Source organism: Phyllostomus hastatus, unplaced genomic scaffold, assembly GCF_019186645.2.
Source record: "Phyllostomus hastatus isolate PE091 unplaced genomic scaffold, TTU_PhHast_1.1 phas_contig_34, whole genome shotgun sequence".
NCBI lineage: Eukaryota > Metazoa > Chordata > Mammalia > Chiroptera > Phyllostomidae > Phyllostomus > Phyllostomus hastatus.
In genome coordinates this window covers 56,987,880-57,231,405 of record NW_025333857.1, presented here as the reverse complement: position 1 = coordinate 57,231,405, position 243,526 = coordinate 56,987,880, and the positions used below count along the sequence as shown (strand labels likewise).

General features: G+C 44.5%; 5 protein-coding genes across 5 annotated transcripts; 3 read left to right on the top strand and 2 right to left on the bottom strand.

Moving 5' to 3' along the window:
- Positions 1-1,244: 1,244 nt before the first annotated feature.
- CTNNAL1 (catenin alpha like 1) lies at positions 1,245-53,338 on the top strand. Its single transcript, XM_045840871.1, has 19 exons — positions 1,245-1,478; positions 13,383-13,572; positions 17,057-17,244; positions 18,920-19,039; positions 21,220-21,309; positions 22,372-22,542; positions 25,805-26,005; positions 28,361-28,447; positions 32,171-32,329; positions 34,122-34,214; positions 37,801-37,951; positions 43,537-43,574; positions 46,080-46,130; positions 46,230-46,384; positions 47,493-47,541; positions 50,316-50,372; positions 50,516-50,629; positions 51,303-51,386; positions 52,368-53,338. The coding sequence occupies exons 1-19, from the start codon at positions 1,338-1,340 to the stop codon at positions 52,431-52,433; spliced, it is 2,205 nt and encodes a 734-aa protein (XP_045696827.1). The 5' UTR covers positions 1,245-1,337; the 3' UTR covers positions 52,434-53,338.
- Positions 53,339-58,612: 5,274 nt separating this feature from the next.
- On the bottom strand, positions 58,613-63,970 carry ABITRAM (actin binding transcription modulator). Its single transcript, XM_045840581.1, has 6 exons — positions 63,815-63,970; positions 62,684-62,735; positions 61,984-62,113; positions 59,998-60,074; positions 59,854-59,923; positions 58,613-59,761 (listed from the first exon to the last, which is right to left on the bottom strand). The coding sequence occupies exons 1-6, from the start codon at positions 63,951-63,953 to the stop codon at positions 59,624-59,626; spliced, it is 606 nt and encodes a 201-aa protein (XP_045696537.1). The 5' UTR covers positions 63,954-63,970; the 3' UTR covers positions 58,613-59,623.
- Positions 63,971-64,132: 162 nt separating this feature from the next.
- On the top strand, positions 64,133-123,796 carry ELP1 (elongator acetyltransferase complex subunit 1). Its single transcript, XM_045840820.1, has 37 exons — positions 64,133-64,418; positions 67,900-68,061; positions 70,066-70,218; positions 71,563-71,644; positions 72,844-72,924; positions 75,752-75,837; positions 77,632-77,728; positions 78,053-78,143; positions 79,228-79,351; positions 80,492-80,585; positions 83,331-83,561; positions 84,688-84,858; positions 88,149-88,248; positions 89,830-90,015; positions 92,253-92,359; positions 92,658-92,761; positions 96,819-96,872; positions 96,963-97,068; positions 97,984-98,099; positions 98,455-98,528; positions 99,232-99,310; positions 99,405-99,484; positions 100,609-100,746; positions 100,858-100,943; positions 101,238-101,386; positions 102,116-102,239; positions 103,374-103,471; positions 104,891-105,092; positions 106,526-106,587; positions 112,781-112,843; positions 113,167-113,227; positions 114,862-114,978; positions 115,474-115,585; positions 116,638-116,765; positions 117,267-117,421; positions 119,476-119,551; positions 123,143-123,796. The coding sequence occupies exons 2-37, from the start codon at positions 67,912-67,914 to the stop codon at positions 123,208-123,210; spliced, it is 4,005 nt and encodes a 1,334-aa protein (XP_045696776.1). The 5' UTR covers positions 64,133-64,418; positions 67,900-67,911; the 3' UTR covers positions 123,211-123,796.
- Positions 123,797-127,596: 3,800 nt separating this feature from the next.
- Positions 127,597-128,916, bottom strand: ACTL7A (actin like 7A). The gene has a single exon (XM_045840883.1). It carries the CDS (start codon positions 128,914-128,916, stop codon positions 127,597-127,599), a length of 1,320 nt encoding a protein of 439 aa, XP_045696839.1.
- Positions 128,917-135,241: 6,325 nt separating this feature from the next.
- Positions 135,242-136,495, top strand: ACTL7B (actin like 7B). The gene has a single exon (XM_045840884.1). The coding sequence runs from the start codon at positions 135,242-135,244 to the stop codon at positions 136,493-136,495; it is 1,254 nt and encodes a 417-aa protein (XP_045696840.1).
- Positions 136,496-243,526: the final 107,031 nt, after the last annotated feature.

The following is a 243,526-nucleotide window of genomic DNA, read 5'->3' as shown; positions in this document are numbered from 1 at the left end:
GTAAAGGAACAGCACATTCTGAATGAACAAAACAAACGTGAGTTGTGGCTGCTGTGTTCAACACCAGAGATATCAGTGCAGCACCAGCAGGTGATGCTGAAACCCACAGTGGAAGTACTGTGAAACGCCTTTCAGTGATGCTTGGGAAAGAGCTTGCTGACAACTCCAGTTGGTGGTGGTCAGCTTATCGACTGGACATCATGGGTGGACAAATGATTCCAGGCGAGACATAAGGATGGAAGCCAGCCACACAGTCTTTTCTATTCTGATGGTCTTTCGTTAGCAGATAAGCTAGTTCACAAAGTATTTCTTCATGCTTCTCAGTCTATTGCTTATGCCCAGACCCCTTCAGAGGGAGTGTGCTTCTGACAATCTCCTTTTGGCTTTGCTCCTGGAATCCTTAGGGTAAGAGGGTTCCCCTCTCCCATTGCAATCACATAGGGACTCTGCTTCTTAGCCTTACCCTTCAGTGAGTTTAATCTGAAATAAACACTAATGATCTTTTCAGTCAATGAACAGCTGTGAAGAAAGGTTCTGTGCTAGATACTAGGGGAAAAGTAATTTTGAAAATACTGAACAGTAGGCGAAGCTTTTCCATTTGCTCTATTTTACTTCCTTCTCAAGAGTAATTCGGAACAGTAGTTCAAAAGATACCCAAACCACTGCCTTCTCACCAAGCACCTAGATACTACCTAATTGCATAATCAAATAATCTTCAATTCAGCGCAAAGGATTTGTGAGAAAGTCCAAAAAGGAGCTGCGTGGAGGGGGAATGGACCTCGGAAGCACTATAACTGGCGGAATCCCCGTCGCACAGTAAAAGTCCCTCCTTATAGCCTTGACTCTAGTTCTGCTCCGTTAGTTTCAATCCCAGCGCATCTTCTGGAAATTGTCACTGAATGGGAGTTACGCTGAGTCATCTATCCGGGGGACAGGAAGCTTTGCTGGCGGCGGTTGCCCTTGTCGTGGTAAGAGGACACGTGGCCGTGGGAGGCCCTCGGGTGTGTCGTTTATTCCAGTGGGGCGAAACCTGCGAGGAACCCACCGAAGAGTGGTCTTGGAAGCGAGTCGGGGCGGGGCAGGAGGCGGGGCAGCGTGGGGGCGGGGCCGGGGTGGGGGCGGGGCTGTGGAGCGGACCCGGGACGAAAGCTCCCGGGAGCGAGGCAGGGGCGGGGCTCGGCGGCGGCGGCGGCGGAGCAGTCTGGGGGCCGGGCCGTCCCAGAGGCGGGCCCGCGGGGGGGCGGGGCCTCGGGCGGCGCGGGTGCAGTGCCGCAGCCGCGGGCGGGCGGTGGGCCCGCAGTGGCGCGGCGTCCCGGCTGTGCGACGGGCGGAGAGCCATGGCCGCCTCTCCGGGCCCCGCGGGCGTCGGCGGCGCCGGGGCAGTGCAAGGCTCAGGCCCGTCCGGCTTCACCTTCGACTCAGGACTTGAGATCAAAACTCGCTCGGTGGAGCAGACGCTGCTCCCGCTGGTTTCCCAGGTAAAGTGGCTCCCGGCGCGGCCCCTCGTCCCTGGCCGCGGCCGGTGATGGCGGCGGTGCTGGCGCTGCGGGGCCGGGCCGGAGGCAGCCGGTGCTTCACGTTCAGCACCCTCGCTACAAAGTGGGTGTCGGACCGCCTGTCTGGGCTCGGGGGCGCGCCTCGGCGGGGGCGGCGGGAGTCGGGACCCTCGGAAACCCCGAGGCGAGGCCGAGTGCGCCGAGCCGCAGGGGAGGCTGCGGGGCGCAGATTGCCGTGCGGACCCGAGTGCCCCGCCGGCAGGTGCGCGGCCCGGCCTGTCCCGCAGGACACGCTTCGGGGCTGCGGTGCAGGAGCTCCTGGCCCAGCGAGGCCCCCTGGGAGTGCGGCGGCCGAACCCCACTCCCGGGAGGCAGAGAGGACCCCGCGGGGGCCCTGCTGGCACATAGGGACCCTGGTCGCCACTCTCGAACGCCCCCGCCGGCTCACGTTTGCATCCCCAGTCCGAACCCGGACTGGTGGCCACTCTGGCTGGGGCATTCCTGCCCGCCCCCGAGTCCGGCGTGCTCTCCCCGAGGCCTTTGTCCCTTTCCCCTGCGTGCGCGCGTCTGGGTGTGTGTGTCGGCTCGCCCGGCTCCGGTTCAGCCCCGGGCCACCCTGCCCCTTCCCCCGACCTGCCCGCTCCCTCCCGTCCGCTTCTGTCCAGCCCGAGAGTGAGTCGGGACACACACCTCGTTGGCGAATCGCATTGGGGATGTGTGCTTTATTGCATTCGTCGGTCCTAACAGAAGTCTGGAATCAGCTCGCTGACGCGCGGAGTTTTAGAGTTTTTGTTACCGCGAGCCCGGTTAACGCAGCCCGAGGGCTCGAATTCCTCACCTCGCTGCGCGGTCCTGTGCCAAGTGCGGCGGAGAGGGAAGAATTCTGTGCCTTGGGAGCGCGTTGGCGTCGTGTGACTCACAACTAGATTGCAACGTCTTGGTGACTCACACTAGTATTGACAAAATTTTGAAGGTAAAAAAAATCTTAAAGATTATCTAACTCTAAAGAAGAAAAATCTTTCTTAAAGCATCCTCGACACCTGGTCGCCGATCCCTTGCTTACACGTATTCAGTGATGGGGAGCCCGGAGCTGGTCCATACATTTTTAATACTTGAAAACGCCTGTCACATATGTCCCTGGATTCCTGTCAGGCTGATTAAATGAACAGCTCCATTATCTTCACCTGTGTTCATTTTAGCCTGGGTAACAGAAGAGGGAATGAATACACCTGACAAGCCCCGTCCCCCACCCCTCCCATGTCTGAGAGGAGCACTGGCCCGTGGGAAGGATTGCTAGGATCAGTTGGGGGGGGGGTGTCTGCACGCACTGCCTCCCACCCCAGAAGAAGACCGCCACCACTAATACAGCCACCGCCCAAAATGGGAAATGCTGGAGTAGTTTTAAGAGGCACAGAGGTAAGAGAGTGGTGGAGTTCAAGTTGACAGTATTTTATTCACTCATTTAACAGTGACAGTGCTATACGACAGGCAGGCCATGTTCTAAGTGCCTTATAAATATTAACTCATTTAATTCTCATACCAATGCTGTGAGGTAGATAGATGTTGGTTTTCATTATATGGACGAGGAAGCCAAGAACTAGTGAGGTTAAGTAACTTGTAGTGGGACTGAACTACGAATGTCAGACTGGGATTTGAACCCAGGCAGCCCGGCTCTGGAGTATGTGCTCTAAGCTACCCCATATGCTGTGTCCTTTCTAGAAATTAGAAGCAGTGATGAGGTCAGCTAGTAGCGGGTACAGAGAAGAGAGTTAGGGAAAAACAAGGGAAAAACAAGCTGGAAGGTGGTTGTAATCTGCAGAAATGGTAACTTTTCCCAGTATCACTGCTAACAATGTATCACTCCTACAACTCTGCATTGTGTAACTCTGGGGTAAAGAGGGTGGCAAGAGTAGGAGAGTGGAGGAGGAATGCATGAATCGCTGCTGAGAGTTAACTAGAGGTCAATGCCAAAAGGGGAAATGCCACTTTTTATTCTTCCCTATTAAAGACTCATTCAGGCTCACAGCGGAGGTTCTGCATTCCACACATTATATATCCACATCAATATCTTTAGCACAGTACCATAACTGATGATCCTAATGACAGGCTGTACTTAGCAAGAGTTAAATTATGCATAAAAAATTTTAAAAGGTCTATAAAGCTTGGCCAGAATACTGTTAACAAAGCAGAAAAGTATGGTGTACAATTAAGAATGATTAAGTTTCAGTGAATGTTAGCAGATTAAAGTTGCAGCTCTCTAGAAAACCCATGTCCAGGAGTGTCCCTTTCTAAGGATGCTGCATTATTTTCCAACTCATACTTCATAATCTTACCCACAAGAACATTTTAAACATTTTAAGAAAGCATTTGTTGTGTGCTTACTAGTTGCTGCTCTTTGAAGGTCTTGTATTCTAGTTGGGAGACAGAGCAGGTACAGGATAGCACATGCCAAGTGTCAAATGAGCGTTTTTAGTAGTAAATGCTCCAAGAGCTCAGAGAAGTCACGATGAGTCAGGAATAGTGCCGCAGAGGAGACAGAGTCTTGAGGTGAACAAGAGAACTAGCATTCTACAGTTTGGCGAGTTTCTATCTGATACCATCTCACTTCCCTGACCCTCCATGTAAAAAGTTCTGGGTTTACCGGCCTTTACTCTAGAAATGCAACGTAGAGTCAATATTAGACACCTGTGTGCAATTGTCTGCATTCGCATATTAGAAAAGATATATTTTCTTTTCAATAGATGCAGAAAAAGGATTCAATTAAATTCAACTCCTGATCATGACAAAAAGCACTTAGCAAACGAGTAGCGGAAGAAAACTTCCTTAACCTAAAAAAGTGTATCTGTAGAAAACCTACAGTTAACATCATAACAGCAAATCAAAAAGAAACAAACATTAAAACGAACAATTTCTTTAAAACCAGAAACAACAGAAGCATGCCTGCTGTCACAGCTCTGATCGACGCTGTCCGCAAACTCCTAACCAGTGCAACCAGGCAAGGAGAAGTGACAGGTGTAAACATAGAATGAAAACTCCCATTGTGCCCTGGCTGATGTAGCTCAGTGGATTGAGTGCGGGCTGCGAACCAAAGCATCGCAGGTTCGATTCCCAGTCAGGGCACATGCCTGGGTTGCAGGCCATGGCCCCCAGCAACCGAACATTGATGTTTCTCTCTCTCTTTCTCCCTCCCTTCCCTCTCTAAAAATAAATAAATAAAGTCTTTAAAATTAAAAAAATAAATAAAAAAGAAAAGAAAAAAAGAAAACTCTCATTGTGATGTAATTATCTCCATGGAAAACTCAAGAGTTCATAAATAACTTATAAAAATTAGAAGGTTTAGCCCATTCACTGAATACAGGATACTAAAGTCAACTCCATTTCTTTACATTAGTAAAGCAGAAAAATAAATTCTAAAAATATATCAGAATAAAAAGGAGGTTCCTAGGAGTATATGTGCAGCAAAAGAGATGTCAAACTTCATGGAGAAAATTTTAAAATGTTATGGAAAGCCAAAGCAGGTCTAAATAAATGGGAGAAGAGCACTGTTCAGATGAATTGATATTGTAGGCACATCAGTTTTCCTTATTAGTTATATATCTAATACAATTCCACTGGAAATTTCAACAAGATTTTTACTTTTATTTTTTAAAATTTTTATTTATTTATTTTTTAGAGAGGGGAAGGGAAGGAGAAAGAGAGGGAGAGAGACATCAATGTGTGATTGCCACAACATGACAATGTGTGGTTGTCATGTGCCCTGACTGGGAATTGAACCTTCAGCCTTTTGGTTTGCAGGTCCACACTCAATCCATTGAGCTACACTAGCCAGGGCTTTCAACAAGATTTTTAAAGGTAGAATTTGATGAAGGGAACTCTAAAGTTTATATGAAAGAGTAAAGAGCCAAGAATACCCAGAAAAGAAGCAAGGTGGATGCATTTACTCTACCAGATTTCAAAACTTAGGAAGCTGTAGTAAATTAAAGCAATGTGGGTATAAGACTAGGATGGGCAAATAACACTAGTGAAACATCATAGAGAACCTAGAAACAGATCCACACACATATGGAAACTCAATAAATCACAGAGTTGGCACTGCTGGTCAGTGGGAAAAGGAAGACTTTTTTTTTTTTTTTTAACAGAATTGGGCTTGGGACAATTGGTTATCTAAATAAAAACACATGAGAGTGGATCCATACCCTTAAGAGAAACTGCTGCTTCTGTGTGTTAGAGACATGCATTAATTTTGATCATTTTTGTTTTTTTATTTCTGATGGCCCTAAACTGGAAACAATCCAAATGTCTTTTAACAGTAGGATGTTTAAATAAATTGTGGTATGTTTATACAGTGAGATACTATATGATGGTGAAATGAATGAACCACAGGTATAATTATCAATACGGATGAATCTCAAAAACATAGTGTTGAATGAAAAAAATTAAAGGCTCAACATGAAGCAAAATAAAACCATGTATCACTTAGGGATATAACTAATGTGCAGTAGTTGTAAGGGACGGATGAGCACAAAATCGGGACGGTGGTTTTTTTCTGGGGAGAGGGATGGTGGTGATATAGAGAGGGAGGGGCCCACCGCACTCACGGGCTGTCGCGGGCCCTGGCAGTGTTCTCTGACGCTTGGCAGTGGTTGCGTGCATGCATCTCCCTTTCATTTCTTTAAGCTGTATGTGTGTATGTTATATATACTCATTTGTTACATATTTTCTAACTTAGACTTTTTTTTTAAAGCTCTGGGCTAGGTCCCAAACATATTTTCTGTAGTACAACTCCCCACCTTTAATAATCACTTTATTCTTCCTGTCAAAACTCCCACTCCCAGTCTTAAAATGTTTTCATGCGAGGAAGGGAGGAGGGGGGGATCTGTCACACAGCTCCACCCTAGTGTGGAATGTTATTCTACCACCCACGAGTCTTTTCCTGTCTGTGAGAGATTTAGCTCATTCACCGATGGACAGACCCTTTACATTCCTGAGTAGCTCACCCATCTTCCCATTTCCCTCTGCAGTGCCCTGCAAGCTTCTCAGGACCCTTGTCTCACTACGCTGGAGATAAATAGGGTACACGTGGGGCCCTCTTTGCCAATTTGTGTATGTGAATATATACGTGTTTTTAATGGCAAAGATAAAACACACAACCCCGGCTGGGTGGCTCAGTTGGTTGGAGTGTTGTCCTGTACACCAGAAAGGTTGCAGGTTTGATTCCTGCTCAGGGTGCATACCTAGGTTGCGGGTTTGGTACCCAGTTGGGGTGTGTAGGGAAGGCAATTAATCTATGTTTCTCTCTCACATTGATGCTTCTCTCTCTCTCTACCCCTTTTCCTCCCCCTCCCCCCCCCCCACCGCCTCTGTAAAATCAATAAACATATCTTAGGGTGAGGGTTAAAATAAAAAATGAAAAACAGATAAAACACAAAATTCAAACACTAAAATGGTGTATGAAGTCAGTGAAAGTGCCCTTCTTTTTGCCTCTTAAAGCATCTCCCATGGTTTGGTGTGGTTTCTTTCACATTGGTTTCTATAGCTGATTAGCTGATTTTTATGTCTAATAATTTGAAGCATTTACTGAAGAATGTTGACAAAAAGAACGTCCAGCCTTAAGAAAAAGTCTTATAGGAGTTTATTTGAGCCAAATTGATGACAGTTGCCAGGAAGCAAAATCTGAATGGATTGAGGAAATGCTCTGGAGAATGGCAGTTTTGCAGCTTATTTTGAAGTAAATCTATCACAGACAGGAAAAGACATTAAAATCAGAAGAGGAGATCTAAGAGGGGTAGGGATTACATGAAATCCATGGGTGGTAGATTAGGGAGGTGGGAGAAAGCAAAGCTGGGGATCTCTGAGATTGGATAAAAAGCAAAACAGAGACACATACTTTTCCATTGGTGAGTACAGGACGCTCAACATTCACAGCACAGAGAGAAGGCACGTGGGGAACAAGATGCCAGTGTGGTCTGTGCCCCGGTCCTGCAGTTGTGCCTTCGAGGGTTCTGGAAGAGATTACTCTGACATTCCAAAGGTGTGTTATCCTAGATGCAGAAAGACAATAGACAATTTCAGAGGTGAAGATGGACCTTTGTGAAGGATGCTTACCAGCCTAGAACATGACTACCCACCATGACCCCCTCTTAGTTAGGAATTTTATGTTCAACCCACCCTGTGTGGTTACTTTCAGTCTCTGGGTTTGTGAGGACCACGGTGCGGGCATCCCCTGAGCTTGTCAAGCTTACTATGTGGCCCCTTCTTCGTCCACCTGAGTTAAAGCCAGAGACAAATGTCTCTGTTCTGGGCTGGCTTCCTTACTCTTCAGGTCCCAGGGAAGTCAGGCTTTGTTCTTTCATCTGGGCTACGGCCAGTTTCGCTTCACTTTGTTTGTTTTTTCTTCCTGGTCTTCACGTTCTCACATCCCCACAAAATAAGTAAGTAAACTAAGAAAATCCATTTCAACCAAGAGATTGCTGTCCATTATTCTAGAAAATAAGAATAACATTACAGCTATGAGGAAAGAACAGAGATTCTGGAAGTTTAAACAATATGTTATCTAACAATTTGTGGTGCTGACTATACACCAGACACTCTTCTAAGTGCTTTACTTACCTTTTCTACTTTATTCCCCACAATGACCTGATGGGATGGGTACACCTGTCGTTCCCATTTTTACAGGTGAGAACACTGAGTCACAGAAAGGTGAGACGACTTGCCACATGGCGGGGCCCGAATCCAGCCCAGGCAAAGTGACACCAGAGGTCACGCTCCTAAGTGCAAGGGTATACTTTGTTAGAGATTAGTACTTCTTGACACCCTTTGTTAGAAGGTATCAAGTAAGCCCCAGTTCTTACTCTCCTACTCCACAGCAGAGTTCTTCAGTGTATCAGATTCTCTTTCTTCCCCGTGGGATGCCTTCTCTGCCCTCATTTTCACTTCCTTCAGGCAGCCTCCAGACCAGTGTCAGGGCAGCTCCAGGTCGTGACTCTTGATATAATATGCCTCCCACTTGGCAGCATAATAGCTCAAATATGATCGGGCACATCATGTAATTTACAGGGCACTTTCACCAGCTGTCTTTCCCTTGATCCTTAACACAGTCCTTGGGAGGAAAGGGAAAGTATAGTGCTTACTGGCTCTGTGATCTGTCTTCAAGTTTTAGGTTCTTTATCTGTAAAATGAGGGTGATAATAGGATCTCCCTCATGGAGACAGAACCGTTAAAGGGCTTAATACATGTAAAACAAGTAAAATAGTGCCTGCTACTGTTGGGCTGAATGTTAAATGCTGCCTGTTCTTATTGTTTGCATGATGAGGAAACTGAAGTTTGATCTGAATTTTGTCAAATGGTGTGTTTAAGTATGTACATGTATAAAACAAGACTGAAAGCATTAGGCCCAAATGCCCATGGGGTAGTAGAATATTGGGTGATTGTTTTCTTTAGACTTTCCTAATTTTTCCATGTTTTTTTAGCAAGTATAATTTTTGAAACTCCCTCTTTAAAAGTTTGAGCATAATTTGAGGAAACAAATAGAACTTTTAGTATGGAATTTTGTAAATTTGACTTGGCTCCTCTGTCAATTTTAAAGGCATACCTGGGTTTGGACTGAATGCTTTCTGGACTGCTTGGAGTACAAGAAGACAGCCACACCTGATTATATGCATTGAGGAGGGTGCCTGTAGTGACAGCGAAATGAGCGTTTCAGAACTGAACAATAGGTAGTATTTTAGCACAATTGCAGGATCCTTTCTTCATGATTGCATTTTTAAAGTTTTATGTAGGTAAAGGATTTAACAAGCAGCTTACACTCCTTTTTACTACGGAGTCTCTTCCAAGGTGCTCCTCTCTTCTCCAGGTGGTGTGAAGAGTTCCCTGGGCCGGCAGGTGTGGAGAGGAACCAAGCCGGTGCTGTAGGATTCCTGTTTGTTTCCCTGCTTCCCAGCAGCACGTCCCACATCATCCTCAGAATTCAGCCGCAGCAACTCCGCTTTGACATGATGACCTAATGGCTTTAGAGAACACTTTATTTTAAAGAAAATGGTCTGCGACCCTTCAAAAAAAATCAGAAAGGTTGCACACCCCGCCCCCCCAAAGGAAAGAGGACCGGGTGGGCTTTGGTGTCAGACAAACCTGGGTTCACATTCTAAACCAGGCCACTTCTTAGCTGTGTGAGCCAATACTTAATTTCACTCAGCCTGGGTTTTCTTATTTTTAATAATACCTAAGGATTAAATAAAGGACCTAATTATAATATACCTTGAGTGCTCACCATAAACCGGGTACTTTGTTAAACATAATATCTGTGGATCATTTTGTTTAATCCTCTTATCAGCATCGGAAGGCAGACAAGGCAGCATGCTAAGTGGTTCAGGGGCTAGGCTCCGGAGCTCAGTTCCTGGAGTCAGACTATCTCCTTGATGTCCAATTTCTTTACTCTCCATGGTGTCCGCGTTCCTCGTTTGTAAAATATCTGCTTCACTGGGATTTTGTGAAGTGTTATAAGGTGGTATTTCTTTTTTCTTTCTTTGTGTGTGTGTGTGTGTGTGTTTTGTTGTTATAGCATAGTATTTAAAAGTATGGCCCTTGCTCTCATTACCCTGATATAAAATCTAGATGAAGACACTGCAAAGAAAGAAAACTATAGGCCAATATTCCTGATGGATATAGGTAAGAAATTATCAACAAAATACTAGCAAACCAAATTCAATAAGACATTAAAAGGAGTATAAAGCCCTGGTTGGTGTGGCTCAGTGAACCGAGCGCTGGCCTGCGAACCAAAGGGTCACTCGTTCCATTCCCAGCCAGGGCACATGCCAGCCAGGTCCCCAGTAGGGGGCACGTAAGAGGCAACCACACATTGATGTGACATGGGTTTTTCTTATAAGAGAAATAAGTTCTGGGGATCTAATGTAGAGCATGGTGATTGTAGCTAACAATGCTGAATTACCGTACATACTTGAAAGTCAGGAAGAGTAGATTACATGTTCTCACCACACACACACACACACACACACACACACACACACACACATTATATGAGGTGATGGAGGTGTTAATTAACCCTATGTTGGTAATCATTTGCAACATATGCATGTATCAGACTTACACAATGTTATATGTTAATTATATCTCATTAAAGCTGGGAAAAAAGTATGGCCTCAGGGTCAAATTTTCTGAATTTTAGCTTTACTGCTTAATAGCTGTGTGACCTTAAAAATGTATCTTTAATGGGAGTTTCCTTACCTGTAAAAAGAGGATAAAGTAATGCCTGGGTCCTAAGATTATTGTGAAGATTAAATTAGATTACTTATATAAAACACTTTTTTGTGTGCCTGCCACATAGAAATGTTAATGTGTTGTCAATGAACCCTCTTTCTCATGCCACAAATTTGGTGGTCTTCTTTGACAACACCAATCTAATCCATTAAGCAAGTTATATACAGGGTCCAGCACAAATAACACCTCTTTTTATTACAAAATCTTTTATTACAAAATCATAAGCATGTAATTCTATAACATGGCCATATCATGCTCAAGCATACCATATGACATTTCAGGTGAAATGTTCAAATTAAAACTATAAATTATTACCCTGCCAACCACACTCAGGCACGTGTCACTTCTACTGGATGCTGTGTATTCAAGACATCCCCCAGTTAGCCCATTTTCTTCCACCTTGACTATCGCCGCCTGGGTTCAAGCAAGCCAGTGCCGCCTTTTACCTGGGCTACTGCCACAGCTTTCTAACTGGTCTCCCTGCTCCTGCTTTTGCCACCTGAGCAATTACTTCTCCCCCAGGAGACAGTTTTCTTTTTAAACACGTACATTTGGGATCCCATTAGTTATTTATTGCTGCTAAATAAATTACCCCCAAATTAATGGTTTAAAACAGCCACCATTTATTATCCTGGTTTCTGTGTGTGTCAGGAATTTGGGAGTGGCTCGCAGGGGTGGTTCCTGACCACTGGTGTGTGGTGTTCGGAGGCCTCAGTTCCCAGTCACGGCAGCCCCCGCACCAGGCTGGCCAGTTGTCTTCATGACACGGCCACTCGCTTCCCCTAGAAGTGAGTAACCTCAGAGAGGGAGTAAGATGGGAACAGAAGTGTCACTGTGACCTGCCCTCAAAAGTCACATGCTGTCACTTCTGCTTTCTCCTGTTCTAAGTTCAGCCCATACTTCAGGGGAGAGGAATGAGGCTCCACCTCTTGAAAGGTGAAGTAGCAAAGAATCTGTGGAGACACATCAAAACCCCTAGAGAGCCTTTCCCTTTCCTGCTTAAACGCCCTCCAGTGACTTTCCATCACTCTCACAATAAACACAACTCAACTCCAACTCGCAGCCTTAACAGCTGGTCCCTGCCCACCTGTTCGTATCGGTTGTATCCTTGCTCTCTGGCCCATCATTCTTTAACCACTTCAGGCCTTACCTCATTCCTGAGGGTATCCCCCCTTTTTCAAACAATTATTTCTCCCTAAAATGCTTTATTCCCCGGATGTTTGCCAGCCTGGCTGCTTGGTATCATGTAGGTTTCAACTTAAATACCCTTTTCTTATGAAGGAAGATCAGCTAATCTCAGGTAGCTACACATACTTCCTATTACATTATCCTATTTTAATACTTTTGCATAGCATGCATATTAAAAATGCTTTATGTTCCTATTTATGTGATTCTTGTATTTCCCCACACTAGAATGTGAGCTCCATGAAAGCATGGGCCTTCCTTGTTAATTGCTGTGTTTCATCATTACCTAGAATTTTATTTGGCATAAGATAGTTGTGCAACAAATACATTTTGTATGACTGAATTACTATTATTGCCATTCTATTGGACTGTTAGCCAGATGGAGGCAGGATTTATAATGTTTACTGATGCATCCTCAGGACCTGGCATCTTGGAAATAACCAAAATTTGAAAAACAATATTATAGATGAGGAAATTTAGAGAAGTAAACTAAATTTCCATAGGTCATTTAGCTAGTAATGACAGAGCCCAAGTACACAGCCAGGCCTTCCTGATTCTAAACTATTAGTGCCATGGCATAGAAAGTGCTTGGCACATAATTATCTCTCAGAGAGGGATTCCTCCCCTCTTCTCTTAACTGTCTATCTGACCTTTGTTAATACATTTATATAAAATACATTCATTTCAAAGTCATGCTCAGTGGATGTGTACTATTTGGGACCTATATTTTTTTATGTAACATTCTTTAGATTTATTTGTCGGTAGAGTCCATGTGCTAATTTTATAAGACATCTTGAAGATTTATCTGTGTTTCAACCAGCTCGTCACCTTTTGTATTTTATTTCAGGGGCTGGTAGCAGGTGTTCAGACTCTTGGTATTGCATTTACTTTAGTCCACAGCAAAACTCAGAGGAGCATGAAACAGATTATAATGGTTATTCTCGGTACCTACTTCATTCAGTAAACATGTAAGGCACACGCACCATCTTGTACAAGCTGCGAACTAGGCAGTGGAGTGGGATGCAAGATGAAAATGCTGTCTCCGTCCTCCTAGCAGCCCAAGTTCTAGCAGAGGAAATAGACCTGAAGTGCTTTGATTCTCTATGGATTCTTTGGTTGTAATGATCTAGCCTCACCTATTTTTCTCCCATCTTAAAGATTTGGTGAAATATCCGGAAGGTTTTTGGAACTGTATGCCCCAGATATCTGCTCTTTCCTAAACCTGCGGTTGTTATGAATGGGAACATTGTCCTGAGGAGGGATGCAGGATGCTTTCCTGGTTGCCTCTGGGTTGGAGCATTAAACTGTCCATTTAGTCTATTAGCCTTGTCCGGCACACCGGGCTTCATTTACTTGGCCTTTGTGATTTAGCTTTAAAAAGTTATTGAGATAAAATTTAAACAAGTTGCTTTCCTATTTTATTTTTAGATTACCACACTCATCAATCATAAAGATAATACCAAAAAGTCTGATAAAACTCTGCAAGCAATTCAGCGTGTAGGACAAGCCGTCAACTTGGCAGTTGGAAGATTTGTGAAAGTAGGGGAGGCGATAGCCAACGAAAACAGGGATTTGAAAGAAGAAATAAATATTGCCTGCATTGAAGCGAAACAAGCAGGTATGTGGATATCGATATCGAAGCCTGTTCATAGCAATTTTACTGCTTTGGATATGGTGACAAATTATTGTCTTATGTTGAGTAAAGGTGTGTACTGTGATTTATTACAGATGCCTGGGACATTAAGGTCCTGCATAGCTTCTAAGACTATTGACCTTCTTTAGGCTCAAGTCCTAAATCTGAAAATTGAACTGTTTCCCTGGGCAAGGTAGTCGGCTACCACCATCAGCCATTGAAATGTGTGCGAGAGAGAGGAGTGTGAGGCATGGACTCCACCCTTGAGGAGCACATCAGCCTACTGGTCACCGTGCAGGAAATGGAAATAAGAATTAGCTCGTCCCTGTCGCTTGTAGCAGGCAAACCGTAGCAACCTCAGAGTGCACGATGTCACACATGTTCTCTGTGGCTGGTAGCTGAGAAGCCTAAGAGAACCTGGGGTGTTTAGTAGACTCAACTTTGTTGAAGTGTCATTTATCCACTTATTCTTTTCATGAACATTAACTAAATGCTGGCTACATGCCAGGCATTTTTCTAGGCCGTAGGGATATAGGTGTGTCCAAGTTAGTCAAAAGCTTGCTCTCATGGAGCTTGGATTCTAGTAAGGGAGACACACTTCTGTCCAGTGAGTGAGGCCATAAACAAATGAATAAATAGATACATAATGTCAGGTAGTAATAGTTATCGTGGAGAAAATGACAAAGCAGAGTAACGGTTAGGAACCAATGGAAATATATTTTAAAGAGGATAGATGACATCGAAACTGTGGGCTAGATCATTGCTTGTTGATAATTCATTAGGGGTAGGAGCTGTCCTCTGCGCTGTGGACCACGGGTGGCAAACACAAGGCCCATGGGCCTAATCTGGCCCTCCACCTTGTTTCTACCCAGCGGCAGTGCCGAGCTCTCGCTTAACTGTGAAGGAGTAGTTACACTTATACAGCCCTAAAATTACATTCGGCCCGTTGAAGGCAACTGCGAGGCTGGTGTGGCCCCTGGGGAAAATGAGTCTGACACCCCTGCCTCATTTATGAGCAGAACCCCTAGCTTCTACCTATTAGATCCCAGTAGGTCCCCTCTTCCCCCATCATGACAACCCACAGTGTCTCCAGACATCACCAAATGTCCTTTGCAGGGTCCAAATGGCCCCCAGTTGAGAACTACTGAGATAGGGGGTCAGGAAGCCCCTCTAAGGCAGTAAAATTGGAGCACAGACTGCCGTGAAACAGGCCCCCAGCTACGTGGATGTCTGGGGGAAGGGCCTCCCTGGCCAAGAGAAGAGCGAAACCGGGTGTGGCCTTCCAGGCAAAGACAGGAACTTTGGATAGTGTTCTAAGTGTAACGGGGGGCTAGTGGGAGGTGTGGTGTAGGGTGGGGACATACTCTCATTTATGTTTTAGAGGGGTGGCTGGTGGCTCCAGTGTGGAGAACAGGTGTGAGGAGGTCTGAGGGTGAAATCAGACCAGTGAAGAGGCTGTTGCGGTGGCTCAGGTGATGGATCACGGTGACTCAGACCGGCTGATAGCATTTGAGGTGGTGAAAAGAGGTTGCATCTGGTTATATTGCCGAGGTGACGCCATTAGTTTAGTTGTGGGATGTGATGGAAAGAGGAGTCAAAGTGTGGAGTGTGAACAGCTGGGCAAATGGTGCTATTTACTGCCACAGGCAACCCTGAGGGAGGAGCAGGTGTTTTGGGGGAGTCGTGGGGGCAAGGGCGTGGGTGAGATAAGGCCAGGTCAGTATGGAGAGGCCAGCTGGATCATGCGTGGTTCTGTATGTTACATGAATGACTTCAGGTATTATTCTGTAGGTGACAGTTGGAGGACTTTTGAGCCAGGTGGAAGACATAGAGCTTTGTGTTAGAAATCTTTCCAGTGGCATGCATGGAGAAAATGAGCAAATGAGAGCTGATTGAGAGACAGTTGAGACTGAAGGCTGGGTCATTAATATGGAAGCTTTTACAAGCAAAGCAGTGTCTTAGTGATACACACAGAGCAGGAAGAGTCCACAAAACACTCACTAAGTGGTTAAACAGCTAGAACTTGGTTATTGATTAAAGGAAAGGCAGGATTCTGGTTTGACTCTTGGATTTCTAGCCATTCACAGGGTAGAGAATAGATTTTATGTGGAGGGCAGGGGACGACCCTTATTTTCTTTATAATTTATATTTTGCCACACATTTAAAAGGATTTGAAATCGCTTACAAAAAAGATATCCATTCAGTAAACCTATTAAAAACAGGAGATGACAATAAACTAGAAACTTCAGCCAACTCTGTTATTCTAATTAAGCATGAAATTTATGTTTGAACTTCCTGGAAGGCAAGACAGAAACCCGGGGAAGAAAGGGTTCTGTAATTCTCACTGTTGAAAGGACACAAACCAACTTGTCAAGAGGACAGCAACTTTTTTTTTTCCTGCCACTAAATTATTGTGTGAGCACTTATACAAAAGTCATTGCATAATTCAATGGACAATTCAACAGAAAATGTAGAGGTGATCTTCATATTACTATTTCTGTTATAGCAACCCTTAATTAAAACAAGAGCGGAGTCATCTCATGAAGGGCAGCCTGAGTCCTACTCACCTTATGGGCTTTGTCGTGTCACTGAGCTCAGCGCAGGGGGAGGAAGGAGACGTGGTGCCCCGACCCAAGCAGGCTGTGCTCGGGGCTCCGGAAGCACTATAAGCCAGGGCAGCTCCACATACGAGTCTTAGGCAGCCGCCTGATGTCACGGGCTCCACGTCTTGTCTCTTCTCGTTTGAGGTGTCCTTTCCCATCTTGAGAGCTGCCTCTTACAGACACTCAGGGAAGAGAACGAAAATGGTGCCTCCTGTCTTTTCTTAAGATGTACACGTTTAAGACTTAAATCACTCCCGAAATGCTTCTAGCCCACTCAGCCCATGGTTATCATGGCCTCCCCTGGACCTTTAGTGTTCATCTGAGGAAAATGGTGCAAAATAGCGATAAAGAACTGGGTCTTTGGAGTCAGGCTGCCTGGATTTTAGTCCCAACTCGGCCACTTGCTAGCCGTGTGGTGCTGGGCAGGCCAGGACACGTTTTAAACCTCACTTTTCTTGTCTATATAATAGGGATAATGTTAGTGCTTATAGAGTTGTTTTGATATAATGTATGTATGCATTTGGCCCATAGAAAGTGCTCAATAAATATTAGCCGTCATTGTAATCATTATTTTTTACTTTTCTTTCCCAGTGTTAAACTCTTGCTGTGTGTTTTCACTTTTTACGTGGCCGCTAGTCAAGTTTCATATTTTATATGGGAGCTCAATAAATATTTGTGTTTGGCTGAGTTTGGGTTTTGCGTTAAGGTCCAACACTAGCTAGTTACACATAAATTAAACATGACAATCATGAAGCCAAGTTTCTGCCCATCGTGCACATGACCTTTGAGATTAGAGAGAAGCCTGGGTTTTAATTTCAGTGTGCCTTTCTCCCAGCCTGACATTTGCCCCTTGACTTGCTTTTTAGGAGAAACCATTGCAGCACTTACAGATGTAAGCAACTTGAATCACCCGGAGTCTGGTGGCCAGATCACAATTTTTACAGACAAAACAGGAGTTATAAAGGCTGCAAGGTTACTTCTTTCTTCAGTGACGAAAGTGTTGTTGCTGGCAGACCGAGTGGTCATTAAGCAGATAATAACATCGAGAAATAAGGTACTTCCCTTTCCGGTGTTTTTATACCGGGTCTTTCAAAGTTGCTCAAAAAGTTTTTTTTTAAGGTTAATTGCAGGTAATTTGGCAATGCTTGTCTATTTTAATTGTTTAATTAACAATTTAATTCTGTAATAATTGTTTAATTATAGTTCTAATTGTCTGTAGCTTGAGAGTGCTGTTTCTTCTATACCTGTTAATTCCTAAATGATGTGTGCTGGGCCTAAACTTTTTCTTAGAAAACTATTATCTACTCATAGAGACTTATTAGTGAAAGCCTTTTATGAACACAAATTTGGAAGGAAAAGCCGAACACCATGACAATGCATGTAGTAGAAACCTAAGTGATAAAAGTACTGAATTCCTTAGTACCTTTTTTTCCAAGTCAGGGAGTAACAAATGATAAGCTTAAGAAAACATTGTCTCCTGAAACCACATTTATCCACACACTACAGAATTTGCCTATGCAAAGTCCCTAAATATTACTGAATAATTACAAAACTTAGGGAATGGATTTAAATTCTTCCAGTGTCTCAGATAATACGGTCCCTTGATCATCGGGGAAGCCAGGGTGTGCACAATTACTTCTTTCCCTGGATAACTCCCTAGGCAAGGAGGAGAGCAAATGGCCAGGGAAGGGACAGTCCCTGTAGGGTTTGGGGGCAGAGCTTCCTGATGAGTGTGGAGTGAATCAGAAATGTAAGTTTAAAGAGTAAAAGAAATTGGAGAGGTGAATGGATCCGGCAGTTCTGGAGGAATAAAAATAGTGCCGCTCTCTTTGAAAGACAGAGGTTCTTCTGCTCAGCGTTGGTGGGGCAAATTGCCTTATCTGAGCTAGTGGCCTGCACTTCCTGAGCTGCCCGGGCAGATTAACATGCCAGACATCCATCATATCCTCATTAGAAATAAGTAAACACAGGATATCTGTGTTTTCTTTACCTATCTGCATCTGACTAAAACTAATCCAGTAGTGTTATTTTAGAGAAAAGCATTTGAAACGATGTTTCACTTCTGTTTACTTTATTTCTAATTCGAAGAGTACACATGACATTTTCTGTTGCCTCTACTGCAGGTTCTGCCCTCTATTCACCCCTGGCTGCCCAAGGCTTCTTGGCAATTAATTTATTTCACACAGGCAGTTCCTGACTGACCCACACTGTTTTTCTTTCTTGAAGTCCCCGGACCTCCCTTTCCACTCTGCAGATGGCTTCCTTCCACTGTCCCGAGAAGAGCGGGGTTTCCCAGTTCTGGTTAACTGACCTGAAGGCTTCTGTGGACCGTCTCTTATCCCCGCCCCCTCCCCTGTCCTCTGAAGATGGTGTTACCTCAGTCCTACCTATCCTCACCTTCTCCAGAATTTGCTACCCAAATGATTCCTTCTCTCATAGATTTCCTTGTATATAGCCTCCTGTATATTAGTCCTTTCTTTTACTTTTTCCTGTTAATTTTCAAGTAAGCCCAAGTCTCCCCATCCTAAAAACAGATCATCCCCTAGAATTCTAACCTTTGAATCCGCTTCTGCCTCTCTGAGCCCCGCTGGCCGGCTCCTTCTTGGACTCCTCCTCCTCCTCTCTCCTCTCGAAGAGAAACTTGCTCTTTTTTCCTCTCCCTCCTCTGCCTTGACATCTCTGTCCCTCTCACATCTACACCCAATAACAACATATTCTCTGTTTTGCAGGTTCTTGCAACTATGGAGAGACTGGAGAAAGTGAATAGCTTTCAAGAGTTTGTCCAGATATTCAGTCAGTTTGGCAACGAAATGGTGGAGTTTGCACATCTAACTGGAGATAGGCAAAATGTACGTGCTTGCCCCATTTTAAAGTTTTCAGACACATGCCTACTTCTCTCGTGCGCATCTAAGTTGTTTGTTCCCGTTTCACACGCTGGGAAAGGTCATGCTTGCCTTCAAGGCCCAACTCGAGTACTTTGTATTTGGTGAAACTTTCCATTAGACTTTTGACCAGGGCTCAGACAAATAAATAAGTCATAGATATTCTTAACAGTGCTTTGTTACATAGCTGTTGTTGTTTGCCCTGTGATTTTTATGTGTTATTCTGTTACCATAGCTTTCTGTAATTATTCTACGTTAGAGGCATAGTAATAACCCAAGCCATTATTTATTTGCATTGGCTGTGTGTTAGGCACTCAATATCCGTGACCTCATTGAATTCTCAAAACATCCCTGTAAAGCGGATGCTGTCACTGCTGTTTCACACGTGAGGAACTGCGCCCGGACCTCAACTTTCTCAAGGTCACGCTTTTATCAGATCGAACTCAGTCATGCCTGATTCTAAAGCCTAGAGTTGTCAAACTCTAGGACCATCTGGGGTTCACGGAAGGCCTGTGTTTTGTCCCCTGGGCCAGCCCTCTAAGAGACTAAGATGCCACTTTCTCCATCACTGGCCAACACCATTCAGTATATGCCATCGTGTGTGGCGTACAAGCATCACACATGGCATATACACTTGGCACAATGCCTGCTAGACCCAGAGGTTGTTTTGTGAACAGTCCTGTTCAGTAGGTCAGAGACAATGTGGAAATTAGAAGTGGCTTCAACTTCTGGTTTTGACAGATACTCATGATGGATAATATCCCTATGTAGGACACAGTCCTTGGGGATGCCACCTTACTGAATTAACTTTTGGTTCGTGGGCAGTTCCTTTTCCATTAAAGAGAGCTATACTGGGATGCAAGTGAATGAGAGGGGTATTCTAGGGATAACTTCGAATCTACTATAAACATTTACTAAAACAAATAAAAGGTAAATTATTCTCAAACTTTCGGTCTCTGTTATTTGTAAGAAAGGGCTTCTCAGCCAACTCCCCAGTGAAAAAAGACGGACTGATGTGTCCGTGTCCGCAAGCACGATTTCACCGGAGCACAGCCACGCTAATCCATTTACGGGTCATCTGGGACAGCTCTCACTCCGCACTCATGGGCTTAAGTAGCTGTGACAGAGACCACATCGTTCAGAAAGCCTAACAGTTTTGTTACCTGGCCTCTTATTGAACGTGCATGCTGACCTCTGACTTAGGTGGCCATAGCCAAATTGTTATGAGGAGCGTTTGGTTCTAGGTTGGATGGGCAGTGCTCAGCACTTCTGTGATGGCACACATGCCATCCGGGGCTCTGTGAGGACAGACTGAAAGAAAAAAAGTCAAAATGCAGTTCTTGCTTCAGACTTCATAATAGTTGCGGGAGATTATACACCCACGAGATACATCTCGAGAACCTTTCGGAGCGGTGTGTTGGTTAAGTATAGGATGAACAAACCTCTTACTGAGAGGAGGAAGTACATGCATGGAGTTAACCAGACATGGTCTCTGGAAGAGCTGACTTCTAAGTATCTACTGTGAAGGAAATAAGGAGCCCACAGATGCTCAATAAATGAGTCACTTCTGTTTAAGAAAAGCATGGGGTGAGCATTTCTGGCTAGGAGTGAGGTGTGTCCATGGGGCACGAGATGTCAGGTGTGGCGGGGACCAGAGCGGGAGCCCGTGGCAGCCTCCCCCTCCGGCTCAGTCCCTGGCTCTGCCGCCCCGCGGAAGGGCAGGCATTTTGTTCCACTCTGTCTGGTTCATGTATTTAGACTGAAGAGGTGACATTTTATAATACTTGATTCTGTTCCTTTTCACTGTCATTTTTTTTTAAACCACGTTACTTAGTTGTTGAGTATTATCATTGTTGAATAAATGACTTTTCAAGACATTGGCCCTGGCTGGTGTGGCTCAGCGGATTCAGCGCTGCTGGCTTGTGAACCAAAGGGTTGCCAGTTCGGTTCCCAGTCAGGGCACATGCCTGGGTTGTGGACCAGGTCCCTGGTGGGGGCACACAAGAGGCAACCACACATTGATGTTTCTCTCCCTCTCCTTCTTCCTCCCCCCTCCCTAAAAATAAGTAAATAAAATCTTTAAAAATTAAAAAGAAATGATTGTTCACGTGATCCTAGACTGCTCAGTGATTCTAGTTCCTTTTTAGGATCTGAAAGATGAAAAGAAAAAGGCAAAAATGGCAGCAGCCCGGGCAGTGCTTGAAAAGTGTACAATGATGCTTCTCACAGCTTCAAAGGTAAGAACACTGTTTGTTTTACTGTGTTGTAAATTAATAGAGAACCCGATTAAGTGCATGTAATTTACATATTTTACATTTTTTTTAAAGATCAGAATGATAAGTTGGAATATAGGCTCTCATAGTTTGAATCTCAGTTATTTTTTAGCAAGAATGCTAACTTTCTTCCCTGGTTCCAAACAGCAATTAAACTATGAGTCAGCTTTGCTTGAGCAGCTAGCTAAGCAGAAGATGGTGTGTTAGTGCTGGGAATAGAGGCCTGTCCCACACGGTCGCTGCCTGCAGGTTGTGCCAGCCTCCTTGGGGAGCCAGCACACGTATCTCTAGCAGAAGTTAGGCAAGTTAGAATCTGCTAAGTAACAGTGGAGTATTAAGTCAGCCCTTAGTTTGTTTACTCTGTAAATTCATATCTCTGATCCCTTATCCTACTTTAAACACAGTTGTCAATCAAGAGTTTGTAATTCCAAACAGCAGCTGGCCAGCAAAATTGATACAATTCAAGAATGAGCTAGTAAACATCTCGCTGTAGCATCTTGTTAGAATTGCCTTTTCTGCCCAGAATACTTACGCTGCTGGGGTCAGCCAAGCCACAGAAACGCATCTCCCTGGAGCCCTCGTGGAAGCTCCTGTCGGTTTCTAGGCGCTTGAGTAGCTTTTCATTTACATCACTTCTTAAAAGTCGGAGATGCAGCCGCAGTCATATATCATCTGTTCCTTTTTCCTCATTCTTCCATTGTTCTCCCACATGTAAGGCAACATTTAAAAATGTTTTTAATCATGATGAAAATAAGACATAGGGTTTTTTTTTTTCAAAAACTATAAGTAAACTGATGATTGAAGTGTAAAGATACAGTTTTGCACTCTGCCTTTTTCACTTAACCTTGCTATCGCTTTTTACTCATCCTGCGTCCACTTTTAGTGAGGAGAAGCAGCTGGGTGAGCCAGGGACGCGGGCGATGTTGGTAAAGAACCATTTTTATTAGCATGACCTGTTCTCTGCAAGATTTTGTGTGTTAGGATCTGGGTCAGATCTGAAAGTAAAAAGCTTCGATTGTTTTGAAGACGTGTCTCAGGCATCCCAACTGTGAGTCGGCCCACAAAAACAAAGAAGGAGTGTTTGACCGAATGAAAGTGGCGTTGGATAAGGTCATCGAAATCGTGACCGACTGCAAACCCAAGGGAGAGACTGACGTTGCGTCTATCAGTGTTTTTACTGGAATTAAAGAGTTCAAGGTAAGGATGAAGAGAACAGATTTTGATTTTTTTCCCTTTCCATTTTAAAGGAGTATTGCTATAGGTGATATCTTTATTTTTGTGTAATATTTTAGAATAGATGCTTCACAAAGGCAATTACTTATCTTTTAAAAAAATGCCATGAGGTAGAAACTTAATCATCAGTAACATTTGGCTTACTGTGCTATGTACAAAGAACTCTGGCCTTGGGGTATAGTAGCGAACCTGGCCCTGGTTAGCTGTATGGGTCAGCTATGACCTCCTGCCATCCGTTGAGAAGTGTGTTCCTAGCTCAGTCTTTGGAGCAGTGCTATACCATCCATGGATGAGGACAGACAGCAAATCATTTCTGCTGGAATTCCTGCTCTTCCCTGTGCTATAGGGTTTGTATTTTGAGACGGTTGTAGTAGTAATAGTATTTATTATCATTGAAGTTTTAAAAGGAACAATAATACATACTAACGTTTATTGAGCACTTACTCTGTGCTACGCTTGTTTTGAGTTCTGTGAATGGATGTGTATGTCTAATTGTCACAAGAACTATTAATATTATCCCCTACTAGACTGTTGAGGAGACAGAGAAACAGAGGTTAAGTATACTTGCCAGCTAGGAAGTGCCAGAGTTGGGATTTGCAATTAGGAAGTCTGGCTCTAGAATCCCCATCACGTTAGGGCCGAACTTCTCATTAGAGGTCAGAGTGATGGTGCAGCTGCTCTCTGGGCAAGAGCAGCGTGTGAGTCAGGAGGGCCCTCGGCATCATCTAGCACAACCCGGTAGTCAACAGGTGGGAAAACTAGGGCCCAGAGAAGTTACCTAAGATGCCCAAGGGTTACCACCTCTCTAACAGGCAGGGCTGTGACAAGGATAGCATTGTTTTCATCTTACTGCACTTTGACTTTTCGGGTCAGTTGCTCTATAATTTAGTTGTAATTCCGGTTTGGTCCTGGGAGGAGCTGAGTGTGACCTTCACCTACTCTGCTGCTACCTTGGATCCTCCACTTTGATTTTTAATTGTGTGAAGTAGGAGCAGGGGTGAAAGAGCCCCTTGTTCTTTTTAGGGACTTTGATTTTGATAAATAGTATTTAATCTCTAACTTCCTTTTTAAGTAGATATTATTATACCCACTTTTTCATTAAGATTTTTTTATTGTTATTCTATTACAATTCCAATCAATATTGCCCCCTTTGCCCTCCTCCGCCCATCCCCCCCGCCCCTGCCACCACAGTCAATTCCCGAGCTGCTCTCCATGTCTGTGGGTCATTCTTACATGCTCTTTAACTAGACCCTTCCCCTTCTTTCCACTACTATCCCCCTCTCCCTCCCCTCTGGCCACTGCCAGTCTGTCCATGTTTTTGAGGTGAAAAGCTAGTAAGTGAGGGAGACCTTCTTTAAAAGCAGGACTCTCCCCAGTGTCCATGACTTTCCAGCTTATACCTCTGGGTTTGCTCACAGGCTGTGTGGTACGCACAAGAAGCATTGTTATTAATAGTGCTGACATAAATCCCTCCCTGAGGGGAAAGAAGCTGCAAGAAGGGAGTGTTCTCTTAGAGTTTTTGTGGCTGAAAGAGATCTTAGAGATTATTTTTCTAATCCTCTCTCTTTATAAAGGTTGAGAGGGGAGATGTCTTGTCAAAGGTCCGAGGATAGTTAGGGAAACAAGTGGGGTTAGAGCCAGGCCTTTTGCCCCTTGACACTGCATTTCTGGCCAGGTTGACTGGGGACAGTGCCCTACCTGTGGCCACTGGCGATGCCCTCCCACCGACCCTGTCACCGGCAGACATTCTGAAGGGCAGAGCTATCGGGAATAGACTCAGTCTCACCACCACTGAGATTCTCTTTTTTGCATCTTGCCCTCTTTTTTGGATGGAGAGTATAATCTGTGGAGGGAATGCTTTTACCGTATTAGGCGGTTCTGTGAATATGTGGACGAATCTTCTGAAACCCTAAAAATGAATGGCCTTCAAAAAATACCTCTACCAAGTTACTGTTTAAAAACACATCTCTGTTCTCTCTAAGGGGAAACTAAAAAAACCTTAACAAAAACGATGGGGTCAACATGGCTGATGCTTCTGTTGTAATAATTCTTGTCAAATTCTCAAATTCTCAGATCTTCACCGTCAATTCCATACCTCACTTTTTGCCCATGCTCTTTCCCAGCTCAAAGCAATATCCTGCCTACACATGATGGAGTGATTCTGGAGACAACTTGGGCCAGGAGGAGAAGGGGCAGCCAGCCAGCCCCCTAGGGCCTCTTGATTTTGAGAAATCTTAATACTCTCACGGGTCACGTAAGGGGTAACTTGGGACAGTCTGTGTGGAAGGACTCAGACACTGTCAGGCGTTCCCTCGGCACCTTCACTGCGAGCAGGCGTCATCGTCTCCTCCCGTCGCCTCCTGGCCCAGGTCGTTTCTGTGATGTAGTTCATGGGCTAGGGGTCACCTAAGGTTGAAGTGGCATGGCATGTCTCAGAAAACTGAGAGGGGAAGTTCGCATCAGTGAACATGTGTCTGTCACATATTGAAGGAACTCTGAGCACCCGGTGGCTGAGGTGAAAGTTGGGGGTGGGGGTGGGTAAGACAGACTGTTAGAGGGGTGCATAACGGCAGGACCCTGGAGGATGTTGTGTTACGCAGGAGAGGTTTGGGCTTGATTTCATAGGTGGTGAGGAGCCAATCAGAGGGAGGTGGCATTGCCACCAGCTTTACCTTTTAAGAAAGACTATACAGGCCCCCTGGTAGAGGATATTTTGGTCAGGGAGGTGCTGTTGGGCACGTCAGACAAAATATAGGGAGGCCAGTAAGGTGACTGGTAGAGTTTTGCTGCATTAAGAAAAAAATCGATATCTTTCTCGGTCCTTCCCATACCTTCCACCTTCCACACCCTTCCCCTGGGCTCAGTACACATTCATATCTGGGTGTAACATTTTCTAGGGCTTTGCCTCAGCATTTTCTCAGATGCAGATCCTTTACCTGGAGGCTGGTTCATTTTCTCTACTGGTTGCTACATGATAATACTCTTCCTGACTTAGTCACTGATCTTGCAGGAATGTTGGATTAATAGCAGATGGAATGAGGCTCTACATGGCCATTGGTGGCTGTTAAGCAACATGTTCTGCTGGGTTAGTGAAGAATCCAGTCATCACTGGAGGCCACCCACAGGGAAGGAAAGTCCTAGTGTCTTCCCGGGCACTGCTGGAAAGCACAGTCCACTCTAGTTAGGTGGGAACATTCACGTGGATGTGTGTCCTTTTTGTTCGCAGATGAATATTGAAACTCTTCGGGAGAATCTTTATTTCCAGTCCAAAGAGAGTCTCTCGGCGACGTTGGAAGCCACGTTGGAGCGGACAGAGGACTTCACCGACTCTGCCTACACCAGCCACGAGCACAGGGAGCGCATCCTGGAGCTGTCGGCTCAGGCGAGGAGGGAGCTCCAGCAGTTGGTTTCCGTGTGGATCCAGGCTGTAAGAACCTATTTTCATCAAAGTAAATTTTACATAATAGCTCTTCCCTGCAGTTTTGAGAGCTGTGGAAGCAAACGCAATCACCAGGGATATGAATGTGGTCCCGAGAAGACCAGGGTGTCTCATTCCTTGTCTCCCTCCTGCTTGGCCCACGTAGCCTTGCTGTCCAGCACTCACAGGATTTAGCAATTCAAGGCCTGTTTCTTGTCCTGGCCACTGTGGATTCTGTGCCCCTGTCACCATCACTAGTTCACCCTGTTGTCCCTGCTCTCCCACCAAACTCACCGCCGAAACATTCCTCCCCAAAACGCTTCTTCAGAGTGAAGAGCAGAGGAGGAGAGCCCTGCCTAGGGGTTCTTGGGGCCTGAGTCCTACCGCAGGAGCCGTTCGCGTGTGCATAGCTCTTGACTCTGAGGGCAGCTTGGCTTCCAGACACAGCAGTTTAGGACAGTTACTCAGGTCTAGACGCAGTGAAGACAAGGGCGGATCCAGCTGGCAGGGGAAGGATTTCTCACTCTTGTGCAGATTGTGGTCTGAGATTGGTGGGCAGCCTTGGCTTAAAGGGCCTTAAGTAGGCTGCTCATATGCTCAACGCATGGGCAGTTACCTGGGCGAGCGTGGTGAAGGCTGGTAGAAGTGGGGCAGCACAGGAAGCACGCACCCAGTTTCCTGCAGAGGGTGGGTTCCAACCTGAGAGACACAGGCCTGGGATGTCTCTGGCACCCTTATTTATTTCCTAGACCTCGGCTGTGTCAAAGCTGTATTTAACATGGTTTTCAACATACAGCATGGAGAGAACAAATCTGGAATCTTAAACAGAAGCTTTGGCAGTGAAGATGAAGAGGAAGAGTGAATGTGGCTGAGAGTGTACTGAACAAAACAGTGTTTATGTCCTTGTTAATAAATTGATTTATGGCCCTGGCTGGTGTGGCTCAGTGGATTGAGTGCCGGCCTGTGAACCAAAGTGTCGCTGGTTTGATTCCCAGTCAGGGCAGATGCCTGGGTTGTGGGCCCTGTGGGGGCATGCGGAAGGCAACCACACATTGATGTTTCTCTCCCTTTCTTTCTCTTTCCCTTCCCCTCCTCTAGAAATAAAGAAATAAAATATTTTTTAAAAAATCCTTCTAAAAGTTAATTTATGAACGAAGAGTAGATATGAATCACAGATTTCTCTTGTATTTGCTCGGCATCACAGCATTGCAGATGTTTACAGTGATGGGGAAGCCTAACCCAGAGCAGAGTGGTGTTAGGAATAAAAGCAATATTTTACGTTTAGTTTGAATCATCTATGTGATACCTAATCTGAAGTATAGATTGCTTCGGTGTTGAATTTCAAGGCCAACATTCCGTGAAAAGAGTTCCTTGCAAGGAAATGCTGTTGGTGTTGGGAGTCTGATTCTATCAGTACTTCAATGTGCAATGAGCGCCTTTCCTATATTTCATAAGCACTCATCTCCGATTCTGCATACCAGGCGTATTGTTCATTCGTTTATTTGCTTCAGCAGTTGTTAACTGAGTGCCTTTTATATGCCAGGTACTGGAACTCTAAAGATGAAGGAGATAAAATCTTTGCCTGCAAGAATTTTGCAATGTATAAAAATGTGGGAAGGGATGAGGCAAGTATTAAAAGCTTTGGAAGTGTCCAAAAAGAAGACATAGTTTGTGTATTGAGAGAATTTGAAGGAGGATGGATTTTTATTTAGGGAGAGGAATCAAGATGGTTTCCTGAAGATACTGACATTTAACTTTGATCTATTCCCTCAAAGAACTGAATATGTCCTGGCTTCCATTTGCTGTGCCAGGCATTGTGGGTTCAGTGGTGAGCCAAGTGAATGTGATCCCTAACTTCGTGGACTCACCACTGCCTAGTGGGAAGGTAGACATTAAATAAACAAAAATCAAAGAGGAAATATGTGCTGGCATACTGGGATGAGTACCTAGAGAAAAGGTTAGTGTGGGTACAAAGAGCATGTAATTTAGATGGTTGATCTGAGAAAGACTTTCTGAGGGAAAGACATGTATGTAAGCACTTGAAGAGGAAGAGTGTGTTCGTTTTTAACTAGGTAAATAGTGAGGAAATGAGGATTCCAGGCATAAGGTAAAATAGTTTAGTTTTAGACATGAGAAATTTATTAAAGTTAGCTTTTTAGAAATTAACCTGTTTATAGTTAGAATGGGAAAATTAAATACTTAAAATTCTATCTTCTAACCACAAACAGGTGAATTTTTAAAATCTACTTTTTGATAGTGCACAGAATATTAGAAGTTTAGTATAATTCATAGCTCAAGTAAAATTGGAGTTACGAGATGAAAGAGATGAGATAACCCTATATATACACTTTTTAAATTTTTTAGCAAAGCAAGAAAACAAAAAGTGTTGCCGAAGAACTGGAGCTCAGTGTCCTGAAAATCAGTCACAGCCTCAATGAACTTAAGAAAGAAGTAAGTGTCGCTGGAAATCTAGCTTCTTTCAATTCCTGTGAATTTTCGTCTTGTGTATGGTATGTACGCAGTGCGTAAGTATCAGTAGGTCCCTGTGTGCAGAAAACGATATCTCAAGTTTTCCTTTGAAGCCACCGTTTTATTAGGGCCATCAACCTCAGAGCTTGTACATGAATGTTCATAGCAGCTCTGTTTATAATAGCCCCAAACTGGAAACTGCCTAAGTTTTCATCAGTGGGCATTGATAAACGAACTTTGGTGTGACTAAACCAAATATTATTCAGCAATAAAAGGAACAATATGGACATACAGGCAACAATGTGGATGTCACACCCTGACTGGGTAGTTCAGTTGATTAGAGTGTCATCCCCATGTGCCAAGGTTGTGGATTTGATCCCTAGTTGGGGTGCATGCAGGAAGCAACCAATGATTGCATAAATGGGTGTAATAGTAGGTTGATCTCTCTCTCTCTCTCTCTCTCTCTCTCTCTCTCTCTCTCTCTCTCTCTTTCCCCCTCCCTCCCTCTCTTCCTCTCCTCTTTCCCCCCCCACACACACATACTTTCTCTCTCCAAAATCAATTTAAAAAAATATATGGATGTCACAATGTTATACTGAACATAAGCTGCAAACAAAAGTGTGTGTGTGACTGTTTCTACCTCTGTCTCTGTCACTGTTTCTGTCTCTGTGTGTATGTGTGTGTGTATGTGATATATACATATATACATGTATACAGCATCTGGCACAAATAACACCCATTTTATATTAGAAAAGCATAAGCATGTAACTCTGTAACATAACAATATCACACTCAAGCACACCATATGACATTTTAGGTGAAATGTTCAAATTAAAACTATAAATTACTACAACCTTATTATCACCCTGCCAACCACACTCAGGCAAGCCTTACTTCTGCTGGACCTTGTAGATAGCTGTATATCTAGATAGATAGATAGATAGATAGATAGATATAGGTATAGATATATAGCTTTTGGGAAGAAGCTCTAGAAAAGTCAAAACTAAAGGTGACATAAATCAGATTGGTGTCTACCTGGGGTCAGTTGTTGGGGGGCATTTACTACAAAGGAGAACTTTTTGGGGTAATAGAAATGTAAACACTAATTATGGTGGTAGGTATATGTTTGTCAAAGCTCTTCAAACTACTCTTGGCACATTTAATTGGGTATCAATCACACCTTAGTAGTGTAATTTTTAAAAACTGTCCTTTTGGTTCCCTAAATAAAAACTTGGTCCTCCCATGACTTGCTTGGCCTCTCTCAGGTCTTTGAAAGTCACCTTCAGGCAGGCGTCTGCACACTACAGCCAGGCTGCCTGTTTGTCTAAATAAAGTTTTGGCGGACACAGTCCCGCTCATTCGCTTTGTCTACCGTTTGTTTTTTTTCTCCACACCAACAGAAGAGTTGGGTAGTTGCAACAGAAGTTGTGTGGCCTGAAAAGCCTAAACTCTTTACTCTTTGGTCTTTACAGAAAAAGTTTGCCCATCTCTGCTTTATGTCATAAAACATAGTCTCAGTTCAATATATGAGAATGTTGACTCCAATGTATTAATCATTATTTCAGCTGTGGGACTCGTCTCCGGCTCCCCATTCTCCCGACCCCAGTGAGGGTTTTGGGGGAAGTGTGGTGTCTTGTCCCTGGTTCACGCCCTTCATCCCGGCCTGATCTGGTGCCTGTGGCTGATCTCGGCCAGGTGTGGCTCAGGGAGGGGAGACAGGGAGCCCTTGGTGACTGGTGCCCTCTAAGATGCTTTGGACTGTGCAGATGTTTAAAGCTGACTCTGTCTTATGGACACTCAAGTGTGTTCTTCAGAGGCATTCCTGTGGTCCCCCTCCGCTCCCCTTACTATGGGTCGCATTGCCCCGTCTCCTTGGGTGTGCCGGGAGGTGGGACTTGCAGTCGGCACCATCAGCTCTCCAAACAGTTCCTCCCCATGAAAACCTCTTCTCTCCCTCATCTCTCATTTCTTGGTTCTTTCATAGTTTTGAAGTAGATCAAAGGGTCAAGAGGATGAAATTGGGTTTTGGATGTTTATAAGTTATATACATGGTGATCTCTTTTACCTCTTACTTGGTACCAACCTCTATTGAAACCTTCATTTTAACATCCTATCAAACACAGAAGGGTATGGTTTTCTATGGTTAAAAAAAAACCCTACCCATTTTTCCCCAGTCTATTTAATTTTTATGAAACTGTTGTTAGAAATGACTCTCAGAGAGCACACAGCCCTTTGGTATTAGGCTGAGTGGCTTTCCACAAGTTTCATTTTTCTTACCTCTGAGATGGGTGTAACATTATCAGCCTAGAATCTTTGTTAGAATTAAGGGAGACAATGTCTGTAAAGCTGTTGGCAGTATGTTGCATGGGGCAGGCAGGACCTTTGTGCTATTCACCCCCCTCCCATTAGGGCTTCTTAGAACCATCTGTAAAATTTACGTGACCTTGGACAAGTTACTTGACCTGTTTCATGGTCTGTAAAATAAAGGGCTGGCATTAAGTATTCCCTAAGGCCCTGATGCATAAACAAAGTCTGAAAATTTTTATGCAGCGTTTTGTTTCCAAAAGAAAGTACGTTTTAATGTCTTTGTTTCGGACTGTAATTATTCTCACTTGATTGCATAGAGGTGGACTACCCTATTGTTAATTTTGCAGAAAGTCCTATAATTTGAGTTGACATTGGATTGCTTCCAGGAAAAAAAAGAGTCACTTCATTCGAATAGGCTTAATTCAAGGTCAGATTTTTCTGGGGACAGTGTTATTAAAAATGATCTCTTTCTGGAGAAGCCAAAAATAACCGGTCACATTGTTATTATTTTTTTAAAGACCAGGATAAGGAGAAGAGTTTGAATAGTACCCAAAGATATCCAGTGTGAGTGAGCTGTGCTTAAAATCCACTCCCAAGTCAAACATAACCTCGGGGGCTTTGTTACCTTTTTATGTATTGTTCTTCCTGTGACCCAAAAGTTAAAGCAAAGTTCTGGAAAACAGCTCTAGAGAGACTGGAACCCCGCTGAGGGAAGGGGGCGTGTCCTGCTTGTCAGGTGTGTCCAGGCTCTAGTCCAGTGCCTGCCTTGGTGTAGGCACTTGGTAAAATTCCGCCGACTAGCTACACTGATTGAATCCCACACTGATATGTTTTTTAAAAGTCTAGCCTTTACAGAAAAAGTTTGCCAATCTCTGTTTTATGTCATAAAACACAGTCTTAGTTCAATATATGAGAATGTTGACTCCAATATAAAGAAACGTACTTATGAACACAAACTACTATTTGATGTCTTTCTTAGTACTTTGAATACCATACTGTTAACACTGTGCTATTCCTCACTAACTTTAAGGGTGGCAGAAGCATTTTTTAGGGTAAGAGAGAGCCCGTGGGAAAGAGCCGATTGATAGTAGAATGAATAAGGGACGGGGCTGCTCTGCCCGGGTGACCAGGTCATTTTCTTTAGACAGCATTACTGCCAGCACAGGGACTCAGAGATGTTGGCATCACCCCTGCCCTGGGGACACCTTGCAAGCTCCCCAGGTCTTCACAACTGCTTCCATCACCCTGAGAATCTTTCCCTTTTCCCCTTAAAGGTTCAAGGGGGACTGTGTTGAGGTTGCTACTCTTTGATTCTTAAAGTGATTCTGTGGGGTGTGGTCATGAAATCTCATGGTTTGCTGTCTTCCTTTCATCACCCTCCACCCCCCACATCTGCAGCTTCACTGTGTGGCAACTCAGCGGGCGGCCGATCTGCTAAAATACCACGCCGACCACGTGGTTCTGAAAGCATTAAAACTTACTGGAGTAGAAGGAAATTTGGAAGGTTTGGCTGAATATGCCTGTAAATTCTCAGAACAGAAAGAACAGCTTGTTGAGGTGAGTCATTGGTTTACTTGTTACAGAAATTGTGGATCGCTGATAGCGGTGCCATCATCAGGGAGTACTAATGCAAACACAGTGTTTGGTTAACTTACACGGACACTTTCTCACTTCTGGGTTTTTAAAGGTATTACGTTTATCTGTTCTTACAACAGCCTGGCTTCTAAAACAAAACAGCCAAAATTGCTAGAACCCACAAATGCGTTTCTTAATCTTTTCCGCATTCTCTCAGAGATTAGACTGCGAGTGGTGCAGTGGAGATTCACTGTTCGCGTACCTATTGGAATCTCCTCTCTGTGTGAGTCTGTTGGGTCTCAGCGGGAAAGAGATGATGGCACACTCAAATTAGGGTAATTTAAAGAGGGTTTAATAAAGGAGCTATTTACAATTGCAAACACGGGGTGCAGAGGAAACCATAGGAGTGCAGTAACTGGGGTTAGTGATAGCTGGTACCCACCCTAAGCCCAATGGACAGGAGAGTGAGTGATCACTGGACACTGGAAGGGCATAGAGTCTTCCAGAGAGACACCCTGAGAGGCGGTTTTAGGACTAGACAAAGAGATAGTCCAAGGTGACCCTGTAGGGGTAGAACCTGGGAATAAAGGCCATACTCATCTCATCCCTGCTAGTCTATTGCTGGGGCTTCCCATTGGCCAAACAGAGCTGCAGACCACATAGGCCAGACTCCCAAGCAGGTCTGAGGAAGAGGGAGAATGGATATGGAGGACCAGAGAGAAGACAGCCAGTGAAATACGCCTTCTCTGAGCCCATCCTGTTCTTCCCAAATCTCTGTCGTGTGTTACTGGTGCTTTGCCTGCCACTTTTGTTATAATTTAAGTTATTTATGGATATTTAGCCTTCTGCCTATTGAGAATGTCAGATATCTGATATGCTAGTAAAAAATATATATACTTAAGCCATATACACCTTGTATATAAAAAGTATGTCTTAGCCAGTATGTATATAAGTACATGAATATGAAACATCTAGCTGTTTTCAGGTGATCTGATGTAATACCCTGCTTGCCAAATCCCCAAACCTGATGGTTGAAGGAACTAGCTTCCTCTCTATTTGATTATATGTGAAAACTGCTAAGGGGCATTCTTAAAATGACCGTAATTCCATCTCCTTTTAAAAATAGCTTCAATGCCATTTTGTTTGTAAATCAAATATTATGATTGTAAGCAAACTTGCTAATTATAGGAATTCTGCAGCAAATCTTTTTAAAGATGAGAAAATAATTTTTTCCAGTTTTCTGTTTTAAGCCTCTAGGTTTTCAATGATTTTTGCTGATAATGACCCTCTGCGCATTACATTGGTCTCACCTAGGTCAGTGTTAACTCCAGTGAAAGGTGTGTTAAGTATTTGACCATGAAGGAAAGTGGTTTTTGTTGACAGAAAGAATGTGTAGCTTTTACTAATTGACCTAGTTTAGCCAAGAGACCTTGGGCAAGTCGCTTCTCTGAGCAAAGTATCTTCATACATAGAGTGTGTGGGCTCTGGTTCCCACACTCCCCCTGGAGACTCCCCCACTCCGAGACTCCTCCTGGTTCTAACATTCTCTGACCACCTTGCCGTGGTCAGACAGGAAGTAAAGACACTATGCTGTACCCTCATTTGTTCCCAGAGATTCTGTTGGTAACCAATACAGCATTATAATTTCTCCTTAATGCAGAATCCTGTTTTTATAGGTTTTAACGGGTTATTGTCCGTATGAATTATAAAATGAGACTGTGTCTTGTGAAGAATGAGATTGTGGAGGTTGAACTGTAGAAATGTTTTCTTGTAGACCTGCAGGTTGTTGCGACACGTTTCTGGGACAGAACCTCTGGAAATAACCTGTGTACATGCAGAGGAGACATTTCAGGTGACTGGCCACCAGGTATGACCAACAGCAGATTGTTCCTTCTGTATTAAGTCGTGTCTGAGTGTCATAACAAATTGTGTGGAAGGAAGATATAAGTGGTTCTGCATAACTAGAGGCCAAATCTGCCGAGAGAAACAGAGATCATGGAATTTTCCTTGGTAGTGTGCCGTAACATAGCTGGCATTCCATTGGGTTATCTGGTCATCTGCCAAATGGGAGATTGGCCCATTAAATTAATGCCCTAGTTTATGTCTATTTTAATGAAGCTATTTACAATGTGGGTTGTTGTAACATGTTTGAAAAGTAAGCTGTCATTATGTAACAGACCATAAAAATACTCACATGTTTGACTCAGTAATTCCTAAGGACATAAGGAGATTAAAAATAATGACAGAAAAACAAAACGATGTTTGTTACAACTTTACTTATAATAAGATTCAATTGGAAGCCAAATAGCTATCTTAAGTTAGGTATATAATCTGGCTTAAAATAATAATGATAGCTGGAATTAACAATATTGAACAGTATTTTGTTAAAATGTTAGGTGATAAAAACAATATAATTTTGTACATATACTATACTTGTACATATATATACTTTATATATTATATAAAATGTACATATATAAGAAAATGACTCTGGGAGTATGCAGAAATAAAAGTTCTTGTGTGTATTTGAGAGAATTGTGAATTATTTTTTTCTAAATTTTCTATAGTAATTTTCAAAGCCTTTTAAAAAGTGACATCCCATTTAATACTGTCCTTGTCAAATCAATCTAAGGGAAAAAATGAGGAACAGAATTTCCTTTCCAACCCCTAAAATACAATTCACCAGGTGTTCTTGTTTCATTCATTATGGTCAGCCAAAAGAATTTACTTTTCTTTACTTATTGATTTTAGAGAGGCGGGGGGCATTGATTTGTTGTCCCATTTATTTATGCATTCATTGGTTAATTCTTGTATGTGCCCTGATGGGGGGTTGAACACGCCACTTTGGCCTATTAGGATGATGTGCTAATCAACTGAGTTACCTGGCCAGGGCCCCAGAGGACTAATTTAAATGCAGTATTGGAAGGTAAATGTCAAGCCCCTGGATTTCCAGTTGAGAGCAGTGAACGAGGCTTAGAGACAATGGTGATGTGCAGTGACGGAGGCTTAGCGTGGAGGCAGGACCCGCATCCTCACATGTGGATTGTTGACTGTGCAGAGGTCAGCACCCCTAAACCCTGCATTGTTCAAGGGTCCACCGTATGTGAGTGACTCTCCCCAGGGATCATCTGCTGAACATTTTATAGTCAGAGGATCTCTGTTCATCGGGAGAAGCCAAGGCTTCCGTATTTGCCAGTCTAGTTGGGAGTTGCCCTACGAGGCCTTGGCTAGAAGGTATTTCGGTAGAACTAAAGGGTTTTACCCTCCTCCCATATGCAGTCTGCTCTTTGGTTGCAGTTCTCTGTTTACTGTTTTCGCTGTAACAGTGATATTAGGAAAAGCCAGCTTTTCTTCCCCAGGATGGTGATAGAGCCTGTTGTCAAACTTCTGTAACTTGGAAGCTTTTTCTGTTCCCATTGTCTCAGCTTTTACCTGGTCTTTGGCATCTGTCTCACAAGGGGATCATTTAAGGAAAGAAAGCGTGCCTCTGGGATAATTTATATTTGTTTCCGCATACCTCTGCTTTAGCAATGTCATTTTTGTATCTCCTTTAAAACGTTAGATCGTGTCCAGGGCATGCACAGCTGAGCAGCTGGCACACTGCAGTGGCCCCCGGTGGAGAGGGCGGCAGTGCTGAAATCCAGCTCATAGCCTGCTGGCAGGCCACGTGTCCGCCTTCCCTGAGGATGGGAACCATGCTCTACTCATAAGGCTGCCACCAGCTCCGTGGGGCCCCGCGCCTGTGGGGCTGTGCCCACCCTGGAGGAGCGCCTAGTTCAGTTTCTCTCGAAGGCAGTGTAACCGTGGTCACGTCAGCCTCTGAGCGCTCTCCAGTGACTTCCTCTTCCCCTTAGGGTCCACGCCAGCCCTACTGTGTGTTTCTCTGTCACATGGCCACTGGTGACCTTCCTTTTTTTATGTCAGTCCAGTCACACTGGCCCACTGGCTGTTCCTTGCACACACCAGAAGTGCTCCCGTCTCATCCCTGAATCCCTGCGGCTCCCTTGCCTTTTCCATTTCTTTGCTTATATGCCATCTTTTCACTGACCACCTACCTAACACCCTCCATCCATCTTACTCTTTATTTTCATACATACCATTGTCTTCTAAAATATCTCACAATTTAGTTACATACAGGTCTGGTACAAATAACACTCCTTTTATATTACAAAATCTTTTATTCCAAAATCATAAGCATGTAATTTTGTAACATAACAGTATCACACTCAAGCACACCATAAGACATTTTAGGTGAAATGTTCAAATTAAAGCTGTAGGTTGTGATGTCCATTTTATTGCTCTACCAACCACTCACGCAGGCCTGATTTCTGCCAGATGCTGTATTTTCAGTTGTCTCCCACACCATAACGTGAGCCTGTGAAGACAGGGACATCGGTCTGGGTCACTCACAGCTGCTTCCTCAGCACCGGGAGCGGGGGTGCAGTGGCTGGCACATAGTAGGTGAATGAATAGCCGTATCAGTAAGTCTTCACTTAACATTGTGGATAGGTTCTGTGCCTGCAAGTGAAACAAAATTACATGTAACAACCAATTTTACCATGGGCTAACTGAAAGAAGCACAAGTTAAGTTCCCATGGCATCTCATCAGCTCTAACAAAACAGCATTGAATGAAACAACCTAATTCAAGGACCTGCTCTACTAGTTACTTGGTATCTCTGAGCTTCAGTTTCTCCAGCTATAAGATGGGAATAATGCTTATTTGGGAATAGTAGTATTTTGTTTGTTTTGAGAATTAATATTAATGCATATCAAGCACCTAACACAGTATCTCCAGAAGGTATCTACAATGTACTCATAGGTGTGTGCATGTGTTACACTAGCACCATAACCACTACTACTATCTACCTACCTACTACCACTACCACCAATATCACTAGTACCAGCACCACTACTATCTAGCTACACCTACTACTGCCACTACTGCTGATAGGAATACTGGTATGCCACCACTACTGCTACCAACGCCACCGATGCCACTGCTGCTGTTCCTACTGTTACTACCATGGCCACCATGACTACCACTGCCATGACTACCACCCCTAGCGCCCACCTACTGCCAGTACTACTGCCATTTCTACTGCTACTGCTCTCCTACTACAGTATGCAGTACACTCGGTTTGAGCATAACTTTGACTTGTGTACTATGGAAATAAGTTTTTTGGGATAGAGCTTTCTTGAATAAAGATAACTGCTCCCTGAATAAAGGTTTGCATAGGATAATACACACTGTCTGTCTGTAGGTAAGATTATAGGAACAGTAAGTTTTTTTCTACCGTGTATCTCCACATTGCCCAACAGGAGACTTGTATGTGGAGACTACTTCATGGTTTATTGAATTGATTTGGACAGTAGAGACTTAAGTGTGGTCTCTGGTGTGATTCTGAGAGCTCCGATTTTGAAATTCACACCTGTTTATATTGTGTTTCTTTAGATCATTTCCGCTGCTGAAACGTTAACATTGCATCCATCCAGTAAAATTGCTAAAGAAAACCTGGATGTGTTTTGTGAAGCCTGGGAGTCCCAAATCAGTGACATGTCCACCCTGCTGAGAGAAATCAACGACGTGTTTGAAGGAAGACGAGGTGAGAAAATGTCCACATGCTGAAATATACTATTATTTTAATGTAACTATTAGGTTTTTAATTTCAAACTTTAGGTGCAAAACAAATTATTTTGTCATAACCCAGCTGAGTTATTTTTATAGTAAAATATCTCCTCCCAAAATTATGAGAATAATATTTGTCCTTTATTTAGTATCTAAACAGTAAAGTTCATTGTACAACAGCATAGTAGATTTCTTTGAATTAATATTAGCATTCTGGTTTTCCTATTGAAATTAAATAAGCTTACATTTCTTCTAAATTGTTTTTTTAGTACAAATTTCTTCTGCAACACAATACTTATCTGGTTTAATTCTATTAATTTTATAATGAAATGAATGTAGTTATTTGATTTTTGAATTGCTCTCCTTCCACTTGGATGGAACCTTTTTCCTTGATGACTACATTGTCTTGGAATATTTTCTATGGTGGGTAAGTTCCTTATTTCTACAACATGTAGAATAGCACCATATGATTTATAGGAAGGCATCATTTTAACTTTTTATTTTAGTATCAACTGAGAATTTTATTTCCCATTGTACTATGTGTCCTGTTTATATTTGTTTTTATATTTTTTCCCTTCAAATGGCTTCTGTTAATGTCAAGCATGCTTAGTTTTTAAAATAAAATGACATTTAGAGTCACAATAACATCAAATTACATTTTTTTCCTGAATATGAACATTTAAACATTTCCTATTTTTAAAAATATTCATTTAGAACAGTTACTGATGTGCTTTAAAATCAAGGAATGGTAGACTTTGTAGATATAACATAACTTGTAAAGTATCATCAATTTTACCATGCTTCTGCATTTAAAGATTTCCGTGATAGCTAATCTGAATGGTGTATCATTTTGGTGCTTTGATAAAGCATTTATAGTTATATGGGATTTATGTGAAGGAAGTTTCATATATTAAAAACTAAAGCGATATAACTGACCCACATTTATAGAAGAATGATCCCTTAGCCGCAGGCCTTGTTTAGGAAGAGCAGTGTCCCCCCACCCCCTGTGTTTCCCAGCACTAGTGTCCACGCAGCTAGACCAGAGGTGAAACAGGAAAAATCATACAACTTATTTTTGGATTACATGGTCACTGTGGTTTCTTTTCCTTTCAAGCTGGATATCATATAAATGACCTCTTCTTTAAGTTTGCATAACCTGTCCTAAGGATTGCCTTAACTTCCTTAGGGATGAACAGAAATTCTTCTTTAGGAGGGAAAAACTTGGCCACATTCATCAGTGGGACGCCCACTGTTTAACCGGCAAAGGCATGAGCAGACACCATTTTGTGGGGTTAATTGAGGTAGAGTTGGCTGATTTCTTGTACTGCCTTTTTTTATCCTTGCTATTTATCATGAAGCTATCAAGAATAGCTTTTTCCATGAAGTCCAACTCTGAGTTAGCCATTATTTATTTATTTTTTTAAAGATTGTATTTATTTACTTTTTAGAGATGGGGGAAGGGAGGGAGAAAGAGAGAGAGAGAAAGATTAATGCGCAAGAGATACATCAACTGGTTGTCTCTTACTTACCCCGGACTGGGGAACCTGGCCCACAACCCAGTCATGTGCCCTACACTGGAAATTGAACCTGTGACCTATTGGTTCGCAGGCTGGCACTCAGTCCACTGAGCTGCACCAGCCAGGGCTGAGTTAGCCATTAGTGAGTCCAGTGTCAGGTCACAGTGTCACTCTTCCTGTTCTGTATGGTTATGGCCAACCCGCCTATGACCTTGCCCTCCGCCCTCCGCTTGCCATAAAAAGAACAAAAGTCCTGACTCTCTGCTACTGTTTTAACTCATGTTATAACTGTTATTGAAAAGCCTTTGCGGTATCCCAGCCACCTGAGTTCTGCTCTGCATATCTTGGCTCTTGTAACTGGGGAAATTCTCAGACAGGTTTTTAAGTATCATTTAACCAAACAATTAAGTGGCAAACAGCATGCTAAACAACGAGAAAGAGCCATTAGGGTTCTCATACTTGAAGCCAGTCTGAGAGTGGGGTCATTCATTGTCTTCTTCACTGGAGACACTCAAATTTTGCAATAGTGCTTCCTGGGATTGTTTTAAGAGCTCAAAAATCAGTGTTTGTCTTCCAGCCTTTTTGTCTTTTTGCCCAAACCTCCAAGGAGGCCACAGTCTTTGTATTAGAAGGGACGAAGTAAAAAAGACTTCATTTTCCCTTAGTGATGAGTAGGTATCAGCACTTAGAGCTTGAGATTATCTTGGACAAATGACTGTGAGAAGGATGCCTCCTCCCATAGTCTGCAGACTCTCTCCCTCCATTAAGGAAACCGAATTTCCTCCGTTCTGTTGGCCCCATCTGTGAGTTCACATGGCTAAGCTCAGGTTTTAAGGATGTGTGTGGTAGTCCTGTTTCACTTGGCAGGTTGGATGCACGGGGAGTACGGGAAGAGGCACGTGCTTGTGCATAAATACAAGCTTATTTGGGGGACACGTACATCTGGAACAAGGGAGTAATCCATACAAGAGATGATGGGGCGATGATAGGAGAAAAGGAAATGAGAGGACTGGTGGGAGAAGAATTTTACAAATAATACTGGTAGGATTTGGTGATTAACTGAAGGTAGAAGTAAGAGTTTGAGCTTGACAGCTGGGTTTGGATTAGACTGTTTCAACAGACTCCTTCCACACCACTCCTGAGGTCTGTCAATAATCCGCCTGTCCTTCAGTGGGTAGGGATTCATTTCACGTGGGTCTGGGAACATGGATTATTTTCTGATTGATCATGTCATGTAGAGCCCCTCCAGAACCCTGAAAAGCTAATTGAACTTCTAATAGGGAGTAATGTAGCACATAATTTCACTGAAACAATGAGGCTTATGTGTCCTCGAGGAAGTTGCTTTATTTGTTGAGATGCGAAAAGCTCTAGTATTGAAAACGAGAGCAGTACTTCTTAATAAGGTTTTCATAAAAAATAATTTTGGTACTTTCACAGGATGAGAGGGGCTTTGGAACTTAATTGTGAACTTAATTTATCTCGAGATAGAAACTCAGAAGTGAAGATGGCCCAATTGGGGTTTTGATTTAAGGAGTATTAAACAAGGTATTTAGTGCTTTGAAAATAATTCTGTAAATCTAATATCTGTACCAAGTATATTTTCCTCCAATATTTGTTTTTCCAATTACTTCTAATGTTTATAACATGTTTTCATCAGAGACAGAAATTGTTTATACTACCTCTTTAATTTGGTGTAATAGCTAAATATAATTGAGCCAATATATATTCTTTCTCGGCTTTGAATCAGTGGCAATAATTAGCTTGTATGGAAAAAACAACTATAACATTATAAAATGATTCAGACTCATCTTTTTGGTATTTTATCAGCTTGGTTATATTAGAATTGGGGAAAAGAGGGACAACTTTGCCTACAGAGCATTTGGAGAAAACTATCTGAAGAATGACCAGGTTTGCAATAATCTTCAAATTTGTGAAGCACCCTGAATCTAACTCAGGGGTGTCAAACACATTTTCATTGGGGGCCACATCAGCCTCATGGTTGCCTTCAAAGGGCCAAATGTAGAGCTCCTTGCCCCTAGTACAGGGGTAGTTACATTTATACAGTCCTAAAACTACATTCTGCCCTTTGAAGGCAACCGCAAGGCTGATGTGGCCCCCAGTGACAATGAGTCTGTTGCCCCTGGTCTGACTGAGAGCTGGCAGTAGGGAGCACAGCTAGCAGCTGTGAGGGCGGCAGGGACCGGGGCTGCCAGTGACCGAGCACTGGTGACGGTGGCAGGCCGGAGTGCACAAAGGCTCTCTCCCTACTGCGTTCATCCCTACCTTCTGGTTTCTTCAACTCTGTTGTGCCTTGGAGAAATAAGAAATACTGAAATAGCTGGGTTTTTTTTTTTTTCCTTTTGGAGAGGAAATGTGAACATTTCAGGGTCATGGGCACTATGGGAGGTCAACACAGGATTGCTCACCTAAACTGATCATATTTAAGTAATGATTATGCCCTCTTCTCTAGCCTATTAAGACCACTTTTTAAGGGTGATTATGGACAGGATTCACACTTTGAGTTAAGATAGATGTGAATTTTGAGGTTCTGAGTGATTTGAAGACAGTTTTCTGTTTATCTTCTCACAGCTAATTCAGGTGCTTTTTACATTGGGGCTAGGAGACAAGGCATGGGAATGGGGTTCGGAGACAAGGCATGGAAATTACTTCCTCTTTAAAGCTGTGTTTTTCTCTTACCAGCCTGATACCAGAAAACCAATAGTAAAATTCCCTTACAATTCTGACATTACAACAAATGATTTGAATCATAGAGCTATTATTCCCCAGGACCATTCAGGTGACCCTTAATGGCAGTTCATCTTCTAGATCAGCTCTATTCAATGGAAACAACAGTGTAAGCCACATATAATTTAAAATTTCTAGGAGGCACAAGAAAAATGTTAAAAAGAAACAGGTGACAATCATTTTAATAATATTTTCATTTATCCTGACATATCCAGAATATTTACTTTATAATCAATACTTTAAAATTACTGAGATCTTTTATATTTGTCCTTTATATGAAGTCTTTAAAATCTAGTATGTATGTCACACTTACAGACACACATCTCGATTCTGATTGGCTGTTTCAGTCAATCAATAGTCACGTGTGGCTAGTGGATTTCACATTCCACAGCACAGTTCTAGATGAAATTTTGAATATGTTATGAACAGGTTTGTCTTGTTCATGTAATAGTCATTCTATAAGGAAGGGCATGCTTTAGTGTTTTTACATATTATTGGTTTTGATTAGGTAGAGCTCTATGAAATTGCTGTTTTTATATTTCAAAGTAGGTGAGTATCAGTACTTATATATCGTTCCACCTAACATATTATAGCTGAACACACTTTCCTTGAAATCAATAGGCAATTGCTCTTCAAATCTTTTCTTGAATTTTTACCCCAGATATAACAAACTAGCTTCAAAAAAAATCTATCATTCATTGTAACCTGACCTTATACATGACCTGGAAGCCGGCAAAATGAAAGGGCAGGGATGCAGTGGGCGTTCCACATCTCCTTCCCTTAGCAGCTGTGCTTCCTGCCACGTGTTCATTCCCAGCCGAGAGCCTGTTATTTGCTCTCTTTCATCTTCCTATCTGCACACTCGAGCTGTCCTCTTCCCTGACTGGGAGAACGTGCGGGTAGCTGTAAATGATCTGGTCTGGTACTTGCAGAAGAGGAAGCAAGCACCAAATAACTGGTACTGATAGGAGAAGAGTCAGGTTTCTTTAGAGGCAGGCTGCTGTGAAAGCACCTGCTGTGAATGGCAGTGGTTGTACATGTAAGTACATGTCAGTGAGCTATTCTGCCTTCCTGCCACTTCGTCGGAGGTGGTAGCGATTGGCCAGTGTAGGAACCTTAGAGATACAATTGCTGACAGTCTTGTGTTCACCTATCAAGTTGCAGTTTTATGTCTGAGTCATATGTAATTAATAAAGAATTATAAAAACGAATACACTGACATTCCTGTTTATTTAAGGATATTGTAAAATTAAATGCAAATCATGGAAAATTTGTTTTAAGTTGTATATATTATTTGCAGGAGAGAAGTATGGCTACCTTTCCCTTCCGAAGCTAACGGTAAGTGGAGCGGTTGTGTGCGTTTCAGAATGTTTCCATTCAGAATTCAATTATGCTCCGGCTGCCTGTTGCTGCCCACCCCCAATATCTGACGTTAAAGCAAATAGGGTGTTAAATGTTGATTGTGCATAGTTATTCTTTTTTACTGTATTTTTTCATTATCATGTAGCCCCCTTGTACCCCTCTCCCCACCCCACCCCCTGAATCACACTCTGTTGTCCATGTGCAGAGTCCATTTTCCTTTTTGTTTGATTCCTCCACCCCTCACCTCTCCCCATAGCTGTTATTCTTTCGTCCATTGTTCTTTTATTTATTTTTAATTTACTTTTGTTGTTGACACTGTTACAGATGTCCCCATTTCCCCCTGCCTCTGCTCGGCTCCACCCAGCCCCTGCCCTCTGGCCATCACCACACTGTTGTCTGTTTCTATGGGTGAAGCATGTATGTTCTTTGGCTACTCCCTTCCCCCTCTTCCATCCGGTCCCCTCTCCCCTCTGACAGCTGTCATAGCAGCCATTCTGAGTGACAATCTGGTTGTAGCTCATACTGTGATTATTTGTGGTGGGTTTGGAGGGTTGAGGGAATAGGTAACAGATTGTATGATTAATAAGAAGCCATAATCTGAAGTCAGAGGTCCTTTTGTTTATATCTTGGATCTAGTTCACAAGGTCATGTCAGAATCATTTTCTGTAAGATAGGGACTTTCTGAATGTTTTCTGCCTTGATGAAAATATGCCACACTATTTATACTGAGAGACTTGAAACTCAGTGTGTGGAACTCAGTGAAACTTGTGTGTATGGCTTTATATAACTGGATTGATGTATCTGGCTGCATTCTACAGGAGTGTCCACTAGATGGCAAGCTTGGTTACATTATTAAGTTGCTTTCTGTATCTTTTCGGCAATTCTTTTCCTGTCTTCATAAAACACTTTAATAATAATTTGTTAAAGTAAAACTAAAAATAATGAGTGTATAACTCAATTTAAAAGAATAACATGGAACATAAAATTCTAAATAAATGAAAGCCTAAAAACCTGTAGGGTATTCTTAGCTTTCTTCAATGCTTTATTAATTGCTTTGTGGCCAAGACTGAGGAATAAGATAAAGGTGATGTGACTTTACATGGAGGGGCCAAAGAGCTCAGTGACGGTCTCCATTCATGTTCTGTGGAACACAAGAGGCAGCGTGTGTGTGTGTGTGTGTGTGTGTGTGACCGTCTAGTTTCCCTTGCCCGTCTTTTGTCCTGTAATTTCTCCCATTTCTTCTATAGTAAATGGCATTAGAAACTTCCAAAAGGACTCTGTCAAATGAGCAAATATAAACTATGGGGTAGGAAAAAGGGGAAATTGAGGATGTTCAGTTCTATAGTAAAACTGGTAACACAATAGCTGGTTAGAAGTAACAAGTCCTGGTAAGAATGAGGGCAATGAAAAACGAAAAACGGAGAGGTACATGTATACTTCAGAGGTAGGGGTGGAGATCTGTTTCTTGAGCTAAGTGGGCCCTCGAGTGTTTTGTTTTATTGTAATTTATACTTTGTATACGTGTGTGACTGTGTATGACTATCTACTCTCTGTGTGTATTGTTTTAGTAAACGTTTCCTTTTTTAAAAAAGAAAGTCCCCTGCACCTTCTGGCCCTTCATCTCCACCAGCCACAGCTGCTCTGGAACTCCAGCCCGGGCTGTGGGAGTTCCCAGCCGATCCCACAGTGAGAAGAATGCGCAAGCTGCTGCCATTTCAGAGAACCCTGAATCTCTATTTCTCAAGGGACCATTGCTATTGGAGTACTTTCTGTCCTCCTTGTAAATAGGCATCAGTGGCCAGCCTGCTAACCTGACTAGGGCACAGTGTTTTCTCCCTTCCTAGGGGAAATATACTCTGAGTTCTCAACAGCTTACATAGAAACTAATGTGCTGTTTCAGAGCTAGGGGCCTATCGAACATGTTGGTTCAAATATTGAACTTGAAATTCTAACTACTCGTATAATCTCCGACACAGCCTGGGCAGAGGATTGGGAATCAGGATGTCAGTGAAACAAAGGTGCTGAAATTTAGCTCTCAAAGGGCAACTTGGATAAAGGAATTTAATTCTGGTCATAATGTTAGGAACACATGGACCTCTACAGATAGCAGCTAGTTTTATTATTATCATTTCATAGAATAAAAGTAGCACTCCACAGAGGGGCCAGGGAGGTTTGGGTGTATAATACCTGGACTCTGGAAAAACGCCTACATCTTTAAGTCCTCCTGGGACTCTGCCCTGCTTGCCCTCACCCCAGATTTCTAACTAACTCGCTGTTGCAGGCCGAACTCACGTGCTACTGGAGTGCTTGCCATTGGTTCTTGTTTGAACTTAAACAACTTGATATACTTTAAGTAGGTACTGAAAATGTTTAGGTTAAAATTTTATTACAGCTGTTTTGTTATGCTCTCTGTTACTACTGTATTTCCTCACGATGAACTGTACTTCTTTTTAAGTTATCTTCCTTTTTTTACTGTCACAGAAGAATAACGCAAACCTGAAATCATTAAAGGCAGACAAGTTGGACTCTGAGGTAAGCCTTTTTTCTTTGTATTCATCTTCTAATCTCCTTTTTTTAATATTGGTAATGACAAAGTTGTTGTGATTAAAACATTTTCTGCATTATTTGTAGGAGAAGGCCAAGATCGCAAAGCTTGGCCTGAAGCTGGGTTTGCTCACCTCCGACGCCAACTGTGAGATCGAGAAGTGGGAGAATCAGGAGAACGACATTGTCCGGCACGGACGGAACATGGCCAGCGTGGCCTATTCTCTGTATTTATTTACTAGGTAAATGTAATCGTGGTTCGATCTTTTAAAATCAAGGTAATATCTAATGGAGAGAAAAGGTGCCATGTTAAATCACTGATAGGTTAAAGTCTGGTAAAAAGCCTGTGTATGTAGTTATGTCAGTTATGTGAAAGCAACAAGAAGATATGTAATTGAGATTTAGATTTAGAAAAGATCCTCTTCTAGGTTTGTATCTATTCTTTTCACACTTTTGAAATAATTTTGCATTCTGCTTTTTTTTCCATCCTATATTTCCCTGTCTCTCCCAGCTGGCAGGAGTAAGTTTAGGAAACATGCCTTTTAAACCTTTGTGCATGGGGTTGATCAGACACAGATCAAAGAATAAGCCATTGGGCCTGACACCTCAACAGAGAGCCAGATCTCCTGAATCACTCTTGATTATGTAGCCCAGATCTTCCCTAACTGTACAGTGATCTGATCTGCCTACGTCTCACAGCTGTTAAGAGGCAGAACTGGTTGCCACTGGATTTCAGTTCTCCTGATCCCTGCTTTGTCCTGATTCATGCATTCTGTTGCTCTTTCTGATAATTCACTCTTCACTTGTAGAAGTTTTAATTCTTCTTGGTGGTTTTCAATTGGGTATTCCCCAATCTTCTGATGAGAGGGGAACTCAAATATTATTAGGATTATTTTATAGACTCAGAATTGCAACTTCAAGGACATTCTGCAACAAAGACAACTGAATTCCTGACTTGCTGGAGTTGAGATCGGAGTCAGAAATGGGAATGTCCTGACTTTCAGTCTGATCCTCTTTTCATTATGTAACAAAGGCCTTTGGTTAAGATGTATTATCAGATCTTAAATATTTAATTTATAGAGCAAAATGAAAAAGGTTGAAAAAGAAAAAGATAAATATAACTTGTCAGTTTTAAATTTCTTTACATTGTAAAATCAAGATGTAAAGTGCCTAGGAAATAATAAATATTAAAGTTGCTTTAAGAATAAAATCACAATATTATTAATCTATTCAATATTCTTAAAAATTTGTGATCCCTTAATATACAGAATGCTCCAAAACTTTAATATTACAAAACCAATTCCCAGGCAATAACTTAGTCTTACTTCCTTAATAATGCATTTGTTCCAGGGGAGAAGGGCCACTGAAAACTTCCCAGGATTTAATTCATCAACTAGAGGTATGTTTTATTTCCATGTTATACTACTACTTCAATTCCAGGCTAAAAGTGGGTAATAACTAATTTCTAAATGATTTACTGTGTCAGGTGTGTGTGCTTACCTGTGCACACACATGTGTACTACAGAAAGTGGTAGAAAAGTAGAGGAATTGCAGTAGCATCTTGTGGAGCTTTTTTGGTTATCCTACTGAAAAAAAAAATACTTTAAGTATCACAGGAATAAAGTAGAATGGGCTTTGAGAGTCAACAAATGAGATAATAAGTGTTAGGTTTTCCAAGTACCCAATGTCTTGTCTGCGGATGCTGGAAAAGCTTTTTGGCCTCTTCATTATTGAATTGGGTGAATGGTAGAGATCAAATGAGATAGCACATCAGAGAGCATCTGTCAGGCTGGACACCATTAGAGGGTACTCAGTACATGTTAGCTTCCTTATTTCTTCCACATTCCTGATGATTCGGGCACTCAGGGAGAGACAGATTTACCATCACCCACCCATGTTCCCCCGTGTGTCTAATGAAACTCCACATATGCCCATTCTAATTCTCCTCTCTCAATGAGAGGCTTTAGGTTGACAAGCAGATTGCAGGATTCCTTCTTATTTTTCCTGACTCTCATGTTAGCCTACTTGCCTCTCCAGAACCAAGAGCTTTCTTGCATCTGAAACTTACAATTTTTGTCACTTCATCACCTTTTCTTTGGCATTCTGTGCTTCTACCTGAGCCTCTTTAGGAAAGGGATTTCAGCTGGAGAGGATGTTTGTCAGCAAAGTCAGAAGAATTATAGATAAAATTTCTTTTGGGTTTTTCTCTTAAAACAGTTGGAAGACATTCTGGATTCATTCCATTCAATTTGACTCATATAAATCCCAACTCACACCACACTGTAGGGGGTATTCTCTGCAGAAGGTCCACCACTCACCTTCTTTCTGTGTGAACTTGTTCATTCAACTGACATCTGGTGAATTGTCTACAGACTCTGATGAACATAAGCTGTTCATCAAATATTTATTGTACCGTGTGTCAGACCCTGGGCATAAGGACTCTGGGGACAAAAGTGAACAAAACAAAGCCCCTGCCCCATAGAACTTACATCCTAATGGGAGGAACAGACAATAAAAAGTACTTAATGCCCATATGCAAGTACTTAGAGATAAAATCACGTAGGGTAAGAAGAGAGATGTGATAGAGGGGCAGTCAGAAAAGATGTCTCTAAGGAGGTAACATTTGCATAGAGATATTAATTGAGAGAGTGAGCTGGACGGATATCTTGAGGTCAACTATTTCGGACACACAGAACAAGTATAAAGGCCCTGAGATGTGAGCTAGCTCTGGGTATATGAGGAGTAATCAGAAGGCAAGTGTAGATGTAATGCAGTGAGCCAGAAGGAAAATGGTAACATAACACATCTCTGTAGCCATGGAAAACACTCCCCCCACCCCCAAATATGATAGAAAACCCATTGAGGGTTTTGAGGAGCAGTAATGTGATCTTATGTTTTAAAAGTTTTTTGCCCTGATTGGTATGGCCCAGTGGATTGAGCACTGGCCTGCGAACTGAAAGGTCTCTGATTTGATTCTCAGTGAGGGCACAGGCCTGGGTTGCTGGCCAGATCCCCAGTTGGGTGCAACTGGCAACTGATCAATATATCTTTCACACATCGATGTTTCTCTACCTCTCTTTCTCCCTCCCTTTCCCCCCTCTCTAAAAAAAAGTAAATAAATAAAATCTTTTTAAAAAATTCTCTAAAAAACAGATTAAAAAAATAAAAGGTTTTTGACTTGACCAAAAGGGTAAATGGTAGTTCCATTTCCTGAGATAGGGGACACTGAGGGACAATACCAGATATAGAGGGTGGAAATCAAACACTGATTTGCTGAAGGAGAATATATGAATATGGGTAAGTGAGTCACTCCGTTTGGTAGGAAGCTAGGTGTAAAACTCATTGGTTTTCCTTTTAAAGGACAGGGAAGGATGCAAAGAATGATTTGACCTTGAAATCAGTTTATCCAATGACAGCAAAGTGTTAAGGCTGTTTGACAGATGTTTAAAGTTAACCCTAAAATTATCACCTCCTTCTTTCTATTCTTCATCTAACTTATTACCAAAACTTGTTATTGTTCTTCACAAATCATTCTCAGATTTGCCCTGTTCACTTCATTCTCACTGCCGCTACCTAAAGCTAGGTCCTCATCCTTTTACAAACCCTGGTCTCTTTCACTGGTCCTGAATACTCTTTTCAGTCTAATTCATTTGTCACTGTTGTTTCCCATCATCCTGTTCTCCCTACTAAATTGCCAAATGCAAGGGGAATTGTCAGAAACCAATCTGAATTGTTCCACTCAAGTGGCTGCTTAGGGAATGTGTGTGGGTGATAAATTTTATCTTGCTCAGCTGGGAGCAGGAAAGTTTGGACTCTCTTGAGCTCACAGTCTAAGATTCATCATCCTTTTGTAATTGGAGCTACTACGAGATGAGCTTCAGATTCCTCCGAAACCCAGACATAATTTGTAAGGCTAAATATCATAGGTCTGTGGGATCCTCGAGTAATTGGCGGTGTCCAGGTGTAGAGGAGCCTCTTCAGGGACTGGTTCTGCAGCAGGTCCTGGACACCTCCTTCTGAATACAGTTAAAATCTCGTGTTTTCCTGGGTACAACAGAAAATGAAGGTGTTTCCATGGCAGACCTTTTTATCTTCTGGTTTCTATGAGTATGTTTCCTACCAACTATCCAGAAGACATACATCTAAAGTAGTGATGCTTTTTCCTTTCACCAGGTTTTCGCTGAAGAGGGCTTGAAGGTTGCTTCGAGTGTTCAAGCTTTCTCAAAACAGGTAACGCTGGTCTGCCTGCCTGGTGTTGGAGGAGGTGTCACGAATGTCCACTTTGGGTGTATATCATTAAGATAAAAAGGTGTTTAATGTTGAAAAGATAGAGTTTTGTTGGAGTTGTTATAACTTCCAAAATTACATTTCAGCTGAAAGATGATGACAAGCTTATACTTCTCCTGGAAATAAACAAGCTCATTCCTCTATGCCACCAGCTCCAGACAATAACTAAGACACCTTTGCAGAATCAAGTGTTTCTAAAGGTAAAAGTCAGGGCAGGTTAATTCGGGTAGGCACTTGAGAGACTTTGACAATTCTTTATCAGGTTAGCTTCCATCCCCTTTTTCTTCAAATAAAAGATTAATAACCACAGAAGAGCAATTTATTTCAGTTTTTCGTGCCATCACTGCAGTTATAAATGTCACTTACTGTCTACAGTCATAAATGACCCCAGGGAGCAGTAGGTTCACCAAACAAATGGGCTTTTTGACATGATTGATTCCATAGCATTAAGCAGCTTCCCTTAAATTCCAATGTCATCACATGTCTAACTATGACACAGATGACTTTAAATGTGGGCTCCACCCACAGGGAACTGGGGTGCAGAGAATGGCAATGCTGGGGCGACACTACCACTATTTGGAGTGCTCTGAGAAGCCCCAAAACAGCCTGAGGTAGAACAGAGTGATTTTCTGTCTGTTCTTGTTGGGGACTCATGAAGTAGGCCTGAGACCGGGGCAGCAGTGCCTCCCTGCATCTGTGTTCCGGGGCCTCGAGGCAACCAGTCAGCCCGTGTGGACTAATCCATATGCCTCTGAGATCCTTTAGAGTTAAATAATGAAGAAATTGTATCATTCTAAGATTAAATACTGACTAAGCACCTTTCGAAGTACCCCTCTGTAAAGGCATATGATTCCTTTGCTTTCGTCACTGCAGGCTGATAAATGCATTACAAAGACGAGATCCATGATGGCTATTCTGGTCCAGCTTCTGTCACTTTGCTTTAAACTGCTGAAGAAGGTGAGTGTGGGGGAGCTTTGTCCAGCAAAGCCCCCCAAGGCCATCGCGGATGAGAATAAGTCTACCAAGACGTGATAAGCTTGGGGTGGAAAGGTGGCCGATCTCTTCAAAGGAGAAGGGCTGGGAGCCTGTTCATCAATGGGCTTTTATTGGGTTCAATTTGCACAGGAATACAGGTAAAGCTCATCTGTCACTGTCAGGCAGTAAGGATCAAACAATAGATAACATTCAAAGAACTATGAGGGCTTATTCTGAGTCAGGGTCAGTTAGCTAAAGAGCAATATAACTTTGGGAAACAAACTCTTTTCATGCTTGGACCCTTATCAGAATATTGAGGACATTCTGAGCAAAGCAGTTTTCACAGGGTTTTATGCATTCTTTCTCAGGCCTGTTTGCCTCGGGGAAGTGCCTGTTCCTACCCAAGGCTGCACAGCTCTCCCACATTGTTTCAGGCTTAAGTCAGGCAGGGGAAGTAAGGCAGCCAAGAGATTAGGAGACTTCTTGCGGACAGAATGAGGACTCAGGCTATGTCAAAGCCAAGGGGTGAGGGTCCATCACCCTCTTTTTCTCTAGCCCCCCAAGCCCTTCCCTGAAGGCCCCTTCGTGACCCTGCCTGTCTTAGGTCGTCCCTCCCTTGAGGAATCTTACCTGTCATTGGCTAACCAGTCATCTGCCCAGGGCCAAGCAGGGTGAAGTAAAAGGGGACAGAGCTGTTGACCCTGCCAGGAAGATAAGCTTTGTCTCCTTAGTGACTTATAGTCCCAAGGTCTCTTACTCAGCCTTAGCCATGGGGGGGGGGGGAGAGGTTACAGCTTCTGAAACCAGGCAGGGCGGTTCCCAACAGATGAGATAGTTTTTCTATCTTACACTCACATTTTAGAATCTAGTTTAAAAGACAATGCAAAAGAAAATATAGTAATTATTTAATTTTGCTGTTTTGATTTTGAGAGTAAGGTCGAAATTTTCTTAACTCTTTTCCAGCTTCAGATGGAAAACAACAGATGGGTCTCAGTTACAAGCAAGGACTCCATGGATGGCAAAACTTGAGAACTTTTTGAGGTTAGATCTCAAGAACACCATATGGCAAAGCTGACATTTTTAAAAGCAAACAATTTATATTTTCGGAAATTCAATAATTTTATAAAGATGATGACACTGAATTCCTGCTTTATTTTCTGATCATGAAATTGATTGTGGCTTTTTGACAACTAATAAATGCTATGGTAGTTGCTAGAATTCTAATTGCAGTGTGATTTTAAAACAACACATCACCACCAATATTGTTCTTTAAGAGTCAAGCCAAATATCCCAACTGTCTGAATGACAATTTAATCCAAAGAAGCTATTTTGAATGTGTGCTCCCTTCCCTTCGGAATATTTTACCTTCCCATTTTCTGTTTTTTTATTTAAGCTTATCTTCCAGAACACTAATTGTCATTAGAAAATACAGTGGTCTGGTTGAAAGCAGTTTTCCTTAAACCTGTAGACCCTTCTTCAATCCATCTGTCCACTGGGTGTGACCAGGCCTCCTGGCTACCCACCCGCCGTCACAGATCATCTGTGCCAGCAGCACACGTTTGTTCTCCAACACGCACCTCACACAGCACAGGCTCTCTGTTGTGAGGCACATCCCTCCCCCTCCCCAACAGCAGGGTCATGGAGCTCACTCCACAGAATCCTGGAGGAACTCGCTAGGAGGTGGCTTTTAGTTCTCATTCTAGCAGAAGTGGCCTGTCTGCCCTGAGTATTAGCTGGAACGCTAAACCTAATTTACTGGCTTAAGAAAAAAAGTTTTGAACTGTCCTCAGTAGGGGCTGATGGAATGGAAGATGAAGACAGAGAAGGATGGAACTAAGAAGCAGTTTAAAATAAATTTTGAATAATCATACATTTTATATATGTGCCTTTGGAATGTCCATTGTAAAACAAATAAACATCTTTAGTCTTTTTAATTTCAGGGTTTGAAGCTTTTGTTGTTTGTATTTGTGGGGCGGGGTTTTGATGGAGGGCTCTGGTTTATAGGTCCTGCCCTTGTGATAGAGTGTGGTTAACTGTTTTGCATTCATTAGTGCTTGCATCCCATTGCCTTGAAATCTACCAGGACAAGTCAGTTGCCAAATGACTGTACTTGTATGACTGTACTTGGACTTGCCAAATGTCTGAGTCAGCCATCACAATATTCACAAGATCCCAAAGAACCACATTTTATTATAAATAAATAAATAAATATTTATTTCCCTCTCTAAAATAAATAAATAAATCTTAAAAAAGATTTTATTAAGTAAAATCTTTTAATAAATCTTATTAAATAAAATCTTTTTAAATAAATAAATAAAATCTTTTTTAAAAAAGATTTTATTTATTTATTTATTTTTAGAGAGGGAAGGGAGGGAGATAGAGAAGCATCAATGTGCGGTTGCTGGGGGCCGTGGCCTGCAACCCAGGCATGTACCCTGACTGGGAATCGAACCTGCGACACTTTGGTTCGCAGCCCGCGTTCACTCCACTGAGCTACGCCAGCCAGGGCAATAAATAAAATCTTTAAAAAAATAGTCTTCATGGTAAAAATGTTTAAAAAATATATTAGCATTTAAAAAAAGTGTTGTTTTGGGGACTTTCGGCCAACATGGAGGCATAGGTAGACACACTGTGCCTCCTTGCACAACCAAAAGAAGGACAGCAATTTAAAAACAAAAAACAACCAGTACCGACAGAAAATTGAACTGTATGGAAATCCAACAACCAAGGAGTTAAAGGAAGACACATTCATTCAGACAGGTAGGAGGGGTGGAGTCGGGCAGCTGGGGCAGAGTGGGCTCTCATCAAAGCGACAGCTGGCAAATCCCAGGTGTGCAAGGTGGCGGGTGGTGGACCCAGCGAGGTGGTGGATTGTGGGGCACAGCGCGCAAGGTGGCTGGCAGACCAGGTGATCCCACGTTAGCGCGCAGATAAAACAGGTGAAACTTGCTAGCAAGACAGACTGCGCAACCCAAGGTCCTAGCGCTGGGAAATAAAGCCTCAAATCACTGATTGAAAACACCTGTGGGGGTTGCAGTGCTGGGAGAAATTCCCAGCTTCACAGGAGAGCTTGTTGGAGAGACCCACAGGGTCCTAGAACTTATACAAACTAACCCACCAGGAATCAGCACCAGAAGGGCCCAACTTGCTTCTGGGAAGTGGGGAAAGTGACTGAAATCAGGCAGAGAGTGGAGCAAGCACCATTGTTCCCTCTTAGACCTCTGCCCCACATAAAGCATCACAACCCAGCGACTGGGTTGCCCCACCCTGGTGGACATCTAAGGCTCTGCCCCTCACTATGTAGTAGGTGCATCAAGACAAAAAAAAAAATGGCCCAAATGAAAGAACAGATCAAAGCTCCAGAAAAAATACAACTAAGTGACAAAGAGGTAGCCCACCTATCAGATACACAGTTCAAAATACTGGTAATCAGGATGCTCACAGAATTGGCTGAATTTGGTCACAAATTAGATGAAAAAATGAAGGCTATGCTAAGTGAAATAAAGGAAAATGTACAGGGAACCAATAGTGATGGGAAGGAAACTGGGACTCAAAGCAATGGATTGGACCGAAAGGAAGAAAGAAACATCCAATCAGAAAAGAATGAAGAAACAAGAATTAAAAAAAAAAAAAAAGGAGAGGCTTAGGAACCTCCAGGACATCTTTAAATGTTCCAACATCCAAATCATAGGGGTGCCAGAAGGAAGAGGAAGAGCAACAAGTAGAAAACTTACTTGAACAAATAATAAAGAACTTCCCCAATCTGGCAAATGAAATAGACTTCTAGGAAGTCCAGGAAGCTCAGAGTCCCAAAGAAATTGGACCCAAGGAGGAACACAGCAAGGCACATCATAATTACATTACTCAAGATTAAAGATAAAAAGAATCTTAAAAGCGGCAAGAGTTAAGGAGGCAGTTACCTACAAAGGAGTTCCCATCAGACTGTCAGCTGATTTCTCAAAAGAGGCCTTACAGGCAAGAAGGGGCTGGAAAGAAGTATTCCAAGTCATGAAAGGCAAGGACCTGCATCTGAGATTGCTCTATCCAGCAAAGCTATCATTTAGAATAGAAGGGCAGATAAAGTGCTTCTGAGATAAAGTGAAGTTAAAGGAGTTCATCATCACCCAGCCCATATTATATGAAATGTTAAAGGGACTTATCTAAGAGAAAGACGATAGAAAAGATGAACAGTAAAATGACAGCAAACTCACAATAATTAACAACCACACCTAAAACAAAGGAAAAACAAACTAAGCAAACATCTAGAACAGGAACAGAACCACAGAAATGGAGATCACATGGAGGGTTAACAACAGGGGAGTGGGAGGAGGAGAGAGGGGGAAAAGGTATGGAGAATAAGTGGCATAGATAGGAGGTAGAAAAGAGACAGGGGGAGGGTAAGAATAGTATGGGAAAGGTAGAAGCCAAAGAACTTGTAAGTATGACACATGGACATGAACTAAATGGGGGGAATGTGGGTGGGAGGGGGTATGCAGGGTAGAGGGGAGTGAAGTGGGGAAAATGGGACAACTGTAATAGCATAATCAATAAAACATTTTTAAAAAATATTTTATTTATTTATTTTTAGAGAGGGAAGGGAGGGAGAAAGAGAGAGAGAAACATCAATGTGCAGTTGCTGGGGGTCATGGTCTGCAACCCAGGCATGTATCCTGACTAGGAATCGAACCTGTGACACTCAATAAAACATTTTAAAAATTTGTTTTGCATAGCAAGTTTTGCAAATAACCTCAGACATGGTCATTTGACATATATAAATTTTAACTGGTTTCTTGGATATGTTAAATAGCTATGGCCATGCTTTGAGCCAGGGGGATGGGAGTGACTTTCACCCTGGATGTAACTGGTAGGCAACTCCCCCTGGTTACAGCGCCTGTGTAAGAGCTTGGAGATGATTGGCTCCATGTCATGGGACCACGCCCACCTGGACTTACTATGGCAGCCAAGAAAGGCTGGAACAAAAATAGGGGAATGCTGGCAGGTGTAACTGATTGTGGGAGGAGTCGGAAATGGGGCTGCAGAGGAAGATTGGTGCTGGGATTAAAACCCAAGCGGGGCAGCCATGCTGGGTGGTTGCGACCATGCGGCTTTGAGGTGATCGCTCTTGCCAAGTGGCTTAGGAAGCAGGAGAGACCTTCCTGGGAAGAAGAGGAGGAAAAGGACTCTTGCTGGTGGGCCATGATCACGTGCCACGTGGGTTTGAATTAACTGGAGATCTCGGTCACGACCACAGCTGACAGTGCCGGGAACTGAGGGGCTGCCTGAGCCACGGACTTCTTTTCCTGAATTACGGTACCCCAGACTGGGCAGAGGGGGAAGGATGGACTGTGTGCATTTGTGGGTATTCTAAGGAACTTTGAGATCTCAATGAAGACATTAAGTTATTACTCTTAAGTTTGTGTAACTTTTGAATAAATTCACTTTCTTTACACCAATCTCCGCCATTGAGAGATGTCTTTCCCTGGCAGGGGGCAAGGCAAACCTAGTATGGGGAGGGACCCCGGATCACAACGGGGGCACCCATTCAGGAAGAGTATATCGCTCACCACGCTCCCCTCAAGTGTGTTCCTCCTTGGGCCAACTTCTTTGGGACTCTGAGCTTTCTGGACTTCCTGAAAGTGTATTTTCTTTGCCAGATTGGGGAAGTTCTCCATTATATTTTCAAATAAGTTGTCAATTTCTTGGTCTTCCTCTTCTCCTTCTGCCACCCTTTGATTCGGATGTTGTCATGTTTAAAAGTGTCCTGGAGGTTCCTAAGCCTCTCATTTTTTTTTGAATTTTTGTTTCTTCATTCTGTTCTGGTTGAATATTTCTTTATTCTTTCTGCTCTAAACCCTTGATTTGAGTCCTGGTTTCCTTCCTGTCACTGTTGATTCCCTGTAGATTTTTCTTTATTTCACATAATGCAACCTTCATTTCTGCCTGAGTCTTTCTTATACTGTTGAAGTACCCAGTGAGTTGAGTTCCTGGAGCAACCTGATTACTGGTGTTTTGAACTGTGCATCTGATAGGTTGGCTGTCTCATCACTTAGTTGTATTTTTTTCTGGAGCTTTCAACTGTTCTTTCATTAGGGCCTTTTTGGTCTCGGCGCTCCTGTTACATAGTAAGGGCTGGAGACTCAGGTGTTCACACAGGCGGACAACCCACATCCCAGGGTTGTGACGTTGTATGTGGGGGAGGGGTCCAAGAGAGAACAATGGTGCTTGCTCTGGTCTCTGCCAGTTTTCAGTCACTTCCCCCACTTTCCACAAGCAAGCTGGGCCCTTCTGGTGCTGATTCCTGATGGATGGGTTTGTGTGCATTTTAGGACCCTGTGGGTCTCTCTAATAACTCTCCTGTGAGGCTGTTTCTCTTGCTGCGGCCTCAACCCCCTCAGGAGTTTTCAGTCAGAGGCTTTAAAGCTTTATTTCTCACACTGGAACCTGGGATGGTGCAGTACATCCTGCTCACCAGTTGTTCCTCCCGGTTTATCTGTGTGCAAATGTGGGACTGCCCAGTCCGCAATCTGCGGCCTCGCCCTGTCCACCAGCCGCTGCCTTGCCCGCCATAGTCCACCACGAGTACTCTCCACCTGCCTGCCAGTGTCCACCCCTACCTGTCTGGATGAATGTTTGTTCAACTCCCTGGTTGTCAGACTTCCATAGAGTTTGATTTTGTCAGTTCTGGTTGTTTCTTGTTTTTAAATTTGTTTTTGTCCTTTTGGCTGTGTGAGGAGGGCACAACGTTGTCTACCTACGCCTCCATCTTCGTTGGAAGTCCCCCAAATATTCTTTTAAATTACAGTGGGAATAATGGTGAATGATGTGAAGTAATATTATACATAGAACAGCTATAATTTGTTTACTATCTTTAGTAGCTTTGTGTTGTCTTCAGGAATCACTGGGCCACTCCAGCTGGGATCCACTGGCCTGTGTGTGTGTTTTCAGTTCACACACTGTCTGTGGATGTTTGCAGAGCTACTACCTGCGTTGCGTCTGGTGGGTGTCCTGGGGGACGGTCATGCTGGTGCTTGAGTTACAAGTTATTCTTGGGAGTCAAAAATAATGTTTAAGTTTTATTTGGAAAATGCTTTTACATATCTGAAATGAGAATATTCTCTTATTTAAGTGCCAGTGGGTGTGGGGAAGGGATACCATGACTTCTACCGCAGTGGGGCATAGGGAACCAAAGGAATTTGCATGTCACGTGATTTCTTCTGTATTAAACGATTGTTTTATTTAAAAACAGGTATTTAAATGTACACGTTGCAGCCCTTAAAGAAAAATAACAATTTTTAAAGTCTCTTATTTAAAATTCAGAGAACATAAGCATGCAATCTTAAATCATAAATTCAGTTTTTTTAGTTCAAATGATATGAAAGCTTTTGTTCTGTTCAAAGGCTTGTGTCTTTGAAATACAGTACCTTGTCCTTTGCTCATTACATTACAATGTATGTACTACATTATGATACCCCACAAGTTAGGAAAGCCCTTTGTATTTTAAGTCAAGCCCTTTGTATATTTCAAAGCCCTTTCGTGCTGGCCCTCATGTAAGAATGACAGAATTCCAGTTCTACTTTGTTTCAGAGGAAGGCCATCCAGCGGCATGAAGGTTAGACAAGGTTCACTGTACATGCTGCCTCTCCCCTATGACCTGGAGAGGAATTAAGGCAGAGGGGTGGGACTAGACTTTTTGGTAGGGTCATACGGAAGCACAAGGGGTAAGAAAGGCCAGCTCTTGTTTCTCTTACCTTCAAACTGATGGAAGTTTGAGCAAAACCAGTGAACCCTGATGTAACATTCAAACAAGTATGGTACTTGTAATTAATAAAATATATTCTTAATCTTAATCTGAAGTAGGTCATACAAGAAGTATGTCAAAATGTATTTACTAATGAGTTATAGGATGATGGGTAAGTTATTTTTACTTGTTACTTAAAACTTTTGTCTTTTCTAAATTTCCTCTAACTGTTTTGCTTGTTTTTAATTAAAAAAAAAAACCAACAGACACCTTTTGCTTTCCAGTTTTTAGAAATATAGAAAAGAAGAAATAGCAGTGTGCGTGAGTCCACGGCAGGGGGCAGACCTGGGAGGCTGAAGACAAAAATGGGAAGCAGGCTTCCGAGCAGAAGGCTGGCTGTCAGGTACGCTTCTCGCCGAATGCCGGGGCTGCTTCCGCGCACCGATCCAACGCCACACTGCTTTTCATTCCACCTCAGTCCTCACGATGTAGCAGTTACGGCGTCAATGCGTTTCACCACAACTTCCTCATACTGTTTTTGTGTCAGTAACCCTTCTGTTATGCTTTTACTTTCTTCAAATTTGGGCAACACAACTGCGATGTAACCTTCAGTGGACGGCTAGAAAAGAAACAGAACATGTAGCCTGTCCAATGACAGAAATCAGATGAAAAGTGTGTGGATGCGATCATGTGCCCTCCAGCCCCCTTTACCTTCTCCTGAAGAATAGAAGGCTTATGGAGAATATTTTCATTTACTTCCATCAACCGTCCTCGAACACAGCTGTTGAAAAAAAAAACAACTGTAAAATAATTTTACCTCCCCGCGCCCTAAATTATGGTTAAAACGTAACTCACCTAGATATAGTATATTCTTCTCCATCTGAGCAGTAAATCTTACACAGGGGTGCAAGCTCTGTTAGAAACTGTGCCCCCTGGTAATAAAAGGGAACAGGTAAGTAACCGATGTACACTCCCACTTCCCTTTGAGAGGCAATGCTCAGTGTTTTCACGGGGTATATTTCCAGAATCAGTGTTCCAAAAACCATTCATGTATTCAAATGTTTGTGTGAGTGCCTGCTATGGGCCAGGTTCTATGGGAAAAGGCAAACGAAGACACATACTATAATAGCTAGTTTAAAGATTAATAATATATTTTATTAATTTTAAATGAGAAAGCTGCATATAGCCAAGTAGAAAGATTTCAACAGTGTAGGAAACTTCATCAATAAGCAATAGAAAATTCAACATGACACAGTGTGACAGCAATATTGTACCCAGTTAGTTCCATTAAGATCTCTACCTTCTCTAAGACATTTTGAAAAAGCGTTTTTTCTCATTAAAAAGTAATGAACTTGGAGGAAAATATGGAAAACAAAAGTTTTCAGAAGCAGGTAAGAACTGTCTACCCATTATCCTATAACCCAGAAGTATGTACCACATTTTGACATATATGTTAGAATGCTATGGCAGGGTTACTGTTTCGTGTACTTTACTCTAAGGATATCTGGGGAAGTTTCTGACAAAAAGCTACAAGGATGCTCTTGGGGAAACTCATGCCGGTACATTGCCTGTGTTGCTTTTTTTTTCCCCCCTCCTGGACTTTTTCCTGTAGTGAACACAGGCACGAGTCACGATGCTGTTCCCTATGATCTCAATTACTCAAAAATGTTACTAGACAACATTCACATATACCACCTTGGCTTTCCTCCTCTGCATGTGGGCACTTCATTTCAAAATACTAGTCAGTGCAACTCCCCACCTTTGGGAGAAGGGGTTGGGTATTCAAACCCAGAGGGTTTGTCTACCACTGCCACCGTGTCAAAGAGCGGAAGTGTTCTGACTCCCTTTTATCACCTCCCTTGTTAGAATAAATGATGGGGACTGCTGAGATCTGGTCCAAACCTATCTGTAGTGGGTCCTATTTGCAGGTCCCTCTCTGTTCTTTAGTAGTAACAATAGTGTTACTGCAATATTTTGGACAAAGATTTATCACAGGACTTTCTCAAGCACTAATGGTTTTACTTGTGATCTGTAGACTTTCTCTTTTAAGAATGGTCCATGCTTTTCTAAGTCCATGTGTTTCCTGAGTGAGGAAAAATCAAGAAGCACAGGTCACGTTATTAGGGGACTGCAGGCCTACAAAGGGAAGTATAAACAGTGAGGGTTATTAGCAGAAATTGTTAGTATGAACTCAGTAAATGAAGGACCTAAATCATCCTCCATGACAGATCCACCGAAAGTGATACTTTAATAAACTGTCCATCCTGCTTAGAGTTGTAGAGAGTAGAGATGACATTTTGTACAGCTGAGCATGATGTGCAGGGAGAGGGTGAGGCCGTCTGAGTGCATGAAACTGGCAATGATTAAGGACTGGAAATGCCACGGAGCAAATACTGTATATTTTCCCAGATTGATTTTTTTACTATCTCAGGAATTTTGGTTTTTGTTTTTAATTTACATGTGGAAACATATGGTGAAGAAGAGTTGGTCACCTAAATTTTACAGAACTCTTAATACCAGCTTGCTAAAACTAGAAGGGACAAAACATCTCATTTTATTGGCATTAGAGTTGTCCATTCAAAGACCCACCTTCCCCATCCTCCATCCTGGGAGGATGTCAAGCGGTGTTGGTACAGAACTTGAAATGACAGACAGATCCCACACCTCCTGAAATACCTCATTTTTGGGTCTGAGAATTTCTTTAGGGTTGAAGTATTCTTAAGATCAGCATCTCAAACTGCCAGGGAAGATTGCTGAGCATTTATCACTGGATTCTGAGACTGAGTGGACCTATCATTACTATGACATAGAGGATTTAAGTAGAGAATTACAGGAACATACCCGTTTAAATTTCCCAGACACCTTGTTCTGAAGCCTGCTACAGTTGGTACTGATTTGATAGGAAATGCTTTTAATTGTTTTTCCACTTTGAAGAACTGGATGAGCTTCTGCCAATGTGATGACACATATTCTACGAGGAGCAAACATCGATCCTGTGTTATTGCTTGGTACAATTCTTCCTCTCCCAACACAGTATTCTACTGACAAAAGAATATCTGAGCTGACATTTGTTGAGTCAAACTATCTTTTCTACCCATTCTCCTCTGGTGACTGTAGACGGGAATGCAGTTAAAAAAGAGGAGAGAGTGGGATTTTATATCCTTCCCAGAGAAGGGAAGAGTACAGAGTCTTAGGTAGTAGTGAGGTGGGAGAGAAGTAAGGTATGCCTGTATGTACAGGATAACACCTAGGCCTCCACCTCTCTATGGGCTCTGGCGGTTCAGTGGTTAAGCACAGGCTGGTTACTTAAGGCAGTACACTGAGGGTGTGGTGGTCCACTTGGAAGTTTGGGTGATTGAATTTGTTTAGCTTAAGTAGGCACTAAAAGGCTCACTCTTGTCAACCAAAATCCTATAATAAATAATACTATTTCAGCACAGTGGAAGATAATCATTCATTGAACATTTACTCAACCCAAGCCCCTACCAGGCCGCAATACCAGAGAATTTTTTTGATAACTTCAAATTCCCAATTTCCTTACCGGTTAGAGTGCTGTAATATACAGTGGTCCTCACAGGGCTTTCCTTTGACATCTAGAAGAATGAGTGGATCAGTTGGTTGTGGAGTCAATATTTACTACCACTGTACAGTACGTTTTTTGGTTTATAGAGATAGTTAATTATAAAGACCGATCACTTGTATCTCTTCATTAGTCAAAAATGATATATCTAAAAGGCTTGCTATCAGGTATTTGAGACGTGGCCCAGATGGAATCATTCATCCTTAAAATGATTATTAATTTTGCTCTATCTTGCCTTATCCTCACTTTAGAATGAGTACACATTTCTATTACAAAAATGCAATTAGCTATGCATTATTTATATAATACAGTAGTGTATGTTTTGCCAGTCAATTTTAAAGTGACTAGTTCCTGGTTTGCCTAGGACTGTCCTGATGTTAGCACTGAATGTCTCGGAATCTGTAAAGCCACCCAGTCATTGGTAAATGGGGACAGTTAGTCACCCTAAATTTGGCTAAATATTTTTTTAAATGAGTGCACCTGTCATCCTTGAATGAAAGACAACAAGTATGGGGTTAGAGGAAGATCCTCAACCACACTTCCACAGGGAACACAAATAACACAACAGAATATCTATTAAGTGGCAGATGTTTATAATACCAGTAGCTTCTTTTTCAGTAAAACTGTTAGATTCTGCTTTAGTCTAAATGCCTCTATTCTAACCCACCATCTTCTCTCCATCCCTAGGACTTCTACCTTGGTTCCGGCCTGATCATCTAAATCACTTTAGGTATTGTCACTCCCTAGAGGATCGTGCCCCTCAGATCCCTTCAAGCCCTCCAGGAGATTGCAATCCAGCCCCTGCTTACTGCGGGGCCTCTCTCAATCTAGACTACCATCTTCCCAAAAGCAACCCACCCTGGAATTCGCACAGCACTCGCCAGCCCCCGAATGCACCCTGCTACATTTCACTCCAACAGGTCTTTGCAAATGCCCACTCCCTCCTGATTGCCAGCAACAGAGAGGTCTAATTTCTTCCAATGTTGGGGATGGAGCGCAGAGGAGAGCACGCGTAAATTCTGATGTGTGGTCTAGTCCTTATGCCATCAGGCCAATGCGGCTGACGAATGACCGACATCATTCCCCACTTACCCGCTTTGTACCAGCGAGTGAAGTAACGATCCACTAGTGACGGCACCGTGGGCTCCACCGCCACCGGCTCGGTAGCCATGGCGACCTCCAGCGCCTCTACCTCTTCCCCCTCCCTGGGACACAGAAGCGCTTCCTCCATTCTGGCCCAGAAAGAGGCTGTCCTTCCGGAGCGCGGGCTGCAACACCAACCCTGCAGGCCCCGCCCACTGGTGCCAATCACTGGGCTTTAGGGTTGACGTCAAAGTGGGGATAAAATACTATAGGCTGAGTAGGAGGACCCAGCTTCTCCCATCCCCGGCTCGGGCCACTTAGGAGAAAGTCAGCCACACCCCCTCAGCCTCTGGAGGTCTCTCCCGCGCTACTAGGCGTGTGTCTCGCGTGTGTCTGTTTCGCTTGGGGGTCTTCGTCCCACCCGCTGTCCCTCTGCTCCGCTTCAGCCACTATCTTCGGGGATCGGGCGGCGCGGAGGCCCAGTACGCGCCGCAAGAGCTCGGGAGCCGTGGTCGGAGACAGGCGTGTGCCCGGACGGACTCCAGGAGGCTGAACGTGGCCTGGGAGGCGAGGGTGGACTCACCACTGTTTGGGGGCCAGCGCGCTGCATCAGGTGGGTGTTCTAGAGACTATTCCAGGCAGTGGGCACGAACCCGGCCCTGTGCGCCCGGGGCTGTCCTGGTGCTGGGAACCCCCTGAGCGCGCATCCTCTGCCTTCTGCAGGCCAGGGATGGAATGCAGCATTACCACCTCTGCCCTCGAGCATTAAGTTCTTTTTGTGCAGGCTTGCCACCTCCTCTCTTGCGGCCATGGGTGGGGGAGGAGGGGTCTGCTCCCTAGCCGCGTACTTAACCCAGCCGGCGGGTTGCTTGCAGGAGTGGTGGACAATACCGCTGAAAGCTAATCGATTAATACACGATAGAGGGCGGCGGTTATTGGAGGTTCGAATACTGTGCTGCGGGTCCTTTCTTGTGTCTTTCGACTCTTTCGTGGAAATGTTGCCCCCTGTGCTTCTCCATCTAATGTGGTATATTATATGGCCTTCTCTACCATTAAATGGTGGCCTCCGTGGAGGCAGTGACTGTCTTCGGATTTGAGCACTTAACAAAGTGCTCATTCCGTGTTTGATGTAGGCCCATAGACTGGATCGTAGGATTGCGTAGGTACTTACTGTATAAAGGATTCAAGCTATATAGTGACAGCCACGGACATAACCAGTGAACAGTTCAGTATGAAAAGTGTGAGCAAAAAGTAGGCAGTTTTCAGGTTCGGGAACAGAGAGTAGAAATGCAACATCCTCAAATAGGGGAAGCATTTGGTGGGAAAGTAGCAAGTACTTACTTCTTTTTCCAGGCTGTATTTGATGTGTTTGTGAGACATCCTTGTTAATAACATCAGGAGATTGAAAATGTGGGGTTCGTGTCCAGTTTAGGGAGGGTCAGGGCTAGACAGACTTCTGGGGCATGTTAGTGATCTATCTGGTACTTGAAGTCAGAGGTATGATAATTAGCTCAGAGACAGATGGGTGAAGGAGCAACGAAGAAAATGGAGGAGTCAGAAATTTTGGAGAAGGTGAGGATTGATCTCTGATGGAGAGAGATCTTCGCCACATGTGTAGACAGGGCTGGAAGTTGGAGACTGCAGATGTAAAAGAAAGGATACTGATAAGTTGAGGTCCTGGGGAAGTTTGGAGGATACTTCCCCCCTTCCTATCCTTGCAAAGGCTTGGGAACACTTGAGAAGATAGGGGAGTAAGGATGATGGGCGTGAAGATGTAGAGAAGTCCTTTTTGAGACTCAGAGAGTTAGGGAGGGAAGCAGGGGAGATGAATGATGAGCTTACCTTGGCTGGTGGTTCTGGAAGCTCAGTGATTTGAGAAGCCAGGTTGTTTGTGGTATTTGTTGGTCAGGGTCATTTGGGAAAGTAGAAACCACATGTTATTCGAACAGAATTCAATAAGAAGAATGAGTTAAATAGCTATTGGAGGAATGAAAAGCAAAAGGGAACAAAAAATGTAACAAAAGGTAAAAGGATAGGAGTAGCAATAACACAGCTAGGACTGGTGATCTAAACAAAGGAAGCCCTTGGGATTATCATGGCCTAAACTTGGGGAGAGGCATTGCAAAGCTGAGCTCAGACTTCTGGTGTTGACACTTCTGGAATTTAGGAGAGGAGCCCACATGTGGCTGGATTTCAGATGTCTGGAGGGGCCTGCCTGGGTATTGTTGGTACCTCTGGGGATGGGGGTGAGGAGGCTCGTCTTGAGAGTTCTAGAGACTGGGACCTAGGTCCCTACCAGGGTGAGGGCCCATTGCTGCTGTGGGGGGCAGTGATGGGAACAGTAAGATAACAGGGAAAAATGAGTCATCAGCCCCTGCTGCCTTTACCCTCCAGATTCTTATCCTGGAGGATAAGAATGTCCACAGGCTTTTGGAATGGAATCCAAGGTCACAGGGAGGGGTATGAAGGTATATTTTGGTGATCTGATCATGGCAGGAGTAACAGCATGATTATTATTAGGTAAACCAGAATGAGAGACAGCCAGGAAACCGCACATTTGGTCGCCCTCTCACCTGTCCTCCTCTTGCCACTTAGCCCCTCCTTACTCTTCTCTCCAATCTACCTGTATTTCAGATCCGCCCATCCTATACCAGTGGTCGTCTTTATGTTTAAAGATAAAAGATGTAATTTGTATATGTTTTGAAAAGCCTAAACTTTCTGCATAGAATTAGATTTAAATTTGAAACGTTCATGGTATAGTCAGGTTCAAGTAATTTTTAGAAGTTCTTTTTTTTTTTTTTAAGATTTTATTTATTCTTAAAGAGAAGGGGAAAGAGAGAGAGAAAAACATCAATGTGTGGTTGCCTCTCACTTGGCCCCTACTGGGGACCTGGCCTGCCACCCAGGCATGTGTCCTGACTGGGAATTGAACTGGCAGCCCTTTGGTTTGCAGGCTGGCGCACAATCCACTGAGCCACACTGGCCAGGGCTCTACAAGTTCTTGAATGTAAATATCCCTAAAGCTTACAAAACCATTGTCGGCCTTGATTTTTTTTCTGTGCTTCCACCATATATGGTTTTGCCTTCCTCTTAACCCACATATATGTGGTATCATTCATGTTACCCTTCACATTATCTGCTGTGTAGGAGGAGGATTAATACATCTTTTCCAATGTCATATATATGAAACGCCAAGATAGGAGAATTCACCTGATGGTTGGCATTAAGTCCGGTGTGGTCTGTGTAATTGCTACCCCTAACATAACTTAGGGACTTCCAATTATAAACCTTAAAGGGAGCTGAATATAAATATCCAGTACGTTATCATTTGTTTTTCTCCTACGTAAATAATGCTCTGCATTAATCAGCAAGTCCGATTTTGTCAGACCAAAGTAGGTTTCCTATTTGTCATTCGTTTCTCGCCTTTCTATTGCACTGGCGAAAAGCAGGCCAGGAAAGCTGAGTTACGTGGAGTAGTTATATCAAGTCACAAGCTTCCCAAATGTTGGTCATCTTTTTGAAGTAAACTGTTGTAGCTTCACAGTGTCTTGTTTTCCCCCTTAGAGCCATATAAGCTTAGATTTATTTCTATTTTTGATTTAAATTTTAATTTTTAATGGAAGTATATCCCAGTTTATAAATAAGTGTACCTAGTGATAATAATTTTATTCCAGATTATCTTTTAAAAAATGTGTATACATATATATGGATTTTACATAATTTTATAAATCTGCAAGGTTATAAAGTTATCCTCATAGTCAAAAATAAAATGTTTTCCCATTTATTTTGTTCTTTTTTTTTTTAAGATTTTATTTATTTATTTTTAGAGAGGGAAGGGAGGGAGAAAGAGAGAGAGGGAGAGAGAAACATCAATGTGTGGTTGCTGGGGGTCATAGCCTGCAACCCAGGCATGTACCCTGACTGGGAATTGAACCTGCGACACTTTGGTTTGCAGCCTGTGCTCAATCCACTGAGCTATACCAGCCAGGGCTCTATTTTGTTCTTTCTAACTTTCCTGAGGAACAACTGATGTTAATTTTTTTTTCTCTTAGAAATGAGTGCTTCATCAAGGGATATTTGTACTTTTCTTTCAGGAATTCCCCACCATGAGAAATCTGAAGTTACTTCGGACCCTGGAGTTCAGGAATATTCAAGCTCCGGGGGAACCCCGGTACTTCTCCCTCCGAACCGAGCAGGGCACGGTGCTCATCGCCTCCAAGTGCAGACTGCTGGAAGTGGACCCCGCCACCAGAGAAGTGAGTTTCGGTGGCGAACGCCAGCACCTGGCACGACCGCTGCCTTGTCTCTTTCTAAACCTGTTTCCCCGGGTAGTCTTTAAAATTGTGCCGAATTTTTATCCTCCTACCTCAGCACTCCCTTTGCTTTCTACTGGTATCATATTAGACATAACCTAAATAGTAACTTACCTTTCACTTAACTACTGTTTTAAATCTGAGTTGACAAAACTGACCATGTATTTTGTGTGGGTGCCCTGCTTTTTACTCTTTCTACCTCGTACTGTTTGTAACAGAGGTTCTCAACTGGGGCTGCAATGAAAACTGCCTTTTGAAAACTGTGTTTCAGCCTCCGTCCCATACCAGCTAAGTCAGGATCTTCACTCCTGAATCCTGAATACACACACACACACACGCACACACACACAGACACACACAGACACACACGCACATATATAATCTTTCTCAAGTGGTCTGTCCAGAAAATATCCAGCCATGTACTGTGAAAAATAGACATTTATTGAAGATACAAGATACAAGAAGCATTGTACATAAGACAATGACACTGCCATCCCCTTCAAAGTAGGCACCTCACACCGTTGCCTAATCACCATCAGCTGCCCTGTCATAATTTCTTGAATCTCACTGATGGTCTGAGATCTTTTCCCTTTCAAAGGTGATCTTAGTTTTGGGAAAAGCCGGAAGTTGCAGGGCTCCTAATCTGGGCTGTAGTGGAACTGAGTCACCTGGGTGATTTGACGTTTCACCAAAAAACTCTGCACGAGACGTGCTGCATAAACAGGTGTGTTGTGATGAAGCTGCCAATCACCAGTTGCCCATAGCTGGGCCTTCTGAATCGTCCAAATAGTTTCTGTGGAGGAATGTTCAAGCTTAATGCAACATTTGATGGCAGATTCATGGCTCTACTCAGTCATTTTGGATGTGACACCCACACAGTACACATGCTCACTCAGTGGAATCTACCACCCCCACTGACTAGTACAGTGAAGTCGTCATTGTTCACACATGTGCATTTCAGTCCACTCTCCTTGGCCACCAGGTTACATCAGTGTTGTGCAAACCATTCTTGTCATATTAACCATGGTTGGACTTTTTCCGGACAGACTACACACACACTATATTTTGCCATGTATAATACACACTTTTTGCCCAAAGTTTTGAGGGAAAAATAAGGATGTGCATTATATATGGGTAGTACTAATTCTGTATCTATATAAACGTTTTTCTTTTATTTATGCTTATGCGTTAAAAGTGTAACTGTAGAAAGCAATAACAGTATCTGTATGTTCAAAAATAAATGCTAAAATTCCTTTGTAATACAAAAAACAAGTATCTAAATATAAATACATAAATAAATTAATTAATTAAATAATTGAAATTAAAAAATTAAAATGAAAGCTTTTTTCCGCAGAAAATTTGGGCCAAAAACATGGGTGCTCATTATACATGGCAAAATATGGTGCATACACACAGGGTGGGGCAAAAGTAGGTTTACAGTGGTTTGTATGGAAAATAATATAATGATTAGGAAATAATAATACATGAATAGACTGTTTCCCATACTCACAGCTGTAAACCTACTTTTGTCCTGCCCCGTGTATATTTAAAAGCTCTTTTGGTTGATTCTAATATCGTCCCCTAATTATATTTTGCTACTAATGTATTTTAGATGATTACATTCTTAATCCTTTTCCTCCATACATAGAAATCTTAGGAAATCATAGTTATTATTTTCGTGTTTTATTGGAAACTTTTAAAGAGACCAGGCTTCTTGCTTTTATTTTGCATTTGCTTGCAAAAAGTTCACATTAATTTTTTGTTAAAGACGGTAGGGTTGTAAGAGTTTTCAAATGGGAGTTTGGATTTTAATCTAGAAAAAAATCGTTTTTGAAAGCTTTTATATTATAAAGGAAGCACTGAAAAGTATTTTACTTGTGGAAGTGTTATGAATTGCTCTTGGAAGTAGATTGGCTTAGTTTGCTTATGTATCTGTTCTGGTGAAAGGTGAGAAATGAAGTCCCTTTAGTGCCAGAAGGCCTTCTGTCGGAGGATTGGAGCGACTACGTGGTTGGTATTCAGGACTTGCTGGATCAGGAGTCTGTGTGTGTGGCCACGGCCTCTGGCCATGTCACACTTTGCAATCTCAACACACACGAGGTAAGTACAAGAGTCCACTGAGGAGGAAACCTCACGTGTCCTCAAACAAGATCTTGTTTTGCATAGAAGCTTAAAAATTCACGAGCTGTAATACTCAAGCATTTTGCAAATTAGAGTCTTTGCATTACATATGTATTTACAAAAAATGGTTGGCATGGCTTTAGCTGTACTTCAGGGTTCTTGTAAAACTCAATTTTGTCCACCGCATTTGTGAATTAGAACAATTACATGAAAAAAAAAAATCCTGGCCATTCTTGAGTGGTATAGCTTACCTCTTACCAAAATCCGATCCTGAGTTATAACCTATATTTCTCAATTAGAAAGTCTGTGGAATGTTTATATGGCTTACTTTTTCTGTTACGATTGTGGATTAAGTCTCTCATTGATGGCTAACTTCAGAGTCCCTGAACGACAGGTACTGTAGTAACACACTGTCACAATGCATATTTTAGGGTTACCAGAGGAGACAGATTTCAGCCATTGGCCTCTTTCTCTACTTGAGCATGAGGCTGACTTTCTGAATTTCTGTTCTTACCTTCTGAATAGCAAGAGTTTCACACTGTTGTTTCTTTTTAAACTTCTTTAATTACTCCCTTTGTTGTGATCTCTTTAACATTGCTCATGCAGTAGGAGTTATAATATTACTAGTAATATAATAATAGTAACTGACATTCAGTGTTTACAACATGATAGGCGCTTCTTTGAGTGCTTTTCATGTAAAATTTTACTTACTCTTCACTGCAATCTTACGCACTAGATTGTGTTCCCATTCTTTAGCACTAGAGGCTGTCGCGTCACAGAGAGCTGAGGTAACTAGGCTGAAGAGCTACAGTTAATTATCAGAGGGGGTGTGAACCCTGGCAGTCTAAATCTGACACCTTCGCTTTCACCCGTTGCACTTGGTGCAATACTAAATCTTACTTTCATTTGATGGTAAGGCATACCAAAGCCATCAAGTACAATTCAAATAGTATTTCTCATATTTAAAAAGCATGTTTTTACTTTCAGAACATTTTATAGCATTTTTTTCCTGATGACCGAGCTCCTTCAATCCATCCATCTGCTCGGAGGGTGCACATCCTCTCCATGTGTGGCCTCTCAGTGCCTTCTCAGGGGAACAAGGCAGAATCAGTGCTCCTCGCCGTGCCTTATAAGGAACACCTTTCACTGTTTGTTCCCCACGTTCTTTTTAGCCTTTCCCCTTCCCTGTCATCATTCCTGTGTTTATTGAATAAGTTTACATTCATGTGTTTCGTTTTTAACTGTTTTGACCAAGGGTGCAGTGAATATTCACTGAGACAGTAGAGTTTTGAAATCTCCCTTGTCTTTTTCCGCCTGTCTCAGCTGGAATGTGTTGGGAGTGTAGCCAGTGGCATCTCCGTCATGAGCTGGAGTCCTGACCAAGAGCTGCTGCTTCTTGCTACAGGTGAGCCCGCCAGGAGTCCCCACTGACGTTTACAAAACATGGCTCCTGGTATCTCACAGGGCTACATTTTGGGCTGCGTAGGTTTCAGAAATTTTCTGTGAACAGTTATACCAGCATTATAATTTAGAGAAGAGGACTATATCGACTTCCATGTTAGCCTTACATACATAAATAGCTGAGAACAAGCACCATTTCAAGAGCTTTTTTAAAAAAAAAGTTAAAACATTTTGAATTGTGGTGTGTGGGGAGGCTCCACTCACAAGGCTTCCCCCCACCCCCACCCCCCAGCCACCACAGATGAGAATAAGTCTACCAATACATGATCTGCTTGGGGAGGAAAGGTGGCCCATCTCTTCAAAGGAGAAGGGCCAGGAACCTGTTCCTCAATGGGCTTTTATTGGGTTCAGTTTGCACAGGAATACAGGTAAAGCTCATCTGTCACTGTCAGGCAATAAGAATCAAACAATAGATAATATTCAAAGAACTATGAGGGCTTATTCTGAGTCAGGGTCAGTTAACTAAAGGGCAGTAAAACTTTGGGAAACAAACTCATTTCATGCTTCAACCCTTATCAGAAAATGGAAGGCACTCTGAGCAAAGCAGGTTTCACAGAATTTTATGCATTCTTTCTTAGGCCTGTTTGCCCCAGGGAACTGCTGTATCTGCCCAAGGCTGCACAGCTCTCTAGCATTGTTTCAGGCCTAAGTAAGGCAGCCAAGAGATTAGGAGACTTCTTATACACAGATTGAGGACTCAGGCAATGTCAAAGCCAAGGAGTGAGGGTCCATCATCCCCTCTTGCTATAGCCCCCCAAGTTCTTCCCTGAGGGCCCCTTCGCAACCATGCCTGTCTTAGATCATCCCTCCTTTGATGAATATTACCTGTCATTGGCTAACCAGTCATCTGCCCAGGGCCAAGCAGGGTGAAGTAAAAGGGGACAGAGCTGTTGTCCCCACCAGGGAGATAAGCTTTGTCTCTTCAGTGACTTATAGTCCCAAGGTCTCTTACTCAGCCTTAGCCATGGGGGGTTACAGCTTCTGAAACCAGGCAGGGCAGTTCCTGACATTAAATAAATTCTGTCTGCCTTGTTCTGACTATAAATTCCACACCAGCTCTGTAGCTTCCAGTGCCTCTGATACTTATGGAATGGCAAATTTGTTACATGAAAATGAAATCATTCTTGTTTGTGTTTCTCCAAGGTCAACAGACCCTGATTATGATGACAAAAGACTTTGAACCAATCATGGAACAGCAAATCCACCAGGGTGATTTTGGTGAAAGTGAGTGTAACTTTGAATCATTTTGTGACCTGAAGTTCCTCTCAGGTTTGATTGCTTTCTTACACTCTCACTCATGTCCTAAACCCAAGGAACTGTGGAGCTTGAACTCCCATTTATTAACTGTCTGATCGCCCACTTCCTTTAGCGCACCGCAGATCTTGAAAGGCATACCTCTGGCGCCTCTCAGGTCTGAGAGTTGGCTTTGTCAGTAACCTGGGGAACAGAAATCTGCGTAGGATCACCTAGGTAGTTGTTGCCCCAAACCTGGGAAAAGCATAGGCTGGAGGTTCGATGAAAGGGATTGTACACTAGCTAGAGTGAGGAGAAGCATTTCTGGGATAAACTTTGGGGAGAACACAAGAAAGGTCAGAGAGAAGGCTGATTTTTAACTTTTGCTGAGATCTAACTTCATGCTTCTTGTTCCACCAACTCTGAGAAGTCATTTGGGAAAACTGCTGCTCATTTATTCATTCAAAAGTAATGTATTCAGTAATAATTTTTGAGGAGGCGTGAACTCGGCGCTGTTTGGTGCTCTGGATAGTTTGGCTTTTCTCTTAAGGAGTCCCACCAGTTCAGTGCTTGATGTGCAGGCATTTGGGTGGCATAAGGGGAGGGAGTCACGGAGAGGAAAGTCTTCTCAGACAGGCAACCCGTGCGCAGTGGTAGCTGAACTGGTGTTGGGTGGAGGAGCACTGAGGGTAGGGGAGTGGTCCAGGCAAGCGAATGAAGCCATTCAAGGCAGGCTGTCTCACAGAAGCCTTGGCACAGCATGGCTTATCCACACAACTGTGAACACATACGCATCGATGGTGCACAGGACATGAGTGAGAAATGAGATAAAGAGAATGGGTTTTAATTGAGTTTGGTAGGGAATTTGGACATTGAGTTATAGATGATCAGCCTTTAAAGATTATGAGGATGCAGGACTGACGGAGTGATGGGTGCAGAGGGAAGAGACAGGGTGACCTGGTCCTAGGTTGCTGTAGGAATGCAGGTGAGAGATGAGGAAGGTGGGTGTGAGCCAAAAGAGAGAATACATTTAGGAAAGATTTGGTCCTCAGTAAGGATGGGAGTATATGTTTTGGAATTTACTGAGAAACTTTTTTAGAATATATGTGCATGGTTCCTCTCCTGCTGTAATTAATTTGAGAAATAATAGTTTAGAAAGTGAAATCAGTCAGCTTGGGTATGTCAGGTGAAGAAGAAAGTTTAATGGGGCTGCAGTCAGAAGCTCAGGAGGTGGGAGTAAAGATGCCGGGATGTGAGAGGGAAGGTGGAGGATTCTGTTTTGGGCTCCTTTCAGGGCCATGTGGGGTCACCACGCGAAGCAGGCAGGTGTCAGGGGCTGCGCCATTGGCATGCAGGAATCTTTACAATCTTGGGAGTAGGCGAACTTGCTCAGGGAGCCGCTGGTGCTGGAAGAGTGTAGACCCAGGGGGTACTCTGGGACATCCGGCTTTGAGGACAGTCACAGAGACAGCACACCTCTGCACAGGAAAGTGCCCTGGGCCCAGCTAATCCCACCGACATTTTTATAACATGCTTAGTAGAGTAAATCAAGGGAGCAAGGGAGTCTAGGTTAGGATCTTACATCTTAGTAATGTCTTTGTTGGTGCAAAACAATCACTCATGGAGTGGTGAGCAGATATTTTTCCTCTAACCAGAAAATAACTTGCTCAGAGATTGACAAACTTGCTCTGTTAAGGGTTTTGCAGGCCATATGGTCTCTGTTGCAACCACACAGCTCTGCTGTTTCAGTGTGAAAGCAGTTGCGGAAGACACACGAAGGAACAGACGAGGCTGTGTTTCAGTAACAGCTGATCTGTCAGAGCAGATGCAGGCCGTAGGTTGCTGATTCCGGTGGTAGCCCCATGGCTTATGGTCTCATCCCACTGGAAAAGTTCCCTTGCCTCACTCCTTGGTCCTTTACCTCGCTGTGGAAACTTTGAGGTAGAAGCCCAGGTGTGTGCACGGGATAGCGCTGCTCTTTGTACCCAGAAGCAAGGTAAGCTGTGAAGTACTACAGTACTTGGATGTGTCAATGCAGAGTAGATAGAAGTGGTCATGCTGACCCATAATTTATACAGATTATAAACAGCCCACTTCATCAGCATCGGAATCAATGGTGGGAGGGAAGTACTGGGCCCTGGGTCTGGCCAGTGCTTTGAGGGGCACCTCTGTAGTACTTGTTTGCAAGTGGGTGCCGGATCCTACCTCCAGGAACAGGGCGCTGCTTTGTTCCAGCAGCTCTGACGTCACGTTTTACGTAAGGGAAGCATTATGATTTAGGAAGAACCTCAGCCTGGAAGGCAGATGCCCTGTGTCCTAATTTTGGCCTCTGCCACTTGGGCATCTCAGTGTCTGTCTGTGTGAGGGGTTGCATTCCAACTTCTCCTGTCCCTTCCTGCACTAACTGGGAGGTTGGGAACATTCAGTGAATTGGATGCTTGTAATTATAATTTTACTCCCAACTCTTGTCTTGTTTTTTGTCTTGATATCAGTGGATATATTGTATAAATGCTCCATGTTTCATTCCTCTTACTTGTTAAGTGGGGTGGATTGCTGAATGTCATCAAGGGGATTAAGAATATGTGTGATGGTGGTAAAGCTCTGTCCAAAATTAGAGCACTTCAACGTCTTCAAAATACTGCGGCACGTAGTGTGGAACATAGGTTTTGTTGACTGCTAGTCCATTTATTGAGGGGTCCCAGGACCCAAGTAGTAACCAGTTCCTAACTTTTTGAAGACTGTAGCAGTGAAACCGCTTTTATTTCATTTCATTTAGCTTACTGGTTGTCTCGCTTGTTCTCAATCACTTGTTCTCTAGGCAAGTTTGTCACTGTTGGATGGGGCCAGAAGGAGACCCAGTTCCACGGATCAGAGGGCAGGCAAGCGGCCTTTCTGATGCAAATGGTAAAGTTGGTCTGCTGGACACAGAAACTTGATTGGAAGGAGTAAGATTTCTGCCATCCCCCAGGAGCCCAGGTGTCCTGTTAGAGGCTAATAATGAACAGATGTCTTGTGCTTTAGTGAAACTGAAAGCTGTTTAGAAAACCACAGGGAATGGGTCACCCTAGAAAGAGTTTTTCTTTTTTAATGCCAAGCTGTTTTGTCATTTTTTTCCAGTGTACAGAATAGGTATAAGCAATATTCCGTTTTTTAAAAAAGGAATCAGAAATAACACCCTCAGTGCATCCCTCCCTGGTACGCGTGTGGAGCTGCAGTCCTGCGTTCACTGTTGGTCAGCCGCATGCGTGTTTTGTGCTTTCCCTGCATATGTAGATGTCACGTATTTGTTTTTCCTCCTGGGTGAAACGTGTTGGTTTCCTTCTTTCTGGAGACATTTGGCAGGTAGAGTGACAGGATTTGTTGATAACAGATGAGGTGTGGGGTGTGAGAGAGTGGAATTGAGGATGATTTGGGGCCTGGGCAGAGGGAAGCATCGTGGGTGTTATCTGAAGAAATCTCCATGAGCTGCCTGCCCTTCTAGGGTAAGGGAGTCAGTAACACACTGTCCACCAGTTACGTTCTCCGTCCCTCATTGTTTCTAGCTGCGTTTCATGTGACTCGCGCTTCATCAGGCAGCTTGTGTTCCGTGCCACGGGGCAGTTCCCTCTTGAACAGACCTCGTTGGGCTGCCAGTGTGTTCCCGTGGCACGCACGCGGCCGGTGCTGTTCGGACTCGGCCTGTCCCTGGAGCGTGATGCTGGGTGCTCAGGTGGATTTGTCCCCAACCCCGCAGGGCTGGCTTCTGTCTTCAAGGCCTTCAGGACTGAGATGCAAGTGACACTGGGAGCCGGCCTTCCCCTTGGACTGTGAGCACAGAGCTCTCGCGTTTTTTCGTCATTGTGGCTCCCTGTAGGGCCTCCAGCTCAGCTCTGCTGTGTGCAGTTGTGCAGCTTACGTAACAGATAGAGCTCTGCTCTCTTAGGTTTAGACAAACAACATTTATGTCCTTGTGTTGGTTACCTGGTGGATTTCTCAGGTCACATTATTTTTTCATGGAAAATATTTTCCACTTATTTTCCTTTGTCTGTTTTTTTTTCCTGTTTGTCGAATTTATTGGGGTGACACTGGTTAACAAAACTATACAGGTTTCAGGTGTACAGTTCTATAATCATCTGTACACTGTGTTGTGTGTTCACCACCCCAAGTCAAGTCTCTGTCCCTCACCATTCATCCCCCCATACCCTCCTGCTCCTCCCTCCACCCATCTCCCTTGTTTCCACTATTTAGATCTGTAGCTCTTTTCTTCTATTGATTGGAGACTGCTTTTTATAATGCCCAAAAGGGGATTAAAAAAAGATTTTATTTATTTATTTTTAGAGAGAGGAAAGAGGAGGGAGAAAGAGAGGGAGAGAAATATCAGTGTGTGGTTGCTTCTTGCACGCGCCCTACTGGGGTCCTGACCCGCAACCCAGGCATGTGCCCTGCCTGGGAATTGAACCAGTGACCCTTTGGTTCGCAGGCCAATGCTCAAACCACTGAGCCACACCAGCCAGGGCAGTATTTTTTTTTAAGTTCTTTTTTCTTGTTGATGATTTATGGATGTAAGTGTCCTTTTATTCGAAGAACTCTTGAGGTTTCTATGAAGCTGGTGTTCTAGGTAGCTTAAACCTTGTGTACAAGATTTAATGGCTTGCATCTTGTTTGATTCTGGGCCATTTAAGCCCACCAGTGACATTTTGGCTTTCGTTATCTCTTTAGCTCGAGCCTGCTTTGCCCTGGGATGACCATAGACCACGAGTCACCTGGCGTGGTGATGGACAATTTTTTGCTGTGAGCGTTGTTTGTCCAGAGACAGGTATGGAAATAACTTGCAGTTAAGCAAAAAAATGTTTTATCTTACTAAGTTTGGGAAAGTTTTTTCTTTTTCATTGAGGATTTTTCTGCTGCTTTAGATGTTAACGAATTCAGAGCTAAGATTTCAAAGTGTTCTTTGAGGACATTTGGTCTAACTTCCTACCTACCTGTTAGATGCAAATATTTAACAAGATTAATCTAATTGGCTTTGTAAAACAGTTTTTATTAATAAGGGAGGTGTTTGAAAAGTTCTGATTGGCAGCATTTGTCATAATGCTTTAAGTTTGTTTTTTATCTTTTTTTTCCCCCTGCCTCTACTGCACAGGGTCTCGGAAGGTCCGAGTGTGGAACCGAGAGTTTGCTCTGCAGTCAACCAGTGAGCCCGTGGCGGGACTGGGCCCGGCTCTGGCTTGGAAGTGAGTGGGAGGAGAAATCTTAGAGCTCCTTCCTCGGAATTTCCTGGAACTGGGGTAGGGGTGGGGGTACCTATTGGATCTAGGTGTTGGTGTAACACAAAAAGATAATTGCTTTTTTTCATTTGGCTATAAGCCTGTATATGTTTTTCTTTTTTAGTTCCCTGAAACTTGACTTCAGTTTAAAGAGTAAATTATGGGCTTCTTCAGTTATCTTCATCATTCCAAGGCCCACACATTTTGCACATTGTAGGCAGGGTCTCCACGAAGCCATTGTGTGCAACAGAGAAAGATGCTTTGCAGGGAAGTCGCAGTCTGCACAGCTCTGTGGGCAGTGGAGCTGTGGAGGGGGCTAGGGAGAGAGAGGGCTTCCTTCCCCTGCGCAGACTCCCACACCGAGGGCATCTGCTTGCGGAGGAAGTTCAGGCTGGACTCAGGCCTGATCTCCCCTTGGCCCAGCCCCCTCGTGCCAGCCATGACCTGCCTGGGATGTACGGCTGCCCTGGGGAGAGGAAAGATAGGCAGAGGAAATCTCTCTGCCCTGTCTCAGCAGCACCCGTTCCCTGTGAAGCCACTAGGGCTCTAGGATTTAGACATCTTGTTTCCCACTGGTATTTGGCAGCTGGATGAGAGAGCACAGAGAAAAATGTATTTGTATTAAAACCTAGTGACAAATTTAAATGAGGTGATTGAGAAGTCTATAAAAATACCTACCTGAACGTGGAATATTGGCTGCAGTTACCTACTTGAAGGAAAAATAGGCTACGGTTTTATAAGACGTTACGATGGAGTGGTTTAAATAGTGTGTTGGTTTTTAAACACGTCACCCGGGTGCCACCTAAATCTGAGGCTTTGTGGGGAGGCGGAGGCTTTTGCAGGTCAGGCAAAGGGACTCTTTCCTCTGGGCGAGTCTAGTCCCATGCTAGGGTGCCGGCTCACTGGGAGACACATGGGATTTAAAGCTTCTTTGGGGTTTTTTTTCTTTTTTCTTTGTCTTTGGTGAGAAAACTGTTTCTCCTCATTGTACCTTGTTTTAAGCCAGCTGGACGCCCTTGGGGGCCTTCTAACACCGCAAGTTTGCTTTCAGGCCCTCGGGCAGTTTGATCGCATCCTCGCAGGACAAACCCAACCAGCAGGACATCGTGTTTTTTGAGAAAAACGGACTTCTCCATGGACAGTTCCCTCTTCCTTTCATCAAAGATGAGGTTAAGGTAGGTGTCTGAATTGTTTCGCCGTCAAATTCAGAGGTCTTCACACAGCTGTAGAGAAGGCGTGTATTTGATGTGGGTGTGTAAATAGAAGCTCCAGTGTAGATAATAATAAAAATAGTGGCTGCTTATAACTGAGTTTTTTCCCTTAAAAAAAAAAGCAATTTTTTCCTTAGAGATTGTTAAAGAACAAATGGCATTTCTTTCCCACCCTAAATAAAACATAGACAGGAAATAGAAATGTTAGTAATTATTGTTTGTTTTGACAAAAGTATAATTCCAGTAATAAATATGTTTCTCTTTCATAACACTTCAACCTTAAGCAGCTTTTGTACTATTAGGATCTTTGTTGGAGCAGATGCACATCAAACAGTAATCTTTATGCAAAAAGTTGACAGGGGAGGTTCACGAACTCCCTGGTACCTGTTATTTGTAAGATACCAACATTATGCAAAATTATTTTTATCCCTCCACCACTCTCTGGCCTACACACACAAACACACGTACACACATTTTTATTTTCTAGGTTTCTTTTAAATTCTAGAAAATGTATTTTTAACATGCATTTCAACAGTTAACATTTTTTTTAAAAGATTTTATTTGTTTATTTTCAGAGAGGGAAGGGAGGGAGAAAGAGAGAGAGAGAGAGAGAAACATCAATGTGCGGTTGCTGGGGGCCATGGTCTGCAACCCAGGCATGTGCCCTGACTAGGAATCGAACCTGCGATGCTTTGGTTCGCAGCCCAAACTCAATCCACTGAGCTACGCTAGCCAGGGCTAACAGTTAACATTTTTATTTAAATACTCACAATTACATTATTATCACATTTTGCAAAATTAGTAATCGTTCCTTAGTATTACCTAATACCCAGTCCATATTCAAATGTCCTTGATTGTCCAAAATGTCACCTTGCATTTGGTGGTTAAGTCTTTTTTAACCTTTAAGCATGTTGCATTTTTAAAGGCCTCTAAAATCACACATCACACAGACTTGTTTAAGGACTCTGTAGGTTAATAATTTACAGCTGGGGTCAGCTCCAGCTGTGGGATGGCTTGGTCGTGAGAACAGGGAATTCAGCTGACAGAAAGACTTCAGAGTAAACACGTAGGTAAAGGACAGTGACAGGTCTTTTTTCCTGTTAGGTAAACGACCTGCTCTGGAACGCAGATTCCACTGTGCTTGCCGTTTGGTTGGAAGACCTTCAGAGGGAAGAGAATTCCGCTCCAAAATCCTATGGTAAGATGATGCATCATCTCAGCCTTTTGTCCCATAAGATGCAGTTCAGAGTAGAAGATGTGGCATTGCCCTTACCCCTTGTACTCGGTCCTGTGGTGGAATCTGAGATGGGTGGTGCTTAGGTTTTGGCTATTGATGATTTCAGTCGTGTATCAGTCAGGGGTCTGTAGAGAGACAGAGTCAGGGCAGGCCTGAGCAGGCTGGAAATTCAGGTAGGAGTTGACGTTTCAGTCTTGCCTGAAATTTATAGGACAGGCCTGCGTCTGCAGACAGGCAGGGGTCTCCGTTCCACTTTGGTGTAGAATTCCTTTTCCTCCAGAAAGCCTTTGCTGTTAAGGCTTTTAACCCATTGGAGGAGACCCACCCACGTTATGGAGGATGGTCCGCTTTATTTAAAGTCAGCTGATTGTATATGTTAATCGCATCTACAGAAGACCTTCCCAGCCACATCTAGACTACTGTTCAACCAAACTACCTGGCACCGTAGCCTGGAAAATTGACCATTACAGGTCATCAGTACTTCTTAGGTGGTATTACTACAGAAAATCAGAACATTGGCCAAAAGAATACTACACTGTGGAAGTGAAAAATTGGATTAGATGTAAGAATCTTCTCTGTACCTTTTAAATTGTGTATATAGGTATTTTTTAGTGTATACTTAGTAGGTGAAACCATTAGAAAATAAAGATGAGAAGGAAAAAGTTAATCCATAATTCTGTCACTCTAATAATGACTATTAAAATTTTCTCGCCTTCGAGATTTTATATGTTTATCTAATCATAGCCACAATCTCATTTTTGTTAACATATGTAGGCATGATATGTGCAGTTTTGTAACTACATTTCCACTGTTACATACATATTTCCATTTCAGATATCCATCTGCATTATTTTAAGTTGCTGTGTGATATTCATTTGTGCCAGTTTCCTAAATCCCATTCCGTTAGACATTTTAAAGTTTTGTAATTTCTCATTATCAGCAATAATGTGCTGAACATTTTTATTCATAAATCTTTTCACTTGCTTGATTATTTCTAAGTGGCTTTCAAACTTTATCAGTAGAACTTTTTATTTGACTCAAATGTTACTTAGGAAGCTCATTCATTCATTCATTCATTCGACCCAGTGGTTTACAGCCCTGGCTACACCTTTAGGACAAAAAAGCAAAACCCTTTCCGGGCTCATCTCAGCGGATTCATGGTGTTGGAATGCAGAGTGTTCATCAGTATTTTTTTTTCTCTCTGAAAGGCTCCCAGATGATTTTTAACGTGCAGCCGGGGTTGAGAACCACAGGGCGTCAAGGGCAGGCACTGGGATATGCTCAGGACATGTGTTGCGTGAGCATGTAGTCTAAACTCACCAACTCACTGCCAGGGAGAAATACCGCGATAGGTGGGTGAGAGAACTGGGTTAGATTTGCTGTGATCAGTGAATTGAGAATTAGTGAGCAAGGAGATGTTTAAAGAAAATAAATTTCTTTTTTTTAATATTTCTTTTTTTTTAAAGATTTTACTTATTTATTTTTAGAAGAGGGAAGGGAAGGAGAAAGAGAGAGAGAAAAAAACATCAGTGTGCGGTTGCTGGGGGCATGGCCTGCAACCTAGGCATGTGCCCTGACTGGGAATCAAACCTGCAATGCTTTGGTTCGCAGCCTGCGAGCAATCCACTGACCTATGCCAGCCAGGGCTTGAAAATAAAATTCTTTTTTTTTTTTTTAAGATTTATTTATTTATTTATTTATTTTTTAGGGAGGGAAGGCGGTGGGGGGAGAGAGACAGAGAGAGAGAGAGAGAAACATCAATGTGCGGTTGCTGGGGGTTATGGCCTGCAACCCAGGAATGTACCCTGGCTGGGAATCGAACCTGGGATACTTTGGTTCCCAGCCTGTGCTCAATCCACTGAGCTACGCCAGCCAGGGCTGAAAATAAATTTCTTAATATCATCAAGATATTCATTTACGTGTTTCATCTGTTTAATAGAGGTTGGTTTTGATGTGATTAGGTCTTTTTTTCTTTTACTTTATTGAGATATAGTTAATACATAACATTGTGTAAGTTTAAGATGTACAGTGTACGATTCGATACATATATATATATATAGTGAAATGTTTACCACAATCAGGTTCTGTTCACATAATTATCATTTTTATTGTTGTTATGGCAAGAACATTTAAGATAACTCTCCTGAAAACTTCCAAGTGCCCAATGCTGTATTGTGAGCTGCAGGCACCAGGCTGTATATCAGATCCCTGACTCTTACTGTCTTACAACTGAAAGTTGATGCCCTTTGAGCAACACCTCCCTATGTCCCCTGCCCGTCAGGATTAGGTCTTATTTTTTTAATAAACATTGAGAAAGATCATTGCTTGCTAATGTCCTTGGACACCTCAATCCTAACTAATACCAGAGAACCTTGCACATAACTGCGTGCAAAGCACCTGGGAGAAAACAATAAACATCTTAGCTTAACTCAGCATAGCAGTGCTAGTCCAGAACTTTTGGATTGAGTGTTTTAATACTGTTAATCTGTCAGCTTTCTTTCTTTCTAAAACAACTCTGAAAAAAAAAACAAAAACAGCGCACTACAACACTGTCTTGGTTTTAGCAGCCTTCCACCCTCATTAGTGGAGAGGCTGAGCTGGAAGAGTCATTTGAAGAAGGAAAGGTTGTCCCAGTGCCCCTCCAGCGGGTGGGAGGGAGTCTGTCCCTGCGGCCTCTGAGGGCCTTCCTTTGGTTTTCCCTTGCAGTTCAGCTCTGGACGGTGGGGAACTACCACTGGTATCTCAAGCAGTGCCTGCCCTTCAGCGCCTGCGGGAAGAGCAAGATTGTGTCTCTGATGTGGGACCCGGTGACCCCGTACCGGCTGCACGTTCTCTGCCAGGGCTGGCACTACCTCTGCTATGACTGGCACTGGACAACTGACCGGAGCCTGGGAGATAGTTCCAGTGACATGGCAAACGTGGCTGTCATCGATGGACGTAAGCAGCTGGGGAGGGCGTCGATGGACCTGGAAGGGGTCCCTTTGCCTGGTGCCTGCTGACGTGGTGGTCTCACTAAAACAATGGGGACTGCTTAGTGGGCTGGTTGCTTTGGCTGTTTGGTTGATTTTTACTTACTTATTGTTTTATTTGGACGGGAGAGCCCATAGGTGGGACATGTGCCCACCTGGGGACCATGGTCCCTCCTCTGCACACTTGCCTGCCAACCCAGTTCCTTGTGGTGCTGCATCCACAGTCTTCACATATTTCCCGGTCCAGCCTTTGAAGACATTGAAAATTTTGACCCTGGGTAGGGGGGGACTCAGTCATGTTGTGGTTGTGGGTGTGTCAGCCTTGTCGTTTGCCCTGACTTAGGTTTGCACTGACCCTGACCCTTGCATCATCTCCCCACCCCCGCCCCATGTTGCTTTGTTTTCTGATAAAATACTTGTCGATAACATACCTCTCCAGTGTGTTCAGTTGGAGTCACAGACATCTGTCTGCCGTGAGGATTGGCTTAGAATGAGGTGGAGGGTGTTGTTGTTTTTGTTTTGGTGAGGGGGAGGAATTTGGGGAGAGCAGTAGCCTCCTGAACAGGCAGTTTTCGTTTTGCTGATAACAAAAGGAAAAACTTGCTTCTAAGATTGTAATGTGAGTTGGTGTACTAATTCATGTTCTGTGTGTTCATAATACTGATTTAATATTAATGCATTCTGTGTAGAGGACTTAATCATGTATGCCCTATTTCCAAATCCATGCAGAGGGCAGTGCTTTAAGGAATGGAAACGTAGTGATCCCTTGCTTTAGTCTGGCTGGGTGGCAGGCCGAAGCTAGAGGAACTCTGACTTCGTCCTAGCCCCTGGCTCCTGAAACCTCCAAGACCAGAGATGGACTTCCAGGCCTGGAGGTGGCAGTAGCCAATGCAGACAGAGTCTGTGATACCTCCTTTTCCCTCTTATATGATATGTAAGCTTATTCATGATAAAAAACACCAAAAATTATTGAAAGAATTGCTGTTTATGTCCTACCACCATTAGCTGGTGGTACTGCGCTGTTCTGATGCCTCGTTTTACAAATTGAACATCCGTGGGTGTTAACCCTCCTTCTGTCCCTCTCTCACCTGCAGACAGGGTATTGGTGACCGTCTTCCGGAAGAGTGTAGTTCCGCCTCCCATGTACACCTACCGCCTGCTGCTCCCACAGCCTGTGAATCAGGTCACGTTCTCTGCACACCCTCAGAAGAGTAACAACCTCGCTGTCCTCGATGCCAGCAACCAGATTTCCGTTTATAAGTGTGGTATGTTCACAGCTGTTCTCAAGATGCTCTGCATCTGGCTCCTCCTCTAAAGAGCAAGTTATAGTTTGGTGTTGCCCTCGCTCTGGTATTTCTAAAAATTTTGAAGTTATAATTAATATTTATATCATCTGACGTTTATTGGGTTGGCCAAAAAGTCCATTATGTTTTTTCCAAATGATGGTCCTAGTAGTGCTTAGTTGTTTTTAACTTCATTTGAGATCATTTTGGTAGATTGTATTGTGACAGCTTTCATATCAGCATGCATTTAAAAAAATCAGAATTGGTGAATTTTTGTGCAGCCATTTTAATATTGAAGATGGAAGAAAATATGCAACATTTTGGGCGTATTATGCTTTATTATTTTAAGAAAGGTAAAAATGCAACTGAAATGTGAAAAACAATGTGTGCAGTGTATGGAGAAGGTGCTGTAACTGATGGAACGTGTCAGAAGGTTTGCAAAGTTTCTTGGTACTATTAACATTTGGGCAAATAATGCTCTGCTGTGGGGCTGTCCTATGCATGGGAAGATGGTTAACAGCACCCCTGGCCTCTACCCACTGGAAGCCAATAGTGGGAGATAGCCGACATACTCAAAACATCCAAATCAATGAAGTTATGGGTGAAAATGAAAAATGTGTCTTGCTTTACAGAAAAAATACAATGGGCTTTTTGGCTACTACAATAAATAGGCATGTGGGATTTTTTTCAATGGGGTTTTAGTTTCCCTCTGGATTATAAAAAGTATTCCTTTTGCTTTGTTGAACTTGAAGACTCAGTTATTAAAAGAATAATGTTCAACCCTGGAAATAAGACAGCATCTTACTACATCTTGAACACATCTTACAGCTTCGATTGCCTTTGCCTGTGTTTTCAGTCGATCTCACAGCCCCCCTGGGAGCTGGGTCACAGGTGGAGTTCTTTGTCAGAGACGCACGGCGGGCAGGCTTGCAGCTGCTGGAGCAAGAGCGGGCAGGGATTCCAGCTCAGGGTTCCAGCTTCTCGTTCCCTTGCCTCCCGCAGCCCCACTCTCGGTGTCTAGTTGCTCTTCTGATGGACTGGGAGGCCTGACACCCGTGTTTAGTTGTGAGTTCTGTGGTCACGGCACGAATCATGCTGGCCAGTGGCACTGGTGTCCTTGTTTTCAAGTAACTGCTGAATTCTCAGAAATAAACTTGGTAGCTGCTGGGTGAGAATAGTCAAGACTAACTGTTTATATCGGAATTTCCTGTTTGCTTATCAGCTTTTCTGTTAATCAATAGCCTACTGTTTATACTAGTACAACAGTGGGTCCTCGTTTCAGTCAGAGTCATGTTGTTACAATGTTGATGAGATGCCGTAGGGACTTAACCCTTCTTTATGTCACTTAGGCTCGGATGAAATGGACTTTGTTGTGTGTAGTTACACTTAAAGTCACAGAATGTGTTGATGGCATTTAGTGAGGACTGATGTACTTGGATATGACTCCAGCTTCTCTGGTTTTAGTTTCACTCTATAAAATACTATAAAAATCCTCCTTAAACTTTTTATTATTTAATATCTTTAAGAAATAATAGTAACGTGTTCACTGTTAAGACAAATCAGAAAAAGCAAAAATTAACTGCTTTTCAAAGTGGATTTTCTATCATCCAGTAATATCAAAAGGAAGTGTGGTTTTCTTTGTACTTGACTACTGTTGGGTATCTGGTTGCTGGTTTTATGAGATTAAACAGAGTCAGATGTAGAGGAGCTTTTGTGGTGCCTACTATGTGATACCAACTTGAGTTTGCATATTGTTTTACAACGTACAGAGTGTTTTGTCTTACATTCACTTAAAAAATAACTTTATTCATACCGCTCACCCATTTAAGGTGTACAATTCTATGGGTTTTAGTATGTTTACAGAGTTTTGCAGCCATCCCCACAGTCCATCTGGGACATCTTTATTTCTGCAGAACGAAACCCCGTGGCACCCTGCGTTTGCTGTGCTGACACTCACACCCCCGGGACCAGTGGGGCGGCGGGGTGAGAGCTCTGCCTTTGGGAGGTTTGTCAGGTGTTGGGACGTGAGTAGGCCAGGGGTGTGGGCACCTCGAGGCAGGTAGCAGAGCGTCCAGGCAGGAGAGGGTGAGAGCTTGAGCCAGGGGAGCGTCTGCAGAAATGCGAAGAAGAGAAAGATCCTACGAATCCAGGAGCTGAAAGCCTCTGAGAAGTTAAGGAGCACGTTGTCGAGTGTTGGCGTGTACAGGAGTCTGGAAAAAGGCCGCAGGAGTTTTCATCTGAGTGTAGGACTTAGAGATTAGTCTTCAAACATGGAGCTGTTTCCGATGAGGGTGCTGGTGTGGATGGCTGATGTGGAGCTGGAGTTGTTGAATGCCAGCGTTGGGTACTGCTCAGTGAGCAGGATGTCGGGAGAGCATGAGGATCAGGGCTGGCAAGGGAAGGTGGCTTTTGCATCTGGTGTGACCAGGAAGCCTCCGTGAGGGTGACATGTAAGCAGAGACCTGGCGGAATCGGAGAGGGAGCCATGCCAACACCCAGGGTGAGAATGTGCGGGCAGAGGACAGAGCAACCGCTGAGGCGCTGGTCATCTGTAGGACAGAGCCAGGAGTTCAGGGTGGCAGCAGCAGAGCAGGTGAGGGGAGAGTGGTGGGTGGGGTCACAGAGGGGACAGGAAACAGCTCTTGTCACCCTTGATGGATCTGGGAAGATGTTAGTGTTCATTCTGGTGAGACAGGGAGCCGCCGGAGGGAGCAGGAGAGTGTGGTGTTCTGACTCAGTTTTTAAAGGATTGTATTGGCTGCTGTGCAGTGAATAGCCTCCATCAGGAATGGAAGGAGAGTGGCTTTTTTTTTTTTTTAATATTTAATTTATTTATTTTTAGGGAGGGAAGGGAGAGAGAAAGAGAGAGAGAGAGATCAATGTGCGGTTGCTGGGGGTTATGGCCTGCAACCCAGGAATGTACCCTGGCTGGGAATCGAACCTGGGACACTGAGAATGGCTTTTGATCAAGGGTGTGAGGTTGCAGAGAGGCAGTGGTGGGACAGTGGGAGGAAACAGCACCGGGCTGAGAGGGCAGCCCCACCCCCGGTATTGCTGGGGCAGGTGAGGAGGATGTGGTATGAACAGAAAAGCAGATTTTGGTTCTTCTTCTGCCTGAAAGGCAGGCAGAGATTTTAAAAAGAGAGTGAGATGTGATTATTTTCTAGATTGTTTTTTTGGTAAAGTAGTTTGACACCTAGAACCCCGTGGCCTTAGTATCAAGAGAAACAGTTATAGTTTACCATGATCGTATTTGCAATTTTGTTTTCTAGGTGATAGTCCGAGTGCGGATCCCACGGTGAAACTGGGAGCTGTGGGTGAAAGTGGATTTACGGTTTCCCTTGGGACACCTCACCTGGAAAAGAGATACGAGTAGGTGGTTCTTAACTAGAGCTACAGGTGGTTGGTTCTTAGGAGTAAATTTACCCTCTGTTACCCTGCACTGTAGCAAGTAGATACAACACCGTGTGCTGGTTTTTCAGCCTCGTGGGGGAAGCCACTCACTTGTATTCCGAATGTCACATATGCTGATGGGTGGCAGGAGAGTGCACGTAATAAACCAGCCTAAAACCCACTCCTCTCAGCAGCCCTTGGTTCTCCAGGGAGCGATGGAGACGGAGATGACAGGGCAGAGCTGCATTCGCGCTCCTCGGCGAGGAGTCCGGGTTGCTGACGTGCGGCCGGCCCCACGCAGCCTGTGCCTTGGCCTCATCCCACGCTCCGCCGAGGTTGCAAATCAGAACACATTTCCCTCTGGAAGTAATGTTGTAAATGGATATAAGCAAATACCTCAGGAACACTATAGGCATTGTAAAATGACCCAGAAGCCAAATTATTAATTATAATGCCATGTCTGTAAAAATCCAGGATTTCAGTGTATTTTATTTGATGAGCCCATGTTCTTAATAACCTCACTATTCTGTGTCCTGGGAGCTTTTATTCCTAAGCTAATAGGAATAATAAATTGGCTAGCACAAACAACTGATTGTTTCTTAAATACATGCAGTATATTTAATAAATGTACAACCTGTATGTATCTTACCTGTGTTTGATTTGGAGTCTGCCTATATAATGCTTAATAGTTTTCAAAGAACATTGCCATGGATGATTTTATTCCACAGACTTGAAACCATGAGAGGACAGAAAGTGTGAGGCAATTTAGAATATAGGGTCATGTTTTAGAAATCGAGAGGAGAGCTTCCAGTCATTCAGAGACAGTTCCATGAAGGACGCGAAGACTTCTCGTAACCCTAGAGGAAGGGCTGGGTGAGCGCTGGCAGAGGAGGACTGGGAACATGGGGTGTGGCAGGCAGCAGAACGCTGGTGAGAACCAGGTGGGGGTGCCCCTGCGTGGGGCCGAACGCAGCGCAGAGCCTGAGTCCTGGAGAGCTGGGTGAGCAGCTCCTTGGGTGTGCGCTGCGGGCCTGCTGCTCCAGCTCAAAGGCAGGAAGTGGCCGTTAGGAGTTCCTGCCTGGGGTGGCAGTACGTACTGTCCTCTGGTGTATGAATGCTGTCGAAGGGAGAGGTTAGAGACAGGGAAACTCGCTCGCAAGCTAATGTGAGAAGCTTAGGAAAGGACCAGTTCTATTGAGACCCAAGGATCGGCTGCAGTTTGGTTTGTGGGGACAGTGGGAAACCTCTGGGGTTTATTAGCGCAGAGTCGACCTGGGGTAGGGGACTTTCTTGTGTGGTCAGTCTCCTGCAGTGTTCTCTCCAAATCTGTGAAGATCTCGCAATATAAGAGACAAGAGTAAATGAATAGAAAACATATCTTAGAGCCAGGCAAATGTTATCTGTGGATATTTTAGTATTCGAAATCACTTCAGGTCTTGTCCCTCCAAATAATTAGGTGTTGACTGTATACGGGGTGGTTTATTCTTCCTTCATTCAGGAAATTCTCGGGGGTATTAAAAGCTGTATTAACATTTTGCATATTCTCAATATTTAAAACAGAATTCAGTTTGAGAATAGTGAAGATCAAGAAGAAGTAAATCCACTGAAGCTCAGCTTTCTCACTTGGATCCAGGAAGACATCTTCCTGGCCGTGAGCCACAGCCAGGCCAGCCCGCGGTCTGTCATTCACCACCTGACCGCGGCCTCTCCCGAGACGGACGGCGAGCTCGGGCAGCTCACTGTCAGGTACCACAGCGCTCTCCTGGATTTCGTGTCTCGCTGGCTGGGGTTAGGCTTTGTCCGTGTGTGCATAGGGCTTCTTTTGGTTTCAGTGAGCCAAGTTGAGGGGCAGTAGCTTCCTTGTTAGACACAATTAGCACGTGGTTAAGGCTGGTTTTGAGTCATGTGCAAATATAGGCTAAAAATGTATCGAGTGGTGAAAAATAGGACAAATACCAATAGATGAGACAACAAAACATTTTAAGATATGTTAAAATAATTTTTTAAAAGATTTTATTGATTTATTTGTAGAGAGAGGGGAAGGGAGGGGCAGAGAGAGAGAGGGAGACTGATGTGAGAGAGAAACCTCAACTGGGTGCCTCTCGGTGCCCTGCGGGAATCAAACCGGTGGCGACCTTTCACTTGGCAGGACAGAGCCAGCCAGCTGAGCCACACTGGTCAGGGCAAGATGTGTTAAAAGTTTTAATTGAACATATACTTACATCCCAGCCGGGTGATTGCTAGCCCATGGGAATCAGCCGCTGATCACCCTTGGAAGTTATGAAAATCAGTTGTAGATCTGTTTCTGTGTGCTGTATTTTGATGTCTGGCCTCCTCCTCTTTACATGCTGTTTGGCGCTTGGGTCCACTTACTGCTGGGAAGTGTCCTCAGTTTTCTTTGCTAAAATTTCACTGCTGCCTCACCCCGAGTTTCATTTCGATTCCTGACTGCACCTTTGTCCCAGGTTTTAGTTAGTGAGAGCTGCTGTCCGCAGTGCAAGGCCCCGTTGTGCAGTAGAGCGTGTCCACACAACCCTGGGAAATCCTCAGGTTTCCGGCGTCACAACTTGGCACGTTGGGCATGCACTGATGTGAATCTCCAGCTTCATTTGTTATTAAAGATCTGGTTCGATGTAACCTCTGAAAAGCTTGTTGAAAAATTAGGACCGTTTCCTTATTGTATACATAAAACATATCCTGATGAGGTCATTAACTCTGAATCTTTGACTCATAATGCTTTATATTTTTAAAAAGCTTTTTGTGACTGTCTGGATGCAGGAAATGATGTAGCTGCATGTAGCACTTAAAGGTAACCAGGGATTTACTTTTGGAAAGCAGAACATTTTCCATTAGAAATGTGTAAATTATGCCAGTTTCTACTTTTCAAAATTTAAAATTCTTTGTAGAAGAAAGAGCTAGATGCAGTCATCTCATTTACTGTAAAAAGGGAATGTGAAGCCTCTTAAAATGTGTTTCTGTTGCTTTGATTTTTGTTTCTCAAAAAAGACTTTTGTTCATGTAAAGGATCAATATCTTTGAGGACTATAGTCTCACAATTAGCTCTTAGGTCTTAATGGCTTACATTTACTACAGCGTGTGTTTTGTGAAAGGTGCTCTTCTTAGTGCTCTACCTAGATTAACTCACTTCTCTCTCACAATACCTCTTCGGAGTCTGTGCTGTTAGCGTTTACAGCTGAGGCAGCCAAGGCACAGAGCACACAAGTAAGTTGCCTGAGGTCACAGGTGAAGGCGGGATCCATTCCCAGCAAGTCTAGTTCCAGAGTCTGTTCTCTTAACTTACAGATAATTTACCCTCACAAAATCTGGGACTTTTGGGGTATTTTATAGATTGGTTAAACACTCTGAATAAATGTTAGCATTGGCACCATTTGTTTTTATCACCACCTCTTCCACCGCCTTTAAAACATGACTGCTGGCTTTTCACTGACTCAGGTAGAAGCACAGCGGCAGTAGCACATTGCTCTCTTCCCATGAACGCAGACGTACAGACTTCCCTGAGTGCATGCGGTAGCGATAGAGAGTGCTCTGCTTTCCTACAGACCGCTTTTTTCATGCAGTTTATGTTTTAAGAAGACAAGTACTATTGGTACCAGGCATATCTAATGAAGGTGATGAATTATAAGTTGCAGTAAGTTAGAACAACTTGCTGCCAGAATAGGAGGGACGTCTTCACAGTGAGACGCCTGGCTTATTTGTAGTGTGGAAGATAGTGTGATATGGCAGTAGTTGCTTTACCTGGGCTTGCGATTGCAGCGGTTTATCATTGCGCGTGTGTGCACAGTGTTGTGGGTGTGTATATGCATTATGTGTATATTGTATTGAAATAAGCAGAGCAGCACCGAAAGGAAAGTGCTCATTTCTTTTCCTGATTTGCAAAATGTGAAGTGTTTAGTGAAATGTCACTACTTTTGAGAAAGATGGTCTGTCCACATCCTCTTCCTCCTTTTTTTTTACTTTGCCAGTTCGTCTGTGACAGTGGATGGGGTGATAATCAGCCTGTGTTGCAATTACAAGACCAAGTCAGTGGCGTTACAGCTGGCTGGTGGCCAGATACTTAAGTACCTCTGGGGTGAGTATCAACGTTAGGAAAACACGTTCATGATTTATATGCCTGTTTAATTCTTGAAAATGTGACATGTATCGTTTCTGTGCCACACTGATTGTTAGAGCTTTTAACTGCTCTGGAAAACCCTGAGCTGTAGCTCGGAATTGGCATGTGTTTTCCACCTCTCCTTTCTCTTGTAATGAACTGCAATACCCTAGTGAGTTTCCAGGATATATTTGGAAAGTGATCCAAACTGCATGTTAAGTGTTTTAGCAAGTTGAACGTGACACTTTTTGACAAACCTCATCTGCCAATCCTGCAGAGTCCCCCTCTGTGGCTGTTGAACCCTGGAAGAACCCAGGTGGCGTTCCTGTTCGCTTTCCTTATCCGTGCACGCAGACTGAATTGGCCGTGGTTGGAGGGGAGGTAAGTGAACTCAGGGCAGACAAACTTAGCAGCTAAGACGGTGACCCAGGATCTGATTGCATTAGGTGAGAAGAGTCTGGGCTTTGGAGGTGCACCTGGGTCTTGCTAAATCTTAAGGTAACAATGAGAAGTTACCCATCTTCCTGAGCTTCAGCTTCTTCATCTGTGAAATGGGATTAAGAGATGGACTGGCATGCAGTTGTTAGTTGATTCCTAGTTAGTGATTCCTTTCCTTGGAGGTATAAATTTACAAATTGAAGAATGCGGTAATGTTCTTAACAGCATCCCAGGTGGGTCTAATGTGTAGCCACAGTAGAGAACTACTGAATTTTGTCAGACCTTTTATTCAGAAATGACTTGTGGACTTTTGGTCAAGATGGCGGCATAAGTAAACATCTCACCTCCTTGCACAACCACATCAAAGTTACAACTAAAATATACAACAACCATCCCTCAGAACCATCAGAAATCGAGTTGACTGGAAGTCTGACAACTACAAAATTAAAGAAACCACAGCCACCCAGACTGGTGGGAGGGGCAGAGACACAGAAGACACCACATGTGGGTGCTGGTCCCGTACCCACATGTGGTGGATAAAAATTTGGGAGCATAGCTTGAGAGTGAGGAGTCCCAGCCCCACAGCAGGCCCCTCAGCCCGGGGTTCCAGTGCCAGGGACATAAGTCCCCATAACTACTGGCTGCAAAAACCAGTGGGGATTGAATTGGTGGAAGAAACCTCTAGAGTCCCAAGCAGTTCCTCTTAAAGAACCCACACACAGACTTACTCCGTCTGAGCTGCAGCACCAGGGTACCAGATTGGAAGGCACCAGTGGTGTTCAGGGAGGATTTGAAGTGTCTGGTGTCAAGACGAGAATTGGGGGACAACTTTCTCCCAAACAGAAAAGTGGGCAGAGGCCAATGTCTCTTTTCTCACCCCTCACACCACAGAGCCGGCAGGCTGGTGCCATATCTGAGACTCTGTCAACCTGGCTAACACTGTTTGCCCCACTTTGGAGATCCCCAGAGACTCCGTCTCATCCAACTTATGGGCCCAGCCAAGCTGCTTTTCCATATGAATGGCTGGTCTTGGGTTCACAACTCCTAAATCCTCTCGAACAAGCAACAGCCAGCCTTAGTGAGCCCCCAACCCCTGTACCTCTTACTCAGTGGCCCCAGGCCAGGCACTAGCACCAGCCAGCCAAGACTTACAGCTTGGCTTCACCAGGGAATCTCCACGCCCAGCACAAGTAGCAGCCATCTCAGATTGTTCTGTAGCTTAGGCAGGGTGGCCACAGGCAAAACAGGTGGAGGCTGACATTGGCCTGTACCACCCAGGAAACCCCAGGGCCTCCATACCCAGTGGACAGCCACAGACCATATCAGAGCACCACCACCCTGCTGCCACATAGCTGATCCCCCATGGAGGGTGGAGATTGGTGGACAGGTGGTTACAGCCAGTCCTTGTAGCTGACTGGCCTGGGCTGCCTTATTTGCCTTTGAGAAAAATGTTTAGGAAGGATTGACGTGAGAATTATGGTTAACCTTTTATGCATTCACTGTTTAGTGAGCACCTACTCTGTGTCTGTCCCCATGATAGCCATGTTCAGAACAAGGAAAGCAATGGATCTGCTGTGTTCTATGCAGATCAGACCACTGAGGAACAGTGGATTCCACTGGGGGTAGAGGGTCACATCATTGACAAACTCAAACATATCCAGGGAGAACCCAGGATGGTAAATGTCTGGGCCACACCCTTATCTCACATTTTTCAAAACTTAAGGCCTAAAGGTAAGGCCTTCAGGGTGTGGGAGGTGTCTTGTTTTGATCTAACTAGAATCCTTTGCCTCCTTATTCTGGTAACCAGTTACCCTGCTTTGTAGAGAAGCTACTCCTTCCCCATTCCTTGTGATTCTGGAGGGGCTCTCAGTTGTGGAACTGTGACCACCAGCCACAGGGACAGACTGTGACCTACAGTAGCAGACCAATCAAAGCCCTTCCCTGGGGCTTTTGTCTTTTTCCCTTTGGCTCATGAGTTAAAGGATGTGTTTGCAGAGATGGTGGCACTCATATCCCCAGCCATTTGGAAGAACTTGAAATAATTAGCCAAACACACAAATAGAAGACAAGCTGAGAAGGGCCGAGATGGAGTGTAACTGGAGCAGAGACAGTCACGCATCACTAAACGACAGGGACACATCCTGAGAATGTCATCGTTGGGCAGTTTCATTGTGCAAACACCACAGAGTGCACTTGCACTTAGGTCAAGCATGAGAGAAAACGAGGCGATCCAGAGACAAGGCAAACACATATGAGGCTGCTGCTGGCACCACACGGCACACTGATTTACAGCAAACTTTTATAAGTAGCAAGAGTACACTCTAAAATAGCAATAAAAAGTATAGTAAATATATAAACCAGTAACTGAGCCGTTTATTACCATTATCAACTACTGTGTGCTTTACATAATTATATGTGCTGTATTTTTATACCACTGGTGGGGCGGTTGGTTTATCAATGTCAGCATCACCACGGAACCCATAATGTGTTGTACTATGATGCTAAGAGAGCTACGGTGTTAGTAGCAATAGAAAATTTCAGTCCTGGTGGTCAGTGGTCACAGCCAAACCTTGCAGCTGACTGGCCTGGATAAAATCTGCCAACAGCAACCAAGAGGAGGGTGTACTGAACCCACACGAAGGGCACATCTTGAGTACCCAGCTTGGGTGATGGGGGAGGCTGTGCCACTGGACCCTACAGGACACCTACTACATTAGGCCACACTACCAATACATGGCGTCAAAGCAGCTCTACCTAATACATAGAAACAAACACAGGGAGGCTGCCAAAAGGAGGAGACAAAGAAACATGGCCCAAATGAAAGAACAGATCAAAACTCCAAAAAAAGTACTAAACAAAATGGAGATAAGCAATCTATCAGATGCAGAGTTCGAAATACTGATAAAGATGGTCAGGGAATTTAGTAAGGACCTCAACAGTATAAAAAAGATCCAGTCAGAAATGAAGGATTCACTGATTGGAATAAAAAACAGTGTACAGGGAAACAGCAGTAGAGTGGATGAAGCCAAGAATCAAATCAGTGTTTTGGAACATAAGCAAAAAACATCCAGTTAGAACAAGAAGTAAAAAGAATCCAAAAACTGAGGATGGTATAAGCAGCCTCTGGGACAACTTCAGGAGGTCCAACATTCGCATCATAGAAAAGAAGTTAGTTACCTGCAGGGGAGTTTCCATAAGACTGTCAGCTGATTTCTCAAAATGAACCTTGCAGGCTAGAAGGGATTGGCAAGAAATAATCATGAAAAGCAGGGACCTACAGCCAAGATTGCACTACCCAGCAAAGCTATCATTTAGAATTGAATGGCAGGTAAATAGCTTCCCAGACAAGAAAAAAGTAAAGGAGTTTATCATCACCAAACCATTAATATATGAAATATTAAAGGGACTTGTTTAAGACAAAGAAGATCAAAACTATGAATAATAAAATGGCAAAAAATACATACCAACAATCGAATCTAAAAAACAAACTAGACAAGAAGAGACAGAAGCATGGATGTGGAGTGTTTTGATGGTTGTCAGATGGGACAGGGGTGTGGAGGAATGGATGAGAAGTAAGGGGACTAAGAAGTACAAATAGGGAGTTACAGAATAGCCATGGGGATGTACAGTATGGGAAATGGAGTAGCCGAAGAACTTACATGTATGACCCTTGGACTTGAACAGTGGTGAGGGGATTACCTGTGGGAGTGGGGTGTGCTAGGTGGAGAGGGGCAAAGGGAGAAAAATCAGGTCAACTATAAGAGCATAATCAATAAAATATAATTAAAACACAAATAAAAAATGACAGGACTTGCTGCCAAATTGTATGGCATCATACTCCATTCAGAACGGGACCAACCACATCTTTTGTATCTATATTCTTTCTTGAATACAGAGACTTAGCTTTGAAGTCACAGGTCAGTAGGAGTGTGTAATAGAAAAGTTAGGTTTAACTAGCTTGGTTTGAATTGTTCGTAATTTCAGCTTTATTTCTTTGCAGGAATGTGTCCTTGGTCTGACTGACAGGTGTCGCTTTTTCATCAATGACAATGAGGTATAAAGGCTTGGTTTGGTCCCCGGTCCTTTTCCGTTTGCTCCAAGTAATAACGCCCAGCTTCCCCTTGCTTCCCTTGCTTTGTTGTAGGTTGCTTCGAATATCACGTCGTTTGCAGTATATGATGAGTTTTTATTGTTGACAACTCATTCTCATACCTGCCAGTGTTTTTGTCTGAGAGATGCCTCATTTAAAAGTAAGTTTTCAGTGTATAAAATAGAATACAGTCCCTCTTCTTGTATCTTTTTTCTCCGGAGTCTTGATGACTTTCAAGTCCTTCACCTCCTCGGGCTTTGGATCCCCGTGACCTCGACTGGGGAAGCCGGTGGAGTGCAGTTCCCTTGTCTTTAATCTCAACATGGCACCTCAAGTCGAATCATTCCGCGCCAGTTAGCAAGACTTCCAGATCAGGCAGTCCTTCCTTTAGCAGGATATTCTAAAGTTAAACCAGAAGTTTTCAGGAGATTTTACTGTATAACTAATATAATACTTTACTTTGAATTACCAGTAAATACCAAACTGACAGTGTGCCCTAACTTCTTTATGATCTTCCTTGGTAACCTCACTGTGGCCACCCTCCAATGTACCATCTGAAGGGCGCCCTCTGGTGGTTTGCAGGAAATAGGCTCCATTTTTTTTCCCTTTCATTCCATGCTGACACCGTGTGTGTGTGTGTGTGTGTGTGTGTGTGTGTGTGTGTGTGTGTGTGTGTGTGTGTGTGTGTGTGTGTGTGTGTGTGTCTAACTTGGAAATGGAGTGTGTGTGTGTGTGTGTGTCTGTCTGTCTGTCTAACTTGGAAATGGAATCACTCACTGGTATAATTACAGTGCTGAGAAACAGGGAAGCTACCCAACCTCCCCTGTGTTTTCCAGACCAGTCGATAAGTTGTGGATGTGAATATGCATGAAGGCTCTGTGAGGGGGGGCACGTTCAAGGGGTGAGGCTGTTTATCAGGAAGGCGAATGGTCTTGCAGTTAAGTGGGGGAGAGCCAAGGAGCCTGATTGTTAGCCGCTCTCTTCCATTTCGGATAACGTGCAGTTTCACCTGCAGTTAGTGAGGGGTGGCTTGTCGTGACAGTGATTCTGAAGGCTTAGCCAACGGTGTCTTCAGCATTACAGGCAAGTCTGAGCAGCAGTGACGTGCCCAACGGGGAGAATCTGCGGAAGGTGGAGAGGGGCTCGCGCATTGTCACTGTCGTGCCCCAGGACACGAAGCTGGTGTTGCAGGTAAGTGGGTTTTTTAGGCTGTGTTTCTGATCATCATTCAGTCAGTGCCAGACAGTTCCTGCAGGTTGTATTGTAGGCTCTCTTATCACTTGCAGTAATGTATTCTAAGCCTTTCCTTGCTGGGTTCTCTGTCAGCTTTATGCAGAGGGGTGTTCACACAGGCTCTGCCTAGTCAGGCTGATAGGGAGGCTTTTCTAGAAAGGGAGCCAAATACTGAGCACAAGTGGACTCTGCTGAAAGTGTGAAGTACGGCATTGTGGTGGTTCACTGTGGAGTTGGGTAAAGTTGTGTACCCTGGGTGGTTAAGTGTTTCTGTTTCATTAAGAAATCGTTACTTTGATGTATTTATTTTAAGATGCCAAGGGGAAACTTGGAAGTTGTTCATCACCAAGCCCTGGTTTTAGCTCAGATTCGGAAGTGGTTGGACAAGTAAGTACCATGTATATGACTAGTTAGCTTATTCTGACTTAGTGTATATGAGGACGAACAGTATTCTTTTAAAGTGTTTAAAACGTAAAAGTCTGAAAAGCATTCATTACAGATGTCGACCAGGGTATCAGAACACTTTTTATTCACACTTCCATGTTAATTCCATGTGGTGTGGTAGAGATTTCTAGTGGAAAGAATTGCGAAGCCCTGACTGACATTAGTCAGGGCTTCTTAGCCTCAGGGGTCCAGGCGGGCTTTACGTGGCCTGTGAGCCCAGGGAAGTGGGGCATCAGTCCATGTCTGTGTGTTTATCTAGGCAGAAGGCCCACGGCTTCCAGAGTTACCGGGGACCAGTGACCCCCAGGTGCCTGGGCCACTGTTAGGAAAGCAGCCTTCCCTTGCCTGAATCTGTATGGGGGAAGCTGGATTGTTTTGTTAAAAAAGGAAGTGGCCCTAAGTTTCATGATGGTTTTTCTTTCGTGTGTATGTGGAGATGTTGTCCTCAGCCTGCCATCGTACCTTTTAGGAGGGCAAATGAACTTGGTACCCTATTTTATTCCGCCGTTTCAGAGCGGAAATCCATTAGCAGTTGTTGGGCACTTGGGCTATGATCTAATTAGAACTCGCTTATCACAATGACGATGTGCTGGGTCCAGGGAGCTTAGCTTTTATGAAATGCCTTTTCTGTTGGTTCTCTTCACAGGCTGATGTTTAAAGAAGCATTTGAATGCATGAGAAAACTGAGAATCAATCTCAATCTGATTCATGATCACAACCCGAAGGTAATTTGCTGTATCTGACTTTGGCCTTAGCTTACTTTGCACTTGAACTGATGCTATCTGAACTAAAATGTTTTGTCCTTTTTTTTTTGGTTAGGTGTTTCTTGAAAATGTGGAGGACTTCATAAAACAGATAGATTCTGTAAATCATATTAATTTGTTTTTCACAGAATTAAAGTAAGTATTTTGAATAATTTGTGAGTAACCATAATTTTCTCTTCTAGTTAAGGAAATCAGATAGCTGGAGGAGAAAAATTAGTGTGTAGTATTTTTTTAATCACTGTAACTCTTAAATGCCATACATACTGGATTTTTGCTGTCTCTTTTTAAAAAAACAGTCAACTTAAAACTAAAACTTTAAAGTAAATAGGTCAGAATATTGTTTAACTTCATTTTTAGGTGGACATATAAAACTTTTTTTTTCTTATGAAAATAAAGTGGAGTCTTCTTATGTCTGTATTGACTTTTTCTCCAATTTTTTAATGAGAAATTTTAAACTTGTAGAGAGTTGGGAGAGTTGTCACACGAGAATCCTATACGTCCACCCAGATTCTAGAATTCATGTTCTCCTATACTTTATCACTATTTACCATCATCTGTCCATTATCATCCATTTTTAGAAAAATTTCAAGGGAATTGTAGGCATTAGTCCACCTTATCTCTCAGTATTCCACTTGGCTTAGGGTTGTCTAGAGTGTGTCGTTTGGGTGTGGATCCCCTCCTGCAGGTCACATTTACAGTGAGATGCACAGGTCGGCAAGTGTGCCGTCCAGTGAGTGTTGACAGATGTCACTTCATGTAGCCTGAGCCCCATCCAAGAGAACACTTCCTTCGTCTCAGGAAGTTCCCCCAGTCCCTTCTCAGTCAGTCCCTGGCCCCTTAGGCAACCGCTGTTTTGAGTTTTGACCATGGGTGAGTTTTACGTGTTCAAGAACTTTATATGAATGGATTCATGGTGCATTTAATTTTCTGTGTAAATTTCTTTCACTTAGTGGATATTTTGCACATACCACGAGTTCGTCTTGTCTATCACTCAGTAGTACGCCCTGGTGTAAATACACTGCAGTTGTTGGTGGGCACCTGGACTGCCCCTCGTTTGGGGCTGCCTGGATAAAACGTCGGAATGTTAGTGCACAGGTCTTCATTTCTCAATGAGCTTCTCCATTTTTGCTTTATATGAGTAATATTACAGTTAAACTGTTTTCCAGGAGCTATTTTTATTTATTACCTCCTCAGGACACCTGGGTTTATGGTAGTAGTTTGAGAGCAGATAGTGACCTTTAACACACACGTGCTCTTAGGGAAGAAGACGTCACGGAGACCATGTACCCTCCGCCAGTTCCCGGCCCCGAGCGGCCGCCCAGGGGAACCGACGGGGGGAAGGTGGACCTCGTCTGCGATGCGATGCGAGCAGCCATGGAGAGCATAAGTCCTCACAAGTACGTGCGCTGCCGGTGGTGGCATCTTTTGACTAACAGAGGCGAGCAGTCGTCCTTCCTCTGCTCGTTCCTCCTCCTCATTGTGGTGGTGGTCTTCGCTTATGACCTCAGGTACCTCCTGTCCATACTCACCTCTCATGTGAAGAAGTCCACCCCGGAACTGGAAGTCGTGCTGCAGAAGATCCACGAGCTTCAAGGTAGAGACGCGGTCCCAGACAGCGTGTTTAACGGGGCCTCGATGGCCACCAGTTTTCCGGTCTTTGGGTGGCCATGTGGCCAGGACCAGGGCCGCAGCACCAATTTCACCTGTGGCCTTTGGGTTGCTGTTTTAAGACCTGTGTCTTTTTTAGTGCTGCCCTACAGAGCATGTGCAAAAGAGTCAAAAGTGTGTATGTGCTGGAAAATGTGTTCATGTGTCTTGCTGGTTATGTTGTTAGGCGTGTGGGTTTTCCCCCCACATGGTTCTGTTCTGTTTTCTGACACGCGGACAGGAAGTGCCGCCCCTGATCCTGATGCTGTGAGTGCTGAAGAGGCCCTGAAGTACTTGCTGCTGCTGGTAGACGTCAACGAGCTATACGATCATTCTCTTGGGACCTACGACTTTGATTTGGTCCTCATGGTAGCTGAGAAGTCCCAGAAGGTATGTGGAGTGGCCGCTGTGCCGTCTTTTTGGTCCTGGCTTAGGTAATCGTGGTAGCATCCGTGCCTGCTCCTGACGGTGCAGCATCCTGCTCCGTGCTGGTCTGTGAGGACAGGCCTGGGAGCAGATCTGTGAGCCTCTGGGGCCCACGCTTCCAGCGCCATTCTCTGCCACAGTTGTGTGCGTATCAAAGTGTTCGGATTGCTGGGTTGAGCGAGTGAAATAAAATTACTTGGTTATTTTTAAGATGGCAGACACACATGTGAACAAATTCTCTTACAAAGAACATAACAAATGGCTCTGGCTGGTGTGGCTCAGTGGATTGGGTGCCAGCCTGGGAACCAAGGGATTGCTGGGTTGATTCCCGGTCAGGGCACATTTCTGGGTTGCGGGGTGGGTCCCTGGTTGGGGCATGTGAGAAGCAGCCATGCATTGATGTTTCTCACCCTCTCTTTCTTCCCCCCTTGCCCTCTCTAAAAATAAATAATTTTTTTTTTTTTAGTGGAACAACAAATCAGTGTTTCTTTTTCTCTTTCCCCCTTCCCCTCTTTCTCTAAAATCAGTAAGTAAAAAATAATAGTATATTAATATGGCACATATTCTTAAAATAATGTACCATAAGTACCATAAAATAAGTTTTGGACTTACTGCGATAATTATTTATTTATATGTTTATAAGTATATCACAAGCAATAAAGTTCTACTTACGGTTTTTGGTTTTTTTTTTAGGATCCCAAAGAATATCTTCCATTTCTTAATACACTCAAGAAAATGGAAACTAATTATCAGCGGTTCACCATAGACAAACACTTGAAACGGTATGAAAAAGCCATTGGCCACCTCAGCAAATGTGGTGAGTATGAGGAGTATGTTTATTTCTGCTTTAAATGTTCTTTGGAACAAGGCGGGCTATAAATTAAAATGCTAGTTTATTTATTTCTGAAGATTTTATTTATTTATTTTTAGAGAAAGGGGAAGGGAGGGAGAAAGAGAAGGAGAAAAATATCAACATGTGGTTGTCTCTCATGTGCCCCCTACTGGGGACCTGACCCGCAACCCAGGCATGTGGCCTGACAGGGAGTCAAACCAGCAACCCTTTGGCTGTCAGGCCGGCACTCAATCCACTGAGCCACACCAGCCAGGGCTAAAATATTACTAGTTTAGACATAGACTGATTACAGTTTCCACTCCTGAAAACTTTACCAGTTACATACATGTACCTCGTTGTAGGCATTACGAGAAGCTGAGGGTGAAGCGAATGTCTTTTAAAGAGCCGAGGAGCTCTGCAGCCAAGATGATAGAGCAGATCTTCTTTGGGTTAAGAATGATCACCTCCTAAATCCACTTCAGTGTCTCAGAATTGAAACTGGTTGATAACTCAGTCTTCCCAGGGTGTTGGCAAACACCCGAGGGAAACCTGGCGTGTCCGGGGCGAGATGCAAGTGCCCACCCGCGGTGCCTCGGAAGCCACAGTTGCAGGCGTCGGTGACGGAGGGGAGCCAGCACAGTGCACAGCACAGTCCCTGACCCGTGCTGGGGCATCTGGCTTCCAATAGTGTGATTCTTTTCTGAGGGCTGGGACGGGACAAGGGTCAGTCGCCTGGGGAGCTCGTTAAGCGTTCCGTTTCTGGCTTCCTTGGAAAATCTGATTCAGTTGGGTTGGGTCAGACTTGGGCATGTGTAGATTTAATAAGCTCCCCAGGTGACTCTTATTAAGCAGGCTGAGCAAACTGTGCTGGATGGTCATTTATTCAGGGTAGTGAAAGAAAACTTTTTTAAGTAGAACTCTAATCCCAATCTAATACCTCAGAATCTGCAGTGGTGTTCATTAAAATTCAAATTCCTGGATTCTGTTCTCTCGATCCTCTGATTACTTAGGTCTTATAGAGGCCCCTTGTTGATTTTGTTTGGGGACCATTGGTAAAATTGAAATCCTTTCTGCTTCCAGAGTCTTAAGCTTATGTGTGTATGAATCTTATTTCTGCAGGACCCGAGTACTTCCCAGAATGCTTAAACTTAATCAAAGACAAAAACTTGTATAACGAAGCTCTGAAGCTGTATCCACCGAGCTCGCAGCAGTACAAGGTGTGTGGTGGACAGAACGAGGCTCTCCTGGTTCTGCTCTGTGCCTCAGTTGGAAAGGGTGGGGGTCTTGAGTCTGTAACTCTGCCCTTGGTGTCTGGGTTCATCTTCAGATGAATTAGCCTCACCTTGAACTTCTCATCTGACCTGTGCCTCTTCTGAACCACTTTCCCAGGCTGGAAAGCTAGGCATGGTCCCAGGTTCCTCGTGGGGAATACCCCTGGCTGCTTCCACACGGGGCTCCCTGCCTCCACCCGCTCCTGCAGCGCAGCCTCACTGCTGCGCAGCTGGTCGTCCTGGAAAGTGCAGCTCTTCCTCGTGTATTTCAGGGCACAGGGACAACATTTGGATTGTCTGTTGAAACAAACATCTGTGTAGCTTTTCTTATACATCAGGTATTTTGCTTGTAAGCTACACGTGCTCTGTAATTCTCACAAAAACGTGGTAGGTGGTGTGCACAACTTACAGATGGGGACACAACTTGCCTACAGAGCTGGGCTGTGAAGGGGCTAACCCGGGACCTGGAGCCCGTGCTGTTAACCGGCTCACCGAGCCTCCCTCAGCACCACCTCCAGTCGCCTGCAGACCGCACACGTCTTTCTGTGACTGGGCCCCTGACTGCTTCTCCAGCCTCAGCTGCCTCTGCCAGCCCCCTGCCTTCCCCTTCCTTCAGCCCCACTTGTCCGGCAACACGCTCAGGTCTCCTGCCAAAAGCTGGTCCTGGATGAGTTCTGAACACTGACCTCTCAGACTACCTTGTTCTTAACTTGGTGGCACTTATCAAATTGCAGGTTTGCTGATCTGTCCTCCCACCAGGCAGTGGAGTTCCTAAGGGCAAAGACTCAGTGTTACATTCCTTCTGCGTCCCTGCCTAGCACTGAGCCTGGGAAACAGAGTTTGGCCAATGGCTGCCTCTTTGCTCTCATTTTCGTCACCTGTTCCTCTCCCCTGTGCCCTCACTGCTTCACTCGCCCCGGTCTCCTTGCGTATTCCTTCCTGGGTGTTCCGTACACGTTGCTGGAGTTTGGCCATGGAGCCTTCTGTGCTGCCGGCCCGGAACACTCTCCCTGCCTCTGCCCGTGGCTTCCTCTCCTTGCAGCTCGCTGCCTTTACTGCTGTCAGCCTTTCCTCTGTTGCCACAGGAGCAGGTGCTTGGTGGTGGTTCTCGTTATTGTTTGGTTTATTTTTTGATTGCAGTATCATTCTCACTGCCCTGAATAGTACCCAGTAATTACTTGTTGAGTGAATTAACGGCACATCCTCAGTCAGGTGTTGGATGGCAGAATGACTGAATTCACCGAGCGGCCGTAGGGTTCTCCTAAGTGATTCCAGAGTTTCAAGTACAGTGACTAACGCAGGCAACAGTGGAGACTGAAAAAGTGGTTGTCACCTTTCCTCACCGCCCTCCATCTCTCGTCACAGGATGTCAGCATTGCCTACGGGGAACACCTGCTGCAGGAGCACCACCATGAGGCAGCGGGGCTGCTGTTTGCCCGCTGCGGCGCCCACGAGAAAGCCCTTGATGCCTTTCTGGCTGCTGGCAGCTGGCAGCAGGCGCTCTGTGTGGCAGCCCAGCTCTCCCTGAGCCAAGACCAGCTGGCCGGCCTCGGCAGAGTTCTGGCAGGTAGGCATTGTTGCGGGTTCTCCGAAATGAGACCTTCTCCAAAGGTTTTTTTCTTTCCTTTCTTTCCATTTCCTTCCATTTCCTTCCATTTCCTTCCTTTCCCTTCCTTTCCTTCCTTTCCTTCCTTTCCTTCCTTTCCTTCTTCTTCTTTCCTTCCTTCCCTCCCTCCCTTCTTGTCTCCCTCCCTCCCTCCCTTCCTCCCTTCCTTCTTTTCAAAGACATTTAGGGCAGCATACCTTAAGGCAAGCTCGTACTCAGTACAAGTTAACATGGCGTGGCTGCACCAGAGTCTGACCTTGTAGAGCAGAGGACAGGCTCGGGTCTACCTATGAGAAGACAGGAGTACGGGGTCTGGTCCTCTCAACTGTGCTTGGAGTCAGTGATTACAGGTTTAAGAATTTTTTATTTTAGGCCTTTTAGTTATTCATTTTGACTTCATTGTTACTTCTGCTTTAGAAACTGATGGGTATTGGTAGTTTAGACCTTCCAGCTCTGTGATCTATGATCTTTTTTCATATTCTTTATGACTCTTGGCTTGCTATGTGCCTCGTGGTGGGGCATGCCTCGTTGTCCCAGGTGTTTATAAAAAGTGGTGGGGAAGGCAGTGGTCAGACGTTTTGAGAAATACTATGTGGTGGAGTCCTTTCATGTGTGTGTTCACTTCATTTACATAAGGCAGCTCTTTAAATAGTGGAGCTGACTCTCCCTGTTTCTGTCAGTGATCATATGGCCCGGAGTTAGCATGAGGTGGGAGGCAGGGATCTGCCAGCCCCCGGTCCTGTGTGCCTTCCTCCCTAGTGTGACTGCCTCAGCCTTGCTCCGTGAGTGCAGTTCTGCGGTCGGAAAACCCTGCATGTCCCCAAGCAGAACAGCTGTGCGCACCTAGTGCTCAAGCAACCAAACAGCAGCCTCTTCCTATTGGGGGGAGAAATGGACAGTGAGAGATGCCAGGTCAGTTTCTCATGCGCGTGCCTTTGTGAGCATTCGTCATGGCTAATTTGGACTGTATGTGGTTTTCACATCGCATGTGAGATTTAGATTGTAACCGCCATTCACGGTAGGACTCTGTGGTGTTCCTGCCTCTTCCCCTCAGAGGAGTTCACAGATACGCAGTTTGATACCTAATAAAGACATATTAATGGTCGTCATCAGAAGACTCTGTTTAACTTTATTTTTCCCAGTGCTTCCCAAACTTACTTGAGTGGTTTTTTGGTACGGCCTTTTATTATCCTATGGAACAGTCTTAGCACTTTTGAAAATGTTGTTTTAAAGCAGTTTGACTTGGAAGTATACACCATAGAGCTCAATCTCCAATTTGTGTTGAGACCATTTCTATTTAAATAACACTACCAAAGACCGGTTCACCTGGAGTCGGCAATACCGTTGTTCTTGGCGGGCCAGCCGTGGTCAAACGCTTATCGGTGTCTTTGCAGGGAAGCTGGTCGAGCAGAGGAAGCACAGCGAGGCAGCCACGGTACTGGAACAGTACGCCCAGGTAAGCGCACTGCCTCCCCACGAAAATTCCCCCAGCTAACAGGCGAGGACTTTCTAGTTGTACCTTACGGACCATGAAAATTAAAATAACTGTGAGTAATTAGGAAGTTCAGAGATCGTTTGCCTGACAGGTTTTCATTCTTGCCGACTTGACTTGGAAATCTGAATTCAGGATATCTCCGTGTAGGTTCGGTGAGGCAGGGCACCAAAGAGCTCTGCTACAATATGTAAGGGTGGTCAGACCACCCGTACAGAGTACCAGATTAAATCTCAGGGAAGTTGCACCTTCTATGTTACCTTGCCAAAGTAGAAAGAAATGAGAAAGGACCATTCTAAAACAAGGTGATTGAACTTTAAGTACTTTTTTGGCTTTTACACTCATTTTCTCTGTTGGAAATATTTCTTTCCCTCGGGTAGTTTGATGGGTACTGATTTTTTCCAGCAGATTGTAAAAAATAAGTACTTACACCAGCTTTTGCTAGAACTGCAGGATTTATTGTGACGATAATAAAACTCTGGACTGACACTGGCCACAGACCAGCAAGACACACAGGCACAGCTGACCCTAGAGATGGTTGCCTTCTGAAGTTGTTGGCCTTTGATGAGATGGTGTTTTTATAGTTGTTAGCAGTGGGCACATTTTTAATAACATAATCGTGCTTTTAAAATATTTCAGTGTCTTTTATGTCATAAGGGTGAGTGAAAGAAGATAACATTAATTTCATATCATTAGACCCCGGAAAGAAAATATGTTGGGTGATTGGCTGAAAACAATAATGAGTACAATATGCATAGTGCCGCAGGACACGAGGGGGGCCGAGAACGAGGTGGACGGAGTCCTCAGGAGCTGAGCAGGGCTGTGCCGGACAGAGTGCTGGGGACGGCACTCACTCACAGGGTCCCCAGGGGTCAGGGGCAACTCGTCAGCAGGTACAACAGCAAATGAAGAGGCTGGGATAGAGGGAGGTACCTACCACCTCAGAGGGTTAGCCGAATGGCTGAGATGGTGCTCTTTTTTCCTTTGTAAAGGGAGGTTAATTCACATATGTATAAACTCATATATTTACTTATAATTTCCATATACTCAATTGGGATATCATTTGCATACAGTAAAGTTTGCCAGTTTTAAATGAAAATTGGTAAACGGTTGAGTCTAGAAGAATGTTTTCAGTTGCATAGCCGCCATTACAATCCCGATACTAAACTTTTCTCACACCCCAAGAAGTTCCTTATTTCCCCTTTTGCAGTCAGTCTTTTCTCCCCACTCCCGGGCCCCATTAACTGCTGCTGTGCTTTCTGTCGTTACACTTTCGCTTTTTCTAGGATTTCATAGAAATGGATCCATCTGGTATGTGGTCTTTCTACTACGGCTTTCTTCACTCACATAATGCTTTTGGTTTCTAACATTTCTTTTGATTCATTCTTAACATTTCCATCTCTCAGCTTACTTTGCCCCTGTGTTCTTGCATTTGGTCTACTTACTCCATTAGAGCCACTAGCATATTAATCTTCCTAATTTTAAATTCCCAGCCTCAATTCCAACATCCCTGCCATATCTGAGGCTGGTGATGAGGCTAGCTCTGGCTCATCAAACTGTCCTTTGTATTTTCTGTGTGCCTTGTTCTCTGTTGCAAACCTGATGTGATGCCCTGGGAAAAAGGAAATTCAGTAAATAGGCTGTTAGTGATGTGACAGGTGTGGGGGCAGGAGAAGCTTTCTAGAGTCCTGTGATGAGGTCACGGTCTTTGAGTGAGTCTGCGCCCCCTGCACGGTGACCTTCCTGGTGCTTCTTGGGTCTTTCACCCCGTAGGTAGCCCAGGAGGGCTGGAGGGAGCTACTGCAGGTGGGTATTGCCCTTCCCCCACATAGGTGAGACCCTGAAAAACCCACTTTGGTTAGGCTCTGGCAAAATAGTTTCTTATGAGGGCAGGCCTTGTGAAGAACAGCTTGCTTTGGGTATATTTTTAAATGGCTTACTTTCCCCCTCCACCTGCTAAAGATGTGAATTTCCCTCTGAGTCACTGTGAGAGCCTGTAGGGCTCCTAGGGGTGAAGACTCACAGACGTGTTGGAGCCTTTCTGAGTCTGGACCCCACAGAGTTTTTAACTCTTAGCCTTATATCTGTGGTGGGCCTGGCCCACGGTGCGCCTGCAGCCATCAGTCTGTCACAGTGTAGGTTTCTCCTGCCCCGGTGCTCATTCTGGTAGAGATTTCTGTCCGTGGCTTTCTGCTCTGGTAAGTTGTAGCTCTCTGTCTCCGCCTCTCTGTCCCTCCGTTCATGGGGGGCAGCGGTTTGCCCTGTGACCTGAATTCCCTGATGGATCTGAGAAGAGTTGATGATGATTTCAGTTTGTTCAGCTTTCTACTTGTTAGCATACAGTAATGACTTCCAGGTTTCTTGCATGCTGAACCAGAAACTGGAAGTCATATAATGCTTTTGAGATTCACCCATGTTGTAGTGTGTATCAGTTTATTCTTTTTTATTTTGTTGAATAGAACTCCATTGCGTGAGTGTATCACAACAAAAAAAAGAAAAGTAAGCATTGGCAATGATGTGGAGAAATAGGAACCCTGGTACATTGCTGGTGGGTATGTAAAACAGTGCAGCCACTAAGGAAAATAGATCGTTGGTCCCTCAAAAAGTTAAAGAATCACCGTAGGACCCAGCGGTCTCACTCCTCAGTCTATATAAAGAGAAAAGGAAACATGTTGCAAAGAAACTTGTATAAAGTTTATAGCAGCACTATTTATAATAGCCAAAAGGTGGAAACAGCCCAAGTATTGATCCATGACAAATGAATGGATAAATAGATTGTAAGACACACACATACACACAAAGGGATATTATTTAGTCATAAAAGAACAAAAAGCTGATACATGCTACAACTTGGAAAAGCTTTGAAAACATATGCTAAGTGAAATAAGCCAGATATAAAAGGACAAATGTTGTATAGTTCGACTTATATGCGGTACCTAGAGCAGTCAGATTCTTAGAGACAGGAAGTAGAATGGTGGTCGCCAGAGGATGGGGATGTGGGAGAGTGGGGAGTTCCTGTGTGCTGGGCTTAGAGTTGCAGTTCTGCAAGGTAAAAGTGTTTCGGAGAGGGATGGTGATGATGGCTTCACTACAGGGTCAACTTGCTTAATGCCACTAAACTGTATACAAAAAATAGTAAAATGGCAAGTTTTATGTTTATATATATATATAAAACATTTTACTAAAGTATGATTTCTTGATTTTACTAAAATCAAGAACATAAGACAAAAAGAGAACAAAGAACTGCTACATGCTACAACATGGATGAATCTTGAAAACGTGCTAAGTGCAAGAAGCCAGACATGGAAGGTCGCCTGTCGTATGGTTCCTTTTGTATGTCTATACTGCACAGATCCAGGGAGACAAAGCGGAGTAGAGGTTACCAAGAAATGAGGAAGCGGAAAATGGGAAGGGATTATTTAATGGGTGTGGGCTGTGTTTATGGGGTGCTACAAACATTTTTGTGGTGATACACTATTATGAATACAATAAATATTAAGTTGAACACTTTAAAATGATTAATTGTATGTTACGTGAACTGAACCTCACTATAACATACGCATACAAGCACACACATGTGGGTCAAACAAAAGACATCCTACTGTGTCCCTTTGTGGACCTTTGGTATCTGCCTGTTACTGTGGCGTGTACCGGATAATCCATCGGGGTCTGGGAAGAAAATTTTTATTTTATCTTTCTAATTAAAAATAACTTGTTTAGAATAATATATGTGTATTATAGATTGTTTAAAATGCAAATATACACAAGAAAATAAAAATACCTTATTCCTACCACTCAGATTGCTGTTAGTAGTACCTTCCATTTTTTCCTAGAGAGTACACACACACATTCTTTCTCTCTCCCTCTCTTTCTGTGTATATGCACACGTATCAGGTCTGTCCAGAAGCAATCCAGCCGTGTACTATGAAAAATAGACACATTTATTGCAGAAGATAAAAGATACAAGAAACATTGTACATAGGACAATGCTACCTCAGTCCCCTTCAAAGTAGGCACCTTGGGACCTCACACAGTTCTCCCAGCATCTCTTCCACTGTTCAAAACACTCTGCAAAATCCTCTGTTGGAATTGCCGTCAGCTGCCCTGGCATTTTCCTGAACCTCATTGACAGTCTGAAATCTCTTCCCTTTCAAAGGTGATTTTACTTTTGGGAAAAGCCAGAAGTCACAGGCCATCAGATATGGGCTATAGGGGGGCTGAGTCACCTGGGTGATTTGATGTTTCACCAGAAAAACTCTGTATGATACATGAGTGGGCATGTTGTCACCATGAAGCTGCCAATCACCAGTTGCCCATAGCTGCTGCCATTTTCCTCATCTGGCATCTTTCAGCTCATGAAGAACTGATTGAGGTAGTACTCCTTATTAGTCACTTGGCCTGGAGAGGTGTACTCATGATGGACAACACCTTCCCAATCAAGAAACACAGTTAACATGGGCTTGATCTTGCTGCGACTTTGCCATGCCTTCTTCTGGCAGAGGGAGAACCAGGCGACTTCCACTGGGACAACTCGGCCTTTGTTTCCGTGTCATAGCTATAGACCTACGATTCACCTCCACTTATGACCTTCTTGAGGAAATCTGGCTCATTGGTAACAGTTTGAATCAGATCATTAACAATCATTGCGTGATGTTCCTTCTGCCCTGGTAACAGAAGCTGCAGAATGAATTTTGCCATGACATGTTTCTTGCCAAATTCCTGGGTCAAAAACTCAGACGCAGTAGTTTTTGGAATCCCCAGATCAGTTTCTAGTTCTCCCACTATCAGTTGCCCATCTTTGTTGATTGCAACCTGTACACGTTCAATATTCTCAGGTGTTCTGCTTGTTGCTGGCCTTCCAGAGTGTGGATCACTTTCAACAGATTCTTGACCATCTTTGAAGCATTTGTCCACACTTTTATTTGCACTCATTGCACTCTTTTATTTGTACTCATTGCATTGTCCCCAAAGGCCTTCCAAATCATCTGAATAGTTTTCACGGAGGAATGTTCAAGCTTAATGCAACATTTGATGCAGATTCATTGCTTTGCTTGCTCAGTCATTTTGAATGCGATAGCCACACAGTACACATGCTCACTCACTGGTGCCTACCACCCCCACTGACTAGTACAGTGAAGTCATCATTGTTCATGTGCGAGCATTCCAGTCTACTCTCCTTGGCTGCCAGGTTACATCAGTGTCACACACACCAGTCTCCAATGGCTGGACTTTTTGGGACAGACTGTGTGTGGGTGTGTAAATGTATAACACACACACACATGCGTCTTTTTAGCCAAAATGGAATTACACTGTTTGTAAATTTGCTCAATTGTTTGGTTATGGTCTTCATCTTTCCATGTTAACACATTTTCATTTATCTAATAATTAAAATTCAAGTTCCTCAGTGCTTCCAAAATTGTTTACAGTAGATAGATTCAAATTAGGTTTCAATCTATGGCCATGTATTACATCTTATACCTTATGTCTTTTAAAGTTTTTTTAATTTAATATGTATCCCTTCCCTCCTTGTTTATGACAGTAATTACTTGAGGAAACCCAGTCAGTTGTCTTATGTATTTCATCTTTTTAAAATGTGTTTTGTTTTGTAGGCTTTATAAACATACTAAGTAATAATGTTTTGGTATGCAGGATCAAAATTTTTACTGATAAGAGTACAAGCATCAGAAACGTTTGAAGCCCATAGGGAGTCTATTACACTCACTTTTTCAGTTTTCTGTAAGTTTGAAGTTTTTTGAAATAAAACATTAAAAGGTAGAAAAAGGAAACATTAAAGGAGCAGGAAAAGAGTTTAGAAGCTTACTATTCCAGTGACCGTTTCCTCAGAGTGTGGATTTGTCAGTGCGGGAGCCCACTGAAGCCTGGCGGTGAGGCTGGGAAATGGGCAGTTTTCACAGACCCCTGTGGTAGTTTGGATGCTCAGGGATGTGGGGAGGTGATACACACTTACGATGTGTGTTTTTGTTATTGCCAGAATGCACACCTTTCTTTGCCTCTTGGATCAGTATTTATCGAGCATGTACCCTAGACCAGCACAGTGCTCAAGCTGGGACCATAAGGGAGAGCTGCAAAGGCCTGTAGAGGTGTCTGCCCCGCCTGCTCCACTAACCTGTTGTTTGCTTTGATGTTCCTTTGTCAGGATTATGAAGAAGCCGTGCTCTTGCTGTTAGAGGGAGCTGCCTGGGAAGAAGCGCTGAGACTGGTGAGAGAACTTTGAAAGCCCTCCCAGCGTCAGGTGCTGGCAGGGCAGGAGTGCAGGGGGGACAGGGTCAGAGGAGTCCCTTGTCCTTGGAGCGGGTGAAGTGAAGGAGGAGTTCAGGTTTGCAGTCTGAGGATAAGCAGTGCTTTGGAAACCATTTTAAAAATTCCTGATGTTGGGAATTAGTTGGTCCTCTAAATGTGACGTATTACTGTTTTCTGCTGGAATGACCTCTGAAAAATATCCTGGTCCCTCTGAAAGCGATGCACTTCTTTCCAAGTATCTTGAATATTTCCTTCCTAAAATTCCTGTCTTCTTCCTTTCAGGTATACAAATACAACAGACTGGATATTATAGAAACCAACATAAAGCCTTCCATTTTAGAAGGTGAGGGTTACATTTTTTAATTTTTTATCCTCACCCAAGGTTATTTTTTCATTGCTTTGAGATAGAGGGAAAGCAGGGGGTGGGGGGGGGGGGAGAGAAAGAGAAACATCATTGTGAGAAATATTGATTGGCTGCCTTCTCACATGCGCTCCATCCAGGGTACACGCCCCAGCTGGCGACTGAATACATAACCTGGGTCTGTGTTCTGACTGGCAGTTGAACTCACGACCTTTCGGTCTATGGGACAATGCTCCATCCAGCTGAGCCACACCAGCCAGGGCGGTGAGGGTTACTTTTAAATAAAATTCCTCATTTGGAAGTGTAAGGATGTGGAGGGGAGAGAAATGAGAGTGCGCTCCCTGTGTTCTTACTTCCTTTACTCATGTGTTATGTGTAGTCAGTCAGAATTCTCCACTGGTGTAATACTTGTTTCTGACCAGGGTTTTTAATGTGCTAACCAGTTAAGTGATAGCACAGAAAATACCTGAAGGTTAAAAAGCTGTGATAAGATAGGGTTAAGAATCTTTGTATTTGGGAATAGTTGGTAAACTTTAAAGGAATAGATATATTTTATCTATGAACAGTTTCCTACATTTAATAATTACATTGTGGTTATATTATATAATATTAGATAATACCCTTATTCTTAAGAGAGAGATACTGAAGTATTAAGGAGAGATCGTATCCCTCCTTAAAAGTTTCCACAAAAATAAGAGAAGAAACAGGAAGCCAAAAATACAGCAAAATGTTAAGAATTGGTAGTCTAGGTTCTCTGTGGGATTTATGTATGTATGTTGAACGACTACAACTTCTATGTAAGTTTGATGTTTTTTCAAAATAAAAAATGAAAAGAAGAACCTTTGCAAATTTAGTTGGTGGTTCCTAGAGAAGAGGTGAGTGTTCTTAGTTCCGGAATGCTCTGGTGGCCCCTGTGACCCCTTACAAGCAAGGCTGAAAAGAAGGGCATCAGTTTGACTTCTGGAAACTTGGGGGAGTTGGGGGGTGATTTTCAGCACAGTCTACCGTGTAAGTGATGTCTGGCCCTCCTGACAGTAACATGTATTCACATCCGTGCCCTGCCTGCTGCGTCCTCCCCCATCCTACTTAAAACTGGGGGGAGGGTTCTTTCTATATCCAAAATGTTAGGTACCCCTGCCTGGGTACCGCAAGCATCCTTCCTGGCCCTACAGCAGTCCCATAGCCAGCTCTTCCTTAAATTGTCTCCACTGTTGAGAACCTAGAAAAATGCTAACAGGTCATGTGCATAGACAAGCCTAACCCCTGTGTTTAAGAAGCACTTCAGTGACTTTCTCCTCTTTTTGTTAACAGCTTCCTGTGCACTCCTTTTATGTGCCAGTCCTGTTTTGGTTAGGTATCAAGTCTTTCTTAGGTGATTTTGTACATATTATGGTAGGGAGTCTTCCAGGATGACGTTGATGAGCTCTAAGATCTGAAATCTTAGTATCTAGTTCATTCTCCTAAAACAACATAGGTTAATATTCATGAAGAAAAAAATATTGCGTGGAAAACCTAGTAACCTATTTCTTTCTGTTCAATTCCAACTCCCTCGCTCCTGCCACTCTACTTTTCTCTCTGTGTATAACCATCACACTGAAATTAGTTTCCATCCCCAGCCCAGAAAAATTACATGGCACTTCTGGACTCGCAGACGACCACTTTCAGTCGTCATAAAAACCGTTTGTTGGTGGTTCGAGAACTCAAGGAGCAAGCGCAGCAGCGCGTGCATCTGGGTGAGTGTTACGGGGAGCTAGGGTGGACGACAGCATCGCACTTTGTCTTAGCTGCGTATTGTGCCTCCGGCAGCATGAGTCCTGGGTCGTGGGGAAGTCCAAGGCCTCTGTGAAAGCCCTTGGGGGCTGTGTATGTCTGTCTGTCCGTGTGTGTCGAGAGGGCTCGGAAGCAGGACCAAGCACAGGTGGGAAGAACTCTGCCAGACCTCACCCTACCAGAATGGTTGACTACTGTGTTTTACGAAGTCTCCTCATTTCTAAAAGTTATTTTGCTTTAATAAAAAGAAAGAGAAGACTAAACGGGTTTGGTACTGGTGAACTGGTATATGGTAATAATAATTATTTAATGTTATCTCATTTCATTGTGAGATCGACTTTGTAATAAATTTCCTGTGCCCTTAGATATGCCCTGGTTAACTCTAACCCACTTGCCCGACCGAAGGTTAACCACATTAGCAGGGGGTTTTCATTCCGCACCTGGTTCTTCTTTTCTAGATGATGAGGTGGCCCATGCCCGAGAGTCTGACCTCTTCTCTGAAACTAGCAGTGTCATGAGTGGCAGCAACATGAGTGGCAAATACTCCCACAGTAACTCCAGGATATCAGCGTACGTATCATGTTTATCCCGCATCCCGACCGCCCTGGGAAAGTGGAGAAAGTACGAATGACTGGGTCGGTTTTCCACTGGGACGTTGCAGCAGGAGCCGGAGGCCAGGACTCGCCCAGACATGTAATAGATTAGACTCAGTGTCCGGATGTTTTCTGCTGAAGCTTCATGGCCTCTGGGCTTCCCCAGTGCCCACGAGGACCTTCCACCCGGTGCTCAGTTCATAAAACATCTGATTTCACTCATTTAACACACAGTAAGTGACTGTTATGGGTGGGCATGCAAAAAAATGAAAAGATTTCAGTCTTCTTCAGTCCAGAGTCAGGGTTGGAAGAGGTCACAAATGTAAGTCACTTTTACTCAGAGTAGCAATTTGTAGAAGTGTTTATCGAACACCCATATGCTAGTTGTAGTGGAGGTTATGAAACACTTTTAAGGAGGTATGAGTTATATAAGAGCTATGGCCTTACTTGGGAGACCTAACTGTATAAGATTATATATTTGAACTGAATTGATCTTGAGGATGTGGGAGGCGATCAGATAGTGCAAGAAAGGCAACTAGAACTGGGCTTTTAAGAGCTGGGGTGAGAGAGTCCCAGACAAAACAAATGGCATATTAAAGATCTCTGAGGCAGGAAAGAATATGGGATTCACGTATACTTTATTATATTCAAATTCCAGTCTAGATATCTGTGTTTTCTTATTTAAGCTTTATTTTGTTGCCTTTAAATTTGTTTTTCATTATAAAATTTAAGTTCGATGTTGTTTTATTCATTATTTCAGCTTTTATTGTCAGGTGTAACCTTATTTTACTCTGTATTTTAATTAGAGGTCAAGGCCAGACATAACGTTTTAGGGTTTTCCTTACTCCTGCCTATAAGAGTGGCCTCTCCCCATTTTATTTTTTCTCTCCCTTTAACACCTCATCGCCATTTCTCCCAAGCTCAGAGTCATCACCTGGTTTCTCGGAAAGTTGGTGGCTGACAGGCACATTCATTTTCATATGTCCAGCACAGGGAGAGCCCTTGTAAGACATCTCTAATTCTCAACAGGCGGTCGTCTAAGAATCGCCGCAAAGCAGAGCGGAAGAAGCACAGCCTCAAAGAAGGGAGCCCCACGGAGGAGCTGGCGCTTTTGGAGGCTTTGGCTGAAGTGGTGCAAGGTGCTGAAAAGCTGAAAGGTATTTGCCCGATACTGACAATTCCTGCCCACACACAGATGGTGGATGGATTGCACAGACAGACAGACAGACAGACAGACAGAATTCAGTACCCAGTGAATACACAATTTTCCCAACTTGAGGAAAGATGAAAACTGTCAGTAGGAAGTGACATTTTAGGGCACAGTCCTGACAGAGCCCTCCTCAGCTGATAGCCTATAAGCCTCCTTCCACTGGCATCCTCTACCTGCAGTACCAGTGAGGGAGAGCTTAGCGCTGATGGCAAGGTCAAGGTCAAGGACTGTGGAGATACCACCTCCTGCCTGGGGCCTCAGTGGCTGTGTCTTTCCCTGTGTAGTGGATATGTTGAATGACTCTGGCACAGGGAAGAAACAAGAAAATGTGGGAGGTGGCAACTGTCATGTGATGCTGCGTGTTTTCCTGTAAGAAAGGAACTGTGCTATGATTCTAGCTTGGAGCTGGGGGCACACCTTAACACCCCCTCCCGTTTCTGTTCCCTAGATGAAATACGCTGTATTTTAAAGGTGCTCTTTCTCTTTGAGTTTGATGAGCAAGGCAGGGAGTTACAGAAGGCCTTTGAAGATACTCTGCAGCTAATGGAAAGGTCCCTGCCAGAAATTTGGACTCTCAGCCACCAGCAGAATTCAGCTACACCTGTAAGTTTTCCTCAGTGACAAAATGTGCTTTTTTTTTTTCATCATTTCACAGATCGTTAACACTCACACAGTCTCTTGAAAGTCAAAGCAAAAGACTTTCCTGTTTTTAAAACATAATATGCCATAGTTAAATTATCTGAGGTTTATGTTTAAGCTGTCATTAAGATTTATAGTTGATTAATTATACAGTGACTCATACACCTTGGCCTAGATTGCGTTTGCTTTGATTTCTCCTCTCGTCATGGAACAGCTGTCGTGGAGAACATGGGAAGGTCACGTAGTTGTCCCTGGCCTTCCGTGGGATTGGGTGGGAAGAGGGAGGTGTTCAGACTTATGGGTGGCATCAGAGTTTTTTTTAAGGAGCCCCAGACCATTGCCTTTCCTTTTGTTTTATGCAAAATTTGACTTGTTACTTCTGTGTTGTCATGATGGTCCTTGCTATAAATTATGTTTCAGGTTGTCTGTGTCCCATCAAAAATTACAGTGTATTAACATCTACTTACTGTTTATACCTCTGCTCAGTCTCTCACAACTCGGGTCTATTAAGACTTCTGACTTAGATTCAGAAAGGCAGTGTGTCCGTCAGGGCCTGGTAAGGAAAATGAAACCCTCGACTGCTTCTTTATCAGAGTGAGTGTAGTACATGGAACTGCTCAGACCAGACTCGGAGCACTGAAAGGAGAAAGGGGACCCCTCAGAGGAGGAACACTGAGATGGGAACTGTGGGAAGCTGCTAAAAGAACAAAAGGAAGAGTTTGGGATTATCAGAATGTAGAAGTTTGCACGTGGGGCCCTACCATGCCGGTTCTTGATGCTCAGAGAGGAGGGTGCCAGCCAGCCGGGGCTGGTATCGCTCAGGCAACACGGTGAGGCTGGGCCGCGGTGTAGAGAAGTCAAGAGACACCGGATGGACAGCTGCCGGTAGCATAAAGAGCTGTTGGTACTATTGAACGAAAGGAAGCAAATGAAGGAGGAGATCCTTCTGTCCCCAACCCTGCACTCTCCCTCTGGTTACAAGTGGGGATAGCGCTTCCCCTGTACATCTCATGAAATGTTTTAAACGTTAGATAAAAGGGTAGATGAAAAGGCATCTTACACACGATAAAAATCAACTAAGAATCGTTATTCTCACAAATACTTGAATTTACTGTAATAGGTATTTCCTAGAAGAAATGTGATCACCTTTAAAACTCCAGTGATTTCAAAGCTAACGATTTATAATGCTTCCCCATGCCCTCCCCACCCTCTCCTATTCAGATCATACTACCTTTAGGAGTCTTGTAGGGAGAATGACCAGCAGTACTGGGGTTTTGTTTTGGTGGTTAAAGTGTGGTGATGGCCTACGAGCAGGCCACCATGAGTCACGTGCGAGTGCTGGGAGCACCGGCACCGCTGCTCGGGTGCCGCCAGGGGACCGCCTGCGCTTCCCTCTGCAGACCTGAGTGCAGGCCGAGGGCCTGGCGTGTGCTCACCCAGGCCTGTGTGGGCGTGGAACTCCTGTGCGGTGCCTTGTTTACCTTGAACACACATGCAGAATTTCCACTCCATTCCATGATGCTCGCCTTCCTATCGTCGATAAAAATTCCCACAAATCTTTGAATACAGTTTGATACTCTGTGTATTCTATAGCCTCTTGTACTATTTTCTCTCCCCTCAGAGGGAGAAAAAGGCTTGCTCATTTGTAAGGGATCAGACATATAACATTGTAGATCTTCTTCCAGAAAGCAACCAGATTTCATACATACATATATACGGGAACCCCGCATACAGGAGAGTCTGAGACCTCACGTACAGGAGCGACTCCCAGATTTTCTTTCTTTTTTTTTTTAATCCTCATCATCACCTTGTTCTTCTGATAGAAAGGAGACTTACAGGTCTGAGTTGAGACTGGAGAAACGGGCAAATTGAAGTCACATAGGAAGAGAGAACTACTGTGTGTGATGCCTGAGCAGTGAACAGGACGAGCTGCTGATTGGCTGTGGAGATCTGGACGCAGGCGTAGTGGTCATCAGAAGTCCCGACGGTCTTTGCTGATACATCTCCTTTCTCCTTAGGTTCTGGGCCCCACGTCTACTGCAAACAGCATCATGGCCTCTTACCAACAACAGAAGACGTCAGCTCCTGTTCTCGGTTAGTCTTCTTTCCCCTCTAAATTATTACAGTTCTGAGCAGAAGGAATATCTTCTGCACGTGTTGAGAAGTCCAGCAGTATGAGGTGGCACTGGGTATTGACTGCAGCCTCCCCTCAGTTCTACAACTGCGTCTTCAGTAAAATCAGTTTAGTGCCTCTGATGCTGGGAACCTGGAAGGGGTGGAATCCAACGTGACAGTAAGTGTATAATTTTTTTCTCAGTTGCCCTGACATATGCTCATCATTCCAATGGCATATTCTTGTCCATATGGGCACATCACAGTTGAAGTTTGAGTCTAAACTTCACATAGATTTTCCACATTTTACATATGGCGAATTTATGCATGTATTTTAAATACTCTCCTGAATCGTGATTTTTGGCTGTTGGCAGTTGCGTGTTTGTGTCTTAGGGATGTTTTCACGATCCTGAACAGCTGAACCTTTGTAATCATCTTCAGGATTGACAGTGTAATTTGAAAGCAAATCCGAAGGACATTGTTTGTTGAGCAGAAATGATTCTCAGTTAGGTCACACACCCGTCAAAGCTGGAAGTCCAAAAGGCTTTCTTTTGAAGGCTGACTAGAAACTTTTGACAAATCAGTTCGGTACCTGAGTGTTTGCCCTTCAGGTGGGTTAACCAAGCATGCCAGTCTCGTAGCTTTGAAAAGTTAGCAGTATGTTTAAAGTGGTGGTTTTTACTGCTGTTATTCGCATTTTCTAGCACGTGACAGGCAGCAGCCTGACATTTCCTTGTTTAAATGCTGTACTGTAATAGCATTTTGAGGACATTTGGAGCGGACTTGGAGGGGTCAGATTAAGTTTAACAACTTGTGTTGCTGCCAGGAATAAACACCAAGCTGCCGTCCATCCCAGCTGAGCCCACGTGTCCGGACAGTACCTGCTGCTTCCCTAGCTCCCCTTCTTCCTGGAAGCAGCAGCATCTTCTTGGAAAGCCGCTGTTGGTGTCAGTCCCAGAGCGCACTTATTTCCGAGATGCTACAAATTCGTCTTAGACCTGAGGCAGTTTAGTCATTGTTTAACTTGTGCTCTGTCTAAGCCAGTAATTTCTGCCCCATCTTCCTCCTTGCTGGCCTGATGCTGACCTTTGGGTCAAGTCCAGGCACACCTTTCCCTGGAGTGTTCTAGATGGTTTTGTTTGTCAAAGAGCACTTCCATTTTCTGGCTGAGCCTGAACGAGTATAATATTTTGGGGCTCCTCATGATCTGAATATGTATTATCAAGGCGCTTGTGCTTACAAGATTATGAAGGAAAAGAGAATGCCAAAGGAGGCGGATGAACTACTCACAAAAGGAGTCCCACTCAAGTACCCGCCAGTGAGCCCTGTCCAGCTGACGACAGTGGTGAAGCTCCCTCACACATCCCCACGCGTGGGACCGTGGCTCGAGGGGGCGTTCTCTCCAATTGTTTCATGTGTACAGCGCCGTGGAATGGCGTGCAGATCGACTTACAGGTCTTGCAAAAATGCAGGATTTTATAAAATGGGTTGTAGTGTTATCAGAGAACTGCTTAACTCATAGCTGAGCTGGACTTGTTACAACTGCTAACAGAATAAGCTCTTCCGATGAGAATGCTTTGACGATCAGAGGATTGAGAAAAGCCCCTGGAAAGTCGGTGAACCCTTTCGTGTGTTTCAGTGGCAGTACCCTGTTCTGCGCCGGGAAACCCAGACACGGGAGTGTGGGAGGTGCCCGTCCCGCTGCCACCCAGCCCGTCAGAGAACCAACTTCCTGGCCAGAAGCTGGTGCTCGCTGTTTACTCTTAGTTACGTCTAGGGATCAGATGTCGTCATAGTTGTGCCTGATTTTTTTTTAATTCTTTTTTTAAAATATTTTATTTATTTATTTTTTAGAGAGGGAAGGGAGGGAGAGAGAGAGAGAGAGACAGAGAGAGAGAGAGACAGAGAGAGACAGAGAGAGACATCAATGTGCGGTTGCTGGGGATTATGGCCTGCAACCCAGGCATGTACCCTGGCTGGGAATCGAACCTGCGACACTTTGGTTCCCAGCCCGCACTCAATCCACTGAGCTACGCCAGCCAGGGCTTGTGCCTGATTTTTTTAATAAGATAGAATATATTTTCATAACTTGGTTTTTAAAACAACAGATAAAGTCTCAAAGTTTAATCACCTCTTAACATAAAATTGTGGGCCTTGTTGACAGTGAATTTATTTAAGTTGTCTTTTCCAGTATAAGAATTCTTAAATAAGCAGAATCTCCTGTGGTCTTCTTATCGGTATATTTTTTTGTGTGAGCCACTAGGGAGCAGTGATTGCGTGTGAAATTATGAAACTGATATGATTAGTAGAAAAATCTGGAATATGTTAAAGGAAATTAAAATTTGATGATTTCTAATCATGTGTAAATGTATGTGTATTTGTGTATAATGTGAAAACCATGTTTTTAAAAACTTTCTCGAGCATTTTTCTCACATTGTTAAATATTCTTGAAAATAAGTTGTAATGGATGTGTGGCTCCCACATATAGGTGTACTGTTGGAAGTTTATCAGGCACCCTGCTAAGACAGAACGTCTTTATGTATACATATTTTCTTATATCTCTGCTTCCTATATATGATTCTTGCCCTGGCTGGTGTGGCTCAATGGATTGAGTGCTGGCCTGTGGACTGAAAGGTCGCTGGTTCGATTCCTGATCAGGGCATATGCCTGGGTTGCAGTCCAGGTCCCCCACTGGGGATATGCAGGGGCAACCAATCAGTGTTTTTCTCCCTCTCTTTCTCCCTCTTTTCTCCTCTTTCTAGAAATAAAAAAATAAAAAATAAACCTGTCTATGATTCTTGTTTAGGTAAGAGGCTCCACAAATCTAACTAAAATAGGGACATTTATATTGATCATTGCATTTGTAGAATTTTTAAAAAATATTTTATTTCTTTATATTTTATTTCTTTATTTCTTTATTTAGAGAGAAGAGAAGGGAAGGGAAAAGGGAGGGAGAGAAACATCAATGTATAGTTGCCTCTTGTGCACCCCCTATTGTAGACCTGGCCTGCAGCCCAGGCAAGTGCCCTGACTGGGAATCGAACCAGCGACCCTTTGGTTTGAAGGCTAGCACTCAATCCACTGAGCCACACCAGTCAGGGTTTGTAGAATTTTTTTTTATCAGAAAGGATTTTTTTTCCCTGTAGCTTTACTTACTGAATACATGCCACCAAGTTTCTTTTACAATTGAGGTAAATTTTACATACAGTCAAATGTATAGATTTTAGTATACAGAGTTTGATGGGATTAATGTAATATGGCCATTAATGTAATGAAACTACCACTGCCACCACCCATCTGAAACATAGAGCATTCTTTGACTTTGACTCACTGGGCAGGCATTTTTCTCCAGCTCTCCCGTGTGCCTAAAGTTGTAATGGAATTCCTCTCCCGGGGCAGACCTCCAGACTGTGTTTGCTTGGAGCAGAGGTTGTAAGGCCGTAGAAACAACCCTCATTCTGAGTGTCATGTAGGTGCAGAGCTCGGTGACCTAGCTTTAGGTGAGAGTTACTGCCTCAGCTTCTGCCAACAAGAACCAGTGTGTTCTCTCACAGTCTCCTTCCTTTTTACTAGATGCTGAGCTTTTCATACCCCCGAAGATCAACAAAAGGACCCAGTGGAAACTGAGCCTTTTAGAGTGACGGATCCTGTTCAGGAGGGCCCTGCCAGAGAAGACCATTTTCTTTCCACTCCTCACTCCTCGAGGCCTGGCTGCCGAGAACCAGGAAGAGTAAGACGATGCTCTACCTGCTGTAGCATTGCCGAGAGCTGCTCTGTCCAGCAGACCACTGGAGACGCCAAGCAATCCTATTCTGTTTTCTTTTGTTTTGCATAGAGTTTTAATTAGCGAAACTGTAATCTTTAACCAGTATAGCATCATTGTGTAAGAATTACTGTTCTTTTATGTAGTACTGTTGAAGAGCACATTTCTCGTATTTATGGTGATCAGGAGATGGAGTTGCATTCCCAGTTACATGTCTGATTCATATTGGGACCTTAGACAAGTCACACAATGAACCTGTGCCTCAGTTAACTGGGAATAATGACTCATGGCTTCTACCTCAAACATGTGAAGAAAAGTAAAATCATGTTTTTTAATTGCTTTGTGTTCCTGGAGGGGAGAGCATTCTATATAAACAACATGGGTGTTAGTACTACTAATGTTTGGCACATCTAATCACTTGACTTTTTCACCTTGAACTAAAGCAGAATAAAAAGCTAAAACTATCCTTTGACATTTCAAGGTTTCCATGCTAACAGCTGCTATTTTGTAACGTCTTACCTGGACATGTGCTTCCAGTTATAACTGGGCTGAGCCTCCTGTCACTGCAGGGTCCACAGGGACTGTTTTCACTGCCTACGAGTTTTCTGCTGGAGTCAGCAGAACAGATGAGAACTCCTGAGACAGTACCGTGCGCGTTTGTCACGGCGAGCTGTGGCGCGCACAGTTGTAAGTCATTCCTTTTACTCCAGACACTGCTTCTGTTAATGTCATGTTGTTGTCAGCGTCTAGAGACCATTTCATTTATTTTTCAATATGGTATTTAACTGGCCTCTGTCTTTTAGTTATTTTCTTTGAAAGAGATGTGAGTGTGTTCTCTTTTTGGTCAGTCGAGAAAAAGCTTGTGTCGTTTTGACAATAGTTTTGTGGCTGATTCTTAGGTAAGGTTAAAAATTTCTTCCATGTCTTTAATACCAGAATCAGACCTTCATTACTATGTATCAACTAACAGGAAATACTGCTTTTGATTCTCAGCGTATTGGAGTATCCAGAAATGTAATGAAGACTTTTCTTAATGTAGCAAAATGTTAGCTATAGAATCTAGGTGTGTTCACTGAATAATTCGACTTTTCTGTGTGTCTGAAAATTTTCACAAAATATTAGAAAAAAAGGAGATATAAAGATATATTCTGCTTTGGAGAAACTGACTTTTTGACTGGCCCCCATATGGATTTGCTGTAGTTAAGTGCCCAGCGCTGAAAGGCCGCAGTGCTTGGTGAGGCCCCTTCGGCCCGGGAAGATGAGCGTGGTGACTGGTCTCTGTTCCCGTGAGCTGCAGTGAAGGGTCCCCCGCTGAGGGATGGGAAACACAAGGAAATGTGTCTGGTGATCATAATGGGACTTCACGGATGATCAGTGTTCATAAAATAACATGCTGAAGCAACAAGAAGGAATTTGTGTGAACTCTTTCGGTTCAAATTACTGTCAGTTACTGTCTCTCTGATGGAAGCAAGATGGGATTTTTTTCATTTGGAGAAACAGCAGGTGGGAGCAGACCTTCCAAACTGAAGGCAAAGTCAAGGAAGAATTCCTAGTCAAAAATGCAGTGTGTGGGAAAAAGAGAAATCCGGGGAGTGATGAATGCTTCATTTGGGGGAAAGATCCTGTCAGGTTCTAGAAAAGAGTATATAACTCCTCCCCCAAATTTGGAGTCTGCCCCAAAGCAAGTTCATGCTGCAGTGAGCTAAAAGCCTTCATTATTGTGTTGGTTCCATTGAGTCAGCATTGCTCAGCCGCTCCAGACACGAAGAGGTGACTTCCAGAGGACTGTCTCCCAGAATCAAAGTGCATTTTAAATTTACACTCCTTGTAAAAAAGAAAACCAAAAAAAAAAAAAAAAAAGGCAGGAGCTAATGTTTTCATCACGTCTTTGTGAGTCTAGTTTGGTGTCATTTCTTAGCACCACCACATACACTGTTTGTAAACATTTTCCCCATACGTACATATATACACACGTGCACACATTTGAGGGATTTTTAATGGCCATAATTGAAGAAGGTGTTTTTAAAATAAATAAAACTGCTGATTTTTCCATACGTTTGGGAAGCAGACTTAGCTCCCCTCTCGCACCGCCCCTGGGCTATGCTGGCCCATGAACCTCAGTGCTTCACTAGAAGCACCTCCTGGACAAGGCCCTGGGAGTCTCTGGTCGTGCCTACTTGTCAGTCATATTCGTTAGCAACTGGGGTGAGCACGAACATCTTAGAAGCTAAGTGACCACGAATATCCAAGGTTCCGAGGACCAGCCGGAGCTAGCACTGTGCTGTTTGGCAACACTGACGACCCGCTCTGGATTCCCGTGTTCTCTCTGCTCCCCCGGTGCTTGCGTGTGCCCCATGGTAGGCCGCTTCACTGTTACTCGTTTGGCTCAAGTCCCAGGAGCTTGACAACCAAGTTCCAGAATAACAAGATGTCCTCCTGGCTTGCAGGAAAGAACAAAGCCATGAGTCCATCCATTTTAGTGTCCTTGGACACAGTCATTTAATCTCACTGACTCTTGCTTTGCTACAGCTTGTGTGCCCACTGGGTTTCTCAGCCTTGGCACTTGTGACACTTCGGGTCATGTCATTCCTTGTTGCAGGGGGCTGTCTTGCCCATTGTAGGGTGGCCACATCCCTGGCCTCTGCTCTCTTGATGCCAGTATCACATACTGCCCACTCCTGTTATAACAACCCAAAATATCCTCAGACGTTGCCAGCGAGCCACTGGGCTAAGACTTCCAAATACTAAAGAGCATTCACTTATTTGGGAAGAGGATTCTTTCTTTCTACAAGGGCGTAAGGATCAAGTGAGGGAATTCATAAAAATGTTTTTAAAAAAAGACTATGCAGTTGTTTAGCCTTATATTGGTATCTTTCATTTTAAAGATTTATTTTAGAGAGAGAGGAAGGTCAGGAGAGGGAGAGAAACATTGATTAGTTGCCTCTCACACCCCCCCCCCCCCCCCCGATGGGGGACGAGGCCCGCACCCCAGGCATGTGCCCCAACCAGGAATTGAATTGGCAGCCTTTCACTTTGGGGGACAGTGCCCAACCAACTGAGCCGCGCTGGTCAGAGCTGATACTTTTCATCTGAAAAGACAGAATGATGTTTGGGCCTAGGATGGCCTGGATATTCCCATCCTCCGGAGCCACCTCCCATGCCTCTCTGTCATCAAGACCCTCACTTTTTGGGAGAGGAGTTCTTGACTTGGGTTATAGACCCTTAACGGATCTGAAGATAGTATTTCTGCATGATTGTTTTCCTCTAATCCCAGGTTTTATCACCCTGCCAAAGAGGTTCAAAGGTTAAGAATCAACCAAACTTCAACCCACCCATCAGTGAATGTTGACAGAGGGTTGACCTTGAGTGGTTTGGGCAGAAACAGATGAACATACACACCTCCTTCTCATGTCAGTGCCCCCAGCTCCTAGCTGATCTGAGTTGCCCAGCTGCAGGAACTCCAGGGGTGTCTGTGGCTACCTCTGCTCCAGCCTGCTGCTGGTGCTCGCCAGCTGTGCTCACGCACCAGGCCTGGACCCCGAGTCTACCGTGCGTGTCTTTCAGGCTGTCTAGGCAGACCTGGGGGCTATGAGCGCGGTTCTGTAGGGCCTTTCCCCCTGGCATGGTAGAGATGCCGCAGCTCTCCTGCGAGTGCTTGGACGTGTGCCTTTGGTGGGGTGGGGGGCCGGGTGCAGGAGATTCCAGACCATAGTAAGACTTGGGCTCCTGTGTAAGAGATGGAAGTCTACAAGGTAATCCTAACAACATTGGTGGTCCCCTCCTGGAGGCCAGACGCTGGTATTCAGGTGCTTTGTGAGAGATGGGACCACAGCAGTGTACTTCCTATTGGTGTTTATCAGGAGGGATCTTCTACATCACAGCAGCGTGTGATCGGTCGGCACGCCCCCTTCCAAGCAGATTTTAACAATACAGTAGTTCCTACAGTGGGAAGTGCACAAAATAAGGGCCACCCTAATTTTAGAGCTAGTTTCTCCCAAGAACATTCAAGCAGGTAACATGTGAAGCACGTCTTTTCTACCATCCCGTCCCCTACCTCTGCTTTTATGTTGGCAAATGCGTATTTTAAGGCAGAGCTGCACGTATGTTCTCATTAAGTCAGGAAGCAAAGAAAAACACTGCGGAGGGGAACAGACTGTTTAATCCTGCCCGAGCGAGCGTGCTGGCTCAGCTCCCTGCATGCGAGGAGGTGCTCGCCCGGCAGAGCGGGCACAGGGCAGCCGCAGCGACCACGCTGCATGAGAGTTCAGAAGCACCTTCTGTAGAGGAAGCAAGGCCCGTGCTCCTCGTACTCAAAGCGGTGGACCCACAGTGCCTGGAAGCCCTGGAGCGATGCCAGGATGGAGCCACCCGTCCACACCGCAGTGTCTCTTTCAGGCAACACGTTGACCTGGGGGTTGTCATGGGGACACAAGCTGCTCAGCTCCTTCTGCAGACGGTTAGGGAGACCTCTGAGCATAGTGCTGCCCCCGCAGAGCAGGATGTTCCCCATGAGGTCCCGTTTGAGGGCGATGTCGCACTTGTTGAGGCAGGACACCGTCTGGGTGTGGAGGCCCAGCTGCATGGACTTGATCAGAGACGGCTTGAAGAACATCTCCGAGCAGAGGAACCTCTCCTGGCCCAGGCTGATCTGCTGCCCGTCTGGCAGAGTGTACTGGGTCGTGTGCGCAGTAGCTGGGACTTTCTTCTCTTCGATGGGGTCCAGGGCCACGAAGCAGCGTGTCTTCTTGATGTCCTCCACGATGCCCATCTGGTCCTCGGTGAAGTGTTTTCCTGAATTGTTCATCAGGCCCAGTAAGTAGGCTGTCAGGTCAGAGCCCGCATAGTCCAGCCGTCCCGTGATGCTGGGCAAAGGATAGCCTTCAAAGATGGGGACCACATAGGACACGCCGTGGCCGACCTCCACAATCAGGCCGGAGGTCTTGCCGTAGGAGTACATGGACAGGCGGGACTGGTAGGCGATGTGCATCGCGGGCATTCTGAAGGTCTCAAACAGCATTTCGGCGTACTTCTCTCTGTTGCTGTGCGGGCTCAGGGGTGGGTCCGAAACCAAGACCGCATGCTCCTCGGGGGCGATCTTCATCTCTTGCTGGAAGAGATATTCCCAGATCGCCTGCACAGAATCCCAGTCCACGATGATGCCGTGCCGCAGAGGGTTGATTAGCTTGAGATGAACCTCTGGATTGAGGAGCTCCCGCCCCACGAATGTCTGTTTGCGGCTGTCCCCCGTGCTGGCGGTCTCCGTGCAGGACTTGCCCACAGTCGATGAGATCTTGTGGCTGGGCTTTGGCAGCCCAGCGAAGCCACATTTACAGTAGCCAGTGCCAAGGTCCACGACCACAGCCTTGGTCACCTTTACCTTGGGCTTCTCGTTGACCTCTGCTGCTTTAGTAGGTTCTGGCTCCGAACAGGTGTGGTGGACCCACACAGCCCGCTTGGCGGGGCCATCCTTCAGGAAGTCCGTCTGCAGGACCTGGGTGTTCGTGGGGGCCTGTTCACCCTTCCTCTTGTTAGGCCCGTCGCCCATGACTACTGCCGGGGGGGCCCACGTGCTATCAAGAGCCATCTTGCTCTCAGGGAGTTCCTTGATCCCACTGGCTTCAGAGCCTGAGAGGCTAAATCAGAGGGCACCTTGAGAATTTTCCCAAAGATGACATCATTGATTATGACATAATCATGACCTGGGGCTTTCTAGGTACTGGGAAACTTTGTCCTACGTTAGGGTCGATTTGGGTAGGATTTTTGAGGCGATTCACCTTTGTCTAAATTTTGTAGTCAACCTGGTTCATCTAGTCAATATTTATTGAGTGTTTGCTCTGTGTAAGGCAGCTGGGAATAGAAGGCAGAAGTGAAACAAGAAAATTCTCTGTCCTTGTAGAGCTGACATTTTAATCAGTGGGAGTTGGGGAGACAGGGACAATAACTGAAAAGGGACGGGGAGGGTGGCCGTGGTAGGGTGCCTGGGCAGGGCCCCCGGAGACAGCGACACTGAGGGAAGACCTGCAGGGGCGAGGGAGAGAGCTGCATGTGTGTCCAAGCAACGGACGCAGAGGAGCAGAAGCAGACACGCTTCTGACGAGCTGGAGCAGGGGTCGGCACACGTGGGCCTGTGGCCTGTGTTTGTGAATAAAATGATATTGGGACACAGCCGCTGTCTGTGGCTGCATTTGTTGAGTCATTGCGACAAGGGCCTGTATGGCTCCCAAAGCTGAACATAAATATTGCCTACCTGGCCTTTTCCAGAAAAAGCTTGCCAGCCCCCGAGTTCGAGGATTCCAAGAAGGTGGGTGTGGCTGGAGTGGAGAGGGCGAGGTAAAAGACATGGCATAGGGGAACTAAGGGGGCAGGAAGGGTGAGCAGCTCATGTTGGGCCTCCTGGGCCATGGCGAGGACTTGGGCTCTCACTCGGCGTGAGGTCAGTGCCAGAGGACTCTGAGCAGGGAGTTAACACCATCCGATTTAGCTCTCAGCAGGAAGTACTTGCTGCCATGGTGATTGGGCCAAGAACTTTTATCTCATGTGTTCCTTAGGACAATTTGCAGAAGAATTATTTTTGGACACCTATTTGTACACACGTTTATCCTTCACCTGGGTCAGTGGGTTGGCAATGAAATTAGACCTTATGGAGATTCACTGATGAGACCATGGAGGCTCTTAAGTGCGTAACTCACCCCAGGATGGTCCAGCCAGCAGTAGCAAGCTCTCCTGATGACAGCTTCTTCCCAGGGGTGAGCTGTAGACAGACCTTGATGGGACCAGCACCAGCCTCTGAGGCTGCTCAGCCACCGCCTCCCGTGCCATCTCTGAAGCTGGGCTTGTTGCTGCTGACACCTGCCGCTCTCCAGGCGCCCAGAACCCAGCCTTACGGTGTGCAGCCGTGTGCTCCTCATGAAAGGCAGCCACTACAGTGGTGGGCTTCCTCCTTTAAGGGAGTTAGTTACTGGGGGTGTCCTTGGCTCCTTGTGGGCTGTGAGAGAAGACAAGGACCAAGTCCAGTCTTGTGAGCCTTGTGACTGTCTGATGGCAACAGCCAAGCTGTCATTTCAGAAACAAAATCTCAGCTTCTTGGTTCATTGGGTAGAGGGTGAGAGCGCATAGAGTTTTGAAAGAATAGGGAAGTACTTTTCTGTATACCTGGCTGCCTGAAAAATAGTTTACTTGCCTCTGCTCTTCAGGGGTTTCTATGGCCAACTTGCATTGTTTGACTTTACTTCAAAAGAACTTACAGGATAAGGCATCTTTAATTTAGAAGCATCTGTGTTCCTTCTCAACCCTTCTTGAATTTTGAGAATCTGCAACTGTGTAATACATTTTTCTGCCCTGGATTCCTGGATGGATCTGTATTCCTTTTCTATTGCTGCTGTAACAAATCCACAAATAATAATGGCTTAAAACACAAATTTATTATCATTCTGGAGGTCAGAAATCCACAGTGGGCTAAAAGCAAGGTGTTGGCAGGGCCTGCTTCCTTCTGGAGGCTCCGGGGTCTAGTCCTTCCCTTGCCTTTTCCAGCTCTCAGAGGCCGCCCACATTCCTCGTCTTGTGGCCCCTTCCTTCACTTCAGAGACCTCTCAGACTTCGGCTTCTTTTTTTTATTTATTTATTTATTTATTTATTTTTAGAGAGGGAAGGGAGGAAGATAGAGAGAGAGAGAGAGAGAGAGGAACATCAATGTGTGGTTGCTGGGGGTTATGGCCTGCAACCCAGGCATGTACCCTGGCTGGGAATCGAACCTGGGACACTTTGGTTCCCAGCCCGCGCTCAATCCACTGAGCTACGCCAGCCCGGGCTTCGACTTCGGCTTCTTTGTCACACCTCTGACCTGCCCCCTCCTGTCTCCCTGTCAGTATGACCCTTGTGATTCCTTTGAGCCCGCCTGGGTGTTCCAGGGTAGTTAACCATCTCGAACTCCCTAACTCACACCTCTGCAAAGTCCCCTTTGCCACGAAAGGTAACATAGTCACAGGTGCCAGGGGTGAAGATGTGAACAGTTTCCAGGGGCCATTGTTCCCCTGGCACTCAACCCGTGCACCCCACTTCACTGAGACACTCAAATCCTGACACGCGGTTTCACGTGCTCCTCCCCCTGCCTGTGCTTGCCCATCCTTCCCCTTTTCTGTCGTCGTAGGTGGGGGAGGTGCTGTGCCAGCTAAAGGCCAGTCACTCCACCGGGTCTGTCACAGGGTCCTCATGATCCATCCTCAGGCTCCAGCCAGTGGACTCTGTTCACTCCTTTTATGCTCCCTGTCAGGATATCGCATGCTTGGGTGTTCTTTCCTAAGTGAAACGCCTTCCCCCTTGGCTTCCATGTGGCCCCTTGTGTCCCTTCTCTGCTCTCGGGGCCACCCCACAGTGGTATGATGGGAGAATATAGAGGCTGTGGGCACTCTACACCCAGAACCTCCAGTGCCTGTCACACAGACCCCGCACCTTGTCATTAGCCATCTGGTGGGGTGCCTCAGGGTGGAGACTCTAGATTTGCTCCTGCTACCTTGGACTACATTTTCTCATTGGATCACACCTACTTTTGCTTCGCTGGCCCAGGACCAAAACAAAACAAAACAAAACAAAACAAAAACCAAACAGATTAAAAAAAGGAGGTGATCCTCGAAAACAATCCCGAGGTGACTGATATCTCAGTTCCCAGCTTCCAGTTTTGAGACACGACTCACCCTTGACCTTTGACATAAAGGTGAACCAGGCCCCTGTACTTCAGCAGTTGTGGGAGGGAAGAAAGAGAATCTAGTAAGGAAAAGGCCAAGATACAGCATCTTTTTTCATACGTGAAGATTCCTGGTTCCCACCCCAGCCTTACTGAATCGAAGTATTTCCAGCCGAGGGCTGTTTAGCCCTAGGAATCCAGCTCTTCAATGCTGACATTGGGCACCCCTGAGTCAGGGGCTCCCAGCAAAGAAGAGCGTTCCTTGCCAAGGAGACACTGTGAGCCTCATTCCCAAAGCTCAGCCCCCACTGGGGTAACCCGAACACCAAGACTATGTCCATTTTCCTCGAGGTGGAAGGGAAAGGAGCTCTCTTCGGAGAGTGGAGAGACTCCACTGAGGACCCAAATCTGGCTCTGGATCTGGCTCTGGAGCTCCATTTACCACAGTCGAGTGGTCTCTAGGCCAGCACACCCCTGTCTAAGTCAGCATGCCCTGGTGGGAACACACTGTCTCCCTCTGTGTGAACTGCTCCTGCCCCTGCACTCTCTCTTCCTATATGAGGGGCCCCACCATCCACCTGGCTGTCGAGACAGAAACCTGGAGGCAGTGGATAGGGATCAAGTTGATGAGGGGACACAATATTGCTATGATCAGAGTCAACTAACGTTTTGAGCAGTTTGCCCGAGGTCATACAGATTATACTAATAGTGATGAAGCTAGACTTGAACTCGGGCCTTTGGAGTGCCATTCCTTACTCATCTTTCTATTCTGTACTGGCTTTCCACGAGGAATGGAAGAAGTGGGCTTGGGTTTTGGTGAGCATTGCTGTTAAGTTGCATGAGGATTGTCACGTGGAAGAATCAGCTTGCCCTGCACAACCTCAAATGTAGATCCAAGACCAATTAACAGCGTCTTCAGAGAGGTACATAGGTAACTCCAAGCTGAGGAAGAGTTTTGACCCACAGCTGTTCACGCCAGATCAAGTGTCCAGTCCTCAGGTTCTGTGATTTGTGACACCACCGATGGAGCATGGTGGTGCTCATAACTGTGGTCCTCGTAAAGTTGTTCTCCACATAATCCAGTTTCAGGGTACCATGGTTCAAGAAACAGTTCAGCAAACAAAAATGCGCAGGAGTTCTTCATGAACATTTTTACATGCTTTATAGTAGTGTTAATTATGTCTTAAAACCCTCCTTTTCAGCCCTGGCTGGTGTGGCTCAGTGGATTGAACACTGGCCTGTGAACCAAGGGTCACTGGTTCAATTCCCAGTCAGGGCACATGCCTGGGTTGGGGGCCAGGGGATATGTAAGAGTCAACAACACATTGATGCTTCTCTCCTTCTCTTTCTCCCTCCCTCCCCCCTCTCTAAAAATAAAATCTTAACTTTTCTTTCCTGTCCATATCACCTAATCCCTCAGCAAGGTCTGCTCTTCTTAATTCTGTTTGAAAACTCAGTCCCAGTTGTTTCTCTCCCCCTTTTTTTTTTCTAATTTCTTTATCACCATAGCCCTAATGTTTGTTGGTTTGTTTTGGTAGGGCGGGGGCAATTTGGGATGGAGGGCCCTATGGAAATCTAATGAATTTGTCCATTCTGGATGACAGACTATCTTTCTGTCTTTGGGCAGAGGTAAGAGGTTCATCTTTCTCCCTTACTCTTCCCATCCAATCCAATCATCTAATGTAAGTGCAAGGCTTGAGGCTGGAGGTGGCGCAGGAGCCAACCAGAGAAGGCCTCAAACGCGGATTGAATTGGGGAGCCATCCAGTTGGATTAGATTCTACCTTCTAAACTTTTTTAGAACATGTCCCTTGCTCTCTTCCACACAATCACATGTCTAATTTCGGCCAGCTCTGAGTCTTACATGAATTTTTTTTTAATCCTTACTTGAGGAGATTTTTCATTGGTTTTAGAGAGAGAGGAAGGGAGAAAGAGAAACAGCAATCGGTTGCCTCCCATATGCGCCCTGAACAGCGATTGAACCTGCAACCTAGGTATGAGCCCTGACTGGGCATCAAACCCACACATTTTGGTATATGGGACAACGCTCCAACCGACGGAGCCACACAGGCCAGGGCCAAGTTTTACAAGAATTTCTTCAGTTCTCCTTCCAAGTCTCAGAATTTTGCTCCTCTTTATTATAAACACAGATCTTTCTAAAATTTTCCCAGAAGTCAAATCTGACCACTCCTCTCAGTCGTCATGGTTTGCCAGCTGTCCTCAATTTAATCCAAGCTCCTGCTCCTAGCGGTTGAGGCACTCCCTGGTTGGCTCCGTGACCCCTCTAGCTTCGTCCACTCCTCCAAACACCTTCCCTACAGGCAGTCTCCCACCATGCCCCCCGTTGAACCTTTGCTCAATTGTGCTTTCTGCTGGGGATGTCTTCTCCTCCTCTGAACTACCTGACAAATACCCACACATCTTTCAGAACTTGAGTTAAGCATCATGTCTTAGGGGACCTCTGACTGCCTCCTTCCAGTGAGTGCTCCGAGTTTTGTGCACCTCTGCTCCCCCAATAGACTTTCACCCGCAAACTCCTCTGCATCTATTCCACCTTCTTCCCACCCAGACTGAGCACTGGCAGTGGCTGGGTTTCTCTCTGTCACCGTCAGGCTATACTGGGCTGGACCCACCACAAACCATAGTAAATGTTGAATGAAAGAATGAAAGTACTATTGGGGCCTTCACACTCTTTAGGGAGACCTGGTGCATAGGGATTGGATGAACTTGGCTTGAAGTACAAACTCTAAGAGCTGTCGGCTCATGGGCAAGCCATCGGAATGCTGAACCCAATTTCCTCCACTCTGCCTACCCACGGGATTCTGCGAAATAACCTGTGAGGTTTCTGGTAAAGTACCTGGCTTCCTGTAATGGCTCAAATATGTATCACCCTGGCATTCCAGAAGCAGAGGAGAAAAAAGTGTCCAGTTAGTGAGCAGAGGGAGTGTAAGGGGGCCAGGAGCAGAAACCCCTGAGACCCCAGTGTGCTTGGGTTTCTAAAACAGGGCTGGTCACCTGCTCTGTCCTGAGCAAAGTCAAGTCAGGCGGATGGGGGTGGGGTGACGGATCATGGCTCCCCAAGGCCAAGCCCTCCCCAGGCTGTTGGAATGGACCAGCCCCCAGTGACATCACAATCCTGAGTGGTTGCCAAGGCACTGCTGGAGGTGGGCCTTCCTTTCTCTCCACGGAGCTCTAGGATGTGATGTGAGAAAGGTGAGCAAGGAAGGCAGATGGCTTCGAGGAACAGCCAGAGCCCCGTGCCCATGGGCACGGCTCAGGGTGACCCTGGAGAGGCAGGAATGCTATCAGCTCCCGATGCTGGCATTCGGGACACAGGTTCAGCTACTCAGCTGAAGATGAAGCCCAAGTATGTGCGCAAGATCAAGGCGCTCGTTATCGACCTGGGCTCGCAGTACTGCAAGTGTGGCTATGCAGGAGAGCCGAGGCCCACCTACTTCATCTCCTCCACGGTGGGCAAGCACTACTCCGAGGCGGCTGATGTGGGCGATGCCCGCAAGGAAACCTACGTGGGCCATGAGCTGCTCAACATGGAGGCACCTCTGAAGCTGGTTAACCCTCTAAAATGCGGCGTTGTGGTGGACTGGGACTGCGTGCAGAACATCTGGGAGTACATCTTCCACACCGCCATGAAGATCCCCCCGCAGGAGTATGCTGTGCTGGTGTCCGACCCCCCGCTCAGCCCCAGCAGTAACCGGGAGAAGTATGCGGAGCTCATGTTCGAGACCTTCAGCATCCCCGCCATGCACGTGGCGTCCCAGTCGCTGCTGTCCATCTACTCCTACGGCAAGACCACAGGGCTGGTGGTGGAGAGCGGGCACGGCGTCTCGCACGTGGTCCCCATCTCAGAGGGCAACGTGCTGCCAGGCCTGACTGGCCGCGTCGACTATGCCGGGGGCGACCTCACCAACTACCTGCTGCAGCTGCTCAACGAGGCCGGCCACAAGTTCACTGACGACCACCTGCACATCATCGAGCACATCAAGAAGACGTGCTGCTACTCAGCTTTGCTGCCGGAGAAAGAGCTCGGCCTGTCCCTGGAGGAGCTGCGCGTGGACTACGAGCTCCCGGACGGCAAGCTCATCACCATTGGCCGTGAGCGCGTGCAGTGCGCAGAGATGCTCTTCAAGCCCACCCTGGTGGGCAGCACCCAGCCCGGCCTCCCTGAGCTCACAGCGACGTGCCTGGGCTGCTGCCAGGGGGAAGGCTTCAAGGAGGAGATGGCCGCCAACGTGCTGCTGTGTGGTGGCTGCACCATGCTGGATGGCTTTCCTGAGCGCTTCCAGAGGGAGCTGAGCCTCCTGTGTCCTGGTGACAGCCCCACTGTGGCTGCGGCCCCCGAGAGGAAGACGTCCGTGTGGACGGGAGGCTCCATCCTGGCATCCCTGCAGGCGTTCCAGCAGCTCTGGGTCAGCAAGGAAGAGTTTGAGGAGCGGGGCAGTGTGGCCATCTACACCAAGTGCTGAGCAGTGGTACCTGGACAGGCCAGGCCTTTGGGGATGACCTCAGGCCACTCTATACATTTACAGAATTTCACATAAAATTTTAATGCAATGCTCTTGTCTAGTCTGGATTTCTTGCTTTAGTCAGATAGCAGAAGGTGGTGGTGAGTTAGGAGTAGAGGTAGGAGCACCTTTTGCTCTTCTGAGTAAAGGGGGGCAGCAGGGTTGCCAGGCAGGTGGGTGGGGCTCTCCTCACTGGCCCCTCCCCTCATGAGGGTGACATCATCTCAGAGCTCAGAGTGTCGCTTCCTGTTCCTTTAGTTCCTTGGTTGAAAGCCCAATTCAGCACTCACATTGCTTCCTCGCCCGCCCTTGGACCAAGGGGGAAAAGAAGGCTCAGATTAAGGGACTAGTTAAGTCCCTTAGTTAAGTCCCTTGGGTCATGTAGTTAAATGGTGGGCAGGCACTCACCACCAGGTGTATGATGTCCAGTTCCAGTTTCTGGCCCCCGGTCACCGGTCCAGAGCTTCATCATTGCCTGATTGTCCCAGGCACCCTCACTGCCTGCCCCTTCAGAAGTGCAGCCCACAGGTATGTGTCTCCTGAGTGTGAGGGGCCATTTCTGCCCACCCACCTTTCGACTTCAGCCAAAAAATTGCAGCTTTTTTTTTTTTTAAGTCACAAAGTAGAGCCAGTGAATCCACAGGATGTTGAAGGACCCCAGGGGGCTGTTTGGAAATCATGTGGTTCTCTCCCTCCTGTCAAAGTGGGGACCAGGAGGGAGGGGCCATGTTGGATGAATCCAGGTCTCCTGACCCAGGTCATGATTATTTCCAGAAGGACAAACACAGACTAGGTGACTTGTAAACAACAGAAATGTATTTCTCCCATTCTGGAGACTGGAAGTCCAAGACTGGGGTGCCAGCATGGCCCAGTTTCAGTGAGGGTCCTCTTCTGGGTTGCAGACTGCCGACATCTTGCTGTGTTCCCCTGCTGGAAGGGATGAGGGGTCTCTCTGGGGCCTCAGAGAGGGCGCTAATGTCTCTCCTGAGGGCTCTGCCCTCGTGACTTAATCATCCCTCGAAGGCCCCATCTGATACTTGGGGCATGAGGTTTTCAACACACAAATTTTGGAGGTGGCATGGAGCACAAACATTCAACCTATCACAGTGATTCTTAATGGTTAGCGACCATTAAGCACTTACCAAGCATCTACTATGGGGCCCAGAGCTGGAGACCGAGAAATGACCAGAATGTGGCCCTTCCCTCAGGATCATTCAGGCACAGCTAGTGGGGGATTCCGTGGACATGACGTTGGTGAGGAGACATGCCTGAGCTCAATGTTTTTGGGGTGGGAGGGTGGTGTGTTGGAAAGCCATAAATGTAGAAGCGCTAGGCATGGTGGCCACTTTGGGACTTTGGGGCTAAGGGAGACCTGTCTGAGTCTCGTGAGATTTCAGCTGGTGAATGACAGTCCACTTAGAAGATGATGCTTTCTGCCTCTCTTTCCACCCTACCATCCTGATGGAGCCTGTGACCGGGGGCCCATGACCAGGTGTCCGTGGGATCTAACATGTGAGCTGTGTAATCTGATGGCCTGCCAAACGTCTCTGAGCCACCTCTTACCTTAGACCTGTTTAGGGGCACTCTGTGAGGGTCCTTCTGTCCTGGAACTGTACCAGGGGCTACAGACTTGGCAAAGAACCAGACACAGTCTTAATTGCTTAGCACCTTGCTATCCAGTCCTTCCCCATTGCCCAGAATCAGGCTTCTAGCCTGGATTTTGAGTTCTCCTGGGGCGGCAGAGCCTTGGTGTTCCGCAGGAACTTGGGATCTTCCCTGGGGGTTGCAGACTGGAGGCCTGTAGGCTCACAGATTTTGTTTGGCCAGCACAGTGTATAAATTGTTTTACTTAAATGCAATTTTTTTCACTGGGACCTATATTCCTCAGATTGCCAAAGTCTCTACCACCCTGATGCCTCATATGTACTTGCTCTTCATCATCTTTTGCTTAATTAGACAGCACTCATTTCTATTGCTTGCAACCCAAGAACCTTTGATCAGTACTAACCCTAAAAACTTGATGAGGTACACAGAGAGAAGTAGAGGCTTGTAGAGGGGAAAGTGATATGCCCCAAATCACACAGGCAGTAAATGAGTGTGGCTTGTGAACCCCCCTCCACGTGCTGGCCTCGGAGATCTCCAAAGCCCATGTCTGTGTCTACCTGTCCCGACCCCATCCCCTCCTCCTTATCCCCACATCCTCAGCAACGTCCCCTGTCCCCACAGTCACAGCCTCAGTGCCCTCACTGCATGCTCTCCTCCTCCAAGAGCATCCCTGGTGTGGCAGAGCCTGTACAAACACCGATCACTTCATCCTTGATGTGAAATTTATTTAAGCCAACCACAGGCACAACAGGGGGTTTAATGTGGGTCAGCGATTTCAGTTTAAGATGACTAACTTTTTTGTTTGTATCCTTTCCCTCCTAAAACTGAAAGTGATGGTGGATGAACACAGGTGTATAATCTCACGGCAATGAGGAGGATTCGAGAGAGACCACAGAGGGCTAGAGATTTCCCCCCACCCCCTGACTCTGGGAGAAAGAAAGTAGGTGCAGGGCAGGATGGCTGCAGCCAGAAGCACTCGGGGTGCTCCTTGCAGGTGAGGGCAACTTCCTGTCCTGAAGAATGGGAAATGGTTTGGGCCTTGAAATGCCAAGTAGAGGAAGAATAGGAGTGAAGTATTCGAGACAAACGGGGTAAGGGAGGGGTGGTAACTAAAGGTCTCTGAGAGCACAGTGCCCCTCTCCCTCCCCACCAGTAGAGAGGTGAAGAACATGACCAGCTTCTAAGTGTCTGACTAAATTCTGATGCGAAAACAAACACATACAAATAAAAAATCGAAGAATTCTGCATGAAGGCGATGCTAGCAGAGGGAAGTGTAGAGGAGCATAGTAAGTGCAGCTCATGATCCCTGCCTGTGTCCCTTTGTCCCTCCTCTAAACCTCAGGACACTCAGACCCAGCTAACACTCCCCAGGTGGAACCTAGAGTCGATGCCTTCATTTCCCCCTGGTCCCTTCCCCACATCTCCCAGTTTCTGCATGGGCACCAGAGTGGCCCAGGGCTGTCTGCCAAGGCGGGGGCATGTGACCAGAGCTAAGCCAATCAGAGCCGTCCATCTACTTTGCCCCAACGATGGGCTGGAGGTGAACATGCGACTTCAGTACGTCGGTGCTGAGGGAATCACATGCCTTTTGCTTGGAAGATTGGCCTGAGATTGGGGTGTGTGGCCGAGAACTGTTGCAACAACGTTTGTTACCAGGACGGAGCCTGCTGGAAGCTGACGCACGAAGGAGCGTAAAACTCAGAGTGCCATACTCTGATGACAAAGTGCCCTACGAATGAAACTGCGCCTAGGGCGCCCTCTACCGTCAGACTTTTGTTTCCGCGAGTCCTGCGGGTGGCCTGGCTCCTCTGAAGAGTGCGTTGCAGCGTTGCAGTTCGCCTCTGAAGACGGGCTTACTGCCTCTGAGCCTTTCTCCACAGTGGTGCTCCTGCGCACCGTCTCCAATGCGCAGGGGCCAGGCCTGGAGAGGCCTGTTACAATGGAAACATTAAGACCAGCACTTCATTTATTTCCCAACAAAAAAGCTACTACACACACAATGAATTTTTATCAAGTCAGTAGAGAATGTCATCATGCGAATGCTAAAGTACGGAAACCTAGCTGAATGTCTGCTCGCCGTCGTCCTTTAGTCTCTTGTTTAGATATTTGTTCCGGAGGTTGGACTTGGAGCTTCTTAAGGACAGGAACCTCAATGTCCTTGACTTCGTCGTCTTTGTGCCCGGGGCAGACCTGGACACGGGGTGGATGCTTAGTACCGGCTAGCTGAAACGACTTAATGCCCAGTGTATGAGGGAGAGGTTCCAGCGTGACCTCCCGCATTACACAGGAGGACCCTGAGCCTTGGAGAGGTTAAGAATCTTGTCCATGTTCACCGTCCTGCTAAATCAGCCTCGTGCTAAATCGAAGTTTTGTGATTCCCAAATGTCTCTTTGCCCTTGTCGCCTCTTTTTCTGCAAATTATCCATCTTTTTTATAAGAAAAAAGGACATGTAAAAAATTGCTTTCAAGTCATGAACAGCAAACATGTCTGAATTTTATATTCATCCTGAGGTCTGAAAGTTAAGAATGCTGATCTTTAAGCAAAGGAGAGACATATCTTGCCCGAGAGTGCCAGAGACAGAAATAAGCAAGTGTGAGAGTGACATCGTGTGGTGAAGTCTTACCATTGAGACATCGCAGGAGGCCCGTTCTCCTTACAGCCTCTCTGGGCAGCTGGTCTCTCTCCCCCAGATGTTCACTACCAGGTGAGCTCCAAGGGTTAGATCTGCCAAAGGTGGGCTTAAGCAATCAATTAATTAGTTTAATTACAATACAATAAACTATTAGTGGTGTTCTCTTTGATGAAAAGTGTTTTTTCTCTTTTGGTCCCATGTTTTCTTGTAATGCAGTGGATCTTAACCAGTGGGAAGAGGGGAATGTGGGGTATTGGTTATGCTGGAGCTAGTTCTTAACAGCTTGTGAGAACCCACTGTTAACTATTCAGAGATTTTGCAAAAGCCGGTTGTTAAACTGGTACAGCTTGAAAGTTTGGAATCGGCTATGGTGGGAGTATTTACCCTCATAGAAATCAGCAAGAATTGCACATCATGTCCCCTCCTTCCCTCCCACCCAAGAGTTTGTTGAAAGGGGGAACAGGGGAGCTGGAGAAAAACGGTGGGCAGCAGCACCATCCAGGGAACTCTTTCAAAACCAAACCCACCCCATGTGGACCTTCCCCCCCAGACTGCATCTGTAGGTCTGGGAAAGCCACTGGTAAGTTCCCCGTGTGATTCTAACACACACTGTAGAAGAGAGGCTGCTCAAAAGAGTGCACGGCACACCCTGGGCAAATGTCAGTGCTTAGAAGTAAACCAGAAGGGGTGGCTTTGTGTGGGACCAGCCAGGGTTACAGAGTGACTAAGGGTCAGAACATCTTTTACCGCCTGTCTACGCTCCACTCATCCTTTGAGGCACAGCCCAAATGTCCACTCCTCTGGAAGGTATTCCCTGATACACCCAGGTGGGGTGCCTTCTCCCTGTGTCCCTTGGCGCTGCTGTGGCTTTGCACGCCTGCCTTGGCTTTTCTTGGCCACACAACTTGGTGGAAAGGACAGAGACTGTGTCTTTTCCCTCTTTGCGTTCCAGGCAAGCTTGGGCCTGGCACTGAGCAGGCGCCCAGGGGGAGGTATGCTGCTGCATTTGTGGCTCCCAGGCGTCTTCCTTTGTATTTCCTAGGTCTTAACTTTGTGTTGTTCTTTCTTCCCAGAACTCTGCAGGGTCCCTAGCATGCTGGTTCTTAACCCTCCAACTCTGGTTGCCTGTCAGAGTCACCTGGGGAGCTTTGTAAATACACTGATGCCCAAGCTCACTCCCACTTAAATCCCAGCGTCTGGGGGAGGGGGCGTGGAGTGGGAGCACCATTGTGGTTTCAGGGGCCCGCAGTGACTCCGGTGTGCACCGTGGCTCTAGGGAAGCCTCGGGCCCTACTGAGTGTTTCATTTTCACAGAAACACCAAAGGGCCAGCCAGGTAGCACTCAGTCTAGAAAAATGTTTGCTCCCTTAGATAGAGCCCTGGAATCTGCCATTTTTTTTTCAGCCTTTAGCATTCCAGAGGCCATTGCATGGCTATGGAAAGAAGTTCTAGGAAGTATGTAAAATAAGAATTAGAAACCAAGTGAGTCATGGAAGAAGTGATAGAACTGTGTTTAATGAGTTCTGGGAAAGTAGGCAAGAAAGTGGTGCTTTCAGGGTGACCCTTGAGCAGTTGCAGAGAGACCGAGAGTTAGCTCCGTGGTTTCAGGCAGGAAGTGTCCATCGGAGAAGACCGGGAGAACAGAAGCGAAGCAACAAGATCTTGCTTGACTGACTCCGGAACCACAACCTGGACAAGCACCCCTCCCGCTTTTCCGTGGCCAGATAAATGGACATGGAGTTGAATTCTACCAAGTCCCCTTTCGTTTCCCTCATTAAAACACAGGCAGCTTGGTACTGTTCCACAGCTCTAAGCACTTTCTATCTTCTTGAGAGGACCACACCTGTTCTCTCCCCTCGCTTGGGTGTGCACATGCCTACAGACGTACATTTAGGTACACACACCACAGAGCATGCTATCTGCTTAGAGGAATTTTTTTCTTTGTTAAGGGGCGGCGGGTGTTAAAACAATGGAGGGCAAAGTTCTTGTCTTGGTTTTGCGGGTCTCAAATTTTGTTGCATATTAGAATCACCTGGGGAGCTTTTAAAACTCCTAATTATGTCAAAATCCCTGGTTCTGCCAAGATGGACTAGCCATATTCTCTCAGGTCCTCCCTCTTACAACTAATGCCTGCACCCCCCCCCCGCCCCCCCCCGCCGACATTGATAAAAATGCTCTCCTTGACCAAGCTCGAGCCAGGCTCCCCTAAGCCCAAACCTGGGCCTATAAAGACTTAAACAAACACTAACCTAGTTTCTAACAGATCAAGGCTACATCCTTAGGATGACCCCATCCCTCCTTAAAGTGACTGCCTGAGAAAACGCAAAGATGCCAGAAGAACTTACTCTTTGTTCCAGCCAAGACCTGAAGGGAGAGAGGGCCCCTGTGCCCAGCTGCTGCAGGAGGGGAGGAGCCCCGCTGCTTCCTGCTGTGTGTAATGTTTCACTTCCCTGGTTCTGCACCCTGCCACCCCCAAGCCCTCATTCTCCTTTTAAGAGGCCCAGTCACCTCTGTGAAAGTCGAAGTGGAACTCTTGTCCCTGCCGTAGTAGTATTTTACTGATTAAAATCTGCCCTGACCTCTTAAACTAGTGTCCCACTTTATTTATCTTGGACAACACAACAACTAAGCATAAGAAGGCTTCAAAGAAGTGAAAGAAGATGTGCTCACAGCAAGCTGTTATTACCTTTAGTGATAAATATTAGCTATATTTTCTAATTTTTTGTAAGACTCCCAAATGCCAGAGCATCAAGAACACAAAAAGTTAGGAAATATAGTTAATATAATTGGCCCTGTGATGAAGATTGCCAAAACAAACACGGAACCTAAGAAAACACAGAATAGGTTTCAGTGGGGCTGAAGGAGGAGCTGATCTCCCCTCCCACCCTCTCGCTCCCTGGGGTAGTGTTGGTAGCTCTGAGTCAAGCTGTACCTCCATCTCCACTCAGCAGCAATGAAGCAGAATAAAATGATGAGCCCAGGTGGGTGTGGCTCAGTGCACTGAGTGGCCTGCTCACCAAAAGGTTGCCATTTTGATTCCCAGGCAGGGCATATGCCTGAGTTGCAAGCCAGGTCCCTGGTTGGGGGCATGCAAGCCATCGATGTTTCTCTCCTCTTTCTTCCTCCCTTCTGCTTTCTCTAAAAATTAAATAAAATCTTTAAAAAAGGGAATAAGGTGATGAGAGGTGGGGTTAGTTGGCATTTAGGTGCCATCTTCCTCATCTTATACCCACTTTGAGGCAAGTAGTTTGTGAATAGCAACAATCTGATTCTAACACTTATACGGAAAATAAAAGACCCAGAATAGCCAACACAACACTGAAGAAGATGAAAAAAATTGGAAGACTGACACTATATAACTTAAAGGCTTAGGTAAAGTGACAGTAAACAAGTCAGCATGATATTAGTGAAAGAATAGGCAGGATAGAGAACTCCCAAAATAGACCCACACAAATATAGGCAATTGATTGTTGAGAAAGGCATAAAGGCTATTCAACAGAGGAAGGATAATCTTCCTAATAAATGGAATTAGAACAACTGGAAATTCTTTTTGCCAAAAAACGAACCTAGACACAGACTTTATCTTTCACAAAAATTAACTCAAAATGGATCATGGATCTAAATTCAGACTATAAACCTATGAATCTTCTAGAAGATAACATAGGAGAAAAATGAATTGATAACTTGGACTATATTAAAATGAAAACTTCTACTCCATGAAAGACACTATTAAGAGAATGAAAAGACAAGCCACAGAATAGGAGAAAACATTTGCAAAACACATCTGATAAAGGATTTGTATACAAAGAAGTCTTTATACTCAACAACGAGAAAACAAACAACCCAATTAAAAAATGGGCAAGCGATCTGAACAAGCCTTTCACCAAAGAAGACACACAGATGGCAAATAGGCAAGTGGAAAGATGCTCATTCCATATAGAAAATGAAAAATGGTACATCCACTTTGAAAGGGAATCTGGCAAGTTATATTTTTTTTATGAAGCTAAACATATTCTTAGCATACGATCCCACAACCACACTGCTATGTATGTATCCATTTGAATAGAAACTTATATCCACAAAAAACCCCTAAACACAAATGTTTAGAGCAGTTCTGTTCATGAAACTGGAAGCAACTGAGATATTCTTAAGTAGGTAAATGGATCAATGGTGGTCCATCTCTACAATGGAACTTTATTCACAAATAAAAACTATGAATGTTGGCTAATAATGATGTGCCAATACTGGTTTATTAATAGTAACAAATGCACCACAACAATGGAAGTGTCAGTAATAAGGAAAACATAGGAGAATGAGATGAAGGAAAGAGCTGCTCTTTCCCTACAGTTTCTGCTAAAGCGTTCCAAACAAAGGACAGACTAGAAAAGGTCATGGACAACTGGGGAATTGGAACAGGAAGGGAATTAGAAATGATCTGGTCAAAATTTTTTAGATGAGAAACAGAGGCCTAGGGTCAGGAAGTGACCTGCCCAAGTACATAGCTGGCGAGTGGAGGAGCTGAGACCATTGTGAGATTTCCCAACATCTGGTCCCACACCCTCTTTATTGCATGGGAAGTTCTCGTTCAGCTACGTGCTGCTCTGCACATCTGAAGCATGTGCACTGTGTGCTTTTTAATCCTTTAAGGATCACGTAAAGAGGAACATCACATACATTATCATACATTATTATTATTTCTACATTATGTAAAACATGGGTCTAACATTTAGACAAGTTGGTTTAAAATCTCAAAGTCCCATTAATCTCTTCAGATAAAATATTCTGAATAGCTGTCATATTTTGAGTATTTACTATAGACCAGGCATTTCACATTTTATCTTATTTAATCCCTAGAACTTTAATAGGAAATGGGTATTACTATTCTCATTTTCATGTGAAGAAATGAGTCTCAAAAAGTCTAGGAAATGCCCAGTTTCAAACAGTAAGTGGATTCGAACTCTAGTCTTTTTCTACAGTGTTTCTTTCTTCCCTGCTCTTCACGCTGCTTCTGCATCTGTCGAGAAGCCGTCATCATCCCCAAAAGGGTTATAAGTGAGACTTCTTTAAATATAACTTATTGACGTTTGACTTTTGAACTATATAAGTGTTTTATATATTTTTTGAAGAATAAAACCAATGGGGAAAATGAAGCTAACCCTAAAATTGAAACTAACAATCTTAGCTCTTTATCAAATTGGTTACATAACCATACAGAGGAAAAAAAAACAGAGAAAAGAATTACTTCAGGTGCATTTGGAACATGTTCTCCCAGTATACATTCTAGGTGGGGTGTACTCTGAGGAAAAATAGCATTGCAAATACATTCAGGCTTTACTCTATAGTTTTATTATTAGGAGTAATATTTGAATTGTAATCTTGAAAGTAGTTTGTATATTAAGATAGAATAAAAGCATTAATGTTACTAAGAACCAAAATGTGCATTGTGAGAAAATGCAATCCATACAAAAATCAAAATCAAAACCCTGTGTTAAATTTGAAATTTACATATCAATATGAATTCATGGTCTAATTTTCTTTTTAATTATAAGAGAAAGTTTATTTAGAAAGTTACAAAGGTAGTAGAAGTGGACCAGCCGGGCCATGTAGGCTCAGGAAACAAGTTACAGAAGCCAAAGGAGGGCCCTTGGAGCTCAGGAGAGAAAAAGGCAAAGATACTGCACGTTGGGGAAAGAAGAGGGACATGCTAAAGGCACAGGTGTGATTTTTTTTTTTTCAACTTTCTCTGTTCACTGAAAGGACTTAGAAACAATATCCCGGAAGCTCTGTCAACTGAGAATCCATCCCTCCTTCTGGATAGGTTTGCTGCCCATTCTGGCAGTGTTTTGCCTTATGGGTAGGAGAGGATTGGGTGCCCAAGGCTATTAAATAATTCAGTCCTTAATTGAGCAGTTAGAAACTTTACAGTTGTTTGTTGTTTTCTGCCCCAGGCTGGTTTCATCTTCTGTAAAGTCTGCATTGCTCACCAATGCTTTTATGAGCAAGTGCAGGGGGGGTTGTGTCCCATGTCCTGGTGGATGCGAGGTGGGAAGCTGCAGTTGGGAACGGAGGAAACCCTGAGAATGTAAAGCTCTGGGAACTAGCAAAAATTCCTGGAAGGACTTCAGTTTGAAAAGATATGTAATTGGTAGGATCATAGCTACGTGACCAAGGGGGTAACGGACAACTCAGTATCTGGGTTGTGGGAGGAGCAAATAGAAGACAGCACTATTATATATGATCATAGTGTATCTATGATATGTAGAGAGGATAGAATTAGACAATACAGAGGCCTAGGAAGGATGGAAGGATCTAGAAGGCCTAAGGAAGCATGGAGGGATCTACTTGGCTGGATCCTGTGAGGAGGGATTGTGGGTTCACCCTTCGCTTTTAAGGGCCTTCTCCGGGGGTGGGGTTTGGGGGAGAATGGTCCTAGGACTCCAGCAGACAGGGCACATTCCCCGTGCCCAGGTGTCTGAGGCTGCTACGCACTTCCCATAAACTCTGCTTTCAGACGCATCTCATTGAGTCTGAGTCACTAGTTCCATCTGATACTTTCCATATAGTACGGGGTTCCTGTTTCTGATCCTCTGTTGTTAACAGAGGAGTAAAAATTTACCAACATTTGGGAAAAATAGATATGTTAATTTGGCCAGCCCCCGGCAGACATTAACCTAATGCTCTTTCTACTTTTCTAAATCGATTATATTGACACAGTGAGCCAGCTGAGATGGAAACTCTCAGGAAACATTAGAAATGTCATCAAGGGGAACAAGGCCAAGGTAGGAATGGGAGATGGGATTGATATTTGAAGCTCACAGACCCTCTCTCTGGGGTCGGTAAAGGGCTCCATGAAAAGACCCTGATCAGAGTGAGTGACAGACCATGGACTGACTGGATTGTTAAGAGAGTTCAGGGTACCTGTGAGAGGACAGAATCTCTCGACTCTCATTCATCAGCCACAGTATCAGCTCAGGCGGCTCTGGCCCAGGGTGTCTCATACTCCTTCGTGTTAGGGCTCACGTGGAGAACGATGCTTTGAGCCTTTGACAGCCCTGCCTCAGTGCTGGAGCCCGAGCTCTGTCATCGGGGCAGGTCCTTTGTGAATGAGTGCCCGAGGGCCTGCCTGCAGTTCTGGGAACCCGCACCCTCCGTCTGTAGAAGATAGGGACTGAAAAAAAATCAATTGACCATGACACACAGAAAACCCTTCTTTAAGTTTTCAAAGAAGGAAAAGTAGGCAATATTTGCGTGCACTTTAAAGTGAATGACAGGGACGGATCACAGAGCCCTCTGAACTCAATGTGAATAAGGAATGTCCGCAGGTCGCCTGCGGAAAAGCAGGACATTCAGTCCCGGCTACTCACTCTAGTCTCTTAATGTCAGGTCGGAGTTAAAACGAAGAACAAAGGTATAGTACTGAAAGGTGAGGTTTTGTCTAGTTAACCCCGGGCTACCCAAGGTTTAACCTTTTCTCATCTTCCCACGAGGACCCAGGTCCACAGTCTCTGAGGTTGTCAGTTCCTAGAGCAAGTCCCAATCAGAAACAGGGCTCTCAGAGGGGCAGCTCCCAGGAAGGGTTCGGATTCCCTGTTGTGTCCAATATCCATCCATATTAAAGCGTGGTGGAGCTGGGCCGCATGGTGGCGGTGGGAGACACCTGGGAATCCCTGATGGTTTGGAAGGCAGAACTCCTGGGTCCTGATTTGGACAAGCTGTTTAACTTGCGCCGGATAGATAGGATGACAGAGGAAAGACAAGGGTTCAACTCTCCACTGCTGGCTTTGAAGGGGCCGCAGGCCAAGGAATGTGGTAGCCCCTAGAAGCTGGGAATGGGTCTCATCTGATAGCCTGCAAGGAAATGGGGATCTCAGTGCTTCAACCACAAGGAATTGAATTCTGCCAACAACACAGTGAGCAGGAAGCAGATTCTTGCCTATAGTCTCTGGAAAGTAATGCAGCCTGCTAACATCCTGATTAGCCTAGTGAGACCTGCGTGGGACTCCTGGCCTACAGATTTGTAAGAGAACGTGCTGGTGTTGTTTTAACTCACTGCATTGGAGTCCCAAGGTGCAGGGTCCTCTTCTGAGGTGACACCTGGCCTCGGGGCCTCACAGGACTGCCATGAGGATCAGATGAGGTAATGACTGTGAAAGGCCTTCCTATATCGTCTTGGACTATTTTGTATACTAATTTTGATGCTCTTAGGGTCTTAGTCTCCTAAAAGTCTCCCCAAAAGGACATTCCTCTCAGGCTCCTGAAATATCGCTTAGCTCCCCTCCTCACCTGAAGCAACCCAGACTCTTGGATTCCCGGATCTTGGAGGTGGACTGAGAGGATCGGAGGGAGCCCAGGACAAGCTTTCCCAAGGAACAGGAGATTAATCTCTCACCCCTCTTTCCTGTGTCCCTCTTCCTAGGATGGCTTATGCAGTTTCAGGGCCCAGCACCCTGGGGGTGACACTGGAGAGGAAACATAAAGGACAGGGAATGTGAAAGAAGCCTTGGCGTGAGGAATTAGAGTGGCCTTGTAAAGTGTGGGATGCGGGGGAACATAGCTTGTCTCCCACTGTGCTGGGCCCCCAGCCCAGCGTTCTTGACTGTAGCTCATTCCCCTTGTCTTCTGCAGCCACCTGGACTAGCTGCCTGATGTAGGCAGTGGGTGGCATCCGTATTGTGGAGATCCCTGCCATGCATGGTGTGACACAGGGGCTGTGGGAGCTGACCCCCGCCCGATTGGGGGCACGTGGAAGATGCCGCTGCCTCAGAGGGCCACAGCTCCCACCTTTGTTTGAGGGGCCAGCTCTGCCCTCAGCCTCTCACTGACCCTCAGAAGACCCATCACTAGCCCCTCTGTCAGCCCCTGTAGCTCTGGTTTCCACTTTCTCACCGGACTCTGCAGAGGCCCAAGTTGCAGGCGGTCTGGCTCCCACCTTCCCTGCAGACTCTGCAGAGACGTGTTTACCTGTGTGGCCTCTCTGCCTGCGTACCCCACGCAGCCCACCTTCCCTCACTGAACGCTGTCTCCTTTCCTCTCAGTTGTGTCCTGTTTTCTCAAGGCACCTCCTTGTCATCCCTTTCACCTGCATCACTGCCTCTCCTTTTGTGGCACCTGGGTTGGAAAAGCTAAATTTCACAGGTTTCTGTGCATTGTTTTGTTTAGCATCCAAAGCTTCTTTTCTATGTAAGCCATGATTGGGGGTTTTAGAATTCTGATTTCTGGCCCATTACACTAGTTTTCACCCCCCGCCCAGATCACTTCTTGGTTGGGTCTTATCACCTAGGAAACCAGCTGATTAATTCCATGACATTGCTGGCAAAGGAAGTTGGGCGGCACCCAAAGGGAAGTTGGTATTGTACAAACTCAGCAGACGGTGTAATTGCACTCTGTAGCTAAATCATGAGCAAAGTGCAGCCTGGTGTTGGACTCACGGAGGAATGACTCAGTTAGTGTTCAGGACAAAGGTGTCAGAGGTGTTGTAGTTAATAGATAAGAAATGTCAACAATTTAGACCTTAACTTTGCAGAGAGTAAGGAACAAAGAAAAAGAGTGAAAGCACATGTAGACTGAGGCATGGGAATCTGGCTCTGGTGGCCTTGTCTGGTGGGCCCTGGGAGATGGGGACACGTCCCGCAGCCACCAGCTTGGTCCTGAGAGGCTTGGGTAGAAGGTGCCATTACTGCAGTCACCTGTTTTGGAACGACTCCTCAGAGTCCTCCGTCTGAGGGCTCAGGGCAGCCTTGTGGTGATTTTGTATCACTTACGTCTTTGGACCCAAGGCATGGGTCACTGCTGTGTCAGCCATTAACGGTACCAGGGGAAGGGCCTCGTCACAGGTTCAACCATAGTCTCTGACGTCTGACCTAGTAGCTCAGGAGAAATAAGGACATTTGTGTTACTATTCAGGAGACTGGCAGAAGGACAGAGAGTTAACAGAATGTTTTAATGATTCAAAATGAAACTCTGTTATGTAGGTACAAAATAACTTGATCATTTTATGGAAGGAAAACCCTAATTTTATTCTTGTTGTGTATTATGTACAGGTTCCGGCACAAATAATGCTCCTTTTTTTAATTACAAAAGCTTTTACTACAAAATCATAAGCATGTAAAAACAATATCACACTCAAGCATACCATATGATGTTTTAGGTGAAATGCTCAAATTAAAAGTATAAATTATTACGCCCACATTATTACCCTACCAACCATGCTCACACAGGCGTTACTACTGCCAGACTCTGTATATTACAATCAGCAGTAAAAGATTTGTTAACCTTTTTCTGTGAATAAATCCATTAACCTGGAATATACCCTTGAATCTGTCTTTTTGTCATTTATAGAATTAAAATAAATTTAATATGCTTTTATTTTTTATGTATTTGTAGAATAAATAAATAATGCATAGGTTGTCAAGTTTTAGTTTTAAAATATAATTTATATTAGCATATTGAAATAAATGTATATATTACATTTAGTTATCATTTAATAAATATATAATTCCTTAACAGAGGAGCTATATTCCTTATCTCACACACACACTTTATTTTGTAATTACTGTACTAAGTATAGTTTTAATCATTTTTATTAGTTACCATATTTAGCCAAGGTACTAATTTTTTTCTCTCCAGATACAGGGAAAAGCAGAAGGCAAGAAACCAAGAACTGCCTAACTAAATTTTTAGTAGTGTGTGCTTTAGATTACCTTTTAACTTTTTAGGAGGCAGAATTAAGCACATTATCCAAAGGGATTTACACATTTTATTAATCTATTGTCCTTTTATAATGTATATGAATAAGGATATATTAAAACTTTATATATATACACATATACACACACATATATATGTGTGTGTATATATATAGTAGCTTAGAAACTGTTCATGTACCCAAATAATATATAGCAAATAATTCAACATTTTCTAAAGTCTTAGCATTTTAATTAAATATTTGGAAATTACAATTTTAGCTAAAACATTAAATCCTCATGATTGGTAGGATTGTAAGAGTTTTACAAGATCAAAACCCATGAAAAGACTCTGTTTTATGATTTCATTTAAACACAATTTTATATTTTGTTCCAACAGTCATCTTTGTCTTGTCCCATAAAACCAATGTACAAAATTTAGAAAGTTTAAATCCTCAGCAGTTTTAATCTTAGTCTTATATAAACCAGAATATTGTTTTAGCATTCATGTTACATAAAAAACTAGGGCGATATAGACATATAGTTATTTTTAATACATATGATTAACTCATATCCATCTGTCCAAAACTTATCAGAAATGTTACAGAATAATTTAAAAATATACTTTATAAATGTTGTGTCTTGAAACAAAATTTAAATAACCATAAAATGATATTTAAAAACTCATTAAAGCTAAGATCTTCTCTGATAGCTATAATAATGAAAGGCTATTTAAATACACTTGTGTACATTTTATATTGCATAACATACATTTTACTGACAATTTTTCTTAGACGTTTTCAGCTATCTAGTACACAAAATAATGACAATGATTTTTTTTTCTGAGCAATCAATCTTTAAAATTTCCCAAGTCAGGGAAAGAGGGATAGAGCAACAACAACAACAACAAAAATGCATGAGAGAGAGAGTTTTAGACAAATATAAAATTGCCACTGTAAAAGGTTATCTTCTCCACTGGGAGAAGAGCAAACGTTTCGATGAAGCAAAATCTTTTTCATATAGACATAGATACAAAAGAGAAAGTCATTACAGCTGGTTTAAATAGTTACTCAAGCCCTGTCCTGGACAATTTTATCAAGCCATGTAATTAGAAGCCAGCACCATTTGCCCTGGCCAGGTAGCTCAGTTGGTTAGAAAGTCGTCCCGAAACCCCAAGATTGCGGGTTTGATCCTTGGTCAGGTAACATACAAGAATCGACCAGTGAGTGCATAAATAAGTGGTACAACCAATCAATGCTTTTCCCCCCATTTTCTCTCCTTCTTCTCTCTCTCTAAAATCAATTTTTCAAAAAGCCAGTGCTTATTAATCCCTGAAGAAGGGGAAACCTCCTACATTCATCACAGGGAACTCTCTCTCTCTTAGACCAGCTGTATGATATTCTCTTGAGAGTTTTTTCCTTTTCTACCTCAGGCATTTCCCAAATGAACATTCTTGTTCCCAGTAAAGTTCCCCAGGTGGCCACTAGAATTCTAATTCATCCTCTGTGAAGTTATGCCAGGAGGCAGCACAAGCTTATTAGCAAAGCCCATGAAGGACCGCTGGACTGTTGATCAAAGGTGAAATATCACCTGTGTTTCGAGATCTCAACCCTAAAGTTAAGCCGCCTCTATTTGCTGACTTGAGAAATCAGCAGCCACCTGACTCACAGAATGTGTGGAGAGCTCTTTCTCAAGGCCAATTTCTCTTACCCAGAGGAGACTGACATCCTTACAGATGGAGGATGGTGGGCCAATCAAGGACCAGAGACGGTGTTAAAAGCCAGCTTTTACCAGGGGACACCAAAGACTGATTGGAAACTAAAAATTCCAGGAGATAAGTAATAAACTGATACTGAAAGACAAAAGAGACACCCAGAGTCTAAATTCTGTGCACAACCAAAGAAAAAGGCATCTTGAATGTCTTGAGACTCAAGAAGTCTCAGACATGCACATTATTGAGTCAAGAAGGCCAGTTCTTTGTAGGGAGAGTCTTGACCAAATACAAGAGAACCTCCAGATGTCCTAATCAGGACACCAGGAACAAAACCGTCGTCTGACCAAGTCATTTACTGGTGACAAGAAGGTTACACACCAGAGGGACCCTGGGGTATGTCACCAAGAAAAGGAAAAGTAATGATATAATTTTGGGGAAGGGTGGCATTAGGTGAAATGTATATGAAACAGTATTTTGGTAAGTGAAAGCAAAGCAGGGCTGTGTGTACGGGGGTAACATCAGTTCTGGATGGCAGAGTGGACACAGGGTCTCCTCTTCTTAGAAAGGACAGAGTTAGACGTGGTGTATTTGATCCCAAACCCTCTTACCTGAGTCTGCACCTGGGCTGGAAATCAAGGTGGCTGCTCCAGGACAATCCGAATTAGATCCTGCTGGCAAGATGGAGCAGCTTTGTTCTTCCTGAAGTGATTTCGAGCACAATGTTTCTGATGAACTAGGATTTTAGAAAACCAGATTTCTCAGGAGCAAAGTCATGCTACTGAGTGGGACACTTTACAGACATAGTGTTTCCTTAGAAGAAACACAATTTTCTGCTAACTTTGCAGCTGGCTTTACGTGTGTTTTGAGTCTGTTTTCCCAGCTCGATGAACGGCATGGTGGATTTTCATTTTCTCAGGCCAAACTAATTTTCACTTTCTCAACATGTAACCCATTCTCGTTTTACCGGCTTGTGGAAGTTGCCAGAAAGAAGCTGTGGTGGTGGCCTGGGATCTTTCCTGGAAGTGATTAATCTTTTCCTTCTTTCCTGTTTCCCACTTCCTAGCATGGCCTATGCAGTTTTAGGGCCCCAATGCAGTCTGGGCTTGTCCCTGAAGAAGGAACCCACAAGGGACAGAATGAGAGAGCAAGCCTTGGGGTGAGGGATCAAAGAGATATGTGTGACAAAGTCTAAGACGTGGGGGAAGGGGAAGGAGTGGTCCCTTGCACTTTGGTAACTGCTTGGTCAAGATCTATGCAGGGAGGCCCAGGAAAGCATCCTCGTGGAGGCGGACCTTCAGCTTTTCAGAAGCCTATGAAAGATGCTGCTTCCTCTGTGTCCCCTTTGGTTCCCAGTGCTCTTTCGTCTGAGCCCTCTTTAACCCTGGCCTCCACCCTTTTACCAGACCTTCAAGAAGACCAATTACCAGCCCTCCTGTCTGAGCCCTTTCACGTCTGGCCTTCTTATCAGCCTCTCTTCCCAGAACCCTACAGTGTCTCATCTTTCCCTGGAGCTCCCTATCTCGTGTCTGACTCTGCTCTTGCATCGTCTGTTTTCTTGTTACTGTGCCCTGCCCATCCCAGTGGGTCCTGCTCCCTCACCACTCCTTTCACATCATTACTGGCCTGCCCTCTGCCACCGGAGGCTCTGCCGTTGGTTCCCACACTCTTACTCCTTGCTCTTCCTACACGTGCTTTTCCTTCTCACACACGCACAATGGCTTTATCTCCTCTGCCTGGGATTCCTCCTTGCCTCGGTCTCTCCTAATATTTCACATGTCCTTATTTCTCCCCCCACTACCAGCTTTCTCATCTTTTCTACCAAGGTTCTCTCTGCCTCCACTGTCACCCCAACCCATGCCCCATTATTCACTCTCAACACTGAGAACCAGATCCCTTTTCGCCTCTGAGCTACAATCTTAATACACCATCTTCCACCCCCATCCTTTATCTTTCCTCCTGTCCCCTAGAACACACGCACATGCTAGACCCTCTTCTCCAGCCAGATTCCACCTCTTCACATAGTCCTACCCTTTTTGTTAGGACCTCAACCTCTGATCTCTCTCGACCTCTTATTCACTCCACAAAACCTACTGATTCTTTTGCCTGTCACCCCCACCAGCGACTGTCTCTACCCCACCATTGCCAGACCCTACTTAAACGATGATGCAGTTTGGCTTGATTTCAATTCTACTGGACACTGTCCTGGAGAGCACGTCTTTGGAAAACCCCCTTTTGTTCCGCCTCTTCTGTTACAATGGCAGGCACGGACTGCTCCAAAAACTTGCCCATTTCCAGTTTCTTCCCCATGGCAGGTGTCTGCTGACAACTTGCTTCTCTCTATCTTCTCATTGTGCAATTTCCAGCAGGAACAATTTTCTTTACATTCATTGAGCTCTGTCTTAGGGGAGTTCCTGCAGCCAGACATGTGGGAGCAGGGAGACTCTGTTTCCTCAGTCCAGAAGCTCCTGGAGATACAAATCACAAAGAGTGTGGCTTTCCAGATTTGGGACAGGAAAGAGAAGGAGTCATTTCTAAAACAACAGAGGGCATACTAGCAACTTTATTGTTCTGCAACTCCTTTAGCATCATATGCTGTGGAGGACTGCTCCGCAGCCCTCCAACCCTTCTGGAGATATGAAGGCCAACCAGGGTAACTGCATGATCTGTATGAGCTTCCAAATCCCCAAACCCTGGGAGGCTGGAGCAGAAATGTAGTTAGCTCTTCTGAGGTTTCCCCACTCTACACGGGGATGTCCCTGCTGGCTCCTCTCCTATTCTTTGATAGTTGTCTTCCACCAGTCTCCCTTTCTCTTATCCAATGTGTAATGGCCCCATTCCCCAATCTAAATGCAGATAATAGCATTATCTGCAATAGCTCCTTGTTTCCCAAGTCTCAGACCTTGCCTGTACCTTAAAGCCTGGCCCCAGCCCTTGGGGGAAGGAGCTCACCAATGAAGAACAGTATCTGTGTTTCCACTTTATCAATATGATGATGGAGTTGAATTTAGGAATGCTTTCATGTGTTTAATAGTCCAGGGAGATAGTCAAGGCTAAGGAATCCCCAGTTGTGGAGCGGCCCGAGTCAGCAGAAGCCCTGTGCTGCTAAGCTTCAGACCCCAAGGAAAAGCCAGAAAAAGAGTATAGCCCCAAAAGATGAGAGAAATGTAGGAGGTTCAAAGCATGAATACATCAATGAGGGGAGGTAGGACTAGGGACTTTCCAAGCCAAACAGTCACTTTCACATCCCGGGGACTTAGCTGATACCTTAGTGAACAAGATCCCTTGTTTTTACCCCAGACGGCTTAGACTTCTACAAAAGGTCATTTGTAGGGAAAGTGAGATGCTTCTTTCATTGGCTTTGTCCCAGGAAACCAGGCAAAAGGCAAGAAGGTCACTTGCAAAACTCTACATCAACTGTGCATTGTCCACATCCTGTTGAAACCAGAGGAGTCTTTGGGTGAGGTATCACAGTCATTGTCCCTAGCATTTGAGACACATTCCAAAGAGAAAACGAAGCTCCCTGCCCTTGTGGAGCTCATACCATTGGTCCTTTGTCATCTCCCTCTCAACCTGCTCAAAACTACATCAAATCTTCACTTTTCTGAAGTGCCCCTCCCACCCCTGCTCAAAGAAACCATAAGCCTTGGGATGAGGCCTTTTCAACATCAAATCTTCAAAAACTGTTGCATCCCACTCTCCTTTCCTGTTGGACTGCTGTGTGAAAGAAGGGTCCTTGGGAGAGACCTTCCTTGACTGTTCCAAATCGGGATTAGGGCGGATCACAACTCTTGTTCCTCTGGGAGGACAGGGGGCCTTCTCTGTCTTCCTCGGTGCTGGCCTGGTGTGTTGCCCCTAGTTAACGGTCAACAGCTGCTCAGGGGAATTAACAAGCAGTGTTGGGCAGAGGACTCTGTGGGGGAGAGGCCCCACCAAGCCCGTTTTAGGGCAGGGCCGCGACTTGGGGGCGGGGCCATATCCGGGGCCTGGGCCTAGATTGGGTCTGAGATTGGGTCTTGCATTACAGTGACCGTACTGCTTCTCTTCTCAGGAGCCTTAGTCCCGAAGGAAGTGCTGGGGACTCACACCTGCGGTTACGACAGGACTTTCTGGTAGCCCGAAGGGGCCTTTCCACCTCCCTAGCCGGCTGCTCTCCGCCGGTTGTCCTGTTACCACAATCTGCCCGACATCGCATTGGGACTGCACCAGCCAGGCTGCGACTTGCGCATGCGCTAGGAGACCCTGAGCGCGGGGCCGCGGGGCCGGCCCGGCCCACACACTCTGGGGCACTTGCCACGTGGACTTGGTTGGCAAGGTCAGCATCGCATGCCCCTGCAGAACCAGTAGCCACACCATGGAAGGTGCCCACCACCCACTGGGAATTGTTTTCAGAAGAGCTGCCAGGAAGGTCCTGGTGCCTTTAGCAAGGCTGGGGGACTGATACGTGAGTGCCCGCAGGGCAAAAAGTGACAGTGGAGGAGATAAGGCCAATCCGGACGGGCAGAGGCAGAACCCTGTGCAGATTCCTGGTTCGCACCTCCCACGACGCCGAGTGCTGAGGCCTCCAGAGGTCGCGGTGAAGCTGCAGGTCATTGTCACAGCAGCTGCCTTCACAACTCAGGTATGGATACCACCATGCTTTTGTTGAGAGCACCTAAGCGTTAGGTCCTGTGTTAGATGGGGATTCGGCCACTGTGGTCATCACTAGAGGTGGAAGGAGATGACTGTGTTTCTCCTGCTTTCTCAGGGGACAGGTTTTCTTATCTTGCATAAGTATTATATAGCGAATTTGCAAGATATAGAATAGTAGATGGCAGTACCCATGGGGTCCTAACCTCAAAACAATATTAACATTTTGATGTACAGTAATTTTTCCAGAGTTTCCTATGCGTATTTTACAGTGTTTAAATAATATATATAAAAGGTAACAAAACACTTAACATTTTTGTCATATGCAATTTCTGCATTATTGTGCACTCTTCCTAAACATTTTAAATGTCTTTCAGATTAATCATCTTATTTTACTTTGATATTTAGGTTTGTTCTAAGTTTTGGATATTTTAACATATTACTTAACATGTTTGTGCATACTCATATTTGCTTATGAACTGTCCATTCAAAAAATCATAAAGCTTTTCCTGAATTTCAGATGATTTTCTAATCCAGGGCTCTGCCCTTGAACTAGTTTCCTTTATTACATAATTGTTTATAATATTTTCTTATTCATCTTTTTGTGTTAGGTCTGCTGATGTCCTCTCCTTCATTCGATGTCAGTATTTGTGTCTTTGTTTACCAGTCTGACTGGAGGTTTGTTAATTGTCTTTCAAAGAAATGGCTTTTGGTTTCATTGATTTTTTTCTTTATTATTTTTCTGGCTTTTATTTTATAGATTTCTGCTCATGTTTTATTGTCTTTCCCTTGGTTTGCTTCAGGTCTATATTGCCTCTGTTCTAGTTTCTTAAGGTGAATTCTTATGACATCATTGATTTGAGAACATTCTCTTCATATAAACCTGTTTTTGAAGTGAACATAATCTCAAGATTTTATTGCCTTCATAATAAAACAAATGCTGAAGCTCAGAAATGGATCATTTGGCCCTTTCTCTTGTATCTCCTCCCAGACTGAAATGTGTGCATCTCTCAGTCAGCATTCTTTTAGATGTGTATGGACTCAGTGCAGTCAGGCCTCAGCGCAATCTTCTTTGTAGTTATAGCCTTTTCCTGGAAAACCGACTTAGTCTGCTCACCATAGCCACTCTGCTTCCTGCAGTAACATTGCTTTCCTGGGACAGATGAGAATCCTTGCCCTTCTTGGACTGTGTCACTTTGTGGGATTGTGCTCGCCACACTTCTTATAGAAAGTCTGCTGGGTTTTAGGAATATGTACCATATTTGCGATTGCACTACCACTATAAACTTTGAATGCTATGATTTTCCCTGTAAATACTGATTTATCTGTACCCCAACAAATTTTGATATGTTGTGTTTTCACTTTCAATTAAAATTATTTTATAATTTCTCATTTGGCTTTTTTATTTGGAAGTATGTTTTTTAATTTCCAAATGTTGGGGAATTTTCTAAATATATTTCTATTTTTGTTTTCTAATTTAATTCCATTATGGTGAGAGAACATACTTTGTACAGTTTCAATGTTTAAACTGTTGAGATTTATTTTGTGACCTAGTATATATTCTATCTTGTTGATTGTTTCATGTATACTTGAGAAAAATATGTACTGTGCTGTTTGCTGGATAGTTTTCTATAAATGTCAATGAGGTCAAGTTGGTGGTTGTTTAGGTCAAGGTGTTGCTCAGGTCTCCTGTTTCATTCCCGATTTTCTTTCTGCTTCTTTAATTACTGAGAGAGGATTGTTGAAGCATCCGACTGTAATGGTGGAGCTGTTCGTTTCTCCTCTGACTTCTATCTGTTCTTCATGCATTTTGAAGTTCTGCTGTTAGACGTGTATACACTTAGAATTCCTACGTCTTGTTAGTGCCTTGCCCCCTTTATCATTATCTGATGATTCTTTATCTCCCATGGCATTCCTTTCTGAAGTCTACTTTGTCTGGTATTCATAAAGGCACTCCAGCTTTCTTTTGATTAGTGTTTGCATGGTATATCTTTTTCCATCCTTTTAACTTTTAACCTATTTATGTTTTTATATTGAAGTTGAGTTTCTTGTACACAGCATGTCATAGTGTATTGCTTTTAAAAAATCCAACCTGACAATCTCTGCCTTTTAATTTCAGTGAGTAGATCATTAACATTGTTATTATTGTGACTATATTTAAATCTACTGTATTGCTAGTTGTTTTCTATTCATTCTGTGCTCCACCCCCACCCCCACTCCCTTGCCAACCTACTTTCGGGTTATTTTTTTTATTCTAATTTTTCATCACTCTTGGCTTTATTGGTTAAACCTCTTTTTACTAATTGTTGTCCTGCAGCTGTTGCAGGATTTAAAATATTCATCTTTAATTTACAGCTTCAATGTTTATCTTTAATTTATCACTGTAAAATAATTACCTTCAAATGATGTTGTACCACTTCATGTATAGTGTAAGAAGCGAATAGCAAGCTACTGTTCTTCCTCCCATTCTTTGTGCTATTGTCATATACTTAGGGGCTATATTAGTTCAAATTAATTGTAAACTTCTTAAGTAATATTGTATTCTTTGGGTAAAAATGTTAAAACATTTCACATAAATTCCCATTGATCATCCCTTCCCTGAAGGTAACCAGTGCTACCAGTTTGTTATACATCCTTTCAAACCATTAGTATGCATTTACATATATACATTTGTGGGTCTGCATATGTATACTTAGAATATGTGTATATATGTGCATATATGTATACTTAGAATATGTATAGTTATTTTATATAAAAGATAGAATATGCATGCCATTCTTTAGCATGCTTCTTTTATTCAATAATATATCTTGTCGGTCTATCCATATCAGTATTTCTAGATCTGCCTCATTCTTTTGACCTGCTGCATAGCATTCTATTAAATGGATTTTCCATAGATTTTTTTTTGTAGTTGATGGACACTGTTTTCCTACTATTCATTATAGTTAAACAAGGCTTCATTGAACAGCCTTCTTTTTTAAAAAAAATCTTTTATTTATTTATTTTTAGAGAGGGAAGGGAGAGAGAGAGAGAGAGAGAGAGAGAGAAAGAGAGAGAGAGAGAAACATCAATGTGCGATTGCTGGAGGTCATGGCCTGCAACCCAGGCATATGCCCTGACTGGGAATTGAACCTGCGACACTTTGGTTCGCTGCCCGCGCTCAATCCACTGAGCTACGCCAGCCAGGGCTGAACATCTTTCTGTGTGCCTTATTGTGGACATTGGCAAGTGCTTCTCTAGCGTACATACTTAACAGTGGAATTACATTTCTCATAGAACCCTCCAGCAAGAAACAAAGGGGAGAGGAGAGGCCAAAATTAAGCCTATAAGGTTTTAGGGTTGCATTGGGGCTAGTGAGTGTGGTGGTTGTAGGGATGTGACTGAGGATTGAAAGTCCTGGAAAGTCTTTGGTAAAGCTTATTATACAGTGATGGCTCCATGTTCGAAACTCAGGGCTGTCTGAGGGAGTAAGATTTGGTGACTGTTTTCATGTCCTGGGTATAAAGAAGCAACTCTTTTTCTTCATCATAGATGGAAAAGAGAAAAATGTGACTCATTTTGATGGTCTGTCAGAGGGGTTAAATAACTTGCCCAGAGTCATTTGGCTAGCAATGGGCTTATTTTCTGGTCATCTTACAGTGGAATGAGGGGCAGCCCAGTGACCTGATGAATGTAATTGAATTTAGGGACTATCGGGTTGTACATTTTGATTGTTCACATGAGAAACAAGGCTCTGTATCTAGTCAGTGGTAGAGCTGGAGCTCCAGACCTAAATGCTGACATATTTCAGCTCAGCCGTAGGCGGCAGAAAGCAGAAACAGGAAGGAGAGAGCTCAGTGCAGCCGAGGAAGCGGCGGTGGGGGTCCACTGGAGGAGAAAGAGGAGCAAACATCATTGCTGCCTACTCCACCCGCTGCAGCCCCCTCTCTTCATTTCCCCAGATTCCTGCGACTGCTTTCTTCAGGGGCATCAAAGAAGTCCAAAAAGGAAAACTAAACAACCCAAATTACAGGATAGAGAAAATATCCATTTCCATGTAAATGTTACTGTTCTGCAGCAGAACAAACATAGTAGAAATAATGAGGCTTTGGTTTGGATCTGCGATGTGGAAGATGGGCATAAATAGTCTCTAAACCAACTAGTGGAATCACAGTAACTCTCTCCTGGACGGTAGAGGGACGGGGGCTGGGCACGTTACCCACATGCGGCTACTCAAAAAGTGGTCTACATCACCTTGCAGTAATCATTGATTTCAGGCAACAAAACAAAATACACAAAAACCCAACCTAAGCATGGAGTGGATCATTAAAACAAAAAAGCTGAGCACTGAGAGGACATTTGGAAAGTTGTGAAGTTGGAGTTGAAACTGTCACCCAGCTCTTGCCCACTTGTATGGCAGAGGGGCTCAGACTGGCCCACCCGCAAGCAGATGAAGGGTGCCCATTGAGAAGTACGGCATGTGGGGTGCTGTCTTCTGAGTATCTGGGAGCAGAATATTCTTCCAGTCCAGAAATGTGAGAGGGAGTTTCCCCTACAGCAGTCTCCCTGCCTTGGGATCCCTGGGATACCTTTTAAAAAGGAAGACTTTCTGAACCACCCTACCCCAACTCCAGTACCCTGCCAGTAGGGGGATGGGCTGAGAATCTGCATATTATACGATCAGCTGGGTGATTCTCGGGCCTGGTGCTGATGTTTGGCCCGAGGTTGGCTTGTCCAGTCACTGTGCAGTGATAAAGGAGCTGTCTTTCCAAAGACCTGCATCCGTTATGTTGACTCTCTGGTAATTTCACGTGGTTCCACCTAGTATCTTTGTTTCCTTTAAATTTCAACTGATCTCCAGAAAATGAGTTTTCTAGATCTTTGATTAGACACCCTTGCGATGAAGAGACTTTTCCAGTGTGTGAATGTGAACTAACAAGTGACCTAGGGCAGGGGTTTCCATACTGGTTAAGTTTGGAAACGAATTTGGAAGGCATTTTAGAAATCTTGTTTGTATTTGGAGTGATGAAATTCAAAGATATATCCTATATTTTATGAGGTCAGTTACATTGCTGTTTATGTTTCAGACCTAATCCCTTTTTTTCAGGATCTCTACAAACGCTTTGGGAAGGTTTCTCCCCAAAGGACAGAGAAGGATTTAAGGCAGCCTTGTAAAACCTCTTCTGGAATAAGGCAAGGTCTGTCAACTGATCAGTCAATCAAAACAGAACTGCCAGTGGTGAATGGACTGGGCCTGCATCACAGACACAGCGATTGGGATATATAGGCTTTGAACTTAAGTCTTTTGGAAGCAACCTGGTGCTGCAAAAAGAGTATGAATTACATAAAATTTGACCTTAAATTAGGATTATCACTTACTAGTTAGTTATATATATAGTCCTGGTCAGAACAAGTAACTCCCTGGAGTTATCTACATCTCTAAAACAAGGAGGAAGACATCTTGCAGCACTGGTGGGGTGGGGTGTCATTCTTGGGGAAGGTGTGTGAGACCCTCAGTGCAATGCACGCCCTTAGGAGGTGCTTAGTAATGGTTATAATTAGTGAATTCTAAGCCAAAGGTTTCCATTGATGCACAACACTCTTCTAGGTGAGAAAGAAGTCTCCCAGCTGCTTTTAGACCAGCTGCAAATCTTCCCTGCCCCCAACCTCCCTCCCCTTCACACATACAACTGCCCTGGGCCATTTACCCTCTAGGAGAAAATTTCCTGAGGAAGTTGGCACATCTACCATGGGCACCAGCAGGTGCCAGCACAGGCTAAGCTTTCAAAAGGGCTGCCTCATTTCATTGGTTCATTCTTGCATCCTTCAGTGTGACTCACGCAAGCCCAGACTTCCTTTCTTTCCTCCAGAGCGATTTCTGTCTCTCATAGCCTTTCTTGCTTGATAGTCTGAGCTGGGAGGGAATGCTCAGCCTTGCACTATCAAATATCAACGAGGAAGAAAGACCTCTTGCTTGGGGGGAATCCTTGTAACAAAACAAATAAACACCAGTGGCCGCATTTGCGTAGTACTTTATAATTTTTAGACTACTTTTATATCCTTTTGCTTGTTTCATATTTGAAAAGTCCTGGCCGGCAGTGTGATGGTTAAGGGCTGTGCTCTGGAGTCTTAGGTTGGCTCTCAAATTCCCATCTTCACCTCTTCCCAGCTGAATCATCTCGGGCAAGTATAACTTACTGCCTCTGAACCCCACAGATTTAAGTGGGAATTACTTAGAATATGGTAATAAAAGCTGAATAATTGTTAGCTATTATTTCTCTCATGCCCATTTTACCAAGGGACTTCAAGTTTTTCCTCAACCTAAAGGTCAAGTCTCACTTTCTTCATTGTTACACTTTCGACCTTTCCTCCTAGTCCTCTGCCTCCATACCCTCCTCTGCCTCACTGCCCCTCACACATACATTGCCTGCATTGAACTTTCCTTGTCCTGTTCAGTACAGGCTGTCTCAGGCCTTAACCAATGCCCTGAGCTTGCCTCCCGAATCCTGGTAGATACCAACCCATCCTTCAAGTAGACGGACTTCCTCTTGTCCCCATGCTCCCAGGCTGCTTTCTGTGCACCTTGGTTGCAGCAGTTATGTGGACCGAGACGGTCTCTCTCCCTGTCTATCTCCTCATCAGAAAGTGTGCTCCCGGGGGGCAGGGACCATATCTCACTTGTGTGACCCTGTGCCTGATACCAAGGTACCAAGGTACTATGAGGTACCAAGTCAATGTTGGTTTGGATGAACAAATGTTGTAGAATTCATCATTCTAGCTAGAGTGATCTTAGGTCAGCATTCCAGACATTGAGCCCAGCAGCCGTGGAGCCAGTGACGGAACCCAGGCTCCAGTTCTCGGTTGCCATGCTCTCCGGGCACTTCTCCAGGTGCCCCTCAGTGTGGCCTCCTGACACTGCACTGCAATTTTTCTGGCCAAGCCGGGCAACACAAAGACAAAAATGAATGATAGGAAAGCACCGGACTTCATATTTAGAGGCCCGGAAGAGATTTCCAAAGGACACCAAGCAGCCAGTGTGCAAAGGCCTGCTTTTAATGTATCAGAAAAGACAAAATTACAGTATGCCTCCCTTTGATGTGCTGTCTGTTTCGCCTTTCTGAATAAAAGGGAAACTCTGGCTCCAGGCTGATTTTCAATTGCAAAAATAGACTAAATTCCAACCCTTAAATTATCAAAAGTGCCACATACTTGACAAGCAGCTTAGCAAGAGAGCAGAAACTACCAAGTCAGTAATTAAACAGAGCTTAAGTCAAATGAACAGAGACAGACATTCTTGTCTGGCGGTCAGAACAGAGGCCCGGAGAGCCCTGGGTCTGGCCTTGGTCCTGCATGTGTCAGAGTCGAGTCCTGCTGTGAGTCGCAGTTGCCAAGGAGAGACCCTGTGCCCGCCCCCGTCTGTCTCCCGGGCAGGCTCCCGGGGTGAGAAGAGGGTGTGCTCTTGTCGGGAGATGGGATGGGAGCGGGGTAGGCCTGTAAGGAGCCTGGAGGAGGCAGAGGGGGCCAGTTCTCCTCCGTTTTAGAATTTGTTTCCAAATATTATTAGACACAATGGAAGATTATATATATATTATATACATATATATCACCTTATATATTTGTATGTAAAATGATTGTATCTTAGGAGCTCGTATATGTATTTTAATATAAATTATTCATTTCCTCAGAAAATATTCAGTGCCTGCAACAGTGGGCAAAGCCAAGTCCTAGGCTTGCATTGCTGACAGGGTAGGGGAAGGCAGAGGATGGACAAGCCAATAAATGTGTAGTGCTGCAGGTGGCTCTAAGGGACATGAACAGAACTATGGTGGAAGGAGGAGTATAGGGAGTTCCGAAGTAGGAGAGAACTGAGTGTGCGAGAAGGGGAGGATGGAGTTGCTATTTCCATTAGGCACTTAGGGGAGACTTTTCTGATAAGATGATATTTGAGCAGCAACCTAAAAGGGGAGGAGAATTCCAGGCAGAAGGAACAGTTAGTGTAAAGGTCCTGCTTTGGAAGATGCTTAACCTGTCTGAGGACAAACAAGGAGGCCAGTATGGCCAGATCAGGGCAAGGCAAAGGGCTGGGGAGTGGTAGGAGATGACATTTAAAAAAGATTAGGGGCTAGATCATGTAGGTGTTCCAGGGATAGTGATCTTTATTTTAAGTTAAAAGTGAGGGCATTGAAGGATCGTGAGCAGATCTTACATGATTTATAAGGTCATCTGAGCTGCTGCATTGAGAGTAGACTGTAGAGAGACACGATTAGGAACAGGAAGGCCTGTTAGGGGGCTAGTGTGATAATTCAGGGGAGAGAGAGACAATTGTAGCTTAGATCAGATGGTGGTAAAAAGTGGTTAGGTTCAGAATAACTTTTGCAAGTAGAGCTTGTAAGATTTGCTGATAGTTTGATGTGGGATGTAGGAGGAAGAAAGGAGTCAAAGACGACCAAAGATGTTGGCCTAAGTTCAATGAGGTTGGGGTTCCTGTGTGATGAGATAGAGAAGACTGGGAAGAGTGGGTCTGGGGGTGGAAATCAAGAATTAATATATCTTTGGGTGTGGTGCTCTGAGACGCCAAATATACCACTATCACAGGTGTAGTGTAGCAGCACATTCTGTATCAATCAGAATGCAATTTTATTTTTGCCTCCTAATGTCTCTTTAACATTCATTTGGTGAAAGAACAGTTTTCTCTGCCATTGGCTGAAAACTCTGGCAGGCACCATGAGTTCTCCGGTCACCGTTAGGTATCCAAAAGTCCTGTTCTTTTTAACTGGGAAACCATAGTCTTGGTTCAGAAATAAGAATGTCCAATTCAGATTCTTAGTTGATACATCTTTAATAAAAGTCAAGTTTCTTTTGCTTCCACCTTCCTTCACCATCAAACCCCTCAAGCTAGGGCCTGCAGCAGGTAGGCCCTCCCCACTGGGGAAGAATTTAGGGTTGGCTTTTTTCTCTGTCATGCTGGTCTTCTCCTCATTAGCTATGGTTGCAACCATTCTGGAGCTGGAGACCTTGGAGGGCTAAGGGAAAAGAGAAGGAAAGTTCTTACTAGGTGGGAGTGTAGCATCCAGCAAACTCGAGAACGAATATCGGAGACTTTCAGGGTATCAAAGATATTACTTTATTGGCCAAGTTTAACCTGCGCAGGGGCGAACTCTCAAAGTGTCCAGCGACACAGTGCCCGCAAGGAGCTGCAAACGAGAGCCGCGCCGAGCGCTTACAACTACGTTCTTATATAGGGGCAGGCAGGCAAGCGTTATACAGAAGTAGACGTGGCAGTTAGTAATTCGCTTACAAAGACCGCGCACAGGAATTTCAAACCAAGCATTCTTTCATAAGGCGGGAAGGCAGGCTGTTTGTTCATTAACCTAGTAATCTCCTGGCTCTAGCTAGCTAGTTTTCTATTTTCTCATTAAAAACTACAAAGCACTGCTTATCTAGCCTACCCAGGGGAGAGCGTCTGCTAGACACAGGATGTTTGCTTTGACTGTACTTTGTCTCTTTTATCATTTCTTTTTAGCTACAATGTGGTTCTTGTCTATTAAGGTTAAAATTTAGTTCTTAATTTCCTTGTTCCCAACATTCCCCCGTTTTCTCTTGGGGGTGTGTCAAACCCTTGACTCTTCATCATCAGGAATCATAGTATAGGGTTGGGATACAACCATTAGCTTTACTACTTCTATTCTTTCTTTAATAAAGGCTATGACCCTATTTAAAATGTAGGGCCCTATAGTGATTGCTAGCAGGAGTATATCCCAAGGTCCAGTCTACTTTTCTTCTAATTGATTTTCTGGGTATTTTGTCCTCCAAATCTCTATTTGGGGACCCTTTGGCTGCACCCTCCTTTTAGATATACCCACTTTAAATTCTTTTAAAGGACAATGGACGAAGGTCTCATCTTCTTGTAACTGCTTCCGGCTGAAAAATGGACGTTGTTCTACCCACCCATGGGTCAGGGGTGCCCTGAAAGCAGGGGGAGGTGTGCAGCACGGAGGGAGTCCTTCCTGTAAGGGGAAGGACCTTACAGAATCCTGGTCAGTTGGCTGTTACCAGGAAGTTGCAGGCTCGGTGTCCAAAGGCTGGCATTACTGGACCGTTGGCATCCTGGTTATATTCTGGATGTGACAGATTTGGAAAGAGTTGGAAGGCACAATTAAACCATAACCATTAAATGACAAAGGCAGGGGCTCGGGTATGGCTTATCTGGAGGAAGGTGTACAAGGCATGCTACACCTATCCGAAACTTGTGGCCCGCTATACTTCACTCGGGCTGAGGGGAATATGTTAGGATTTCCCTCCTTTCAGATACCTGGGCCCTTTTTGTCCAAGCCATCAAGACAGAAAAGGCAAAATTAGTTTTAGGTGAAGCTCACAGACCGCCCAAACCATTTACTAACCCAACCACTCAGTTCAGCCAAACTGTGAGTCTCAGGGGGTGATGATGAAAATGGGCTCCTTAAAGTGAGGTTTATATTCACTCACACTCATTCAACCAATTACTCAGGTAATGAAGTCATAGGCATATGCCCTTTGAAAACAGAAGAACATACAGGTTAAATTCACACAACAATCCCCAAACCAGTCTCTGTGCCTGTGAGACTGTCTTTTGGGAAGAAACTCAATTGCAAGGTCCTTCCTGCAATAACATTTAGCAACGGCAATTTCACAGGTCCTCCATACCTGTAAATTGTATGTACATCTTTGGTGATATTACAAACCCAGTTTTCAACTTTCAAATGAAAACAAACTTTTAAGACAGCTGCACCATTCTGATGTCCAATACTAAGCATTGTGATTTTCCTTGAACCACAATTTTTCTCCTTAAGATCACCCTCACTTATTACGGGGACTACTTTGAGTCCCGCTTTTAATTTTGATTGTTTGTTTGCATAAACACACCAAGAGCAGCCTGGATCACTTATGATCCTTGAGTCTACCTTGCTGGAACTCACACAGGGAGCCTTTAGATTGACTTCTCAGTCTGCCCCTGGAGCACAGAAGCAGAGTCACACATTTGCCATCTGGCTTCGCCTGTACCAGTTGTTTCACTCAAATCCTTGAGGCTTCCATTGTGCTTACAGGTTCCTTTTAGCCATCTTTCAGGAAAGCAACCTTCGTTCCTTCCCTGGAAAGACTGCCATGAACCACACAACCAACCAAAGTACTAGGCTTTTTCGTGGGCTTACGCTAGCTTTGCAAGTCAATCCCAGTTTCTCAGGGCTTTCTGGTGACGACCAGAACCCATACATGCCTCCTTCAGGCGTGACATTTCAGTCAGTCTTGGTTAACAGAACCACTATTAACTACTGGTCTTATTGGTCTTATGCAAAGAAACCTTATGTTTTCACTTACTCCTTCAGAATGCCAAATTCTGGAGGGATCAGGTAAGGAGAAAAATACAAAGCCTGAGGGAAAATCTTTTCCCTTCTGATATCCACTGGGCTTCTTAAAACCTTCACTTCTACAGACTTTCTGCAACATTCACAAACCCTTTATTTTATACAGCTTCTGATATTCACCAAGATTGTATCTTTATGCCTTATACCTTTCATTACTAACACACACTACATAAATTTTTTTTTCTAAAACTTTCACTTTTCCATTTATCTTTACAGTTTTCCACGGACTTTTTTAACATTTACAAACCTTTTATTCTTTCTTTTATACACCTTTTTCATTTACGTATCTTTCACTTTCCTATTTACTTTCCTATAGAGTGTGAAGTTTTAACCTTCCCTGGAATTCTTAATTTCTTTTTTAGAGCAGATACAGAGCAAAATCCAAAACACAGAGTTTCCAGAACAGTACACAGGTAGGGGCATTCTCTCGCACAGAGACATGCTTCTTCAGGCCCGGTCTCATGGCAGAGACATGCTGCTTTGCCCATGGCTGAAGCACTTATCAGCCCCAAATGACCCTGCCTGGGTCCCGAGTGGCAAAGGCATCCTCCCCAGCCAGTTACAGGCAACCTTTCCTAGGTCTTAAAGTACAGAAGGTTTCTGATTAGAAACAACACCAATGTTAGAAATCTTGCTCGTTTCCTACAAAACCAGAAAACAATTCAGGTTTCCTCTACTCCAGGTTTAAAACTTTCACATTCTTTACACATAATTTTTACACATCCAGATTTAACCATTAATCTTTTTTTTTTAATCCTGGTTCCTTTCCCACACTGGGAAGGATTATACTTAAACTCAGTACTTAGACTCAGCATGTGGCACTCACTGATTCTGATTGGTGCCTCCGACAGTTCGTGGTTCCTCTCTCCCCCTCCACCCAGGTCTTAGAGCGGTCGGGGATGCGGCACGGGAGTCTTCACTTAATTCCTAGGATTTTACTAACCTTCTGTGTGATTTCTTGAGTTGATACACACATTCACTCTCTTTCCATGAGACAATTCCAGTCTGGTGATGAAGCCAGGTGCACTTTCAGAGACTCAAAAGCCTGAGTGCGCTCCTTTGTCCACTTTAAAGGGCTATATTCTGGTCCCTTCAGAGCCTCACACAGTGGATTAGCAGTGAGCCCAAAGCTTGGAATTCAAATGCAGCAGTCACTTGCCATCCTCGGGAATCTCCTTAACTGTTTCTTAGTGTTGGGAAGAGTCCTCTGTGGACTTTTGTTGCACGGCCTGCACTTACTTAGACTTTCTGTTTAGGGATGCCTTATAATGCTCTAAGAGAGAAAGGCCATCCCCTTAAGGGTCCCAGTTGGGCTCAGTTATAGGTATTGCCCTGGGAAGGCCCAGAGCCCCATTTGGATTTTCTTGGTTTAATCTCCAAGCCTTTTCATTTGACTTATCCAACACCAGCCTCTGTTCATACCCCCTTACTGAAGCAAAGAATTTCATAAGGCTCCTATGTCTGCCCAATTGAGAAGATAAGTGGCAAAAAAAAACCTGACACAATCAAATCAGTCATTTTAGCAGGGTTATGTCCATAAGAAGGGTTTGAGCTTTTCCAGTTTAACAGATCCAATGTACAAAACAGAGCATGTGCCAGATAACATCTAGCAGACTGGCCTTCTGGCCTTACTCTCACTAAAAAAGTCTCCGAAAAGGATATTGCCCTGCCCCAGTAGGGGTTTTTCCTCCACCGAATCTGGTTTCTTGACCGATTCAAGATAGCGATGCCAGTTCAGGCGCACTTTTCCCATTTCACTCACAGGAGTGGATCTGCTGGGGTTACAGGAACTCTGACCAGCCTGCAGCAGTCTTAATACCTAGATCTTCTTGGCCCCTCTCCTCTGACCTTCTATCTTTCATATGTAAATTTTCTTTTCTCTGAGCCATTAACTGACTTTGCTCAAATTGGTAGGCTTCCTTGCTGCTGCCTTTAATCCCCTTAACAAAACCCTGCGGTACTGGAGGAGCTTGTCTCTTCCCCCAGTAGTATTAGGGTCCAAATCAGGGGGTTGAGAGGGGAGGATGTCCTGGATCTCACTTCTACCAGCTATTGTCTCCCCCTCCTGTCCTAATACAGATTTTTGCCGCCTCCCTTATAACACGGTCTCTTTCCTCTGATGTAAAGAGAGTCTGCAGAATCTGCTGACAATCATCCCAAGTTGGCTGGTGAGTCCTAAAAATGGTTTCTAGGAGGGAAATCAATCTCTGGGGTTTCTCAGAAAACGGGGGATTCTGGTGCTTCCAATTATACAAATCACTAGTGGAAAAGGGAACATAGATTAACCGTGGGGGTGCCCGCGGCGCGGCATCCGGTGCCGGGGGCGCTTCCTGGAGCGGCAAGATGGCGCCTCCCGGAGGAGGCAAAATGGTGGCACCCCCCCCCCGCCCGTTCCATAGCGAGTTCCCCCTCGCATATGTGGCGGGCTGGAAACTCCACCTATCTCCTGCAAGGAGGAATCAGGCTCCTCCTTCCGGGGATAAGGCAGGGGTGCATTCACAGGATCTAAATGGTCCTCCAGCGGCCCTGGTAAGACAGGGTACAGTCTCGACCATCCTGGGGGCCTGCCTGATGCGGTGACCGGGGTCTCAGTTCCCCTCCCTTTCGCCTTATTCCCCGCTGATGCTAGGCACACCGCCCACCTCCCTCTCTGATTTCCACCCTGACACTTCTTGATGTATCGGGGCCGCTCGGTGGCGATGTTGACCCAGACATCTATATAGAGGAACTGATCTGGATGGGGAACCCTGTATACTGTGGCTCCAACAGCAAAAAGGGTGGGCAAGTCAAAAGTCCCCTCCCGAGGGCCACCCAACATCAAAAGTGGGCCACTCAAGCTGGCTTAACGTTCTTAAAAATTCCGGATCCGGTGGGGGTCCTCCATACCCTCGTGCTCGCCGCTGGAAATCGGAAAAATTCCTTAACAGACAATCAAGTGGGGATCCCGGCACCGACTCCTGTTGGCCCATTCTGATGAGGTCCGGGAGATAGGAGAAGAGACAAACAATACAAACCAACAAGGCGACAGACAAGGCAATATCCCTCACACACGAATTAGGCATGTAATTCAGAAGTCAACTTGTGACACAACGCGCAGACAAAACAAGGCGCAGACAAAACAAGACACAGAACACAGTCGCTCGCCCGCCTGGCCTGCCCTCTCGCGAGGTGATGTCGATCTTGGCTGAGGCTGCCCGATCAGAGTCCGGGTTAGATGGCCAGCCGTTATGCCGTATGACCTGACACAGGAACCGCAGGTTAGGGCCCTCTCATGCCCCGTAGGTTTCCCCGTGGGGCTACAAACACAGTCACTCACGAGCTCGTTCACTCACACACTCAAATATTTCAATCGCAGCGTGGCGCGGCGCAAAAGTTCCTTCTTTAATGTGACCGGTCACGGAACTTTCTTTCCCAGTAACTGAAAAACTCCCAGGCGGCGTCCCGCCTCTTGGGAGCCCCTGGGTGGACTGCTGGCAGCGTCCCACCTACCACCACAGGGTAGTTTCCCTACCCCGGAGCCAAAACCGGGAACAGAAAGAGGATCCTCACTACTCACCCGGCTCGAGCCGTCCCTTCAGTCTCCGACCTGTGATCTCGCTGGGGCCTCCAAAATGTAGCATCCAGCAAACTCGAGAACGAATATCGGAGACTTTCAGGGTATCAAAGATATTACTTTATTGGCCAAGTTTAACCTGCGCAGGGGCGAACTCTCAAAGTGTCCAGCGACACAGTGCCCGCAAGGAGCTGCAAACGAGAGCCGCGCCGAGTGCTTACAACTACGTTCTTATATAGGGGCGGGCAAGCAAGCGTTATACAGAAGCAGACGTGGCAGTTAGTAATTCGCTTACAAAGACCGCGCACAGGAATTTCAAACCAAGCATTCTTTCATAAGGCGGGAAGGCAGGCTGTTTGTTCATTAACCTAGTAATCTCCTGGCTCTAGCTAGCTAGTTTTCTATTTTCTCATTAAAAACTACAAAGCACTGCTTATCTAGCCTACCCAGGGGAGAGCGTCTGCTAGACACAGGATGTTTGCTTTGACTGTACTTTGTCTCTTTTATCATTTCTTTTTAGCTACAATGTGGTTCTTGTCTATTAAGGTTAAAATTTAGTTCTTAATTTCCTTGTTCCCAACAGGAGCTATCGCAACGTGATTTCACTTTCTCTGTATTCCTTGGTTCTTTTATGGATTCTGTGGCTGCTTCCCTGCTGTGGCTCCTCTTTCTGCAATATCATTGATCTGGGTGATGCATCCAATTCCTCCAGCTCACTCCACACAGACTTTCTCATCTACAGTCCCATCACCCACCTGGCTCCTGGCTGACTTTCCTGTGTGGCTCCCCTCTTGTCCGCAGGAAGCACATCCCATGCCTTGGCTGATGCCCAAGAGAATCATCTCTTCTCTTTGGAATACCTCTCACTGCTTTAGCAATCTCTCACCTTTAGATTCACAAGGGGAGTCAGTCTCCAGTTAATTAAGCAGCTCCCGCTTTCTGCAAACTGCAGTGGATACACATCAACTCTCCAAGTCCTGTTCTATCACTAGATCTGAATGGAGAGAGGACTTCCCTTATCCTTTCTATTCTCCAGGGAGAGGAGCTATTCACAGCACAACTTCCTTCAAAGAAAATCCTTCACAAATCCTCCCTCCCTTCTATCTCTAGTAACCTGACCATTTTAGGAACTTGATTACAGTGCAGGATCCAAGCTAAACTGTTCTCATATGCCCCATCTTGAAAATACTGATTTGTATCAGCCCCTTACTTTAGTATTTGATGCTATTGTGTTGGAGCCTTGGTCTAAATTTCCATTTAAACATCTTGTTACACTCTGAAAATCTGAGAGGCAACTGCGTCAGAGGAAGTCACCTGTGGCATGAACAACGAAAAGCTCTGAGCACTGAGTCCTGAGACTTTCATAAGTTCAAGAAATGACACAGAAGGAACATTCAGAATTTGCCCTGATTCTGGACTGGCTTTAAAAAAAAAAAAAGGAAACAAACAAACAATACTTCAGGCTCTTAGAATCCATCCTCTATTCTGAATTATAGATCAATACTGTAACAGTTGTCTTTCCCAAGAGTGATTTCCCTTCTTCATGAAGCCAGTCTTCATATGTAAATGTTTTTGGCATTTATGAAGTGTCCCTGATCTCATTTCAACAACCCTGTACTCCTTCGAGGAAGGCTCATTGCAGATGGGGAAACTGAGGACCAAAGACCTTTAAGAGGCTTTCCCAGGGTTCAAGAAGTAAGAGGTAGAGGGTGGTTTGGACTCAGGTCTTTGGCTGTGGGTTCTGAGCTCCTTTACTCTGTCACCTCAGAGACATTCATGACAACCACAGTAGTTTTAGGTTTTGCTCAAGTATTTTATAAAAAGGAAGGCAAAGCTTTCATCTTATGTTTCAGCTTCCACACACTGCTCAGGGTTGTCTGGAGAGCTGTGTTGAGCGGGATTCTGAGACATAATGAGGTTCAGCAGGAAAAGATTACCTTGACTTATTAGGGATGATTGCCATTGGTGTGGGAGGGGTTCTGGTGGCCCACATGCCATGCATCTGACATCACCTATCTCATGATTTCTGCTGTGTGTGTGCGTGTGTATGTTATTCCCTGGAACAGTTGCAGTTTCTCAGAACATATTGAAAGAATGGCAGAAGGAAGCAAGAGCAGCCCAAACCCACAGAGGGTTACTGGAGATGACAGCACTGTGCACACGTGGTCTGAGAGCATGCGTGTTTAAAGGTGTGGCAGGAGCAAAGGAAACATCCCGAACTCAGAGCAGCCTTGCAAATAAATACAACGAGCCATTGTTCCCCAGCAGTTTTCTCCCAAGTTTTTATTCTGAGAGATTTCAAACCAGCAGAAAAGTTCAAAGATGTGTGCAGGGAATGTCCACGTATCATTTTCCTAGATTCATCCATTGTTAATGTTCTTTCTCTGCCTTTCTTTTGAATTATTTGAAAGTTATAAATTCTTAAGAACAAGGACATTCTCCTACATAATCACAACACCATTATCATACTTGCAAAAATAATAAATATGCCACATTCAAATTTCCCTAGTTGCCCCTCAAGGTGGGATCAGATTGATATACTAGTTTTGACCTCTTTGTTTTGGTAAATGATATATCGTGAGACTTTCCACTTAATTGATAAAATACCCTTCAAAAGAGAACATGTCATTTTATTACCTGGGTATCGTAGACTGCATTTTATCATAGACTGATACTGTATGTATCGTAAACCAGCCCTTTACTTTTGGGCATTTAAGTCTGTTTTTGATTTGTTGATTGCTGTTGTAAATGCTGCTGCAATGAACAGTATGGGGACATGATGGAGAGGTTATGTGTCCAGCATCTTTCAAGGGCCTTCCTATACTAGGAGATGACATTTTCCCCGGCCTGCCTTGCAGTCTGAGTTCCCGAAGTAATTTAAGTTTCACGAATCACTTGCACTTAACCTCAGATTTGGAAGGCAGAAGCTTTTGCTGCTCCTGCATTTCTCCTGGAAAGCATGGCAATTTATTTTCACTTTTTCCTGCAGTGTTAGGTAGGAGAGGCTGTAGAAAGCCATTGGAGAGTTGAGGGTGGGAGGAAGAGCATGATCTGATTTAGTTTTTAAAATCGCTGGCTGTTATGTGGATAATGGGTTATAAATGAGTGTAATTGGAATCAGGAGCCAGTTAGAAGTCTCTTGCTGGCTGGGTCTGAAGATGATGGTGGCTTGGACTAGGATGGTATCAAGAGAGGAGGTGAGAGATGGCTGTATTAAGAATAAATTTTAAATAATCAGAATTCGCTGCTGGATTGTCTGTGGCTGTGAGAAAAATGATCCCTGAGTCCCTTGTAGTGTGAGTTCTGGCTGGAATTCAGCTTCCACCTATCAGATGCGCTCTTGAGATGTGGAAAGCAAAACTGAGGTGGAGATCTTGCCTTTGCTGTTTCTGACTTAATCCTTTGCAACTGGAGGGAAGGCTGCGTCCAGTTGCAGGAAAATGGTAGATTTGGTGGCGGGAGCATTGGCAGGTTGTCTCTTGTTGTCACTTTTCTCATCAACGAAGAAGCAAGGACATAGGCCTGACTGGTGTGGCTCCGTTGGTTGGGCGTTGTCCCGCAAAGTGAAAGGTTGCCGGTTCAATTCCCAGTCAGGGCATATACCTGGGTTGTGGATTTGGTCCTCACTTGGGTGCATATAAGAGGCAACCTATCAGTGTATCTCTTTCACATTGATGTTTCTCTTCTTTTCTTTCTCCCTCCTTTCCCCTCTCTCTAAAAATAAATAAACAAAATCTTTAAGAAAAAGAAGCAAGAATATCAACTGAACTTCAGGGGGGTTCTAGGAGGAGGGAATGGGATTTATTGCCAATCATGTGCTGCCTTCTCCTTGCCAGGATTCCGTAGAATGCCTGGTCCCTAGAAGACAGTTAGCTGGCTTAAACTGAGCAATTCTCTCCTTTCACGGAAAGGTTTAGCACAGGCATCACCTTTGACTTCAAGATAAAAATCAGTGCAGTAAACTGCCAGGAGAATCTCACATTGTTAAAAGAAGCTACCTTTTTTGTATTTAAACCTCAGTTTTCAAACAATAGCTGTCTTTGAAAGTGTTGCAGATTTAGAAATGTTTTGTGATTCTGACCTATTCTTAAAGGTTCTGTACCTTTTCAAGAAATGATTGTCTCCTCAGGAACTGATAATGTTTCTTGAAGGGACAGTAGCCACCTATATTTGAAAACACTTGAGAAATCTTTGGTATTTTTCTGACAGTCTTGAGAAGTACTTGTAAAAAACTGCCTTTAAAACTTGGTGTAATAAAACTGGTCATTTCTCTTATTGTCCGTATTTCTTTTTAGAGTGTGTTGGGGTTTTAATTTTTTTCCGTCATCTTTTGTTATGTTGAATCCTAATTTCTTGATTCAAATTTCTTTACTTAACCCCTAAGTATTCTGTGACTGGAGTTGAGTACTTAGGTTTTATACAAGGTATGTGGTACCAATAGTGGAACAAGTATTTGATTTGGAGCTGGAAAATACAGCTTTGGGTTCTTCCCCTGTAGTGTCCTGGCTGTGTAACTTTGGGTTATTAAATTCTTGGGACTGAGCTTATTTATAATAAAACAAGGATGATACCCACATCGTATAGTTGCAATAATAATGACAACTAACATCTCCGTAACTTTCAGTCATCCTTCTATGTATCATCTTATGTGATCCTCAGGTCAGCCCTACGAGCTTGGTGTGCCATATATGGTAAAATTAGTTTCCTTCTACATGCAAAAAGTAGAGGCTGGGCAAGGCTAATGTGAATGGTTAACGTATAAGAGCTGGGGTTTGAGTTCAAATATTTTTCCTCGCAAAGCTCATAGACTATCCACCATGTCCCACTGGGTTTATACAGTATTTTATAACTCAAAGCATTCTGCAAAAGAAAGGATTATTTCTGGTATGTTGCTGTCTATTCCTGAGCGGGCCTTCGGTAGTGGCTTTGTTGTAAAATGAGTTAGACGTGCAGTCTGGTGTTCCCGGACTGCGCTGTGCATTCTGGGAGCCGCTGGGCACCTGTAGCGACTGGGTGTTTGAAGTGTGGCTGACATGACTGAAGAACTGAGTTTTAGAATTTTGTTTAATTTTAATAAATTTAAATTTAGAAATGAGTACTCAAGCCAGTTACTGGAAAACTTTTAAGTATATGTGAAATAGATTGGGTACGTGAGTCTGTTTTTTCAACTATAAATTTTATGATCTAAATACTGTTAAGTATTTCCATTGAGAATGTAGAACTTACATTGAAGTACGCTATAAATGTAAAAATACAGCAGATTTTGAAGACTCAGTGTGACAAATGTAAAATATTTCACTAATAATTTTTATATGGATTACATTTGGAAATGATAATGCTTTGGATGTATTGGGTTAAATAAAATAGATCATTAACATTAATTTAGTCTGTTTTTCTTTACTTTTGAATGTGGTTACTAGAACATTTAAAATTAGATATGTGGCTCTCATCGTGTTCCTCTTGGACAGCACTGCTCTAGAATTAGCTATGAATGACCATTTGTGTCTTCCTAACTGGGCATTTCCAGACTGGACCAGCGCATGTCGTAGTTCAAATTCACATTTTCTCCCAAATAAGGAATTTCTGGAGCAACCTATTCTGTATATTAGATACTGGTGAATGACTTCTCCATCAAAGCCTGCTGAGACTTTGTGGGTGCTCCCTGAGGTTTGTTAGACCTTCTGTGAGGAGGCTTCCTAATTCCACATCTGCGCTGAGCCCCAGCAGCCAGTCTGGGAGCAGGGACCTCCCATCTGTAAGGCTTCCTGGGTTTGTGGACTCAGGCCCACTTTGACCTCACTTCCCTGCCATTTCTATGTGACTTTATATGTACAAACTTGGCTGTGGTGCTTTGGGATCTGTGGTGGTTAGCTCTTTCTTCAGAGTGCCCCACTGTGCGGGACACGATTGGACACAGCTATGGAAAAAGCTGGATTGTAGGTATTCCCTTACTTTTATACATATCCACATTCCTGAAAGCTTATGTGAAAGTTCAGTGCACCCCAAAATAGACATAATAGCTATAAGATGAGGGCTAAACCCAACAGCTGAAATGAGTCTCAAATAATACCTTGTCTTTTAGCCACTGTCTTTGATGCTATCTTTCCAACATTTCATATTGCTGTATAATTTTGTGATTGTATTCACAGTTGAAAATACATTAACTAGCTATATATACTACTGAGGCTAAAGATCACCATTTTTAACAACCCTAACAAGTGCCCTCATTTTAAAATAATATATTAGATTTATAAATCATCCCACACTTCTTTTTTTAAAAAATATTTTATTTATTTATTTTTAGAGGGAAAGGGAGGGAGAAAGAGAGGGAGAGAAACATCAGTGCGTGGTTGCCTCTTGTGCACCCCCTACTGGGGACCTGGCCTGCAACCCAGGCATGTGCCCTGACTGGGAATTGAACCAGCACTCCCTTGCTTCAAAGGCCAGCACTCAATCCACTGAGCCACACCAGCCAGGGCTACATTTCACACTTAATAGTATTAATATTTTCATTTTTTTCCACTGCCCATATTTAAAAAAGTATCAAGGGTAAAAAATGCTTTCAGAGGATTTTAGTCTTGGAATTTTTGCCTTTTTTCAAATGAAACTTTACGTGTAAGCCCAATAAGCAGAGCATCGCAACGTGCTGTGGTTGGAGCAGGGGGCGTGTGTATAGGATGGAGGAGGGGGGTTCAGGGGCTCTGAGGGGGAGTGGACAGACAGATCACTGCCAACTCAACATGTAGGAAATGCACAAAATCACTGAAATAAACTGTTCCCACAAGGCTAAGACCCTTCTTTGGGGCAAAGAAGGTGATGATGCTGAATCATGTCTGCCAGATGGTCCCACCATGATGTTTCTGAGTTGATGTTCCAGAGCCTGAAATTGGTGGTGGAGGGACGGTTCAGGATGGTGACAGTGCAATGCATGAAAGTGGGGTTGTCTACCTGTGGCCTGATGCGTTCCCATTGGATTCCTGAATCTCATTCTGGGTTCCTGGAGGGAGGTGTGTGTGTTTTTTTCCAATGAGAACATGCCTACAATGAGGGTGGAGGAGGGGAGCTACAGATAAAGAAACTTTACTCCATGCTCAACAGTCTTGTTTTATTCCCTCAATATGCAATTCCCTGAAGATCATGGATGATTTTCCTGCCTGAATTTGCCTCATAAACCAAGACAATGAGGTGTATGGGACACTTGCCAAACATGTAAAAATAGGCTATAAAGCTCTTAGATGCCCTGTTTTTCTGCGCGCTACTCTCTGTCCCCACTTGGCGTGCTGGACATGATGGTGTGGAAGGAACAGCTCCAGCGCTTCAGGGTGACACCGGACTAATAAATATGTGTTCTATTAGTGGTAAAGAAATCCTGCCTTTCTAAACATGATCTGGTTTCAATGGCAGGGCAGAGACTAAGATTCCTTTGCAAGTGAATGCTTTATCAATTGTCCTGTAAATGAGAGCTGGTAAACAGTTTGTCAGAAGCTATCCTTCTCAGTATTCACCCTCTTTGGCTCTGCACCATGGCCTTTAGTTTTCAAAGGACATGGGGAAAAGGATGGAAAGAGGGATGCCAGGTTTAAATTATTTACTATATGATTAGCTCCCTGCCATACGCTTTCAACAGTCAACCTTACTGGATTCCCACAGTAGTTCTGTGAGGTGGGATCTGTTTTTCCATTCAAATATGAGAAAATCCAGGCTCACAGGAAGGGGAGTATTTGCTGAAAGTCACACAGCTGGCAAATAGGCATTGCTCTAAAACCTATTTGCTTGTGTAACATGAGGAAAATATGTTCAACATTATACTTATAACCCTTTGTGCACAATGAATATCACATGCACTATGACTACTGTTAATGCACCCAACTGTCCTTCACTGTATACTGTGTGGATTCCCTGGAGTTAGAGCCTGGAGCAGATGATTTTGGTCCTGCTCCCCTTTTTTTTGCCACTTAGACTTATTAGCCGCTCCATTCCCTCCCCTTTTTTATTTTGCCTGTAAGACTTATCTCTTTGACCAGAATAGCTGCAAGGGAGGCTGGGAAATGTAGTCTTCTAAGTGGGCCATTTCTGCCTTAACAAAAATTAGGTTCTCTTGGTAAGAAAGGAAGGACAGATATGGGATAGCACACTAGCAGTTTCAGCATAAGGTACTTAAAAAATGTATATTTTAAAATACCTTTAGGAAGGGCACATTTTTCAGAACCTTTCTGTTCCTTTGTCCCTTTACTTGGCTCAGTTCACACATTTGTGTTGCCCATGGCGACTGAACTTAGAACCTGGCAGAAACCTCTGTGGGGGCAGCATTCTCCTTTCTTCTCTGTTCTGATGATTTCCAAAGATTCTTTAGTTGTTTCCCACATGAAATGTGAAGGCACACATTTAATTTTATTTATTTCGAAATATTTCAGGAAAACAGATTTAATGTGGAAAGAGGGGAAAAGTGTATAAATAAATGAATAAACTTTTTTTAAAAATAAGGAAATGAATCATTTCATGTTGTTTTACTGAAACCCAGTTGATACTAATCCTGCATACTATTATTTGAAGTTCAACTGGCTTTCGGAGGTCAGGATTTCTTGGGAGCCTGGCACTGTAGGGCAGGGCTATGACATTGGATTCATCTTAGTCCTCTTAGTAACCAGCTTGGAGATAGGCACAGCCAGGAGCCCAGGACACACGTGTGGAGTTGAGTGGATACCAGCAGTAGGGGTTCATTAGTGGTCCTAATGGGTACATGTGTTAAAATTTTGAGAACGTTATAGATTTCTGGCTCTTCAGTGGGGGATCAGTTTGCAAGTTGGTTAATTAGCCTTGCATGTATTAGTGTGTTCAGTTCTAATTGTTTATGAGCTTTAGGCAGATGGTTTTTCTCTAAATGAGAGAATCAATGCCCATAAATAAATGAAAATGTTTGACTTTTCTGTACTCTATGTGTCTCTATCATATAAATGATAGCAGGACCCAAGGTTAATAAATTATTTTTGACACAGAGAACTGTAATCAGGAACGTTTTTTACCTAAGTAAGGCTATATAAATGACTTTCCACAGTGGTAGTATAAATAAAATTTTGCATTTGTTAATTGGCAAAGTGGGTCATTTTCATCGGGTCAGTCTTTATAGCCAACAGGGCAACCTTTTGATTATTCAATTAAAAATACCAGCAATTAGAGACACCTGGTGGAAGCCCATCTCATGTATTTTATATTAGCAGCTGCGAAATATAGAAAAAATGTTTAACTGGTCTCTGCCTCCAGTGCCTGGCACAGAGCTCCTGAAACTGTTGCAATCCTCCAAGTGATAAGGGCACCAGGACCATCTTTTTTTCTAATATTTGGCCTTTGACCCTGAGTCCTCAAAGAACTCCTAAATCCCTTGGAATTTCCTGGTGATAGCTGTGTCTGTTGTGTTAATGAGGTGACTCCTGGATGGCTCCTTGGTGGGGGTGGTCACCAGACATACCAGACCACGGAGGCTTGGGGTTTTCATCTCTGCTTCCCCCATTCTCCGGAGGGGGAGAGGCGCTGGAAATGAAGTCAGTGGTCCTGCATGCCTATGTGATGAAGCATCTATTAAAAAAACCCTCCAAAGTATGGGTGTTTGGAGAACTTCTGGGTTGGTGAACACATCCCCATATTGGGGGTGGGGAGGGTGACACACCCCAGCTCTCGGGGGACAGAAGCTCCTGTGCTCAGGTCCCTCCCAGACCTGGCATTATGTATCTCCCCATCTGGCTGTTTATCTGCATCCTTTATCATATAATAAACTGGTAAGTAAGTGTTCCCCTGAGTTCTATGAGATGTTCTAGTAAATAATTGAACTTGAGGAGGGGATGGCAGGAACCTCTGATTTAGAGCTCATTGCTCAGAAACTTAGGTAACAACCTTCCTTGACTTGTGGTTGGCATCTGAAGTGGGGGTGGGGGGAGAGCCTTGTAGGACCGAGGCCTGAACCTGTGGGATGAGATGCTATCTCCAGGTGGACGGCATCAGAGCTGAGTCACATTTTGTAGGTCACATTGTAGGTCACCTCAGCTGGTGTCGTGGAATTGATTGGTGTGGGAAAACCGCCCAGACACTTGGTGTCAGAGATGTTGTGAACGCGACAGTGGGAGAGGAAAGGAGAGACACAGGAGTAGGGGAGGTTTTCCTCCAGGGGAGTTCAACCTGCGGCCTGTGATGGCTACGAATACGGCCTAACACAAAATTGTAAATTTACCTAAAACATTATGAGATTTTTTTGTTAGTGTTTGCGTGTTTAATCTGTGGCCTAAGACATCTCTTCTTCTTCCAGTGTGGCCCAGAGGCATCAGAAGTTCGGACACCCTGAGTAGCCTATGGACATACAGCCGCATTTGCCATATGTTTAAAAAACTACTTTATTAAAGTATAACCACACATCGAAAAATATAAAAATCATTACAGTTCTAATTTTTACAGTAGAACACACTCGTGTGATTAGCACTCAGATTCAGAAACAGAACATCACCAGCACCGTAGGAAACCCACTTGTGCCCCCCTCTCAGTCTGCCCCTGTTGTTCTTCTCCAAGTGCAGCGCCTTTGTCTTAGGCACAGAAGGAAGGAAATCCTTCTTTGTTCTCGCCTGTTCTTTTTTTTTTTTAAGATTTATTTATTTATTTTTAGAGAGGGAAGGGAGGGAGAGAGAGAGAGAGAGAGAGAGAGAGAAACATCAATGTGCGGTTGCTGGGGGCCATGGCCTGCAACCCAGGCATGTGCCCTGACTGGGAATTGAACCTGCGATGCTTTGGTTTGCAGCCCGTGCTCTCAATCCACTGAGCTATGCCAGCCAGGCTCACCTGTTATTAATACTATCCAAAAGCAAATGAATTCTACTAAAGGCAAAGCCATTCCTTGAATCATTTCTAAAATGATGCTAATAATAATGGTCTGCTTAATAGAATTTTTATATTCCCATTTGTATTACTTTAGAAGTAGTTTTACATTTATTTTCTCATTTAATTTTTACAACTGCCACTGAGGTGTAAGGATAATTTTCACCACTTTATGCCCAAAGAGGGGAGGCTTAGGGAGGTCACACAGCATTCGAGGGATCGCGGGACTGAGAGACCCCAGGGCAGGGTCTCCGCTCTTCCATCAAGAATACAAGGACTGTATGATCCGTCTCTGCCCGGAGTGTGTTGTGGATTCAAAGACCTTGAGAATCCCTGGTTTACGTGACTCACAAAAGGAGACGACTTCATCCATTGTTCAGAGACATTCTGACTATGCAGATAATTCACAATGGGGCTGAGGGAGAGCTGCTATTCATTCATTCATTCATTCATTCATTCATTCATTCATTCTTGACTACTCTTTGCTAGTCAGTGTTATAGCGATGCAGCATGCAACAAGAGAGATACTGTCCTGCTCTCTCTTGGTGCTTATAATCGAGAGAAGGATAAGTAAGTAAACACAAACATAGACACATTAATTTGAAATAGTCATAGTGCCATGAAGATGATAAATAAATAAAACTAACATGAGAGTGAGAAGGTGGGGAACATGGGATGGTTGGGGAAGGCTTTTCTGAGGAGGTAACTTATTTTGTAAAAGAAACTTTTTTGTTGAAGTATGACATTCGTACAAAATACATACAAAAAAATGCCCAAGTCATAAGTGTATAGCTTGATGAATTCCTGCAAAGGAAACACACCCGTGTAACCAGCACCCAGGCCAAGAAGTAGAACATTGCCAACAGCCCAGAGGTACCCTCGTGCCCCGAGGAGGTGACATCTGAGTTGAGACCTGCATGCTGAGTAGATGGCTGCACAAAGATGCAGGTTCAGAGCGTTCCAGTAAAAGACAGCTACAGTTGAGAAGGCAAGGGAAAGAACTTGGCACGTCCGAGGAACAGAGAGAGGGCCAATTTGTACCAGACTGTTGATTTAGCACAGCAATGTTTGAGCAGTGTGTTTGTAATATGACTCTTAGCTGGGGACTGCAAGGGAAGCAATGTTGATTATAACTGCTCTTCCGGCCCCATCCATCAGTAAGTTGGGCTTTAGGATCCCAAAATTGGAGCAGAGAGTCTCAGCAGGAAAGTCTGTGGAGGTTTTGCTGACCCCGTGTTTGCCACATCCAAGCAAGGCAATACCCGCCCCGTCTGTGCCCTACTCAGGCATAGAGACTTCACAAAGATTTTGCAGTCGCTCACATTGTAGCGATTCTCCTAGATTCCTTTCCAGTCCACGAATCTCTCTTTGCCATGGGAGACCATTAACCCGAAGAGTTCCTCCTGCTACCGTGTCCAGGGCCCTGGGCTTGACAGTTGATAGTCCACGATTTCATCATGACCGTGTACTTGAAAGCTGCAAGTCACGTAAACGTTTGCGTGTAGGTGGGGTTGATTCCTGAGAAGGGACACAGGGAGTTAACAGAGGTGTTGGGAGGCACTTCCATAACTGGGGACTCCGGGAACACCGGGGGGGAATCCTCCCCCAAAGATCTGCTGTGGAAAGCTCTCAGGTCCAGAGAGGATGGCCAGCTGTGGCAGCGGCGGCGGCAGTCTTCGGAGTTTTCTGCCTGCCCTCGTTAAACTCCAGCTCTGCGTCCACAGCAGGCAGTTACACAGTGCTTCCCATGTCCCTGTAGGAACAGCACTCATTCAGAGTTTGGCAAAGGGGAACTCGGGGTGAAGCGGCAGTCCCGTCTTCGCGCTGGGACACCGGTTCACCCACTCTGGCCCCGACTCCTGCGCAGCGGCTCCTCCGGGCCCCCAGCAGCACTTCGGGGTGTTTGTTTCCCAGGAGCTCAGAGCGTGTGCACCGCCAAGGGGTCCCTGCTGTGACGCTGTGGAGGACTCTGCTGCACGTGTCCATTCCTGTGGTGGGTGTTGCTGTTGTGAGGTAGGGGACACTGTTCTCTGTCAGTCTGTACACGGCTGTGACTTTTCCCGGATGCGTTCTTCCCTGGCTGGCACCCGAGCCCTCACGTGTCAGAGGTGTGTGGAGCAGGACTGTCTCCTCTGCCTTTGCTACACCAGTTCCAGCCTTTTGCTCCACAGAGGACTCTGACACAGACTAAGGGGGGCTGGGTCAAGAGGCAGACAGTAGGCAGAGGAACTCAGAACTCCCCCACCCTTAGGGCCTTCTTTCAGCCTAACAGGGTTTTTCCTCCTTTAGGATATGTTCCTTCTCAGAAGACTCCTCAGCTACCCTCCGTGGCCAGACATGCCAGACGTCCTGACTCTCCAGCCTGGACACAGCGCTAGATCTTTCTCCCGGTGGCTCCGTGCCCCACTGATGGGTCACCGTGCGGGCTCAGGAAGGCCTGAATCTTGCAGCCTGGAGCTGGGAGCCTCCACCCCTTTTAAAGCAGTGCTCAGCCCTCTTTTCTTTTTTCAGTCAGCAAAAGCCTGACCCTCGTTTCGATGAGTCATGTCCCAGCAAGAGAAGGCGGCACTTGGACTCAAACTACCTTGACAGTAAATCTCCTGGGAAGAATTTTTTTTTTTTTTCCCAGTCTTAGTGAAGGAGAAGGCATTGGGCTTCTAACTGGTGTCTCTGACCAGAGTTGCCCCTTTAATTTAGCTGTTTGCGTGAGGCTGCTTGAGTCATCTTTCTAAAATACTGAGTCACAGCCCAGCTTTCAAAACTGTTCATGCTTGCTCGTCACTTCAAGCCCAAGTTCTCGATCATGGCAGACGAGGTCCTTCCTGATCCTGTGGCCACCTTCCTTTTGCCTCATTTCCCCCCACTTCCCCCTACCTGTGGCACCCCTAGTCACACCACCACACCCCAAGCTCGTTACCTTTCCTTGTGCCATTCCCTTTTCTGGGAAAAGGAACACCCCCCCCCACCCCCATAAGAAGGTTGTCTCCTTCCGCAGAGACTGCACCCCCAGCAGGTTGAGCAGGGAGTGGCTCGCAGCTTTGAAGCGGAGTTGAAGTTCTGCTCGGGGGCTGGCTGCTCCTGAGGCCTGGCGTGCCTCTCTGCAGGGCCTGGATTTGTTCCCTGGTGCGTATGTGAGACGCACTGTGCTTGTCTGGCTTCTGGGGCCCCGTGTGCCATCCATGAGTACATTAGGGAGTTGCCTGTTCGTGCGAGAGCGTCAGCCCCCTTAATCCTCCTTTGTAACTGGATTAGGTCAGACTTGAACGTGCGCCTGGAGGCTTCCTATGGGTCTAATTTAAAAATAACAGAGAAATGTCATACTAACCACCTTCCAACTCTGGCAACAATGTATTTGTTTTTGAAACAGTGTAATAGAATAATATCCAGGAAGAAACAGGAGCAAGAGGAAAGAAGAAAAAAAAAAACTCCTTTCCTTTCACTACCCTCCATGTATTAGTTTTGCCTGTTTCTGAACTTCATAGAAATGAATTCATGGGTCTGTTTTTTCACTGGTTTCTTTGGCTCAGCGTGTTGGTTAGCTTTATTCATCTTGCAGGTAGTGGTAGTTGGTTCATTTTCATTGCTGTATAGTATTCATTCCATTGTGTGAACAAACTACAATTATATAATTTGTACATGCACTGTTGGTGATTATTGGGTTGCTTACAGTTTGGGGCTGTTTCAAATAGATCTGCCATGAATGTGCTGCTGCTTCTCCTTTTCCTCCCTCTCCCCCTTCCTCGCCTCCCTCCCTCCCTCTCTCCTTCTCCCTCTTCCCCTACTCCTCCTCCTCACCCAAGGATATTGATTTTAGAGAGAGAGGAAGGGAGAGAAAGAGAGAAACATTGTTGTGAGCAGGAAACATCGATTGGTTACCTCCTCTATGCGCTGTGACCTGGGATTGAACCCACAACCTAGGTATGTGCCCTGATAGGGGATTAAACTCACAACCTCTTAGTGTATGGGATGACTCTCCAACGAACTGAGCAACGTGGCTGGACAAATATGCTTTCATATGTCTTTTGGCTCATGTATGTGCTCATTTCAGTTGAATAAATACCTCAAAGTGGGACTGCTGGGTTAGAGGGTATATACATGGTTAGCTTTAGTAGGTACTGTCAAATAGTTCCCAAAGTGGTTGCATCAATTTACACTCTTACCAGGAGTGTACGAGAGTTCTTGTTGTCTTGCATCCTTGCGGACTCTCGGCATCATTAGCCTTACTAATTTTGGTTAGTGTGGCGGGGTGTGTAGTGGTAGCGCATTATTGAGGGCCAGTTGTGGGAGGATTCGCTGCTCCTCCCCCAGCAGAAGGCTGTGGGTGGCTGCTCCGTGTAAGGGAGACCAGGGGGACAGGGAGGTTTCCTGCCTCCTGCCCGGAGGCAGATAGGTGTGTTTCTACCCCTTCCACAGACAATGGGTGGTCTGTGCCTAGGCCTTGGGTGTGGGAGAATTATCTACTACTTGTCTAGTGGCTTAAGGCTTTGGCTTCTCATAAGAGAAGGTTCTGGAAAATGGGCAGGATTTTGTGCCTGCTTGGGGCTGTGTTAGCTCTCCTGCCTGCTCCAGTCTTCCTTCTGAGAGTACCTGATAGAAATTTACAGAAAAGATCCTGAGAGTGTGGGCCACTCTTGGGTCTGCCGACACTCGACTTCCTTTTTTGTTTTTAAAGATTTTATTTATTTATTTTTAGAGAGAGGGAGAGGGAGGGAGGGAGGAAGAGAGGGAGAGGAACATCCATCTATTACCTTTCACATGCTCCCAGCTGGGGACCTGGCCCTTACTTAGGCATATGCCCTGACTAGGAATCCAGCTGGAGACCTTTCAGTTTGCGGGACAACACCCAACCCACTAAGCCACACCAGTCAGGGCCCACACTTGACTTTTAAGAATTTGTTATAATGTCCTGGCCAGGAGGCTCAGTGGGTTGGAGCATAGTCCTGTGCACCAAAGGTTGCGGGTTCGATCCCGAGTTGTGGCATATATGGGAGGCAACTGATCGATGTTTCCTTCTCACATGGATGTTTCTCTCTCTCCCCCTTTCTCTCTAAAATCAATACACGCATCCTCAGGTGAGGATTAAAACAATTAAGAATTTGTGATAATGTTAGCTTTTTTCTTATCCTCTTCCTCCAAGGAGGCTCTGGCAAAGGTGGCACAGTTCTGTGTCCTCTCTGCGGCAGGACTTGTCATTCTTCGGAATTCACTTCTCCTGGTGGCCTTGTGGCCTCGGCTCTCTGAGAGGCTCAAGGGAAGTGATGACTTTTTAGAATGTCTGGGTTTCTTTCTCTCACTGTTGGGGCGGGAGTTCTGTTCTCTTGTGGCTTTCCTACCTCTCACTGTGGTTTTTAATGTGAATGTCTCCCACGACTGAGTTTCAGCACCTTTAAATATAACGACCATATTTTGCATTTTTGTCCTCCATTACGTTCCTCTGAAATGGACCTTTCCTCTCATTCTCTGCCTGCCTGTTCCTTCAAAGCTCAATTCAAGGGTCTCTTTATACAGCAGGCTCTCACCACCTCTGTCTTCATTTGCCCACCCCCCACCCCGCCCACCTCCCACCCCTAACCTTGCTCTTTTCTGCGCTCTGCTTCCCCAGCATTTTGGACTATGTGGACTAGGCCACTGCGAGTTGGGAAAAGATGTACCTGTTTTTCTGGTTTCCATCAGTTTTCCTTATAATGATGGGGAGGAGCTGTGCAGATGGGCAGACCAGGCTGGTGAGAGTGTATGTGTTAGATGCGTCCAGGGTGGACTTTCCTTGGGGCGTAGAGGATTTCTTCCCCAAAAGGTTAAGGCTGAATCTCCTTTACCCAAAGGCAGTGTTTACCATCTGGGAGACGGTAGGAAGATTACCTCACAAATGAATGCCCTGAAGGCTACTGCTGGTTTTGGTTGTCTCTTTGTTCCTTGCCAGGCACTGTTCTTGCCTAATTGAGCCCAAATTGCTGAAAACAGACTTTCTGGGGGGTTCTCCTCATCCTGTTGGGTATCAACTTTCCTTAAAACCAAAATTGCTGCTGAGTCTAGACCTGCCTGGTTACAGTTCTATTTTCAGAGAAGCCCCGACTCCTCACCAGGACAGCAGAGGTGGCCGCTGCATGTGCCACCACCTTTTCCTTGGGCATCTGCCCGTCTCCTTTACAGCCACTGCCCTGTGTCTAGCCCAGTGGCTTCCAAGTGACCTCAGCTGCTTTGTTATTGTCCACGGTGGTGGCAAGGATGGAAACAGCATTTTCGAAGTGAGAGAAGAAGAAAATAGGTTAAGTCTCAGGTGCAGAAAAGCAAGCCAGACCCCGCCGGTTAATCAACCACGTGTTGATGGAACTACGCCCAGGCGTGCAGGGCTGGTGCCCCTCAGCCTCCCCTTCCTCTGCCTCCACGCGCTGCATCCCCCCCTTTCATTCTGCTTCTCTGCCTGGATTTCCTGGGTGAGTTGGTGAGGCACTTTAGTTTTCTGGGGTGCTCTGCCACTGAGACCTCGGGGCGGTGTGTGCTGGACAGTGTAGCAACCTGCTCCCTAGGGGGACAAGCCCTGATTTGCAGCATCTGCCTGTTTCTGTAGTATGAACATGGCCACCATAGCTGCCTGTTTGCCACCCACGTGCTGTCACTAAACATGGAGCTGGAGAGAGATACTCAGCAGCACGGAATTACATGGTCTTTCTGCTGTAGAAGTGACATAGATGTAAATAACCCAAGAGCATAGATCAGTGGGTAGCCAAGCACGGCCTGCAGGCCAGGTCCGACACACCGCCTGCCGCTGTGCAGCCCGTCAGCGAAGATGGGTTTTTACATTTTTAAAGAGTTGTAAAAAAATAAAAGAGAACAATATGTGATGGAAACTGTCTGGTCCTCGAAGCCTAAAATATTTAGTATTTGTCCCATTACAGAAACAGTTCTCTGACCCCTGGCATAGATAACAGTACAATGTAGTAAAATGATTAGGAGGTGAAGAGTTTTGACTATTTTTACTCTTGGGTTTTAATACCATGTATTTAATTGTAAATGCATATAATTTATTTGTTAATCCCAGCCGTGTTTAACAACAAGCTCACAGAATCTTCCCAACTTTAACAGTCAGTTCCCATGACCCAGGACGAGCTGACTTCAGCCCACAACTGCCTCAGGGTGACTGCCTGAGGGACCTCCTGTGACCTCAGCCCAGTCTCCCGACATTACAGATGGGGAAACCGGTGCCCGAAGAGGACAGTGACGTGCTCAGGGTCACTTGGCACGTTGGTGGCAGAGCCGAGCTTTCTATGCCCAGTTCTGTTACCTTTGCTCACTGGAGGCTGCCCACTACAGCGCCGTGGTTCCCTTTGGGTTGCTTTTACCTGTCTGCTGTCTGACTTCTCCCAAGTCTGAGCCGGCAGGGGGCGCACGCTGGTGTCCACCAGCACTGAGGCCAGCACACACTGGGAACGCTGCCCGCCCACCTCACTGGGACCCTATTCAGTTCAGCGACGTTTGTTTTTCGGTGTGCTTTCAGGATAAATATTCTTCATTTCTCTCTTAGTTCGTTGTCCTGGGGATTTTACCAACACCCGACTTTTTAGCCAGTCTTGATTTCCTCTGACAGGATGGCTGCCCTTGTACTAGTCTCCTGGACCGCCCACCTCCACTTTAGGGGTCACGCTGAGCACTCTTCGTGCTCCGTCTTTGTTCTTGTTGGAGTGGGACCAGGTTTATTTAGAAAGAACCTGATGTTTTCTGCAGGGGCGGCTGGCTGGGGCTGTGTGCCCTTTGAGCTTCTGAATGAGGAGCAGGATGGGGGGTGCTGGGGGGAGAGAAAGAAGAGGGGGTAGGTCTTGATGGCAAGAAGGAAGGAAGAAAGAAGCAGAGACCTGCTCTGGGGTCCCTGGCTTCCCTAGTCCCACGAGGCTGGCCCACCTTCCTGTGCTTTGGGGTAGGGTGTGTGTGGGTATCTCCAGTAATCACATTATCAACTCCCACGTGATTTGAGCTAGTCTGAGTGGATTCCCGCTCCTGGTGACCGGATAGTCTCTGAATAAAATACTGGAAACCTCAACATCTCTCCAGACTGGGAGCGGCTGAGGCACTGAGGGAAAGTGCCCCTGTGAGTGAGCAGGCGCCTGCCTTTCCTTGGGGGCAAGGCGCCCCTCGCTCTGCTGTTTCCTCCTCTTTTCCCAGAGCGGCTGAATACCCAACGGTCGTTACAGCAGTCCGTGTGATCCGATGAGGGGCAATTACAGATACTGGACTGATTTGGACATCGGGCATCCGGAGAGAAAGGGATAAATTATAAAAGCTCTCATATGAAGTATGAGACTTAAAAAATCATAGTTTGAAGACAGTTTTGGTTTTATGCCTGTTTCTGTGAAGGAGAATTGAATTTATTTGAGATGCTTTGGGATCAGTTCAGCGACGTGATGCACACAGATGCTTTGGGACGAGACAACACATGATCAGGCAAGCACGTGCCTCAGGCATCACGGAGTCAGCAGGGGTATTGTAACCCTCTCTGTTTTGGGACAGCATGGAGGCACTAAGAAGCACTGGTAAAGGGAAACTCACCCTGAATTCTACTGCCCTGTAAACAGTGCTTTCCTTTTGCCTGACTTTCTCCTGTCCTGGTTTACCTAGGTACACTTTTGTACAGGTGTGTTCATAATGTACTTACCCATTTTTGAGTTACAAAGAGTTTCTATGTTGCTGTTATCTATATAAACTTTTCATTTCTCATGGTTGAGTAATGTTGTTTCTGTTGGTTTACCACAGTGTGCTTAATTATTCTTCTATAATTTGATACTTAGATTCCTTCTAATATTTGTTATTGTCATGAACAATGAAATGAACACTTGTTAGTTTTTGATTTTAAAATCAAAGGACACAGTTCCCCTGAAGTGGGACCCCTGGGTGACCTGGGGAGGCTGGCTTCAGGGCAGGAGCACTGAATTCAGCGAGGACCACCTGGGGTTGTTCTTTCATCTGTTACCTGAGTGATCTTGGGCAGAGGACTTCCTGTCATTGAGCTATGGTCTTCTCACCTGTAAGCTTTTTTAGAAAATTGAATTTTTTGGAGTGACACTGGCCAATGGGCTAATAGCATTATGTAGGTTTCAGGTGTACAGGCCTGTAACACACCATCTGCATGTTGTGGTGTGTGCTCACCACCCCAGGTCAAGTCTCCTTGTCTCACCTGTAGACCTGATTTATGCAGCTTCATACCTTGTAGGATGTTAATGAGGATTAATGAGATATGTAAATTTCATCACATAGCATGCTCAGCTGAGTTAGTTTCAGCTGAAAGAGGATAGACATTTTTATTATGCTTCATCCATATCCCCAAATTTCTTTTCAGAAGATAGACGTAATCAGTGTATGCAGGTTTGAGGGCAAACTCACCAGAACTGTAGTTTATGATCTTAAAAGTCAATATAATAGACATACATGCTATAAAAAGGTACTTAGGGACATTCTGAATGTGCAAAAGAAATGCTTAGATAGTAAAAAGTGAAAAAAAAAATACATGGCAGGCAAAGCCCAGCGTGGTATGAAACGGCCGAAATAAGAGAAAGCATCAAAGAGGCAGGGCGGAGAGGCTGTGCCAGAGGAAGTCAGTACTTTTCCGCTGCAGCTCCAACCTTTGTCAGGTTGGCTCCCGGGTGGGCCACCCAGCAGTGCCCTGCGCAGCTCTCTCCCTGGGCCCTGGCAGATGCTCCCAACTCCGTTCTTCTCGTCCTCCACCCTTAGGGGAGCAGATGTAGCTCGGGAGGAAACAATGCCCACATTGTAAGCCCAGCTGTCACACACAGCTCCCTGCTCCCTTTCGCCACAGTGGCTGCCCCCCATGCTGCCAGAGCTCACAGCCGCTTCTCTGCCCACTCGGGCCCAGCTCTGCTAGACCCCGGGGGGCGAACAATGCCTGGTTGTTCTCTGGCACCACCGCTCTCCTGGCAGGGCAGCACGCCTCCCTTTGCAGAGCTGCCTCTGGCCCATCTCTGTCTCAGGAAGGAGGGCTTCACCCTCCACAGCGGGGCCCTTGGCGCTGGAAGAAGGGACAGCCGCCTCAGTTCTAAGGGACCTGGTTGAAGTGACCTGGGTCTGTCTTAGCATGACCTTCTTGTGAGGCTTCGAGGGTCTTGATCATGAACTGAACTGGAAGTATCAGGACACCTCTGGTGAGCTCCATGTTCTGGAATGGCTCTTCTGGAAACTTCCATGGTCTCTACAGCAATGGTCTGTGCTGAGTGCCCACCCTGTGGGTGGGAGGCAACAGCCCTCCCTGCATCAGGCAACTACTTCACAATCAAGTATAAAAATATTCTGAGGTGCAAGGAGGATTTCTTCCCCTTTAACGGACTTGCTATTCCATCAAAGCTCATTCTCATCCATTCTCTTTGAGGGGGGCAGAACTATAAATGGGAAACTGAGGCCGATGGATAGAGAGTAGTTGATATGTATGGGAACTTAGACTTCGGAGTCTAAGATGAACTCACCCGTCTCCTGGGCAAAGTTGTGTTTTCCCCACCATAGCACACAGAGCTTAGTAAAGAGATTGGAGGGGGGCACAGAGGAGTCACCCCAGGAAAGTAGAAGGGGGCCCCAGGGGGCGAGCCTGGAGAGGCTCTGCAAACAGTGGGGCTGCCTGGGGCAGAGCTTATGGAGTGGAAGCCACACAGGACTCTCAGGTTTCTTTTGAGTTTGCTTTGTACCTGGGACCCGCTGTGGTTTCCTGTAATGCTTCCTCCGCCTGGGTTTCCTGGGCTTCTGGCAGCTCTGAGAGGGCTGCGCTGAGCTGAGTACGCTCAGTGGCTTCTGATGTGTGAGCGTTTGTGAGAAGCCATGGACCGAGGGCAGGCTCTCAAAACTGGATCGTAAGGGCTGGCGGGTCTCCGGCCACCTTGAGTAGAGAGACTGGTAGTGTATGTTTCTCCCTTCCAGGCCATCCTCATTAAGGGTGATTATTTTACAGTCTCCCCCTCGATCATTTTTCACGGCTCCCTGCTCCCTCAGGAAAGGTGCGCTGGAGCCATGCTGGGTCCTCTCAGTTCCTGGAACGTTCTTGAAGACCGTTGCATTATTACATCTTTTGTCTAGAGTGCTGCTCCTGCATTTTTGTCATGCGAGAGCCAGCCTGGCTCTTCCTCAGCCCACCTAGCCTGGGAGATGGCAAACCCCAGGTTCTGGGGAACGAACTGTGAGCCACGTCACTGCTTGTTGCTAAGGCTTACACCTGTGTGCCTGTGATCTGCATTGGTTATCGCCTTATAAAGAATGGAAAGAAGAGAAACATTGTGTCCCAGAGCCCTGAGGAGAAATAGCAGAGGAAAGAAAAGAAAGAGAAGGAAGGAAAGAAGGAAGTAAGGAAGGAAGGAAGGAAAGAGGGGAGGGAGGGGAAGTAAATTTCTTATCAGATAGACTGTAGTTCAAATTCTGACCCACTTTTTAGTTTTGGGAAATGGGGCAAATTACTTAATGTCTAACTTTAGTTTCCCTATCTGTAAAATGGGATTAACAGTGTTTTTTTGCCTCATGGTGCTATCATGAAGTTTGTGTTAATATGGGCAATATAGTTAGCACAGTGCCTGCTACATATTAAGAACTCAACTTTATATGTAATTAATTTATTAAAGCCCACAGTATATGTAAATATATAAATAAATGTTTATTTAAAATCACTTCAGAATCTCTTTTCTCTCTCCTTCCTCTCTCTGCTCTCTTCCCCTACTTTGCTTCCTCTTTTTTTCTTTCTCTTTTTCCTTCCTTCCCTTCCTTTCCCTTCCCTTCCTTTCCCTTCCTCCCCACCCCACTTTTTACTTTCTGTCTTTTCTTTTTTTTGTATTTAATCAATTTTCTTGGGTGCCTACTGTGTATGCCAGCCCATATCCCAGAGGCTGGGCACAGATTTTGGCGAGAAGAATGTGTGTTTTGTTGTCTTTTCTTGCTAATGTCCCCGGGGGAACTTTGAATTTGTCTGTATGACTTAGCCTTAAATCACTGGCCCAGCAAATCTGGGGTGGTGGCGCGGGGGCGGGGGAGGAGGCTAAAAAGGCACTGCGGATGAGAGGGGTTTCAGCTGGGTCTGCCCCGCCATGGCTCGCTCCACCCAGTGCCCGGCAGGAAGTCTGCACTTGTGATATGAAAATGCCCCTCTCAACGGCGCCCTTGTGGAAGCTCAGATGTTTGTGACAGTTGCTTAGTTTTAGGAATAGAGATCTATTTGGCCAAGTTGTGATCCCACCAGGCTTTCAAGCAGTCTGAACTTGGAATGAAATCCAAACTGTGGGGTCTTGAACTTTTGAAACTTAAAAGAAGAAGAAGAAGAAGAAGAAGAAGAAGAAGAAGAAGAAGAAGAAGAAGAAGAAGAAGATGACAACGAGATTTCCAGGTTCAAAGAAGCAAGCTTCACCAGGCTTCTTGATGAAGGAGTTGATCCAAAATACAATCATCCAAAAATAATATTCTGAAGATTTCTTTTGGAAAACTTAGATATCTATGGGTAATACTTTCTTTTTAACTCAGAAATATAAAAAATACAGAGTGTGGGGAATGGGTCTCTTTCCATAACATTTGGTCAAGAATCGTTTTGTGATGTCAACTGTTCAGAGAAAATTAAACGCCTTTTTTTTTTTTGACTAGGAAAAATCTACTGTGGTTAATGGATTTATGGTTTGAATACCATTTATGTGGCTTACTTTTGAAAGCTGGAGTTCACAGTTTTCCTCTCCAGGATCGAGGAACCCTTAAAATGTGTTCCAATAGACCAAAGCCTATTGGCACAGTTCAAAGCAGATTTGGCTGATCATAAATAAATGGGCATTACGAAAGACAGTTGTGCTGGTGTGATACTTCCTACTCCTCCTCTGGATGCACCGAAGATTTTAGCTCCTCTGTAAAGTATTTCTATTCTTCTCCTTCTCAGCCTGTGTCCTTCTCCTTTTCCTGGCTCATTTCTCTCCTTATTCCGTCCAGCTGCCTCCTGCCCCAGGTGTATAGTTTCTCCCCTACCCCCAGAAGCTGCTGATCATGCCCCCTGCCCCAATCTGCCCTCAGGACCCGCACCTTGGGGCCCTCACTATGTTTGGAATCTTTAGGAGAAGAGTGCTGGGTGGGGAATTCCAGCTAGTCCAAGGCTACAGTTGTTGCCCCCTAGGGAACCATTCAGAGTCAGAAGGGCTTCTCAGTCTACCTGCCTGCTTGCAGGGATCAGTGGCTAAGAAAAGCGTCTGATGGCTCTAGAAGGAAGCAGTGCATGTGCACAGCCTGTGCTGGGGGTCAGACTCAGCTCAGGCAGCCTCACTGGTCCCCTAGTGGAAGAGAGAGGAGAGGTTGCAGGAGACAGCTTGCTGGCTGGAGTGTCAACTTGGACCATGGGTGTGGTGAGGCCTGGGACCTTGGGAAGATCTGCTTGGGGGAAGAGGGGCGCTCAGTAAGGTGGGGGCTATGAGCTAATGGGCCTTCCATGCTTTGGGGCTCTGGATTCAAGAACCACAGTTAACTCCAAGACAGGCCCATCTGTGGAGTCCTCTCCTCCAGGCAGCCTTTAAGTTGGCCGGGGCTGAGAAGGAGAGGAGTTCACACTCCCTAGGCTAGGAAGCATGGCTCTAGGGAAGGACTCCTGAAGTACCCAAGTGTGGTGGTTTCAAAACAGGGCCACAATTTCTGTGACACCCTACCTATCTAAAGGTGGAGTCTGAACTCCTCTTGAATATGGGCTGGCTTCAGTGATTCACTTATAATAGGATGTGGCAGGAGGGATGCTGCTGCAGGACTTCTGAGGCTAGGTTTGAAAAGTCAGTACAGCCTCTTGGAACCCAAGCCTTCATGCTGTAGGGAGGCCCAGGCCGCAAGGAGGAGCCACGTGTAGGAGTTGTAGCCAGCGGTGCCCGCTAAGGTCTTAGCCTGCAACCAGCTTTGATTTCTAGACATTGAGCGAGCCGTCAGATGCTTCCTGTCCCCAGCCGTTACCCAGACTAGCTGATGCCACTCTCCACCCCCAAGCCCTTCCCAAATGACAGATTCATGAGTGAAATAAATGTGGCATCGTTTTGGGGTAGTTTGTCATACAGCAGTAGGTAATTGGAACACCAAATATCCAGCTTGTCTCAGTTCTTTGACACATAGGTTTATTGTCTTCTTTCCCCCAGCTGGAGGATGGTTCAGGAAATCATGGCATGCCCCAAATGTGGGGTTCCATGTAGCCATTAGAAATGCTGTTGTTGAAGCATTTCTAATGACTTGAGGAATGCTCTTTTTATAATATTGAATTACAAAATATAAACTTTGCCCTGGCTGGTGTGGCTCAGTGGATTGAGCACCAGCCAGTGAACCTAAAGGTCTCTTGTTTGATTCCCAGTCAGGGCGCATGGCTGGGTTGCAGGCCAGGTCCCCAGTTGGGTGTGTGTGAGAGGCAACCCATCTATTTAACCCTCTCACATCGATATTTCCATCCCTCTCTTTCTCCATCCCTTCCCCTCTCTCTAAAAATGAATAAATAAAATCTTTAAAAAGAACATAAGGTTAGCACTGCATACAAGGATAAAATCCCAGTTTTAAAAACACGTGGGTAGGAGTCCAATGCCCTGTGGAGCTGGAGAACTTTATGCTAAGGTGAAATAAGCCAGCCAGAGAAAGGCAAATACTGTCTGCTTTCACTCACATGAGGGATCTAATGAACAAACTGAACTAACAAGGAAAATGGGGACAGACGCAGAGACGGAAAGCAGGCTGACAGCTGGGTGGGGGGAGGTTAGAGGGTGGAGGGATTGAGCAAAAAGGAAAAAAGGACTCATGGACATGGGCAACAGTGTGGCGATTGCTGGTGAGGAGAGGAGTCTAAGGACTAAATGGTAATGGGAAAAATAAAAATTAAAAATAAATAATAGACAATGACATAGCATAGCTGTATTGATAAAAAAAGAACATGTGCATAGGAAAAGAACTAAAAGGAAGCACACCTACATGATGAAGCAGTAGGATTGTAAGAGAGTTTAAAAAATGATTTCTGTCCACTTAAAAATGTTGATAATGTGTAGGTACTATTTTAAGAATGAGAAAATATTGCTATGTTAAAAGGGACGAGTGACGTTTCCTTCTCTCGCCCTAAACATGGTGCCCTCGTCTCGTCCTTCATTTCCAGTTTCCAACTCTGCGTGAGGGGAGAGTTCGTATGCACTCCAGAAAACAGTGCCAGATAGATAATAGTAATTGTAGGAATGGCAAGAACTGGCTTTATCAAAAACAAATATAAATGAAATTGAGCTTCAGGCTCTCAAAAAGTTAGTCCTTTCAGTCCTCCCTTCTCCTCTCTCTCATTTTCTTCTAAAAAAGCTTGACTCCAAACCATTTTTCATCCCATCAAAGGTTTCTTGAAACTTTATGATTTCTGGAACCAGCTCCTGGACCTGCCTCCTCACCCTGCTGTGATTCCTGTTCCCAAACTTATGATTTCTTGCTCCCTTGGAAGCAAGAAATATTTTTCTGGAACTGTGTTCCTAAAAGGCACATATGCTGTGCTGAAGTAGCCTCTAGATGAAAGCTTTCTCCTTCTTTCTTCCTGTACAGCCCTGATCCAACTTTGTAATCCAGGAGATGGAAAGGGTGTCCAAGAATGTTAGATTTGGAAGAAATCCCATCGATTATCTGATTCTACTCCTCCCTTCCAAAGTGAAAGAACTCAAGATCTAAAGTGGTTAAATGGCGTTCCCACGAGCACTATAACAATGATGACAAACCCGTATTGGGGCCAAGTTGTTCCGACGGCTTGGAGGCAGCAGAACTGGTGGAAACAGTGAGGGTGGTTTTGCTACCAGACATCCTTGGGTTCAAGCCTCTGCTCTGCCAGTTACTGACTCTGTAAAATTGAGCAAAGTTACTTAATCTTGCCAAGCTGCAGCTTCCCTATCTGTAAAATGAGAATAGCATGTAACTTGAAGAAATGATGTGATATTAGAAATACTACTGTATTTCCTCTTCCTTTCAAATGAAGTTGTTAAAGAAAAAGTTGTTCTTGCTGGGTTTTATTCGAGTGCATAATGTCTTCAGAGGAATCAATTCAAGGGTTGTTCATACAGACACCTATACTCCCAAGTCACAAATACAGGCATTTTCATAAACACCTGAGTTAACAAATATCTTTCGAAGGCCAACACCACCCTCTTCCCAATCTGTCTGCTTCACTGCTTCCCACCAGGTAGCCAGCTCGCCCCTGCCCCTTCATCTTGTTCACGCCCTGGCTGAACACCCCGTCTCCTCCTTCTGTCCATGCTTTCCTTTCCTCTTGCACCCACCTTTTAAAAGAATTCCTTTCTGTCTTCTGTATCTTCCAACATATGTGAATTACCTCAGGAAACTCTCTCTTCTTTTTATATTAGCCATAAATTTTAACTCCCCCACCCCCAAGTCCTGGAAAACAGGTATAGTGATGCTCAGGGCCATGATTCACTTGAGTGCAGGAAAATGAAAGCCACATGCTTTTTTTAGTGAAGTAGCACTTTTCATCCATCCGATTGGCAAGAATAATAAAGACTTCTAATATTCATTATCGATAAGGGTGAGGGGAAATTTATATTATTATACACTATTATGTTAATAACTATTAATATATAATACAGATTATATACTATATTTGTGTCAGTGATTATTGGTACAGCCTTTTGGTAGAATATTTTGACTGTAACTGTTAAAATTTAAAATGTACTTACTCTTTATTTATATACATGCATACAGAGGCATGTCCAAAAATATTTACTGAAGCATTGCTTATAGTATAAAAAATGAGAAGCAAATTAAAATGTTTCTTGGTAGGGAAATGATTAAATGAATTATGGTTCATTCACTTTATGGGATGCTCAGAAGCAGTTAAAAATAGATTTGCACTTGCCAATATGGGAAGTTCTCTAAGACATGATGAAGTGTCATGGGAAAAGAGCAAGCTGATGAACAACACGCATGGTACAAAACCATTATGGAATTACATAAAGTGAAATGGAAGGACATACTCAAAATGAGTGGTTATTTCCGAAGAAGAACGTGGTTTTGTTTTGAAAAATTTAAAAATAATTAGGATATTTTTACCTATATTATAAAAACAAATAGCATTTTAAAATTAAATTATGACATAAAAACCATGAAACTCTTCATGTGATTTTGAGGCCCATGTAGCTTTAGAGGTCATGATATGTAATCTATTTCTGTGTAATAAATAACCTCAAAGCAGCAGCTTAAAACAACACCCACTGGTTGTGTCACACTTCCTGTGGGTCGGGGATCCAGGCACGACTTACCTAAGTCCTCTGCTTTAGGGTCTCTCAAAAGGATGCAGTCAGGCTGTTCACTGGGCTGTGGTCTCATTACAAGGTGCACATGGGGAAGGATCTGCTTTTAAGCTCACTCACGTGGTTGCTGGCAGGATTCAGTCTCCCACATGCCATTGGGTTGAGGGCCTCAGTTCCTTAGGACTGTCAGCCAGGCCACCCTCAGTTCCTTGCCTTGTGAGCCCTTCGAACATAGCAGTTCGCTTCGTCAAAGAATGTAAGCTGAGAGGGCACTAGAGAGAGAATATCAGCAAGGTGGAAACTAGGCTTTTATAACCTAATGATGGAAGTGACATCCCATTACATTGCCATATTCTATTTATTAGAAGCAAGTCCCTAGGGCCAGTCAACACCTAAGACAGAGGGGATGACACTATGGCACGGACACCGGGTGGGGTAGGGGATCATTGGGAGCCATGTCGGGTGCTGCTCACCACAGAAACTATTGGCTTAGGTAATTAAGAAAAAATCTAGTCCTGGCTGGTGTAGCTCAGTGGGTTGAGTGCAGGCTGTAAACCAAAGGGTCGCCAGTTCAATTCCCAATCAGGGCACGTGCCTGGGTTTCGGGCCAGGTCCCCAACAGGGGACATGTGAGAAACAACCACACATTGATATTTCTCTCCCTGTCTTTCCCCTTCCCTTCTCTCTAAAAATAAATAAATACAATCTTAAAAAAAAAGAAAAAAATCTAAAAATAAACTTGTTTTTGTCAGGCGCCATCATTTAATTTTAAATGTCCTTATTCAATTCACTTTCAACTTTAATTATAACAATGACTTAAATATTTTTACACTTTAATGTATGTCTTGAACAGTATCTCATATTGGTTAAGTGCCCCTTTGTGACCAGCCTTGGAGCTCAACCATCATCGACATCAGAGTTTCTATGGGAAAACACACTGTGAATTCTGTATGGTACCTCTCCAGATTGTGGGAACATCCCTCACATGTAAACTGGGGGTACAGGAGCACTCATTCTAGAGGTTAAAATGACCAATATCTCTTCAGATCTCTTTCTCACTTCAGGGTTGGCTTGCAATGGGTGTCTCTTTTAGTTAGCATTGTTGTGTAAATACCACCTCAAAACTTAATGGCTTAAAATAACAACCATTTTATTATTGGTCTTAGGATGATGGTTAACCAGGCAGTTCTGTAGCAAGGTGGCCAGTCGGCTGGGGCTGAATGGTCTAGGGTGACTTTGCTCACATGTCTGGTGGATGGCAAACTGGTCTTTCAGCTGCGACAGCTCCTCTCCATTCCATGTGGTCTCTCATTCCCCAGTGAGCTAGCCTGGGCTTCAGCACATGGTGGTCTGAGGGAAAATCTTATTGGTCAGGGCAAGCTACGTGGCCCAGTCTGGAGTCAGTATGGGAGGGGACTACCAAAGGGAGCCCTGATTCACTAGGGGATGTTACTGAACATTATTGCCACAGGGTCAATGTTTTCAAGATGTTTTGTCACCTTCTTTACTGTACTATTTTGTTTAACGTAGCCACCAAAGGGTATGAATGTTGTCAACCAATGAAAGAGTAGCTATACTTTTGGGTTTCACCAGGGACTATATCTCTCACTGAGGACTGATCCAGCCCTTGTTCAAAGCCAGGCTAGGGCTGTTGCTATTTGAGGAAGTGAATTTAAGTGGCATTTTTTCTATTCATCTGTGTATTCTAGACTCTATCCTCATAGCAATTAAGGCCAATCAGCATCAACATGCATACCTGAGCTGCACTAATTCAGCCACTTGCAAGAACAAAGCATCACTGAATAACAGTTCAATGTCATGTCCTTAACTTTTATTCATAATCAATATGAGAAATGACTGTGGGAAGAAATCTGTATTCCTTTAGAGGAATCACTATGGAGAATATTATTAGGAATGATTTCCAGTGTCCTTGAATGAGGTGCCAAGTGAGAAATTCCACCCAGGAATTAGTACCAGGAAAATACTTGTTTCACCTGACAAAGGGTAATTAACAAATCTTCCTTGTAAGACAATAAGAGCCTCTTTCTCCCTCCCTCTCTCTAGAACTATGAAGTTAAATTTTATGTTTTGTTATAGTAACTCTGTTACTGTTTTAGCTGTGGCTTTTGAGACATTTATTTTCCTCTCTACCATATGATATCTTTGTGTTTTGATCTTATTTTGGGGGAAGGGCCAGGGGGTTAAAATTACAAATATAGGAACAAATCAATAAACAAGCAATTTCAGTTCTTTTCCTAACAAGTTGGGTATTCATTAAAAAACAATCACACGTAAGTTGTGTAATCATTTAAAAATAATTTTCTCTTATGTATAAAGATATTGAGATAAGGTTGGGCTAAGTCATCTTTAAAGTTTCTGGTTCTTAATACCATATTTTGCCATGTATAATGTGCATCCATGTTTTGTGCACATTATACGTGGGGTTATTATACCCATGATTAAACCCATGGTATGTAATCATTACACCCATGTTTAATGCACATCCCCATTTCTCCCTCAAAAATTTGGGCAAAAAAGTGCACACGACACATGGCAAATATGGGTTACTCCAAAACTGTTTTTCCTGCGATTCCCCCACTTGAACATTTCATACTTTATTTTTAAAGCCGTTAAATGTCTTGAATGGCTTAGTAGAAAAAGAGGTAAATTCAGACCTCTTTCAGTGTGGTACAAGATATTTTTCTGTTATTTTGTGTTTGGCAAAATGTGAATAACATCGGCAAGCCTTTGTCCCTTGTTGCTAGAACTTGGTGGACAGCGTTTTCAGGGAGAGGTAGAGCGTGTGGCATTCGTTCATAGTACAACTCACCCACACTGCTCCTCAAACCTGTCTGACACCCGAGAAACGTTTATGGCCTGACATGTAAAAAGCTTTAAGTTTGATTTGCTTTTAAATATAACTTAGATGCTAAAAATTACCTAAAGATAGCCATTGACTCAAGCATTCCTAAATCCAGCCAAACACTTCCCTAATGACAATTAGGGGGCGTTTAGCTTTCAGATGTCACTCTGGGATTCTGTTGTCTAGACTGGCTGATTTGTCAGACAGAAAAGTCTTTAAAAAGAGACATTGGATTAGAGTTTTGTTTGGAAGCCTGATGCAAAATATATAGAGTTATTCTTGTACGATGATTAATTGTTGCTGTAGAAGCACAAGGAAGCACGGCTATTTGAAGGTGGTATAGACTAATGGCTAAGGTAAAAGCTGTGACTATCAAACTCCACCTCTGCCTCTCTCTCTCTCTCTCTCTCTCTCTCTCTCTCTGTGACCCTTGCAGGTTACTTCTCGAAGCTTAGTTCCCTAGGTTTTAAAAGGGTTGTCAGAACTATACCTACATTGTAGAAGGAGGAAATGCAGGTAAGCAGGTTAGCACAGCACCTGGTACTTTCCACACACTTAATAACCATTAACTATTATTAATGCTGTTTTTTTTAATGTTAAATTACATAGGATTAGGCTCATTTGTTTTGTTTGCTTCCCTTTTTATGTTTGCTTCCCTCTTTTCATGTGAAATGATTTTGTTGAGGTTGAAATGAGCTAAGTGAACTTAGAATTGCTGGTAGTTTAATTGCTGTCCTGTGGACAGCTATTAAAAGTTAAATTATCACACACAGGCATTCCTTGGGGATGTTACATTGGGAGGTTTTGTTCCAGACCACCTTAATAAATCAAATATTGAAATAAAGTGAGTCATGTGAATTTTTTATTTCCCATTGCATATAAAAGTTATATTTATATTATAGTCTATTAAGTACACAACAGCATTATGTCTAAAACTTGTACATACCTTAATTTAAAAATACCTAGTTGCTAAAAAATCTTATCATCATCTGAGTTTTCAAGAAACCAGAATCTTTTTTACTGGTGAGTGTTGGGGGTGGGGTTTTGCCTCAGTGTTGATGGCTGATGGCTGATCAGGATGGAGGTTGCTGAAGTTTGGGGTGGTTCTGGCAATTTTGAAAAATAAGACAACAATGAAGTTTACCACATCAATCTACTCTTCCCTTCATGGACATTTTTTCTGTGGCACATGGTGCTATTTGATAGCGTTTCACCTACGGTAGAGCTTCTTTCAAAATGGGAGTCAGTCCTCTCAAACTCTGCCACTGCTTATTCAACTAAGTTTATACAATATTTTAAGTCCTTTGCTGTTATTTCAACAGCTTTCACAGCATCTTCACTAGGAGTAGATTTCAGTGCAAGGAACCTCTTTCTCTGCTCATCCATAAGAAGCAACTCCTCATCTGTTCAAATTTTACCATAGGATCGCAGCAATTCAGTCCCAGCTTCAGGCTCCACTTCTAATTCTAGGTGTCTTGCTCTTTCCACCACTCTAGTTCTCTGCAGTGATTTCTTTCACTGAGGTCTCAAACCCCTTAAAGTCATCCATGAGGGTTGGGATCAACTTGTTGCAAACTCCTGTTAATGTTGATATTTTGACCACTTCCCATGAAGCATGGATGTTTTTGATGGCATCTAGAATGGTGAGTCCTTTCCAGAAGGTTTTCAGTTTACTTTACCCAGATCCATCAGAGGAATCACCATGACAGCCACAGCCTTATGTAATGTATTTCTTAAATAATAAGGCTTGCAAGTAAAAATTACTCCTTGATCCATGAGGTGCAGAATGGATCTTGGGTTAGCAGGCATGAAAACAACATTAATCTTACTGTACATCTTCATTAAAACTCTTGGGGTGACCAGGTGCATTGTCAATAAGCAATAATTTTTGAAAGAAATGTTCTTTTAAGAGCAGTAGATCTCAGTGGTGGGCTTAAATATTCAGTAGACCGTGTTGTAAACAGATATGCTGTCATCCAGGCTTTGTCATTGCACTTCTAGAGCACAGGCAGAGTAGACTTAGCATAGTGCTTAAGGGACCTAGGATTTTTGAGATGGTACATGAGTATTGGCTTTAACTTAAAGTCACCAGCTACATTAGCCCCTAACAAGAGAGTCAGACTGTCCTTTGAAGCATTGAAGGCAGGCAGACTTCTTTTAAGCTATGGCAGTCCTAGATGGCATCTTCTTTCGAGATAAGGCTGTTTTATCTGCACTGAAAATATGCTGTTCATTGTAGCCACTCTCATTAATTAGCTTAGCTATATCTCCTGGATAACTTCTTCAAGCTTCTACATCAGCACTTGCTGCTTCACCTTGTCCTTTTATGTTGCAGAGATGGAATATTTCTTTAAACCTCACGAACCAGTCTCTGCCGGCTTTGTGCATTTATTTTTTCCTACAGTGTCCTCACTTCTCTCAGCCTTCCTAGAATTGAAAAGAGTTAGGCCTTGCTCTGGATTAGGCTTTGACTTAGGGAACATTGCGTCTGGTTTGATCTATCTAGACCATTAAAACTTTCTCCACATTTGCAATAAGGCAGCTTTCCTTTCTTACTACTTGTGTGTTCACTGGAGAACACTTTGAATTTCCTTCAAGAACTTTCCCTTTGCATTCACAACTTGCTGAACTGTTGGGTGCAAGTGGCCTAGCTTTTGGCCTGTCTGACCTTTTGATATGCCTGCTTCATTATGTTTATTCATTTCTGGCTTTTGATTTAAAGTGGCATTGATGCGTGGGTCACCGGCCAGCAGTGATCACGGAACGCTGTGGATGGCTCGTCGAAAAACTCGAGAAAAACATACACCGAGACAACCAGGTCCCTTGGGGGAATAGGAACAGCAGGGCCACTCCTCACAGGGGAAGTGCCTTGGCCACCCTCTCTCCTGGAGGGCACCGCTTGGCCACCCTCCCTGGTGGAGAGAGCACGCCGCTCCCCCTCTGGAGAGGCTTTTTATTGGTTTCGTTTGCATAAGAATTCAGGTAAAGGCTCATTACTCATTGCTAGGAAGTAAGGATCAAACAATAGATAAGGAAGTCTGAGGGCCTATTTTGAGTCAGGGTCAAAGAGCTGTAAAACTTTAAGGAACAAACTAACTTCCTCGTTGGACCCTTCTCATTCAACTGAGAGCATTCTAAACAAAGAAGGTTTCACAGGAATTTACATGTTCTTTCTTAGGCCTGATCACCCGGGGAATACGCCCTTTTCAGCACAGAGTTGCACCACCCTGTCATTGTTTCAGGCTTAGGTGGAGCAAGGGAACTAAGGCAACCAAGAGATAAGGTGATTTTTTCCCAGACGAGGACTAAGGCTATGTCGAAGCCGAGGAGTGAGGGTCCATCATACCCTTTTGCTGTAGCCCCCAAAGTCCTTCTTTTGGGGGCCTCCCACGTGATCGTGCCTGTCTTAGGTTGTTCCTCCCTTGGGGAATCTTACCCATCTTTGGCTAACCGACCAAGCTTTGGGGTTCAGTTATGAATGGAGCAGCAGAAGCAGCACTCTTGCTAGGGAGATAAGCTTTTGTCTCTTTGCTGGCTTACGGTTCCAAGGGCGTTCCCTTAGCCTTAGCCTAGGCGGGGGTTACAGCTTCTGATACCAGGTAGGGCGGTTCCCAACATGGGAGATATGACTCTTCCTTTCACTTGAACACTTAGAGGCTACTGTAGGGTTTTGAATTGGCCTCATTTCCATATTGTAGTGTCTCAGGGAAAAGGGAGGCCTGAGAAAAAAGGAAGATAAGTGGGGGAAAGACTGGTAATGGAGCAGTCAGAACATACAACACTTATTGATTAGGTTTGCCCGTTATGAACGGGCACAGCTCATGGTGTCCCAAAACAATTACAATAGTAACATCAAAGATCACTGATCGCAGATCACCATAACAAATATGATAGTAACGAAAAGGTTTGAAATATTGTGAGAATTAACTAAATGTGACACACAGACGCGAAGTGAGCAAATGCCGTTGGGAAAATGGTGCCGATAGATTTGCTCTACGCTGGCTGGGTTGCCAAAAACCTTCGTTATCTGTGAGCACATTTAACACGTTATCTGTGAAGTGCAATAATAAACAAGGCATTCCTGCATGTGTAAAAGGAGTGAGAAGGTCTGGGCTTATATTCTGATTCCTCCACGTACCAGCTATGTTGCATTGAGCACGTGTCTTCACCTCTCTGAGCTGCATTTTGAAGGCATATTGTGAACTTCTCTGCCTCCTGGCTGGTAGATGGAGCACAGGGCTCTCTATTTAGTTACCAACATAGTTTGCCATTTCATGACTAAGCCAGCAAGCCTCTGATAGCGGGACTTGCTGGCCCCACATGGGGTTCTCGGTTGGGAGGCATTGGGAAAACATTTGGGGTTGTTTTGATTGTCACAGCGACAGGGGATGCTGCCAGTCATTAGCAGACAGGGAGCAGGGATCCTAATTGTCCTGCAGTGTGTGAGATAGTCTCCACAGTGGAGAACTGTCCTGCCCCAAATACCAATGGCATCCACATTGGGAAATGCTAGATTCCAGCGATACCAGAGGGGTCTCTGGTTCAGAGTCACAAGGTTCAATCAAGGTTATTTGAGGTGCCACTTCTTAAGAGACCAAGACTGCTGACTCATTTGAGGTTCAAGGATGCCAAGACTTCTCTACTAGCATGGGTGCTGAGTCTTATCCCTAAGGTACCACACAAATATCACCAGCTTTCCTATTTCCATGGTCTCCTTGCTCTTCCATGCCGTCCATGGCCCACCAGCAGGGCCTTTGCACTGGCTGCAACTTCTGCTTCAAATGCTCCCTCTTGGCAGCTCTCCCTCACTGTCTCCCTGTCCTTTCTTGACCACACCTCTCAGTGAGGCCTACTCTGACCACCCTGTTTAACGTGGCACCCCCTCCGACACTTCTGGTTTCTCCTTACTTTGCTTTCTCCACTCATCGTATTTGAAATCTTCTGAAATAGTATATTGTCCATATATTGATCATGTTTACTTTTTGCCTCTGTGTACTACTATGTAAATTCCACAAGGGCAATGGAGTGTGTGTGTGTATGAGTTTAATTCACAAATCTCTTCCAAGCCCTTTTTCCAGGGCCTGGCACACAGTGTAGCTGCTCCACAGGTATTTGTCGAGTGGCTGAATATCAGCAATAAGAGCTGGAAAAACTTGTAGAGTTAGACGGTCTCAAATATAAAGAAATGGGAAAAGATTTTAAAAGGAAACAAATTTGAGAAATGTGTAGGGCCTGGGTGAAGAAAACTACAATATATTACAGAGAAGCATGAGAGAAACCTGGACTAAATGAGGAGATACGATATTGGTTCTTGATTGACCGATTCTGTATTAAAAAGAAAGCCATAATGCTTATAAAATTTTGATAAAGATTTTCATGAGTGGGTTTGAACTTGACAAAAAGGGTCTCAATTTCTTTGGGAGAATAAAAAATAGAAAAGCTGAGAAATATAAAAGAGTAACAAGGAGAGGCACACCTCGGCTTTATTGAAACCAACTATAAAAGTAAAATAGTTAAAGCAGTGCCCTACTTGTGCAGGAGTAGTCAGAGCAATGGAATAGAATAGAAGCCTCAGAGAAGAACACAGACACATACGGATCTAGAATGGGACAGAGGTAGTATTTCGAATAGGGAAAAGTACAAATAACTAACAGTTATTGAGTATTATGTATTATTCCCTATTTTATTTACTTCTTGCATCAGTCCTAGAAGGCATGGACTATTACTACTCATTTATTATAGACAAAGGAATGAAATTAGGTGCAGTTGCTGCCCAGCTCGAAGTCACCTGGTTAGTACATTACAGAATCGGGACTGGAACCCAGACCTAACACCCAAGTTCATGCTCTTAATCTCTACCTCGTGTGAATGAAAGATGCTGAGATACTGGCTAAGTAATTGAGGAAATGTCACATGCAGATTTAAACATAACAAATGAAATTGTAGCAAAGATTTAGCTTTAAGTATTTTTATAAAAATACTTTTCTTATTTAAGGTATTTTCTTATTTTTCTTAATAAAAATTTTTCTATTAAAAATTTGAAGTCATATGAATTTCATTTTCTATTTTAAAATAATTATGTATTTTAAGATTAGGTATAATTACAAATTAGAATTCTAGGCAATTATCCAAAAAATGAGGTAGAGGAATATTAAAGTATCTGAGAGCTTATTCACAATTTAGGTGAAAAAGATATTTTGTAAAATAGTGAGTAAAGTACAATATTATTTCTATAAAAATGTGTATTTATAAGCATCAACAAAAGAAGGTCCCCCCACAGGCCCCCTACAGCACATGGTGTGACAAAAGTGTGTTTACAATTGTGCGTATGTGAGACAAAGATTTATTCTTGTGTTACTCTTTATTATTGTACTATTTTTCATACCAACAGCTGTAAACCTGCTTCTGCCACATGCTGTGTAAGCTGTATGTTTCTGAAGGAAGGCTAGCCCTGGCAGAAATCTGTGACTGCTTTTCTCTCCTGTGGGATGGTTTGCTACCGGTGCCAGACAGAAAGTGGCACCCTGGCACCTTGCAACAATAGATGCCCAGCTCTCCTTTGTCCACAGCCATTTCTTAACCCGTCACTCCTATCGCCAAGCCAAAAGAACAGCCCGACTTGCTTTGCTCCCAGATCCCACAGGGTTTTCCTATCTTTCTTGACTTGACACGTTAAACCCTGTAAAAGACAAAAGGGAAGCCTTGTTAACTCTCCTTTGACTCTGCCTTGACTTGGAATGTTTGAGAGTTCAGGCTGGTTAATGATGTCTGTTTTCACAGTTACTCAACCGGAAGCCTTATGCCTTACCCAGGTGTCAGGCGAAAGGGGGGCCTTTCTTCACTCCAAGCCCACTAATGAGCAGGGGTTCAGGCCCTGCTCTCTGTTCCTCCGGGGGCCTCTGGGCATGGACGCCCGGGAGGGCGGTGACATTGACTGCGCTCCTCAGTTTCTACCTCTCTGCAAAGAGCACTCAGGACTCTGTGTGCTGATTATTTAATATGAGTCCGCCTGCCCAGTTAAAATATGTGAACACATATTTCAGGTCAAATGGCCCAGTAGAGGCTGGACGTTATTCACCTCTGTGTCCTCAACACTTCGTACTCAGCGTGAGGTTGAGGAAGGAGCCCTGGGCTCTGGGGATTCCCCAGATCTTGGTTGGAATCCTTACTAGCTTGGTAGCTCTGATGGAAGCTTTTTAGGCCTCTCCTTTATTGTCTATAAAACGGGTCTAATGATAGTCACCCAATATGAGCATTAGCAAAGCCATGTATGTGAAGGACGTGTCTGAGCGCGGAAGGGTTTTTTTAAACTGCTGTCCGTGGACCAGCGGACAGAGTTAATGGCTCCAAGTGGGTGAAGAAAAATCCTCCCCCGTAGTAATAGAGCTTCGCCACTAGGAGGTGTGAGAGCTCCATGATTGATTTTTCCCCTTTTCCATTATTCAAAGTTAGTCTGCACAATTCAACCTCTGCAACTTTACATTTAATTTATTATTTACGAGTCATTAAATGGTCTGTTCCTGTATTCCTTTTCAATTTAAATTATTGTCATTAAAATGAAGACAGTGTAGCCAGCTAGTAAAACGTTGAGTCCTTTTTGTCCTTTCCCCCCCACCCCCCAATCTCCATTTGGGGTACCAGCCCTGTTACCTGGATACCTAAGGCTTAGCCTTCATTTTGTTCTGTGTGTTTGTTCTGTGTATATTTAACACCTGGTGTCTTGGTCCGGAGGTGTGGACTCTTTGTGGGAAGGGTTGTGAAACCTGTCTTGATCCACTACCTTTCATATAACCAAGGAGGGCCGTCTCTGGCTCCAGACCTGCGGAGGCTCCTTGTGTTTTCTGTCTTAGAAGAAGCATTCTCAGCTCCGTGTTTGTTTACTGTCTCTGGTTGCGATCCCTGAGCTCCAGCAGTGCCCTTCCGGTCTGAAGAGCTGGGCGTGAGCCTTGCACGGGGCCTCTCAGCTCCACAGACATGTTTAGAATAGGGAGAGCCTGCAGGGTGAGGAGACTGCGGGTTCAGAGGGGTGTGGGGCTAGAAACTTGGGTCTCAGGTTCTTCGTGGGCAAAATAAGAGGATTGGGCTGAGTATTTTCTGAGACCCTGCTAACTTAGACATTTCACATGTTCAAGTCGAGAGGCTATGCTTATAGCCCAGGTGTGTGAATTCCAGTTATGAAGAGCAGAGAGAGATGTTGCAAGCCCCCAGATTGATGGGTGTCAGGGCAACTCAGCCTGTGGAGCCACGCTGGGGCTTTCTCACAGTAGCCGTCATGCCTTGGAACACGCTGTTCTGATGAGCAGCACAGGGACCCGTCACAGGCTCCAGCTCCCCTGCTTGGCTTCGGGGACCACAGTTCTCTGTTTCCTATTCCTGTGATGTCGGGACTGTGTTAGCATTTACTTCTTTTTGCTGAGCAGGACAGTGTGCCGCAAGAAGGCAATGATTGGGAATGTTCTCATGGAAGTAAGTGGCCAAGCTGGGAGGAGAATTAATGTTTCTGATATATGTTATGCGTTTTGCACTGACTGCAGCCAGAGCACAGAGGAGAGAGTCCACGTGTCAGGACGGAGCCTGTCTGGGTTAAATCATGCCTGCCATGTGCTGGCTGTGTGACTTTAGACAGGAAGCTAAACTGAGGCTCACTTCCCTACCTGTAAAATGGGATAACAGTACCACCCACTGCGCAGGGTTGCTTTTACAGATTGAGAAGAGGGTATAACTGTAAGGTGCCCATGAAATATGAAATTATTTGTATTTCTTTCCCTTTGAAGCAAAAGAACAAGGAAACATGCTTTTTCTGTCCTGAAATGGGAGTTCAGGCAGGGACAAAATATGGGACAAAATATCTTGAAGAGCAGTAGCAGAGTCTGCATTAGGATTAACTGAAAATAAAAAGGGAAGCGTGATAGGGATTATTTGGGGAAAATTCACAAGACCTGCTACTGTCTCTGAGTTTCTCAAAGACGGGAAGATGGGGATGGAATTCATCGGAGATTCCTGAAGAGCCAGATTGCCGAGAGCACCTCAACCCAGTGGCCATGCTTCCTGCCTCCTAGTGTCCACAGCCAAAGTATTTGTCCTCTTTCTGACCCTTCTGCATCACTGGGCTGTGTGAACAGGTCTGGAGCACCTGTCATGAGCCAGGCCTGTGTCCCTGCTGGGGACACTAGGAGGCCAAGGACAGGTCTTATGGGGAAGACCCAGGTGAAGAGGCAGGTTCATTGTCCCTAGAGCAGAGGGCCTCCGCTAAGGTCTGCCTGCCCCAGTGAGGAGAGAGGCTTGGGGACCATCCAGCTTCTGGCTTGGTCTTCTAGATGGGGCCAGGGGAGACCCGGGCAAGGAGGAAGTGTCTGGGCTGGGAGGGGGGTGGCTAGTGAGGACATGGAGAAGGTCACAGAGGGCCAGCAATGAGCAGAGAGCTGACTCTGGGGAGCAGTGTGCTGCCTTGCAGAGCTGGGGAGGAGGAGGCGGTAAGGATTGTTGGAAGAGGATGTTCCCCCTTTCTCCTTGCTTCACATGCCCAACACAAGGGTCCAGGTTATCTTATAGGGAAAACTTAAACCCTGGTGGAAAAGCCTTCTTTGCAAGTCTGTAGCTCTAGGAACACCATTTAAACATATCAGTGTCCCATTTCAATTTTGACCTTCATGGTCTGACAGCCTCATCTTAGATACTGAAGGGAGAATGAGATGATCAGCAAGGAGCAGGCATGGTGAAATCCATGGCTTCTCTCGGGGACTATTGTGAACTGACTGAATTGGCAAATGTTTGGGAGAAAAAGTTAGCACTCAAAGCTGATGAATTTCTGCTGAGAATGACACATGTGTTGTCTCCAGTAGCAGAAAAAATGGGTAGAATGTCTTAGGAAGACAATATGGCAACATGCAGTGACAGCCCTGAAGACATGTGTGTCCCTGGGCCTGCTCCTGGCCCTGCGTGCCATTCACCTACCCCCTCAAGGACCGGAAGGAATCTGCCCCACGGAAGCAGCTCCCCGAGGGAGCCACGTGGGCTGTGTGTGCACCGTGCTGAAGGGGTGTCATTCACGTACACAAGGGCAAAAACAGCATCCCCTGGAGTGGGACGCTGCTGCAGCCTTGAAAGCAGGGACTTCACCCCGTTCACCGCCGGACTCCTGGGGGCCCGGTGGTGTGTCTGGCACACCATGGGAGCTCACTCAATACTCCCCGGCTCACTGTGGCAAGACAGTGCACGAGTCCACTGCCCAGAAATTTAAAATGATCATCATGATGATAACGCATAAACTCACCCATGCTGAAACTTTAACCAGGAGAAAAGCAAGACTTAACTATCGCTTCCATGGTCTAATTACCACCATGCAAAATTGTATATGAATATGAAACCAAGGCCTGGAATGGAAGGGGCAAAAATGAAAAGAATTACATTAGTGTGCTGAGATGACTGGCCGTTGCTTTGCAATTTTGAGGTGTTTTCCAAATAAGATGGAGTCAGACTTTTTTTTATTTGACCACACATTTAAGGTCAATTTAAGAAAAACAAGGCAAGACATTATTAGTTGTAGACTTGGATTTAAAAAACTCCTTTATTTCACAACTTTCTTTCTCCCTGGGAGTTAATAAATGTTCTTCGAGCATCTGTAATCCATACTTCGTAGCATCAGTCCCGGGCAATCACCCGACTGAAAAGCAAAGGGACTGCCAAGGTGGAAACTGAGAAGAGCACTTTGTTTCCAGCGTCTACTGTGAGAACACATGCAAACGGACGACAAAGAGCCGCAGAGAGAAAAGCAAGCCCTGGTTAGTTGGAAGGTTTAGATTTGCTAATTGACCAGGGATAGGGTTTCCCTAATGAACTGAGGGTATAGTGAGGGTGAGCACAATGAGGCCCAAAGGTTGCTAAGCCAGAATTGGCTTTCCCCCAGAACATTCTATTAGTCGGCCTGTTTCCGCCTCAGCCTCCATTGCTTCTCGCTGCAAAGAATGGATGAGTGTCTCATGGTGGGAATGGAACCTGAAGTGAAGCTTTCTGGTTTCCCATCCCAATTCCACAAGGGACTCTGCGTCCTTGGTGGATGATGCATTCCTTTTCCATGTCTAATTTTCCCCGACCTCTGGCTGGCTGGTAGTGCGAGTAGCCACTGATTGCCCAGAGGCGCTGTGTACAGCGGTAGTTCTCCGTGTGTGGTGGGCGCCAGGATCCCCCGGAGAGCTCGGTGACACGCGTTCCTGAGCGCCGGCCCCAGACATTCTGCCTCAGTGGGTCTGGGCGTGTGATTTCCCACCAGCCCCCGGGCCGTGTGGAAGCGGTCGGTTGGGAGACCACCCTTGGAGTCGCTCTGATGTACCGCTTACCCAGGTGGCTTCTTATCTTCCAGGGATGCCCACCGGAATGTTTGTCCTCTTTCTGACCCTTCTGCCTCACTGGGCCGTGTGAATGGGACTCGAGTACCCGTCATGAGCCAGGCCTGTGTCACAGCTGAGCATACCAGGAGGCTAAGGAGAGGCCTGGCCTCCGAGGTCTGATAGGGAAGACCCAGGTGAAAAAGCTAGCTCCCTGTCGCTGGAGCACCAGGCCTTAGGTGAGGTCTGCCTGTGTTAGAGGGGCACCTAGGTAAGGATTTACCTCCCCTGGAATGTTGCACAACTTGGAGCCCCAGGTTCATCATCAGCAGGATAAACTCACCAACACCTCTCAGGGGTGCAGTCAGGCTGCCAGGGTTCAGGACCCCCTCCTTCTCTTTCTTGTCTCCCTCCCTCCCTCCTTTCCTTCCTACTGAATTGAAGGTCAGGAGCAGGTTACTTAACCATCTTACGACTCAGTTACCTTGCCTGAAACTAAGATGATAATAATGGTGCCTACCTTGCACAGGTGGGTTGTAGTGAGGCTTAATGAGATTGTCCTGTGAGGCATTGAGCTCAGGGGCGCTCAGTAGGCATGCACTGTTGTGAGGATTGGAAAGATAAAGGGGAACTTTTTAAAGTTCATACTTTATGCCACCCGCACTAGGCCCGTGCTGTAGTGAGTACTTTCCTTATCCTCACAGTCCTGTTTTACAGGTGGAGAGTACATGGTGTCTCTGCCCAAAGTCTCACTGATCACACACTGGGGTCAGGATTCGACTTCAGGTCTGGGAGACTCCATGGGCTGCAATGTGCCTGGCCTCTTACTGTCATCCTGATGAAATATGAGAGGCCCAGGTCTGCTTCTCAGGTCCTGGTCCATCCTTAGGAGCCTCTGCGGTCCCTGGTGGAGGGGCCACAGTTCTGTTCCAAATGAACCCAGCAGCCACCATCTAGGCTAGTGAGGAAGGGTCCATCCATCTGCCACTGTCACCAGCCAGCCCTGCAGTCTCCCTCGGCCCTTCCCAGTCCCCATCACCGTCTCTGTCAGGGGACCCCAGCCGGTCAAGTAAGCCAAGCACCTCCTCCCAGGGGATCCTCTGTTCTTCTCCCGTTCCAGGAACAAGGGCTCAAAGGCTCAGAGGACTGAACCGACCAGCTCGGAGGTCAAACCAATGGGAGGCAGCAGAGTCCCATTCAAGCACAAATCAGCCTGATTAAAAAATCCACAATTTCCGCATCTTATCAGGCTGCTTCTCCTTAAGGACCGAAAACACTTGGTGTGGTGCATGGCATTTTAGGGACTTCGGATTTTTCATTCTTTCAATTTTGTTTTTTCTTGGTTTCAGGTGTACAGCTTAGTGGTTAGACAATCATATACTTCACATAGTGTTCCCTTCACATTTCCAGTACCCCAGCTGGCACCATACGTAGTTATCGTGGTATTATTGACTCTATTTCCTATGCCTCACTTACATCCCTGTGACTATTTTTTTAACTCCCAATTTGAGCCACTTAATCCCTTTGCCTCTTTCAGCTGGTGACCCAACCCTCCCCCTGCTCTGGCAACCAGCAACTAAGTCACTCTCTGTGTTTATGAGTGTGTTTCAATTTTATTTGTCCTTTATTTTATTCTTAAGATTCCATTTATAAGTGAAATCATGTAGTATTTGTATTTCTCTGATTGACTTATTTCACTGAGCATAATACCCTTTAGGTCCATCCATGCTGTTACAGATGGTAAGATTTTGTTCTTTTCTACGGCCAAGTAATATTACATGTTACATACACATAAACACACACAAACATGTGGTCTCTACAGAAAGTATCCAGTCACATAATATAAAAAATAGAGACAATGATTAAAGAAGACACAAGATACAAGATACAAGAACATTGTACGTAGGACAATGGCACCTCAGTCCCCTTCAAAGTAGGCACTTTGGAACCTCACACAGTTCTCCCAGTTGCCATCAGCTGCCCCATTGTATTTTCCTGAATCTCATTGACAGTCTGAAATCTCTTCCCTTTAGAAGGTGATTTTAATTTGGGGAAAAGCCAGAAGTCACAGGGCACCAAATCTGGGCTACAGAGGGGCTGAGTCACCTGGGTGATTTGACGCTTTGCTAAAACACTCTGCACGAGACATGATACATGAGCAGGCATGTTGTTGTGATGAAGCTGCTAGTCACCAGTTGCCCATAGGTGCAGCCTTCTGAATCATCAAAATAGTTTCCACAGAGGAATGTTGAAGCTTAATGCAAAATTTGATGCAGATTTGTTGCTCTACTCACTCAGTCATTTTGAATGTGACAGCCACATGGTACGCATATTCACTTAATGGTGTCTACCATCCCCACTGACTAACACAGTGAAGTTGTCATTGTTCACACATGTGCATTCCAGTCCACTCTCCTTGGTTGCCAGTTTACATCAATGTCACGCAAACCACTCTCATTATATCAACAATGGCTGGACTTTTTTTGGACAGACCTTATATATATATCTCACAGCTTTTTAATCTACTCATCTATTGGTGGGCACTTGGGTTGCTTCCATACCTTGGTTATTGTAAATAATGCTGCAGTGAACATAGGGGTGCATATATATTTTTGAATTGTTGTTTCAGGTTTCTTTGGATAAATCCCCAGAAGTGTAATTGCTAGGTCATAAGGCAGTTCTGTTGTTAATGTTTTAAGGAAACTCCATACTGTTTTTCATAGTGGCTACACCAATCTGCATTTAGGGACTTCACATTTGAATGGTTAGGATAGATAGGTAGGCAGGGTAGATAGGGTAGGGTAGAACAGAACAGAACAGAACAGAACAGAACAGAAGAGAAAGTATTTTCCCTCAGGCAGGCTTAATAGAGAAGTTGTGGTTTAATTAATTATATCAGAGTCTCCTCTTTTCCACTTCCCTTTCTAATATTTAGTGCCACCATGTACCCCATAAAGATGCTCTTGTGAACTTCCCTGTACATGCTTAAAGAATTATTTGAATAGCATTTTACTATCTGTAGACTCTCAAAAGAAATTCTATTAAAACCACTACTTACTGAGTACCTATTATGAGCCAGACACTGTGCTATGTATTTTCCTAACATTGTCTTGTGTAATCTTTGAAAGACTTCTACCGGGGGTGGGGGGGCAGCATTAGTCCCAAACTGAGGCCCGGGGTGGGTAGGTGTCCACAGCCAGAGCAGATTTTTAATGATGGACCTCATTCTAAAGCTCCTGTTCTTTGCATTTTTTTCAGGCTGTCTCCCAGGGAATGAATGGGGCTCATGTCACAGCGAGGGGATAGCTCCTTGGACTACAGCTCTTTGACTCCAAGCCCAAGGCTCTTTAAAAAAAGTTTTTTTAATCCTCACCTGAGGATATTTTTTTTCCCATTTCTGTCAGAGAGAGAGACGCCCATGTGAGAAAGAAGCAAAGATTGGTTGTTTCCCGTATGCACTTGGGTCACGGATTATAGCTCCTGGACCTGGGTGGGGGACTGGGGGGTCAAACCTGCCACCTAGGTATGTGCCCTGACTGGAAATCCAACCTGCAACCTTTTGGTTATGGGACAACACTCCAACCAACTGAGCCACACCGGCTAGGGCCAAGCCCCAGGCTCTTTTTCTCTCAGTGGTTTAATTTGACCAAGTTCTCTTACATGGCCTCTCTCATCCTTCTAGGCTCAGGTGCACACCCTCTTCAGAGGCCTCACTTGACCCCTGTACCTGAGGAAGTTCCCCCCGCCCACCCCTCCCCATCCTCCAACACCACCCCTGTGCTATTCAGCATGCCTGACTTAATTGTTTCTTTTTTGTTCATTGTCTCTTACCCCTACTGGGCTATAAACTCCGTGAGGGCAGGGATGCCACTGCTTTTTAAAACTGCCTATCCCTTGCCTCATCAACTGCCTACAAAGACTTGTTGTCTAAATGAATGAATGAATGAATGAATGGCAGCTGCGGCATAGACCACTGTTGCCTGCCTCTGCTCTCACTTACTGACTGTCATTACTCAGATCCAATTTCCTTAGCCATAGATGCAGAGCAACGAATCCCACCTCACAGAGTTGTTGTGGAGATGAAATCAAATAACAGATATGAGAGGGCTTTGCTCTAAACCATGTAATACTGAGCACATGTGAGGTGAGGGGGAAATAGTTTCCTCTTCACTGCAGGACTTTGATGAACATCCAAATCAGCTCCCCTGTTCCCACTCAAACTTCTTGGATTTTTTTTTCCCCTGTCTGATACATTTCTTGGCAATGGGGAAAATGTAATGTCACCTTAGTCATGGAAACTAATGACACACTGCTAAAGCAATTTTGAAGTGATTATACATGAAATGGTAACAGAAATTTTTCCTGTTCTCCATAAAAGCACTCGATACTTTGTGTTTTAGCTACAGGTTTCTTGATTGATTAGACAGGGCTGCTAAGGAGGAATGATCCCTTAACTTAAGATTTAGAGACCCAGATTTTATTCCTGGCTCTGTCAGATGACAGATCTTGGGCAACTTTCTTCCCTTCAAGAGAAAGAGAATATTAGGTCTGAAAGTTAGAGATCCTCTAGTGTAGGAAAGACAGGCCAGTGGGCCAAACATGTTCCACCACCTGTTTTTATAAATAAAGTTTTATTGGGACACAGCCATGCTCGTTTGTTTGCATGTTGCCTATGGCTGCTTTCCTGCTATGAGGACTGAGTAAGTAGTTATGACAGAGACCGTATGGTGTATGAAGCTGAAAATATTTCTTACCTGGTCATTTCAGAGGAACTTTTCTGACTCCTGCTCTACTCTAACATCCTCCCCCCTCTTTTTAAATATGGGAAATTAAGTCTAGAAAGAGAAAGGAACTTGCCCAAGATCACGTAAAGAATTAGGAAAACTGAAAAGGCAAAAACTTAGGAAAGAAACATCTAATGTAGTGAATATTCTGCCATAGTGCAGAGGCTAGGCATATCAATTGTTCTAAGGTCATTAAGATGTATTTGAGGGACTTTGCCCTCCCCTGGTTTACATCTGTTGAAATAAGACAAGTATTATCATGTTTAAATGGTTCCAGTGAAATAAGTGCCTTGGAGAGTCTTATAATGAAGGCTTTGCAGTGTGAACCCAACAAATGCATCATAATGAACGCACAGCCCAAACCTGCATTGCCATTTTGTTTTTGTACCAGTCTCTCTGATGTCGTGATTCATCTGAACTTCGCTAATTTGGAAGTTGTGTTAACTTGCCGAATGACGCGCAGGTTAAATTGATTTTTGCATTCTGTTGGACAAAATACTTTCTGAAACAAATTGATAGCACAGAAGAGACTTTGGGGGAGTGGGGTTTTTCAGTGATTCTGGAGGATAAGCAATTTTTAACATTGCCAAATTATTTAGAGGTGTTTATTTGAAATAAATGGTGACTGGACAAATCACAAATCATTTTAAAAATAAAATTTATTTATTTATTTATTTATTTATTTATTTATTTATTTATTTATTTTAGAGAGGGAAGTGAGGGAGAAAGAGGGAGAGAGAGAAGCATCAATGTGTGGTTGCTGGGGACCATGGCCTGCAACCCAGGCATGTACCCTGACTGGGAATCAAACCTGCGACACTTTGGTTCGTAACCTGCGCTCAATCCACTGAGCTACGCCAGCCAGAGCCACAAATCATTTTTATCTCATTAATGCATGTTCAAGGTCCTTCTAATTGGAAAACATTCTGATGATGTTTCTGTGTGGATATTAGAAGTTATTTCTTTCAGAATAGTCTGTAACTCAAATTTTCTACTAATTGTCATCATCCTTTCTCTATGATAGGATCCAAATGGAATATCAGTGTGGGAAAAGACCTTAGAAATTATCAATTATGTTTTCTAAATCATAGGAATATTAAAATATTGTTCAGTCCTGTGGTGAGAAGTTATTCTCTTTTAACTTCTCTTTCAATCTTTATTTTATTTTATTTTTTTAAAATGTTTTATTTATCTGTTTTAGACATAGGGGAGGGGTGGGGAAAAGGGAGAGAAACATTAATGTGTGGTCACCTCTGGAGTCCCCCCCCGACTGGGGACCTGGCCTGAAACCCAGGCATGTGCCCTGATTGGGAACTGAACTGGTGACCCTTTGGTTTGCAGATCAGCACCCAGTCCACTGAGCCACACCAGCCACGGCATCAATCTTTTGTTTTTAATCCTCACCCAAGGAAACTTTTTCATTACTTTTAGAGAGAGTGGAGGTGTGTGTGTGTGGGAAGGGAGCGGGGGGAGAGAGAGGAGAGAGAGAGAAACATTGATGTGTGAGAGAAACATCGATTGGCAATTGGCTGCTTCCCATACCCTCCCTGACTGGGGATCGAACCTGCCACCTCGGTGTGTTTCCTGACTGAGAGTCGAACCTGGGACCTTTAGTGTGCAGGATGATGCTCTAACCCACCGAGCCCTGCCACTTCTCAGTCTTTTTGATTAGGTGATATTTTCAAGTGAATGCTGGAAGGTCCTTAACACCTCTCTACCACTTACTAATCTCCTTGCTTCAGAAACAGAGAGCAGACCTCAGGGAGCCAGCCCTCAACAGGCAGCATTTGTCAGAGATAATTAAAAGCATTGTTCTGTTTTCATTGCATTTACTTTTACAGTGGCCCTCTGTTCTGGTAAGTGATGGTGGTTTCCACGCATGGAAATTCTATCAAGTTTCCTGTTAAAATCAATTTCATGGAGGAAGAAAAGTGAGAAAGCGAGGCAATTTTAACCAAATATATATTATGTCAACAGCGCAGATGATTTGTGGATATGACAAAAATCATAATGTGGTGTATGTTGATATGGAAAACACAGTGAAGAGGGGCCTGGCAATAAGGATAAGCCTTATTTTATGGCAGAGGAAACTGACTGCCCAGAGAGGGCTGGAGACAGCCTAAGGTCACACCACCCTGGTGCTGGAGCTGAGACCAGGAAAAGGCCCAGGACTCTGAGCTCCCACTCCTTCTGCCACCTGACTCTGCCACCTGCACCCATTTTGGTGTTCCTGCCCATGTAGAAGTAAATGTTTGGGAATGTGAGCTTGTTCTCTGAATGCGAAGTTTTTTTCACCAACCCATCTTGCATCAAAATGTCTGCCTCACCCTGCTGGTGTGGCCCCATTGCTTGGAGCATCGTCTCATACACAGGAAGTTTCCAGGTTCAATTCCTGGTCAGGACACATACCTAGGTTGTAGGTTCGATCCCTAGTTGAGGTGGGTGTGGAAGACAACCAATTAATGTTTCTCTCTCACATTGATGTTTCTCTCTTTCTCTAAAATCACTGAAAAAAAAAAAAGAAAAATGTTGGGTGAGGATTAAAAGAAGATGTTTAGTCTCAAACCCGCCTGCCCTGTGGTATTGAAGAAAGTTTGCTATGATGACAGTCAGTCAAACATAGGATTGGGCCCCACCCTCTTGTGGTTCTAATTCCTTCTGTGACTTTCCTTACATGTTTAAGAGGCCACCATGTACCATTCTTTGAGAAAAAAAGTGGTCATCTTCACAATAATATCCAGGGAAGTATTTGTATTGCCCCCTTAATGGGGAACTCACTGCTTACTCATGTGGCCATTCCGTTAATGGTGGTGAAAGCAATTCTGAGCATCTTGTTGTTGTTGTTCTTCTTCTTGTTGTTCTCCTTCTTCTCCTTCGCCTCCTTCTTTCAATGGAAGCAATGCTGCAATTTTAATCCTTTGAAAGTACAGGCATAATTCTAAAGAAAGTCTGTCAAGTTGCTGGTTCCAAGTTAGATGGAGCAAGCATCTTTCATTTTTTCTCCCCCACAGAATAAAAACCTGGACGGAAGGCATGGAGCACACACTTGAGGTTGCTGAAAAGTAAGTAGTAGTAAGCAGATGGCATAAGAAAAAGAACTGAAAACACCCCCAAATAGGGTGAGATGACCATTTCTTGACCTTTGGTAACTTCCAGTTTGAACTTAAGGTAGCCCCAAATCAAGAAGCAGGCACAGGCTTGGCATAGGGAGCTCCCTGAGAAAACCTCTAGTTCTGCTTGAGGAACAGGAGAGGGGTCAGTTAACACTCAGAGGAGGGTGGGGGAAAGGGGATCCTGCTCCTCCATGTCCTCTTTTGAATCTCTTCTCCGTTCGCTTGTGCGCGGGTCCTTAGGCTGTCATGCTGTGGCTGTGGCAGTGGCAGGGGCAGTGGGAACAGCTGCAGGAGCTGGGGCCTCAGCACTCCTGCACCATCTTGGGTTCCCCTCCCTGAGGATCTTCTGGGGCTGGAGGAAATGGCCCAGAGTCCTGGGATTTCAGATGCCCATTTCCTTAGGGCTAAAGCAGTAGAGATGTGGAGTCCTGAGACCTTAGGGTCCCAGTGCGGGTGGTGGGCTGCAGTCATGGCCTCGGTTTCTGTCTCCCCTTGCAGCAGGCCTGGAGCAGCCTTGCAGAGTGATAGGGAGATGATCACCTTCATAGTCCCCAAGCTCCTGGCCTCTGAGTGCAATGGAGATACTAGGCCCTTCCCATGTGGGGCCCCACCCATTGAGTCTATGTCTCTGGCATCGCAGGCATGTGACACATGGATGGGCAGTTGTTACCTCTTTGTTTTGAAAGTTAAGTGGCAGAGGGAATAAAAGCCTCACTTATCAGAGTTTTGTGCCAGGATACATATTTCCTATGCATTTTTCAGATGCCACTTGACCTGCCCGAGCCAACATTTGTCCTGAAACCACATACCAGCTCTTATGGCACATGATGACATCAGTTTTCAGCAGTAGCCCTTTAGGTGACACAGTGATTGGCAAATCAGGAGATGAAAGGCCAGATGGGGAAGCCAGGTTCAGGCGTGGGAATGACTGAATGAGGATTTCAATAATAATAAAATTCCTACCACTTACTGAGCAAACACTGAGCTGGGCACTATTCTAAGCACTTTTCTCTCTTGTCCTATTGAATTCTCTCAAACACTTTTAAAGACATGTATTATAATTCTCATGTTTAGGTGAGAAATCGAGGCTCAAAGGGGTTAAAGTATACTCCCAGGGCAAGTAGCCAGCAAGAGGCAGAGCTGGGATTTGATCCCAGGTCTTCGTGATGTTGGAGCCCATGGTCTTTTCAAACTGCAGCAGCCTTTATAAAAACATTGGATTATTGGGACTCTCTGCTCTTGCCCAAATTACTCTATTATACTATTCATTAATGCCACATTTGATTAGAGCCCATTAAATGAGAAATATTACTAATGGGGCCAGGGGAGGACTGACATTAAATGGAAAAGATTATTACTGGCTCATTTTTGAATCCTCGAGGCAGCTGTCCCGTGGTCCCATCCAACAGACTGCGGGGGCCTCTGGGTTAGGGACTGGTGCTCAGCACAGGGCCTGGCACCCAAGGGGCTCCAGGTTGAATGCAATTTAGAATTATTTAGATCCCTGAGCCCTGGGAGAAACACTCACTGGAGAGAGGGAAAGTCATCAGGGATAGAAGACATTACTGTTTGAAAAGTGTTATTAAGAAGTGTCACATTTTTAGATACTACTTGTTTTTTCCCTTTAGTGTTGTGCTCCTTTCCCGTCCAGTATGAGTGAATCCTAACTATGGTAATTAAGTCATTTGGATGATAACTTCATCTTACATCCAGTTTCCCTGTCTCTAGTCTTTTTCTCTTTCAATCCACTTGATCTCTTATGGTCCTTTGAGGACAGGGGGGCTTCTTTCTCCAATGTAATCCTGATGACACTTCTCCTCACAAAACCCCTCTGTTCTGACAGAACTCTGGGGGCCCCCTTCCCCTTGAGGCTGAGAGCCTTTGTTATTGCTTGTTCTCTCTCCCCCAGTGCTTACCATTGTGCCCGACACAAAGCAGGGGCTCGACATTTTTTCATTAAAGGCATTCTCTTTTACTGAAATGTACTTCCCTTTTCAAAACCATTGAAACACTTTCCCAGCTATTCCCGAGACTGTTTTGGGTCAGGATCCTTGAAGCAGAGCCTGAGATGGGGATAGTCTTGCACAAGGTTTGAGGGGATGCTTGCAGAAGACAAACCTGTAAGGAAGTGAGGGCAACAGGCTAAGGCAGGGTTGAAGCCAATGAAGGAAGAGCTCTCAGCTGAAGTCTTGTCTCAGCCCGATGCCGCAGGGAGCTCTGGAGCTTGCTGAGTGCCCTGGAGGCAGAGAGCAGGCCATTGCTCCTGAGTCAGGCTGGCATTGACTGAAGGTTCCTTCTGTGTGGGTTTTTGTTTGGGGGGGGGAGGGGAAGGAGGTACATAACCTCTCAGGCCAGGTAGCTTCTTTTTCTGCAGAAAATTCTGTGGAAAAGGGTGCAACAGTGAGCCCTTAGCAGCCAACACAGCTTCTGGGGAATGGGCACGTGAACCAAGGAGAGAGTGGCTCAGCCAGGGCCCCAACAGCACCGACTGTAAAGACCCAGGTCAAATATCACCTTCTCTGTGACTCACGGGGGCAAGACTTCAAAAATTACTGCTTTTTACTATCATAAACACAACTTTCTGCCTTGTTCAAGCTGTGAGTTACTTACTAGTCATGGAATACATTGAGGTTTTGGATCCAGATACATCTGGAGTGCTAGTCTAGCTCTGCCCCTCATCACCCTTGGTGCCTCGAACATCACTTTACCTCTCTGAGCTCAGTTTCAGCCTCACAGAACGGCAGTGGCACCACAGGAGCTGTGGGCACACAGAACCTGGCCCACAGGAGACCCCGAAGAGTGGGCCCAGTCGATAAATGAATGAGCAACTTGCAATGAATGCTATGCTTTTCAAAGAGCCATCAGTGCTCACCACTGTCAGTTTCCCCACCACCTGGGTGAAGACACAGAGTCGAGCCATCTGGCCACTTGCAGCTGTCAATAAATGGCAGGGCTGGGTCCTATCCTGGGACTCCACTGCGGTGAGAAGCACAGTGGTTTTTGCTCTATTTCCCCCTGTAGGGATGACTTGCAGCTCTGATGAAACCCCCATGATAATTAGATTGGAGCCATACTTATCTAGTTAAGAAAGTGGACCAAGAATAGAACTATTGTAATTTTTGTTGGGCACCTGCTATGGGTCAAGTATGTGGGGGCGGAGGCGGGGGGAGAGTCATTTTTGTACCTAAACTCTTCCAATCCTCAAAATGTCAATGGGAAATTTCACTCTGACTTAATAGATGAGAAAAGTGAGCTCCTCCTCTAGGGAGGAGTGAGGGCTCCTGCATTTGTCCTCTGCTCTGGTCTGATGGGACAGTGGCTTCTTATTTGGTCCTCATCACGTGCCACCTCCTCCCTTGGTGTGTCTCCAGTCCTGCCCAGTGTGGCTGCAAATGGCATTTTTATTGCTGTGGACACAGACCTAGGCTTTTCCCAGGTAGTGCCATCTGCCTACCCAGTGGACACATAAACGCCCAGGGGCACATTCCACGCACGGCTCAAAGGCAGCGTTGTGTGGGCCCACGCATGCGCACTTGCCCAGGCGAGGCCCCTGGGATCAGTCTGTCACAACGCCTCTCGGGAAAGAGGTTGATGTGGTTGCCCCTGTTCTCTGCCCACAAATCTCCCTGTGCGGTGCCCTGGTGCTTGGAGCCTTGCTGCTCTGTCAGTGGGCCCTGAAAGGCAATGCCCTTCATTCACTGTTCTGCTCACTCGTACATTCCTCCCCCACTCACTGAGCATCTGCTGTGCGTCACTCAGCCTTGTCCCTGAGGAGCTCAGACTCTAATGGGAAACACAAAGAAGGCAAAAGGCCACTGTAATCTAGTTCGTAGAGAGATGAAAAATGGTCCAATATTTACTGTAGCTGCTGCTATCTTCTCAGGGGAGTGGGATAATCTATATCAGGGAAATCTGTAAGTTCAAGCCTTTCCTTTTTTGTGGATTCTTCCCTGATGGGCTCAGGCAAGGTTAGCTACTCATTCTTTGCACCATGACCCTTGTAGTCACACCCATGGTGGTAGATGTCACTTCTGTTGTAACTGTCCACGTACTTGTCACCATCTGCCAACAGACTATGAACTCCTCTCGAGGCTGAATGCTGTCTGGTCCTTTTGACTTTTAGAAGCAGTGTGGCTTTGGAATCGGAGAAACTCAGATTTGAATCCCAGAGCTGCTAGTTATTAGTGCAGGGCCAGGACAAGGGTGAGGACAGTGAGGCACTCACTCTGGGTGCAGTTTTAAAGGGTCACCAACAAACTCAGTAATCCAGGTAAATAATATTTTAATGCAATATTTAAAAAAGTGACATTAATGCAAAAGTCCACAATGAGCAGAATTTTTAAAAAAGGCAATCTGACCTTGAATGCGAATGACTTATCTCAACTGCCTTTCTGTAGTACTGGCCCTGTCCTATTAAGTTTTCATTAATTTAGATTAACTCCTGCATTAATATTGACTTAAATGTATTGCCCTCATGGAGCTCACATTCCAGCGAGGGAGGTCGTTATGTGCACAAACCATAAAGGAATGTAACACAGACACGTGCAAAATTGCAAACCCTCTCCGTAGGTTGCTGCTGCAGAGAGTGGGGTGGATGCAGGGAGGCATCACTGAGAAGTGGTGCCATGGCCCCGGGTCTTGAAGGGTAAGAGTTCAGCAGCTGCTGGGGAGGTGGACGGTGGAAGGGAAGCAGTGGGAATTGCCTGAGGAGAAGCAGAGAAGCGCGGGAGTGCTGACATGTCTGGGGAATGTCAGACAGGTTGAGCTGTTAGGTTTGGGGAGAGCTGCTCTGTTGACAAGAGAAATGATTATTTCCATTCTTGATGCATTGTGTTTCAAAGCACATTCAAGTGCAGTGTTTCCCTACAGGCAGTTAGCGATCCTGGGAGTGGGAGCCGAAGAGAGATTTTGGAGTTGGCGGTAGTTAAGAGGTACACGGGAGGGAAAGGCATGAAAGAATGTTTCTTTGGGGAATGGTGTGGGCGACCTGGCCCTGACAGGAAAAGTTAGCTGACCCCTGCTCTGTGACATAGCAAGTGTACATTCAGTTCCTTATATAATTATGTCATTCAACCCTCACAACAATCCTATGTGGTAGATGTTAGTAGTTTTATTATCTCTCATTTTAGAGATAAAAGACCTTAGTGAGGTTAAATAACTTGTCCAAGATTATATAGTATGAGAGCCCCTGGAATATAGGAAAGGGTTGAAGTCACGGGAAATTGCCAAGGGAGAGGTTATAGAGACTAGATAATTTATTCCAAACCTCTTGCAAAAAGGTCACAAGCCTGTTTGGAAATCTGGGGGAAGCCAAGGACATCCCTTCCCCTTCCCCATTCCAAGCATATATCTATACACACACACACACACACACACACACACACACACACACACACACACAATTCTACATACAACTTCATGGAGTTCATGGAACCCATAAAGTCCCCTGTGATGTAGTGACTTATAATAAGGAATATATATATTTGGTTTTTGTCTCTGTTTGTGGCACAGAGGTCTTAACACCCTTGGAATTTTCTAAGTGATAAGAGCAATGAAGGTGTCTTGATATTCCTAACCACCTCTTTTCAGAGACACCTGAATTTGTTAAGGAGGTGGCTTTTGGAAATCCCCTAAGGATGGGGGCTGATTGGCATGAGAACCAACCATCCCCCTACCTACAGGGAGGGGAGAGGGGCTGGAAGTTGAATAGATGGCTGATGGCTAGTGATTTCATCAATCATGCCTGTGTAGTGAAGCCTTCATAAAAACCAGAAAGGGTAGAATGGAACTTTTTGTTTTTAAACCAAGGATGAACCTATCCTGATGCATCATAATCCATAGTTTACCTTAGGATTTGTTTTGGTGTTGTATATTCTAAGGGCTTGGGCAAATGGATAATGACATCCATCCATCGTTATAATGTCATACAGAGTACTTTCACTGCCCTAAAAATCCTCCATGCTCTGTCTTTTTAACTCCTCCCCAACCTGTCCCTGGCTACCCCTAATCTTCATTGTCTTCACCATTTTACCTTTTCCAGATGTAATAGAGTTGAAATCATACGGTACGTAGCCTTTTTGGATTGCCTTCTTTTTACTAGTAGTATGCATGTGAGGCTTCTCCATGTCTTTTCCTGGCTCAATAGCTCACTGCTTTTTAGCACTTAATCATATTCCATTGTCTAGATGCAGCACAGTTTGTTTATTTACCTATTGAAGGAAATTTGGTTGCTTCCAAATTTTGGCAACTATGAATACAGCTGCTATAAATGTCTGTGTGCTGTGTGTGTGTGTGTGTGTGTGTGTGTTCTCAGCTCCTTTGTATTACTAAAGAGGGCAATTGCTGGATTGTATGATAAGTTTATGTTGAGTTTTCTAAGAAACCACCACAGGTCTTTCAAAATGGCTCTACCAGTTTGCATTCCCACCGGCAATGACTGGGAGTTCCTGCTGCTCCATACTCTCACCAGCACTTGGTGTTGTCAGTGTTTGGGTTTCGGCTATTCTAATAGGTGTATAGTGGTATCTCATCGTTGCTTTAAATTTTATTTTCCCAATGACATATGATGATGAGCATCTTTCCATACACTTATTTGCTATTGGTATATCTTCTTTGGTGAGGTGTTGTGAAGGTCTTTGACCTATTTTTTAAATAGTTTGTTTTCTTATTGTTGAGTTTTACAAATTCTTCATATATTTTTGGATGTCAGTCCTTTAGCAGATGAGTGTTTTGCAAACATTTTCTCCAAATTTGTGTCTTGTTTTCTCATTCTCTTGATGTTTTCCTTTTTCTTTTTCTTTCTTTTTGCAGAGCAGAAGTTTTTAATTTTAATGAAGTACAGCTTATCAGTTATTTCATGGATTATGTTTTTGGTGTTATATCTCAAAAGACACCACTGTATCCAAGGGCATCTAAGTTTTCTCCTATGTTATCCTAGGAGTTTTGTAGTGTTATGTTTTACATTTAGGTCTATGATCCATTTTGAGTTAGTTTTTGTGAGGGCTGTTTTCAAGGGTCTCATTGTGCTTTTAATTTGCATTTCTCTGATGACTAATGATGTTGAGCCTTTTTTTGTGCTATTGACCATCTCCGTATATTTACTTTTGTGAAATATTTATCAAGTCTCTTGCCCAATTTAATTGGGTTGATTGTTTTTTATTGTTAATTTGTAAGGGTTCTTTATATATTCACTTATTTCTGCATAGATATCTAGTATGTGACCACCATTTGTTGAAAAAACCTCTCTTACTGTATTGCCTTGGTGTTTTGGTAAAAAAATCCACTGATACTATAGGTTTGGGTCTGTTTCCGGAGCTGATCTTTTTGTTCCACTGATTTATTTGTCCATCTAATGCTAGTACCCCACTGTTTGCTTGTAGTAGGTTTTCAGTGAGCCCTGAGGTCAGAAAGTGTAAATCTTCCAACTTTTGCTTTTTTCTCCCCCCAAGATTGTTTGCTTTGGTCATGCTAGGACTCTTGCCTTCCACATACATTTTAGAACCAATTTGTTAGGATTTGATTAGGGTATCTTCATTTATAGATTATAATTTGGAAGTATAAATATCTAACGAAATTGCCTTTTTGGACTCATGAGCCTGATGTTTATCTGCATTCATTTAAGACTTTAGTTGTTCTAAGCAGTGCTTTATAGCTTTTGGTGTGGAGGTCTTGCACATTTTTCACTAGATTTATTCTGAAGTATTTGATTTTTTAAATTCTTATTGTAAATGGCATTGATTTTGAAAGTTTTATTTTATTTATTATTTTTATTTATTTATTTAATTTTTAATTTATTATTTTATGTAGTTATTCATAATACATTGACCTTGTATTATGAATAATTACCAAATTTACTTAATATCCATTTTTTTGGTTCCATAGGGTTTTCTACACATAGTAACTCGCCTGCGTAAAAATGAGTACGTACTTTCCAATCTGTATGCGTTTCATTTCCTTTTATTGCCTTATTACACTAAGGATCTCCAATAAAGTGTTGAATGAAGGTGGTGAACAGATATGTTTGCCTTATTCCTGATCTTGTAAGAAAGGTACTCGAAGCTGCATCATTAACTATTATGGTTGCAGATTCTCTTGATCAGATTGAGGAAGTTCATTTTTCTCCCCATAATGAATTGGTGTTAAATTTTGTCAAATACCTTTCTCATTTATTTCTAATCATATGATTTTTTTTCTCTCTTATTCTGTGATTGTGATGAATTAATAGAATGGATCAATTCACTGGGGATAATCCAGGCTGTATTTCTGAGATAAACCTCACTTGGTGGTGATGTGGTATTCTTTTTATATATCCTTGAATTGCATGCTGTTAACATTTTGTTAAGAATTATTACATGTATGATCACGAGGAATTTGATTTTCTTGTTATATTTTGTCTGGTTTTGATACCAGGTAATGGTGGCCTTGAAGAATGGGTTGAAAGGTATTTTGTTCTACTCTGTTTTCTAAAAAGAGTTTATATAAATTTGGTATTATAGCTTACTTAAATCATTGATATAATTCACTGGTGAAACTATCTGTACCTGGAGTTTTCTGTGCTGGAAGAATTTTGGTGATGGATTAATAAAAAAAGAAAGATGGGGCAGTCTTCTTGTTCAGTTTTGGTAAAGTGTTTTTTAAAATAACTTCATTCATTTATTTGAGTTTTCAAATTGTTAGTGTGAAGTTCTGTACAGTGTCCCCAATAGCTTCCTCATGTGTGCCAGATCTGGAATGATGCCTGTTCTGTCATTTCTTATGTTGGTAATTTGTGTTTTCTCTATTTTTTCATTATTTGTGTCATTAGTATTTTATCAGTTTTACTATTTCTGACCCGAAACCATGTTTTGACATGTAAAATTTTCTCAATTTTTTGTCCATTTCTATTTTATTGATTCTGCATTTATTTTCTTCTTCTACTTATTAGTTTGATCGTGTTTTTTTTTAGTTTCTTAATATTCAATATTAGATTATTGACGTACACCTTGCTTCTTTTCTAGATCTATAAATTTTTCTTTTCATGCTTTAGCTGATCATTTATTTGATCATCATATTTTCTATTTTTTCCCATGACTTTTAAAAAGTTACTTAGAATTATACTGTTTAATATTTGGAGAATTTTCTAGGTATCATATTGTTATTAATTTCTTATTTAGTTTTAGTTATGCTGTAAATCCCATAGTACATTGTTATTATTTTTTGTCATTCCCATTTTATTTCTTTTAATCCCATAATACATTGTTATTATTATAATTTTGCCTTAGATAGTTAGGTTTTTAAAATTTTTAAAAATATGTTTATTGATTTTAGAGAGAGAAGAAGGGAGAGAGAGAATTATCAATGTGAGAGCAAAAAAATTGATTGCTTGCCTCCCATACAGGGCCCAACTGGGGATCAAACCTGCAACCCAGGCATGGGCCCTCACAGGGAATCAAACCCCCAAACTTTTGGTGTGTGGGATGATTCTCCAACCAACTGAGCCACACTGGCCTGGGCAGTTAATAATTTTTTAAAAGAAACACATGTGTGACCTGGTTACCCTGTCCTCAGTATTCAAATGATCTAGATGAATGGCTTGCGGGGGATTGGGAGGGAGTTCTCTCAGCTCTTCTGCTCATCCCCAGTTTTTGGAAGGCCACTGCTGAGCACTCTGTGCAGTCCTGTTGTGGCTCAGAGGGATTTTCCTTAGTTCTCCTGTTCCTGCCCTCAGCTGTCAGTAGGCCACTTGCCTTGCACTAGGCAAGTCTCCACGCATCTCAGAGGGATCTCTCTCAGCTCTTCCACCCCTACTGCAAGCCTTTGGAATACCATTTCCATGCATTTGAGGAAGGCCTTGGCAAAGACTTGGTGTGTGGGGTCACAGTTAGCTTGTGACTGGGACCCTTGGAGTTCTGATCCATTATTGCTCCCTACACCTAGATGTTAACAGTTTGTTAAAGGTTCAGCTGGCTTCTCTTTTGTCTCTTTATGGTGAATCTTTCATGCCTCCCTTAGGGAGAGTCTGCCAATTTCTGGAGTTTCATTCATTGGATTTTTTGTATGCTATCACCTCTCTAATGTGTTTCTAAAAGAACTATGATTTTGTAGTATACCTGTCTTAGTCTTATTGTTTTGATGGGAACAATAGTCTCTGCTGACTGTATCCTAAGTAGAACGCATCACCTTTTAAACACATACCCAGAACTGTGAGTATTAGTATCTTGGTTGTGTTCTTGCTCCAAAGCCCTAAACTTTCATCGACTTCAGGGAGTTCTCACTTATCATCCTCCACCCCTCCTTCCCATCCCACCACTCACTCAATTGCTGAGTCTTAAAGGCTCACAGAACATGCCAGACCCAGCTTTTGTGTTGGATTCAAAGAGTTCTTTCCTCAGGAAAAATACTCTGGTTATTAAAGAAAAGAGTCTAGGAAAGCGGATGCTGACGTGATGGCCCGGACTGGGTGCCCTCTAATTTGTGGGCTTTGTGTTCTGAGAAAGAATGAAAACTTCTAGCCTGTGACACTCCCTGCCCAGGACTTGTCAGAGCAGCTGATGTTTATCGGTCGTAATGTTTTTCAGGTCCTGTTGCAGGCTGTCTGACATCTCGTCCCCAGTGAGCGGAGGGGTGGCAGCTGGGCACAATAGGAACAATAAAACCTGTCCTACAAATACCCTATGACCTCACCTATAAGTGGAACCTAGTCAACAGAACAAACAAGTGAGCAAAATAAAACCAGAGACACAGAAATAAAGAAACAACTGCCAGTGACTAGAAGGGAGGGGGAGAGGGATAATGGGTTAAAGAAGGGGAAGGGTCAAGTCAAGGACCATGTATAAAGGGCCCATCAACAAAGACAATGGGGGAAGGGAGGACTGAATGTGGGAGTGGGGGAGGGCAATGGGGCGGAAATTGGGACAACTGTAATAGAACAACAATGAAGAAACCCTATCCTACAGGGCTGGTGATGACCAAATGAAGTAATGTCTGTGACATGCATGGCATGTAATAGGTGCTTAATAAATACAACCTCTTATTACCTCGAGTTAGAAGAAAGGGGCTCTTAGAATAGAGGATGAGTTTCCTGTTTTCATGTAGAGACTATATGGGGCCGTTCAGAATTTGTGCAGCCAGTAACCCAAGTTAAAGCTCCCCCCAGCCCTGGATCCAAACCTGCACAGGGAGCTGGTAGGGTGTGCCCAGCAGTGATGGGTTTTCATCATCCACCATGGAGCCTCCTGTGACGTTCATGGAAGGGAAGGAGGACTCGGGGGCATAAGCTGGGCCCAGGCCTCCAGGGCAGTGGCCACTCTCATCCTGCTCCCACTGAGATTTCTCTTCTGCTTCAGCCCTTGTGGATTCCTGTCTTCATCCCAAGAGGGGAGGGTGCTGTGTGTAAAAATAGTTCTTTTTCCCTTTGGTCTAAGACTATTTTGTGTTGAAATCAGATTTCCAAGAGATATCTGCATCCCATGTTCATTGCAGCCTTTATTCACAATAGCCAAGACATGGAAACAACCTGTGTCCACTGAAAGATGAATGAATAAACCCTGGCTGGCGTAGCTCAGTGGATTGAGCGCGGGCTGGGAACCAAAGTGTCCCAGGTTCGATTCCCAGCCAGGGTACATTCCTGGGTTGCAGGCCATAACCCCCAGCAACCGCACATTGATGTTTCTCCCTCTCTCTCTCTCTCTCTCTCTCTCACTCCCTTCCCTCCCTAAAAATAAATAAAAAAAATAAAATAAAATCTTAAAAAAAAAGATGAATGAATAAAGAAAACATGGTGTGTACATACAATACATACAATAGTCTAATAATACAATAGTATATTGTATCTGCATACAATAGAATATTATTCAGCCTTAAAAAAGAAGGAAATCCTAACATGTGTGACAACATGGATGAATCTGGAGGACTCTATACTAGGTAACATAAGCCAGTCACAGAAGGATACTACTTTTATGAGGTGTCTAAATTAGTCAGAGTCATAGAAGCAGAGTCGAATGGTGGTTGCCAGGGGTGGAGGGGAGAAGGGAATCATGGGTTGTTGTTGCTCCAGGGGCATAAAGTTTCACCTCTAGAGATCTGCTGTATAACTTGGTCCCTATAGTTAACAAGTACCGCACACTTAAAAAGTTGTTAAGAGGGTAGATCTTACATTAGGCATTCTCTCTGCATGTGTGCACACACACACACATGCACACACACACAAAAGGACACAGAACTTTTCAGGGGCAGCACAGGACCCTGGTCATCTCAGCAGGGGTCCTGGTGGAGGGGCTGACCTCAGTGGGTGGAGTTACAGTCTTCAGCTGGAGCACCAAGTGTCTTTTCAGGGTCTCTCCACCTGAGGGATACCTTCTTTCTCTGGGCTTGGCTCTTCTCTTTTCATTCACATTAATGAGATGGACATTTTAGGCCACTGGGAACAGAGATTGGTAAAGTGTCTCAGGTTTTATTCACTATCAAATTCATGCTCAAGCAATGTTTTGCTTGACAGTGGAGGAGTTCAGTTGTCTGAAGGACCCTGGCCCTCAGAGCTGATGGGGATGGTCCAAGGCAGAGGGGTTGTCCTCATGGTCCAGTCTCTTACAGCCAGGGCGGCCCTCCAGTGTAGAGAGGGGCCTCCTCTGACCCTTTTCCTATTTGCTTTGTTGCAGAAATTGTGGGTTCGAGGTGAAATTCATTTAGGCTCTTTCGTTTCATTTGGGACATAAGACAAATGTCTCTCTATTAATGGAGATGAACATGTCAGAAGAGCAAAAGCACTTCTGACACCAGAGGAGGTCTATGTATAAGCTTGGTGGACAGCATCTTCTTTTCTTCAATGCAGACAGGCAGGTGTCTTGGAGGAGAGGGGTCTCATCTGGGATTTATTAGTTGTCCCTGTGTCCCTCGAGGGCACAGTCTCGTCAAAGCTGCTGCCAGGCGTTTTTGACCCATTGGGGGGTTTTTCTGGGACTCCCTTGTGGCAGATATGGTACCAGCAGCTTTATTAGGGTGGCAGCATCAGGGGATTTGATGGGGACTGACAGTTGCAGGGGTATTAGTAGCATGAAACAGGGCTGGTGGCTCCCTGTGTCCTGCTGGTGGGTGCTAGCAGCATGGTGGTGGGAGACACAGCCACCTGACTTGCCATTCAACAGAGGCCCAAAGGCTGACAAAGGATGACACAGCAGGAGAAAAGGAAGCTGTGGCCATTATGTGGTGGTGCCCATGTGTGGTCACCCTGCCCTAGTGGGCCAGAGTGGAAACTTTGAAAGGGGTTCCATCAATTTTTGAGGGCTGATGTAACAAATGACCACAACTGGGTGGCTTAAAGCAACAGATTATTCTCCCACTGTTCTGGAGGCCAGACATCCGAAGTCCAGGTGTTGGCGAGCTGTACTTTCTCCAAAGGCTTTAGGGCACAATCTGGTCTTTCTCTGTTCCAGCTTCTGGTGGCTGTTGGCATTCCTTGTGACTGCCTTCCCACTGTCCCTGCCTCCGTCCTCACACTACCTTCTCCTCTGTTTGTCTCAAATGTCCCTTTACCTTTTTCTTATAAGGATTATTGTCATTGGATTTTAGGCCCACCCAGATAATATTGATGGTGGTCTCATCTCAAGGTTCTTAGTTTAGTTATATCTGCAAAGTCCCTTTTCCCAAATGAGGCAACATTTACACATTCCAGGGATTTGATGTGGCCATAGCTTTTTGGAGACCACCAATCCAACCCACTGAAGAGGTCAGGGTCAGAGGCCTAATGGTTTGGCTGATGGGGTGCAGCTAGCAAGAGCAGAGTGAGTGAGGTGGTCCTTTTTTCACCCCATGCACTGCGTGTGGCCTCATGCATTATCGCCTTCTTCAGCCAGACAACCACCTTGACCCTGAATGCCTAAACCTCTTCTTGGCCCTCGCTCCTCACACAAATGTGCAAAGATATACTGCCCACTAAAGCCTTTCTTCACCTTCTGATCAGAGAGCTGTTTGCTGATTCTCAGGCAGCCTTGAGGCCTGCCCATCTTTCCCGGATGATTAACGTATAATAAATACGTCAGTGTGTGCGCTGTCTGTGTGTTCAAAGATTGTCCTCTTGTAGGAAATGACTTGGGGGGCCAGCCCTTTCCCCACATTCGCTGGCTGGTTCTTTCTGCCTGTGCCTAGACATCCTCAGACAACGTTTGCATTTTCAAGCCTAGATCAGGGAGCTGGTGGTGGAAGGATAAGAGGACAGCTCTGGAGTCAGGCCCAGCTGAATGTTGGTCGGGCCACTTGGCTGTGCTGTGGGACTCTGGGCATGTCACTGAGCTTGTGTCTCGTCACCCGGAGAAAATTCCTATTTATAGGATTGTGGTGGGGATTAAAAGAAAAAAATGCATGTGTGGTGCCTGGCACAGGTGAGGTGCTTACTAAATTAGCTCTTTTTATCCTTTAGTTCCTCTCATTTGGGTGTCTTGAGAAATCACCTTCCTGTCCCCCCCAAAGACATAACTCATTTCTGGTACTTTAGCTCCAAGACAAACACACAAATTGTTCGGCAGCGACCAATTTTGTACCATGGCAACCTGCTGTTTTTAATTATCTGCCTTTACCCTGTAACAGCTGTGGGGCACTTGGCCTGACCAAATGTAATTGAGTCCTGTGACGTGCTCCAGATGTGGAGGTGATCTGCCAGGTGTTTATTTTGAGGATATAATGTGGCATTTTAACACACGTGGTCTCTCTTTCTCCCTCCCTGCTTCACCTCCCGTGTTCTTTCAGGGAAGGTCCAGGGTCTGGCTGCCAGCTTTAGGCCTGGGCTTTAGAGCCAGTGCTGTGAGTTGGCAGTCTTTTTTAAATCTGGGCTTCCTACCTCTTCTGGGGCTCCCCAGCTCCTTGGAGACGTGCTGTGGTAATTAGGAAAATCACTGATACCCCCTCTGAGAGGGAGCCACGCAGTGCCTGGGGGCTTGCCATGTGCTGCTGTGCTCCGGGTCCAGTCTTCTGGGCTTTCCCTTGGCTGGCCCCGGGCCCTGCTTGGTGGCTTCATTTTCAGAGCGGAGGCTTATCTTCCTGTGAGGCAGGCAGCACTCTCCAGCCCGAATGTCACTGAACAACGAGAAATACATGATTTAGAATCTAGGAGGCCAGCCTTGAACCCAGTCCATGGAGTGGCTCGCTGCGTGAGCACGGGACTGTGCTTTCTCACGCTGCGCCCGCCCTGGAGCCCGGCCTGGGCCTGGGCCGGGGCCTGGGATCCGGCTGTCCCCGAGTAAAAGTGGGGCAGCTGTTGTGCAAGTGCTGCTTTTGAAAGTGGAAATGTGGGGTTTTTTTCTTTGTATTTTTTTCCTTTTCCATAATCTTTGTAAATTTGGGACAAGTCCTTTGGATGCTGAAGTGTTTTCTTCCTCTTTTGCATTTGACCAAAACTTTTGGGATAATTTGTTGAAGGAACTGAGCAAATTTGGCTGATGGTGGCTGGTATGAAAGTCAGTTTAGGCTATTAAATTCTGTTTCGCTTTCAACCCAGTCTGGTTTACTTCAGCAGTTATTTTTGAGCACCTACCATAGGCCAGGCAATCTTTTAAACATCAAGGTGATGACTATAAACAAGACAAAATACCTACTCTCATGGAGCTTACAATCTAGTAGGAACAAAAATAATAAGCTAACCAATTAAATATATGCTATTATGTTAGCTATGTTAAGTGCCAAATAAAAATAAAGCAGGATGAGCCCTGGCGGGGTGGCCCAGTTGGTTGACCATCGTCTTGTGCAACAAAAGGTTGTGGGATCGATTCCCAGTCAAAGCACATACCTAGGTTGTGGGTTCAATCCCTGGTTAGGGAGCATATGGGAGGCAACCTATCGATGTTTATCTTTCACATCGATGTTTTTTTTTTTCCTCTCTCTCTCCCCCTCCCTGCCCTTCTCTCTAAAATCAATGGGCATGTCCTCAGATGAGGAAAATAAAACAAAATAAAACAAAATAAAAATAAAACAGGCTGAGGAACTAGAGAAGGAGGATTTATTCTTTTAGAGACCCTAAAACAGTACATTGAACAAGGTACAAGTGTGTATTTTTTTCTCATACACCAATAATCCATTGCTGCTATGCTAGCTTCCAAATCATTAAAGACCTACCTCCTTTTATCCTCTTATTCCACCATCTTCAATATGTTTGGCTTGCATATCATGGCCCTACATGGCTGCTTCAGCTCCAGCCATCACATCTGCATTCTAGCAAGAAAAAGGAAAGGAAAGGAGAAGGGCCCAGCCCACTGGGAAGATAGTTCCTGGAAGTTGCATACATAATCTGTTTTCATCTTTTTGGCCAGATCTTAGTCACATGGACACACCTAGCTTCAGAAGAGGCCAAGAAGATGATTTCCGTATTCCAGATAGCCACATACGTGGATAAAAATTAGGGGTATTTTTCATAGAAAAAAATAAAATTTATATAGAGGATAACCATAGTTTGTGAGAGAAGACCTCTTGGAGCAGGCATCATTTGAACAAAAACCAGAATGATGAGGTTTTTGTTCAGTTTATTTAATTAATCAAATCACCTGAGTGCCTCCTCTGTGCTTGATATTACAGATATAAAGATAAATAATAATATATGGTCTTGTCCTCAGTGCTTGCAATCCAGAACAGCAGTGGCAATTGGCGGTATGAGGGCAGTGTCTAATTGGCAGGCATACATATTTGGCTGATGTGCGTTTTAACAGTTAGGAAGTTTCATGTAAAAAGTCAGATTTCTAGCTTTTAATAAAACTTGAGGAAATTTGGCAATATAGGATCTGCATTTCCACATGACTGAAGCTGAATAGCAATTGACCTTTGCAAGTTGGTCAGGAGCACTCCAGTTTGCCCCAGTCCCCACCATTCCTGATTGTCACACGCTGGCTTGTTTTCTCTTTCTCTTTTCCTTTTTTAAATTTATGTTAGAAATAATTTCATTTTTTTTCCTTCACCACTGATTCCTGCTCATTCTCATCTCCAAATTACTTGGCTTTTTTGGTTTTACAGTCAGGTCTCCAGAATTCTACCTCACTGTTCTTTCCACTCCCACATTGTGCACGCCTCATTATCATTAGAAAATGATTTTCCTCAACTCTTAATGGCTTGTGAAGCTGAGACTTACCTTGGAGATCTGAAGTATTCTAAGAAAAAAAACTTGTTTTCCTTTTTTTCTTTACCCACCTGGCCCCTGTAGGTATTTGAATTAGCAGGAGAGAAACCAATAAGTAAAATGATTAAGATTAAACAGGCTTTATGATTTTGCTTGTTTTACTCACTATTGAGAATCCACATCTAGTTTTGTCTTCTCGGAACTTTGAATGCCCAAGACAATTATGGGAGTTCCATTCAAAATTAGTTCTGATTTTCTGTTTTTCTTTTTTTTAAAAAACTTTATTTATTTATTTGTTTTTAGAGAGGGGAGAGAGAGAGAGAGAGAGAGAGAGAGAGAGAGAGAGAGAGAGAGAGAGAGAGAGAGAAACATCAATGTGCTGTTGCTAGGGGCCATGGCCTGCAACCTAGGCATGTGCCCTGACTGGGAATCAAACCTGCGATGCCTGGTTCGCAGCCCGCGCTCAGTCCACTGATCTATGCCAGCCAGGGCATGGTTTTCTGTTTTTCCTGATAATGTGATACAGTGGGTAACATCAGGCCTTGAGTCAGAAGACCTGAGTTCAGGTTTTGCTCTATAAGCCAGCTGGGTGAGTAGTCTTGGAAAAGTTCCCTTCTCTGGGCCTTAGTTTTCCTTCCTGTAAAGAAAAAGTGAGTGAGGGTAATGCCTCCTGGTCCACTGATCTTCCAGGGTTTGGGAAAGAGCAAGCAAGATAATGTAGGTGGAAAAGATTTGTGGGGTGAAGGTGCATCAGAGGAAGCCATTCAGACTTGAGGCCCTGAAAGGCCCCGAGGTGTGACAGAGGAACGGAGCGCAGCCAGGCCTGTGAGAATTGGAGCTGGGGCCTGGGAGACCATTAGAAATTGAGGCTGCTGCTTGCTTTCTTCCTCTCTCTGGGACCATATGTGTTCTTTTTATTTTTTTCTCTGGTTAAACCACTCAACTTCTTTGCAGATTGGTTTTTCCTTATTATTATTATGTACAAGGCCAAAATGTGGATCTCTCCAGCCCTGATGCTTCATGACCTTTTAGTTTAACTGTTCACCATCTATTAATGACAGTCCCTGCATTTCTTCAAAAGCTCAAGAGAAAGGTTCTTAACTGATGCATTGGTTTCCCCTTGTGCAACTACCTGAGCTCATGGAAGCAGCATCACATAGTTCCAGTACAGCTGCTCAGGCCTGGCCCTTCCGCAGGTGCTGAGCCTAGCTGTTCTTGGAGCAACCGATGTGGCTGGTCAAGGACACCAAGGCTGTCTTCTGCAGCATAAAATGTTTAACAATGCTGCAATAATGATTCTGTCTCTAAGGGCTCTGCTGGCAGTTCTGGCAAGTGGGCTGGAAAGCGTTTTCTAAAGAGACAAGCCATTTGAGACAACTATAATGAAAACATGATCATTCCCAGGTTATAGACGTGTGTACCAAGGTCCTTCAAAAAACGTGTCACCTTGTGGCTCTACAGAATATATTTAATCTATAGCTGCTGCTAATTTCTCAGCTCCAAAAGAGGGAACGGTGTGCAAAGAGAGACAGGCTGAGGCAATAAAATGAGTGTTTCCATGGCTACTGGCTTGCGTGTGCATAAGACAAAAGTTTTTGAACTGCAAACATCGATTCATCCAAAATATTTTTTTTCTTCTATTTTACTTGTTTACTTGGTCAGCAGAGAAACAGAGCAGGGAATGTTCTGGTACAAATACATAGCCTGAGGGAGTCAGAACTTTCCCGGCTGCCAGGAACAGCCCAAACAGAGCCTTGAGTGTTCAGCAAACTTTGGGGACACTCAGAACCAGCTTGGGTAAATGTGGAGACCAGGAACTTGGGTCTCAGCCCTGCCAGTCTGCAGCTGAGTGGTGCTGGGTGAATGACTGTATGTCTCTAAGTTTAGGTGTCCCATCTGTAAAAGAAATAAATGCTGGTTGAATCTAAGCCCTTAATGAGGTTGGTGCTGACAACCTGTATCAGCTAAGATTAGACTCAACTGCATGTGAAAGAAACTCTAGTGTAATTTTAACACTTTAGGTTTCCCTTCCCTTTCCTTCCCTTCCTTTCTCTTCCCTCCTTTTCCCTCCTCTTCCCTTCCCTTCCCTTCCCTTCCCTTCCCTTCCCTTCCCTTCCCTTCCCTCCCCTCCCCTCCCCTCCCCTCCCCTCCCCTCTCCTCCCCTCCCCTCCCCTTCTCTTCCCTCCCCTTCCCTTCCCATTTCTCTTTTCTTTTCTCTTCTCTTTTTTTGAGTAAGAGGCAATGATGATATGATGAAATGTAGGGGACCGTTTTGCATGGTGTGGAAATGTAGCTCAGCCTCCACATGAAAAACCAGTGGGGAGCGAGTAGCACACAGGACCATGGCCATGGAGAGGTTTTCCCATAGGGAATCAGGCCTGCATTGTACCTAAACTGCTATGAGACTTGCTTTTGCTAAAACTCCTTCACCCTGAATTGAGGCAGCAAGTGCTTACTGTGACTTCCTAAAATCTGTGCTAAACCTCCCAAGTATGGAGTGTGACCGGTTCAACCACTTTTCCCCTTGGTCTGCAACATCCTTCTCTTTGAAGTAATTAGCAGCATTCTTTCCTTTGCTATCTGTAAAAGGTAGTCCCCTGCAGTGAACCTGTGCATAGTAAATGAGGACCATCCTCCATGTAATGTACCCAGAAAAGCAATAAAATCCTGTCCAGGCAGGGGCCAGGGCCCTCTCATCCTCTGTCATCCTCTCTTGCCCTCTCTCACCCTCTCTTTCTCTCTCAGAGAGTGACTGTGCTGTCCCTTTTTCTCCACAGGACTTCTGTTGTCCGTGTGTATTTGTTCACTAGCAGCCACAACATACACGGATCCTGCAGGCCAGAGCCCACATCATGAAATCACTAGGTACCCAGGCTACTCCTTCCTGTTTCTGGTCCACCAGTTCTAGGGGATGGCCCTCATCTTCACTGGCCAGATGGCTGGGAGGACTGTAGTTATTATATCCATGTTCCAGGCAAGAGGGTGGAGGTTGGTACATTTCTGTAATCCCCTCCTCTTGAGTGTAGGCTGAACCTAGTGACTTCTAATGAATAGAGTACAGCAAACGTGATGTATTGTCATTCCTGAGATTAGCTTACTGTAGCTTCTCTTTTCTTCCTCTTCTCCCTTTCTATTCAGTCTTCTCCCTTTATTTTTCTCTTCCTCTCCCTTTCTGCTCCCTTTTGGAAGCAGATTCTCCAGCCCCACTGGCACCTTGAGACAACTACAGTCCTGGCTGTCAGCTTAACAGCAAGCCCATGAGCAGCCTGGCACTGAATATATTCTGCTACACTACACTCCAGATTCCTGACCCACAGGAACTTTGATAGAAGAAATGCTTTTCGTTTTTAGCTGCTAAGTTGTGGGATAACTTGTTATGCAACAATAGAAAAGAATTCACTCTGCAACTACCTTAGAGGCATTCGGTGAACCTTGGGTAAATGTAGCGATCCCATGCGGAGACAGCCTACTGGGAAACTGGACTTGGAGCCTCTGGTTCTCCCAGGCAGAGGCAGCCCAGGAGTGGAGTCTGGGCCAAAG

Coding starts and splice junctions, on each gene's coding strand:
- ACTL7B (XM_045840884.1), top strand. CDS start 135,242: ATGGCTTCGAGGAACAGCCAGAGCCCCGTGCCCATGGGCACGGCTCAG.
- ABITRAM (XM_045840581.1), bottom strand. CDS start 63,953: ATGGAGGAAGCGCTTCTGTGTCCCAGGGAGGGGGAAGAGGTAGAGGCG. Junction 62,114..62,683: donor ATATTACAGCACTCTAACCG/GTAAGGAAATTG, acceptor TGCTCCTCGTAG/AATATGTGTCATCACATTGG. Junction 60,075..61,983: donor TGTCTGGGAAATTTAAACGG/GTATGTTCCTGT, acceptor TTTTATTACCAG/GGGGCACAGTTTCTAACAGA.
- ELP1 (XM_045840820.1), top strand. CDS start 67,912: ATGAGAAATCTGAAGTTACTTCGGACCCTGGAGTTCAGGAATATTCAA. Junction 83,562..84,687: donor CGTGGCTGTCATCGATGGAC/GTAAGCAGCTGG, acceptor TCTCACCTGCAG/ACAGGGTATTGGTGACCGTC. Junction 102,240..103,373: donor TGGCCACCTCAGCAAATGTG/GTGAGTATGAGG, acceptor TTATTTCTGCAG/GACCCGAGTACTTCCCAGAA.
- CTNNAL1 (XM_045840871.1), top strand. CDS start 1,338: ATGGCCGCCTCTCCGGGCCCCGCGGGCGTCGGCGGCGCCGGGGCAGTG. Junction 34,215..37,800: donor TTCAGGTGACTGGCCACCAG/GTATGACCAACA, acceptor GTGTTTCTTTAG/ATCATTTCCGCTGCTGAAAC. Junction 43,575..46,079: donor TTTCCCTTCCGAAGCTAACG/GTAAGTGGAGCG, acceptor TTACTGTCACAG/AAGAATAACGCAAACCTGAA.
- ACTL7A (XM_045840883.1), bottom strand. CDS start 128,916: ATGGCTCTTGATAGCACGTGGGCCCCCCCGGCAGTAGTCATGGGCGAC.